The sequence below is a fragment of the Corylus avellana genome, chromosome 2 (genome assembly GCF_965113065.1).
Source record: "Corylus avellana chromosome 2, dhCorAvel1.hap1.2, whole genome shotgun sequence".
NCBI lineage: Eukaryota > Viridiplantae > Streptophyta > Magnoliopsida > Fagales > Betulaceae > Corylus > Corylus avellana.
This window is the reverse complement of record NC_142491.1, coordinates 45,218,340-45,452,504: the sequence shown is the minus strand read 5'-3', so window position 1 is coordinate 45,452,504 and position 234,165 is coordinate 45,218,340. Positions and strand designations below refer to the sequence as shown.

The following is a 234,165-nucleotide window of genomic DNA, read 5'->3' as shown; positions in this document are numbered from 1 at the left end:
AAAGCCTACTTTTATATATATATATATATATATATATATATATATATATATATGAACAATTCTCATCATAATGTCTTACTCGTTCAGACAAGAATATGATAAAAGCTGAAAAAAAAAAGAAAAAAAAAAAGGACATTTTGGTCCGAGCATGTTACCAAATAAATTTTTTATCAAACTTTTTGAGTAATATTTTTGTTTTTTCCCTGGATCACTCATTTTGACTTAATAAATGTTGAAATTAGAAGGAAAACTAGAAGCCGTCTCTCACCGCTTCTCCGAAGAAAACATATTTGAGACATGTTCAAGGACGTTTCTGAGAAACAGGAAATGTCAGAAGTACTAGATCCAAATTGTCTACAGTGTACAATGACAAAAGACATGTTCTTTGTATAAAATATATGTTTTCAAGGCTCAGAAAACTTCCAGTGAACTTCCTCTTCATTTCAAGGACGTTTTCTGAGCCTTGAAAACATATATTTTATACTAGAGAAACAGGAAATGTCAGAAGTACTAGATCCAAATTGTCTACAGTTTACAATGACAAAAGACATGTTCTTTGTAATAGTTCTAGATTTCATTCAATTTGAAAAGTTCACATATAATAATAATAATAATAATTTGTGTGACAGCAAGGATTTGGAAGATCTCCTCTCCACCAACCTTCGAAGCCCTAGGAAGATTGGTAGAGATGGCCGGTGGATCTTCAAAATCCTTGCTGCCTCTAACGACCACACAAATTATTAGTTAATATCAAGGACTTTGACCTTATGCTGAGAAAAAAGGTGAACCTAGCTTCTTTCTTGCTTAGATTCACTATTGATCGATGTTATCATGTTAGTATATATATATATATATATATAAACATTGAGATTCTTCTCAAAGTTTCGTGGAAGTTTTGTAGATTGGAATTCTCCATCAACTTATGATACATATGTTGACGATAAAGAATTTATAGAGGTGAAGGAAAATTTTATTTTCGAAGAGGAAGAAATAGTTCCTTTTTGAAAAATTTATATGCCGCATGAATGGGAGAAGATAATAAACGAATACCATGTAACAATTGAAGTATCTTAATATGATATGAAGAGTATATATATATATTAATTCCCTTATAAATTTCAGTATGATCAATAATATACCTGCTGGCTTTACATGGAAGGGAAATTTGAGATAAAAGGGTGTCACCAACATCGCTGACTTTGCAAGAAACTTCTTGTGATGAAGACAAATTCCAATTATTTATCCTTCCACTTCCACATAATTTAATAGTTTTGGTTGAAACAAATTAAAGGGTAGAAATAAAATCTGAATCCTGGAACAAATGAAAGTTGGATCTGCAAGTGTGTTGCCAGGGGCAAACTGTATAACTGTGACTAAAATTGTATAAAATTCATTGCGCTGTGCATGTCCCAAAGCAAACACAGGCTTAGTTATTATATTATGAGTAAAATCAGCAGGTTTTCTATCCCTCCTCGTACATGTTTTATTTTTTATTGGTGTGGACCTATACCGTTTCAACTGCATTATTAGAATTCAACTCTTTTATTTGGTACATAGAATTTAACCCCCTTTGGCTTCAATCAATTATATTCATCAAATCTAGATGTAGATCGATTTAATGGTATTTTATGTTTCTTGAAAGCATGCATAACGTTAAACTTAATCCATTACAGTATTGCTTCTTTTTTCTTCTTTTCTTTTTCTGATCAGCAAATAACAATTACAAAAAAAAAAAAAAAAAATGGTCTTAGCTTGCATCTACCATATTGGTGACTAAAGGGATGGAAGGAGAGAGCAAATGGGATTTTCTGCATGTACACCTTTTTGGCCAAGAGAAATTAACTTGAAATGAGGGAGTTAACTACTTATGTTTGTGATGATCAGTTTGATCTTCAATTCCACAGAGATAGTCTGGTCATGTATGACTTTTATGATCACGTACCCTTTTATTTCAAGATTGTTCTTCAATCATATGGAAGCTGGGAGAATGCCCAATTGTGCAGAAAACATATATGGCAGGTTTACTATACTATATATATATATCCTTGAAAGCTTCAATTAGGATTAGAATGCAAATATAAGTAGTCAAAACAAGTCTTTATAAACAAACTGATTGAAAGAAACTTTAGCTTGGATGCATTGCCAGCAATCCTAGGTGAATTTACGTAATATATATGACATCAGGACAGAGGAGTACTGGCAACAAATTAAGTGATGTAGGTGAGGTTTTTAATTTTCTTTTCTCTTCTTTTTTCTAAGATGATGAACAGATGCTGATTATTAATATACAAGAAGATGACTATGACAATAACAACATAATTGCAGCATATATATGCAATATTGAACAATGGAATTAAGCATTATGCATAACCTGCGTACTTTTAGGAAAGATGAAATTTGAATTTGGCTTCATGCAGCGTATGTTTTTAGGAAGAAATTAAAATAAAATCAGACATGTTTATAGTTTAAACAACGACAAAGATAATTAAGGATGAGAAAATTATAAACTGATCATGAGAATCATCCAACAGAAAGGACAAAATGAATGAAAATTAATAAAAGAGGGTATAGTTGACTCTAGAGGGTACCATGATCATCAAGCATATATACGCCTGCAGGTTAAAACGAAGAGCAATGCAGAGAATTGAAGCTAGCATACAAGAGTGATATTGGTTCGGCTAGCTCATCAGATCATCTCATATCTTTGCAATTTGATCGAGACGAGCCGAACCAATATCACACCATGTCTACTTCTCCAAATATGGCTTCTTAGAGCTAGCTTCCTTGTGCAGCAAACTTCAATGAGATATTGGTGCCAAGAAGGCTCGGAGCTTCTGCCTATAAATATGAGTTTTGAGTCTCATAATTGCTGCAAAAAATGACTAAGGATAAACAAGGAAATTAATTAATTAATAAATAATCATATATATAAAACATTATCATAATGAAGCTATACGAATCCCACTAGCAGTCCCTTTCATTGTTTAGGAAACCTGTACAGTTCTCGCATGTGATTAGTACGATTTGCAAGCCTCACCACCAATGGTGGAAGCATGCACGTGTCGGCTAGTGGAGCATTGAATCATTCAGCCAAAATAACCATAGTACGTTAACATTATCATCATGTCTTGTATTATTTCAGACTGTTAAACCATACCCATTAATTAATTAATTACTTGAAAGATTAAGGAAAAGAGAAGTCTACATATTGAAAAAAGAAAAAAGAAAAAAGAAAAAGACATAAATAGATCGACCATAGGATTAGTTACTTTTATGAAAATGCTGCTGCAGTACCAGCTTGCTGTTGCATATATATTTATTAGTCCTAATTACAAGCAAGGTTATCTTAATTGGTGGATATTTTAATTTTGTATAAACCCTAGAAAGCATGTAGAATAAACAATTAATAGGATTGATTTTAGGATAACATTGTGACTTACAATGTTGTCTTATACGCTCAGGCATCACGAGCAATTAATGTTGGTCTTTATGCGCTCGGTAAAATACAGCACTTTTTATTTATTTTTTAAAATTTTATTATTATAAGTTTTTTCAAATTTCAACTATGTGGATTTGATTCCAATTTTTTCATGAGAAAAAAGAGAAGAACTGGTAAATTTGGATAGTTAAAAACATTATAAAAGATTTATAGGTTTAATTCACCCATTTAATTAAATTAGAGATAACTTATATATTCCTATATCCATGCATCGATGTCAACATAACTTAAACTTGACATACGATATTTATCGCTGACAATTTTTTATACAATCTGTAATTTAAGATGAAATTAACCTGTTATGATTGAGAAGTTTGACTTATTTAATTAAATGAATCGAATTATGATTGATCTATATATTCCTATAACAATATTTCAACATAACCCGACACACAAACATGAGTTACCGCTAGCTAATTAAGCCTCATTTTTTATGCAGTTTTTCTTTTGTATTTCTTCACTCACTTTCTCCCACTATGAGTCTATGGCTGAGAGGGATGTGCGTAATTTTCTTCAATATAAAAAAGAACAGGGAAATCTAATCCACTGGACCTATTGAGGGGAGGATAATAGAATCTTCTGCTACCTATCATGGATATTCGAAGGTCCCTCTGTTTGTTTATTCATTTCCATTGAGATATTAACAATTGACTCAATCAAATAACAAATCCATGTATGTGTGTTGAAAGGTCCCTAGTCTTTCTTTACTTACTTTATTGTTTTTTAAGGTACTAGATTCCTTAAGGATATTAATAACATTTATTCGAGCACGTTTCCACATTAACTGCCATGCCTCTAGCTTGACAATATTAATGGAGATCGAGAGACTCAGTTTTTTTTTTTTTTTTTTTTTTTTTTTTTTTCAGATTGTTAATAATTCCATCTAAGAGAGTTTTTATAATGTCCACTTGTCCGAACAAGTCTCAAACGAAATAGGATCCTTTCCAATTCGAATGAACTGGATAATATATAGTTAGTTATAGTTGATGGACATTTTTGTCTTTTCACTTTTTGAGAGGACAAAAATACTCATTCACTATAACTAACTGGATATTTTCCAGTTCAAATGAAATTGAGAGGATTCTACAACTGCTCACTTATTAGGACATGTGAATTCTACCATTTATTATTCAGATTGTGAGCAATTCAGACAGCAAATTAATGAGAATCTGAATCCCACTATATATAATAATAGCATAGGTCAAAACCATTCTCGGGCGTAGGGCATAAATGGTTTCTTATAAAGAAAAAAACTTTAAATTGGGTTTGAGAAATTTCGTCAAATTCAATTGTGTACGTATTTAAAATGTATATGATTCTTATATTAATAGACTGAATTAAAAAAATAAAATTTTAACTCAATTTAGAGAAAACTGTCCTAATTAAAGAAAGTAAATCATTGAGAAAGTTGCTCTAGCAGCAAGCATGTTACTGCATACTGTTGTAATATTCTAATTAACTTGGTAAAGTTAGTTTTTTTTTTTTTTTTTTTTTTTCAATTTAAAAGGTGGGAATGGGCGACCAGGGTAGTTTCCCCCCTTGGACGTTACCATCGGAGTTCCCACCCGCTGTGGAATGTTCGGTTTGAGCCATAGCTACTGCTTGGGAAGGCGAGCCCGTCACCACAATCCCACAAAGATGTGAGCCAGTAAAGCCCCTTCAAAGTAGCATCTGGTTCACGCATCTACTACCACAAGCGGATTCGAACTAATTTAAAGTTAGTTGAATGCTTGAAAGTAATCATTTTGTCATTAATGGTAGAGTTTGACTCCAAATTAAACTAGGATAGATACTCATCCTACAGGGATGCTATAATTCTTAGTATCCAGCAAAAGTTAGTTTAACCTAATCAAAGCTAGAAGAGTCATGGGCTTTTCATCCAAGGGAAGGTGAAACTTGTTTAATTACTTTGATGTAAAAGTTGTTGTAATATATGTGTGTTACAAACAAATTGTTTTCTTGTTTTCTTTTTCCATAAGCTCTTTTATTCTTTGTTTGATATTTGCTAGTGGCTTCTTTGAGAAATAATTTTTTGTGACCGTTTGGTCATTAAGGGCATTGAGTTTCTCCATACGTTGATTTTCACTTTTATTGTTTCTATTGATTTTCACTTTTATTGTTTCTAGCCGTTGGCCATTAACAATTCCATGGTTTTAATTGTTCAACAGTTTTGACCTTTGACATTAACAAGGTCTAATGATTTTTTTTATGGTTTCCAAGCATTTTTTACCGTTTGGTCATGAAGTCATTCAAGGCTTTGGATATTAAAAGATTCTCTTTAAGAAGGAAAACGTGAGCTTCATTTCTATATATTAAGCCAACCTTCTTGTCAATATAACATACACAAAAGAGCATTTGAGATATATATATATATATTATTTCTATGTTTTCAATTATGTATTTGTTGTTCTACAAGAAAAGATTTGGGTTGTTCTATTACTCTTCGTTATTGGAAGTGCGTCCTTAACGAAGGTAGACGCTATAGTCTAATCCTGGGAGGTTGCGTGTCAAATGATCCGATCGCACCGAGTTATTCACTCCGGGAGGCACGAATCAACCTTTAAGGACAACGCTCTTGCGTGATTCTATAGCATTGTGAGATCTTTCCATACTCTATTTTCATCTATTGTATTTTATTTATTTTATTGTTAATATTCATATTGTAATTATTTTATATCAATGAGAATTTGTGCACCATCCAAAATTATTTCCAACAATCTTAAAGGTTGATCATGATGGTTGCACAAATATTTTGATTAGTATCATAATAATAGTATTTAAACTTATAAGAAGGCAAATACTATAAGAGTTTGTAGTATGCAATTCGTATATGAGAAAGATGAAATCAAATATTTGAGTGGAAAGATTTTGTATTCATTTATCAAAAAAGAAAAAAAGAATTTAATTTCTTGTGTAGTTGTTGAAAATGAAAATATTTTGATTGTAAGAGTTTTCAATTATTTGAACTCAATTCATTGATTCTCAAATAATCTTTTGTTGTTGGGTTACTATTCTTACAATAAAAAGAGTTAAGCCTTTTATGGATTTTTTAGAACTTAGCATTTTTTGTTATGTTGTGCTAAGCTTGGCTAGAAAACATCAATGTAAATTAATAATAATAACTGTGAGTGATTATTCATTTTTGTGATGGAGAAAATACATAGACGTTGCTAATTGTGTGCAGAGAATACTACATTGCTAAAGATTCTTGCAGGAAAGCATATGATAGGAAAATGAGATATGGTGCGCGTATTGAGTTGATCGGTTCTCACGACACCTAATTGGTATGTAGTGGCGACAATCTATTTTGGAGGATATTGGTAAAATAGTTGGCTCCGCTGTGAGTTCTTAAATTATGATTCATAGATCTTGATTTATTTTTTTCAAGATATAATATACAATTTCATTTATTAAATAAAAAAAAAAAATTTGAAGTTATGATGGTCCTCCTTGATTGAATTAAAACTGGTGCAAAATTTTATAATTACATGAATTTGTATATGATAAGCGGTGGCTTCTATTGATTCATCTATTTCAAAAAAGAAATAGTATCTAGCATTTATGTTAGCTATGACATGCTATATTAGCATAAACACTATAAGTTATTTGGTAATTCCTCATATATATTATTTAGCTTTCAAATTTCTCTGATATGATGATTCAAAATAAAATATATGTGATTATTGATGTTCTTATTAAGGTTCATTTGGTATTTGAGAAATTTATCATGTCATAAGAATGATACCAATAACATATTTATGACAATGAGCCAATAATAGTTGATTATTATTTGGTTGGGCTTGATACTTTGCATATTTATTGGAGCTTTAGTTAAAAAGATTTTCTTTTAATATCTTGATAGAGCTTGTAATATGCAACTTCTATTTATAAGACTCATGTCTAAAAATCACAAGTGGTGATTACTATTTTTTTTAAATAGCTTTAAAAAACTGTCAATTGATAGAAAAAGAAATAAGAGTAAATGACATATCACACTTAGAGAAAAATGAGCTCATGGAAGTCATTTCTTAAAGCATTTGTGTGCTATTAATGAAAATCTATTTTATTGTGACTATTTGGTTTATTCCAAACTTTGGGCTATTCACCAAAGTGTGGGGGGAAGCCATTATTTTGTTTGTCACATTTATAAGCATTGTTTGGAGTACCTCGAAGTGTGGGGGTGTTTGGCAAATGTTATGTTACTCAAACTTAAAATGTAGAAACTTGGTTTTAAAAACCTATGATTGTGATTTTATTGGTTTTGCATGTAATAGTTCATGCTATAGATTCCTTATTATCAAAAGTGATGTTTTAGATTAAAATACTATTATTGAATCTAAAAATGCTATTTTTCTTGAGCATGTGTTTCCTTTGAAAAATAAGGAAAAATTATTTCATAAATTTTCTGTTGCTTCTAATAAATTGTTGATGATGTATAAGAATTGAGAAAAAGCAAATGAGCTAGAACGGAAGGAATCTCGGTAATGATTTTATTGTTTATATTATTGATGATGATCTGACATGTTATGATGAAACAATTAAATCTCTAGTTGATGCATTTTTTGGTTAGAAGCAATAAATAATAAATTGGAATAAATTATGTCTAACCATGTTTGGGAACTCGTTGAGTTACCTTCTAAGACCAAATCAATTGGTTATAAATAGGTGGTTAAGAATAAGCTTAAACCGGATGATACAATAGATAAGCATATGGTAGACTTGGTAGCTAAAAGCTACAAGTAAATGCATATGTTGATTATTTGATACTTATTTTCCGGTTACTAAAATTGCATGTATTAGAATGTTATTTGCCATTGCTTATATTTATAAACTTGTTGGACATCAAATGGATGTCAAAGTTATTTTTCTAAACAATGAAGAGATTTATATGGAGCTGCCCAAGGGACTAGTAATCCCCGGTATGGATTAAAAAAAGCTCCTAAACAATGGCATGAAAAGTTTGACAAGGTGATATTGTTTAATTTATATTTGATTAATGATGCAAGTAAATGCATAGCAAGTTTTACAATAATGAATGTGTCATTATTTGTTTATATTTATGACTTGCTTATTTTGTGAACTAACATTGATGTTGTGCATGAAGTTAAAAGATTTATTGCATCTAATTTTGATAGGTAAGACATAGGTAAAGCGAATGTCATGTTGGACATTAAGGTTATTAGAGATAATTATTACATTATTTTATCTCAGATATATTATGCTCGAAAGATGCTTAAAAGATATGAGCACTTTGATTATCCGCCTATGTTTACACCATATGATTCAAAAATATATTTGGTTAAGAATTACGGTGATTGTGTTTTGCAAGAAAAATATGCACAAATCATTAATAGCTTGATGTTTTGACAAACTGTATATGCCTTGATATATATTACATATATTGTTAGTAGATTGAGTAGATATACTCATAATCATGGTATTGAGCATTGAGATGTTATCTCTAAATTGTTGAGATACTTTAAAGGCACAATTAATTTTGGTTTGTCATGTTGTGATTATCCTGTTATTTTGAAAGGATATTGTGATGCTAACTGGATTTTTGATTCAGATAAGCAAAGCCTACTAGTGGCTATGTGTTTACTTTGGCTAAAAGAGTTATCTCTTGGAAGTCCTTAAAAAAGAATTGCATAGCAAGGTTTACTATGGAGTCAGAGTTAATTGCCTTGGAGAAGGCAGAAACTGAAGATGAATGGCTAAGAACCTATTGGTTAATTTATTTGTCTTTATAAGCTAACACAGTTCCACCTATGTGTTTATTGTGATTTTCAGGCTGCCAAAGCTCGAGCAAATAATTTATAATAAGAAAGTGCACAATATTGTGAGGCAGCTTATTGAGACCGGTATATGTCCATGGACTTTGTGAGGTCATAAAAGAATTCTGCAGATTCTTTGACCAAGCCACTAGCAAGAAGGCTAGTGAGAGAAGCATCGAGGGGGATAGGACTGATACCCAAATCATGACACTGTGATTGATACCCAACCTCTGCGATTGGAGATCCCATGAATGAGGTTTAATGGGAAACGAAGTCACAAGTGAAATGAGATATGGTACTGTCAATTTATGTTTATTAACTATCTTGTTGAAAAGATTAGTTATGAGTCCATCCCTATGGTGTAAGACAGTACAAGATGCAGAGTGATTAAGGATGAGCTTAAAGCTCTTAATGGATCCATAGTCCCTACCTGTTGGGATGGGGTGTTCCCTGCACACACTCTTGATGGATACCACCTATATGAGTGTGGAGTTGCTATCTCCTATGAGACTTGGGTAGGTCTCTAGAGCGCTCATGAAAGCCATTTTATGGTGTAATAACAAAAGATGCAGAGTGAGTAAGGATGAGTTTAAAACTCTTAATGGGTCCATAGTCCCTACTTCTTGGGATGGGATGTTCTCTGCACACATTCTTGATGGACGCCACCTATGTGAGTGTGGAGGTGGTGCCGCCTCCTATGAGACTTTGGCAAGTCTCTAGAGCACTCATGAAGCCCAGAGGCGCATGGCCTGTATAAGGCGCCAACCCGCTATAGAACAACCCAATTTTCTTGATTTGATTTGATTTGACTTTTTGTTTATTTGATTTGATTTAATTTTTTGTTTTTGGAGAAAGTTATGTGGATGATAAGTTTGTTTAACTTGTGGATTTGGTTAAAAGAGTTTAACTCTACCATGATTCATTAAGTTCCTACTTATTTATCCTAGGTGCAGTTAAAACCTTCGGGTACCACATCGATGCATGCTTTCAATCTCCTTTATTTTATTGTTTGTAACATGTGGGGGATTGTTGTAATATATGTGTGTTACAAACAAATTGTTTTCTTGTTTTCTTTTTCCATAAGCTCTTTTATTCTTTGTTTGATATTTGCTAGTGGCTTCTTTGAGAAATAATTTTTTGTGACCGTTTGGTCATTAAGGGCATTGAGTTTCTCCATACGTTGATTTTCACTTTTATTGTTTCTATTGATTTTCACTTTTATTGTTTCTAGCCGTTGGCCATTAACAATTCCATGGTTTTAATTGTTCAACAGTTTTGACCTTTGACATTAACAAGGTCTAATGATTTTTTTTATGGTTTCCAAGCATTTTTTACCGTTTGGTCATGAAGTCATTCAAGGCTTTGGATATTAAAAGATTCTCTTTAAGAAGGAAAACGTGAGCTTCATTTCTATATATTAAGCCAACCTTCTTGTCAATATAACATACACAAAAGAGCATTTGAGATATATATATATATATTATTTCTATGTTTTCAATTATGTATTTGTTGTTCTACAAGAAAAGATTTGGGTTGTTCTATTACTCTTCGTTATTGGAAGTGCGTCCTTAACGAAGGTAGACGCTATAGTCTAATCCTGGGAGGTTGCGTGTCAAATGATCCGATCGCACCGAGTTATTCACTCCGGGAGGCACGAATCAACCTTTAAGGACAACGCTCTTGCGTAATTCTATAGCATTGTGAGATCTTTCCATACTCTATTTTCATCTATTGTATTTTATTTATTTTATTGTTAATATTCATATTGTAATTATTTTATATCAATGAGAATTTGTGCACCATCCAAAATTATTTCCAACAAAAGTTGTCCCCTTCAAGTTGTCTTCGTTAATATATATATATATATATATATATATATATATATAGTAGAAGAACAATAGCATCCTCTATATGTAAATCCAAAATCACAGATGTTTTTTTATGACTGGTCCGACTAGAGCTAGCCTGCAATTTTTGTCTGAGGAATCTACATTAAACACTACTACTGTACTACAGTAAATTGTAGATTCTGTTTGTTTTAACACATGCATATAATATATGTTGATGGAAAATTTTCCTAGGAAAAATACTTTTCTGAAAGGCTCTATTTATGAATTATGAAGGGCGAAGAAAATGAATAATAATAGGGATCAGCTTAGAATAACTATTGGATCGAAATTTAACAATAATTCATCCCAAATCAAAATTGAATATGGCTAAAAGTTTTCCTGAGGGGCTACTTCGAGTTACCAATGCACCATCTTTGTTTGAATTCAACTCTTTGCTCGGTGCATTCATTAGCAATTATATGACCAACTCAACCAGGTTTGGCTTATGCAAATTGTGCACTATTATCCATCTTTATAAAATTTATATTCAATAATAATAATTATTTACCCAAAAAATAAAACTTTCATATTAGGCAAAAAAACAAAGAAAGAAAGTAATATATATATATTTTTTTTGTTTGTGTGTGTGTGTGTTTTTTTGTGAATATCCTTGTGTTGTATTAAGCAACAATGCACCATAACAAAGGCTCATCTTATAGCTAAAATAGAAGTAGAATTAAACTTCCAAGTCCATTTCCAGAAAACGCTTTACAACTAATACTCATTTTGAGCCGCCCTGTAATTTCGTAGGTTAAAAGTATTTTTTTTAACAAAATTCTGAAAAGTGTTTCGTTTAAAACTTAAAAGTGTGTTTTTAAAAAACAGTGGTTTAAAAATATAAAAAAAATTGACGTTTCCAAATCCCAGACAGATAAGCTTTCTTAAAAATGCACGATTATAAAAGCTGGACCCTTATTTTAAACACCCTAAAAATTTATAGAGATCTTTTGATCCAAAACACTTTATAAAAACTTTGGCAACTGAATTAACTGACATATCGAAATAAAATTTAAAAAACATAAAAATAGAATAGGGATCATTATGGGCCTCATCATTTCTTTTCATATGTTTCAAATGTTGGGTTAAGGCCCAGCTGAATTTTCCGCGGGCTACGGGTTCCAACCCGACCCAAAATTGTGAAAGAGTTTGGTTGTTGTCTGCCTGAACCAGTTCTCTCTCTCTCTCTCTCTCTCTCATTCTTGAAATGTGGATGCGTTGTGTATTTTGAGGTCTAGGGTTCGAGATCCGTGCGCGGGAAGACAAAGCACGCAGGCAGACGCAGAAGCAGTTTCACTTGGGACCATGGAAGAGCTAAGCGTACGGCAAGTGCTTTACGAGACGCGACATCACGCTTCGAGGCCGTACGCTCCCAATTACCCTCCTCAACAGGTTTTGTTCTTCGTTTTCCATTTTTTTTTCTTTGTCTTCGTATTTGAATGTACTTTTTATCTTATTTTTTATTTAAATTGTTTGATTTTTGTTTCTTTTTTAAATTTTACACTGAATTCAGGCAAATGATGGTGAGAGAGGGAGCTTCCTATCGTTGTTTTCGGTACAAGGTACGTCGATTTTTTGTTGTTGTTGTTGAGTTTTCTGTTAGTTAATTTTGGTTAAAATGTTTTACTGGTTACTCGTAGAGTGATAATACTTTATCGAGAATGTTTTACGAATTGGTCATTGATTATTATTTTTTTCTTTTCTTTATGTAATGCACATTGTTTACGTGCTTAATTGGTTGGAGGCATTGGCTTTCAGGGTTTTATAATGGATTATGATTTTTTTTAAATAATTTTTTACGGGGTTTTATCAAATTCGTTTCTGGATAGCTTATTAATTAAAATGAGAAATAGGCTCTAAGCGATAATATGTTATTTTGATTGTTAGGAATATTTGCAAGACTCTCTTAGGTACTTATAAGATTTATTTATTTATTTTTGAACTGTAAAGGTGTTGAATGAGTGGTTAGGAGTGAGCTAGAAGTGTCAAGAGTGTGAAGCTGTTTGCTTGTACTGAACTTCATTGCTTAATGGAATGATTTATTCATCCAAAAAAAAAGATTGTTAAAATTGGGTTTTTATATTGGCTATTGTTAAAAGGTTGTCTTGATTGATTATATAGCAAAACATATGGTTTGGAAGTAATGGGATGTTAGTAATACAAACATTTTAGTTATTTTCTAAGAGTTCAATGTGGATGGGTATCTGCCATCATCTGCTAGTTTTGGTTTATACCTTCCATATTTAACAGTAAATGTCGAGGTGGTACCATTATTGATTTGCTAATATTTTTGTAGAGAAGTGTTCTGTTCATGCTTTTGATGTTGTGATTTATCCTAGTTTATCGGAGGTAGTATTCATAAAGTGAAGTTGATTGTTCAGGTTGTGTCTTACAAGAAGAAGGACGTGCCTTGTTAAAGAATCATAATTACTATATAAAACAACAATGGTTTTTCTTTTTCATGATTTTTCAAATTTCACTCGGAAATTGGTAAAGTCTAGCAGTCTGTCAACTTTATGATTCTTTCCCTTAATACCTTGTAGGTGTAAGTCAACTCAAAGAGAAATGGAGTGATTACAAGCAACCGAAAAAATTGAAAAGATTGATATCCTTGTTTATCTCCCTGAGAGGCGAACGTGTGGCTGTCGCTGCTGGAAATCAGATAACAATTTTTCAGAAGGATGATGACTACATGGAGCCCTGTGGAACTTTTACTGGTAAGATCCATTTGTTGATTCATTTAGCTATGTTTGTGATATCTTGGTGTCAACTATCACATTGCATCATATGCTAAACGCTTTAAACTGACAAATTTGTTTCTATTTACTTTTTAGATCAACAATTTTTCAAATTCACTACAGTCACTAGCCTTGAAAATGGCAGTATCAGTGTAATATAAGTATAAGTTTTATATAAATACATGTTTATTTATATGTTTGTGGTGCCTATGTTGATTTAACTTAACTAAGAGATTTTGTTTTTGATAAGTAATGTTGTATATGACAAAAAGAGATTTTGAAGGCTTAATTCCTATTGATGTCAGCATGTAGGAGCATATGAAAATGTCAAGTAACGCATAATAACATATAATACAATGCTTATACTTTGCTGCATAGCTCTTTAACTATTTTATCGTGACTATTGAGGCATAACTCTCTGGTTCTTTTACAAATACAATGAAAACATAGACGTCTTACACGCTGCATGATGATATATAATCTTCTGTAAATATCTTAGTTTAATGGAGTAGCCCTGTCAGCCACCTAACGTTTGCATTGAAGCCTACTGTTTACCTTTTAGTCCTTTGATTCTAGATAAGGATAAAAAACCTCTGCAAGTAGAAGAGGGTGGGGGAGGAGTGGGGGAATTGATTGATCTTGATGGTATGATGTTAATACTATGAAATGCATTAGCTATATGAACTATACGCTTAATCTTTCTCAGGTTTGTATGTCACTGCATTTTTTCTCGCTGTTGTTTCTAATTTTGTTCCATGTATCAGCTGGAAGCCATGCTACATTCACCACGGGAACTTGGTCTGAGTGTCATGATGTTCTTGGAGTTGCTGATGATACTGGTACGCTATATTTTATCAAATTAAATGGGGAAGAGATAGCAAGAATTACAAGGAGACATTTGAAAATCTGTATGCCAATAGTGGGCCTGATTGCTGAGAATGATTCTGATGAACAGAGATCTTGCTTGTAAGTGTTTTTTTTTTTTTTTTTCCTACAGCCTCTGCTTGAAATTTGACTAGAGAATTTTACAAAAAGCAGTTTCCTGTCAACATTGAGTTTAGGTTGGGGGTTATGGTTTTGTTGTTTGACCAGTCCTGAAGTTTAGGCAACTTGACATCTGTTTAAGTTAATGGAAATGTTTCCAGGTGCAGCTTCACTATTGTTACATCAGACGGTTCTTTTCAGCATATTGAGATTAGTCAGGAGCCAAGTGCCTCTATCTCCTCTGCACTCACCTCTGATAATGGCTTAACCCCGAAGAGGCAGTTTAATAACAATGTCTTCTGCTTTGATTACCATCCAGAACTTTCTTTGCTAGTTGTTGTTGATGGTTCTGACAGTATCTCATTAACCTCTGGTGGGAACTCCGGTATGTGTTTATGTACTATTTTTCCATTCAATTTTCCTACAGTGAAGATTTTGTGTATATGAGTCATCGTCTAACTCATATTGTTTCTTGTATCTTTGACATGCAACTATTAGATTGGAACCCTCACGCATGCACAAAAAGAAGAAAAAGTGTGTGTGTGTGTGTGTTGGGGGTGGGGGGGGGGGGGGGGGGGGGGGTGGTTGTTGAAGAACACCTACTATTTATCAAAAAAAGAAAGAAAAAGAGCAGCACCTACTAGTTCTGCATGGTAAAATGTCTAAGATGATAAGATGACAGTTGATCATTGCTTTAAATAGTGGGAAAAACCTTAAATCCTTTCATCCATTATGGTTCATCAGATTGTGCTGCCTTTGACATTCCATTCTTTAACATGTCCTCAATGTGTATGTCAGCCATATGAAAAAACCTAAGGATCCATGTTCTTGGTTTGGGGGTCATCATCAGGCAGAGTCTTATTCTGTCTAGTAAAAGTTGTTTAGATTCAATTATGAATTTTTATCACTTTCTAGAAACGTGGAAAACTATATTACAGATAAAGTTCATACATTAAGTATTTAATAATTGTTTTTGTAATATATTTTCCAGGATCCTGTAATATTTCTCTTTGGCGTAGAAGTAAAATTCAGGATATAGAGCAATTGTTCTCTACTCAGTTTGATGGCTTATATTCTAAACCAAAAGGTTATGTGGGTCAACTAGCATTTCCAAAGGTGGCAATCTCACCGCAAGTCAATTTTGTTGCTACACTAGATGTTAGAGGACGCTTGCACATTTTCAAGCTGGATAAAGAATGCTTTTCACTTTCAAGTTTTGCTTGCAGAGGGATATATGACTCACAAGTGACTGATAGTTTGTCAAATGGAGGTGGAAATTTTGTAAGCGATGTTGTGGACTTTACTTGGTGGTCTGACCATATCATTGCTTTTGCAAAAAGAAGTGGCATTGTCACCATGCTTGATATTCTAAGCGGTTCACACTTTCAGCAGGATGACACTGTATATTCCATGCTCATGTTAGAAAGGGTACAGAAGTTTCCAGGACACATTTTTCTTTTGGAGAGTACATTATCTGAAGAGAGATACAATGTATCAAATTCTGGGAAAACAAATGACTTGCATCGTGTGGAGCTGATTACTGAAGATAGATTTAATCAATTTGATATTTCTAGATTGCAATGGAGTTTGATATCATTTTCTGAGAGATCTGTCCCTGAAATGTACAATATTTTAATTAGCAAGCAAAAGTATCAGGCTGCCTTGGACTTTGCTGGTTGTCATGGGCTGGATAAAGATGAAGTTGTAAAGTCACAGTGGTTGCATTCTGGCCAAGGCATAAATGAAATAAATATGTTTTTGTCTAAAATTAAGGATCAAGTTTTTGTAGTTTCTGAATGTTTAGATAAAGTTGGGCCAACAGAAGATGCTGTAAGGGCTTTGCTTGCATATGGGTTGCGCCTAACTAACCAATATAGGTTTTCAGAAGCAGAAGATAATGAACGTAGTCAATTTTGGGATTCCCGCATGGCTAGACTTCAGTTACTGCAATTCAATGACAGGCTGGAAACATATCTTGGGATAAACATGGGCAGGTATTATGCTCTGCAGAATCTATGGTTATTGTTGTTTGCAGAAATAACATAATTTTTGAAGTATTAGAACCATATTCTATTAGGATAAAAAAGAAAAAAAGAGGAGAGAGAACAATTATTTAACCAAATATAGTGTCTATCGTAAATGTTTTTTTTTTTTTTTTTGGTTTATTTCTTTTAATTGAAGTCTCACTTAACTTTATTATAGCATATTTAAGACAATACAATTGCCATGCAGTGTTATCGAAATGGTTGTTGTGATATATTTTGGTATCTATGTCTGAGCAAGATGTCTCCATAATCTGTGTGTATGCATGTATGTGCATAGAAAGGTTGCCTACTGATATGGGAGACAAGTATAATTTTTTTTTTGGTGATGAATAGGAGGCAGGATATATTTATTAGGCAATTTTCTTCATATAGTATTCCAACATCATTTTCATGAGCTAATCCTTGTTTGTGTTACTCATTCAACAATCTCATCAATCTGCAAGTTCTTTACCATAAGGATTTAATTCCTTTCGTACCTTTTGCAACATCTTAATATCTAGAGCAGTACAGCAGGATGTAAGCTCATATAAAAAAAAAATGAAAATATGGATTAGACATGATATCGGGCTCCTAGAGGCAAGAAATCGAAAATCACTTGCCAAAATTGATTGGATTTACTTTATATGACTATTGTGAAGAATTTCATTAATTTTATATTCTTTAATATCCCTGGAAAACCTTTTTTATGCTGCATAGAGATAAAAATGTAGATAATTTTTGCAATAATATTTAAGATTATCAGTGATAAATTGTTTTATGCTTTGATTTTTATTTATTTCTTCTGATTGTTTCTACTGACTCACAGTTTAATGACATAGTGTTGTGCAGGTTTTCTGTGCAGGAGTACAGAGAATTTCGTGTGATGCCTATTAATGAAGCTGGTGTTAGACTTGCTGAAAGTGGAAAAATTGGTGCCTTAAACCTCCTATTCAAGCGTCATCCTTATTCGCTGACTCCTTTCATGTTGGAGATTTTAGCTGCTATCCCTGAAACCATTCCTGTACAAACATATGGGCATCTTCTTCCCGGGAGGTTGCCTCCTACCAGTGTTGCTGTGAGGGAGGAAGATTGGGTTGAATGTGAGAAGATGGTGAGCTTTATAAACAAATTGCCCAAAAATCATGAGATTGGTATCCAGCTCAGAACGGAACCCATGGTCAAGCGATGCCTAGGATCTGTTTGGCCATCAACTGTTGAACTTTCGCGATGGTATAAGAATAGAGCTAGAGATATTGATAGTTTTACTGGTCAGCTAGATAATAGCCTCTGCTTGCTTGACTTTGCTCATAACAAAGGTATTTGTGAGTTGCAGCAGTTCCTTGATGATGTCTCATACTTGCACCAACTTATCTATTCGGATGACAGTGATGGCGAATTGAGTATCAGTATGAGTCTTGTGGACTGGGAACAATTATCTGACTATGATAAATTCAGGATGATGCTTAAAGGAGTTAAAGAACAAAATGTGGTTAAACGATTACGTGATAAAGCAATTCCATTCATGCAGAGTAGATTTAAGAATGCGGCCTCAGTTTCTCTAGGTCAGGTTCCAGATAACCATCTTTCTGCAGATGAGAATAACAATGAGTCATTTCTGGTTAGATGGATGAAGGAAATTGCTTTGGAGAAGAAATTGGACACATGCTTGATTGTAATTGAGGAGGGTTGCAGAGACATGGTAGTTGAGGAAGGGTGGGGAGAGTTCCAGAGTAATGGTTTTTTCAGGGATGAGGTTGAAGCTGTGGATTGTGCCCTGCAGTGCATATATATGTCCACAGAAACAGATAGGTGGAGTACCATGGCTGCCATATTTTCAAAGCTTCCACAAATACAAGGTGATTTATGCTTTATAAGCTTGAAAATTCTCATCTTGGTAAATGAGATCTTAATATTTGTCAGATTTTCTAATGGGCATGGTTAATTATCATATTCCACAGAGGCCTAAGCTTATTTGACTTGGAATTGAGTTATGGATATCTTTTTGGTTATCTCTATTTGATATCTAACTATGATTTTACTCTCTCACAACCAACGATTCTGCCTTTTTTTATTTGGTTGTTGAGCCCACTTTACTTGTGAACCCTGATCTTTCCATTTTTTACCCATTTCTTAGGGGGAGTCTCCCAACTATATTTGAAAATGAATTGGTTATCCATTAAGACAAAGAAAGCTTTCTTGTAGTTCTGCCTTTTGCTCTAAAAATTCAGAAAGACTCGTCGGAAATCGCTGGTTGGGTTGGTCCAACCAAGAAAGGCATAACAGAAATAATTGAATCTCCTCCATGTTGAATAGCTTAGGAGTAATTCAACATACTTTAATAGCTTAGGAGCAATTCAACATACTTTAATAGCTTTAGGAGCAATTCAACATATGTTAATAGCTTAGGAGCAATTCAACATACTTTGCTTAAGGGTGACTTAACATTTGATGGAGCAGGTCTGTGAGAGAGAGAGTTGCTGTCTTCTAAAATAGATACCTATGCATCAACTGGTATAAGAAAGGGTTTAGAGTTTGTATGTTGGATAGGTTTTGAAACGATTAAATCTTGAAGGCTATAGAAGCTGAAAACTGCGAATTCTGCTTGCTGGATGACAAGAATCAAGATCGTTCTTTTGAGGCTGATGGCTGAAAGTTGTTGGTAATTTTGGGGTTTTAGAGTTTCAAAATGTATAGGAGGGATGTGAATTGGGATTGTAAAGAGAGAAGTTTGTGGTTGTTCGAAGTAACAGCATGCAGTAGACAAACATGTCTCAATACTCAAAACACCTGATGTTACTATAGTCAAAGTCAAATGCCTCTAGTCCATTGAAGCATATTTGTAAGACCTTTTGACCTTCTTAATCTATTAGGATTAGGTCTCCTTATTGGACTGGTAAACCAAAGACCTAATAAAACCCTATAAAATAGTTTTAATAGTATTTGAATTTAGAATACTTACAGACCAAACGCAGTTATGAAATTCGTGATCTTCCTCTGTGCAAAAAAAAAAAATCTACAACTCTTAAAGTAATTACCCAAATTAAATACTAAATTAACCCTAGACTCTTAATCACTTGGCCTTCAAGAACAATATAAGACTCATCTCAATCTAATGTTGCACTTGATCCCCACACATGGAAGCTTTGAGTTTCCAAAATTGAAAATTACTCTGACAGCAATTTGACCATTGTTCCAAGGCTGCATCCTTGAAAACCAAGCATTACTACTTTGACTTAGTCGATATGTCTTTTTGGCAGTATGTTTTTTGTTTTTTTTCCTATGGACTAATTAACTTTAAATTTCACTCAAAACATGTGCACTTAAAATCAATTTTGGTTATGCAGATGCATATAATCATATCATTTTTGGGTAACTCTATTTCCACAACTACTTTTGCTTGATTTACTGCATCCAAACAAAATTTTTTCACTTCTCTTGCTGATTTTGGCTTTAAAATTGAGTTTATTCACGGTGAGCATTTCATTAGAAACTACTTATATATATATATAAAATTTCATTAGAAACTACTTATAAAAAAAAGCATTTCATTAGAAACTCAAAAACTGACAATGTTATTGTAATGCACTGGCAGATTGAATTATGTGTGCAATGCTTCAATGTTTGAATGAGCTTGTCATCTTTCTGTACTTTGTTTGAGTGTCTGCTCACATGTGTGTTGTTAAGTTGGGATGAGCCATGTAGTAGGAGTCCAGTAGTCCATAATTGTGATGCAGTGTGCACCCAATTTTGTGTGTTCTAGAAAGCATGGCATGCAAGATATGTGTTTCTTATAACATCTTATCCCCCACCATAGGTCTTATATATATATATATATATATATATAAAATTTTCTTTATTTATTTATTTATTTTTATGTATATTGAGATTTGTTTGAAAAGCTAGATAAAGAATTAGCAAAGTTATAACTATTAATATTCCATCCTTTCATTGACATCTTAAATTGAAATAATTGAGGGGTAATCAAGATAATCTGGTGGTAGATGCCAAATAGGAATCTTGGCTTCCTTAGTGGAATAGATATCTGTAATTGCAAGACTAAAATATACTTTCCTGCGCTGGTGTTTTTCACATTGTGCATTTTTGTTGGTGAGATTATTATGGTCATCTTACTGGAATTTTTTTTCTTGAGAATAATTGAAATATTTTGCCTGTGCAGATACCGGAACACGTGTTGAGGGCCTTAAGAGAAGACTCAAACTGGCAGAAGGCCATGTTGAAGCAGGGAGGCTTTTGGGGTTTTACCAGGTTTGTATTCTTTATTGCACAGAGAATGCTTTTGTGCTTTGATGACCTATCATGGGCATTAAACAGTTTGAGCTCTCCTAGGAACAAAAATAATGGAAGAAAAATGAAAGATAGAAATTAAGTTTCTGGAGGCCCCACCCCTTTCTTCTTGGTGGCCAAGGTTGGCAACTTGCTGTTTTGTTTACTAGGAAATATGTGGAAGCACTATGGATTATGAAATTTTTGGCCTTAATGAGCATAAGATTAAGATATGGAATTCTAGATTTTTTTCCAAAAGGAAGATTAAACTGATGATATTGACAGTAGATTGCTTCATTCCTTTTTCTTAATTTTTTTGCATTTAATTGATTGTGAGAGGTAAACTTAGATTTTAATGGTACATGTTTGTATTCAGGTCCCGAAGCCAATGAATTTTTTCCTGGAGGCTCATTCAGATGGAAAAGGTGTAAAACAGATTCTTCGCCTGATACTTTCGAAATTTGTTCGTCGACAGCCTGGTCGTTCTGATAATGATTGGGCAAACATGTGGCGTGATATGCAGTGTTTGAGAGAGAAGGCATTTCCTTTTCTGGACCTAGAGTATATGTTGATGGAATTCTGCAGAGGACTGCTGAAAGCTGGAAAATTTTCTCTTGCAAGGAATTATTTAAAAGGTACAAGTTCAGTTGCTTTGTCATCGGAGAAGGCAGAAAACCTTGTCATTCAAGCTGCAAGGGAATATTTTTTCTCAGCTTCAAGTCTTACTTGTCCTGAAGTAAGTATATGGAAAGCTTATGTTCTTTGATCAATTAAGAGTGAAGTAAGCATGTGGAAAGGTTTTGTTCTCTGATCAATTAAGATATCTAGGAGTGGATTAATTCATTCAAGATTCTTACTATAACCTATTAATGGCTAGCTACTTGATGTTCGTCCCTCCTTATGGCCCTTGTACGTTACAACATGCATTGATCAGGTGACATCAAACATGATGTAAACTATTTGACATAATGTCAACAGTGAGGCGCAATGTTGATTTTATAATAACTTACACGTTCAAAAACATTTTTTGTTAGATGTCTAACACAAGCAGCATTAACATAGACAGGCATGAGAACTTGCCGCATATTATGTGGGGATCGAGAATTAGTAACTCAAGCTAATGTTATGAAATAACTTATCTTTTTTTGTTTTGTTACTACTACCACCCAAGGCAAGGGTGGGCAGTCTCCTTGCCAAACATTTGCCATCAACTACTCTAGTCCAGATTGGCTGGCAAATATGCTGCAATAAGCTTAAGGGTCCAGGTGGGCAGTGTAAACTAATATTTGAACCAACAATGTTTATAATCTCTTGATTTTTATATATAAATTTTGTTGTTTCAGTATATTTCTCTTTCTTATGTGATATTTTTTTTTGGTAAGAAATGAAAAACTTTATTGAAAGCATATACACAGGGAGCTCCCACAAGCCTGAAACCCAAAAAACAGCAAAAACACCCTCAACCCAACCCACCCAAAGAGCCCACAACCCCAACACCCACAAGACAACAAAGCCTAAAGCCCTCAAACACTAACAAGCGTGAGCCTTGCCTTTCGCATGCCTAGATGATGATCCCTTCGCATGATATAATTAGATCATAAGGTGACTATGTAATGATTTTGCTTTTTATTAACACACTCAAAGCCGAACTCGAGAACTTATAGTTGCTTCTCAACCAGAATGAACAAGGCCTTAATGCCTAGAATGGGTTGGCTGGCTATCTAAGAGTTTGCCATTAATATTAATTTGCGTATAATGCTTGATTATGTCCAAGTTCATTGTGGAAAACAGATTCTGTAATATTTGTATTTAAATCCATTGATTGCATTGTTGAAACTTGTTTCAGATCTGGAAGGCTAGGGAATGTCTGAATTTATATCCAAGCAGCGGAAATGTTAAAACAGAGGCTGATATTATTGATGCACTTACAGTTAAACTTCCAAACCTTGGAGTTACTCTTCTACCCGTGCAATTCAGGCAAATAAAAGACCCCTTGGAGATTATTAAAATGGCAATCACAAGTCAAACTGGTGCTTATTTACATGTTGACGAACTCATTGAGGTTGCCAAACTTCTTCGATTAAACTCTCCAGAAGACATATCAGCCGTTGAGGAAGCAATTGCTAGAGAAGCTGCAGTTGCAGGTGATCTTCAATTAGCGTTTGATCTCTGCCTTGTTTTGGCTAAAAAACGACATGGTCTCATTTGGGACTTATGTGCTGCAATAGCGAGGGGTCCGGCCCTTGAAAACATGGATATAAGTTCTCGAAAGCAGCTACTAGGTTTTGCTTTGAGCCATTGTGATGTGGACTCCATAGGTGAATTGCTCCATGCATGGAAAGATCTAGATATGCAAGGCCAATGTGAGACGTTAATGATGTTGACAGGGACAAATTCTCCTAGTTTTTCAGTTCAAGGTTCCTCAATTACTTCACTTCCAGTCCATAATATTCAAGATATTAATCACTTGAAAGATTGCTTTGAACTGGTTCAAGGGATTGGTGGTGATGATCGAGAAGTTCAATTTGACAGCATAAAAAATGTAGTATCTGCTGTTGCTAAAAGCCTGCCCATTGAGAATGGGAACAAGTGGGAATCTGGTCTGAGAGAAAATGGGAAATTTTTGTCTTTTGCTGCTTTACAGCTTCCATGGTTGCTTGAATTGAGTAGGAAAGCAGAATATGGTAAGAAATTGATTTCTGGCTTAATTCCTGGAAAGCAGTATGTTAGTATAAGAACACAGGCTGTGGTGACTATTCTGTCCTGGTTGGCGAGGAATGGATTTGCCCCTAGAGATAATGTGATTGCCTCTCTGGCAAAATCAATTATTGAAACTCCTGCTACTGAAGAGGAAGACATTGTGGGATGCTCTTTTCTCTTGAATCTTGTGGATGCATTTACTGGGGTTGAAGTTATAGAAGAGCAGTTGAGAACAAGGGAGGATTACCAAGAAATTTGTAGCCTCATGAACGTGGGAATGATGTATAGTTTATTACACAACTCTGGGCTCGAGTGTGTGGGGCCTGCAAAGAGGAGGGAGCTGCTACTGAGGAAATTTAAAGAAAAGCACACACCACCTAGTTCTGGTATTGGCAAACTTGGTTATTTGACTCCTAAACTGCATAGAATGCTGTTCTATTTATAATGTCATTTAAAATAAGAACTGCAAAAAATGTTTTTTCTTCTCTTTCAATTTTTTAGGGGTCAACTTCGTTTCTGTGTAATGAGGCTATTCCCTTGTTCTTGTTTTATTTTCTTACTTTCAGAAGAAATAGAAAAGATTGATAAAGTACAGTCCACATTTTGGAGAGAATGGAAACTGAAATTAGAAGAAGAAAAGCGTGTAGCAGACCATTCTAGAGCACTAGAGAAAATAATTCCTGGGGTTGAAACTGAACGGTTTTTGTCTGGGGACATCAAATACATTGAGGGTGTCATTGTCTCCCTAATTGAATCAGTAAAGTTGGTGAAGAAGAGCATTTTAAGTGGCGTATTGAAAATAGCTGATACCTATGGCTTGAATCGTACTGAGGTATGTGGATGTGCGTGCATTTCTCTTAAAAGCAGTAATATAGAAGGCAAATGTATGCCCACTGGACCTATTAGAATCTAATGTCTACCTCTTTTTCCTTGCAGGTGCTACTGCGGTGCCTAAGTTCTCTCCTTGTTTCTGAGGTTTGGACAAATGATGATATTATGGCTGAAATTGCAGCATTCAAGGGAGAACTTATTGATCATGCTGTAGAAACTATCAAAACTATTTCCTTGATTGTGTACCCTGCAGTTGATGGGTGTAACAAGTTGAGGCTTGCTTATGTGTACAGCCTGCTCTCTGACTGCTACTTGCAGCTGGAAGAAACCAAAGGTTCATTGTCGATGATACAAGCAGACCAAACAAATATTTCTAGTCTTGGGCTTGCTCATTTCTACAGGCTAATTGAGCAAGAATGCAGAAGAGTTTCATTTATTAAGAACTTGAACTTTAAAAATATTGCTGGATTAGGTGGTTTGAACTTGGAGTGCTTCAGCACTGAAGTTTACACACACATTGATGAAAGTAGCTTGGAAGCTCTGGCAAAAATGGTTGAGACCCTTGCCAGTATCTATACTGATCCAGTGCCTGAGGGTCTCATATCGTGGCAGGATGTCTACAAACATCATGTCTTGAGTTTGTTGACAGCCTTGGAAACTAGAGCTACAGCTGATTCTAAAATTAATGGCCTTGAAACCGTTCAGGGCTTCGTAAGTCAACTTGAGCAGAGCTATGATTTCTGCAGAATATATATCAAACTACTTGCTCCTTCTGATGCTTTGGACATTATGAAATGGTACTTCAGAGTAATCATCCCGATTTATGGTTCTTATGGGAATCTGCGAGATAACTCAGAATGGCAGAACTGCCTCATCATCCTTTTGAACTTTTGGATTAGATTGGCTGATGGAATGAAGGATATTGTAGCCCATGAGAGTTTGGGAGGAAATCTAATGTTCAATCCAGAATGCATAATGAGTTGTCTAAGGGTTTTTATGAGGTTGGTGATGGAGGACATTGTATCACCGAAACAGGGTTGGGGGACCATTATCAGCTATGTCAAATACGGTTTAATTGGTGATTTTGATGTTGATATTTTCACGTTCTGCAGAGCCATGGTTTTCTCTGGCTGTGGATTTGGAGCCATTGCAGAAGTGTTTTCTGTATTCATATCACTGCTGCCAAGTGGTTCCGCAGCAGCCAGTGACACTGAATGTCACGATCTTCCCCGTCTGTATTTAAATATCTTGGAACCCATCTTACAAGATTTGGTCAATGAATCCTATGAACATCAGAATTTGTTTCATCTATTATCTTCTCTGAGTAAACTAGAAGCTAATTTGGAGGACTTGAAGAGGGCCAGGTGTGCAGTCTGGGAAAGGATGGCCAAGTTTTCTGATAATCTGCAGCTGCCAAGTTCGGTTCGTGTTTATGCTCTAGAGCTTATGCAATTCATCACGGGCGGAAATATCAAGGGTTTCTCTCCTGAGATACAATCTAATGTTCTACCGTGGGAAGGGTGGGATGAGTTGCAATTTACATTTAAAAATAGTGAGACTACTACTAATCTGGGGTTGCCAGATCATAAGGATACTTCTAGCAGGTTTACAAGTACTTTGGTTGCCCTCAAATCATCTCAGCTTGCAGCAACCATCTCTCCTAGCATAGAAATTACCCCTGATGATCTCATGAATATGGAGACTACAGTTTCTTGCTTCTTAAATCTGTGTGGAGCTGCTACTACAGATTCCCATGTTGATGCTTTACTTTCCATTTTGGGGGAGTGGGAGGGGCTTTTCATCATTGGTAAAGATGAGGAAGCCTCTGCAGAAGCCTCTGATGCAGGAAATGACTGGAGCGGTGATAATTGGGATGAGGGATGGGAAAGCTTTCAAGAGGTAGAACCTCTTGAGAAGGAAGTGATAAAGAACCCCTCTATTCACCCTTTACATGCCTGTTGGATGGAGGCTTTCAAGAAACTTATAATGCTGTCCCGGCTACGAGATCTGCTAACTCTGATTGACCAGTCCTTATCAAAATCTAATGGATTATTTCTTGATGAAGACGATGCCAGGAGCTTGTGCCAGACCCTACTCGGAATAGATTGTTTTGCGGCTTTAAAGATGGTGCTGTTATTGCCTTATGAAGCATTATGGTCACCGTGCTTGGATGAAGTTGAGGACAAACTGAAACAGGGAGGCATCTCAGACACAATTGGCAGAGATCATGAACTTTTGATGCTTGTGTTATCTTCAGGGATCACATCAACTATCATCACCAAATCTTCCTATGGTACCATTTTCTCATATCTGTGCTATATGGTTGGAAATTTATCTCGCCATTGTCAAGAAGCTCAGTTGCCAAGGTTTGCACGGAAAGGATCAAACATCTCATTCCTCTTCAGAAAAATTATCTTCCCTGCATTCATATCAGAGCTTGTGAAGACGAGGCAGCAAATTCTAGCGGGGTTTCTTGTTACAAAATTTATGCACACAAATGCCTCACTCAGTTTCATCAACATAGCGGAGAGCAGTCTTGGTAGATATTTGGAGAGGCAGCTCAATGTATTAGAGCGTGAAAAGTTTGCTCTTGAGGAGACATCTGAAACATTAAGGAATACCGTTTGCAGTTTGAGAGGCAAGTTGGGAAATCTGATCCAATCTGCGTTGCCGTCGCTTTCTAGTAATGTTGGATGAGGATGTTTGAATTTTTTTTTTTTTACAGCGATGCAATTTAATTAGGAGTAGTTGTTGTATAAACTGTTATTTAATTACTTTTTGTTTAGTTGTGGAAAGAGGGAGACAGAATTGTATAGGGAGTACTCTTGATTTTTGATTTTACAGAAATATGTTTAACGTGGGTCAAAGCAACCCATATGGAAATCGATGTGCAGTTTTATTGCTTTGTAAGATCATTCCCAATGGAAGAGCTAAATGTTACTTTTATTCAAAATGGCTCTTCAAATGTTTAAAAAACTCCCTACATTAGATTAGCCAAAAGAAAATGTAAAATAGATATTTGATTAGAAGAGCTAAAAAAAAAGTTAAATGTAGCAGCACTTTTCAAGAAAGTTATTTTATTTTTGATTGTTTCTCACATATTCTCTTTTTCTTAAATATTTTCCTACTTTTTCTCTGCATGTTCTCTTTTTCCCATTTTTTCTCTCACATGTTCTCTTTTTTTCAAAACTTTTCTTACTTTTAATAATATTTTAATAGAATAAAAAGAAATATAGCTAATCGGATGTAGAGAGATTTAAAAATGGCTTAGCTAAACTAGATAAAAGTGAATTTTTAGAAGCTATTTTATATAAAAATATGACTCCTCTATTGGGAATGCTCTAAAGTGTTGAAGTATGGGTTATCTAGCATAGATAATGGAAAATTTATGTGGACTTTACCAACTTACCTGAATGATTTCCTAGGCTTGTGCAAATACTGAAACAGTGATGGGCTGGTTCTAAGGCCATGAAATAGTTAGTCAATCACAGGCCATTATGTACCTGTGTATTAATTTTGGTGGATTTTGACATGGGCTGAATTTAGATTTGAATTGGGTGCTGTGACAATTACAATTGAGGTGGTCGTCCCCCCTCCTAGAGCACTTGGAGGGTGGTCAGACCACTCCTTGAGGGCTTAGGGAGTGCCTGACCATCCCTTCCCTTCAAAGGTTGAAGAAGTGTTAGGTCTGCCTCAACAAAGCCTTAGTCAACCACAAGTGAGGAGGTGGTCAGCCACCCTCTCAAAGGGGGTGACTGACCACCTCAATGAGTGGCTCAATCATTCTTTTACTTTGTCTTCTGTAAGAATTTTTGGAATTGCATGGAACCTAATCCTATTTAGATTTGTTTTACCCACCTAAACCACTAAACCAGCTCCAAATTCATCACATTTTCATATTTGTTCAACTTTAGACACGTCGTTGGTTTTAACTGTAGCTGGACATTCCAATAAGTAATAACCGAAGCAGTAAAGGTACGGTAGTTAGACGCGTGGGCTTCAGTTCCCAGAGCAATTGGATATGTAGCGACTATACAACTTTTGCTTACTCGAGCGAAATTCATTTCGAAAATAACTAGATTTCAATCAACAAAGAAAGTGAACAAAAACTGTTCTTACAAAGAAGCGCTCTCTCTGTCTCTCTCTCTCTGATCACAACGCACACGCACACGCGCGCGCGATCCGACTTTTCCGAAAAGATGCATTGAATTGAAGTGAGGTTTGAACAAAATATGGAGAGTTTGCCTGTGGAAATCTGGCTTAAGATTTTCTGTTTCTTGGATTACCAGAACCTTGCAATTGCACACCAAGGTTGGTAACTTTTAAAGTTCCCTATCTCAGCTCTAATTTTCTTTATTTCCAACCAAGGTTTTGGTTTCTGTTTTTCCCTTTTTGCTGCTGAATTCTGAATTTTGGATTAAGATCTGAACTGGGTTCTTGAGAATTCAGCTCGAGCTATGCTTTTTTCCTCTTTTTCAAACTGAAACGTTATGTTTTGTCTGTGGGATTATTGATTCGTTATAAGATCTGCAGTGGGTTTGTTGAATTCACCTTTTGAGTTCTTATTTTCATAATATTTGTTCTTTTCTTTTTATCATGGGAATTGCTAATTGTCAACGAGGTGTGTGATAATATCATCTACCACCCTTTCGATTATATGCTCAGTGTGGATCAGTCTCAGAGCTTTTGCTTGTTAGTTGTGTTATTGATACTATGGTCATGGCTGATTGACCTTTTGCAGTTCTCATTTATGATGCCTGGGGCTCAATACCGAATTGGCAAAAGAAAAACTGAAACCTGGTTGTAATGTCAGATCGCAGATAGAGGAATTTGGCTAGTTCCAGTTACAGCTTTTCAGTTGCCATAAAGGACTGTTTTTGAATTGAAGTAAAAAAAAAAAAAAAAACTGTTCCTTTATTTTCCAAAAAAAAAAAAAAGAAAAAGAAAAGAGAACCTTGTTAGATACTTCAATTATAATGTTTTGAGCCCAAATTTGAACAGTTTGAAAATAGTAACAGCTTCTGTTTTTCCAACTATGACATTGTTTAACCTTTAATCCATTATGTTTAGAAAGAGTAATGCTAGAAACTACATTTTTATCCTCCAATTATCCAACAATGCTGACGTTACAGTGCTAACCAACCCTCGGATCAATCATTGTTTTATAAAAAATAAAAAAAATAAGGGTTGGTTAGAATTGCCACATCAACATTGTAGGATGGATAGTTGTGAGATAAAAATATTGTATATAACATTACTCTTCTTATAGTAATAGTGTTGGACACTAAGCATGTAATTATTATTGTGTTGTAAACTAGACAACTATTTAGGTTAGGAGAACAACCATGTAAATCCCTTGACATGTCATATTGCTCTGATTCTATGGTACATTAACATTAGGCACTGCCTGACATTTTGTTCTTTGAACAAAGAAAATTTATTTAGTAACTGCATGGTGTGTGAGATGAGGCTAAACCTAATATAATAGTTGCAGGATTTTGATGGCATCATTATTGTATAAAGGATAATATATTACGAACGGTTTGGTATTAGATCAGATTTTTCTATAATTAGTTTCTCAGTCCTCCATGGTCCCTTTTAATTGGTAATGGTGAACAAAATTGCAAGAATTGATTTACACGGACGTCTAAGTGCTTAGCTTAATATCATACAAATCACCCAATGCAGAATGCTTGATTACTCCCCTGAGATGAAGTAGAAGCATGAAAAAAAAAAAAAAAAAAAAAAGTGGTTAAAAGTGATTTAACAGATCAAGTTTATAGCTGTTGCCGGCTTTTGCTGCTCTTTTGCTTTTTCCCTTGATTCACAGCTTGAGTTACTATGTTTAATATGTTATGAAATGGAAATTTTCTGTTCTAAAGTTTGCAGGAAGTGGAAGGGCGTGGCCTCCGACAACAATCTATGGTCTAACCTATTCAAGGAAAGATGGGGAGAAGATCACGCCATGTTCTACGCCCCTGTTGGTTCAAAATCATGGAAAGATGTGTATGAGGTTCAAGATCGTTGTCATAGAGTTGGATTGTAAGTTATTAGCCCTCCTGGTTAATACGATTAATTTCTTGCAAATTCATCATCTTCACCCCTCATCCCTCTAAATCCCCCCCTCCCTTCTCTTTGCCATATGCACGGTGCACTCCAGCTTTCTTACCCTCCACTTTCTCACATGCCCACGTGCATTGGAAGGTTACACTCGATGTTACTGTGTTTGCATTGCCTGTAACTCAGAAGAGCTTCAAAAGTTGAAGTTCTAGAAAACAGACTGTAAGTCTTGATACTTGGACAGGATTGTGTTCAGTATAGTAGAATTGACTAGAAGAGTAAACTATAGCCCTTGTTCATTCTAAAAGTCGTTTAAAGGCCGAGGTTCTATTGTACTTTGCATGATTATAAAGTGTCGATCATTTGTCAAATTCTTATCGATTAAAGTGCTCATGTTCTTAGTACGTCTTCAAAGGTAGGTAGATCATGCAAAAGCTCTAACCAGCAACTGTACATTGGTTGTGCTATAAGCAGATTCATTTAAAACGCAAAGCAAGCATCAAAATACTTAACAAAAAATAAAAAAAGCAAGCATCAAAATAGTTTGATCTTTTTTCGTGTTTTGTGCATATCTTCTTTGACACGATCTCAAGATTTGGTTAGATTGAGATTTGAGCATGTCTGACTTAAGAAAGTGCTTGTTTATGTTACCAGGGGCCTGAAGATAATAAGAGAAGGTGGTGACTATTATCTTGTTCACCAAGGTGAAATTCAACGCTATCTGGGTTCAAGGAGTCAAAGGAAAGGGACAAGTAGTTGTACTCTGAATACAAAAAGAGAGTTCAATGATGAAGAATCACAAGAAGAGGAATCCCGTAGAGGGATTTTAGACAAAATTCTTTTCTTCATTGGGGATTTGGAGGTTGCCTCCACAGATGCAAAACGTTGCCGGGAGCTATAAATGGATTTCAAGGCATCAACTCACAACACTGTAAAATTTCTGTATGTATATATGTGTTGCTCTGGAACATAGTCATTGTGGTTTGAATAATAATAGGTTTGGAGGTAATGGAGGGTTCATATTTTATTCATTTTCACATTACATCTTATATGCGAAGGTCTGATATACATCCCTTTCTTTTTCTGTCTAATCATATACATATATTGTGAAATGCAACTTTGACGAAGTTCATCCTGCTGTCAAGTTAATGCAGAAGATAAAGCTGGAAGCTTCTGTCATTTATTAGAACACATCTTGTTGTCAGCTAACGTCTTAATGCCAATTTTTTGGGCCTTAAAAGTTTGGATCTGGATCCCCTCCAATTAGGGAGAAATTGGAGATTCTCCAATTGGGGAGAAATTGGAGATTCTCCAATTGTTAATTGTTGCCCTTCATTTTAAATTCAATGGTCTATAAAATCATTTAAACCTCGGTAAAACAAAAGTCAGCATTTAATGCCTCGATTATACAAAAGTAGCTGGCATTTTATAGACCATTGAATTTAAAATGAAGGGCCACAATTAACAATTAGAGAATCTTCAATTTCTCCTCAATTGAAGAGGATCTCAATTCTAAAAGTTTCCTAGGCACTCGGAAAGATTATTTAGTAGGGCAGACACTTTTTGACATTACTCGTGATCTCAACATGAAATTAATGGGTTATAGTTAACCTATATAGTCTTTATACCGATACCTTGATATGACTTGAATCCGACACGCGATATTTAGAACTAACAATTTTTTTACATAACCATCGAACCCAATACAAAATTAGTGAATTAGAGTTTAGGAGTTCAACTCGTTTAATTAAATGTATTAAGTTGAGACTGACTTATATAGTCTTATACCCATATTTCAACATGACCCAAACTTGTCATGCAAATATAAATTGCCATCCCTAAATTATGCTATACTATTGCTCTTTCACAAAAGTACCCTTCACAACATAATTTCCAAATTTAATAAAGTGGCATCATAGTAAAAATAATAATAATAATAATAATAATTTTGTTTTACCTTTTTCTTTCCTTTCCTTTCCTTTCATTAGCCAAACAATGGATGACTAGTTAACATTCCATCATGAACATTTGAACAAGAAAAGAGGCATTCATTAAATATCATTTCCATTTCCTATAATAGGGCTTAACCTATCCATTCTTCTTGAAAATTTGCAAACAAAATGTAAGAAATCAGCATTTTCTCATATTTACATCTTTTGAATGCATCCTCCTGGTCCTTTTCCTACTGTTACCGTTGTACGTGCCGCGAAGGCCATCAAAGTATTAGATAATTAATTTCAGCATTTTTAAGCATTGAACTACTATTAGAGTTCATGAAATGTTTTTGGGCCAACCAGAAGCTTGTTAAGGTTTCATTTGACACTCCAATAATCCAATATCACATTTTGATATCTCTTCCACCTCCAAAAAAGAAAGTTATGTGCAATGCAAAAACGTATGGTATCTGACATAGAATTGAATCCATCTACACATTGTTCAAGGAAAAATAAAATTGAAAGCATCAAAATTCATGAATGCAGCTTCAATCTGTATTAAGAAAGCTGATCTTTTCTCCCAGAAGAATAGTTGAAGATATATCTAATGCACTACATTGTTGTTTTAATGGCAGCCAAAAGCAATTACAGAAAAGATTAACTAGCCCTTCCCCTCGCCCTCAATCTTCCATTGTTGGGCAGACCACCATCTATCTTATACAATATAACCTTCTATTAAAATGAATACAGCCTGAATCAAATAGTATATGGAATGAACCCGGTGGCCGGTTTTGACCTCCCAAAAATTCCTAGTAGTCTGTCAGCTCTACATCAATTAGATGTTTAATGGCTCTGCCTCAGTATCCTTCTCCTTCGATGATGCCCAATCTACTGTCTCTGTAACATATACAAAGTCAACTATAAGCACCAAGACACCATGAAAAGAAATGGGTATCAGATGATCCAGGTGCATATATTTAGAGTTTGGATAAGAATTCAGGTCATATTGTAATTTATGGATTGAAGTTCGATAATTAGAACCCTAGTTGTTTCCAATGCAATGGTACATAAACCTGAATCAAGTATAGTGAAATTCAATTCAATTCGAAAGCTGAATATAAGTAGCAAGACTATAGTTCAGGGATTATACTTGGCTTGTCTGAAATCACCATGAGCCGCCTCTGCAAGAAACATGCCACGAAGAGGAAAATTGAGCACATACCAAACATAATAGTGATTGGGAACGCATCAACCTTCAAAGACAAACCAAAAGAACTAATTAGTCTCAGACCAATAAAATCTCAAATTCAAGCAATTTACTTAAGTATTTAAAGGAATGCTACCTACATTGTACAACACAATGCACACAAAAATATTGAGAGGAATGCGGAAGAAGTTCATGATGGTACTCCTGGACTCCTCAGGAATGTACTGGGACCTCATTTTCATAATGGACGGCCAGAATAACCCCACACAAGCCTCAAAAACACAGAACCCAAGAAGTTGAATACAACCTGTAAATGAGATGCTTCGACTTTTCACCTTTGAAGGTGTTACCAAGAACTGTTCCAAATTAACAAGTTAGAAGAAACCAGAAGAATATAAGATTATATCAAATATCAACAAGGTATGAACAAAAACAATCATACATTGGACACAATGGGAAGCAGAAGAGAAGCAGCGGAAACTGCAAAAACAATCTGCATGTAGCTCTCTACTCTAGCTGATGAGCGGGCCATCAACCGAGATGCAAGGGAGCTTCCCAACATTGAAGCCAACATAAATGTCGCAAAGATGAAACCATGAGGGATCTCCTCATCATTTGGGCTCAAAGCTGGAGTCCAGAGAAACACAAAGGTGTACATTGAACCTTCAAACAGCGACTGTATTGCACCAAGCAATGCAATTTTCTCATCTGAACCACACAAAGGTAATATGAAATGAGGTGACAAACATAATGAAGCACAACAAAGAAAATAATTTTCAAGGAAACAGATAAATACACAATAAGGATGGCAAAAGAACAAGCAACAGGAAGAAACCAAAATTGGCCTGCCAAATGCCACCCAAGAAATCTCCTTGGACAAATTAAACCTTGTAAGGGATTTACTGAGAATCAATTTCTATAATTCCCAATATCTTGGATCAAAGAGAAAGTGCACATTTCACGAAAAGTATTATGAAATGCATACACTTGCTGAACAACACCAACAGGAAAAAACAGCAAGCTAATTGCTGTCAAAGCCAGCATAATCGACACATTATACAGGACCATCATATCATGTTTAAGTATCAAAATTATAATGAATGGAATAGTAGATCGCTAGGTGGAATCACCAGAAGATAATTCCACCCTGATGCAGGCCTGAAGATATGTAATCTCAAAGGTCTATGTTTAAGCATCCACAGGCAGTGATATTATTCAAAAGAACGAAATAAATGTATGTTGGACATTGGGACTCTACCGGAAGCAATGGCAACAGCAGCACCCTTGAATTGGGTAAGCAAGTCCTTGCTCTCGGAAGTATCTCCATAGTTCTCTGTCCATGATGATAAAATGATGGCCATACCAATGGCAAGAAAGCAGGAAGCAGCGTCGAAGGGTGCCACAGGGCCAAGAGACAAGGTATCAACAAGTAAATTACCAAACAACCCAGCAACAATGGCAACAAGGCCATTGCCAAGAAATACTGCCTTTGAGAATGTGATCGACAACCATTGTTGCTCAAAGCCCCTCTGCACAGATTATAGGGACAACACAATTAAGATTTATTAATATGAGGAGATAAAAAGTAATAGAAGATATCAATATTCCTCGTTTATTAATACTTCAGGTTGCTTTTAACAAAAACGAACTGAAAATGTGATAAACTCAGAAAATGTGCTTCACACACCTAAAGATAATTCGTAAAGTACATAGAATGGAAGCAGGACACAGTGGACACTTGCATTGAAAATGTGATATTCAGAAAGAGTTTCCAAATAACTACAAAAGTTATACATAAACCTAAAAAGAAAGAAGTATTCTGAAGTTCAAATTAGGACAGACGAAGCATTTAATTTTAAGAAACCATCAAATAGTCCCCTGTTCTATATAACAAAATTGTGTTTTACTTATAAAAAAAAATAGTCCCCTGTTCTAGGTTTCAGACACCCATGACAGAGAGCAACCTTTCTTTTTTATTCACTCCATTACTTGTTAAGTGCTAAAATATTCACATTTTCAGCCCTTAACTTGCATGTTTTAATCCTTTGGTTTTAGTTAATTAAGTCATTTTAATTCATTTTTGTGTTTTTCATACTTTTGTAGGCTTTTGGAAGAAAATGAAGTAAATCTGAAAGATTTTGGCTCAAAAAGAGAAAAATGGGAGCCCCTGACACTGCGATCGATCACAGGGAACCTGTGATCGAGCGCAGTACCAGAAGACAAAGCATGAAGCAGGCCACGAGCGCTCGAGCGCACAATAGAAGAGGCTCGATCGCAGACCTGCGATCGAGCGCACACGGGTTGCGATCGATCGCACCCGTGCGCAGGAGACACATCAAAGCTGCAGCCAGATTGTCATTCTTTCCATATTAGGGTTTTTCAATTCCCAATTGTAATAGGTTTTGAAACCTTACGAAAATCCTAGGTTTACTAGTTTGTCAAGGACTTCTAAAGCCTATAAATAGACCCTTAAGTCTCTAGAGTAGGAGACTTTGAGAAGGAGAAGAATTGGAGCTCTTCTAGTTCAAGTTTCGGGTTTATTCTTTTCTTTTCTTTTCTTTTATTTTATTTGATGAACATCAACTTTATGTGTAGCTAATTTATTTAGTAGGGTTAGATTGAAGCCTTAGTTATGTTTAGTTAATATTTCAATATTGGCGACTTTGTAATGATTTTGTTGTGCTATTTAACTTGATTAATACCTGCTTGCATGAATTCCTCATATGTGTATGCCTGATCAACATATGTGTGTGTAATGGACTAGTTAGTTAAATCAATTTGAATGGCCGAGTCCTGGGTTTAAAAAAAGTAACAAAAGAATCCACACCGCGGTTCTTGGGTTAATCAACATGGGGAACCGGGAGTATACGCTCATGCCCTAGGCCTCATGTGTTTGTCGATTTCCATAGAGTATATGCTCTCCTAAGGAACAACTTAGTATACACCATGCTAAATCCCTTAGAAAAGAAAAGAGTTAGAGTATACGCCATGCCTAATTCGTTGCTTAGGAAAATCTATAGCTTAAGGAGTATATGCCATGCTCTTAGGTTGACAAACATTAGATATGCATAACATGATCAAAGCATTGACATATTGTTATATTAGCTGAATATAATTAGTGGTAAATATCAAAGCCCTACCTTTTATTATCATCACTTAAACAATCAATCTTTGTTTTACTTAAGAAATTTATTTTTAAGCAAAGTTCAGCAATCCTCGTGGGAATGATCTTGTACTTGCACCATATACTACTATGTTGACCTTGTACACTTGCAGGTAAAACGTACAATTATTTACCTATTAATTTATGTAAATATTTGGACAACATTACTTTCTTTCCTTCTTCATAGAGTATTATTACTATTTCTTTTCCTTCTAACAAATACAATCTAGAGTAGAAAGCAACTAGAGGGCATATGGAATACTAATATAATTTTCTATGGAATGATTATAAGTTACATAAATATTTATTTTCTGCTAATTATATTGGATGAATCAAACTTTTCATTGATAATGTCTCTCTTTGGGAATTTTACTGCTGAGTACCTCATCTGGCCAGACACTTGGCTCAATTACAGACATGTTTTGTATAATCAAAATTTTATATCAACACAGGTTTTTGTTTCGAAAGGACACAAAAAGTACACTCCTACCCCCGCGGCCCACAACCCTTTCCGGGGTAAAAGTCTGTTACTCTATGCTTGGTCAGCTAATTATAAGTCTGTTGGTCAGCTGTAAGACCTGGAGACTTCAATTACATAGATTATCCTTTAGGTTATTAAATGCCTTCAAACGTAAAGAGACTATAATGACCGCACAGTACCAGTTGCCAGTGTCTAAAGACTCTAAACAGTCCCCAAGAACATTTATATCAATAACACTTCTGAATGTAAATTTGTCAATTAACAATAACTACTATAGTGAAGGTTAAAGCAACAATCACTCACCTTGTTGTGTTCTGCTACAAGCCATGACTCAAAAGCTGAAAATAGGAGAGAAGTGGCGATACCTCCCAAAACACGGCCCAACATCAAAATCTTGTATTGAGGAGAATGCTTTGTAATGCAGCTCAGTATGTATGCTATGCAGTATGTCACACATGCCCTCTTTCGACCCCTGCATCCAGTGCATGAAGGTAAAACAGTGAGGAAACTAATTCAATCAGCAAAGAACGATAAAATCACAGCTTCCGAGAAAATCTCACTGTTTGTCAGCCAGAGATCCAACAATTGTCCCAAACAACATGGAGGACCCAAACCCAGCAATGAAAAGCTGTCCAATGTCCCCTTTCCCAAAACCATACTGACTATAAAGATAGTAGACATAAGGACCCTGCAACCAATCCCCGGCTATTGCCGCATAAACAGAAAAAGTTAGACAAAGAATTACAACTATCACTAGTAACTTCATTATAAACAGCTTTTGCCCTTTCCAACTACAACCAGAATAAATGTCTATAATTACAGGAAAGATCAAGTTATCATTCACCTTGATTTCCATATTGATGAAGATACAGTTGTGGAATCTACCAATACAATTATAAGATGCAGTCTCAACAGTTTTGGTTAAAACTGAGTATACCGACGGAACCCAACTAGATCCAACCGACAGTATCAATCACAAATCACAACATAGTCCTCTGATTAGACACCACGCCTAACAGAGGATGTGAAACAACAGCACTCCTTTTGGCTGCCAAGAAAACAATAAAATAGAAAACAAATTCTGAATGTTTTGCTTCGCTCGTGTTTGTCCTTAGAACTGAAAAGATTAAACCATTAAACCACGTAGTCGTCCAAAGCTCACTTTGAGAAAGACCGTAAGCTCTCTCAGTTCTCAAATTATCAAACAACTAACATAAAACATTGATTTGTTTCCTTAATACACCAAATTCTATCTATTTCACGAATGCAATCCAGATCCACTGGTGTCAATCACTTCAATATCAAAGCAACAAACCTTTAATGAGTCACTTTTAACATCTAAAATCAATTCAAAGCATCCCTTTCACCTCTCTTCTAATCCTTTTTTTCAAAAGCAATCAAAGCACTCCCAAAATGGTCAATTAACAGAACCCAAATCAACAAAAACAAAACCAACATAACCATATCGAGAAAACAAAGCAAGATCCCAGGAAAACGCATTTCTCATTCCCCAGATATCAGATCAGATCTAAATTCACCAAACCCACATACACACAGACACACAATCAAACATACATATAGATAAAACCACACATTGAGAGTTCTAAAATAGATCCAAGGTGATATTATATTTGTACGAGTTGTTCAGTATTGTGGGGTTGGGTGGGGTTACAATATGGTAGCATACCCATCATGAGAGAGTAAACGAGAAGGTAATTGTTCTTGAAGGAATTGAAAGCAGATGAGGTGTTGGTTCGGTCCTTGCTTGTTTTGCTCAGCTCCAGCGCTGCCACCACCGCTCCCAAACCCCCAAACACCAAATAGTAGAACATCTCCATTTTCACCCTTCTCTGTTCCTTCTTTGGGTTTTTGCACTCAGTTAGAGGCAAAGAAATGAGAGACCAAAAGGGTCCTCTGCAATCTGAGATACTGTGAGGTACGTGCAGAGAGAGTGAAGCATATCTATATATATATATATATATTACACTGCCCTTTTTTTATCTTGTGCAAGTTTTTATCTTTTTCCGATACAGAAACTTTTTTGGTTGTTATTTTGGTTTTATTAAAAAATTGATTGAGCGTGACGTGTTTTTATTTATTTTATTTCATTAAAATTAATTATTTAAAAAATAAATAAAAGAAAAATCACCCCAAAGACTTGTGTAAAATATGTATGAATAATAACATTATTCATATAAAAATAATAAAGTTTGAGGTCCTCATCAAGGTAAAAGAACCTATGATCAGTGTGAGTAAGTGAGAATGTTTTTAGTTAGGATAGGGATTTTTTTTTTTGAAGAGAAATGCTTCTTTACATTCTGGCATTAATTTTGTGTATATCTTCATTGAATTGACATGCTTAATCTACCCATAATTAAAAAAAAAAAAAAACATTAATGGTTGATAGAACATACCAGCTCAGTAGAGATATATGAAAAAAAAGGGACATCATAATGCAAATAAGCAATTGGTTGCTCGAATTACCATGTTTTCGATTAGGATAAAGATATTTTACAACTAGTTGTCTGAATAGCTAATTATAGAACATCTCAATTCTTCCGGTTTTTAAGGGGTTGGATTTGACCAATCTTGCCAACCAACGTATGGGAGTTTCCCTAAAATATGGTGAATGTCCTTGAATTTTTATTTATTTATTTTTTTTACGGCTAAAGAGTGACATTTAGTTCCTCAATTTAGAGTTAGGATCCTCAATATTAATTTTATAAAATAAAAAATAAAAAACCCTTCAAAAAATTTTCCTGAACTTTCAAGCGTTTTGATAATTTTTGGTGTTACTTTTTAGCTATATGCAAGTGAAACTAATTATATATATATATATATATATATATATATATATATATATATTAAGGTTTAATTATGTTAAATTAAGTTGATCTCTTGATGTGATTTTATCTAATCTACACATGAGATTTCATCATATGGTAGTAGAAAATTTAAGATTAGTTCAAAGTAAAAATTTTCTAGGACAACATTTTATCTCAAACTGAGTTGGACAAATTATTATTATTATTATTATTTTGTCGATTTATTAAATTAATGTGTGCCAATTTAATAGAGCCGCAAAATGACAACCGTCAGATGCACAGAATTGCAGAAGTGAAAGGGAACGGCGAAGCAGACGATACGAGCACGAAGAACGCGGTTTCACCTTGCTGTAATCCAATTCGGCATTGGCGTGCCATGTGGCAAGATCTAGTTTATCTGATTCATTTATATAACGGTAGATAGTGTTGGTAGTTGATGGGCCAATACGAAATTCCAAAAATAGCACGTCTTAATGGAATTGAAGGAGACACTTGACCCACTTAGTGAGTATGGGACCGTTAGATCATGTATAAAGAATAATTCCAATGAGCCGTTAAATGTTGTCAATTAAATTAAATTTAGATTGACCAATTATATATATATATATATATATATATATATGTATAATTTAATTAATTGAATTAAAAGAAATTTTTTCAACCTAAATTTTTATATGTATAAATAATTGCAAAAATAGGTGGGGGCATTGATTTGGAAAGGGTGTCATTGTTACAGCATTCATCAAGATTCAAGAACCAGCTGATTTTTTTGTGTCGGCAAAAATGGTCAATATGATAAGCTGCCTGCCTGGCATAATTGAGCTTTTAGCCAAACCCCGATTGATTGCATGGTACCATAAGTCTCAATAACACCATTGTAGATGGAGACTCAAAGGGTAATTGTCTATGCTTCCATCAATCAGGTCCTCCTGATTGAATGATTGGCGGCTGGAGCGGATGACAAACTCGTCGTTGTTAAATTTTAAGGATAATTATCTTTTTAGTATCTAGGTTTTTATGTTTTTTTTTTTTTGTGTGTTTTTTTTTTTTTTAATTTAGGTTTCAATTTATATCACATATGGTACTTGACTTATGAGTAAATACTAATTTAGTGCATTTGTTACTATTACGCCAGTCAAACTAACGAACTGCCATAGGGGTGGTTGAAAAACCACTCTTATAACCTGTCTAGGGGTGGCCGAACTACTCCTAAGGCACTTGGGGGTGGTTCAGCCACCCCCAATAGCCAAAAAAGAGTGACCAAAACCACTCACAAACCAGCCATAAGGGGTGACTGAAACCACATCTATTGCAATCCGTTAGTTTAGCTGGTGAAATAGTGATTAATGTACCAAACTAGTATTTATTCATAAGTCATATACCATATGTGACACGAATTGAAACTTATGTAAAAATAAAATAAAATAAAAACATGAAAACCTAAGTAATTAAAAGATAATTAACCATTTATTTCAATCAAAAAGTTCATCACAGTATAAACTGAACGGCTTTCGAAAAGTTGGTTTGCTTGTTTAGAATCACCCCCAGCACGTAGATTGATGCTCTTTATGCAAATTGAATAATTGTACGAGTGATGTTGACTTAGAAGGGGTGAGTTTGTTGTCAAACAATAATTCATTTCCACCGCCTCTTTCTCCCCTCTGCACTATTCCTTTTTTCCAGTGGAAACGACCCTCCCCAGAGGCCCCCTTCTGTTTATTTTGTTTCTTCTGTTGTACTTTAAAAAACAAGGTGGTGACCAATGACCACCGACTTTGTTCAATTGCAAGTTGCAACGATGTCGGCATATCAACGTTTTTCACCTTTAATGGAACTATCGACCATGGCCCATGGACTACTACTAATCACGAAACAAGGGACTTTTAATTTTTGCTTATTTGTTTTTATCTCGGTTAACTTTTTATTGATACATAATATTTTTACATACTGGCCTATACGATATGACACGGGACAATTTATTATATTGATCGTTTCGAGGAGTTAATTTGGATGAAATTTCTATTATTTTTAAATTTTTTATTTGGTCTACGAGTTTAATGAACAATTATTATTTTTGTAATTCAATATTGGAAAAGGGTTACATGAAAGCAAACATGAGGGGGCAAACAACCGAAAAATTGGTCATAAAATGACTTGGTCCAATGTTTCTTGGACAAAACCCCAAGAAAATTGCAGCCTTAAGAGACGGTTGTTGATGTAGACCATGAGAGAGCCTGCTTGCTACTGCAGTAACAAGAAGTTGCGTGACTTGGATGTTGAAGGAATTGTAAAAACTGTTAAAATGATATGATCATAATTATTTGATATTGTCCGATGTCATGTTAGAGTATAATAAGAAGTATATCTCCATAGATTTTATAGTCCAATAAATAGTTATATTCATTCCTTAATAGAGTCGTCCAATTAAGTCTATTATGTAATTAATAGTATATTATATCTCTATTTAAAGGGGAATTATCAGTATGAGTTGATTATTGTTTTAGAATATAGTTTGTTGTGTTTTGGAGGTCAAAGCTCCTTAGAATAAGTCATTGGAGATTACTGCTTTCTCGAAATAGCCGATTTATCATTTCCTATGCTTTGTTATTAGTTGATTCGCATCAAAGAGGGGCTTCGAACTAAAGTCCCACAAAAAGGATGCCCGACTGCTTGAGCTCAAAGGACTTCGATTTATTATGTCTCCACAACAAAATATGGGGCATATATAACAAAGGAGACAAAAGCCAACAAAAATAAAACAAATAAAGCCAGCTTCGGCAAAGAGGAAGAGTATAATGAACAATTTGAATCGCGTGTAGGTCATACGGTGCGTTTTTTGTTATGGTTAACAGAAAATGATAGCGAAAAAGAGAAATTTACAATTTGAAGGGTTTGATTGTCACTTTTTAAAAGTTTGATGGGGCTATTGGAAATGAGAGATTTATTTTAAGCCCTTTGTGCAAATAACGCTATCTTAAAATGTAGAAGAGCAAATTGAAAGACCACAGCAGCCAGCTCGGATGAACGATCATTTGAAAGCCTGCAAGAAAACAAAGTGATGGGTTGAAAGATATCCAAATAGGAATAGGCCCTTCAAGATATCCACCACAAACTCAGATTCTCACACAACTTAATATCCAAAAGTGCCCATATGACCCACTCCACTCACCTTCCCCAAGTGCCCAAAAAAATCTATCAACACAACAGAAGCACAAGTAGATCAAATGATACAATTATAAACTATTAGCAACTAAAAAGCTACAAATTTCCAAGCTGTTTGAAGCTTTCAAGAATGGCTACCATGACTTCAATTCCCCTGCCCTCATCTTCATCCTCTTTACATCTTAATATTTACTCCTCACTTCCAACATTTTCTCCAAAACATACCCATGATCATGTGCCCTGCTGGTTCAGACCCACGAGGCAAAGATTGTCATCAAAGACTTTACCAAGGGGCCTGAGAATCAGAAATGCAGCCACTAAGCCTGCAAAATCACCAGGTACATCTGAAATATTCTGTATGATCACTGACATAGCTATTAAGTTGTTTTGATATGTTTAGCTCCTTAATTGACACTGATTTTCACTCTTTCTACTCTTCTCTTGGAGGGGTTAGCTGAAGAAGACTGGAAGATTAAGAGGGAATATCTGCTACAGAAAAAGGTACTGCAGCTCCATCTCTCTCTCTCAAAAACACACACAGAACACAACTTTTGTGGCAGAACCCGCGGTAATCACAAAATTAGTGTCTTGCCGAGTTGTTGATTCTGTATCACGTTCCTTGATTTGCTTAATCTAAGTTTAATATTGCATCAAATAGCACTGAAGGATTTTAGAGGACACAGATTATCAGAACTGGATCGAAAAGTAATGAAAGGAAACAATACATAGAGTAAGATCATTGATCATGGAATGAAGAATGGATGCTATGTTAAATTATCACTAGTCCCAAAAGCTTAAACGGATGGATGAATTTAATTGTTTAACTTATATTGTAACAGAAATGGATTACTCTATGTGGCCACTACAATCTTTCCTATCTCTAATGTTCTCGTCCATGCTAAGTCAAGTACTAGTCACGTTTACGCTATTACTTTGAAAGGATTAAATGGCTAGTTAATTTGAAGTTCCTAGAATCATTTAGTAAAGAAACAATATGAGACTTAACATCTATAAGTTATTATATAATCTACCCACTTGGTGTGTTATTCATATTTCCAACATGGGATTGGGGTGTTACAGTCAAGCTAGACTAAAACCTGACAGAATGTGGTGATGCTTATTAGAGCACTAGATATATATTCTAAGTATATTTCTATTTTGCAGGTAAGGAGTGTGGATGTAAAGGAAGCTCTGCGCCTTCAGAAAGAAAACAATTTTGTGATTCTTGACGTACGGCCTGAAGCAGAATTCAAAGAGGTAATCCGCTTACTGTATGTCTGTGACTTCAAATTATTGATGAATCAAGATTTTTACTGACCAAGTTAAGGTGCCTTGGTAAAGACTAAAAGGACTCTTAAGTAATATCTCTGGGAAAAGAGTGGAGAAGACTTGATAATTGCCTGATTTGAGCCTGTTAATTTCTCAGAAACACATTCTTCACATCTTTTTCTTTTGATTTTAAGCATTTAAGTAATGTCCTTTTGCATGTAGGCTCATCCACCAGGTGCTATCAATGTGCAAATATACAGGCTTATAAAGGAGTGGACAGCATGGGATATTGCCAGACGTGCTGCATTTGCATTTTTTGGCATCTTCTCTGGCACAGAAGAGAATCCTGAGTTCATACAAAGTGTGACATATTTACCTAATGATGCTTCTATTCTGCTGCATTGATTTTTTTAAGACTATCGAGAGTTGTTTAGAAGTAACTGAAGTTTGACATATGCTAACAGGTGTGGAATCAAAAATTGATAAGAATGCAAAGATAATAGTAGCCTGCGCAGCTGGGGGTACAATGAAACCAACCCAAAATCTCCCTGAAGGTCAACAATCCAGGTGGTTCCAGTCCTTTGTTTTATATCAATTATTTCCGTACTCTTCTCTTCTCCCTTGAGACTTCATTTCGGATAGAAATCTTAAGCACTTTTCCTGTCTGAATTGCTATCAATTTGGGCTGAAAATATGAGAGAAAATTCCTATAAGACCCATCTGTCCGAGCAAGTCTTAGATAGCTCACTCATTTATTGAGGCAGGTAACCCAATAGAGATTCTCTCACATCTAATGGCATTCAAATGTGGAGAGAAACTCGTAGAAGTAGTGTCTGGCTATATGTAGCGGGTAAAACATCAGATGATGCTCATCTGCCAGGCCAAGCATGTGGGTCAAACTTGTTGCCTGTTAGTGCCCAACCGAGAAAACTCAATGTTTAACATATGGTATTACTTCATGCAGGTCACTGATAGCAGCCTACTTGCTTGTCCTCAACGGTTATGCCAATGTCTTTCACTTAGAAGGGGGCCTTTACAAATGGTTCAAAGAGGAACTGCCATCAGTTACAGAAGAGTAAAGAATTAGACGGTGCTTCCAAAGTCGCTCAAGTTTTGTCCCAAATGAGACTATCAATGTACTCTCATCGTGATTCACTCTACTTTTCTCCCAAGTGAATCTTCTTTGTATGAAGACCAAGGTGTAATTATATTGGAGGCTTTAATTGAGGTCTTAATAGGAAATGCTTTGGCGTTTTTTTGTATTTAAGAGGTAGAGTAAAAAAGGGTCTATAAAACAAAAATGAAATGCTTTTAAATTATATCAGACAAGCACCTGATCAGACAAAGGAGAGAGAATCCTCATGCATAATGGATTGGCTTCCTGTAAATTTGCAGAACACCTCTTAAACTAATAAGGCTAAGGCTGATCTTCATTTTTCTTGAGCAATAGTTGTTGGGATATTATGAAGAAAATTGGTGGAGATCCAAATAGCATCACCAAGAAAATCAATAATAAAGGGCAGTTGATTTCCTACATCCTTTTGAATATTAACAAATGGGTCTTCCACCACATCCCAAACAACTTAAGTAAGCAGAAAGAAATACTATATTTGTACTGCATTTACCATTTGGGCTCTGTTGTTGGGGTGTCCTCCCTTTTTGTGTTTGTTTTAATCGTGTAATCCCTTTTCCTTGCTTGCTTAGAAGAAAAAAAAAAGAAAAAAAAAAGAGGGGGCAATCACAAGTAAAAACAGTAATAATTGCATCCCGATGGAAAAACCAGTCACTTACAAAAATACAAAAGATAAAAACAGAAGATGCTAAATAGTTCAAACAAAACAGAGAACTTTGCTGCAATAGTAAGCCACAATGGCTGATTTCAGATTACAGTGTCATAACAGTGACCACATATCTTCACCGCCCCAGTATGGTCCATGTACATAATTTGCAACAACGTCGTATGAAAGCTCCCACTCAGCAGGAGTGCCAAGCCATCCTAGCCCTTTATAGAAACAAGTTTCTCTGACTATCAAAATGAAAACTAAGAAAGCTTTACAAGGCTTCGTGAGGCAATTGATCGTCTTTTTCCCCTTCAACTGGGATCCAAATCTGATACCATGTAAGATAAGTAATCAGGAAGTTTCCTCCTGAAGCCTGTATATGGTGATTTCCTGCTGCTTAAAGTACCGTCGGTCCTCTTCATCGACTAGAACAAGATTCAAATAATACTTCACACTGAATTTGTTATTGATGTTTCGATATGTAGGTGTCAGTTCATAAGGGCTAAGGAAGAGTCTGATTGGAATTGATTCGCCTGTAAAATAAGGACAAGATGATAAGCCACCACAGTGATGGGCAATCAAATAACATGACTGTCATTTGTAAAAGCATAAACTAATTAATTGTTTAGAACTTTTGTTACCTTTGACCTGATAATCTCAATAAACTAAACAGATTCAGTCAAATTTTATGTTTGTCATAAAAAACAAGTGTCTGTTTATTGTAAATATAACATAGTTGTTCACTTCTATCTCCCGTCTCTTTGTTGGTATTATATTGGCTGGGATATAACGAGAAACAGAAGAAGAATTTTGAGCATACCTCTAACTGGAGCACCATCCATCAACTCAAATTTAGCAAGCGTCTCTGTCTCAACATGGGTATTGGCCCCTGATCCTGTTGATTCTCGTCGCCTGATCTCCAGATCCATATTCTTTAACTTGATTCTTACAAGAAGAAAGTATATCTTGCCGATAATAACATCTTTCAGATGATACCTGTACATTTTTCAACACCAATAAGCAATGACAAACATGCTCCCTTCCAACTTATGCTACACAAAACAATTAAGTTTCCTCTGTACTCCTGAATAGTTAGACCAAAAGGCTATTATTTATTGACTGAACTGGCAACAATGTACAACCGACCCACCCTATACACCCAGGTTTACCCAGATCTAAATACAGTCGGTCAGGCAATCTTAAATTTCAACTGAAAAATCCCAACTATAGTACATGTTCGACATACTTGCTTTTGTTATACTCAAACTCGATGTGTAGGCAATCTTCAATTCCAACTTCCATCTGCGTAGACCATGAAAATTATGAGAATCCCCAGTTACATCAGTTAAACACAGTGAAGTAGACAAATGAACATAACCCCAAAATGATATCCAAACAAATGGGTAATTGGAAGCAAGAGTCTTCACTCTATCAATAAGTATTTTAATGACCCCATTTTTTAATAAATTTTTTTCAATATGATAAACCAAAAAGCATTATTCAAGGTCCTTACAAAGGCAAGTTGAGACAGCAGTAAAGACACAAAAGGTTCCCCAACAGTTAAACACAGTGAAGTAGACAAATGAACATAACCCCAAAATGATATCCAAACAAATGGGTAATTGGAAGCAAGAGTCTTCACTCTATCAATAAGTATTTTAATGACCCCATTTTTTAATAAATTTTTTTTCAATATGATAAACCAAAAAGCATTATTCAAGGTCCTTACAAAGGCAAGTTGAGACAGCAGTAAAGACACAAAAGGTTCCCCAACATATCATATATTACTGCACTCACCTTAATGCTATTGTTAATTGACGGTAGTGGGGAATAGTTGCGAACCTGATGCATAGAAAAGGCATCAATATAAACAAGAAAATGGAATGCTACAGTAGTGAATATAATTTGCACTGGATAAAGTAATTTTGTGTCATTAGTGAAAAATTCTAAAGGAAACAAACTGGAAAAAATACATAGGTATAACTTGTGTATCCGCAAATGTAAAACTAAACATAAACAGTACACTGGAAAATATAAGAAGTGAATAGGAAACAATGTACAAAAGTGAAGTTGAAAGCAACTGGTGCATGACCAAGAAAAGACAGGTGGAATATTACTTTCTAAATTACGTTATCACAATCAGCTGGGAAATTATTACATACATTTTTCAATAAAAAGAGAGAAATATAAGAGGTTCCTCTTTCAAGAACATCACTCCCGAAATTAAAATTAGATAAAAAAAACTAAGAAGCTATATAATAGCACTTTTTGCTAATCACCAATTACTGATATACAAAGAAAAGGAGAGAGAGAGTACCACAAAATCTTGGTATTCCACTATGCTACCAGCATAACCACGGCTGATTGTGACTTTCAGGACATACCTGGAAAGAGGAGATTCCAGAATATCATAAGTTGTCGATGCTAACATCATACTCCCATTCGACTATTGCCATTATAATTACAAAGCAATATACTTTAGTCGATTTAACAAACCAGCGTGCACTTAATCATAACCTTTAAAATGAAACAATAAAGACACCATAGATATCAAGAGCAGGCAGTGATCCCCGAAAAAGTATCACAAAGTTATCAATGTTAACATCATGATTACCATTAGACATTAAAACTAAATAGCAACCCTGCAATTGGCAATTAATTATTAACATTGCTAATTACCTAATAAGGGTTTACATAGGTATTCTCTCCTTATGCAGCAAACATTTAAACACACTAATATGTTAAAACTTCAGGAAATTCCAGAAGCAAAGACTGATACACAAAAAGGCTGGAAGGAGTGCTGAAATAGTAAAGAATCAGCTGAATTCTGCATCATATGGATGTGCTAAGATATATTAGACTTCAAGTGCAGGAACATGAACAAAAAACAGGCTTTAAAATGTTCAATCACATGAAACCTATACTAAAAAGTATCATTCATGTCTTTTAATAAACAGTTAAAAACACAATTAAAGGGATGCTGCTGCATTTGATTATCTCTTAAGGGGTGGGGGAAGGGTCTGTTCCTAACCTAACATTATTCACGGTTTAAAATGCAGTCATAAAGCAGGCAACTACATTTAGGACCAAAATATAGATGATGCATGAGCAATTAATATCTTACTCAACATCTCCAAGTACTCGGATCATTTTTATAGCAACAAGTGGTCAATCGTAAACACCACAACCACAAAAGAGATACTACGAGAAAGTATGAATACACTGGCCAGCAATGAAAGCCTACAATAAGATAAATAGCTTACCTAAGCCTCACATTCGCCCCATTGTATGTCTCGTATGGCATTTCAACTGTAGAGAATTCAAATGGATATGATTTCTTCTCATATATATCTCCAGGAACATCCAGCTCGCGAACTAGAAACAAGGGCAGTAAAAATAAAAACCAATTCAAATTGATATGTCTGCCCATTCTTAAATCTTAGAATGACAATTGAAGGCACAAAACAGATTGCAAGAAAAGAAAGTCTTTTGTGTGTGTAATTTGGGGGGGGGGGAATTAATTAGAAACAAAATCAATGACACCTTATAATCAAAATTAAGGACAATGAAACTGAAGTATACTCACCAAGGGAAGTAAAGTCATAGAAGTTGCCTCTATCAAAGTACATCTCTGCAAGCAAGTGAAATTTTATTGGAGATTATATAAAAGTAAGAAAAAAAACTAGTCCTATAAAGTTCTATCTAACAGCAACTACGGAGCAAGATATATATACACAAAGGGAAACAGAAGAACAATAAGACTAAAATATGAATAAGCTAGTGGAGTAGGTGGTCCCTTCACTGCCCGTGACCAGAATCTTTTGAAGTGAACCAAGCATGGACGATTGCTATCATAGAGAGGAATTCCTTGTAAGAAGCTAACCATAGAAGCAATAGAAGCACAATCAGAGTATTTACAATTCTTTGTTTTTCCCCACACATTATTTTCAAGTACTCAGAGGTTAGGACCATCTCCAATCAATCCCACAGAATAGTACCAAGGAATACATAAGCACAACGACCTAGAAGACAAAATGTCAAAAGCAACTACATAAGATGATATATATGCTATTATTCTGTTGTGCAGGTCCGCTGCATAAACAGACACTGCAAACATCTTTTTTTTTGATAACTAGTAGTCATGTTTTATTGAGACACTGCACACATCTCAACTAGAGAAATACGACATATCATACTTGTTCAAATCTTAGTGGTTGAGTGAATATCTTGATCGTAACAGGTCTAGTCCAAATTCTCAAAAAAACAAGAGTAATGCTAGAAACTACATTTTTATCCCACAATGTTAACGTGGTAATCCCAACCAACCATTGGATTAATCATTGTTATAAAGAAAAATAAAGAAATAAATTTTATAAAAAAAATCCAAGGGTTGCTTGGAATCCACGTTAGCATTGTGGAATAGTTGTACGATAAAATGTAATTTATAGCATTATTTTTTAAACAGAAGTGTGGTATTTAAAGATTACAATAGTGCACTTGCTAATAAAAAATCCTTTGGCTGTTGTACTCTTAAATTTTCAAATATTTCTTAAAACCAAGAATTCCATAAATGCCAGGGGTTTAAAAGGAAAATGTTATCCTATGTTTCTCTCACAGAACTTATCCTTTCACAAATCATTGATGATGTAACACATCGAAACTTTGCAGCAAAAACACACCTATCTGACCAAGGAGCTCAACTTTCACTCCATTGTGATCAACCTTCTTTCCTTGAATTGGTTCTATCGAAATCTGAAAATAAACACATAAGATCAGCTATAACTGTATTGACCAGAAATTTAAATAGAAAATATTTTTTTAAGTAATGCTTTTAAAAATCTCTAATCCTTAAGCAATTCCTGTAGCATAAATAGTCTATCTATCAAATACCTTCCCAGCAATGTTTTCTTGACTTTGGAAAAGCGGGACCATGACTGTGTGACCATTTTCCTTCTTAATAGGGACCTACGTAAGCACATAGAGAACAGCAAAAAAGTCCATTGTAAGACCATAACCAAAACAATTTTTATCAAATTCAATTTCAGTAGAAATTAGGTTGTATGTATTCACATGGACATTAAAGTGTCCCCGCGCAACCCCCCCCCCCCCCCCCCCCCAAAAAAAAAAAGGTGTTATAGCCACCAATTCAGCAGTAATTGGCCAATATTTTCCCAAGTAAAACTCCCATGCAGTTGCAGAAAATGTAAGCTTATTTGATACATGAATCATTCCATAGACAGGAAAAGTAACATCTTTAAAATTTACATCATAGATACTATAGTTACATTCTCCAAACCACAAAAAAATCAGAATTGCGAACAGTCTATGTATCATCATTACTAATTTCATATCCATGTCATGTCAAGCCTTAAGATCAGCACCGAGAATAAACTAATTGTTCAATACAGTGACTTATTGGAAACATCTAGAAACTGCCCTTTTTTACCCAACTTTTTTCACGTCCTTAAATGAAGTCAAACTTGTTGGTACTAAAAATGGAATACTGTACATAATGAAAATCAATAAGCTACCTGCTTGCGACTTTTTCCATCGGAGAATGTGATTGAAATGTTGCAGGATGGCTTGAAAGCTCCAATTAAGTAATTCTGAGACAAAGGAAATTGTAAAAACACTTTTTTTTTTAAAACAAAAAAAAAATTGAGATCAGTGCGACATTGAATCAGACAAAATAAAAACAACAAAAAAATACTGGATATATGTTAAGCTGGTCATGCAAACTTACCATCCTTATCACAATCAAATCCCAAATCCTAAAGCCTTACTCTGCGCACCTGCAAAATTCAGTGTTGATTTTAAGCTGAAAAGCAGAGCAACTACTATAGCTAAACTTTCACAATCACCAAATACCAAGTTAAAGTTCCTCAAAAACGATGCCTTTTACAGCCAAAATAGAAACCCTAAAACGAACGACACACATGCTATAAGCTCACAATCAATGCGTGCACATCTCTCTATGTTCTATGCACAAAGCATAATGTTACAATATCAGAACTAAATTAGAGAATCCAAACTCAAATTACGCTGAAAATCCACTAACTATACAGTACATACAGTGGTCAATCACCAAAAATACTTTCCAAAAAAAAAAGTGGTCAATCACCCAAAAAACCCAAACCCAGATCCTAGATATATAAAATCTGTGTATGTGTGCGCTTGTCTATGAATGCGTTGACATACCCAATTCCCAAATTTTCCTGCATATTCAAACCCTCTACAACACATTAACATAACAAGCTCTGAATCACATTCGTTTCGTCTCTAAGTACACCTGGAACTAGATGCCCAATCAATCATGCAAATACGGAGGGGGAGAAACAAATTCGGACCAAATTAAAACCCAAAAAGAAATGAATTAAGGATCAATTTGCAATTCGAATAATAAATCAGATTCAGAGTTGGACAGTTAGAGAAATCGGTTACGTACCTTAAGAGTTTGGGTACCAAGAAATTAGGTACGGAAGCGAACCCTAGATACGGGGATTGGGAATTTGGGCAGTAGGAGAAAGATCGAAGCTGTTGATCGATGTGAATTTGACAGTTCAGGAAATGGGGACGAAGAACACTACGATGACTAGTCCTCAACGCCCATTACCATTAGACAACCGAGGTCGTTCTCACGTGAGATGCACGTGATAACATGTGGAGTATCAAATTGAGAATTCCACAAGGCTGGGCTAGGCCCGACTTTATGTTTTGATATGGAGGCCCGACCTGTGGTTCAAGGGCTTTAATTTGGAGTTGGGTTGACAAACCCAAACCCAAACGGATCAGGATCCTTGTCTGGATCCGCAGGTGGTCTCAATTGTTATTTTATGGTCTACAGACTATAATTTTATTTTGTTGTATTTAAGAGTCTATTTATTGTCATGTCATTTAAAATTTTTAAATAATCTGACTTCATATGCATTATTAAGTGCAACAAAACAAAATCTGAACTAAGAAATAGAACCTCTTTATTTCTCCCAACCCAAACAAACATTTCATTTAAGTTTGCGTTAATCTTTAATGTAATCTATTGAGAAAAAATTTATACTACAAGCCCATCAAATTCTGGGCCTAATGGCCAAGAATAGGCCCATAAAAATATGAATTAAATAGCAAGAGCTATTTAATTAATCAATAGATAATATATTCCAATTAGGATTACATTAGAATAAACAAGTTCAATTATAACTCAAGCTCCCATGAATTCAAGATTATTTATACAAGATCTACTCAAGATTATCTACATGATGGTTGTTGAGTTCTATCTCAACTCTAGACTCTCAAACCAATTCAAATAAGGAGAACTAGTTCAAATTTACTTCAACTCTCCAAGCCTATAAATAGGCCCCTACACAAGGTACTAAAACATCTTAAATAATCTACTATCTTCTCATATTCTCTCTCAGAGCTCAATTAGTTCATTTGAGCGCCTCGGGGAACACCTGTAGTGATTTGAATACACAACGACGTATTGAAGACCACCATGTTGAAAATTGTTCTAACATAACCTTAAATAGTAATAAGTGGAAATTTTGCTATATCAACATTCAAAATTTTCAAAATGTTTTAAAAATATAATAAATGAGAAAAATTGGGTTGGTAAAAATGATGAATGTTTATGTGAAAAAAAAAAAAAAAACATTTAATTGGAAACCAATGGTTAGGATTTAAGAAATTATACTAATAACCCAACATAAAGAGTGTAACTCATTTATAATGCTTATGCTTAGAGAACCATTAATGCTTTTGATAAGGGAATAAACTATAATGGAATAATAAAGCAGGAGCTTTGCAGTCTTTTATTTTTATTTTTTTATGGGTCAAATAAAATTGAAGTGGAGAATGAAGATGATCACAAGGATTTGAGGTCACTAATATGGACCCAAAAAGGAAGGAGTAAATGAAAAATGCTCTTGATGATGAGGTTAAAATTAGCAGATTGGATTCCTTCCTCATTCGAATCGGGCAATTTTGGCTAAATTATGTAATTGAAAAATAAGCTTTCAAAGCTTTTTTTTGACATGTCCGCACAAGAGAAGGGAGGAGAATTCAAATTAGTGACTTCCACTTCATTAAGCATGATCCCAGCTGAATGAAGTACTTACAAGGATTTCAAAAAAAAAATCAAAATTGTATCACAAAGCATAACTTGGTATGCTGTTGAAGTAATTGTATACAATAATTAAAAACCTAAGACTTCAAATTTTACATCTATTCATAAAATTAAAATAAATTTAAACAAAAAAAAAAAGAAAAGAAAAGAAAGTGGGGCCTTAAACGTCGTGCCGTGAGCCTTCCTTCTCGGCCGAACTCAAATCCATCGAGTCGTCTTTCCTTCGACTCCCCATCTTCAGAAGCCCGTACAATTTCCGAAACTCCCTCACCGTGTGTACACTCTCTCGGCAAAACACGCTCGCGGGTTCGGTCGTCTCGTCTCCGGTCCGACCCGATCCGCTACCGCTCAATCTCGGCCCGGGTTTGCTCACTGCCCTCGCATCAGCTTTGGTTTGCAGAGCCGAGATGACCGATTTCAGAGCCCGACTCGGCGAAGCCCGGTTCGAGATCATGATCTCGCCGATCTCGGCGTGGCTCAGACTCGCCCCGGTGTGGAATATCTCCTCCACTTGAGGGAACAGCTTGTGCTCCTTGACCCCTAAGTAACTGCTCGCCAAGCTCTTGAACGCAGAGAAATCACATGCGGGGAACTCAATGTGAACGTCGATCCTTCCGGGCCTCATCACCGCCTGATCAACCTGATCCTTGCCGTTCATCGTGAACACCATCACGCGCTCCTCGCCGCAGCACGATACGATCCCGTCCATGAAATTCAACATCCCCGACAGGCTCACAGCCGTCGATTTATCAGCCAAAATCCGGTCAAGATCCTCGATCACGATCAACGACTTAGAGGTGGTCTGCAACAACAGCGTCTTCAAATCGGAGTCGTCCAAGACCTTGGACATGTCGATATCGTAGACGTCGTAGTTCAAGAGCTTCGCCATCGCCGCGATGAAGCTGGTTTTCCCGGTACCGGACTGGCCGTACAGGAGATAGGTCCGTTTCCAAACACGGCCCAACCGGTGGTAGTACTGCTTGGACTTGAGGAACTGCTCGAGATCGGAGCGGACCTTGTTCTTCAAATCGGCTTCCATCACCACCGTGTCGAAGCTCGCCGGGTGATTGAACGGAATCGACCTCCACCGCCCATCCCCCGCCTCCAAATTCATGTACAGCCTGATCTCCTTCTTACGCTGCTCAATCTCGTCGGTGACGGAGAGAATGTGCTGCAGGTACTGCCGCAGAACTCTACGCTTGTCGTTTTTCCTAATCTTTAGTACATACGATCTACTCCTACTACCATCTCTCTCTAATTCGTTGGTCCACGACACTCTGGCGCTTAAAAACGTGTCGTAGACGGTTTGGTTAGCGTCGCAGTGGAGAAAGATTTCGCTAGCCTTAGGACCAGAGAGGAGGTTGAGGTTCTTGAGATCTGAGTCGTCCAGAGAGGCCAACGAGTTTAGATAGCTGGAAACCTTGCGGTAGAGGTGGTTTTCTTGGTAGTGCTCGTTGTACTGCGGGATTTTGTAGGTTTGGTATACGTGAAACCGGTCCCCAAAAGATCGCCACCATATCAAGAAAATGTGAATTATAGACGTCTTGGACAAGAGCCTGAGAATTATAAGAACAGAGACGATAGCGAAGAAGAAAATCAAAAACATGTTAAGGCTAGGCAACACAGTACCTGGGTCTGGGTGTGTTGAAAGATTTCTTTTGGGTATGAATTTGGATTGAGAGATGAGAGGCAAAAAGGTAGGTGGGTGGTGGAGAATGAAAATTGGGAAGCATGAGAAATGGGGATGGTTTTAATGGGGGTAGGAGGCTTTCGATGCCGGCTCGATCCGCGGTGAGTTTAATGGGTCAAAAAGCGGCAGAGGAGAGAGACAGAGAGGGGGAGGAGATTTTGGTCTTTTAATGCTTGGCTGTGAATATACGACTAATGACTATGGACCAACACCACACCAACTGATGAGAGGAGGGGTTTATTATTATTGAAAACTAAAAGTAGCGCATGTGGGCAAATTATTCAATTGGATTGACCAAACGGCGGGGGTCGATTCGTCCAATACCTAATACATGGCTTTCTTCTTCGTTGAATATTTCCTAGTATTATATTTTGGCTCTTTTAGATTTTTAAGCAACGAGGGGACATGCTGACTGAGTTAATTAAGTTGCTGGCTATAGTTTGATGTTTGAAATTTGAAAATAATAACATTTTGTTTCATACTTAATTCGTAGATTTCTACGTTAAATAATAGTCTTTAGGATTGTTTTTCTAAACCTTTTTTAAGTTATTAAATTGACGCGTTTATAATATAAATGATTTTTAGGTACATTCTAGATTGAAAAAAAGTTGTAGACAAAAGCAATTGCAAGGAAAATGATAAATTACTGTTCAATTCAACCAGACCTTTTTGGAGGGTAAGAGACAAAAGAAGACAACGGAGCAATCCATTTAAAAAAAAAAAAAAGTCTTATTAGCTTTTATTGCTATCATTTTCACTCTTTTCGTGTGGAAAATGTAGCAATCTACATAACCCTAGTATAACGGAATCTGATTTTGCTAAGGTTAATAAATGTGAAAGAATTCCTATAAATTCAACAAAAGAGAATTCTAGCTCTCAAACGTTGGGGGCTTTTTCTTGGAAGAAACATATGATAAAAATGAAAAAATAAATGTAAGTCGAGTTTGATAATAGCATGACATGGAAGTTGCTACCTTTGAAAAAGTAAACTGAACTTTTCAAGTTCTTTATTGAGCATATTGTCTTCCATGTCTTTTATACAATTATACATAATCTTAGCACTAGTCTATTCAAAGTTAGCTCAACCTTTAATGCTCCATGATGAGACCAATCTGTATTTTGACATTTCAGTTGCCAAATATGAATTCTGGAGGTATAGATTTTGATTGATATTATTCCACCTGGAAATCAAACCAATTTTAGAATTACCCATTTTAAAAAAATAAAAATAAAAATAAAAATCCAAATTTTAAGAGTAATATTATATATAACACATTTGTTATCTCACCAAGAAGTCCTTGAAAATTGATTTTGTTTTATTGTGTGTGATGCTTTTTAATAAGTTTGATTTTGGGAAATCATGACCTCTAATAACGGTATGAGGAGCAAGTGTGCGGTGGTTGTTTGTGGACGGAAGTATCCGGTGATGAAGTACCACAAGTTTATGGATGCCTAGAGATGCAACCGGTTGGTGTGATAAACTTGTCTTTATGCCATGATGGAATGATCATTGCAGCCTCACAAAATCCGTTGACAACGATTTGATTTGTAGGATCATATAAATTTGATGGCTCCCTTTCATGAGTGTACACCGATTCCTTTGCCACTTGATGCTGCAATCTGTGCCATGATCACATCCACTAATCATACTGCGTTATGTATGGCTCATACGAATTCATGGTCCAAGTTTTACATATTTTTTGGGGATTTTTCTCCATAAAATTGTTATCTTCTTAGGTTTTCAAATTAAAAAAATAAAAAAATTGTTCCATACTTCCATATGTAACACACCGTGGAATAAATTGACCTAAGCATTTAGATTCCTTATAATTGAGAATCCCAAAAGATTCCTCCCTCCCGTTGTGATTAGATGGGAAGTTATTTCTTAGAATAATGATATGGAGCACACCAGCGTGAGTGAACAGTGCTCACACTGGTGTACTTTATAATATTATTTTTTTTAATATTACTGTTCCAATATTTTTTAATATTACTTTTTATTATAAAGTACATCAGTGTGAGTGACTCACGCTAGTGTGCTCTATATCACTACTCTATTTTTTAATAAGGACTGCGGTTTCTTTGCCTCTTCTTCTTTGTATAGGAAATTATAGTAAATTTCTGTCAATCTGTTACAATCTTGAGGTGATGTAAATAGAAAGTTCTTCCCGTTTGACAATATTTCAAGCTATTGAAAATCATTTCTTCCAAAATGTTTTTGTGGAATTTTTTAAAAAAAAAGTTGTTTCGTCAAGTAATAATAGTATAACCCAGGAATCTGTTAACCAAGTAAAAGTATATATAACTTTCGGTACTGTCTTTATGGTAAAAGAATGTGAGACCCACGGGGAAAAAAGGCTTAATGACAAGGAAGCCTTACTTTATTGGCTGGACCTGCCAACCTTTTAAGGAAGTATGGCCTTGACGCAACATTTCACTTGAAACCCAACCAACCATACCCATTCTACTGCCAGCTACAAAGGCTCTTAATCATTGGTAGGGTAGGTGTTGCAACTTTCTAACCAAATAACCAACACAATTTAAATTAGAATTAAATACTATTTTTTTTTTTTTTTTTTAAGGGTTTAAACTCTTTATTTTTTATTTTTATTACAGGAAATATACGTAGCTTTCATAAAAGCAAAAATAGTATTTATGTTAAAATTCTGTTCAAAACTTTATGGATCACCACGTCAGCACCAATTATTAACCGCCATGTGTTATATAATTATTTTTTTGATTTTTTTAAAAATATTAAAAAATTATATTTTTTTAAAAAAAAGCCACCCCTTTGCCATGGGTGGCCGGGCCACCACCATCTGGCCTGTTTGGGGTGGCCGGGCCGCCACCGTCACCTCTGTCTCCTCCGTCAAGCGCCACCGGACACCACTTAAAGTTCCTCCATTGCTACTCTAGGTTTTTAGATTTATTGTCTTTTTCGCTCTACTGTCTAACTCTCTTTCACTTTCTACTTCTCTCTCCCTATTGTTTCCACCGGCAAAGATTTCTGGAAATGCTTTGTGGGTTTTAGATTTTGCAGATTGTTGAATTCGCGGGTTTTAAGATTGAGGAGTAATCAGTTGTTCGGGTCTATACCAAAGGAATTACTAGTAATCAGTTGTTCAATTAACAATTGCTTGAGCAAAAGCTTTCGAACAAATAAATGTGATGAGATTGATATTTAAGATGGCGTCCGACGACATTGACGGAGGAGACTGGGCGGTGGTAGTGGTGGGTCTGTAGGGTCTATCTAAATGGGAACGATGGGTTTTAATTTTTTTTCTTTTTTCTTTTTTTTTTTAAAAAAAAATCTAATTTTTTAATATATATATATATATATATATATATATATATTTTAAAAAGTAGTTATATGACATGTAGTGGCTAGTGATTGAGGCTGACATGGCGATCTAGATGTACCATTTTTCGTTTTTATAAAAGCTACAAGTACCTCATGAAATAAAAATAAAAACCTAAGAGGCAAAAAATAAAGAGTTTAAACCCTAAGGAAGTTTTTAGTATTTAACCCTTTAAATTAGAATAAAACTTAAAAAAAAAAAAAAAAAAATCAAAATAATTTTACTGTTTAAATTACTAACAATTTGGACAACAAATATAAAAAACCCTATAAGAAATTTATGCGTCCAAATACATTTTTTACATTTCTTGCTTGAATTCCTAACCATCCGGACAATAATTGTTGGAAATCAAGATCGTAACCAAGGCAGTTAGGAGCATAAAATTATATTGCAAATCAAGTGCCGTGTGGAGAGAGAGAATGGGTTGAGGTCGTAGCAAATCAATGCTTTTTTTTCTTTCTTTTTTTTTTTATTCAAAGCGGGAGAGGGGAAAAGGGGAAGAATCAATGCTTGATGGACATGTAAACCTGTCTTTCCTCTAGAAGGCAGAGTAGTTGAGTAGATCCACATTAAAGTCGTAGAAAAATGTTTTCAATTTGCGTGGTCCAAGCTATACAAAGCTAGTAAGCTCTAACCCCACTCCAAACCTACCTCAAATGAGTGAGGAAGTAAATAACTGAGCAATGGTGACTAATATAGATTAAATATTGAATTGAAACACATTTTAATTAAATGTGTACTAATTATAGACTTAATATATCATAATCTCAATATACCTAAAATGGAACTAGAATTCTAGGTAAGATGTCACATCATCACCAATAATATTGTAATACGCCTCACTCATGTCTCCCAACAACTAAACGAATAAATATAACGGTCCCTTCAGTCATGCACGCCTTCAAGAACAAAAAGGACAAGGATATCGCCGATATGAAGGCAGCCTCCTTTGCAAACAACGCCACTGCTACACTCACCATTAGGATGGTTGTCCTTGAGGCGGGCGGCATAAGGGGCAAAACTAGGGGTGGGCAGATTAATCGATTACCAATTACCGATTGATTACCGGCTTTAACCGAACCGATATTAACCGTAACCGATAGTTATCGGTTGGTAATCGATTAAAAATTTTATACCAATAAGCTTATTGGTCGGTTAAAAATTTTTTATCGAAAAACCGATATGACCGATAAGCTCTTTTAATTTTTAATTTTTTAGAATTTTATATTTATTATTGTAGTGGATCAATATTAAAAAAAAAAAAGCTTCAATAAGCTATTTTAAACAAAAATATACTTTAAAATAACTAATTTTTAATAAGTTATTTTAGGCTTTAACCCAACAAAACGTATTTGGGCCTCCAAAATAATTAATTTTTGGCTCAATTAGCAACCAGTAAAAGCCCAATAAAAAGCCCACAAAAGCCGAAACCGATTTAACCGACCGGTTAACTGATTACCGATGTGATCGATAATTTTCGGTTAATACTTCTTATCGGTCGGTAATCAGTTAGGATTTGGTTAACCGATAGCTTATCGATTAACCGACCGAAAAGCCCATTAACCGGTCCGAACCGACCGATACCCAGCCCTAGGCAAAACTAACGAGGGCGAGTAAGAGGGGGCATCTTATTAATTATGATATAGTTTTCTGTGGATGTTTTTAGACAAGAACAGACTTAACATTTAAACAGACTAATCATTTATTTCATGCTCAAGACAATAACAATCTTTTAACAAATCCAATTTAGCTTCTAAAAGTTAAAAAATAAAATAAATGAGGGAGAGAAACTGAAAACAGAAGCCAATTGTTGCAATTGCTATATTGAAACATGAAATTTAAATAGACATACAAAAATACAGTAGCCCATCAAATAAATTTCAGATACGTATATGGCAAATTCTCTATGACTAACAAAGTTACTGTTGATCAAATTTGCTTCAACGGACCCGGTTTCAATGTCAAAATTTCACTGGTCCGGGGCATCTGATTGAATGTTCAATATTTGGGAAACTACAAGCTTAGAGAGCTCATTTATTGCAGCTTGAACCTGATAATCAGCTGGGTCCCTATTCCTCGACCACCCTGCTGATGGTGAGGGTAATCCAGTGTATTCACTAGCAGCTACCCTTGTCTTTATTGATGTGGCAAGGACTTTCTCCAAATCTGCTTGAGACAATGGTCTCGGTGCCTGGAACATTAAACATATACAAGAGTCGGTACCATGCAAAACACAGCCCCATAAAATAATAACTGAAAAGTTTTTTTTTTTTTTTTTTCATACTAATGCTATATGAATAACACTACATTTCTTCACTCTTCATGCAAATTTGACTTCTTCAACATGTAAATATCCAGTGGAAGGGTCAAGAGAAAAGTCACCTGATGCCCTTCATTTTTAGTTCATACATTACAAAAAGTTGTCGGTTGCCATGGTTCCTAAAATAAGACTTTCAACCCTACGGACACCCACTATATTCAGAGAAAGGCAGACAAGAAAAAAGAAAAAATGAAACCATTAATCAAGAAAGCAGAATTATGCTTACCATCTACAAAGAAGTCACTAGTATATGAAAAGGACATAAATCTCTTACAAACTAACCGTATGCTTCCTTTAAGCAAGTGAGAAAGACAAAGACATTCTTATTAATGCTATTAAAAAAGCATGTGATAATCAAGATAACAGCAAAAAGATTCTTATATATTCAAAAAATGATTGGTAACACGGATATGAGATATGAAACTTTGCATACAAAGCAAAAAGAGAAGTAGAATTTAAGGTTATCTTTGAAATTAAATAACCTTAACCAACATGATATACAGTTTTCAAGAAAAATTTATTCCATGTTGCAAGAGAAACCCAAAGATTTCAAATGACAAGAGATGCCATATATTGTCACAAGGTTCTGCCATACCCAAGCATGCAACCAAAAGGAATAAATTTTTTTCATTCAAAAAAAAAGAAAAAAAAGCTAAATAGTGGAAGAAGAAACTAATAGGCACTCACAGAAGATCGTTTCCCATTCTTCTCTTCATCTAGTAGGTCCCTGATAGGAAAATATGCTGCTTTCTTACAGAGTTCAAGAAGATCTGAACCCGTGTACCCTTCACACAAGCCAGCTAGGCGATCATAGTCAATGTTGTCTTCGACACTCTCACCCTTCAAAACCACCCTCAGTATCTCAGTCCTCTCCCTGCGGTCAGGTATCCCAATCTCAAAAGCCTGAGGAAGACGCCGGAGTATTGCTTCATCAAGTTCTGATGGACGATTAGTAGCTGCAAGAACCATCACTCGAGCATTCTCTACAAGAACAATATAAAATCATCAAAAACTAAGACATCTGACAAAACTGGTTTAACTAAAGAAGACTATGTACAGCTCGTTGTTACTACAGATCCTTTTTACAACCAACATTCGACTCGATTCTTTGAAGAGAAAATCACAAGACATAAATGCCTTTAAAGCACATAAACTCACGATCTGTGGTGAATCCATCCCATAAAGCCATGAACTCAGTCTTCATGTTTGTTAATGCTTCATGATCTGTATTTCGCCGCTGTCCCAAGAAACTATCGACCTCATCAATAAATATGATAGCTGGCTGGAGTTTATAAGCCAAGCTAAATACAGCAGCCACTGCAAAAATAATGTTTGAACCAGTAACGATTGACAAATTAAAGCATCACACTTGGTGGAAGACACTTAGACACAACAAAGAAAGAATAAATCTACTTCATCTAAGCACCACACTTGGCAGAAGACACGACTAAGAAAACATAAAATCTACTTCATCTAAGCACCACACATGGCAGAAAACACATTATTAACATCACAAAAAGAGAAAAATTGCAAAAAATTTTAAAATTAAAATCATTAGACAATCTCAAACCTATGTCAGAATCCATTTAGATTAAATTGCAATTAGTTTGACTAAAGTGAAAATCTATAACATTAGAACCAATGATACCTAAAATATTCTCACATAATCCTGTACCAAAAGAAACAGTGTATAAACCGTCTTACTTTTTTTTGATAAGTGAATATTTAATTTAAATGGGGTGATTTAACGGAGTCAATGTTCGAACCTAAGACCTTTGGCTCTAATACCAATGTTAAATCATCATTTATCCCAAAAGCTTAAGCTCAAACCGTCTTATTGGTCCTACTATTGTGTTCAGCTCGATTAACCCAAAGGATAGGGACATAAAGCCATGTGTTCTTAGTTGATCTTATTTGACTTCTATCATCAAAGGTCAAACTAAATTTGATTAACTATATGTAATGAGGCCCGTACTTGTGTACTTCTTTCCTCTTACTTATCAAAAAAACAAAAACATGTGGCCCACCTCAAGAAAAAAAAAAAAATTGGAAGGCCACAAATACTTTATGTAATTATAAATGTTTGGAAGGGGCATGAAGAGAAACCCTCAAATCCAAGACAGGAAGTATAATTATAATCTTCACTCACCAAGTTTTTGTGCATCACCGAACCATTTGCTCATCAGATTTGATATCCTCACATTGATGAAAACAGCTCCAGACTCTTTTGCGATAGCTTTGGCAAGCATGGTCTTTCCAGTACCAGGAGGTCCATATAACAAGACCCCTTTCTGGGGACCCAGAAGCTTCCCGTGGGAGAAAAGGTCAGGCCTTCGTAGTGGGAGAATCACCAGTTCAAATAAAGCTTGCTTGATAGTTTCCAGTCCTCCAATAGAGTCAAATTCCACATCAATGTGGTCAGGATTTATAACATCACAGGCTATGACATCCTGTCAATAAAGAGAGCCATGAGTCAAGCGAGAAATCAATGACAATTCTAACACTTTGTTCCTACATAAATTCTAAGACTTTTATTTTGATAAAAGAGTCTTCTGAAGAATTTGACATAGAACAAATAAGTTAAAACCAGTTCTCTATGTAGATTATAATATATCGCTCCATTTGCTGGAAACGCTAAACAATCTTTTGAAAAGAGGTTAATGGACAAAGAGTCTTCCTAATGCTAGTACTGACACAGACATCACAAGGTATACACAAATTTAACCCGTAGGTTCACCTCTACCAGCCCGCCTCGTCCACAATAACCATAGTAAACCCTCACAAGGACATGTCTGTTCCTTGGAAATTATTTCACAACTAAAAACCCCACACTTTAGTCAAATAAGGGCGTGTTTGGGCATTCCAGAGCATAGTCATTTGTGCTCTTTTTATAGATTTCACAAAAACCCGTTACCAGGATCAGAGCAATTAAAGATTACTGCAACCTGAAAAGGAAATACCAGCTTCATGAAATCCAAAAGTTGATCCTATGCCGATGGTTTCAATGAGGCACAATATTTCACTTCAATGGCCCAAGCTGGATGATGGGTTTTTATCTTAAAAAAAAATAACTCAGTTGCAAACTACAAACCCTTTATCCAAGTTCCGCTAAACCTACTACATTCTATTCTTCATGGTGCTCTTCTATACATTCCCAAAAGGAAAGTCGTTTAGCTGAACAAGGAGGTAAATCCGCTTTTCTGTACTTCTCTCTACAACAAAGAACAACTCGTTGCTGTTAAGCCTCCCCATAAAGAATGTTCACCATAAAAAAAAAAAAAAAATAATAATAATAATTTTAAAAAAAAAAATCCCAAAAATAAATGAACCACAGAAGGATATTAGCGACACAATTACTCAATCACTCAGTAACCAAAAGAAAAACAACCCCGCGCAAAATTCGATTTTTTTTTTTTCAAATTCCACGGAATTGGGAATTCCAAACCCTAACAAAAATAACCAACCAGAAGAACAAAAGGCGCGCGTAACGGTGGCGTTCTGCTTGAATGAATTACGCACCTCGTATGGGTTGGTCTGGATAAGGGGGCGACCCAAGCGCCTGGCGATCTCCTTCTTCTGCTCGACCGCTTTCTTGGCGGCCTCGCGGTTCGGGTCGAGGTGTCGGAGCCCCGCGAACAACACCAAGCAACTCAGAGCCGCGCTCGCCGCATACAGCACCAACTCTTGCAAGAACTTCGTCTCCGACGAGCCCCCCATTTCTCTTTACTTGTTTCTTCCTTCTGTGTGGAAATTATCGGTTTAGGGTTTTTGGAATTTCGTAGTCGTAGAGGAAAAAAGGCAATCGCTTGGGGATGACGAAACGGTGGACTGTGGATTCTGGTAAGTTCTTATTTTGTCAAAGAAAGAGTTTGGGCTTCATTGTGGGCTTGGTTGGAAATAGAAGGTCTAGTCCAATTCTGTTCAGACGCAATCTGATTGCTTGAGGGAGTGACATGTATACGACCCATATGGACTCATCGGACGGCTAGAGAGATTGGATCATCCGTTGAGAAGTTCTTGGCCCAATTTACCCGTGTCCCTCCTTTTTGGGCTCCACGTATGTGAGTGAGGTTTTTGATAGAATCCCGAACGGGTTCCACGTATTCAGGTTCTTGATACTGAACTAAGATAAATATATATAATACACACTTTTTTTTTTTTTTTTTTTAATATTACACACACTTTTAAATGTATATTCTTTTAATTGAGTGGTGGCCGGCCACCATTTATTTATTTTTTTATTTTTTAAAACTTGGGATGAGGACATTTTGGGAAAAAAAAAAAAGTCAGAATGGTCAAATTGCAACAATTTGAAAGTTTGGGGGGTAAAGTGTCACATTTTAAACATTTGAGTTAAAAGCGCAAATGGATAGATAGTTCAAGGAGTAAAATATATTTTTCCCAAATTGTATAAGAAAACATTGGGAAAAATATAAAAAAGCCCCCCAAACTACCAGCCGTTTTCGATTTAGTCTCCTAATGTTTCAAAAGTGATAAAGTAACCCCCCAAACTATCAAACTATTGCATTTTGGCCACTCCGTTAGTCAAAACAGTCAGTTTGGACGGAAACTGAAAACGACGTCATTTTGTTGGGGGACTACTTTATCACTTTCTGAACATTAGAGGGCTAAAATGAAAACGGCTGGTAGTTTGAGGGGCTTTTTTATATTTTTCTCCAAAAAATTTTTTTTCATAAAAGGGCATTGTAGTAACTTACCTATAACAAAACAACGTCGTTTTGTAGTTTCCATCCAAACTAACGGTTTTGACTAACGGAGTGGCCAAAATCAAATAGTTTGGTAGTTTGAGGACTATTTTATTACTTTTAGAACATTAGGGGGCTAAATCGAAAACGACTGGTAGTTTGGGAGGCTTTTTTATATTTTTCCCGAAAACATTCTATTTTAAAAAGATTCTTTAATGGCTTTTGAGGGATGTTTCACTGCATCAAAAAACTTTCACTTGTGAACAAAGTATCAAATACTCCATCTAGTCACACAGAGCAATAACATGAAGGGAGAATTTTTATTTTATTTTATTTGGGAGGTGGGGTTCAATCCATTGCTTTACTATGCATTAAGGGGGAGTAAGGGGCCTTTTCTAGTGTGAGCAATAGACGAAAGGGTAAAAGGCAAAAGAAAATCATGGGTTTGGGATAAGGATTGAATTTTAAAAAAATTGAAAAGGGTAATGAAGAAGTCATAATCGATCAAAGATATTGAAATTCAATCTGATTTCCAACTAGTTGCATGAAAATACTGTGTATGCACTTGGCTGATTGTGACAGAAGAAAAAAAAAAGCTCCAAATTCTTACCATTATTTATTTACCAAACAAATCAAGAGGTGAGAGGTCTAACCTCTTAGCATTAAAGTCTATTGGTTCATCATAGTTTTGGTTCACTAAAGAAAGTTATGGCACTATAGTTTATAAAATAATGTTATCCGTCACAATTTATTTTATTTTGCTGAAATAACGCTCAATCAACCTTTAATTTTTTTTATTTTATTTTTTATTTTTTAAAATATAGATGAATTGACAATATTATGTTAACAAAATAAGATAAAAGTATAGTATATAACATTCATTTTAGTTTATATGAATATTAAAGAGACGTCTAGAGTATTACGAACTTTACTAATGGTTGTTGCATTGTTAAGTTAGGCATATCAATTTCACTTACCTCTTGCAAGGGATTACTTCATCTAATAAGGTTAACATGACACTCTCAACTATATTTGGATTAATCCTTATTAAATAAAATAATTCATCGATTAATTTAGAATACCACCTTAATATTGTTGAACAATTACAAAATAAAAATATAACATCTAACATTACTTTTTTTTTTTTTTTCTATATAAAATTGCAAACTAGAAAGCAACCACCCACCATGGGGTATCTTCTTGTTGGCCTAAAAGCAACCCAACCAATATGAATCTGCTTACATCACCTTTACATGCCTTCTAAGTTCTAAAGACAATTTAAAATCCCAAAGAATTCTTCCTTACCATACAAAAGGAAAAGAAATGAAAAATGAAGAAATAACTCAGGAACATTTCACTTGAAATTAAGATGATCCTGGTACCTTGTCCGTGACGTGTAGGGTCAGCATTTATTGTAATTTGCCATTGGATCAAATAAATATAGTTAGATTCCACTTCAAGCACCACAGCTTTTGTTAGGCCCACCTGACAGCCAACTAGCTCTCTTCTCTCTCAAAAAAAAAAAAAAAAAAAAAAAATCCCAGAAAATAAGAAAACAGTGATTCATAATTGAATTCTAACATCATAATCTACGAATGCGTTTTTTTTTTTTTTTTTTTTTTTTTGGTGATTGTGCGAACGTTGACCCTTGAAGAAGTTCAAAGGAGTTGCTCGTGTTCCTTGCCGGATGCTCCACTTTTCCACGTTTGGAAAAGTAAATTTTTTTTGTAGGAACATCCAACTCAACGCTATGTTCAACCACTTCCAAGTCCTATCACCCCTACCTAGATCTCTATCTCTCTCTTTTTGAGAGAGAGAGAGGGGAGTCAACGAGGAGGATTTGCCTTACTAGCCGAACATGTGTTCAAATGCAATCGAGCTATAGTTGGAAAATTGCTTTTGTACTACACACATTCGGTCTTGTATGTACTACTTCTTTGCAGTACATGCAAGGGCCTGCTCCTGGTAAGCCGGTGATGGCTTTTAATGGTTATCGAAAAGATATAAATATAAATACAGGATCTTTCTGCAAATGGGTGTCATTTAACCTTGCCCTGACTTGATTTCTGGCCTGAATTCGAGAGACCCACTTGGGGATTTGTGCGGGTTTTCACGGTTTTCGATGTGGTGCTTTTTAACACTTCTTTGCTTGAATTTGAAGACCCAATTGGGTCTTGTGGGCACGGTTTTGTTATTTGGAAGGCTACTCTGAGTCAACGCTCAGGCACACGAATACCCCATCTGGTGGTTTGTAGTTTTTCGTGGCGTGTGGAGGTTTTCAAAGTGTATAGATCGACGAAGGTGACAAAAACTCATCAATTGTCTCTATTTTAGTTCTGCAGAAAATTCTTGTTTTAATATATCGAAGTAGATTTCAAAGAAAGAGTTTTGAGGCCTTATAATCTCTCCAAAGTTCTGGCCTTTTTGTACTTGAGCAACGAAGAAGAACTCTTGAGGTAAGATCATTTATGCGTATATTATTGAATGTATCCTCATCAAGTTGGGATTATGAAATTAAGATTTCTTGATAATTGTATTGGACTAGGTGGAAGATTTTGATCTTCAAATGGGAAACACGAACAGAGAAGAATTAAATGAGATTGAGAAATCTGAGAGAGAGGACATCGAAGAGATTCGAGAAGCGCCAGATGACGAGAAGAGAATTGCACCATGGCAGAGACAGATAACAATTCGGGGACTTATAGCTAGCTTAGCTATTGGGATCATTTATAGTGTGATAGTGATGAAGCTGAATCTCACAACCGGGCTAGTCCCCAACCTCAATGTCTCAGCTGCTCTCCTCGCCTTTGTATTCATCAGGACATGGACTACTCTGCTTGAGAAGGCCGGAATTGTATCAATGCCATTCACTCGACAGGAGAATACTATAATTCAGACCTGTGCAGTTGCATGTTATAGCATTGCTGTTGGAGGTTGGAGATTTTGATCCTTTTTTTTTTTTTTTTTTTTTCTTTTTGTGTGTGTGTGGAGTGAAAAAGGTTTTCCCTTTTGTTAATTTAGATGTTTTACAAAATACTATTGCATGTATTTTTATTTAATCAAATTAATGGGTTTGCAGGTGGTTTTGGGTCTTATCTGTTGGGTTTGAATAGGAAGACATATGAGCAAGCAGGGATTGATACAGAGGGAAATACTCCTGGGAGCACCAAGGAGCCTGGGATTGGTTGGATGACTGGTTTCCTCTTTGTAAGCAGTTTTGTTGGGCTGTTGGCATTGGTTCCTCTTAGAAAGGTATGCTTTGTGTCTTCTTTGGTGCTTTGGAGTTTAGTTAATTATTCAAATGTTTGATGTCCTCCAAGTCTAGGTAATTCTATTTTGTCATTTTGGTTCATGATATTCTCAATTTCTGCCAAGTATTTTTTTGTTTCTTGTCTTTTGAGATTTGAAATGGTTTGGTCTTGAAATTTGTGTTCTTCTGCAGATCATGATAATAGACTACAAATTAACTTATCCAAGTGGAACGGCTACTGCTATTCTTATTAACGGATTCCATACACCTAAAGGAGACAAGATGGCCACGTACGCATGTATTTCTGTGATTCTGTCTTTCAGATTAAATCAAAACTAGTTGAATATGAAACAACTCAAACAACTTTCAATCCTACTTGCAGGAAGCAGGTTCATGGGTTCATGAAATTCTTTTCAATGAGTTTCGTTTGGGCTTTCTTTCAGTGGTTCTATTCGGGTGGAGAGCAATGCGGATTTGCTCAGTTTCCTACATTTGGATTGAAAGCTTGGAAAAATTCGTGCGTTCTTTACATCTTTTCTCTGCATTTTGTAGCCTTTTCTGAGAGTTATTATCTTTGATATATTATTAATTAATGAAGTTAAAATTTTTTGCAGATTTTACTTTGATTTCAGTATGACTTATATTGGAGCTGGAATGATCTGTTCCCATCTTGTGAACTTGTCTCTGCTTCTTGGTGCTGTGCTCTCTTGGGGAATAATGTGGCCACAGATAAGGGGACTCAAGGGGGAGTGGTTCCCTGAAACTTTATCAGAAAGTAGTATGAAGAGTCTTAATGGTTACAAGGTCTCAAGTCTGGACTCTTTAATGATATTATTCTATAGTGATTGTGAAGTATGAGAAATCCATCCATCTTATCTTCTCCTCATGCATGCTGCAGGTTTTTGTTTCCATATCACTGATCCTTGGAGATGGGCTCTACAATTTTCTCAAGATACTGTATTTCACCGCTACAAACATCCATGCCAGATCGAAGAGGAACCTTAAAACGTGTAAGTGTGTCATGTCTCTGCTGGTGTGCCTAGTTTCCTGCTATACATGTGCATAGCGAATTTAACCCTTAAACTTGCAGCTGCGGATAACCAGAATCATCCTCTTGATGATCTGCGACGAAATGAGGCATTCCTAAGAGAGGGCATTCCTATATGGGTGGCATGTACAGGATATGTAGGCTTCTCCATTGTATCCATCATTGTAATACCGCTCATGTTCCCTGAGTTGAAGTGGTATTACGTAGTTTTTGCGTATGTTCTTGCACCCTCTCTTAGCTTCTGCAATGCTTATGGTGCGGGTTTAACGGACATGAATATGGCCTATAACTATGGGAAAGTGGCTCTTTTTGTGCTTGCTGCGTTGAGTGGAAAAGATAATGGTGTAGTTGCAGGACTTGTTGGTTGTGGTCTGATTAAATCCATAGTTTCCATCTCTTCCGATTTGATGCACGATTTCAAGACGGGCCATCTCACTCTCACTTCGCCTCGATCAATGCTTGTAAGCCAGGCTATTGGGACAGCTATTGGCTGCGTGGTAGCTCCTCTCACATTCTTTCTTTTCTACAAAGCTTTTGATGTCGGGAACCCGGATGGCGAGTACAAAGCCCCTTATGCCATCATTTACCGGAACATGGCAATTCTAGGTGTTGAAGGCTTCTCTGCGCTGCCCCACCATTGCTTGCAACTCTGTTATGGGTTTTTTGCCTTTGCCATAGCAGCCAACTTGCTGAGAGATCTTCTCCCTAAGAATATGGGGAAATGGATTCCACTTCCAATGGCTATGGCTGTGCCTTTCCTTGTTGGTGCTTACTTTGCAATTGATATGTGTGTGGGGAGTTTGATTGTGTTTGCATGGCACAAGATAGATGCCAATAACGCCAGTTTGATGCTTCCTGCAGTTGCTTCTGGTTTGATATGTGGGGATGGATTATGGATTCTCCCTTCCTCAGTCCTTGCTTTGGCAAAGGTACGCCCTCCCATCTGCATGAGCTTCTTTCCCTCCAAGAAGAATTTCTGAGAGAGAGGATAAACGGTAGGCAATCTCAAATCTTATTGCAGGCATAATTTGATGCAAGTCTTAGACTAGCATAGGACTCATAGAGAAGCTTCCTCTTTCACTCTATATGTAACAATGCAGCATCTTCCATAATTGTACCAGAGCTGCAATAGGATTATTATATATGTACATGAGCTTGAGTGCTGGGGAGCATTAATGGTCAGTGATCATAATGTAAACAAATAAGTTGTATTCTATATGAAATAACTCCCAATTTAAGCTCCTCACTTTTGTGTTTGACCTAAATGAGTTTTGGGTGTCTTCCTCTTCATGACTGCTGTGAGTTTCGTTTACCATCATGGTGATGGCTCTATGATATTTCAATTTCTCAAATCTTTAGTATATTTATTCAAACAATGAATTCAAATTATGATATTATTTTGAATATTCTAAGAATTTCTCATCCAAAGACAACTAAGTATAAAGCTTTTCAGTCCCAAAGAGAAAAAGTAAAAACCAGAGAGAATTATATGTGATTTATGGATGGCATAGTTGGTTAATGGACCACTTCACCAACTAAGCATAAAAATATTTTCTCCCTTATATGATGTGATGGTGCCAAAGGTGGATAAAAAGAGCGAAGATCTTCCGTTTGTTAATGCTTTTTAGATGATGCGTTTTGTTTGAAAGTTGTTATTGTGTTTGTTTTAACCACAGAAAATAAAAGCAAAAAAGGAGAATGTTTTAACAAACAAAGCGAGAATTGCTTATTCTTTAAGCAACTATTCTACTTGAAATTCAGTAACTTTGTCATGTGGGCATTCTGTGCACCACACAATTTTCCAAAGGGCTATAACACAGCAGCCATGGACCAAACAAAGCGAGAGAATCATGTTCTTTAAGCAATCCCTTTGACAGAAATCCGCATAAAATGACATCATCAAAAAGTATTCATGATTGCTGACATCCTACACCCTTAAAAGGTTATGGCCTTTAAGGGGTTTAGGAGCTAAAAATTGTGTTAATTTTAAATTATTAAAAGATACGAGGCAACTGATTCCCAGATTTTTAATTAAGCAAATAATCATGGTCGTCGTTTTACTCACAAAAAAGATAAAACACCTTCAAAAAAGTAGTGAATGTTCCACTTCTTCTTGTCTGACATCGCATAATTATATGACTACAAGCTAATAGGCACCTAATTCAGCTGAGAAAGGCGATCGAAGCACAAAATATTCAAAGTAAGTTTATATCTTTTTTATATCACATCAGAATATATATTTTAAATAATAAAAAAAAATACCCTATAATATCAAACGGACCAGTAATCACTTTGCCTGAGTCATAAGCAAATGTTTTCGACAAAAATACCCAACTTTTTTTTGTTTTTTTGTTTTTTTTTTTAATTTTTTTAATCAAATAAGAAAAAGGGTGCATAAGGTAGGTCGTTCTCATTTTTTATCCGAATGGAATAAAGAATGAGAGACCAGTTGGGAATGCTTCCAAACTCAAGGTTGGAAGCTGCCCATCGAAGTACATAATGTACACCGTTAAGAATATTATGTTAGGATTATTTATTTTCTTAGGTATTCTAGGTAATTAGGTTTACATTTTCTTAGTCTACTAGGTTACGTGCCTATCACTCAAGTTAATATAGTGTCTGTGTTATTAGCCAATATATATAAAAGCCCCTTATGTACATTATGTGTGATTCAATATACAACATTATTCTTAATATAGTATCAGAGCACAAGTTCTAAATCACCTTAAAATTTTTTTTTCGCATCCCATATTATTTTTCTGGTGGTAATAAAGTGCACTACAAATAAGGCAAATACCAAAAGAAAACAGAAAAGCAAGAGTACAGTGTTGAAAAGCTACCAAAATACCAACTTGTTAATTATTGAAAAACAATATTTAGACCCTAATGCAATCACCTAGAGAAAATGACTATGTGATGTGCAGCAATACAATATATCATAATTAACAAACACATCAAACGTAAAAATAAACATTCACCAAATCAAAAGTAAAACCGCTCCGAATCAACCAAACCTTGAAAATCAATGCTAAAAATAATCTTAATACTAGGCAAAACATACTTACAACGGTTCAAACAATTTTTTTTTTTTTTTTTTGCATTTCCTTACCGACCTACCAGTAAACTTCAAACACTTTAAGCATTAATTCAGCAGCCCACATTGTTGATGGCTACCGATGCTGTTGAGGATAGCTTTCTGCAGTGGTCCTATGACTCGCACCAGGAGAAGTCAATGGGTAGAAGTTAGGCAAGATGGATACCCCCACCAAAACTCGTAAAATGTGAATCTATGAAGTGATAATGATGATGTCTTGAAACGTGTGTCAACGGCTACGCAAAGCTAGCAAGCGATGTGGCTCTTGTACATATCATGCAGACGAGACATAGTTGTCTACTATATACAACGCCACGGATATGTTCGATGTCATACTCATGGAAGAGGGACTGAAAACACTAAAAAGGAGTTGGGAAAAAAAGAAAAGAAAAATAAATAAATAAATAATGATGTTACTATTCTTACCCATTTATCAATTGATTGATATAATGTGTTTTAAGTGTTAAGGAACTAACAGAGTCTGTTTTGAATTCACTCTTTGAATTTAAACAGATTCGAACCACTTTCTAGCATTATCTTTATCTTTAGCATTATTTCTAGCATTATCCTTATAGTTGTTTTTATCCCTTCTCTTTTAGTGTTATAGTTGTATTTGTTTGTATTAAGTTTGGATTTGTCAAACTTGATTACAATTGTTATGCTTTGCCTATATATACAATGAGAACGAAGTTGAGACTTCATTCCGCCAAAAGCAAGTTTACTCTACTTTCTTTCATGGTATCAGGCCTATCAGTGGCTTACAATGTTAATCGCTACAAAAATAAAAGTGTAAATATGAATATGATGTTAATTGCCTAAAACCCCTTGTTGTTGTTATAAAGGGCTTAGATGTGGTCCAATACAATAGTAAAACCAAATTCCGAATCAGCCCGAAAATTTTGACAATGAACAAAATTCAACTCAGCTCGAAATCCATTTTTCGATTCCAACCCCCTTTGAGTTGGAATTCGAAACCCAACCCCATTCCTACCCAAAGGAGTAGGTAACCAACCCTAATTGAATTGATGAGAATCCGTAGTGAATCCCAGAATCCTTTTGTAAGGCGATGAATTAAGACACGTATTAAATGGTTCACCAGGCAAGCCCGCTTCACCCCAATATTCACTGCATTTATTGGACCGGCAGCAGGGCTGTGCAACATGATCGCTGTACAGCAGGCCCAAAGAATCTCATGGATCGTGACATTCATGCATTGGGCATAGCCACACTTTACCTACTTTTGGTGCATCGATGAGTGAATTTTAGGGGATAAATGAAGAAGAGATCCCTTTATTAAAAAAATCAAAGAAAAATAAAAATAAAAGTAAAAATTATTAACACTTCATTTTTTCTTGAGACTAATAGTTTTGGTGATAAAATATGGATTTTTTTTTTTTTTTATTCAAAGCAGGAGATGGGGAAAAGAGAAAATGATAAAAATATGAATTATCCAACCATATATTCCGACACGTGAGTCTTATATTAACTTTATGATAATTGCAATCTTTTTTTTTTTTTTTTTATGAATGAATTTTCACTAACCATGAAAAAAGATAAATACAACACACTACAGGAAACAACAAGCATCCTCTTACACCCTCTATACAACACGACTCAAATATACAAACACTTGAAGCAATATAAAAAGCACCAAACATCAGCACCCTTCAATTGCAATAGAAAGCTCCGACCAGAACACAAGAATCTTGAACTCAACAACCAACATGCCACCAAAGTCTTCGTCTTCCGCCTATAAAATTGTTAATTTTATCGCTATAACCGCACTGAGGCAAACAAGCCTGAGGGATATGGCCAGTATGACCCATAGATGATCATGATAGAGCCGTGGGGTCATATAGCTCAAACATCTCACCAATAGTCTCAACGCTTTTGGGATCCTCACCTCCTTTTTTTTATCAGCATCCAATATTCGCAATAGGGCCAAGCCGCTATAACCAAATATTTTGGTATCACTCCTACTTGTATTTTACCTTTTAGTATCTAAACAACGGCAAGGATCCTGCAATGTAAAATGTTTTTTTTTAAAAAAAAAAATAAAAAAAAGTGCAGTCGAGAGAGATTAATTATAGCTATTATACTTAAACGTGACTATAATAACACTTAAACCGTTAAAAAATGATTAAACAGTAAAAACTAGGAGTGTTTCTTTAACTAGACCTAATCCCAGCAAGACATGAATTCTATTAATGTTTGCAAAATGAAATAAAAAAGAAAATCAACCGTTGAAAAGTACATCATGATACACCCGTGCAGTCAAAAAAGTACAAACAAATGAAAGGCTGCTTTACACGTACCTACCTTGTGAGACGCAATTGCCCTTCAGTTCTCCACCTACCATATCCTCCTCTGTAATTGAATCAAACATGAAGGGCATTTTGGCATCCTCAGGATCCTGGACTATAAAATCATGGTCACCATTGCCCTTTCTGTCAGCTCGACAGATTTTGACAATAACAAGGAGAGACTGTTACAACCTTGATCTCACACTCTTCTCTCTAGTTGGTAAGGTAGATGCTGCACCATCTGTGATTTCAATTCAGAATCTCTTTTTTGATCCTTTCTATGATTTTTATAGATAAATTTTCAAAATTTTTTTTTTTTGGGTGAAATTCGATGGGTTGTCTTTAATTTTTTTTGTTGGGTGTTTTTGTGATTGGTATTAGCTCTTCTATCGGTTTCTTTAGATCCATCCCACGTGGAAATTATTTGGATTTGGTTTGAAACTATTTATGGGTTTTTGAGTTTAGGTGTTTTTGTTGCTTGTATCAGTGAAAAATGGCTTCAGATCCGAAGGTTCACGTTTTTGAAGAAGTGGCAAAGCACAGCAGCACCAAAGATTGTTGGCTTATTATTTCTGGGAAGGTCAGATCTTTATCATGAACTTATTATATTACACTTTTATGGGGATATCGTATGTTATGACTACTTATGAAGAGAATCGATCCTTTTCTTTTGGTCATTTTAAAGTTTAAACTGCTTGGTTTATGAGAAAAAGTGCTGGAAAATGAATCAAATTGACAATCAGTAACAGATGTTGTCTTATATGAACTAGTTGACTGTCTTTTACTTCATTGTGTCTTATTTCTGCTTGCCTGAATTTTGGTGTACTTGGTCCTTTGCATATCTGAAGAAGTCTGAACGGCCTACGACCATGAATTCCCTTGCAATTTGTTGTGTTTTTCAGGATCCTTCTAATTGCAGTAGAATTCTTATTAGCTGACCTACGTGTTATCTAGCTCAATTGCAATGCGGATTCTGCGATTTTCCAACTCTTAATGGCCAAAGGGGCTACCTTTTGCTATTTATTCTTTTCCTTGTTCATCTCTTTTTCTGGGTGCTGCTTATATGAACTAGTTGGTTTAACTGTGCCTTATAGACAAAAAAGATTACCTGTAGTCTGTGGTTGAAAACTTTAACTTGATACACACACGATGAGGCAAGCCTGTGCCATATTGTTTAGAAGAGTAAGAAAAGAACTATCTGCTTCGTTGAAAAAACATTTTACATATGTATTACATGACATCATGTGAAGCTGGGTTGGGACATGTCTTAAAGAAAAATCTGCTGACAACGAAATTGGCCTACAATGAAAGCGATATTTTTTTTCATCTTTCTATTTCTTTGTTGTATTGTGAATTGTGATGTTTATCCTATTGACAAAAGTGTCAACTTTCATTTTAGGTGTATGATGTAACCTCATTCATGGATGATCATCCCGGAGGTGATGAAGTCCTCTTATCTGCAACAGGTAAGACTATATATTGCTACTTTCTCATGGAAGATAGTGACCATGATCCTCAATGAATACCATGTAAAGGATAATTTATGTCTGAGATGTTGCAGGGAAGGATGCGACAAATGATTTTGAAGATGTGGGGCACAGTGATTCTGCTAGAGAGATGATGGACAAATACTGCATTGGTAAGATTGATGCATCCACTGTTCCGGCAAGAAGGAATTATCTTCCACCCCCTCAAGCTCCTTACAGTCATGATAAGCCCCCAGAGTTTTTGATTAAGGTTTTGCAGTTTCTCGTTCCCCTATTGATCTTGGGTTTAGCCTTTGCTGTCCGACACTTCACCAAGAAAGAGTAGTAGTTCTGTTTACAGTGTACCCCTCTGAAGGGTGAGTCATTGTCCACATTTTGAGCAATTGAAAGAGACAGTTGCTTTCTCGTACGTGTTTCAATTTCTCTGTGATTTGTCTGTGTCAGCGTTGAGCAGTTGTGTTAGTGATCTGAACTATGTTGAACTTCATTGGATGATATGAGCAAGAGCGGTGGCTGTTTTCAGTCTTCGGCAATTCTATAGTTTTCACACCATAAATCACACTATGATAAAGTGACATGAGTTAGTAGCCCTTATCAATCTTGTTCAAAAGAGTAATGTCACTGGCACTCGTTTTACACCGCCTGAAGAAGTGTGTTTTAAGTGGATTTTTGAGCGTCTTAAAAAAACCACTTAAAACACCTTATGTCACCGGATCTGAAGAGTAGCATTACTCTTGTTGAAAAAATAAACTAAAATTAAGGGATACTAGTCCTGCAGCCACCTTAGCACAGTGTGATTTTGGTGCGAATAATGGCATTATTCTTTTCTCAATGTTGTTTCATTTATGTTATGTTTTAGGTTAAAGGTCTATTTTGGATTGCGTTAAAAAATACTTTTAGTATATAAAGAGTCATGCAAAGCACAAAAAAGTCCGTTCGGTAAAAAAACTCAAAAAATACTTCTTTTGACTTTTTTATTTTAAAAAAGTCAAAGTATACTTTTGATAAAAAGCTTAAAACTAAAATGTTTTTCTAGTGAAAGAGCAAAAGTTAAATTTTCACTTATAATAATAGCTCGTTATCAGTTTATTTTAAAAAAGAAGAATAAGAAGCTATGATAAGAAGGCAAAACTACTTTCAAATAGTATCAATAGCAGTATGTTTTTAGGGCAAGTGATTTCCCATTGAGAAACCAGAAAAATTTGTCTTCAACCACTCCTGAGCAAGTTCATGTGCAAGGTGAAAGGCTAAATCTTGAGAGCTAAGCTAAGACTTCAGAGAAGAAACAACTTTATGTTTGTTGCCGCTTGTTGCATTAACTAAATATTATGCATTTTCTTCAAAGTATAATTTGACCAAAGTGTCATTTTGGGTCGAATATTTACTTTTTAGAAATCAAACAGGTTCTTCCCCCTTTCTCTCTTTTCAATGGCCATTTTCATTTTGTGAGAATTTTTTTTCTTGGACTTCATAGAAAATTTACAAGTATCCACCTAATTGTATGCGTGGAGGAGAGAAGAAGATGTCCAGAAAATGAGTGAAAACGAAGAAAAATATTGTAATAGTGTATCATTTTGACAAGCTCAACAACTTGTTTGTTCAATTTTTTGGCAAGTCCTGTTCTAGATTTTCAAAATACTCAAAAGCAATTAACCAACTACAAAGCGCAGACTTTCCAAGTATATTTAACTCCATAATTAATTTTCAAATCCCACTTGATGGTGGTTAGAGGGAGAAGTAAGTGGGAGAAGATGAAGACGAAGAAGAAAAGCACAGAAACGAGATTTAAGAAAAAGTTGAAGCGAACTTTGTAGATTTAGGAGAGAAACTGTAAAAAAAAAAATGTCTTCTTATTTTTCCTGTTTAGTTTCCTTTGGTTTTCTATAGGATTTTCTTTAGAACAAATCAGAGGCTTATTTCCTTCCCCTCAAGTTTCCTGAGAAACCATTTTAGCCTTTAGAAATAGGAAGCCTCTTTTAGGCTTTAATTAGGTGGAGGAAGAAGATCACCATCTTAAGATGGTTAACTAACATTAGCTCCATTTAAAAATAGAATAAAAGGAGAGGCTCTTAATAGCGGCAAGCACTTCTTTTCCGGCTGCTAATGCTTTGGTCAATAATAGAATGCAGACTTTTCCACCCACCAAACCTCCATGCCCTCTGGCTGCACATGTGCTCCAAAAGGCAAGAAATATGCAGCATCCACACAAATTTATTTCTATGCAGACCTCAGCAGTCTTGACCAGGAGGGAGTTGGTGATGTGTTGGGAAGCCATTTGACTTTTTTCCATTCAAAGATATTTGCCGAATTCCAGATTGGCTTTGTGCACACTCCTTTCATCCTGCTGCCGCCACCGCGGCGTGAAAGCTCTAAATTCCATTTCTTTATTGCAATTCAATGCCCTTCAATTACCATCAAGAGTGATGGTTTAATAGCTCAAAAAAAATTTCAAGTAGTTAAATAAGTACAAAGATGTGGGTTTGAATTTCGGCAATAGAGAATTTTCATGCCTAATTAGTATAAACTACATTGGTTCTCATTAATGCCTTAGTGAGGCGGACAATTAAGCTATGACTCGGCTGATCTTGAGGGTGCACCTGCGGTTTCTACTGTCTAGGTCCCTCCTCAGCAGTCAATCCCCTGCGGATTGGTCATGCCCAGGTATAATAGCTACAAATAGTCTTCCCCTCCAACCTTTTTTAATTAGAAAAAATAAAAAATAAAATATGCCCTTCAATTGTTACGAAAAATTAAAGATATTTTTCTAACCTCAACATAGGCCCTAGCCCAAACTTTCAAAGCTAGTTGCGATAATAATGAAAATAAAAAATAAAAAATAAAAAACAAAAAACCCTATTTATGGGGATCACATTATCAAATTCTTTCCTTAGGAGGCTCAGAAAAAGGGGTGCATACAATGTAATGTAATACATCTAAATAATTCATCTATTAAATGTTTGCCACCATCACTAAACGGAGCCTTGAAAGTGAGTGAGCAATGTAACTTCCCCACTTGGATCCTCTACAGCACACCTCGGGTGCTTGTTTTCATGCAGAGCCTAAAAATACTTTTATCAAGATTCCAGAGAGAATCGCAGTCAAATAAATAAGTAGAAAATTTTGGGCAGCCATCAGAAGGATGTCTCAATCTTGTCATGGAGGTTCACCACCAAGTCGTGCGCATCATCTAGGAGCTTCCACACATCAAGATGCCCCGCCATGCTATTACACTCCCTTATAATCTCATCCATGCTGCTATACCTCTCAATAATCAACTTCCTCTTTTGCAATACAGAAGCTGCAATTGCATAAAGTAATAGCTCATCTGTAGGCGGGGCTCTCTGCCTTATCCTGCCCCATGCAGACTTAGCAATTCCAGCCCTGATAGCCGCCTGATCTGCCCACATTACCTCCCAAAGGCAAATGGTCTGTTCAAATGTTAATTCCCTCCTAAATAGTACGACCACCATCCTATAAACGAAAAAACAATCCTCAGCCTGGAGCTTCTCTAAGTGCCTGTAAAGATGAGAGTCCTTGCACTTGATAATCTTTGAAACAATGTTAAGTTGCCTTCGGATTCCCACCTCATCAAGCCTAAAATTATGCCGAGCCTTCCTCATGAAACCTACAAAACACCAGAATGCCTCATGATCCTCTGACATCACTGCAAGTATTGGAGAGAGAAGATCACTCATGCCCTGGCAGTAGCCAATTTCAGGGTCATACAGTGCATATGCTTCAAGAATAGCAACCAGTCGAGCAGCATGGAAAATCCTGCTTGGCTCTAGGTGATCATAATCCTTTAGCCCCACAGCCTCTGCTGAACGGCGTGCCCTGCCCTCGGAGATTGCAGCTTGAGATGGGGACCATGGTATCCACTCTGAATTGGCACGTACAGCATCAAGGCGGATGATCCGCTGCCATGAGGAAAAATCTTCATTATTGTGGAGTTTTGAAGAGACCTCTGTCATCGAGGGAGAAGAATCCTCCTTGGAAGTCATGTCAGGATCATTCTCTTCCGTTCCTTCCATTGAGGGGAAAGTCTGACTCACTTCAGGTTCTTCAGAGGAGTCCGAGTCTGATGAGTCAGTGTCTAGTGTCGAGGCATCAGCAATTGGGATTTGCCTTGCACTATCATCTCCCAACCGTGCACTAGAGTGTCCGTCAGAGTATTCAATATCAGGGCTCCTTTCCTCACTAGAAAGGGACTCCCTGGCACTAACCACATCTTCAGAGCTAGGAGAATCTGTATCTTGAGTGAGAGTCCCACTGTACCCATCACAGCTGATTCTACCAACTTCATTCAAATTAAAGCCCTCTTTGCTATGTTTTAGAAGTCGTCGGCATCGTCTCCGAAGTTTATCATATTCCTTTCTGCATCCAAAGATTGTCACAGAATCACTGTGAAGGTTAGATGCCCAAGGAGAAGAAAATAAAAATCATCAGGCAGTGAAAAACTCACGCTTATCCATGTTACAATATAGTAATTGTAAATAATAAATCAAACTTCTAAAACAAAGTTGTTCCGTACCTTTTCTGAGTTCTTATATTATCTCTTTCTTCTTTTGAGCTGTTCAAATCATAGCTGTTGAAATAGAGAATTTCAGTCAACATTTACATGCACCATTTAGATACAAAGGCAACACAAATATAAACAATGGTGAATCAGTGCAGCACATCTAAAGAGGGACAAGACAGTCAAATGATGGTAAGTGACACATACTATAGTGGAAAGAACAAAATGTTCAAGTAAATGAATTCTTACGCCAATAATTTCAGAAACTCGTAACTGTAGTTAGGATAGGAAATAAACAGAAGTTTGAAAATTTTGACTAGTTATTGAACTTTTAACTCATAGAAATGTAATCATTTTTGAACCAGTATGGCTCATTAGCTCATTATGATACCAATTAATGCAGTCAATTCAATTGTCCATCGAATCCTAGAACTTTTAACTCTTCTTGAGTGTTTAATCAAGCAAACCTTAAGTTCTTAAGAGAACCTTTAAGCCAAAGACTAAATTTCTATTGACAATATAAAGTCAAGCTGTCTTAAAAAATTGTCATAATCTCTACTTCTAAGAGGATTGAATCCCACCTAGGATCATTTTTTTTATAACTATAATGACATAATCCAACCTAGTATCATTAAATCATACCGCTTAACTAAATCTAATCCTTTTTGATAAGTAATCGAATTTCATTAAAACAAATCTAATCCTTCAATCCTTTTTGAATCCCACCTTAACTAAATCTAATCCTGACCATACACATCAGCTTAAATTAAAAATAAAAAATAAAAATAAAAAGGACCAAAAAAACCTTAAAAACCAAGCTAAACTTGCACAAATGATACTTCTAAACAACTGCTACAACACTGTGAACAAAAATTATTATTTTGTACTGCATCACTTTTAGAAGATCGTTTGAAATTTTAAAATTGTTACTTCATTTATTGATAGACACAACTTTCAATCATAAACATAGGTTGCGTATCCAAAACACAAGAACTGGACTTCAACTGATTGAAAATACAGCCACGATGGATTTAAACACAAATTAAAGTACCTGGCCTTCAAAGTAACTTCAGTAACCCAATTACTTAAGATAAGCAACCACAAAGAACTTCAAAAAACAAGAAAACCCAAGAAAAAAAAAAGGGATAGTAGCTCATGAAAATGGAAAGACTTTGTGTTTTAGTCTCCAAAGTAGCTGTAGCATAGGAAAATGAAGGGGTAGTGATTGAGCAAGATGAGAGCACATAGATTCATAGGGATTCCTGCAGCAGCATGCACATGGAAGGTCAAAACTTATGCATCAGCCACTCCAATAATCATCCAAACTAAAGGAGGAAAAGGCCATCAAAATTCTCCCAAAGGTGTTGCCAAGACCAAAGACCAAAGTTCAGACTACGAGAAATGGAGTTGGTGATGTTTAATAATTAGATTAGATAACAAGCTCCATCACACCATACAGGAGAGTAGTAATAGAAACAATACTTTTTTTCTCCACATGAGAGAGAGAGAGAGAGAGAGAGAGAGAGGTTGGGCATACTTACACTCCTAAGAGGAAAGGCCAAACATCTGCCCTAATACTTGGATCAACACCCTGCACCAGAAATTAGCTAGATAAATCATCCATAATAGAAACACAGAAACATTAGATACTTCAAACTCCATATTGTTGAGTGGAGCAAAGATATAGGATGAATGAGAAGAATGGTAACTCACTCCACTGCGAACTTTTTTCAAAAACTTAACTCCACCATCACGGAACTTCCCATCTGGTGTAAACAAACTTCTCCATTGCTGAGGTGAAAGGGCATGTTTTCTTTTCCTGCGTGACCATGGTGACTTGAGCCGACCCCTGAAAATGAAAGAATGACAAAGATTAATCATCGAAACAAAAGAGAATCAGCACTGATACGAAAACAAAAGTAGCGAACTATCACATAAAAAATAAAAAAGGATGGTTATACAATAGTTTGATTTTCCAGGCAAAAATATATCATAATGAGTGATCATGATGAGATGACCAAATTTGGATCGTATTGAACAAAATCTACCACATGAAGTATCCTAGTTCCAAGTGCTAGAATCCAACTTGCACAAATAAAGCGCTCATGTTATGGCAAAATGAAACAAAACTATTTTGGTAAGATTAAAAAAAAAAAAAAAAAAGACTCATTGAGTTCCAATGAGACATTCCCTAAGGTATGGCTACTCAAATCCCAAATACTTCGAATTGGCTACTCAGCACATTTCCACCAATAAATATTTTGCCTATCATAGATTAAAACCACGCAATGCAATCAGTTTCGCAGCTAGATCTTTTCTTTGAAACGTATGAGAGACGGCACAACCAGGCAGGAAAAGATGTATTTCATACAGATCTTGATAAATTGATAATCACATTCAGTCCAAACATTTTTGACTTTCGATTCAGAACCGCAAAAATATCAATGCAGTTTATAAGCCACTGCAGTGTTTCTATTTGGCCGCACAGAGTGCAAAGTGCAAACCATGTACAAGTCATTTACTCAAAAAAAAAAAAAGGCGCCGATACAGAAAAATCACAAGTATCACCATTATGGATGAATCCATTTGGCAACAATCCGATTCAACTACTTTCCAAACCAAGAAGAAAGAATCTAAAAAATATATTTTTTTTTAAAATGAATAAAAAAAATCTAAGAAAATTAAGGAACAAAATGCGAGTGGACTAAGTGATTCAGAAGAGGAATTTAACTTTAAAAACAACAAAAAGAACCGCTAAAACAAGTAGATTGAGCTAACGATTTGTACTGAAAACACGATTTCGAGCTGTCGAGATCGAGATCTGAAGCGAAACAGTGAACTCTACAGAAATCTGAGCTCAATCAAAGAAATCACAGAAACTGAGAGCTAAAAACGAAACTTAGAGAAAGAGAGTTAAAGAAGAAGCTAGAGAGAGAGAGAGAGAGGGAAAGACTCACCGATCAGAGGAAGAACAAGAAGCCGGTGAGGAAGAAGCAACAACGAACAGAACCGAACGCAAATGAATCCACGATGAAGAAGGAGAGGAATTCGACTTCGAATTGGAATTCGAAGACGATGACGACGAAGTGTGACTTCGTCTCAGAGCTTTCATCTATTTCAACACTCACAAATCTCTACTCTCTCACTTTCTCAAATTTCATCTATCTAGGGTTTCGCTGCTATAGCTAGTATCCGTCAGAGTGGAATTGTTTTTTTCTCTCTTTGACTAGGCATTTACCTACGCGCAGTGAAAACTATTGCGGCGACCAAGGCCAGCCCCGCCAGCGCCGTGAAAACCACCGCCGCATCCCTCCCCGCCACACGCGCCATCATCCCGACGCCGCCGCCGCCCCCGCCGCCGCCGGAAATGGTGGGACTCTTGTTCTTGGTGGAGGGGAACATAGACGAAGCAGGATGTCAGAATTACCGAAATGCCCTTCTCCTCCTCCTCCTGCTCCTTCTTCTGGTTCCGAAGGAATTTCGAGGTCTTAAAGAAGACTGAAAGTGAGAGCGAAATGCTTTTGGTTTAGCTTTGGCTTTTGCTTTCTCTTTCTTCTTATAGAAGCCTTTCCTTTTGTTTGTCTCTCCCTAGACTCTATAAAGGGGCTGCGTTTCCCTACGACCTACTACTGGCTTTAGGAACTTTTCAAACGACGCCGTTGTTGTTGGTTTCTGCTTTCTTGGCCTATTTAGTGTTAATTCGATCATGTGAGGATTAATTATGCTGGTTTGAGTTTTGGTTAGGTCAGATGGGTGTGATTTGAATATTTAATGCGTAATTCACCCAATCACTTCGGGAATAGGATTCTCCCAACAAAAATCAATTTATCCTTAATATTTTATTCAGTTGTTTATTAGTATCACGTTATTTAAAAATTTTAAATAATATAATAACATATTTAATATAGTTAGTTATAAAACTGTAATATAACCGAAATATATGACAATAAAAATTAACTCTTAAATTAATATTTTTAAAAAATATCAGTAACTAATTTTTATTGCTGCGTCATCTTAATTGTATATCAATTTACTAAATAGCATGAGAAGCCCTTTTATAAGAATGTGGTATAAAACTTTATTTTATAGCCTTCAATATAAATTTGACACATTAAGTAAAAATATCAAATACAATGAAAATGAAAATGAAAATAATATGTCTTTAATTCAAATAAATCTCATAGACTTTTATCATACGTTCTAACCCAACGTCCACCAAACCCTCCCCCTGAGCCCTGAACAGCATAAACCAACAAAGATGGTGGTTCTAGTAATTTTATCTATAAAGTATTTTGTCAAGAGAAATAAAATTATTTGGTGTGAAAAATTATATTAATTTTTTATGTTTCGTGTTAAAGTGTTCGTTTCATATTGGGGGGTACAAAATACTCAATTTATACCGGATTAAAGTTATTCTCAAATAGTATTACTCGAGGAACAATTCAAATGCTCGGGTTTATTCCTGCGTTAAACGGATATAATATTGTAATTAAGTGTCTATGTGAAAGCTCTTTAATAAGGAAATTCATAATAAATAAATAAAAAATGTAGTATATAATATCTAAAAATATTGTATTGTGGAAATGAAACTTGGTCAGAATGATTTACCTATCAAAATGATTTGTTTGGGTCAACCAAAATGTAATTCCAAGTTCGATACGCGTCAATGTGGGGTCCAAGTATAAGTTTAGATGCAGAACTTTGTCAAAGTGGACCTAAAACTCAACTGAAAATTAAAGATAATGTTTTTATATTTAAAGACTGCTTAATTAAATTAAATGCGCACTAATGTTGGGATTCTTTTTTTTGGTGGGCCAAATAAAGTATAGTTGCTAGGTGACAATAAAAGCAGTAACTTTAGTGAAAAATCATTTAGAAATTCAAATGCAGTAACTTCTTTGTTTTTTTAAGTGTTTTTGGGCCAGAAATCAGCAACTCTGACCGCTACCGTTTGCCCTCTAAAGTGCTACGTCTCTCCTCTTCTCCATCTGCTTCACCAAGTGCCAACGTTAGCCAGTGCCTATCATCTCCTCCACTCCGGTCGCTACTGATTTGCTGACTGTGTTGTTTGTTTTGTTTGTTTTGAATAATAGTTTTTTCTTTAGATCTGCTCTCGTGAGCGATTTACGAGAAAAACAATATCGTTTCTCGACCATTTTGGGTCGATGAGGAGTAGATCTAGTCTTCTCAGGAGCAGATCTGTGTTTTTATAGCTGAGGCTGGGTTTTTTTTTTTGTTTGTATTTTTGTTTGAATAAGGATTATCCAAATCTTTGGGTTGTGGATGTGATTTGTTTTCAGAGCGAAGAAAATGAGCTACCCATGCATTGAGTTGAGTCTGTTTGGAACAAATTTGGTGTTACAACTAAAAAGTAGTCATAGGTTAGCAGATATTGATGTCATAGATAGGTCTTGAATGTTTGATTTTTGTGTAAGCATCTATAATTTGTAACTTCGTAGTTTCGGCTATGATTTTTCAGAGCTTTTTACTATGTGATGTAAGGGCGTTAACTATGATCGTGATCATTTTTTAATGAAACTGTAATTTTTCAAAAAAAAAAAAAAAAAAAAATCAAGTGTGCTTTTAAAAAATTATGATTTAAAAATTTAAGACAATAAGATGCATTTTTTTTTTAAAAAAAAATACAATATTTTAAAAGTTAAATTACAATTTTAAAAACTTTTATTTTACTAAAGTCTTAACTCTAATCTATCCTCCCACCTAACACCGGCAGTAACCTTGAATTCTGCATGTGTTTGCAGTGAGAGCTTGGTCAATTTTTCATTGAGTAATTGCTTGTAATCTGTCTCTTTTTTACATTATTGTACTAATTACGGTTCCTTCAAGTTACCCTTTTCTTGATCATGAATTTTACTATTTTTATTATTTTTGGATATTTTGGATTTGGCTTGTTTATTAATACTTTTATTTTGAGAAGAAAATAAATTAACACAGAGCATTTCTTTTTATTAAAAAAAAAAAAAAAAAAATTGATGTAGCTTAATTACTAATGCTCCAAGAACCATTCAAAACGATAATCTAAAACAGTGCCAATTTGCACTTTCTTAAGAAGCAATAATAAAGGAGTTTCAGCGTGCTCCATTTTCATGAAGACGGTGCGGCCAACTAATCACTGCTGTTTAAGATTTTCCTTTTGTCTTGGATTTTGCAATTGAAAACTCGGTCAACCTCAGTCAAAATTGGCTGATTAATTTTTAAAAATCATCCGATTTTTGTCCCAAACCCAATGTGTCCCATTTCAGTCAAAAAAAAGGTTGTTAAACATTTCTTTTTCTCACCTTCCGTTGTGTTTTTAAAACAAAAAAATTAACCGACAAACCTAAAATACAAAACACTTAAAACTGTTTTTGTTTTTATGCCGCATCAAGATTTTCAGAACCCTTGTGGGTATATATGCAGAAAGGGGACAGACAAATCTTCATGAAAATTTTCAGTGTATAGTTTATTTGGGGTTGTGGGTTTTGATTAATGTTGTGCTGGGGTTTCGAAGATTTGCCCAGTTGCTCCTCCCACCCAAATTATGAGTCAACAAAATTAGGCTGGAAAAAGAAAAGGAAAGAAAAGTAGAGGAGAGAGGAGAGGAGAGGGGAGGGGAGAGAAAACATTCACATGGGGCAAAAGTATGCACAAGTGGCATGAAATATAAAGCCTTTTGATAAATACAAGTCTTTCTTTAACCTAATGACATGATTAGCATGACATATAGACAAAGTAAACATAAAAAAAAAATCTGAAAACAATAATAATGATAAAGGATTCTGTTTTACTGCATAATTATGGCCAAGGCAATGCAGAAGGGTCTACCATGCTCTCCTCTTTCTGCACAAAGTACACAGATATATAAATAACCCAAAAAAGAAAAAGAAAAAGAAAAAAACATACAAAAATGTCTTTTGCTGCAAGGTGGTGATTATCTAAGAACAAAAAAAACAAGAAGAAGATCTGCAAACAGTCATCACTTGGGAGATTACCTTTTTCCTGTGACATGAGAGGATATCATGTATATGTTTTTGTGTAGGGCCTCTTGCATGCTGCATGGCCTACATGAAAGGGATTCAACAGAATAAATGTGACCCAAAGTGAGCTCTCCCTTCCATGGTGTGCAGCCAACAGTGACAACACAGGCACTAAAGAGTGTCTCACAAGTCATGCGCCTCAAGAGTGCTGCAGATAAGATTATACACTTCTCTGTTTATTCTAAAGGGTAAATTTTTTTTTTCATCTGTTTGGAAAGCATGCTCTCAGGGCTGATCATTAACTAGCCTCAAAGGGGTTGCTTTACTGCTTTTACTTTTTTTTATCTCCATCTTGTAGGCCTTGTTTGGGAATGTTCCTAAATTTGCTTAACATTGGGATCGGTTGCAATTCTCTGACTAAATTCCGACAGTTCAAGGTGTAGAACCCACCCACTCGAACCGTTTTATGACATAATTACATATTATGTTCGTGATAAAATTTTCTTGCTCATTAAAATTGTTTATGCACTTTCTAGTTGGGAAATTTTAGCAAGTGATTAGAAGTTTGTTTTACCCACTAGGTTAATTTCACTTGGAAAATCGATGAACTTGTCGCACATGGTAGATCCCAATATCAAATTTTTATAATAAGTTCTCATTTCTTCTCAGCCGTGGACGAAAATTAGCTCCATTATCCATTACAAGGAAGATAAGGAAGAGATAAGCTAAAAGATATTCTTTTCTTCTTGGGGCAAGGCAAGCATACATTGCTTAAGAAATAAGGCATATATTTTAAGGACAAGTTTAGAAACCCAAGTCAACCTACTTGACTGGAAAATGAAAGATACAAATTAAAACCAGATCCCGATATGATGCAATGGGTTGGTAGCCTATAGGAGCGGATCTCACTTGTTCGAATAGGTATTAAAATTCAGGCAGTTTTTCAAACACCTACCAAATAGTAGAGCTTGCCCTTATTCTACTCTGATAATAAGTGAATAAGACAACTCTATTGTACTGAATCTTGATAAAAACAAAAACATAATAAAGTTGGTGGACCATGATAGGATGGGAGGTGTTCCAATTGTCCAAAAAATACGCTGAAATTCAGGCATTTATTTTTCCAACTCCTTTATGAAGCTGTACATCAAGGACGTTCTTAACTTCTTATATGTGATTTCAACTCAAACTCAGTCAGCAGTTTTAGATTGACTAAAATGCAATTTTAAACATATACCAATAAACATAATTCACACAAGTAACTAACTATAACTCAATCTCATTTTGAGCAATTTTTGATTGACTACTAATACATCCATATTTATCTCTTTGGACTTAGCCCATTAAAAGCACTGACCAAGTTAGCCCAATAACATTGCCACCACGACTACAAGAGAACAGATTATTCCGAGAAAGCACTTGTTATCTTAATCTCGTTATTGTCAGCCAAATTTCTAGATAACCCATGCTAAAGCCAATTGGGGGACATCGCTCTTCCTTGGACATGGTAGCAGATATCATTTAATGCCAATTGAATCATATCAGAGCGAGGATTATCGAGGACATCTCCCATAACTCGTGACCACAAATCATGGACAACCCTCACGCAACCCATAAAAGGGTGAGACTTGGTAGAAGAAATGTACGAGGGGAGGATGGCCTTCGATTGAAAGGAAAGAAGACCAAAAAAGAAGGTAAGACACTCAAAATCCATTCATTGCTAACAAACTTTGTTAGATATTCGATCACTTCTCTCCTAAAAAGCAGTTTTTTTAGTAGAATCAACTTTGGACCCTGGCATCCCTAAGCCTGTAGTAAAAACAAATTGTGTGGACACTTTACTGTTTGAAGACTGTTGAGTTTTCTACACTTATTTTGCATCACAATTTGACCAATGATAAAACAGTAAATGAAAAACATTATTATTTATGGGATACAAAAAGAAGAAACGAAATAACTAAAAACAAATCATATATCAAACCAGATATTATCCAAACCCTTCTTTTATTGCCATCATAGAAGATGGAAAAAACTCACTAGTCATTACCAACCACAGAGAGCACAAAATCCAGCAGAACACCTATATGATCTGTGACCAAGCCACAGGACAAGATAACATGCCAACATAAAATGTGGATCATCAGACAGATATAAACATTTCAATTCCTACAGCTTTGAAGCTGCACCCTTGTCCAAAAACCAAGTCAACTCTCCTTCAGGTGAAACCAATTGAACAGGCAGCTTATCAGAATTTTGACTATTTCCTAATGCTGTTTGCACTACTCCAGCTTTACCGGCACCAGCCACCACAAGGGCAATATATGCAGACGAGTTGACTACTGGAAAGGTAAAAGTAATTCTCTCTGGAGGTGGTTTTGGTGAGTCCTTAATGAAGGTGACCCATTTCTCATTCTCTTTGAGGAGAGGATGCCCTGGGAATAGAGAGGCCACATGTCCATCTGGACCCATTCCAAGCAGCACGAGATCAAACTTGGGGAACCCACTGGCTGCTGATAAATCTATCACATTGATCTTAACCAGATGTTTGAGACAGGTCTCATAATCATCAGCTGCACCCTCAGCCGACAGCGCATCATTGATTGAATAAACATTACCGGGGAGAAGTGGTATCTGTCAAGAAAAATGTTTAACATGTGTAAACTGACTAATGACTATCACAAGTGGAATAACCATGGATTGAAAAATGAAAGTTAAGTCAATTAAAGAGCATCACACTGCCTTCTAATTACATATGATGAGAATATGCTTCCATATTGATCAGGGATAACCATCAGGAATTAGAATTTATAAATCTTCAGAAGATGGTATAAGACATCATTTATCATCAAACAATACCCAAATCTTTGCTCTTTAACTGAACCTAAACTAATCATAACCAAACTATGATACTGTATATTTGTTCAAAAGATATTGTGGCTCTATTTGTTAATGCATTTTGGGGGGTGTTTTATTTTTTGTTTCTGCCTTGAAAAAGTATACGGTAAAAACTGTTTTTTATTATTTTAGGAGTGTTTCGTGTTTGGATTGTTCGTTAATTTTTTTGTTTTGTGAAAAGAAGACAAGACACAAGACATGAATGAATTTTAACAACTCTCAATCTCATGTTCTCTTTTGACCTCACTATTGTCCTTGCAATGCCATCAACTCAAGTAAAGACACACCTAAGTGGCTTTATGAGTTCCGATGAAATAAAATAACTTTCAAACACCGAATTTAGTATTTAAATTAAAACATTAAGGTAAAAAAATAACAGTATAATCTGAATATGCAATTCTATGAACATGGAAATGGGGAAAAAAATCAGCATCCATACCTTAGAAAGAAACCCATCATAAGCAAGCTTATAGTTGCTGTCTTCGTGATCCTTTGGCACTACTCTTTCATCTACCCAAAAAACATGCCATTTCGACCACTCAATCGAATCAATATACGGGGGTTCCAATAGTTTCCTGAAATCCGAAGATCAAGCAATTACCAAAAAGCATTCCTCATTTCATCAATAATCCCATACCACTGATTTTTTTACCCTCTGTTTGGCTACTCATAAAACCATGTTAAAGGAAAAAAGAGAGATCATTTTTCACTTGTGAATTCAGCACTTCCAGTAAATTGAACATCAAATACTCACCTCAACCAAGTAAAGCCGTTAGATACAACTTGAAATATGAAAAGTTTTGCATCTATTTCATTTGGTCCAAACCCATGATTCAGTTTTAAATTTTCTCTTCCATCCCCAAATTCTCTTTCCCACCAAACAGACCATCAAAAACTAATCCAAAAATCAAAAACAGCTTATCCAACCAAGCGATCAGGCACATACAGTTAATACATTGGTTTTTGTTATAAACCAAATTTCCCAATTTCTTTTTCATTTCCTTACGGTTTCCCATCAACTAAGTATATCATCTGGGTACATCCAAAAATGAAGCACAACGATAATAAAACGAAAAGCAAGACAAGAAAAACATGTTCTTTTTTTGTTTACCTGAGGGACTTGATGAGAGACCCACCAGACAAAACAACGGTAAAAGCCCCTCTCTCTTTCGAGAACTTCTCAGACAGATCGGCGGTGTACTTTGCCAGAGACACCGCAAGATCCTCCTCCGTATCAAACACCTCCACCTTCTTCTTATCCCCACCCTTCTCAGCCGTCGTCGCCATTGACGCCTTCACTCTACAGCAACCCAACTTCCTCTTCTCCACCAAAGACACCCCTTTTAGTCTGAAAGCTCTTCGGTGGCGGAGAGGTGGTAGAACGGAGTTCTGTGGTGCGACCAGGGGTGAGATTATGGGGGGAGAGATCCGTACGGACAAGGAGAGCGTGCGGAGATAAGTAGGTGCGAGGGCCATGTGCACAGTGTGTTCTGTTCTTATAGCATAGCAGTTGGGTGTTGAGAGACTTGGGAGATTTTGGGTTTTGGCCCTCTTGGTCTTGGGTTACCATCGAATCATCGATCGTGGGCGGCATTTTTGAGGCAATATTTTATTTTGTTGTAGTTATTTTAAAAAATAATAATGAATAATAAAGAATAATGTGACATCGTAAATATGTTATTTCGTATTTTTATATAATATGACATTATATGCATTTTTTTTTTTAAAAAAAAAAATGTAATAAAATTACATTTGACCATAACTTTTTCCGGGGGTTGTTCTAGTTTGAATTATATGAAAAACAGTGCTGGTTTGGTTTTGCGATTTTTTATTTTTATTTTACTGAACTGAATTTAAAATTATGAATATAAAAAAAAAAAAAAAAAAACAAAGAGTTAAGTTTGTATTTGGATTGTTTGAAAAATATAAAATTTTGAATAAAGTTAAAAAATTATGAGTTGAATTAAATGTTAGTGGTGTCAAATCAACTAAAAAAAAAAAAAAAAAGTTGAGGAGAATTTAGAAGAATTGTCTTTCCAAACAAGACTAATTAAAATTACAATTTTTTACAAACTGATTTGGTAGTTTACATTATCACGTCAATCGCCAACTCTAAAACAACGTCATATTAATCAGTAAATAAATAAATTTATTTCAAATTTTATTGCTTAATTTTACTTACAACTTCTCATTCATTCTTTGAGTAGACATTGAGTTAAAAAACATTAGATCAAGTGTTACTTGTTTATGATAACTTTAGAAAAGTTGACGGTATATCAAAATAACGGTCAAAAGTGCTTGTAAGGAGAGAAAAGCAATTAGAAAAAGAGTTTGTTCAAGCGAGGAAAGTAAAAAAATAACTCTAATACTTAAGTCGGTATCAATCAAGTAAACTAATTTTTAAAAAAGCGAAATAGAATCAGAAGAAATGAGACGAAAATCTTCAATTACCTAATAATAGTTTCATCACACGGACCATAGTAATGATAACAATGACTATATATAATCAAAATATGAATAAAGTACATGGTTGATAGATGATAGAACAGCGACACACAAAAAACACACTATGATCAAAGCATAAACAAACCATTCAAAACATAAAACCCATCAAACACACAAACAGCACTTTGAAACCCAACGAAACATCCTCTTGTCCCTCCCTGAAGCAGCATCCCTGTCCAAAAACCAAGTCAACTCCCCTTCAGGGGAGACCATTTGAACAGGCAGCTTATCGGAGTTCTGTCCCTTTCCTAAAGCTCTCTGCACTGCTTTAGCTTGAGGGGCACCAGTCACCACAAGGGCAATATATGCAGACGAGTTGATCACCGGAAAGGTAAAAGTAATTCTCACCGGAGGTGGCTTTGGGGAGTCCTTAATGAAGGTGACCCATCTCTTGTTCTCTCTGAGAAGATGATGCCCTGGGAATAGAGAGGCCACGTGTCCATCTGGCCCCATTCCCAGGAGCATGAGATCGAACTTCGGAAACCCACTGGCTGATACAGCGAGCACATTGGTGTTGCCCACCAAACGCTTGAGACGGGTTTCATAATCGTCGGCTGCACCCTCAGCTGACAGCGCATCATTGATGGCATAAACATTACCAGGGAGAATTGGTACCTAACTCAACCAAAAGGGTCGTTTGAGATTGCGTTTAAAAAACCCACAAAGCAAAAATGAGTTTACTTTCTAACGGCCATGGACGGCAAAATGAAAATTGCTATAAATAAGTCGAGTAAATAAAGAATTAAAGCCAGAAAATGATATCAAGAAACATACCTTAGAAAGAAGCCCATCATAAGCAAGTTTATAGTTGCTGTCTTTGTGAGTCTTTGGCACGACTCTTTCATCTAACCAAAAGACATGCCATTTGGACCAATCAACCGAACCAATGTAGGGCGGTTCAACTAGTTTCCTGAAATCCCAAAATTCATATCATCAACAAGCTGCACTCTCACCCTTCTTTTTGCTGCCACTAACTAAAACCATGTAAAAGGGGAAATATATATATTATTCTAAATCGATCTTCTCTTCTTCCCCACCAAACAGACCATTTCTTCGCAGTTTCCCATCAACCAAACTTATCATCATCCGGGGTATATCAACGTACAAATCAAAAACAAAATAAGAAGGGAAAAAGAAAAAGACACCCTTTTTACCTGAGGGTCTCGATGAGAGACCCACCAGACAAAACGACGGAAAAAGCCCCTCTCTGTTTGCAGAATTTTTCAGAGAGATGGGCTATGTACTTGGCCAGAGACACAGCCACCTCATCCTCTGTATCAAACACCTGCACCTTCTTCTCAGCTGTTGCCGCCATTGACGGCCCCCTCGATGTATGAGCTGCTAGCCTAGATTGCGTACGTGAAGTGCATGTGCACACACCGGATTCTTATAGCAGTTGCGAGTTGGGATTAGATTCTCGAGTACAGTCCTTTTAAGAGTATAAGATTCTTCAGAAGCACTAAAATCGACAATGGTTTGTAACATTTGTTGATGAAAGCCATAGACTGATGATCACAATAGTTTCTTCTCCACTTTAATATTTTCAATTTTTTTTTTTTTTTTTTTTTAATATTCAGGTTGTAATTGATCACTAGGTGGTGCTTGCTCATGCAGGAAAACAGCTGGGAGAAGCTGGAATGAAATATTAAGAATAAGAACTAGTCTACTTTATTCTCCACATTTAAACATGGAATATGATTCAAAAGAACCAAAATAAATTATATCGATCGAGATGATTCTATCAAAGTAAAAGTTAGAAAATATATGCTAGGAAGCTTGTTACCTTGATATATATTAATCTCAATATTTTAATGTTTCAATTACATGGTGTTATATCATAATAAGGGACCGCTCCATGACTAGGCTAAACAGACCATTGCCTAAAGTTCCTAATTTATAAAAGGCCACCAAAAAAGGCCTTTAATTTACATTAAATTTATCAACAACTAAAAAAAAAGAAGGTAAAAGGTCTCAAGAAAATATAATGAGAGGAGGCCATTATACATACTATGAGTTTTTCTTTTTTTTTAAAAAACAAAAAAAAGGTGATGTAGAATGTTTAAAATCTTAAAAAAAATCCAACCTAAAGCACAACACACTTTCTTTTTATATTGAGGTAACTTCACTAAAGATTCCTGAACTTTCACCCGATTTGACAAATCCCATCAACTTCAAAATCTCTCAATTTAATCATATGAACTTTCAATTGCAATCAATTTTGACCCCTCTGTCAGATTTTAAATATCACATGACGTTTATACTCCTGACTTTTTTATAAAATTTCAACTTTACCCTTAATTCTAAAACATTTTTTTATTAAAAAAAAAAAGAAGAAGAAAGGGTTAAATACTAAATATCCCATTGGGTTTCGTTACTTTATTTTTTTCCCATAGGGTTTGATTTTTATCACAGGAGGTCTATGTAGTTTTGATAATAGACCAAATTAGTCATTCTGTCAGTTGACCGTTAGTTGACTTAACAAAAATTCACGTGGACCAATCAAATGTTGACACGTGGCACTTACTTAAATTTTTTTTTTAAAATTAAAAAAAAAAAACAAAAACAAACAAAAAAATTGGGGGTGGCCCCCATCTGCCCGGATGGGGGTGGCTGAAACCACCCCCAACCACCATTGGGGGTGGTTTTGGCCACCCCCTAGGCTCCATGGGGTTGGCCGAGCCACCCCCAGTACCCACTAGGGGTGGTTTTGATCACCCCCTTGAGCACCAAGGGGGTGGCCCATGGCCAAAGGGGGTGGTTCGGCCACCCCCAATTTTTTTTTTTTTTTTTTTTTATAAATACATTATTTTTTTATTTAAAAAAAAAAAATTAAGTATGTGCCACGTGTCAACATTTGATTGGTCAATGTGGATTTCCGTTAAGTCAACTAATGGTCAACTGACAAAGGATTAATTTGGTCTATTATCAAAACCACAAGGATCTCCTGTGATAAAAATCAAACCCTAGAAGGAAAAAAAATAAAACAACAAAACCCCGAGGGGTATTTAGTATTTAACCCAAAAAGAAAATTAGGAGTATTTTGGTTTTTTTTGATATTTTCAAACTCTAAATTTGATAAAGGGGTTCAAATTGAGAGCAATTGAAAGTTTATGAAACTAAATTAAGAGATTTTGGAGTTTGGAGAGGTTTTATCAAATCGAGTGAAAGTTCAAGGGTCTTCAGTAAAGTTACCCCTTTTATATTTATTTTTCCTGTTCTTTTCTTTCATCACTTCTATTCTTTTGCTTCTTGATTTTATCCTTCTTTATTTTATTGATATTTTATACATAATCACCCTTGTGGGTTTGAAAAGTTTTAAGGGCAAGGTTTAGAATGGTGGGATATCCGGTTTTATCTACTTGTGTATTATGTTATTCCTAGAAAACTAAAGGATGTCCACGATAACAGCAGCTTGTAATAAAAAAAAAAAAAATAGGAGTAAAAAGGCATGTGGTTATTAGAAAATCATGAGTTTCATTGAGGAGAATCAGGAATGGCCAAGTGGGAATAAGGATTGAAGATGCCGAATAGAAAAAAAAAAAAAAAAAAAAAAAAAAAAAAAAAGGATTGAAGATGCCCTTCATCCAGGTGGTGATAGGTTGATGCTCAAAGGGTGTTGAATTTCTCCAAAGAATTTTCTGCTCAAGGGTAACCAAGGAAAATATGTTAGATGGTTTCAGGTTGAGTTTGGCAGGCAGGGCAACAGCAAGAGTTTTGATCTATAAAAGTGGACATATCACTCAAAACAAGACCAGAGTGATCTCTCTTTACTTATTACTCAAAAAAGTGGACACATCAACTGAAACAAGATCAAAATGGAAAGGAAGTATTTCATGATCAAAATTGAAAGGAAATATTTCATGATTCATATTAAATTTCACAGCATCTAACAACGCATATATTGCCTGCATTGCCACATCATTTAAAATTTTTAAATGATATGACACATTGTACACCGTTAGATGCTATAAAATCTAATATAGGCAAAAATATGGTTCCTCTCCATGTAGCTTGAAATGGAAAGGATCCGATTCCAATATCACAAAGAATTTACACAACATGAATTTATGATGAACAAGCAAATATGAGAATACACATTTGAATGTTCATTTCCTTAAGCCATTACCAAAAGCTACCTAAATTACTATCTAGCAAGATAGCTGATAATACTCTCTTGAGCACAGCTGGACCAAGTACCACACAGCTAGGAACCTTACCTCCACTTTCCCAAACATCGCCTCATTCATAACTCATCAAGTGTACAAACAGCGACGCTTCCTTTATTGCCATCAGAAAAGATGGAAAAAGCTCACTAGTTGTTACATACTATAGAGATCACAAAGTCCAGCAGAACCCCTATATGATCTCCGATCAAACCACAGTACATGATCAACATGCTAATTTACTACATAGATCACTCACAAAGCTAAAGATATTCCAACTCCTACAGCTTTGAAGCTGCATCCTTGTCCAAAAACCAAGTCAACTCTCCTTCAGGTGAAACCATTTGAACAGGCAGCTTATCAGAATTTTGTCCATTTCCTAATGCTCTCTGCACGGCTCCAGCTTGAGGGGCACCAGTCACCACAAGGGCAATATATGCAGACGAGTTGATCACTGGAAAAGTAAAAGTAATTCTCTCCGGAGGCGGTTTTGGCGAGTCCTTAATGAAGGTGACCCATCTCTTGTTTTCTTTGAGGAGAGGGTGCCCTGGAAATAGAGAAGCCACATGTCCATCTGGACCCATTCCCAGAAGCATGAGATCAAACTTTGGAAACCCACTAGCTGCTGATAAAGCTAGCACACCGCAGTTAACCAAATGTTTGAGACGGGTCTCATAATCATCGGCTGCACCCTCAGCTGACAGTGCATCATTGATGGCATAAACATTACCAGGGAGAATTGGTACCTGACCCAGAAGAAAGTTAAAACAGGTTTAAATTGACTAAAGAGTATCACAACTGGAGTGGCTGTGGACGGCAAAATGAAAATTGTTATTAACAATTAGACTAAAGTATATGAGACTGCCTTCTAACTACAATCAAGCAGGGAAGAAATGGTAAAAGACACCAATTATCATTCAACAATACCCAAATCTTTGCCTCTACCTACCTGAACCTAAACCAATCATAATTAAACTCAACAAAGCCACAACCAAACTATGCTCTCATAAATTTGTTCATAAGTGACCCAATATTTTATTTTGACCTTACCCTTGCAATTCCTTCAACTCAAGTAAAGCCACACTTAAGTCGTGGAGCCATTAGTCTTAGATCCACAAGTTTACAAGTTGCAGCGCAATAAAACAATGTCCGAATACACCCAATGCAATATTCAAGCATTAAGGTATCATAAATAACAGCATAATCTTAATATGCATTCTTTTAAATATAAAATCAGAAAATGATCAAGAAACATACCTTAGAAAGAAGGCCATCATAAGCAAGTTTATAGTTACTGTCTTTGTGATCCTTTGGCACTACTCTTTCATCTACCCAAAAGACATGCCATTTCGACCATTCAACCGAATCGATGTACAGGGGTTCTACTAGTTTCCTGAAATCCCAAAATCACGCAACAATGCTCATATTATCAACAAGCCTAGCACTGACCTTTACCCTCCTTTTGGCTACTAGTAAAACCATGTAAAAGGAAAGAAAATATGTCATTTTCACTTGTAAATTCAACACTGTTCGGTAAAATTGAACATAAAAAACTCACCTCAACCTTGGAATATGGAAATTTTTGCATCTATTTCATGTGGTCCAATAATAATGAATAACCAATGATTCTCAATTTTCTCTTCTTCCACACCAAACAGACCATTAAAAACGTGCCCAAAAAATAAAACCAGCTTGCCCACATGCACAGATAGTTAATAGATGATTTTTGTTCCAAGAGCCCGTTTGAGAGTGCGATTTTAGAGAAATAATTTGTATTTTTAAACCAAATCGCAATTTTGAAATGTTTGGGATTGCGATTTTAAAGCAAATTTTAAAATCGTGAAAAAATTTGCGATTTCGATAAGCTGACTAGAAGGTGCTTATTTGAAAAAGTGCGAATTTAAGCAAAAATCACGATTTCGCTTAAACAAAAATTTGGCGCAATATTTACCTATTTTTTAGCGGGAATGAAAAAAATTACAAGAAACCCATCTAAAATATATTAAAACCCTTCGTTTCTCTTCTTTTTCTTCATCCTTTCTCCATCCCTTCATCCTCTCTCAGCCCCTCCATCATATAAGAATCTCATCTTATGGAACTCTTTTGCTTTTGTAAACCTCTCCACTGTTTGGTGTTTATGCGGATGTTGTTTTTTGTGGTTTTGTGTTTTCACTGTCTGTTGTATATTTTTTGTGGTTTCGTGTTTTCTCTGTCTATTGTATATGCGCTTTTGTAATTTGAATCGTTTGATGCTGTTTTATGAATAAAACTTGTCTTTTTCTTCTTTCTTTTTTTCGAAGTTGATTTTCGATTATTGTGCATTGTGTTATGAACAGTGACAAATCCTTATTGGTAATTTGGCCGTGAAACTACAATTATATCGTAATTATATGTTAATGTTATCCAAACACTCAATTGATAAAAAAAAATATTTTTTAGTATGTTTTACTAAACACCTATACAATTTAAAAAAAATAGCAATTTTAAAAACACAATTTTTAAAAACGCAATTTTTAAAATTGCACTTATTAAAATCGCACTCCCAAACCGGCCCTAAACCTAAATCTCCATTTTCCTTTCATTTCCTCCATGCGTTTCCCATCAATAAAAATCATCATCCGGGGTATATCAACAAATCAAAACAAAACAAGAAAAAAGGAACCCTTTTTACCTGAGGGACTTGATGAGAGACCCACCAGACAAAACGATGGTAAAAGCCCCTCTCTCTTTGCAGAACTTATCAGACAGATCGGCTATGTACTTGGCCAGAGACACAGCCACCTCCTCCTCCGTATCAAACACCTCCACCTTCCTCTCAGCTGTTGCTGCCATTGACGCCTTCGCAGTGGCGGAGCCATGTTGGTCTTTGGGAGTGCCGTGATTTAAAAATAAAAAAAATAAAAAAAGTAAAAACTTTTTACCTACAACGACACCCATCTTCTCCTCACCTTCTCATCTTTTCCACTAATAGTAGTCCTAGTGGGTGTTTGGCTATTCATTTGTTTGAAGGCTTGAGTCTTGAGATGAGATGAGAAGAGAAGAGAAGAGAAGAGGTGAGAGCACTGAGAGGAGATGAGATGGAAAGAGAAGATGAGAAGGTGAGAAGTGAGCTAATGAGGAGTGAGGGTCTTGTGGAAATCTTCTATAAATGAGTGGTGGTGGAAATCTTATAGAAATGAGTGGATAAATGAGTGGTTAAAAACTTAAAGACAAAGAAACTCTTTTAAAAGTGAAACCCTAAGCCCCCCTCCAGAGAGCCGCCGCCTCAGGGGAGGAGGGATGCAGGCGACCTGCATCCCTCCTCCCTTTCTTGCTTCCCGATTTTTGTTTTAGGTTTGTTTCTGTCTTTGGTATTTTCTGTTCTGTTGTGCTTGTGTTCTCTCTCGGTGGGTATTGCTTTTGGGGGTTTTCACTCAAACTCTCCCCCTCTCTATTTGTTTGTGTGTGCCGCCGATCTCCTCCGCGCTCGCTGTCGGGTCTTTTCACGCGCCCCTCCCGCGCCAAGCTTTTTGTGCCACCTTCCGCAACAGTTTTCGGCCAGCTCGCGATCGGCCTCCTCCGGCTGCCGTGACCCGCTTTGAGTGTTTTTCACATTTATTTTCCTATTTTGTTGTTTTTCTGTTTTGTATTTCCTTTGAGTTCCCCTGTATTTGGTTTTATTTGCTATAATTTTTTTTCTTGTATTAGTTTTATTATTCCCTTTATTTCCCTGTATGGTTTTATTTATGCTTGTAATAAGGCTTTCTCCTCCTGCTTTGTTGCGCCCAGTTGCTGCCCGATATTACTGGTCCAAACCTTTGGGTTGTGGATGTGAAATTTATTCTGGCTTTCGAGTCGAGGAGGATGAGTATCGGCTTGTGGGTTTTGCTCTCAAGGTCGAGGAATAAGTATTGGCTTGGGGGTTTTGCTCTCAAGGCCGAGGAATAAGTATCGGCTGAGGGGTTTTGCTCTCAAGGCCGAAGAATAAGCGCTACCTATGCATTAGATTGTGTCTGTTTGATGCAGATCTGAGTTTTCAACCTGATATTTAGTCATAGGTTAGCGGATGCTGTGTTTGGTTAATTTGGTCTGTTGTTGATGACTGTATCTATAGCTTCGGCTATGATTTACTTCAGAGCTTTTTGCTCTGTTTGTAAGAGCTTTAGGCTCGCAACTTTTATCAATGAATGAGTATGATATGTTTCAAAAAAAAAAAAAAAAAAAAAAAAAAACTTAAAGACAAGAAATAAATTTTTTAAGGAGAAAAAAAAAAAAAAAAACTGCCCGAAAGGAGTAGGCTTGCGCGTGAGTTGAAGATTGAAATAAAAAAAAAAAAAAAAAAAAAAAAAAAAAAAAGAAGTAAAAGAGTCAAGAAATAATTGTAGTCAGAAGAAGAAGGTGCGACTTTTAAGGTAGAAAAAAAAAATATATATTAAAGAGAATAGAAAGGCATTAGATTCTAGAAGGTGAGGAGAACTAAGGCGAAAAAATAAACAAAGAAAGGCCTTAGAATTTAGATTCTAGAAGGGTGAGTGAGTGGAATTTGAAGGAAGAAAAAAAATAAATGAAGAGAATAGATGTAACTTGTAAGCATTAAATTCTAGAAGGTGTGAAGTTGAATTTTAAGGAAGAAAATAAATAAATAAATAGAGGAGTATGCGTGAGGAGGTGAAGTACTAAATTAATATAAGACAATTTAAACTAAAATATAAGTAACAAAATTAATTAGTGTGGGGAGGAAGTTTAGAAGACAATTTAGAAGATAACTTCTTTTTTTTTCTTTTTTTTTCTTTTTTTTTTTTTTGTGTTCCATCATTTCTTTTTCTAATTCATTATTTGTTTTTATTGGTTTACATCATTCGGCTAGACCTTATTGTATTTGATTTGTTTTCAAAAAATCTCTTAAAATACCTCTAATTTACTGAAATGTACTAATTTTTCTTAGACACTATTAATTGTGCTCAAGTTTATTTCGTAAATAGTTTGTATTATTATGTGTTTGTGATAGTTAGATAGTATTTTGAATGGTTATTTTGATTGTTGAAGTCCTTGTTTGGATTTTTGTTGTTGTTGCTCATGTTTATAGCAAACTAGAACACTTTTCTATTAGGAATGGAACTTTTTTTTTTAATGTTTATTTTGTTGCTTATATCTATATAAACATTGACTAAACCAAAAAAACATGAATTTAATTTCACTATTAATTTGAATGATTGAATAACTTAAAGGGTGGAGAAATTTTTAGGATATCAAAAAAATTTTAGCGACACTCCCAATATGAATTGTCTGGCTCCATCACTGTGCCTTCGACCCAAAATGATCACAGAGCTTCGTCTTCTCAATAGACAGATTCCTATTAGCCAGAAAGCACTCCAATAACGAGTGAAAACTAAAAGATGTCCATGATAACAGCAGCTTGTAATAAAAAAATAGGAGTAAAAAGGTGAGTGGTTATTAAAAAATCATGAGTTTCATTGAGGAGAATCAGGAATGGCCAAGTGGGAATAAGGATTGAAGATGGCCTTCATCCAGGTGGTGATAGGTTGATGCTCGAAGGGTGTTGAATTTCTCCAAAGAATTTTCTGCTCAAGGGTAACCAAGGAAAATATGTTAGATGGTTTCAGGTTGAGTTTGGCAGGCAGGGCAACAGCAAGAGTTTTGATCTATATGAGGCGCCTGACTCTCTCTCTCTCTCTCTCTACTTGTTACTCAAAAAAGTGGACATATCACCCAAAACAAGATAAGAGTGCTCTCTCTTTACTTATTACTCAAAAAAATGGACATATCACCTGATACAAAATCAAAATGGACAGGAAATTATTTCATGATCAAAATGGAAAGAAAATATTTCATGATTCATATTAAATTTCACAGCATCTAACAACGCATATATTGCCTACATTGCCATGTCATTTAAAATTTTTAAATGATATGACACAATGTACACTGTCAGATGCTGTAAAATCTAATATAAGCAAAAATATGGTTCCTCCCCATGTAGCTTGAAATGGAAAGGATTCGATTCCAATATCACAAAGGATTTACACAACATGAATTTATGGTGAACAAGCAAATATGAGAATACACATTTGAATGTTCATTTCCTTAAGCCATTACCAAAAGCTACCGAAATTACTATCTAGCAAGATAGCTGATAATACTCTCTTGAGCACAGCTGGACCAAGTACCACACAGCTAGGAACCTTACCTCCAATTTCCCAAACATCGCCCAATTCATAACTCATCAAGTTAACAAACAGCGACGCTTCCTTTATTGCCATCAGAAAAGATGGAAAAGCGCACTAGTTGTTACATACTACAGAGACCACAAAGTCCAGCAGAACCCCTATATGATCTCCGATCAAACCACAGTACATGATCAACATGCTAATTTACTACATAGATCACTCACAAAGCTAAAGATATTCCAACTCCTACAGCTTTGAAGCTGCATCCTTGTCCAAAAACCAAGTCAACTCTCCTTCAGGTGAAACCATTTGAACAGGCAGCTTATCAGAATTTTGTCCATTTCCTAATGCTCTCTGCACGGCTCCAGCTTGAGGGGCACCAGTCACCACAAGGGCAATATATGCAGACGAGTTGATCACTGGAAAAGTAAAAGTAATTCTCTCCGGAGGCGGTTTTGGCGAGTCCTTAATGAAGGTGACCCATCTCTCGTTTTCTTTGAGGAGAGGGTGCCCTGGAAATAGAGAAGCCACATGTCCATCCGGACCCATTCCCAAAAGCATGAGATCAAACTTTGGAAACCCACTAGCTGCTGATAAAGCTAGCACACCGCAGTTAACCAAATGTTTGAGACGGGTCTCATAATCATCGGCTGCACCCTCAGCTGACAGTGCATCATTGATGGCATAAACATTATCAGGGAGAATTGGTACCTGACCCAGAAGAAAGTTAAACAGGTTTAAATTGACTAAAGAGTATCACAACTAGAGTGGCCGCAGATGGCAAAATGAAAATTGCTATTAACAATTCGACAAAAGCATATGAGACTGCCTTCTAACTACAATCAAGCAGGGAGGAAATGGTAAAAGACACCATTTATCATTCTACAATACCCAAATCTTTGCCTCTACCTACCTGAACCTAAACCAATCATAATTAAACTCAACAAAGCCACAACCAAACTATGCTCTCATAAATTTGTTCACAAGTGACCCAATATTTTATTTTGACCTTACCCTTGCAATTCCTTCAACTCAAGTAAAGCCACACTTAAGTCGTGCAGCCATTAGTCTTAGATCCACAATTTTACAAGTTGCAACGCAATAAAACAATGTCCAAATACACCCAATGCAATATTCAAGCATTAAGGTATCATAAATAACAGCATAATCTTAATATGCATTCTTTTAAATATAAAATCAGAAAATGATATCAAGAAACATACCTTAGAAAGAAGCCCATCATAAGCAAGTTTATAGTTACTGTCTTTGTGATCCTTTGGCACTACTCTTTCATCTAACCAAAAGATATGCCACTTCGACCATTCAATCGAATCGATGTACTGGGGTTCTACTAGTTTACTGAAATCCAAAATCACGCAATTACAATGCTCATATCATCAACAAGCCTAGCACTGACCTTTACCCTCCTTTTGGCTACCAGTAAAACCATGTAAAAGGAAAGAAAATATGTCATTTTCAGTTGTGAATTCAACACTGTTCAGTAAAATTGAACATAAAAAACTCACCTCAACCTTGGAATATGGAAATTTTTGCATCTATTTCATGTGGTCCAATAATAATGAATAACCAATGATTCTCAATTTTCTCTCTTCCACACCAAACAGACCATTAAAAACGTACCCAAAAAATAAAACCAGCTTGCCCACACGCACAGATAGTTAATAGATGATTTTTGTTCTGAACCTAAATCTCCATTTTCCTTTCATTTCCTCCTTGCAGTTTCCCATCAACAAAAATCATCATCCGGGGTATATCAACAAATCAAAACAAAACAAGAAAAAAAGGAACCCTTTTTACCTGAGGGACTCGATGAGAGACCCACCAGACAAAACGATGGTAAAAGCCCCTCTCTCTTTGCAGAACTTATCAGACAGATCGGCTATGTACTTGGCCAGAGACACAGCCACCTCCTCCTCCGTATCAAACACCTCCACCTTCCTCTCAGCTGTTGCTGCCATTGACGCATTCGACCCAAAATGATCACACAGCTTCGTCTTCTCGACAGACAGATCCCTTTTAGCCAGAAAGCACTCCAGTAACGAGTGGAAGTTTTTTGAGAGTGAAAGAAGATTGAAAGAGATGTATCACAGCTTACTTAAACCATTCAGATAAGGCTTTAAATACAGAGGAAAATTATTCCTCATAAACAAAGCAACAAGACAAAACACTACAAAACATACAATCATAATTGTGCACCACCAATTAATGCTCCACTATCCATGAGTCATCATCATGATGGTCCGCCATCATTAAGTCAATTCCATCATTATTGCTAACTCCATTATTCTTCTAACAACGAGGTAGAACCGGTCCAGCAGTGAGCAGGCTACAGGCTTAAAGCAGTTGGGCGTTGGGTCACCGCACGGGACTTCTTGACTCTTAAGAATTCGGGCCCAAACGTGACTTTAGAGTAAAAATATTATGGCCCGCATGGACAGAGGATTGGAGTTTATACTTGGGACTTTTGATTTATTCACCATATTTAAACGTACTTTTAATTCTCTAAAAAAAACATACTTTTAATTGAATATTCTTAATTCATAGGATAATTTAAATGCTAATATAAATATGAGTGAGTCTTTGGTGTTACCATTGTTTTAAGTAGGGGTGGACAGATTAACCGATTACCGATTACTGGCTGTGTACCGGTTTCGACCGAACCGATATTAACCATAACCGATATACCGATATCCTTATCGGTTAAATTTTTTATACTGGTATGCTTATCGGTTCGGTTTGGTCCGGTTAGAAATTTCATATCGGTTAACCGTTTAACCGATATAAACCGTTAAGTAGAGGATGCCAAAACGACATAGTTTTGGGATTATATATATACCTATGTAACCTTATCTTAATTTGGGATTAGGTAGGTTTTTTTTTTTTTTTAGTGATGGCATTTGATGGGATTTCTTTGCCTTTGGTGAAAGCATTTTTCATTAACTAGTTTTGTTAGTCTAATTAGCATTCATTATGTTAATTAGTCCATTTGCTTTGGAAAAATGTATTTTATAATATAAAAAAAAGTTGTGGAGGATCAATATAAAAAAACTTCAATTTTTAGCCCAAAAAACAAATATTTGGGTCCAAACAAAAAGTATTTGGGCCCTAAAATAATTCATTTTTAATAAGTTATTTTGACCAAACAAAAAGTATTTGGGCTCTCAAAAGTAAAAATAACTCATTTTTTGCCCAACAAAATAAATGAATATAAAACCCACGGTTAAATGGGTTAATCGGTTTGACCGAACCGTTTAACTGTGTACCGTTATAACCGATAATTTCGGTTAAAATTATTATTGGTTTGGTATCGGTTAATAAACCGTTTAACCGAAGATTATCGGTTAATAACCGATAAGAGCCAAAACCGGACCGTTTTGACCGATACCCAAGCCTAGTTTTAAGGTAATAAGAGAAACTGCAATTTTAAAAATAAATCATAAACCTAAATGGACCTTAAATATAATTATTCGAATATGAATCACTAAGATAAAAACATGAACATCACATATGAAACACATGAACATCAATGATTAGTGGTAGGAATATTCTAACACGGACAAAACCTTTTTTATATTAAAAAATTAGGTTTTTTTTTTTTTTTTTAATTCAATTTATTAAATTAATACTTACATGTAATTTTTTTAAAATAGAACATATATTTTCACTTGCATTTTAAAAAAATAAAAATAAAAATTATACGCTCGCCACCTTCAATTTTGTTTTTGTTTTTTTTACAAAAATTAATTAATTTTTTAAATATTTTTGATTTATATTTGAGATGATTCAGTGTGGTTGTATTTTTTTCTCAAGTGTAAGTTTGGTCTATTGGGCTGAGGTGTCATCACCTGATTTGTAGCACAAAAGTCCCCTTTTGTGGAAGGACCACACAGAAGATGCTCTCCCCAACCAAAACCCTAAATTTCTTTCCCTATAAACGTATTGACCCCAAACCCTTGCCGCTTAGAGCGAAACGGAGAGAGCGAAGGCAAAATGCAGATCTTCGTGAAAACCCTAACCGGCAAGACCATCACCCTCGAGGTCGAGTCCAGTGACACCATCGATAATGTCAAGGCAAAGATTCAAGATAAGGAAGGTACGGTACTCTTTCATTTTCATTTTGAAGGATAGGATCCGATCGAATCGGTTGGTCTTGGATTATGGACATCTTGCGGTTGTGATTTGACTGTGAAATTCTCAGGTATTCCACCGGACCAGCAGAGGCTGATCTTCGCAGGGAAGCAGCTCGAGGATGGCCGTACTCTTGCGGACTACAACATCCAGAAAGGTTGGTTTTATAAATCTTAGTCTATGGTTGGTTGCCGATAAAACCTATGAAGTTGAAAAGAAAACAGTTCTTTAATTCATTTTTCCGGCGTGCAAGTGATCAATTTCAAGCCTCTGTTTGTGTTGATAGCTTTAATATATTGTTTTAGTTTATGATAAATCAAAGCGTTATTGTTAAAATAAATGGTTTTGTATTAATCTGTTTTGAGCTCCCGGGGTTGAGTCTTTATGTAACCGAGGAAATGCTGGAAAGGATGTTGAATTGCTATGATCTCTGCCTTTTTAAGTTCCTACAAAAGTTAATGCTGAAGTGAATCCCAAATATCTAAATCTCTGAACTACGTAGTGTAATAAGGTTTTTTGTTTGACTCCTATAGATAAAGGAAACTAATCAGGATTGAATCACACATTTAGTTTTGTAGTTGATTTTTTATTTGCTATTTATCTTGAACATAAATGTGCTTCTGCAGAGTCAACTCTTCACCTTGTTCTGAGGCTTCGTGGTGGAATTATTGAGCCATCTCTTATGGCATTGGCCAGGAAATACAACCAGGACAAAACAATCTGCCGCAAGTATGTTTGCATTTGTTGGTTTTTATGATAACAAGTCAAGTATCGTTGAGCTTTATTTTCATGTAATCACAAGGGCTTTCTTTCTGTTTTGGCCCTCATATTTTTACTTTTGACCTTTCAAAATTAGCAATGTACCTAATGGTCATATAATTCTGATGTTCTCTTGACTGAAAGGCCTTGTCAAATGAAGTACATGATTTAATTTATTATTTCAAATAATTTGCTAATAAAGTCCCACTTTGTTATGGAAGTTGTATGCTTAAAATTAACTTGTTGCATAACAATGAATTTATAAATGCTAGCTCTTCTTGCCCATTTCCACAATTCGTCATTTGGGTGTTTTATTTCCTAGAGCACGTGACAACTTGTGCTTTCCCATGTATTGATTTTTGTAAGTCTGCTTCACCATTTAGTTTAGTTATGATTGATGTTGGATACTCGCAATTGTTTAAGCCAATGTTTATATCTCCTGTACCACTATTAAGTTTTCAGGTTCCATGAAGGTTTTTTATGAAGGTTTTTTTTCAGACATGTCCTGATCAAATGTTTCTGGCGTTTTGTGGAAAGCTAGAAAAATTCGTAATTTCCTTTTATGTATTATTACTCAAGTCATGCACACATTTTATAATGAAATTACTTCTTTTTCTTGTGTCTGGTATTGGGGCTTAATAGAAAAATAGAAATATCTTTTGTCCATATTTTCCTATATATGTGTTGTGATACTTCTAATTCTTAACGTTGAATTCCATTTTACAGATGTTATGCACGCTTGCACCCACGTGCTGTCAACTGCAGGAAAAAGAAGTGTGGACACAGCAACCAGGTAGATCATCTTGGACTACTGTTATTGATTTATAGCTATTGTTTATTAGTTATTTAATTCAGAAAATTTCTTCAATTTCTGCACTTGTAACAAATTGAGACAATGTTTAATATTCTACCTTGAACTGCAGCTGAGGCCAAAGAAGAAGATCAAGTAGACTACTGATTGTGAGGAAGAAGTGCCATGGATTCTAGTGGGTCACTGTCTGTTTTGTTTGAACCATGGTAGTATCAAAAAGTTTGCTAGTGGACTTTTAGAAATCCGACATAGCTTTGAACTTTTGAGATGGTTGCAATGTTACTTTGTTCTAATATGCTTTGAATTTTTTCGGGCATTAGATATGCCTTGACATTGAGCTGTTCGTTTTTTGTGTTGAAATCAAACCTTTTACTTTTAGTTGATTGAGCATTGCTTGGGTCATTACAATGTTGAAGGGTGATAGCCTGGATGATCAATATGGCATGTGTTTTACATTAGAGCTTATTTGGAATTACGTTTAAAATGTATTTTTATTATGTAAAATGTTTTGAATTGAAAGTAGGTATCTCTCGTAAAAAATTTTAAATTATTTATTTAGTACTTTTTTTTTTTTGAAAAATATACTTTACTTTTTTGAATTATCCTCTCATTTGCACTTTGACGTTCAATGTTTAAAAAGTGACTCCCTCGAAGTTTAACACAGTGACAAAAAAATTCATCTGTTATTTTTGGCTGTCACTTTGGACTGAAACCTAGTCACGTGCATGGGACGTGACACTTTTCAACCAAAAAGTTCAAAAATGTCCTCGGGGATAAAGCGCAAACATAAATTACTTCGGGAGGTAAAGTTTTAACATAAATTACTTTGGGGGTAAAGTGTAAATATAAATTACTCTTAAATTATACTTCAAAATGACTAGTCAATTAGAAGTTTCTTTAGAATTCATTATAAATGTTAGTTTTACTTATTAATTAGGCAATGTGGGACTTAACACTCATGACTATCTTTATAAACCACCCACTCTATGTGGGCTTATCTCATCTTCTTAATATGAAAAAGGGGTGTTACACCACATATTGTAATTTTAGACTATCTCTATAGAGTGATTTGACTCTTATATATATATATATATATATGGTTACTAACAAAAAAAAACGTCGCAACCAAACCCGACGTATCACCTAAACCTAGACCCTAAATTTATACCAATTTTTTTTTAAAAAAAATTGTTTGGCCATGTGGGTGGCGTTCGGCTACCCCCAAGGGCCGGTTGGGGGTGATTGAAGCCACCCTCACGGCTTTGCCAACCAAATTTTTTTAAAAAAATTGTTTAGCCCACTCCCAAGGCCATGAAGCCACCCCCAACCGATCCCTAAGGTGGCCGAACGCCACCGGTCATACAAAAAATTTTAAAAAATATATTATTATATCAATTTAATTTTTATTTATTTTTAAACTAAAAAATAATATTCTATTATATTTTAATGGGTGTGACACTTAGCAGTTTGATGGCGTTAAGATGCCATCCTCACCATCAACTGGAGGCCTAAAAGGACCGGAGAGGATCCTCTTCCTATAAAAGCAACCTGACCCCAAACCCTTACCGCTTAGAGCGAAACAGAGTGCGACTCTGTGCGAGGGAGCGAAGGCAAAATGCAGATCTTCGTGAAAACCCTAACCGGCAAGACCATAACCCTCGAGGTCGAGTCCAGTGACACCATCGATAATGTCAAAGCAAAGATTCAAGATAAGGAAGGTACGGTACTCTTTCATTTTCATTTTGAAGGATCGGATCGATCGAATCGGTTGGTCTTGGCTTATGGACATCTTGGGGCTGTGATTTGACTGTGTGAAATTCTCAGGTATTCCACCGGACCAGCAGAGGCTGATCTTCGCAGGGAAGCAGCTCGAGGATGGCCGTACTCTTGCGGACTACAACATCCAGAAAGGTTGGTTTTATAAATCTTAGTCTATGGTTGGTTGCCGATAAAACCTAGTAAGTTGAAAAGAAAACGGTTCTTAATTTCATTTCTCGGGCGTGCAGGAGTGATAAATTTCGAGGCTCTGTTTGTGTTGATAGATTTAATATATTGTTTTAATTTATTATAAAACAAAGCGTAATTGAGATACGAGGCGATGCTAGGCTAGAAAAAAAAAATCGAGTACATTGAGTTATAAGGCATTTTTTTAGTTAGTCTCGTAACTTTCGTATCCTAGCGAAGTGATGGGCAAATTGTATCTTGGTGAACCATCCGTAGATGAGCTTGCGTTGGCAAGAGTTCTCTTTCCTGATTTTTGGTTCTGGAAATTCGAGCCATCAATTGTCCTCCAATGAATGCAATGTTAGGATGCTGGAAAAACGAGTCTATCAGCTTAAGCTTTTAGGATGGGCGAATTTAAAAATTTTCTTTGCAATTTACTTCTCATTTCAATTGAATATTCAAGTTGTTGGTCTCCTCACTTTTTGAGGGAGAATTCAAATAATTGAACTCCTATTTTTCGAATGCTACTCAGCATTCTCAAGTTTCCATCCCTTAGCATTCTTGTCTATCTCTTGGTTTTTTTTTAAAGAAAAACAAGAAGCAAAAGAACAACGAGATTTCTACTAGCTTCAGATTTTGAGATAACTAGTGATCTAAAATGAGTGAATATATATTCAATTTATAATTGTTTTTCTTCTCTAAAGAAGCAAAATCTCAACTTTGTTGAATGACTACGTAGGATTTAGAAGGATAAATGGGCTATGAGTAATTGACTTGATAAATTGATTTTTTTGTTTGGAGGGCCAGAGGGGTGTGAAAGTAAATGGTTTTGTATTAATCTGTTTTGAGCTCCCGGGGTCGAGTATTTATGTAACTGAGGAAATGGTGGAAAGGATGTTGAATTGTTATGATCTCTGCCTTTTTAAGTTCCTACAAAAGTTCATGTTGAAGTGAATCCCAAATGTCTAAATCTCTGAACTATGTAGTGCAATTAGGTTAAATGTGTGTGACTCCTATAGATAAAGGGAACTGATCACATTTTTTACTGTAATGCTGATAGGATTGAATCACACATTTAGTTTTGTAGTTGATTTTTTATTTGCTATTTGTCTTGAACATAAATGTGCTTGTGCAGAGTCAACTCTTCACCTTGTTCTGAGGCTTCGTGGTGGAATTATTGAGCCATCTCTTATGGCATTGGCCAGGAAATACAACCAGGACAAAACAATCTGCCGCAAGTATGTTTGCATTTGTTGGTTTTTATGATAAAAAGTCAAGTATTATATTCATGTAATCACAAGGGCTTTCTTTCTGTTTTGGTCCTCAAAAGTTTTTACTTTTGACCTTTCAAAATTAGCAACGTACCTAATGATCATATAATTCTGATGTTCTCTTGACTGAAACCTTGACAGATGAAGTACATGATTTAATTTATTATTTGAAATTTGTCTATGTCAAATAATTTGTTAATAAAGTCCCACTTTGTTTTGGAAGTTATATGCTTAAAATCAACTTGTTGCATAACAATGAATTTATAAATGGTAATGCTGCTTCTTGGTATAGCTGACTATACGACTGTATGTCATGTTAACTTGCTATCTCTTCTTGCCCATTTCCACAATTCGTCATTTGGGTGTTTTATTTCTTAGAGCACAGGACAACTTGTGCTTTCCCTTATATAGTTTTTTGTACGTCTACTTCACCATTTAATTTAGTTATGATTGATTTTGGATACTTGCAATTGTTTGAGCCGATGTTTATATCTCCTGTACCACTATTAAGTTTTCAGGTTCCATTAAGTTTTTTTTTTCAGACGTGTTGATCAAATGTTTGTGGCGTTTTTTGGAAAGCTAGAAAAATTATTAATTTCCTTTTATGTGTTATTACTCAAGTCATGCACACATTTTATAATGAAATTTCCTCTTTTTCTTGTGTCTGGTGTTGGGGCTTAATAAAAAAATAGAAATGTCTTTTGTCCATATTTTCCTATATATGTGTTGTGATACTTCTAATTCTTAACGTTGAATTCCATTTTACAGATGTTATGCACGCTTGCATCCACGTGCTGTCAACTGCAGGAAAAAGAAGTGTGGACACAGCAACCAGGTAGATCATCTTGGACCACTGTTATTGATTTATAGCTATTGTTTATTAGTTATTTAATTCAAAAAATTTCTTCAATTTCTGCATTTGTAACAAATTGAGACAATGTTTAATGTTCTACTGAACTGCAGCTGAGGCCAAAGAAGAAGATCAAGTAGACTACTGGTTGTGAGTTAAAAGTGCCATGGATTCTAGTGGGTCACTGTCTGTTTTGTTTGAACCATGGTAGTATCAAAAAGTTTGCTAGTAGACTTTTAGAAATCCGACTGGTAGCTTTGAACTTTTGAGATGGTTGCAATGTTACTTTGTTCTAATATGCTTTGAATTTTTTCGGGCAGTAGATATGCCTTGACATTGAGCTGTTCGTTTTTTGTGTTGAAATCAAAACTATTACTTTTAGCTGATTGAGCATTGCTTGGGTCGTTACAATGTAAAAGGGTGATTGCCTGGATGATCAATGCGGCATGTGTTTTACATTAAAGTTTATTTGAGATTGAGTTAGAAAGCTTAAAATGTATTTTAATTATCTAAAAAGTTTCAAATAAAAAGCTTGTGTGTCTGGTAAAAATCTTCATTTATATAATTATTTTTTTATTTTTTATTTTTACTTTGGAAACACTATTTTTCAAAAAAATCTTAAATATGCGTTGATGTTGCGAGCACTGAAATGTGTGGTCATGCACTAATTTCGTTTTACTAATGATCTTTCAGTCGCACACCATATTTAAATGGATTAGCCTTGCTTATTTACTGGTTTTAGATTTGCTCAATGATGGTGTTCTTCAAGATTTGGCTTTCTTCTACATCTTGGATTCTAGCCATCCCTTGGGAAGGAATTGTACAAATTGTTAAGAGGATCATAAATAACTAGTGAAGGATGTGGCGATGACTTTTGATTGGGTGTGTGATGTGTATAATGCCATTCTTAAACGACCTATTTATCTTCTAATTAGCCGGTTTAATGGCTGTTTCGTCAATCACTTTTATTGTGAAGAAAAATGCTACATTTTTTTTTTTTGTTACAACTTTTGATGTGTTTAGTGCTTGATTGGAGGGTGTTGAATGTTACATTTTTTTTTTGGCTGTAATAATAAAATAGTTAACGAATCCAATCTTTTTCACGGTTGATTTTATAAAAAAAAAAAAATTGGAAATACTTTCAAACACAATTAAAAGCTGCTCACAAAGTATTGAAAAGATGCTCACAAAGTATTGTCAACAATGGTGGGGCAGAGAGCCTTTAAGCAACACGCATGCTAGTGGAGTAGTAATAATGTCGTCAAATATCTTTCATTGTGGGGTTCAACAGGGAGACCTACCCGCCAGTAAATAAACTCGAATGTCACTAAACCATCACTCTAGTGGTAAGAGTCTTCGCTTTTATTCATCACCTAATTCTCAACCTTTTTTTTTTTTTTTTTCTTTCTAATCATTGTTGTAAAAATATAACTTCATTTATTATTATCAACATTTTTTTATTTTTGTCTTTTGTTTTGTGTTTTTAAAATATTAATAAACACCCTAAAATATACAATCAAAACTGTTTTTATCTTTATCTCATGTGAGAAGACCTTATCAAATTAAAAACAAAAAAAAAAAAAAAAAAAACAAACATACACCCTAAATAACTTTTTAATTACTGTTTCACGAGGATAACGATCAATTTGCCGCAGATAATGTTCCATTTTATTGGTTGTAATGGCGCCAGAGAATGTTGATGACTATATGTCGTCAAGTCAACAAAGACTACAAAGACGAAGCCAACTTGCTTTGTTTCTTCTTGCTAGCCTGTTTTTTACTCCTTTTACAAACTCTTCCTTCTTTTTCTTTTTCGTCTGTCGTCTCCCTTCTCTCTCTCTTTCTCTCTCTCTCTCTCTCTCTCTCTCTCTATATATATATATAGATAAATTAATCAGTGATTTCTCTGCTCCATCCAAAAAATGATGACAATGGCTCCATCCCATGCATTGAAGTTGGCTCTTCTCCTCTCAAGCTCCCTCATTATCCTCAACTTTTCTTGTGTTCCCGTCCATGCCCTTAACCTCGGTATTCAACAACGTACAGATGTCTATAACCCTGATGATCTGGTTTGTTCTTAACCCACCACCCTTTTATTTATTTTCTTTTCCCATTTTTATATATATGATATCCTGATGTTTCATTTTTCTGGGCTTAATTTGTTATGTGTTTGTAGAATGAAGGTCATTGCACTAGAAAATGCCAGTCAAAGTTCTGTAAAGGTAACTAATCACAGATGTCTCTACCCCTGAGAATTAAGGTTTATTTGAAAATTCTTCACTTCTTTAATGGGTTAACCAAGTTTTATTTTGTTTGTTTTGAACAAAAGTTTCTCCAATTCTAAGATATGGAAAGTACTGTGGGCTCTTGCACGGTGGATGCCCTGGGGAGCAGCCTTGTGATGGTCTTGACACTTGTTGCATGCAGCACGATAGTTGTGTGGAAGCTCATAAGCGTAAGTTTTGTTAGAATATTAATTAAATGAATAAATCAATATTTTGGATAAGTTGTTATTTAATATGTCATCATAGCAGAGGTTTTGAATTCGAACACTATCTCCGACATTCACTTCCCATTTTACGTTTGAATCGACATGTGAGAAAGAATATTAAAATATTAGCTAAATTGTTAATCCAATTGTTTCTTATAAGTTTAAGCTTTTAACAAGTTCTTCCGTGATAACTAGAACTTCATATATATACTTATACACAATCGTCATAGTGATTTAATACGTATGATTGAGTGTAATTAATTAATGGTGATGGTGTTGTTGTACGCAGATCAATTTCTAAGCACAGAGTGTAGCCAAAACTTACTCAATTGCATGCAAAACTTCAAAAACTCAGGAGGCCAAGGGTTTGAGGGGAGCCACTGCAAAGTTGATGATGTGCTTCGTGTCCTTACTAAGACCATCAAAGTTGCTTTAGCTACTGGAAGACGTCTTCATATACCCTGAGATTTGAGACTAAAGTCTACTTCCTCAACACTTAAAAAGTTTATAAGCCGATGTGGTAGTCCAAATAACACTTATCATGCCACTTATTAAAATGTGAGCTTTTACGTGACATTCTCTTTTATAAAATATGGAATGCTATAATATGAGTTTGTAAGAAGATTGTAGTAAGGTGTAATAGTAACCAAGATATTTTCCAATGACCTTTTTCATTCCAATTTCTTTACGCTCCAAATAACCTTTCTTCGGCAACCTTCCACCTCCCCGTGAGGCTTTTCCACCGCCTCTCTGCGGCTCTTTCCGGGAGAGGAGGGAGAGAGACTTTGCTTTCTCCCTTCTCCCATTTTCCCCTCCACCTAGTGCGGTCGTCTCCCCTCCCTCCTCCGTAACCGGTTCTCTTCTTTTTCTTTCTTTTTTTACCTTTGAGCAATGACGCCACCGTTCATCCTTTCCCCTAACCACCTTACCCCACCTAGTCGTCTCCCTCTGGCCATGTTCCACCCCCTACAGAGGTATCGTTCACGGTTTTTTTGTGGTTCTCAAATTCAGTTTTTTAAAATCTAGATCTGTTGTCCTCTCATCTTTCACAGCTCCGACACGCCACACCAATGTTTTCACAGGCCTCCTAGCTTTCCACCGCTGCCGCCATCGTCTCATACCAGCCACCACGAACTGCCGCGTGGTCCTCACGCGCCTGCGCGTGGATTTCACGCGTCACACTTGCCGCCATGTGTTCTTCGAGCTCTTGCCAGAAGCTCTTCCGCCAGTCTTTCTCTGCCCCGTTCTCTCTTTAAGTTGCTGCTCAGAGTGCTTTATTACTACTTCTTCTTTTTTTTTTTTCCCTGTATTTATATATTTTTGTGTATTTTGCACCTCCTTTTGTTATTTGTTGCTTGTTGGTTTTATGGGTTATTGTCTCCCTGATCTGTATTGTTTTGATCTTATGGTTGAGACTTTTGTAGTCAGTTTTGTGTTGGTCCCTCTCAATCCTTCAATCCTTATATTGGACGATGACAGTGCATATTCGGCTTCAGCCTCTTTCTAGAGGTTGTTGTTGGTTCCTAGTGGGGGTTCAGATAGGTTTGCCTTAATTTGTACCCATTTTACTTCTAAAACCGCCTTGTGCGGCCCCTTGGGAGGACCGAGTCACTTGTTTGACCCATTTCTTACCCTTTATTTATATTTTCACGCTGTTGTTTTTCATTTTGGGTCTGTTGTTGGGGAGCCCACCCAATTTTCGTTTTTAAGATCGTCTGCTTCTTCTTCCTTTCAGATCAGGAGTGGAAATGAGCCTCCCTTGTAACCCTTTTCTTTATTCAATTAGAAGAAGAAGAAAAAAAAAAACAATTGCTAAAAAAATCTTCCTACAAATATTGTTACAATTCCTTCCCACTTGTCATAATAGTTATCAGCTGTGCACCAATTGTTTGAATAGCTACACTGAAAAATTCTTTCCGGATATTTTGATAGCATCCCATCTTTTTAATATGTGGTATTTTTTAAGTATTTTGATGCCTAAAATGGACTTAAATTTTATAATTTGAGAATCTAAGATTATTTGAAAAAATCACACTGAAAAGTTGTAAAGAGTTATAAAATAATTGTAAATATTGCTATTATGACAATACGCGGCTAAATTTGTTTTGTTATTATGTGACAATAGTATGTGTGGCGGCTTGTTTCTATGGGTAAAAAGAAGCATAAAGTGATGCTGGCTTTTTGCGTTTTGATTGACATGAGTGACCCCAGATATTTATTTAGCTCTTTCTCCATCAACCTTCCAAGTTCTAAATAACTTGAAGAAGTCCTTGTCTCCAAATTGGAACTAGACACTATACTTCGAACAGGAAAAAAAAAATGTTGTATCCACATGCATCACCATCTTTCAATTTTTTTTTTTTTTTTTTTTCAACTTTGAATGTGTTATTCACTCATTATTGGTGGGGAGGCCTATTATCTCGAATCGAAATTGGTTGCAATTCGTTGACTGAATTGAATTGTAACTTGGCCGATCTGTGAATGAGAGAGAGGCTTGATAGGTGCCATGATCATAAGCTGAAAGCTATGCGAAGCCTACTTTTTTTGACATATCCACACAATAGGGGGAAGGAGATTCAAATTAGTGACTTCTACTTCATGAGACATAGTTCACAACTGATTGAGCTACTCCTTGAAGACAGTGCAAAGCCTACTTGTTCGAGCAAGTAATAACCTAAATTGATTATAATTTAGATAGCTAATTATAAAAAATTGTTGTAGCCGCAAGGGGTTGACCAATAGAAATTTAGAGGATCCACCGTCGTGGTCGACAAATCCAACAACCATCTAACTTATCCATGCAATACTTTCAATTACTTTGGCCGCTTGGTTTCAAGTCCATACTTCTAGGCTTGCTCATCATTTGTTTTTTTTTTTTTTTTTAGCAAATACAGGGAAAGATCGAGGGGATTAGATAGAGATATCTTTTTCACTGTTGATTATAATGGAAAGAGAGAATGAGAGAAGAATTGGGCTTCCAAACACAAGATTTGAAGCAACCTACTTAGCAACGTGGTGCGCATGAAAATTGACACTTTTGCCCATCTTTAAACAAATTGCAGATACTAATGAATATCAACAATGATAAGGGAGAAAGACATTCTCAATACAAATTGGCTTCATTGATTGCCAAAATGGTAGTTAAAGAGTCTCATTCCATGAAAGTATATATGTTTGATTTCTTTTATTTTAGTATATGCATGCTTGGAAGAAAGTATGATAGCTATTTCATTGGGACTTAATTAAAAAGTAAAATTATTAATGAGTACGCCTAGGAGTCGTACTATAACTTTTAACACAAGTTTCTTACAAATTGACATAACAGTCTACATGACACTTATTGTAATAGTAATTAAATAATTAAATTTGATTATGACTGATATGACACTATTACATGAACTTGCTAGTTTATAAAGAAATATTGTTATAAGAGATATAATCCCTCAAACATTTTCCAATTCTTAAAACATGTCTCATAGTCACAAAAAATGATGCCCCCAATAATTAATTTTTGGAAAAAATTCACTTTACCCCCTAAGTTTCAGGAGTTTTTCAATTTGAACCCAAAAGTTTAAAAAGTGGCAATGTACCCCCCCAATGTTTCAAAAATTTTCAATTTAAACCTTCCATTAATAATTTTCGTTAAATTGGACGAAAATCTCTAAAATTACATAATTACCCTTAGGCTTTTTTTAAAAAAAAATTTCCAAAGTGGATTTTCCCCTTAATTTTTTCTCAGAGTATCACTTTCTCTCATATATATGAGAAAATTTTTGGAGAGGTGGGTTGGTAGACCGTCTCCATCTTCATTTGATTGTCTCTTGTAACTTTGATTCAAGATATTTTTAAGTTAGGCACATTGGTGTGGTTTCCTTGTCAATTCCTAGGAAGAGTCTTTGCTTTAATTTATCACTGATTTCTCAACCTTAATTATTAACAAAGTATTAAACTCTACCATTAGATGGACATGAAAATTTGTTCAAACTCAAAACAAAAATAATTGACAAACATATACCCAAAAAAACATTATAATTACTGTTTCACGAGGACAAGGAGCAAGTTGGCGCAGATAATGGTTGGTTTTCTTAGTTGTAAATGGCAGAGAATTTTGACGACTCTCGTCGACAACACTACAAAGAACATGTCACGAGGCGCTACAAGACGAAGCCAACCTCCTTTGTTTTTTACTCCTTTCACAAACATTGCCTTCTTTTTCGTCTCTCTCTCTCTCTCTCTCTATAAATTAATCAGCACCTTTAAGCAAAACCATGGGTCATATGTCAGTGATTTCTACGCTGCATCCAACAATGGTTTCATCACATGCATTGAAGTTTGCTCTTCTCCTCTCATCCTCCCTCATTATCCTCAACTTTTGTTCTGTTCCCGTCCATGCCCTTAACATCGGTATTCAAGCTACAGATATCTCTGTCTCTGTGGTTTGTTCTTGTTCCTCACATTACTCCATTTTTCTTTTTCTTTTTTCTTTTTTTTTGGGTTAATCGGGTATCCGGGGGCGAATCCTTTCGCCCCAACTAGATCCCGGGACACCGTGCAAAGCATCCTTTCCACACGGGTCGGTTAAAAATCGGGCTTTTGGGGTTCTTTCACACTCCATCTTAACCCACCCTTTTATTTATTTTCCTTTTCCATTCTTATGGTCCTCTCATGCATCAAAATGGTTTCATTTTCCTGGGCTTTGTTGTGTGTTTGTAGGGTAAAGATTGCAGTAGAAAATGCGAGTCAGCATTCTGTCAAGGTAATTAACTTTGTATTATAATTATAACTGATCTTTTAAATTTTCAGTTGGGATTAAGGTTGAGTTGATTATTCTTCAATTCTTTAATTAATGGATTAACCAAGTTTTATTTTGTTTCTTTTGGATTTGTGTTTCTTTTTTTATCTTTTTTTTTTTTATTTGGAATAATAGTTCCTCCATTTTTAAGATATGGAAAGTACTGTGGGCTATTATACAGTGGATGCCCTGGGGAGAAGCCTTGTGATGGCCTTGACGCTTGTTGCATGAAGCATGATGCTTGTGTGCAAGTTAAAAACAGTAAGTTCTTCCTTGATGACATTAATTTTAGACTTATTTTTGTGTTCACAATTTCATGTTCTTTCTGAAATGATCCCTATTTACAGTGATGCAATCGACTATTAATTAAAGAGACAACAAATTAACACAACCTTACTGATCGAGTCATTGGTTCTTGTTCTTCTCAGAATTCATTCTGATCAACAGAAGAAGAGTTTCATCATGTCACATAGGCATTCACAATCTGGTTTGTGATGCTTAAAAAATAAATAAATAAATCGTCCAATGTAGGTATGAGAAAAGATATTCATAGTGGTTGTTGAGATAGGGACATATATTATAATTTTTGTTGAGAGAAATCTTTTGGGATACAAATATCTTTATATATCTTTATAGTATCGGTGGTGTGGTATAGACAAATCCAAGAGAAAACAAAAAGTGGCCAATTTTTTTTTTTTTTTTTGGGGATTTTAGAATATTAATTAAATAATTGAGTTAATCCTTCATTAATTGACCAATAATGTGACAGATGGGTACATAGAATTTACATGTTTTTGACCCATTATACAAATGGTAATGGTGTTTGTGGTGCAGATGGGTATCTAAGCCAAGAGTGCAGCCAAAACTTACTGGATTGCATGACTAACTTCGAAAACTCAGGAGCCCATACGTTTAAGGGGAGCAGCTGCCAAGCTGATGAGGTGATTGATGTTATTTCTGCTGTCATGGAAGCTGCTTTACTTGCTGGAAGATATCTTCATAAGCCTTAGACTAAAGTCTATCGCCTTCCTCAAGAGCAAGAACTTCAGTTTGTTTTTGTTTTCAGTCTTTCTTCCCTCTCTTCTTCTAAGTTTTTGGAACACAACTATTTAACCCATTCATTTCATTGGGGGCAAAAGTTTTTCTTTTCTTCACTTTTTCCTTTGTTACAAAAACTGACGTGACAATGTGCATTATACTCGTCACATCAGCCATTAAAATGTAAACTGTCATGTGACAATTCACATAACATTTACTACATTTATAAGCCAATGTGGCAATCCACGTGAATAATACTTATCACGTCACTAAAATGTAGACTGTCATGTGAATTTGTAATTTTTTTTTTAATAAAAGCTATAGCAACTCTAGCATTTTTCACTGACCTTTTCATTGCAATTTCTTTACTGGCAGAGTGCTGAAATAGAAATTCTTGTACTTTGAGCAATTTTTTCTCCTAAACTTCCTGGCATTCAGGTGTAAAGTGCAACACATTATTAATCCTTAGGAAGCTCACCAAATATTGGGTTTACATTCTGGGAAAGTGAAACTTTAGCCTTAACAAGCAGTCTATATAAGGAGCATTGCCATACAAATCAAAAGTTGAAAACTTGCAATGTAAATATCTTATTTTTCAGCCTCTTTTAATAATAATAAATTAATTTCCTAATTTTTCACAGACGTTTAATCTACCAACATTTGTCTTCTGTGTCTCCTGCGTCTTCACATCTTCTCAGTAGGACCACTCTTTTCTTGTCTATCCAAAATTCATCTGCGGATCGAGAGTGAAAAACATGCAAACTCAATTACCTCATTTCCTCACAATTTTATATTCTATAAAATGGAATATATACATATATATCCACCTTGTCTGAAAAATGTTCTGGATCATCCTCCGGGGAGATTCACGACCTGCATTTTCTAACTCTAGCAACTCGCCGGAGCTGAGCCGCCAACCGAGAGCACCCAAATTTTCCTTTGCTTGTTTTACTGTCTTAACTCCAGGTATTGGAATGGCACCCATGCAAATGCACCAGTTTATAGCAACCTGGCACAAGTTTGTTTAACATTAGGTGAAATAAGGCTCATCCCTTCTGAATGGATTAGCATTCGGAAAAACAGATATTACAAGTTGGGGGGACAAGAATAATCACGCATTGGACTAACGTTTATCCAGAAACAATAATGAAAAATTTAGTCATTCTATACTCCAAAACATGGGAGACAAAATGATCTGACTTTATGGATTCGGTACTCCGAAACATGAAAGACAAAATATCTAGGGAACATGGAAAAGCTAAGCTATTAGATATAAATATATAGTTAAATTTAATGGTTTCTTGATTGTCATTTTCTATTTCTATTTCACCCGCCTGCGAATTTGCTGACAGAGCATGAGTGCTAACCTTGTCAACAAAGCAAGATACCTATAATCTTGATCCATTCATGTGATGAAATCATTTCTTACATCAGGATGCATGATAAAAGATAAGGTTTTCATTATGAGTATTTTCATTCTAACAGGCATTATCGTCATTTTCATACTCTAAATTAAAGCCTTGTGTTGCAGTATGAGCAACCAAAGTCTGGTAGAGTTGGACATTCACTGATAATGCAAAGTGAAATCATTCAAAGAAGCAAATACGTTTACAGAGTACTCAATCTTGCTTCCAAAGATGTAAGTATCCTGTTACCAGCCAAGAGCTGCAGAAATGGGTTGAAGCAAGTTTATGGCCCTTGACAAGAAGAGCACACTGAAATCCATGACTTGAGACAGCAAAAAAAAAGATGAAAACCCATGCTTTAACTGGACACCTAAAGATGAAAACCCATGCTTTAAATGGACACCTACATTTTGGTGGATAGAAAAAGCAGAAAAGGATGCCTGCTGCGGACCCCATATGCTTATAATAGGGCAGCAAGTAACCAGCACAATAAATAATTAAAGAAAAAAAAAAAAAAACTATTAGCAATGCCTATCATTTTGTTTGCATCCTTTTATTGTTTACATAGCGTTGGTTTATCTTTTCTCCACTTAGGACACAAACTTCTTTATCTATCAGTCATTTTGAGGAGAGGGGGCGACAAGTTACGACAGATTTAACAATACTTTTAGCTTCGCTAGTTAACAGGAAATCTAGCTTATCATTACTTCATCAATAACGAGACTTGTGTTCACTCAAACCAGTTTGAGGTGCTTAATTTCCAGAAAGCAGTAGGTTTAGAGCATATCATGCTTTTTTGAAATGCACTATTCATGAAAGGTATACCACATAGAACATATAAGCAGTATAATCATGTTGTTTGTTGGACTAGCAAACTATACCCCAATAACTGATAGATGTAAAGCAGTTGCAGAGAATAAGTAAAAATGATTACTTGTGGTACAGTTTTGCGCCTCCTTTGAGCAATTTCTCTTAGTGAACTCAACAAAGGCTCCAATCCTGGAAGAATTTGTCTGAAAAGCAAGGCCCTACAAAAATACGAGATTCCCCAAGTGAACACCTATATGCGTTACAAACAGAGTTCATCATTCACCTCTTTTCTATCAAATGTAGATGGCATAAACATAATCCTATGTACCGAGGCCCAGGTGGAAGTTTGGTGGGTGTGTATTTCCCAGTAAGCATTCCAAGTCCTAATGGACTATAAGCAATCAACCGGATGCCCAGAGAATCACATATATTCTTGATCTCCAACTGATCTTGTCCCATGCTTAACAAAGAAAATTGAACCTGAAATTGGCATGTTCTAGACTATAAGGCAACAGTTTCAGTATACAACCATAAAAATGTTTCTACCATAAGCAGTGTAACCCCAGCATAACCACCACTATTCATAACGTAATATAAATGCATAATAGTTTCATATCCTCTTCTAGGAACATAAAAATATATTTACATTTCCCTAGAGTAAAAAGAGGTGTTTTGTACATTGAGTGATATGTGTGATAGACATACAGCACTAACCATGTTAATTTGAGTAGGGTCTATAAAGAAGCTAGGCCACTGCAAAAGATACTAGCCTTGATACATATGTATAAATATATACCTGAGCTGAGCATAAGGGGACTCCCCGGGCTTTCAGATAATCATATATCTTTACAAGCTGCTTTGGTCCATAGTTGCTCACCCCAACTGCTTGAACTAAACCCTACATGGTACCATATTTTGAGTATTATTTATATGCATGACCTTGTAAATTTACTTTGAGGGGTTCAATTTGCCCCAAAATCAAGTTAATCAACTATGTGCCCTATTCTAATCAAATGGGTCTAATACTTGGGAAAAAAAACCAGGAAAACAGAATTCAAAATAGAAAAGAAACTAAAGGAGAGGTAAATTGTGGGTGTTAAATGGTACAAAGGCATTTATCTGCTTCTTGTGAATCCCCCCAGAAAAAGATTTTTCTGCATTCTTCTTCAAAAATGGGATTGCTTTATTTTTTTAGCAGTTTCAAAATGCTCCCATAATATTCATGTTCATGGTTTGTACGTTGGATTAAACTATAATACATGTTGCTCTGAAGTGCTTCAACTTATTCATATCAGGTACAAGAGCTACATTGAATCAACTTTTTTGGTCAATATGGCAAAATGACAGAGTATCTTGTTGACTAAAATAGTTTCCATTTTCTTATAAATAATGGTAACCTTCTCGTACATTGCCACTAAACCATCCCAAAGAGCTAACTCCTGCAAGGGAGCATAATTTGCAGTTGACCAGTGCAACTGTCCTATTCCAATTTGCTCAATCTGCATCCGATCTAGAGAGGCCCTGAAAAATTGTTCTTCATCAAACTTTATTATTATAAGCCAATAGATACAATGATTTTGGGAGTTTTATGGGATTTCATTTGTTTGGGGGGGTTGTTAAACAACAGACCACACTAGGGCAGATGACAATTTTTGAGTCAACTCAAGGGTGAAATGTAGTATTACTTGCAACAAACAGCAAAAAGTAGTATTACTTGCAAGCATTCACAAACTGCCTTGGTGTCAAGCGCCATGGATATGCCGCAAACTTCGTAGCAATCACAATGTCATCCTGTACCCGCTTTTTCCCTGAGGATACATTTATAGAATCACTGAAACAATTATTATATTAAAAGGCATTAAAACTATACTCTCACCGAGCAATACCCACACCCATTTTTTCCCCTTTGTTGGAAAATCTTACTTTCTTGATTCTGAAATGAGAATGACAGTTCATTCAAGAATTGAGCTACTTAAATCAAATTAAAAATATTTACGATATTGCTAAACATTCATAAGAGAATCTAGTGTTCTGCACGACTGCATTCAAATGAATACATCCTTTTTTCAAACATTGCACATTCAGTTCAAGCTAGAAATCTTGTTTCAATATGGTCATAAGACTGGTTTTTGCTCTAACAATTGGGACTAAGAGTAATCAAGTGAATGATAAATCATGTATACGCTGCATTAGTCATATTTTGGGCAGAAGGCCCCATTCCCCCACTAATTGAGGGAAAAAGGTTATTTGAACAAGCAATGTAGCACGAATTCAATTTCAATCAAAAGTTCACTGCTTGACAAACTTAACCACAGGGAGACACACATTTTGTTAAGAACCATTGGTTAATGGATTTTATGCCCACCTGAAAACTAGATGAAAGTCCAATTTTCTTGAATCATTTGATGACTAAATATGAAGTAAATTGAACTGGGAAAAGAAAGAAAAAAAAAAAAAAACTGACCTTGAAACTCCCGGATGAATTTCCCGAGAAGCTTTTCACTCTGCCCATTTAACTTTCCAGTCCCATAAGAATCAGCTGTATCAAAGAGATAGATACCGTTTTCCACAGCTAGATTAAAAGTTTGTTGAAGCTCAGTGTCCATTGATTCCTGGTACCCCCATAGAAGCTGGTTGCCCCATGCCCACGTTCCAAACCCCATTGGAGACACACTCAGTGGGCCTATCTTCACCTGTCAGTAACGTTGAAGCCCATGCTCCTTAAATTCAAAAACACAAACACAGCAATGCATACACTACACACAGGAACTAAGAGAAAAGTTTGAAAATCATATACCTTTTCCCATGGCCAATAGGGAGGGAGTTTGAGGGGATTAAAGGCCGAGGAAGGAAGGGAAATTTGGTTTAGAGGGCTGAAAGAGCCAAAATAGGCTGTGCGTGCTGAGGTCAAGAAAGCCATCTATTGTGTCTTCCACCAGAGTCACCGGTGGAGAGTGTAGGAAGACAGTGAAGAGAGTTGCTGGGCTTGTGGTGAGTATTGGGATCTTTTGAGTGACATGTTGGCCTTTCAATGGATAGGATGCATGTCAGGTCAGATTGGGTGACACCCACACCCACTAACAAACGGATCAATATCCTTGTCAGTCCTACTTTAAGTGCTCTTTGTGGATCCTCTGTTTCCCTTATTCAATTAGAGAAAAAAAAAAAAATGCTCTTTGTGGGTACCAAAAAAAGAAAAACAAACGACAGAGATTTGAACAATTTGACGGTTAGGATTGCTATCATTTCAGTTGGACAACAAATTATTGAAGATTCGTAAGCCCATCTGCAAACTACTGACGGGCTTTTTTGGGTTTCAATGTCTTTCTTTGGGCTTGACACTAATCTCATTCTTGATAGACAGACTGAAGTGAAAAGGTCAAATCCAGACCAAGGGAAAGCCCAGGGACAAAGCCCAAAACAACATGAAAAGCCGAAAGAAAAAAGAAAAATATAAAAATAAAATCAAGAAATTGACAGCTGTGGGATTTGAACCCACGCCCTTTCGGACCAGAGCCTAAATCTGGCGCCTTAGACCACTCGGCCAAACTGTCCTATTGGTATTGTTTTCGCACCATTTTAGTAAAGGAGAAATGATATTTTATTTCAATGCAACTTCCACCTCCTCCGATTCTACGGTAGAGCGTAACCCATCTCTGCGAAGATTTGAAGGATTCTACGGTAGAGCGTATTTCTTTCACAATGCGTTTATTATTTTTTTTGTCTGTTCCGGTTTGGTTATTTTTGTGTAGGCTTGGCTATGATCTCAACAGACCAGTATGTAAACTTCAATGCCCACTTCAAGATTTCCCATGGAGCCGGAGGTGTCCAAGTGAGTACCTTTGCGCATCCCAGCTTAAGAACTCATTTTTCTTTGACCCCATAAGGCAAAAAGAAAAATATTTTCATGGTGAAGGGAGATGGGGTTTTTTTCACTATGTCTGGCTGTCCTAGATTAAACAGTTCAAGAACTTGTATTTAATTTGATTTGATTTTTTTATTTGATGGATTATTGTCACTGAGGCTGCGAAAATTTATTGCCAGTTAATAATATCATACAAGTTTTCATTATAATCATGGAGGCTGAAAAATTCTTTGATGGGTGATGGGGTTGTACTTTAGGTTTGGGTATTTTATTACGCATATTTCATGAGAATGTCTGAGAAGGTAGTGAATTTCGAATCGGCCGTGGAGTAAAAAAGAATATATTTGGTGACTTGAAACTGAAGTGTCAGACTTTGATAGCAACACCCAGGGATTTGATATCTTAAAGAAATGTAGGTGTGAATCAGTGTGATCATACTTTAAGTCCTAGAGCATATTTCAGAATCATTGCAAAACTAATGGTAGTGTAGAAATTTATAATAAAATGTAAAATAGGAAGAAAATAGCGGAAGCAAGGACAAAGAGAACACAGAAATTTGGGATGGTTTGGTTTATGTACGCAACTAGGAAGACACTGATAGGAGACTTATTAAATACAATTGTGTTACAGAGGTAGGACAATATGGTAGGTGAGGTAAGCTAGGACACTAAGGTAATGAAGTCTTAGAGATATGATTACAGACCAACTCTATGGTAAAATATCTAATAAGAAAAAAATACTAATATACATGATTACAGACCAACTCTATGGTAAAATATTTAATGGTAAAATAGCTAATAAGAAAAAAATACTAACATATATGATTACAGACCAACTCTATGGTATATATGATTACAGACCAACTCTATGGTAAAATATCTAATAAGGAAAAAAAACTAATATATAAAATATCCTATATTATCTAATAGTGGAAACTGGAAAGCTAAGAGTAGCATAACCCTAGACCAGATCCTTGAAGAAAATTTAGATGTTTGAGGAAATTCTAAATATGGAAGTGGATGGGAAGTTAGGATAAAAAGATGTTCATGTTCAACCCCGCACCCGCACCCGCACATTTTACAAATGAAACCATATGTTTTTTTGTCGTTTGTGCTCTATTGACGTTAACTTAGAGGCATAGGGATGAATTCAATGTTATAGTTTTTCAAAGTATGGTAATGTGTTCATGGAACCTCACAGACATGTCTTGCATCTTCGTGTTTTGAAGAATGCTCAAATAGTCTACAAAGAAGGAAGTTAGAAATGAATCTATAATTCACATAATCAAACATTCTACTGTTTTATTATTTCAAGCAATATCTACACCCTCTCTGTATTGATGCTTCTCAGAATTTTACAAGCTCATGGTCTTACCTCACAACACGGTCACACACTCACGCAGGTATACATGCCTGAAAAAACCTCTAGGTTGACCATTCCATTGCGGGCTTCATTTCTCTCACGGTGTGTAAGTTATTACCTTTGATCTTCCTGGCCAAATGAGTGCAAGATTTCAAATCTACTATAGGTTAACATGCTGAGAATTCTGGATGTATTTGAGCCATCCACTTCATATTACCTCTCTCGTGTTTTCCTTTGGAGGTCTCATCCAGCATGAGGAATCAGTTGTCAAATGAACATCCAACTTTTGTAGGCAAGGTGCATTTTTCAAGTCCAAGAATTGAACCAGTACGAACTGCTACATAACTGATCAAGCATACCACCCGAATCATAATTGTACCATTTTTCAAGTGAAGCTAAGGAACCATGTCCATGTTCAGTCATGTTCAAAAGTATGTGTCCTTCCTCCCCAGAGTTTCCAATGTCGTTCTTATCTTCACGTGGACACGTTACTCCACCGTGTTCCACTCCCTTCTGTAAGCAACTCTGCTTTGCTTTAGTCTCACTAATGATATTTACATTATCTGATCCACTGGCTCTGCTACTTCCTTCCAAACCCTTGCTATTCCCACTCCCATCATGTTTTTTTCCCAGCAGATCACCTAGGTTCTGCAACTGTTAGAAAAGCAAATAAGATGATTATGTTTATTACTTTAGTAGGGAAATAAGTGTAAGAATGATACCTGTATGACCAAAGATTGCTTCTCTTTCTTTAGTGACTCAAACTGGGATGCTAGATTGTCATAATCATCCTTGAGTGTTCTGTATTCTTGCTCGATCTGTTTTGACTTCCATCTAGCCCTTCTGTTCTGAAACCAAATGGCAACCTGGCGAGGTTGCAGCCCAAGCTCTCTTGCCAGTTGTACCTTCTTCCTAGGCTCGAGCCTTGTCTCTGATTCAAAAATTGACTCCAATGACTTAATTTGTTCGTCACTAAACCTCCTCTTGTTCTTGATCTTGTTCTTCCTCTTTTTTGGAGTTATGGGGGGCTGTGGGCAGGTGAAGGTTTCATATCCTCCATCTGGCACCACTGGAGTATACATGTACTCTTTCCCTTCCATCACTATGTTTCACAATTTTCATGGGAAATCATAGTTTTCAAATTCTTACAGTTGATATGGATAGAAGATATCACTCTCTTTCCCCTCAGATGAATGTGCTTTGGAACTCTGCCAAAGAGGATGGGCTCTAGGATATATAGTTGGCTATGAAGAAAGTTTCTTGGCTGTTGCTTTCAGGTAATAGGGACTTATGGATTACCCCAACCAATGGGAGTGGATATCGTATGGCATTCTCCATCTTATGCCTTGTGGATGTTTCTATGTTCTCCCTTTACTATTTAGAGACCATAATCCATGTATCACTTTGTCTAAGTCCTACCACAAAGGTGTAAAAATACCACAAAAAAAGAAAACTACACATTTGTCACCTATACAAGCATACAATTCAGGCGTATTTCTAACTTCATGGAAGAGGGGAGAGGGATAAACTTCTGCAGTTTCTGAAAAGATGAAACTGGCTCTTGAATTTCTTCATTGGCCTCTGCTAGTCCATATTCAAGTATTTAAGATGGTTATGCAACTATGTGGATGTTACCTCCAAGCAGAGAACTGTGATAATGGTTGCCTTTTGAAATTATAATTTCTCAATATTAAATGCTATCATTTTGAACTTGTATATGATCTTGTTATTGTTGCATGGTGATCTAGTCATATGACTTGGTTAACATATTTTCATGACTAGAAACTTCCATGCATTATTTTCTACACTTTGTTTTTCAACCCAGGTTCAGGATCACTTTATTGAAGTAAATGTATAATTTTCAAATTGTTCTTGTCAACCTTTTTTAATCTTTTGTTGTCTGGATATGTATGATGGATAGTTCAGCTGTCTTGCTTGGCTAGCTTACAAAAACAGTGAGAAGTGCTATAAAGCCAAACAAATAAACCCAGAAAAATTTTCAAATTGACATGGCAATGGTTTTTAAATTAAAAAAAAATGCAATTCTCTTTCCTTTGTCAGCCACTCATGGTCTACCACGTCAGTTTGAAATTTTTTTTAAGTTCATTTGTTTGGCTCCCTAACACTTCTCAAAAACAGTTGCCCGTGAAGGGCTTGACTCCTGAGTGGTCAAATTTAAGCTTACTTGTGTATGGAAGACATAGAAATAGAGTTTAATGAGCAAACTTTTGTATTTTCATGTGCTTTTTAGTGCATAAGTTTTTTGAAAACTTCCACATTCAATCTTTAACTACTTTGTTTATAACAAAAGCTCTAGGCAATAAACTCTTGAAGTGATCCTAAATATATGCTTCTTATATCTCTCATTCACTCATTGTTTGTATATGTTCTGCTTCCAATTCAGATTGGCCAACAATTTATAAATATCCTGAAACAGGTATTATGCAAGATGTTGAAGGATAGAAACTCCTGTTCTCTTGAAGCCCATTGGAGGAAACATTTTGAATTGGTATCTACTGGGACACAGGTAAAAAAATGACCTCTTGGATGTGCATACAACAGTAATTGAGCCACTGTTCTTGTTTTACTTCCAAATAATATCTTAAGATGATGTCTGCAATACCTTGCTGGCAATGTACTTTTGGTTCATATTGATCTTTATCATCTGGGATGGGATAAAGATGATGGTAGCAGACAGTGACTCGATCATAAAACTCTAGTGGAAGATGAGGATTACTCAGGTCGCCTAATACAGCCAAATAATGATGTATTGTCAAGTTAAATCACAGGAAGAAAAGGAAAGCAATGATAGCTAATCATACCAAAGGCCATTCATATCCATCATTATTGGAGGGATTAGTATGGCCCTGAGTTCTTATCGAATCGACTCCATTGATGTAATGTCTCATTTGTGAGTACGCTTTTAAAAAATGACGGATCGAAAACGTTACCTTCTCAAATTGTAGGCAAGAAGGTGCATTTTTTTTTAAAACTATTTTAGACTATACTCAACTGCATTTTTAAAGATTATATTTTGAAAATTGATATATATTTTTTTTAAATCAAACGACTTGAAATCACTAAATCAAAACCAAACGAACCCAAAAGTCCAATTGTTCCAAGTTGTGTTCATGGGTGTGGTGGCATTTGAGTGACCAACATAGCTGCACAGTTTGGCCTGTCCATGTCATGGTTGGTGAAGTGTCTTGTGGGCAAGAATAGCTGAATAGGTGTCGGTCAACAAAGCTCAAGATGCCCTGGGGATTAGGCCTGGCTTGCACGCCACGGGAGCCTTAATTTTGTGGTTGACAATTTGGCAACAAAGTATAAGCCGTGTGGGTCTGATTTTTGGAAGTAAAAACAGATCCACCCAACATTCCCTAGAACACGTTTTCAGCTAATCAACACGACTGGAAAAGGCGATTGTTAAGTATTGAGACACATCCTAGTTGCTTGTTACGGTTTTCCAAGCTCTTGAAAATTCCTTGTCTACAATTTTCAAAAACGAAGATTGTATTAGAAGCCAAGTACCATGGAAGTCAAGCACTGGGTAAGTTAATATACATATTAAAACATTAGTTCTATTCAAAACATTAGTTCTATTCCCAAAATTTAAATTAATAAGTTAATATACATATTAAAACATTAGTTCTATTCAAAACATTAGTTCTATTCCCAAAATTTAAGTTAATAGAGTTGAATCCACTTGAATATATTAACCAAATACACTCTTTTATATTTTACCAATATGGGACACAATCTCATAAATACACTCACAACAAATTGAGGCACAGCTCGTTGCAATTGAGACATGGTTTTACAAGCTCTTAGAAATCTGTCTACAATTTTTCTTGTGCAAAGGGGGAAAAACCATGATAAGAGATAGTACCCAAGTAAGTCATTTCATTGGAAGAGTTTGTTTGGACCTACAATTTTACATGCGAAAAATGCAATTTCAAACAAAATCATAGAACGTTTTAAAAAATTTGCGGTTAGAAATCATGAAAAAATCGTAATTTCAAATCACTTGCAAGAGAATGCGATTTTACAAACACACGGTTTTAAAAAGTCAAATCATAATTTTACCAAATACTTAACTATAGCTTGTAATGCAAGAGGATGCTAAACTATACTCTATTAAAATGTTAATTAAATTTATTAATTTTTATCATCAATTAAACTTTTAAAATAACTATAATTTTAGCTCCGATATCATTACAGAAGTGGGAAAACAGTAGGACGAATTTCGTAAAGCAAGATGCTTTTCTTAATTGCCAAAAGCCTCGTACGCGTTAATTTCAATACTCTAACAAAAACAAACGTGTGATGCTCTCAAGTGCGTGAGAAAAAGATGCTTGTCCACGTCTGAGAAGCCAGGCTGCGTTTTGCTAGAACCTGCGTGTGAAGCGAAGCATCCTCTTCATACACAAACTGCTTCTGAAAATGACCCTCTCACTTTGTCTATGGCGGCCATGATTAACCTTAGTTTGGATGACCCGACAACTCCAAATTGATTTTGTACTAGCATTTCCTAGTCATTCATTGGGTTGTTTGCAAGATACGTGTCAGTAAAACGTTGGTCACCCGATTCGTAAGGGCCATAATTTACCTGACAGAGAATTACGATATTTTAGGATCATTGTAGTTGCAACCACCGTTCATCGAAGCTTCGATCATTGGCTCATCACGTCACCAACGTCCTTAACCTTTCAGTATAAGGCAAGTGTCAACCCTCATACATGGACTTAAGTTGAGACCTGTGTTGTTGGTAAATAGTTGTTGGTTAACTGCAAATTCCTTTGTGAAGAGGCACTCATTCTCCCGAAGTCACAGAACTCTTTCGTTTAGTTTCTAGAAAATGATTTCTGTATTTTACGGTGTTTACTTCGTCGTAAAATAGTGGTCAACGGGAAATATTTTTCTTTTGACCGAAAATTCTTCTTTAGTTTTCGGAAAATGGTTTACAAAACCGTAAACCATTTTCCGACTATGAGCATCTCATTCTTAAATCGATGGACTTTGCCAAGACCCGTCCAGAACCTCGCTGGGACTTGACCGAGACTCACCCGGGACCTAACCAGGACTGCCCAGGACCCGCCTAGGACCTGCCCAGGACCCTCCAGACTTGCCCAAAACTTGACTGGGACCCGCCCGAGACCTGCCCGGGACCCTGGCGAGACCTGCCCGGGACCTAATCAGGACTTGCCCAGGACTCGCCTGGGACCATCCCGGGACTTGACCGGGCCCCTCCCGAGGCTTGCTCGGGACTTGACCGAAACCAGCCCGGGACCCTCCCGGGACTTGACGAGGACCTGCCCAGGACCCACCCGGGACTTGCCCGGGACCCACTCAGGACTTGGGATTAACCAAGATCCGTCGGGACCCGCCCGGGACTTGACCGGGACCCGCCCAGGACTTGCTCGGGACCTGCCTAGGACTTGCCTTGGACTTGACCGAGACTCGCTCAGGACTTGACCGAACTTGCCCAGGACCTAACCGGGACCCGCCGAGACTTGACCGAAACCCGTCCAGGACTTGCTTGGGACCCCGCTAGGACCCGCTCAAGACTTGATCGAACCTGCCCAAGACCCGCCTGGGATTTGCCATGTCGGGTCCCGGGCGGGTCCCAGTCAAGTCTCGGGCAAGTCCCGAGCAAGTCTTGGGCGGGTCCCGGGCAAGTTCCGATCAATTCCCAGTGGGGTCCCGGGTAAGTCACGGGAGGGTCCTGGGCAAGTCTTGGGCGGGTCCCGGTCAAGTCCCAGCGGGTCCCGGGCGCGGTCCCGTGTAAGTCCCAGCGGGGTCCCGGGTAAGTCCCGGGCGGGTCCCGGTCAAGTTCCAATGGGGCTCTGGGCAGGTCCCGGTCAAGTCCTGGGTAGTCCCAGATAAGTCCCACTTAAGTTCCGGCGGGGTCCCAGGCAGGTCCCTGTGGGCTCTCGAACAAGTCCCGTGCAGGTCCCGGCGATAACCTTATTTGAAAAAATATATATAAAAAAGATATTAAAAAAAATTATTTTCCGTGTGCAAGGTAAACGTCGTAAAATGTTTTCGACGGAAAATATTTTAAGGGAAAATGGCTTTCCTGAAAATATTTTATGAAGGAAACCATTTTACGTCGAAGTAAACGGAGCCTAAGAATATTACAATTCTTATAATACTTACTACGTTAGTCACTAAACAATTAAATTTATCTGTCAAATTTTGTTACTTAATTTTTTAAAATCATGTGAACAAATTAATGGGCTCAAGATTTTGATTAGGAGTGTGAACATCTCCTAATTTGGGCCTACTACCAAACAAGTTTCAGTTCTTAGGGTTGGGCCTCGTACTCTTCCCACCTACAGCACAATTGAAAGCAGGCTTGGCCCATCAAACGCTTGAGCCGTACGGGCAAAGTTGGTGAGCCGCCCATGGCCTCGGTTCTGTTTTCAAGTTCCTTGGTTTTTGATACTGTGCGTTTATGATTAAATTTGTATGAAACTCATGAACCTCCTTCCCTCAATCAAAATAAATAAATAATGAAATTCTCTCCTTTTTTTTTTCAATATAAATTTATAAAATAATTAAGTTTATTGCTTAGAAAAAAAAAGAATAGTTGTCTCTAAATGGTAGCTCAATCAATCCCCAAATAATAGTTCAATCGGCTGAAAACTACGAGTCTGTTTGGGATTGAGTTTGAGAAATAGAGCTTTTAAGTCAAAAAGAGCTTTTGAACAGAAGCTTCATTTTTAAGCTTTTGCCAAAAGTGCTTTTTAACCATTTTTAGGTTTTTTAGACCCTTAAAAGCCCTTTTAATTTTGTTACCAAACGAGTACGTTTTTTTTTTCAAACGGGCATTTTGAGTGTTAAAAGTACTTTTAGGCCCCTTAAACGCAATCACAAACAAGTCCTACAACTTATAAAAAAAAAGCTACCATTATAAATGATTGTAAATATTGCTTCGTTCAAGACTCCTAGTCAGAAGAGGTTAAGATTTGTTTCAACCAAAAAAACACATTCACATAAAAAATATAAATAAATAAAAAATTGATAATTGAGTTTTGTTTTCTTTTCTCAAAATAAAAATAAATAAATAAATAAAAAATCAACAAACAACTCAAATACAAAATACTCATAAAAAAAAAAAAAAATGGTCTCTGCTAATCTCTTATTTGATCTTCTTCCTGTGCATGTGATTTGCGTTTTTATCAAACTGCAGTCCAAATTCTCAAAAGTGCAAACGAATCTCCAGCTTTCACCTTTTACCAACTTCTCGTACGACTTACCAAAGAAAAAAAGAAAAGAAAAAGAAAACTAGTGTCAATTTCACATTACTTTGTCACTACTCGAAGAGTAGTTGATGATAGAATCATAATTAATTCCACCAACAATAATTTCGGTCTCACCTCCATTTTCTGTACACTTTATGCACTGGACAATAGACGAAGATAATCATCATAATGATCCAAATCAAAGAGTAGACGTTGACTCATTGACTGGACTATGATTTGTGAGAGAGAGAGAGAGAGAGAGAAAATATGAGAAGCAACCCAACCACATGTCCCCACATGCTGGGGTCCAGAAATGACCACGATCCCCCGGACCCCCATGCACCTCCTCTCTCTGTGCATTCCTTTATCTTTCTCTCCTAAACCGACACGAGTATTTTCATCATCATATTTTCATTATAGCATATAAACCCAAATTCCATTAACCCACAAATTGAAGAAGATCAAACAAGCTTATTAGGAAGCTTTCTCTCTTGAGGTGAATGTCGTCTGGTTCAAGGCCGATCGTTTTCTATCTTTGGTTACATATGTGTCAGCGCGTGTCCTCGGACCAGGCTTCATTCCCCTCAATTGTTGCTTCCATTTTAGTAAGTATACGACAATCGTTTTCCCAGCTTCCTAGGATTTCATGATCTCCAGGTGGGTTGTGTTTTAAATTTATTTCTCATTTTCCCCATCATTTCAGGTGTTATAATTAAGCTCTCTACTTTCATGGGTTTTTGTTGTTTTGGAAATTAATTTGGTTAATTTAGTAGCAGATTGGTGTAATGATGAAAACCTTTGACTGCCGGCTTAGCACTTGTTCTGACAGGTAGGTAGACAGACATTAACCATCATTGCTTCTAAATCGTAGTCGTCTTAGGTTAATTATCAAAGGTACTCTTGTTTTCTTCAGTCCCTCCAACCCTTTTTGGGTTTATCATTGAATAGATTCTTCTCATGATCATGTCTTTAAATTTCTGTCTCCTTCTTCAGTTCTAGGGTTTAGCTTCAATATTCTTTGTATCTTCGTTTTTTTTTTGTTTTTCTTTTTCCCCTAGGGTTTAAGAGAAAGAAAAAAAAAGGGCTAATTAATTAGCAAAAGAACAATCACTTTAATTGCAGATTAAGTTTTCCTTGCATTTATGAAATTAAATAATGATTTTGCATTAGTTGATCATAGTGGAGTGGGTGGATCTGCAGAGCTGTATGATTTATCCACCTTCTCAGCTTTACCAATGATTTCCAAGATATTTTAGATTGATGTTAATGTAGTGGAAGACCTAGCTAGATGGGGCTGGAGTGTAGGGGATCGATTTCTAGCTCACAGCGTGGATAAGTATTCCCTATAATTGATTCTATTTTTATTGTGTCTCTCTCTTTATAAAAGAGGTATCTTTCTGCCATCTTTTGGAAATCTTTCTTTTCGTTTCATTTCATTTCCCTTTTCTTTTTGAACGTCATCTAGCTAGCTATCTTCTGGATCGCATGATCCTGGCCTAGATGTTATATCTAAGGGCTAGGCTTCAATCATTTGATTAAATGAGAATATTTCTCATATATATATATATATATATATATATATATATATATTTCATTTTTCAATTAATTAAACTAGCAATACATATGTGTATTAATTCTTCATGGGTGGCGGATTAAACATTTATCTTCTCTTGTTTTTTTTTTTTTTTTTTTTCGATATTTTGCTAGCTATAATTAAGTTGTTGCATGTGTGTGTGTGTGTAGTGTTGTCTTTGCAACAGATGATACATCTACTAGAAAAGGATCGCATAGAATAATCTCCTCTCTTTCAATTAACGAATAAGAATATCTTTTTCAATGGCTTGAGAAATAAGTTTTCTTATTTTAAAAATAACAATATAAGAAAGGCACCCATTTAGATTTCTATTTATAAGTGTCTAAATTCCCTTCTCTGATACAAAATCATAAAATAAGTTATATTCCCAATTAAAATTGGAAGGAATATATATAGTAGAGTTCAGGTTGTCTTGGTGTAATAAATAAATTTAAATACAATATATATATATATATAATGTGATAATTCATGTGTTATCCAACCAAAGAAAAGCAAGATGCAATCCTCTGGAACTAATTAACCACATTTTAATTTCCTTCTCTTCTTATTAGTCCTCCTTCTATACTCTTGTTCGTATATCTTTATGCATTGTAGATTTTAACAGGTTGCTTAGAAAAGCAAGATGCAATCCTCTGGAACTAATTAACCACATTTTAATTTCCTTCTCTTCTTATTAGTCCTCCTTCTATACTCTTGTTCCTATATCTTTATGCATTGTAGATTTTAACAGGTTGCTTCTGTATTAACTCGATTGGAATTCCTTATCGTTTCAGACAAAGGAGAAAAAGATTTCAAAAACTCTTAAATTTTGATTGCAAATGTGATTACAAGCCATCTTTCTCTTATACATTCTTCTTTTGTAATTTTGCATGAGTTCATGATAAGAGACAAGTAGTACAACTGAAAAGCATGAATTCATAGAACTAAAGTTTATTCTTTACATGGGGCTTTTATCCTATTATTGTCAGAAAATATATAGCCGATTCCTTCACTCGTGCATGGGGCTTTTATCCTATTATTTTTAATTCTTAGGACATTATTAATTAATTTGTACTCATCTCCTCTTAGTGTAAACTGTTGTTTATGGTCTATTTTTTGTTTGTTTGTCTAGACTGGATATGCCCTAATGTATTTGTATTTATTTTTTCCCTTTAATTCATTATTATTTATCAAAAAAATAAAAGAGTGAAGGATGAAACAACAAATTCTATATTGATGATGATCAATAATGCTCGATCATTCTGTAAATCTTTGTTTACTTCTTTTTGTGGATCGACTTTTCTGTCAGATCATGGTACTTTATTGCGTCATAATGTCCTGATATGACAAAAGTTAAGGTAGTTTGTTTATAATAATCAATTTATGAGCTTCGGAAATGGTACTGTTAAAACCTCTGAACTCTTTTTGCCTTTAGTGGATTCAGTAACATGCAGCACATAGAGGGTTTGGGACTTATTTGACAATGGAAGAATCTGGAAAGGGAAAGCTTTAACTCGCTTATAAGCTTGATTAAAATGCAATTCTAATCTTCCTTAATTCCCCTTCTCTTAGAGGCTTAGAGCCAGATTCATTTACCAAAAAAAAAAAAAGGAAAGTTTGATCACAAAGACGCCAAGATCCAGCATTTTTTTTTTCACAGCGGTTAAAATAATGTAATTTGCAGCTTTTGGAGTTGGGCATGAGCATTTATACAGATCTATATATAGAGACCTAATCTCAAGGTCTTCAAGTTCTAAAAATTCAAAGAAGATGGTACCAGAGAACATGTATGGGAAATAGAAGGATATGGGTCATTGAAGAAACATTCAGGATAGATAGAAAATGTGCTTATATATATGTTATACCTATGATCAGATTCTCTTCCTCTCAACTTCAATATCAAGAGAAATAAAGATTATCTATATCATGGTTTAAATTAAATTTAACAAATTTAAATAGCTAGCATGACATCATATTTAAATAACGTGTTTTACTCGTATTACATCATTAAATACGACAAAACAAAATTATCTAGTCCACATGCAGTATATATTGAGTTGTGACGAGGGAAAACCTTGTGCTTTACATGTTCATGCATGCTAAGGTTGGAGACAGAATAATTATTATCTCTTTCAAAGAGATATGCCTAAGATTCTCCAATTTTAATTAGTTTTCATTTTTCTTCTTCAGATCTCATTAATTCATTAATTGGCATTGTAATAACGAAAAATCTACTAATTATTTTGATTTGTATAACAAGAAATCTAGTTCCAATTAAAATGCTATAATAAATTGTAAGAAATCTACTTCCAAGAGCATTCTTAATTAATTACCATATATAGAGCAGTACTGTTGGACCACAATTTTTGTGGGGGAAAAAAAACACATGAAGTGTTTCATATATATATATATATGTTATGGGTGATCACTAGCTAGCGCAGTAGTGGGATGCAGGTGTGTGCAGTGTAGAAAGACAAAGGAAAAGAAGGGAACTTTCATTTGTTTAGGCGGAACATGTACAGAAAGTGCGATCGTTGGGAATGTATGTTTTATATTGCCTGTCAAGTCAGTGACAGAACAGAAAAAAGTCGATGACAGAATATAGTACCTTGATGCACGCTAGCTAGCTTTCCACTAAATTTAAAAGATTAACATAAACAACGGTTTAATCATTGTTGTTCATAGAACTGGCCGGCCGGAGAGCAACCTAAGCACTGTTGTTGCCACCACCCGACCAAACTCTCTTGCTACTGGTTACTGCAGGTTACTTCATGAATTCGTGTAATTAATTAAGCTCAAGCTACCCAGCAATTGTCAGATTATATATATATATATAAAATCTGACAATTGATCATGATCAACACCTGATTATGGAACCTCAAGTTTTCTTTGATCGGCACCCTCTTGTTGATGAACAATGGCTGAGGCCACGAGCCCTTAACGTTTAAGTCCGTTTGCCCTGAGATTTTGCAGGCTAAAATTTTAAACATAATGGAGGAAAATTATTATTTAGGAGTGTTTTTAAAAAATTGTAGTTTGTTATTGCCTTTTTTTATTTAAAAAAAAATACATAATTTTTAAGATTAAATTACAATTATCAAATACTTAACTACATTTTGATATCTCTACTTTTAAAAATAAATATTAAAAACTATATTTTTTATCTCATAACTACTACACAAAATTGATGCGTCCGTTTAAATCAACTTTTGAACCAATACTTTTATATATATATATAAGGGTTGGCTTGGACTGTTAACTCTTGTGATCATGAAGTGATACGGTTTGGCACTTGAAAAGGGCGAAATACCAAATAAGTATTTTCTTTTATATAATAATAATAATAATAATAAAAAGCTTATTTACAGAGCTCCGCGATCCTTACACAAGAATTTATACGTGGCCATAGGATATTGACCTTTCAATAGTCTAATATTGCAACGGTCTGGTCAAAGCCATTAATTTGCTGCACCTATTGGCTAGCAATTATAATCTATACTTCATTACCTTTCCATGTATGAACATATTTGATTCTCGCCAAGAATCAAATTACAATGCAGCTCAATCCATGTAAGCTGTCTTCCAACTTAGCTCCGCACCACTAATTAATATCATATCTTTCAATATTGGACTTATAATTATAATAAATAAGAGAACCAGAAAAAATAAAAAATAAAAATCTTAGACTTTGCTTAGTTAACACCACCTAATAAAATTATATGGATGTGATCAACTCTTTAAGATAGCATTTTCATTATCTTTATTAAAACACCATATATAAATGAAGTACAATTCACAAAGCCAGAACAATCCTATATATACGAAGTGGAGGTCACTAGTTCGAATCCCCCTCTCCCCTCTTGTGTGGACATGTCAACAAAAAAAAAAAAAAATCCTATATATATAAAAATAAAAGGTGTCATTAAAAGGAATCCCTAGCAATTAGTCCCATGCATGTCCAAGAAACTTCCTTAACCGTAGAAATTCCGAAATCAAAGGAGACATCTCAGTACACCACAATTCTCCCCCATCTATCTCTCTGTCTGTGTCTCTCTCAATTGAACCAAATCTTTTGTACCTTGTTAGCACCAGCCTGTGTTTTCCCGCCGGTCGGGAATTGGGGAGATAGCTCTGATCATCTTCCCCCCGACCACCACCAGCAAATGCCATACCACTCCATGCATTTTCTCTCCATGCATTTTCTCTTCTCGCCCTCTCTCCGCCACCACCCTTATATCTTTTCTCCACCATCCTCACAATTATAGCAAATTTAACTTGACGCAGTGAGAGAGAGAGCGAGAGAGAGAGAGAGAGGGAGAGATCCATGTACTTCTTCTTTCTCTCATTGCCTCTCCTCGAATCCTCCTTAGACTACACCACCCTTTCCTTGATAGCCGCGCTGCTCCTCCTCTCCCTCCTTTCCCTCTGCTTCATATTCCACCTCCGCTTCAAGTCACGCACCCTCCACCATTTACAAAACTTCAACTCTCTCTGGGCAGTCCGATTCATCCTCGTCTCCTTCATCACCTTCTGGGCGCTCAACGAGCTCCTCCGCCTCTCCTTCTTCCGACACCATTTACTTCTCTCTCTCTTCCCCTCCCCAACCCAATCCAACCAAGCCAACCTCTGCAAAATCCAAGCCGTCCTCTCATTAGGTTTCTTCGAGCCTGCTTTCTTGGTAACCCTACTTTTCCTCGTCGACGTCTCCATCAAGAAGAAAACACCCAACCACATCTGGCTCATCCCTTTTGTCATCGTCACATGTTTTCCCTTCTTAATCTTCCAAATAATCTTCGTGTTTTTTGCACCGTCGGATTCACAGCTACCAGTCCTTTTCACGCGAAGCCACGTCGTTCCCAAGAATGGTTTGGAAAATAGCATGCTTTTGTGTGCGTACCCTTTGTTGAATACTATTGTGTTTGGTTTTTTCGGGATTGGGTATTCCCTGTACTTCTTCTTCTCTTCTTGGAAGGCGGTTTCCCTGGTGATCAACAAGAACCTCAGGGTTCGAATCTACGGCCTGGCTTTCACCGTTTTGATATCGTTGCCGTTGCAAATTTTGTGCCTTGGCTTGTCCGTGTTGTGGGACCCTCAAGACCCTGCCTATGGCGGTGTGGCGCTCGTTGTGTTTATTACAACGTTTTTGTGTGCCGTGGTGGGAGAGGGCATTTTGGTAATTAGACCGATCACCGATGCCTTGGCTGCCGGAGGAGAATGTTGCCGGTGGGTTCCATCACGGCGGTGGGAGGAGGGCAGGAGCCCAGCGGCAGCGGGATGTGGAGTCTAGGAGTACATCCTCATGAACATGATCATACCATATGGACAATATTGGACAGAGTGGGAGGGCATTGCGGGGATTATGTCATCAGGTGGAGGGCCGTTTCGTCAGTTCACACAGTGTTGATATATGGCCACGTGCATCGCACGGGTTGATTATGCGGAAGAAACGAAGAGAGGAAATTAAAATGTGAAGCTGGTATTTGATTCTTTGACATTTTCCTTTTTCCTTTTCCCTCTAATTGGCTTTCTTTTTAATCTTGGTAATTAATCAGTACTGTTGCTATGTTTGGACCCTGGCCTTTAAAGGAAAACATATTGCACCCAAAAAAGAAAAGAATGAATGAGAGATGTGCAAAATTAACCTTATATATCTCCATGCGTATTTTTCCTTTTCTTACTTTTGTTTTAAATTCCTGTTATGCTTTTGTATAATATAATTGGTCGTACTTAAGAAGAGTGCTAGGCTTACAAACAAATTTTACAGAAAAACTTTTACAAACTGATATGACACAGTATGATTAGGTTTTTCAAAATTTGAACTTATCTTATATCCAATCATGTTGTGCTACATCAATTTGTAAAATTTGTTTGTAAGCCTAGCATTCCTCCATACTTAAAAGTGCATTTTTAAACCAAAATCGTAAAAGGTATTCTGCTTGGAGGTGCGCTTAATTGGAAAAAAATAATAATAATAACAATTTGAAAACACGAAACGCAGACAATACGTTTCATTTTTAAATGTTAAACTATGATTTTAAATGTCGATCCACAATTTTAACAAACGTCTAACTCTATTTTGAAATTTCAAATTTTTTTTTCAAATTGGGTTTGAGGAATTTCCTCCAACCCTATAAAAGTGACATGTGTCATTTTTTTTAATAACATGTGAGATGCACATGTTTTTTTAATAAAATTTATTTCAACTTTGTCCCCAAGAGGTAGCTCAATCGGCTAGGATCACGCCTAATAAAGCGGAGGTCACTAGTTCGAATCCCCCCTCCCCCTTCTTGTGTGAACATGTCACAAAAAAAAAAAAACATGTTTATCTCACATGTTCAAGGGACACATGTCACTTTTATAAATTAGGTTGGAGGAATTTTTCTCTAATCCAATTTGAAGTAAAACTTTGTCCCAATTGCGACAATTTACCCCTCAAACTACCAAAACAATGACAATATACCCTCCCCCGGCCCCCAACGCTTGTAAAATGACAAAATTACCCCTATATAATTTTTAATAAGACAAAAATACGCTTAAAATTTTGAAAAAATAAATAAATTTTAGTATTTTGTTTTTATTTTAGTAAGGGCAATTTTGTCGTTTTGTTAAAATTGGGGGAGCATTATCATTGTTTTGGTAGTTTGAGGAGTAAATTGTCGCAATTGATAGTTTAAGGGGTAGATTATCATTAGGGTGGTAGTTTGAGGGGGTTAAGTGGACTTTACCAAAAAAAAATTAGTAGCTGACATGAAGAATTATAGTTGTATATATTTGGACAATTACCTTTGGAATGTCATCAATTATTTTTCTAAAAAAAAAAGGTGGGGGGAATACATTTTATCTCCTTAACTATCCACTCATTTGCATTTTTACCTCCAATGTTTAAAACGTGACACTTGACCCCCTCAAACTTTCAAATTGTTGCAATTCGATCATTCTGACTTTTTTTTTCTTTCCAAAATGCCTCCATCACATATTTTATTTTAAAAAATAAAAATAAAAATTATGAATGGTAATAAATTGAGAAACAAAACTAAAGAGACTCTAAAATGGCACGTAAGATCATTAATTGCATACTTTACATAAGATCAGGTTTGTGATTTAACTATTTTAGCCTTGAAACCATATGCATAACCATGGCCACCATTAGTTATGTTTTGGAGAAATCTGCAAAATGGGCAATTGATTCCAATCAATATTTGTAGGAACTGAGACATAATCATCTAAATTAACCTTATATTCAAGTTTCTCCCAATCTTCTTTTTTTAACTTTTTCCTTTTGGCTTGAATTTCTGTTTTGCTATGGCATATATAATTGGTAATCCAGCAAACAATATATATATATATATATATATATATATATATATATATATATATAAACCAAGCATGTTTGTTTTATGTTGCATGGGTTTTTATCAAACTTATCTTGCTGATGTAACACATGATCAAATGAGTGAGTAGTAGTTAATTAAAAGTATATAAAGCCAAGAAATATGTATCACCGGCGGCAAAAACAGTGACAATGATGATAAAATCAACCTTGGTCATTTGGACACTCACCTTTGGAATGTAATCAATGTGGCATGTATTAATTTGGTACGTAATTTTCAAGCTTATATGCATGGGACCATCAATACGTACGATAAAATGGGTAGACATGCAATGCTTGCTAGCTAGTAGCTAGCATTGTATTCAACGGTCATTTTCAGGGATGGCAAAGGTCGTCGGTCATGCCGTGTTCACCCAACTATATATATATTCAACTCTAGGTAATTTATTAGGTGTGGGAAATTAATCAATTATCAGCTATATATTATTTTAAATTGCATGGCCAACTGCTTTTCATGCATGTATATCTTAAAACTATTTACATTTGAAAAAGATGTGTCAATTAGTAAATGTGTATCGTCATGTGACAATATAGTTACCTAACTATATTGTATTTATCATATTTGTAAACTGACGTAGTAACTTACGTATTACTTACTATGCTAACCACTAAATTAATTACGTTATGAAATGAACACTAATGATGATCTCTTCCTCCCTCTTCTTGGAACCAAAACTCTCTCCCTATATATATATATATATATATATAAACTTATTAACCACTCCATCTTAACTCTCTCATCAACCTATATGTATGTTAAAAAATTGTTAAAATATGATACATTCCACCCACTATAGTATAATTTTTAAAGCTAATAATAATAATACAAAGAAGCTACAGTATTATGGGCTCTAATAGCTTCATGAAATCGGATGATATACGATCTCATTAATCAAAATTTACTAAAATTTGAATAGCTTAAGAGAGAGGGTTGCGGCGTGATGAGTTTACCTACCCAAATAGCTAAGATGCGGGGCAACACAATTATCTCTCTCTCTTCAACGGTCCCGATTTTTATAAAATTCAAAGAGCCTAAAAACTAAAAAATCTTAATCCCATAAGAATTATTTGTCAGAAATTCATATCTCCATGATGTCAGGAAAATCTTAATCCCATAAAAATTATTTATCAGAAATCTTCAACTGTCCCACAATTTCTCTGTCTGACTTTAATAGCCCAAGCATCTAAAAGAGCACGGTGTTATGGGCTTCAAGCCTCTATGAGACTGGCTGTTGGAAATTAAAACTGTAAAACCACACAGATTTGCCAGGCCGGCCCAAAACGTCATACATGAGGATAAGAGAGAAAAATAAAATAAAAATAACAAGGATGTTAAATGTAAATATATAAGACAAAAATATTTCTTCAAACCGGAGTTAGATATATATTTTTTTTAATCCAGTCTATTAAATATCTCCTTTTAATAGTTTAAATTAAATCATAGATGCTTAGCTATATATATATATATATATATATATATATATAAAGCTAAAAATATTATTGGGCTGTTGTTAAAGGCCGGCTATACATCACGTTATGGAAGCTTAAAAGAATGTATTAATTTAAATAACCCTTTAAAAAAATAATAATAATAAATAAAAAAGTAGTCCATGTTTTGCTACTTACTACAAGTCCATGACGTGTTTTTGCCTGCTACGACAAAGTCACGACTCATGGATAAGCTTCGCCATAAGATACTAGCAGGATGACGCTATGGCCGCAAATAATAATAATAATAATAATAATAAGTAAATATAAAATTGATATGATAAGAGTTTATTTAGAATTACGTTTAAGAAATAAAATTTTTAAGTTAAAAAAATGGTTTTTGACAAAAACCTTAATTTTAAAATTTTGCTAAAAGTATGTTTTAGCGTACTTTTATACCCTTAAAAGCTCTTTTAATTTTTTTTTATTAAACAAGTATTTTTTTTTTTTTTTTCAAACGAATTTTTTGAGTATGAAACGCACTTTTATGCCCTTCAAACAAGCCCTAAGAATAAAAGAGTAAGATTATATATTTTTTTAAAAAAGATATATGGAAGTATAGAACAGCCTCATTGACTGGTCAAGGTACCAAACGAGTACTTTTTTTTTTTTCAAACGGACTTTTTGAGTATTAAATGTACTTTTAAATTCCTTAAACACAATCTCAAACATACTCTAATAATAAATGAATAAGATTATATATTAAAAATAAGATATATAGAACGGCCTCACTAACTGGTCAAGGTCTAAGGGTTCCTAGTAAATCTAATACAAAGACACAGCCCCATATAATATTTATATTCTTGTAATAGAAATAAAACATTAAAAACATGTACATAAAACAATCTTTTATGCTGTGGCCATTAGAGACTTCTTTTCAGCTTTAGGCAATTAGGGACCTCCTCTGATGGGTCCAATCTTTGTGCTCTCCTGTGACCCAATTAAATGAATGTGAGACACTTTTCTCACGGTTATCCTTAAGTCTACAAATGAGTAACTCAACTTAATTTAGATTGGAAAATTTTTCCTATTGTTTCTTATACTTTTGGTCCCTTTACCTCTATCAGTAGCTCGAAAGCAACCAAAATTGATAAGAGCACAAACACTCGTGCCCGCAGTATTACTTATTGGGCCGCTATAAAAGCTTTCCAACTTATTTGTTGCCGGAGTTCCCCTCAATAGTTAAAATGACTATTCTGTATGGATGTTCTGAAACAAATATTTTTAATTGTAGAAGAATCAGTTGATCGTATCCGGACCCCAACTAAAAAATGGGTGAAATTCGTACGAAACGAGTAATTTGTTACACATACATATATTAAAAAAAAAAAAAAAAAAAAAAAAGGTGGGGAGAGGGGGGTGTATTTTGACAACCTCAATTAATGTTAAGAACCAATTTTGAAATTTTATCTTATTGAAAAAAACAAAAAAGATAGGCACCTTCCTTTCGGTAAAGTTAAGAAAGCAACTCATATATTGCTTCTCATCGTATCATTACTTTATTCCAAAGCAAAAACCCTTACCCATCCACATTTCTTAGACGACCGACCTGCCTTTCATTCCTTTATTCCTTTAATCATGCAACATGCACCTCTTTCTTTTCCGGTTAACATTTACTCAAACCTCGATTTTCCCGAATATTTCGGAGACAGTGGCACCCAGGTAGTCTCGCCACATTTGTTAATGTTTTTTCAGTTAAAGAAGTATTATGATGTGACGTAAAGATTAGTTTGGAGTGTTTTGCGAGTTTTGTATTTTGAGTTGTACGTTAATGTTTTTGTTTGGAAAACATAAAACAAAACAAAAATAAAAAACGGTAACAAATAAAGCAATTATTGTTCGAAATGTGCATTTGTTGAGGATGAAGACCACCTTAAAGGCTAAGTCAATACCTTATCATCTAGTTTGGCCAAATGTTCAAATCAAAGTAGATGGTACCACGGAAAAACCTTGCGATTTACTCATGCCTTCATCTCAATTACATATTTTGTGGACAACGAGTGAACTACTTTATATCAAGGAAATTAACGAGGATAAAATAAGGATTAAAAAAAAAAAAAAAACTGGGTTTTGAATATGCCATCAACTCATCAAGCTCACAGGATCTTCTCATTTGATTTTGATCATATCCTAATCCTCTGCATGTAGAGCTAGGTTAATTGTGGTCAACCTTTGATTTCAATGGGTTTTTTTTTTTTTTTTGATGTTTGCTCTAACACGATGTGGAGGAAAATATTAATAGAGAAAGAAAATGAACTGTAAATTATTTGAAAGTTTGGAAGGAGAAAAAAAGATGATTCAAAGGAATATTGAAATTTTCATAGTAGTGATGTTTACTTATATAATATTGATAATTGACGTTTACCATTCAAACATATCGAAATATATATATTCTTCGTCTTATTTCTTTCCTAATATCCTAATCATGTTGAAAATGAAATGTTAACCCTAACAATAAAGAAAGAAATATTATTAATTAGGAAAATATTTGTAATACTATAATTTTTATTATAATTTATTTACAAATTCCCGTGATAGTCTACATGATTGTCATGTGGCACATACAACATTAGTAAAAAAAATTTAACACTTACATTTAATTGTTTAATGATTGACGCAATAAGTGTTATGTGAATTAATATCCGAACAAATTAATTTTTAGATCTAAACAGTACCATTCCTCCCTTTATTGGGCATTTTTACTCATATATTTTTCTTCTATTTATTTTACAAATTTGTAAATTTGTAATTGTTTTCTCCCTAATTAGTCAAAACTTTTCCACTAAGAAAAACGTAAGCATGCCACCAGCACTCTAATTTTTTATTTTAAAGTGTAATTCTTGGAAGGAGAATATTTACTTGCCCGCTTTGCCCGTTTGGCAACCCTTCATTTTTCATTTTTATCCAACACACAAATATATATATATATATATATATATATATATATATATATTTTCTCATCACAATAACTAACAATCCAAATTTCTTTCACATTTATATCACATCAAAGGCATTTTTCTTTTTCTTTTTGTTTTGTTTATAAATAAAAAACATTAAAAAAACAAATTAAAATATAAAATACTTGAAATTATTTTTATCTTTATACTACATTAGAATTTTTTTTAAAAAAAAATTAAAAATAAAAATACACTCTACAAAGTTGAAAGTTGAAATTGAACCAAAGAATAATGCTAAATGTCACCTCGTATCTTTCTTGTATCATTTCAAAACTATTATGACTTTTAAAATTACTATTTAATCAAAATTAAATAATAATCTATCACAAATTAAATAGTAATTTTAAGAATCACATCAATTTGAGGGAAACCAGAAGTGCATGAATTTTCCTTTTAGTATTTCTCAAATTGAAAATAACTTGAAAGTGCTCACTATCAAAGTTCCACCAAGCTCTTAAGATAACATATATATATAACCTTTCCTTTAATTTGTTTTTTGGTGAGTACTTGAAACCATTCCCATTATGTGGGGATCATAATTATATCCCAATAATCTCGGATTCTTGATCACACCATTTAAATAATCTCGGATGACCTTTAATAAAAAAAAATATAATTGGAGTTCTTCCCAATCTTATAACTTTGTGTTTTTAAGAATGTTTTATGTTTTTATTAAAAATTACTATTCATGAAACTTCTACATCAATGAAATGTGAATCAAGTGGCTGGAATATGTTCTAGCTCTTTTAGAATTTTTAGTACTATTATTCTTATTCTTTTGGAAAGAAGTGGTACGAAAATCTTACAAATCTATCAATGCATGCAAAACAAAAATATTTAAGGAGAAGCTTTTGTTTCTTTTTTGATCAATTTACATATATACCGACAGTGCATTATAATAATTACAGATCAAGACACGCTATAATTTTTATTTATTATATATATATATATATATATATATATATATATATATATATAATTTCTTAAAATTTAAAAATTATTTTCTAATTAAATGCTTGAGGTTTTGTCATATTAACATTTTCTGAAAATATAATAAATAATGATGTAATAAATGTTGGAGGGATACAAAATGGTAAATTCCAATGAGAAAGAAAATCTCAACAACAATTTTGCAATAAACTCAGGCACAAGATCCGGTCCTAAATTGGAGCAGAACATGGGATCCCCATGTGGGGTATATGTATATCACCAAAAGTGAAGGGCAGTTGTGGTATTTCATATTTATTTTAAGTCACAGTTGCGCACACAAAACAAAATTCAATTATTTTGTTAATTGACAAGTAACACAAATTTACAAAAATTAAATGAAAATTAAGAAGCACGGAGGATGTGACGTCGCTGTGATGTCTAAAGGAACATGTTGGAGAGACCTGCTATTGGCTGCTCCCTCCATGCTGAGCTGTATTCGACACCTCATTGTCGGTCGGCTCTGTTGTTCATAACATAAGGCCCACTTTTGCAGACGTGGCGCCGCATTTGCGGCTTGTTGCCACGTGTCTTTACCCCCCCAATCCGCAAGAAAAATTGGAACCGGAAGTACTTTCAGCAGGTGATTACTAAACGCGCAGTCAAATTCCGCGGTTCCTTATCCTAGCGTTTAAAATGAGAGCAAGTGATTTCCATTACTCTTCCATTTTTTAAAATTCACAAAATATGATTTCCATTTTTATCCTTTAAGATTTTCTTGAGAGAGTGAGAGAGAAGGAGAAAAGGTCCATACTGATGGGAAATCGTGACCGAGTAAATATATTTAATTAGATGGGTCTATTAATAATTATTTGTTCGGAAAAATTATCTAAATTTTTACTTGATAATTGTAGGTAATTGTCAACCCAAATTTTTTCAGCGCAAAAAACCTGAAAAGGGTTATCTAAGCAAGGGCTATCTACATTTTTGCCGTCCCTTAAAATATTGAATATATTGTTTACGGTTTACCCTCCAATTTCTGTTATAAAGTGTCAAATCGAAATAATTTTAGGTGGTTTACTTATATCCTATTAAGAATGATGTAGCTATTAAAATCACTATTTTTAACTCGATCTATCCATTAACTCCATGTTGGGATCTCCTAAAGCTAGACGACTCTAGACTCTTTAGTGGATTGGGATCAAGCAAACAACTGGAGGAAAATTTGTCTCCATCAATATATTGTGAGCGAGAGATAGTTCTTGACTTTTCTGTTCAAATAAATTTTGAATTGTCTAATCACTTATTTGAATATTCAAATTTTATTTTTTTGAATTACCCTAAATTTGAGTAAATTTTTTTTTTTTTTTTTTTTGGATATAGTGCAAGAGATTAGTTTATATAGAATTTACTTGTCTAAACAAATTTTGAATTGTCTAATTACTTGTCTCTCTCAAAAAATGAGGTGTCTTTTAATTAATTAGAATTACCATTTGATTAAATTTAATAGTGATTAATCGCAAAGAGAAACTTCTAACTTGATGTGGGACTCACTAACCCTAATTAGAGTAAAATTATCTGGCCTAATTATAAGGGATTGGGGTGGATTAAGATTAACCCCCGAAAAAAAAAAAAGTCAACGACTCTACCAAAAATCATGCAAGTCTGAAGAGATGCCGCAATTAAGAGTGACCCACACGTACTGCGCATTCCCAGTTCCCACTTCCAGCTGTAAATCAGAAGGTTTATCTTAGACGACGGCAATAATAATAAATAAAATAAAATAAAAAACCCACCTTGGATATGACTATTTCAGCCCTACTGTAACAACTCAGGTAGAATAATATATATATATAAAATAACCGTTTTGTGTACAAAGTAAGCAAACCCTAGAAACATCGTTACCAGCCATGTGCGCCTATATATATATATAACCTAATCTTCCTCTCCCAAAACCCCTCCGTCTCTCCCTTCATTCTTTCTTGTTCATATGTGGGTTATCTATCATGAGCAATATTCCAACACCTTTAACAGACTCCTCTAGAACCCTATTTAATCTTGCCATCTCTGCCTCCGACCCGTGGCCTTTCTCCCAAGTTTTCTTATAACCCACCGAGAAAAAGCCAGGGAATTTTCTGTTCTTTTTATTTTGTTGTTTGTACAAAAAGTAGGGTTTTTGGCAGCTTTGTTGGAAATGGGGATTGCAGGGGAAAGGCACCACCTGAATTTCCACATCCATATCCCGCACCTTCATTTTCACCACCATCAGGAGAAGACGAAGGAGGAGCTGAAAGACATCCCCAAGGGGTGTCTGGCGATCTTGGTCGGTCAAGGGGAGGAGCAGCGTCAAAGGTTTGTCATCCCTGTCATCTACATCAACCATCCTCTCTTCATGCAGCTCTTGAAGGAGGCGGAGGAAGAGTACGGATTTGATCACAAGGGCCCCATCACAATCCCTTGCCACGTGGAGGAGTTCCGCACCGTCCAGGGCATCATTGATCAAGAGAATTCATCACATCTCCACCACCACCACCATCATCACCATCACCACCACCATCATCATCACCATGTGTGGTGCTTTAGGGCTTAATTAATTAATTTGATCATGTAAATTTTTATTTTGTATTTGTGGAAGATTTTATAGAGTACCCAGATTGGTGTAAATTAATGATGACAATTAAGCAAAATTTGAATGAGAATTGAGAAGATTTATTGTCAAGTTGCTTTTTCCTTGTAATATTCGATCTCCAAGCTTCATTGATAATGTGAACACAAGAAAGTAACGTATAGGACACGGTTGGGACGGTGGAAGTGGGCAAGGGGTTTGCTTGGGGCCATTGAATTTATTGATGTGTGGTGACCTAAAGAGCTTCAAGGATAAGAGTCAAGTCCCTTCAAAAAATTTATTATTAACTTTTTTTTTTTTTTTTTCTTCCTCTTAATTTTCTTTTCCCACTTGTCTGTTGCATTTGGTCCCTTATTGGGCGTACGATGTGTTTGGTAATGGTGAATATGGGAGGAATGCAACAGCTAGGGTTAGGTGTGTGGGTGTGGAAGAAGATGGCTTGAGCCTGAGGGTCCACAGCTCATTTGTCTTTCTCAGTGCAGGTTCCTTCAGAGGTACTAGATTTTTATATATATGTTTTGTCCCAAGATTTTTGACATGCATGGTTCTAAATTTTCGTATCACAAAAAAGAAAAAATCCCTGTATTTGGCCACAGACAGGGATAGAAGGCCATGCATGCCCCAGTTTTAAAAAATTTTCTTGATATATATATATATATATATATATATAAACCTAATTAAAAGCTATTAAAATTAGACTCTGCTATTTTTAATGCATTCAAACGGTATGTGGAATCAGTTCATATGTATTGGTGGGTACAATTATCATTTTCCTTGAGGTAGGTTGGTAGTTAACACGAGGAGAATTTAATAAAAAATTGATTTTATTTGTTAATGTATTTTGAGAGATTTTTTTTTTTTTTTGTTGACATTGAAAGTTATTTAAAACATATATACCGTGTGGGTGTGAAATGAGCGAAAACTATTTTTGTGTTTTCAAAAGCGTTTTGTGTTTGAGTTGTTTTTTAAAGTTTTTGTTTTGATAATTATATATATTGAACATAGGCCACCAACTATGAGGTAGCTCAATCAGTTGGGACCACACTTAATGAAATGAATGTCACTAGTTCGATTCCTCCTCCCCCCTCTTATACGAATATGTCAAAAAAAAAAAATTATAAGAATAACTTCAATGTGGTCCATACATAAAAGTAGACTTTTGTACAAACTATTCAATGGTTGCCACATAAGTTAGAACATTCTAACAAAAAATAAATATCCACATCTAATTATATTAGGTTTTATTATTTTCTAAAACAAAATAAATGGAGAGAGTGACAAAGGGAGGTGGGGTGGTTCGCCGCCACCCCTAGTGGCCGAAGGTAGCCACGAGCCACCCCAAATGGCTGCGAGCCAACCCCAGCGGCTTGGGTGAGAGATATTCGGCCACTGGGGGTGGATTGCGGCACCCCTAACGGCCTAGGAGTTGGCCACGATCCACCTCCAACGCCCTAAGGGTGGTCGGATCTCTCTCCCCTAGGCCATTGGGGTGGATCGTGGCCACCCCTAGTGGCCTAGGGGTGGTCGAATCTCTCTCCCCCAGGCCATTGAGGTGGATCGCGACCACTCCCAAGCCGCTGGGGGTGGATAGTAGCCAACCCTCAGGTCGGGGTAGCGGCAACAAGGAGAGGCTAGGTGGTGGGTGGCAGCGTCAGGGCATGGGTAGTGGGTGGAATTGGCAGGGGGTGGCAACTAATGTCTCTTAGAGAGAATTAATCCTATGTTTTGCTAACATACTTTTTTTTTTCTTTTTTGCATTTTTCTTAGATTATTGTTGTGTCAAAATCTGTGTGATTTACATAAAAATGAGTTTTTGTGCAACGACCACATAGAAGATGCACTCCACCACTATATATGTTTCAACCGTCAGATGACGTAAACAATATGCATACCAAATTGACATGTTGTCGAGGCCAAGTAATCCATAGAGGATGATATTTTGATTAATAATTGGAGGCAGAGCTTAACCCTATCCATCCAGTTTGTGTTACGAGCATGATTGCCTTGACCAAGACAATTTATTTTCTATTATTATATTCCATGTATAATTACATGTGATCATTTACAACAACGTGCATTTGCTGAAAGTTGCCTTGTGTAGGGCTTTTATTATTATTATTATTATTTTCTAATCAAACATATAATAATGAGCATATAGAATTCATTAATGGGGTAAAATTGAATGAATATATTAAATTATGTTAATCTTTATCGATACAATAATCTCAACAGTTGATACCGTATGCCTATATGCACATACTTTTACAGATCTCTTGCTCGAAAACAGAACACTTTTCTGACATAAACAAATATTGAATCAATCTCAACCTGTCTGGACATTCATCTTTACACCATTTTTTTTCTTTAAATTGTCGGTAGAAAAAGAGACAACAATTTGTATGAAACTTCTGTTAAAAACACATGCTATCAGCGTCTTGTATTTGAATTACGTATTGTTAAACCATGTAAAAATTTGGTATATCCAAGGAAACTGAGTTTTCCATCGGAGTTTCTGATCCAATCCTTGAGCAAAGAGTAAACTTGAGGACCCAGATTCAATTCCTGCACAAGATTATTCATCAATACTCCTCCCGTTCCAAATCAAACTCAGGCCAAACACGGGAAATAAACAGAGAAAAAGTAGAAAATAGTAAATTTAATCAATACTTTTAACATGATTTAGCTCGGACGCCCATACCTGTGCCAGTTCCGTAACTGAAATGGCCCGGTTGCCTTCCTGTTCAAAATACTCGAAAGCCGCACTTGCAATATCCTCCCATCCTTCAACAGCCTCAAGCTGATACGTGCTGATTGCAGCAGCACAAAACTCTTCGAAGTCCATTCTTTTATAAGAGAGCGGTTCCATCTTAAATTCATCATTACAACAGTTAGCATAAAGTATTGCAGGAAAAACATTCAAATTGACAGACCCAAAGAAGAAAATGTAACAGTTCTTGGTGTTATACAATCCATTTTGCATTGAAGGCTAGGTTTTCTCAACAGAGAAACCGCAAAAAGTAAAACAAATGAATGCCTCAGGCAGGCACAAGATTCAACAGCTTTCAAAGGAACTAGGCTGGCTATGTATGCATGTCTCTCTAACCCATCTCCAATTACACGAGAACTCGCAAGTATCGTAGCGTGCAAAAACTAATAGAACATTTTATACTAGCATTACACTATTAATCATGAACACCATGATATATGGAAAAACAAACAAAGCCAAAATGTGGAATCACACTTTCCTTGTTCTTGATAAGCTAATTAAAATACATCAATATGTCTTACCAAATTTAAAATGTCAGGAACCCTGGACTCCCTCATGGCATCAGTGGCATTTCTCACGAGAGCCTGCACTTTTCTTCACAATAAATTGAAATGTCATGATGAATAGAAATAAGATAATATATAAAGAAAATTATACTACACAAGTCAACCTTGAATTCATTAATCAAAAAGCTATATATTACACCGTGTTACTTTATAACAAAATCATGTGTTCAAAAGGTAACCTAAATGTCATTAAGGAACTGAGAAAATATAGGGAAGTACAAACTAACCGCCCTAAAGTTTTCAAGGGACACACATCCATCTTTTGGTTCCAACAGCCCAAACTGAGCCCTAAGGTAGATGAGCTCATCTTCTGTTAAAGCTTTTGAGAGAGCCTGCAATTATTATTAAAAAAATAAATAAACAAAAAGAAATATGGCTTAGAGAGAACCAGTATAAAGCATACATAAAACATCAAGTGAAAAGCTATCTCGCCGCAAGCAATGGGCCATGTGAGCCACATGCCACTTGAAAGTGCCATGTAAAGGCAAACACCACGCCTATACATGGATGGAATCACGTTGGAGCTTGGGAGCAGTAAAAATTTAAAATTTTTACTAAAAATCTTCATGATCCCATAAAAAGTTTTTAAAAAATCTATACAAATTCTTCCAAAATTAATTTTTTTACCCTCCAAAAGTGGTTTTTTATAGTTTTGTTCCCCCCAAGCCTAAAATTTTAGTTCTGCCCCTGCCTTTACATCAACTCTTAAGCCACCTTGTTGATTTTTTTTTGAACGTGGTTGGTTCTTTTATATTTCTTTTTTTTTTTTTTTTTTTGTGGGAGGAGGTGGGGAATGAAAGACACTTTCCATAAACAATTGTGTGTTCTAACATTTATTATAAAATAAAGTGTGTTTTAACAATAACATACTAGGCAACTACCTTTAATGCTGCACGTTTGAAAGGTGTTGCACGAACATATGACCTGACTAACTTGTAGATCAATATATCTAAAGGCACAGCGTGGTTTTCATCACGTAGCCATGGGTGAGCTGCAAATATAGAGGTGATCATCATTTTCGATGGATAAGAAATTTATATACACACGGCTATCTGGGAAAATTTAGACAAATCATAGAAACTCAGGAGAGAGAGAGAGAGAGAACATTTGAAGTTTCTAAAAATTGATAGTAAATTAAGAACAAAATCATAAATCAAATATATCTTACTTAGAGCTTGAGCAGCAGTCATTCTTTTCCTGTGGTCCTTGTTCAGAAGCCTTCTAACAAAATCTTTAGCTTCTGGCGACACCAAAGGCCAAGGTGAATCATCAAAATTAGGATCAGCCCTTAGCACAGAACGAAAGATTCCTGATTCAGTACGTGCCCAGAAAGGTCTGCTTCCACATAACAATATATATGTTATCACACCAATACTCCATAAATCAGCTTCAACACTGTAAGATCTATGAAGCACCTCAGGTGCAACATAGTATGCGCTGCCCACAATATCATTGAGACGTTGATCTGCACATGTACAAGAATTAGAACTTCTGTTAAATCAATGTGACCATGAATACAAGGGAAACAATTATTAAAGGATTGTACAGATGAAAGTGGCATTTTTCCGGAGTATTGGAAGCTAAGACACAAAACAAAAAACAATCTTAACAGAAGCATATCCTATGGGTGCCAAAATTGTTATCAGTTTAATACATTCATTTAAGTGCAAAAATCAGATGAATATCCACAACTTACGCTCGATTTGAATATCAAGAAAACAAAAGGTAAAAGAAAATAATCCTGAAGAATTTCTGTTGTTGACTGTCAGGAAACTTGTAAATTGCATCAATAAAGGGTCAAGTGACTGAGAATGGGACTGCTACATGCAATTATGTATAGTCAAGAACCCCTTATCAACAAGAATGTGGTTGAATTTAGTTAAATCCTAATGCTATCTTGTTGCCAAGGCCGTATTTGGAGCAAAGTATATCACTATGGAATGGCTAGCTAGCTTTGCCAAGTTGCCCCAACAATCCCCCCACCCCCAAAAATGAAGCCATGATTGATTTGTTGAAAACGTGATTAAAAAAAATAAAGGAAAAAATCTTGAATTTAACATATCTTATCAAGCAAATTTCACAATCTGCTTATAAAAGGTTATACACTGGATACCCAAAAATATTCCTTATGTGCCTATCCAGTCCATTAAGTACTTGTCAAACTCTAAAGCAGAGGGCAATGGAGCCTACCTGACTTGGTCCCCCAATAGCCTACTAAGGTATAATATAAGGAAAATTGTTCAACAGTTCAAGAAAATAAATCCAATCAAGTAATTAGCAAAAAATGATTTACTAACCAATTACCTTTCATCCCTATCAGTAATAATATCCCACCATATATAATCATAAATGCCCATCTTAGGAGTAAAATTATATCCTTTGGAAGAAGATGCCTGAGGATAAATATTTTTGATAAGATGTTCCAAGATCAAGTTTTATTATCAGGTATCATGTCATAGTCTTGCACATTGAAATTTAAGAAAGAATCTATTCCATTCAATTGACAAAGAATGCACAATGGTAGTTTAACCTAACTATCAGTTGAGCAATTTTTAATGCTTGGGAGAAGAACCCTAATGGATACCTTGTGTAGAACTCCATAACGAAAGAAATATGAAATCACAGGAGCCATCACAAGAGGCAATTGAGAAAAGCCATTGGTGAAAATGATGATCAAGAATCATAGAATGCATTTTTCTCAAGAATGGTTGCAACTAACCAAAGTTGAGAATGAGTTCCGTATATTCAGATGGAGGAAAACCCCAAAACTAAGTTGAATTTGTCACCAACCTAACTTAATATGGTCAATAACTCAAGAGCAGGGTTCTGAATAATCTGAGCTAGTAACCAGGCAAAGACCTTTTATGGATAGAAGTCATAGAACTCAACTATGGCAATTGGTCCCATCACCCAATTGAGAAATAGTAATTGGATGCGTGTTTTGTGTTTCATCTAACTTCTAATTCTTAATCCTTCTTACCTGCCCAAACTGAAAAATTAAAAGAGAAAAACCCCTTCAAAAGGAGAAGCTTTGCAGGGAGCAAAGTCCATGAAGCATGATAATATTTGGTGGCAGCTTGAACCTCTTATTTAACCACCAAAGTGCATATATATATATATATATATTAAAGATACAACAAAAGGAGCTACGTAAGTATGAAAATAATTAGGGCAACTGGGTTATACTACATCATAGTATGTATCGCTCTAGGCCATTCATATATCCTTCCAAGCTATAGCACAAGGTTAAGAAACTGTTACCTGGCCTAATAAAATCAGATAGACCAAAATCGATAGCCTTCATTGGAGCATCCTCATTTTTTGTGACAAATAGAAAATTCTGTCAAGCAGACAGCACATATAGAGTTATTAATTGGAATTGGAACAGAAACTAAAGACAAAACAAAACAAAACAAAACAAAACAAAAAAGTAACAACATGCATGTGCATGGGCACAGCCAATTCATTTCGATTGCAATAGTAGAAATTGGAGAAAGATTATTAGTTCGTTGGCAACACAATACCTCTGGCTTTAGATCACGATGGACAACACCTTGAAGATGACAAAAGGCAACTACACTAACAATTTGAACCACAATTTTTTTAGCATCTTCCTCCGTGTATCTTCCACCTCTACATTCCAGGATAGTAACAATTTATGATGACTAAAATCAAACTAAACTCATAGAAAACAGAAGTAGGACTTAAATTCACCATGATTAGGAATAAGATTTTGAGTTCAAACAAAATAAACTCATCCATTTTTACCTTGACAGAATTCTGTCCAGTAGTTCTCCACCCTCACACAATCTGAAAGGGAAAAGAAAATCTAAATCCTTCAGAATAATCAAAGGTAAACAAATATAAAAAAAACTATGCCTAGATTAACCTATCTATATATTTTGTATCCAATGAATGTTCTTAACAAGATTTTGCACTTTAGGCAAAAGTTTGTCATCGATGTGAACTCTAGAGATGTATAGAGATTTCCTCACATAATCAACCACAAAGTAAATAACTGCCACCAAGAGACAAGTCTTCTTAGAATGAGACTTCAACAAGGATAAACATACTCCATAACTATGTAGACGTTGTTGGCATCCTCAAATGCATCATGAAATTTGACCAGATTTTTATGCCCAGATAAGGCTTTTAATATTTTCACTTCCCTCCGAACATCTTCAACTGCTATTGCTGTCGTCATCTGCCACACAACACACTGTTAATTACCAAAGACCAACAAAACCTAGAGGCATCAACTTTATAAATCAATTTATTTCATGAAGCAGTAAAAAGTGAACAAAATTTTGTCTCACCAACAACAACACAAGAATAAGAATAGTAGGAAATTTGATTTAAAAAAACAGCTACTAAGAATTAATATTAGACATAAGATGTATTATTCAAAGAAGCACTCTGCTCAAAAGTAAGAGAAAGAAGCTCCGACCACCCCTAGCACATAAAGTTGAAATTGATCAATAGCTTCCTACCAGCTGATAAGCTTTTGTCCCATTACTTACAGTCCAAATTAATCTTAGCTTATAATTGAAAAGTGAGACAATGAAGCAACTTCAATCAGAGTATCTTTAGCGCATAATCTTCCATAAGGGATGCAGAGACTAAAATCGGAAAGCAGAAGACAGATAATAGTCATGAATATCTAAGTAATTTTAATCCTAGTCATTATGGAAACTAATTAATTACTCATACTAAAATAATACCCTAAATCAAAACTGAGCTCCTAATACCCTGTTTCCAAGACTCAAATCGTGCAACTTGAATTAACATCATATCTTGTCATCAGTCTATGGGAGTGCAACCATGTGTTCACCGCTTTCTTAGTTTGAACGAGCATCAAAGGTCTGATATGTTTGCCACTTCTCATAAAGAAGGAAAGCTTTGTCAATCAACTCATTCTTTTCATACTTGTTCAGTTATTCCTAGATCTGACAGTGTCAATCATCTTCAGTTCATCCCATGCACTAACTATAAACAACTTCTTTGGTTATCTGTACATCTTTACTTCACTCAATCTGGTATGACGATCTAATAACTTCAGAATAACTCCAAACTGCATGCCAACTCGTCCTCAAGAACATGGTGCAAAAAATGGCTGCATCTGTCATTTTACTGAACCACATTTACCTTCTACCCTGCAAAAAGCAAATCAGGAGGCATAACTTGTTGTCCAACTAGTTCAAGTGTTTTTGAGCTGTAATCCACTTTCCCTATAATGATTCTTAACACATAGATGCTCATTTGTGAAATCCATCCCTGCAAATTTTCTCTTTTTAAAATGCCCCAGACTCCTACGGCACAACCAATCTCCTATCTCTATTCTGCTAGAAGCATATTAGTAATTTCTACAATCTAATCAAAAGTTGAGACACACTTGAGTCGCCCAAATGGAGTAATTTTCATACAATAACCAAAAAGCAACTTTTAGTGTCATCAACCACAACTTGAAGCACACCCATTAGCTCAAAATGTTCCAAAATCGCACATTCTATACACCAGTTAAAGCACAAGAGCCGAGTAAACAACATCAAGAGACCCTAATTAAGGAGAAATCTTTTCAAATTAATATATGGCTAATAAACTAGAGGCCCAATAACATTTGTTTTTGGATGAGCGCTGATAATCTTTTCCTTTTTTTGGAAATTGAATCGCAGCCCAATAAATTAATCAAATTTAACTGAACATTCACTTGCCCAACTTTGCCCTGGACCAAATAAGCCTAAAAGATGCTAGTTTAAGTAACCGAGTATTACCTCAACTTCCAAGTCTTTTGTCTCGTCTTCGAATTTCAAATCCAATCACAACCCAATTTCAGTTTTAAAATTCGATAACAACCGAACTTCAGTTAAGTAAGAAAGAATCAAATTTTAACTAAACCTTCACTTCCCCAGCTTTGCACTAAGCTCAAACGAAATTTAACAAAAACTAGCTTAAATTACTAATTTACTAAAAACCCACTTCAATTAAAGTAGGAAAAAACTGTACAAACACATACCCACACACACCTTAGCTTTAGATACGATTTTCACAGCCACGGCCTGGCCTTTAAGCACTCCTTTCTTGCCCTTTGCCCAACAGGTATGACCGAAATGCCCTCGACCCACCTCTTTCCCAAGTTCGAACTTTGCCCCCAAGTTCTTCGCGTACCCGAAGCTCTTATCGAGCCCTCCCTCTCTCTCCCCTTCCCCATTCTCCTCCGGTATCGGCGTCGGACCCTCCGGCGGCCTCTCCTGACCTCTCCGCCGGAGAATCGCCATGATTGGCCTCGCCGGAGAGGGCGGTGGCAGCGGCCACCGGAACTTCCTCCCCGGCGTCCTCGCCGGCGACGGGGCCACTCCTGCCGGGAGAGGGCTCGGGAAGGGGCTGGCAGAGAAAGAGTGCGCCGGCGTGGCCTTCCCGGAGCGGGCATCGCCGGCGACGGAGTTGGAGGATACTGGTAATGTCGCCGCAGTCACCGCTGAGGGGTCACCGGAGCCGGTGTTCCCGTCGTTGTCGACGACGGAGACGCTCTTGCTGCAGCAATGGCCCATCGTTGATCTCGGGGTTTTAGAGCTTTGACCAGTATAAGTCAAAGCATCAGACGGCTGGAACGTAAGGAGGAGAGTTTAAAAGTTTACACCGGCGTATGAGAGAGAGAGAGAGAGAGAGAGAGAATAGTGCTGGATATTGAAAATGGTGCCGGTTTATAAAGCTTCTGAAAGCTGGAGAGTGAAGCTATTGCGACGGTCAGCTGTGGGCATCTGTGAGTGAAATCGTTTATTGGACTAAGATAACACCGACTCAACTGTGGGTCAACTATAAATTGCATTATTTACCTTAATCATTTAATTCAAACCTACCAACAGTTACTTGTAAGGTATAAATTTTTTTAAAAAATAAATAAATAAATTGGCTCTAAATTTTTTAAATAAATTATTATGTGTCCTTCAAATTATATGTTTTTTTTAATAATATATATATATATATATATATATGAAAATCACACGCTTTAAAGTAATGTATAAATTTAACAAGCTGAATTTCAATCTAATTTGAAAAAAAAAAAAAAAAACCGTGTCACTCAAGAATGATCAATAAGAGAACGTACAAATACGAGGTTCAATTAAATCTTAAACTTTGTTTATGAAATTTATTTATTTATTTAAAGGAAAAATCCCGAACAAAAGTTTTTCTTCAACTTGCATGATCAGATGAGATTACCTATAACTTGTATGATCGGATCACATACAATAATGTGAACTTAAATAGAATTTCTCTTTTCTTATTATTATTATAATAGAAATGTCCTTGGTCTTCAAGCAATGCTTCCAGGCATTTGGATTGAAATTCAACGATATGCTCTTGCTGGTCAAAATTGTTTGCCAATGTTCAATATAAGGATTAATTAATCCCCATTCCTCATGCCGCTAAAAGAAAAAAAAAAAAAAAAAATTGATATATTAAGGGTATTTGTCTATGTGTTCATATGGGTTTATCCCTATCTATTTCTCTTTTGCTCATGATATGGTATTAATTTAAATACTGTGATTATCATAATTCACAAAGACTGTGATCACAAAATGGTCACGGCCTGTTTAGTGGGAGGATGAGACATAGTTGTACGCAATGTATGGTCAACTTAATTTGCGAAAATTAAACGCGTTTTGATTTTTTTTGATGCAGTATATATAGACCAAGTATTAAGAAGATATTTATGTTGGTGCTTTCAATTCTTGATTACTTTTGTTGTTGGAATCTGCCGTTGAACTTTAAGATTTGTACAAGTCCAGACAGATTTGCCGTTGAGCTTTAAGAATCACCTTGTATGCCTCTCTTTGAATAAATCGCTTCCACTTTTGCTTATATTGTCGGATTTTTTTTTTTTATATATATATGTTAATTATCCCGTGCTCTTCTTCTTTTCTTTTTTCCTTTTTTTTCTTTTTGTTTATTTTTATGCCGGCCCTAGTCTTTACAACAATTCCAAAAAAAAAAAAAAAAAAAAAAAAGAACTTTATTACTTAATTTAAAACTTTTTATAATTCTCACACCATGAGTAACTCTACGTTATACTGCTCGGTGTTATCAAGCATTTTTTTTTTAAAAAAAAATTATTTTACATGTCCGCACAATAAAGAAAAATGGGATTCAAATTAGTGGCTTATACTTTATTAGGTGTGGTCCGAAATTTATGAGTTTGATCCTAGGAAATGGCCGAACCACCTCCCGGGACCCTAAAGGGTAGCTCCGGCCACCCCCAAGGGCTGGTTTGGGGGTGGCCGGAGCCACCCCTAAGGCCAAACCCATAAATCAAAATTTATGAGTTTGGTGACTGTTAGATGAAAATAATATTTTGTAAACCAATTATTATTTTTTAAAAAATAATAATAATAATTTATTATTTTATATTAAATGAGACACGTGGCCAAATTGTGACTATTTGATGAAAATTGATGGTCAAGGTTTCAAATAAAATTGGTAGACAATTTTTCCACTATTGCCAAAGATCGCAATCCATTAATTAAGTATATTAATAATTAGGTAGATTATTCATCTCTCCATATATGACTGCGTAGGTAACCAAACCAACCCGTCTAGAGTTGCAAATGTGAAGTTGTCATCTCATTACCAACCCAACTTGCAATGAAAAAGAAAGGGAAACGAACAAAAAACGAAAATAACGGTGGAGTAGAATGAAGGAACACTTGTTGGATTAATTATTATGTTCATTGACTGCGTTTTGTGAGTTTTAAAATGACTAATTGACTTCTAAGGAATTCAATTTAATGTTTGTTTAAGAGCTTAAGCCATCTGCTTCTGCCGGATTGGCCATTGTAGACTACCTTATTTGAAAAATGAACGCTACTTTTTACATTTATTTCTCATATTTATTTCACATTAGTTCATAATGTTGCAAACTAGCTAGCCTCCTTATAATCTTTTTAGATGGGCCAACTCTATTGGTCGGGGTGAAAGTATTCCCACTTTATCTAATTTTCTTAATTGTTGTCCCACTTATGATGTTGGTCCACGACATCATGATGTACTATGTTCCCAAGCTCCAAATGAATTGGAATAAGATTATTTTCATTTTAAGTAAAATAAAAATAAGTTATTTCATGATGCCACGTAGGTCATATGATGTCCTGTCATTTAAAAATTTGAATAATATAACATCATATTCATTATTAGATAAAACAAAATAAAATTTTGACCATACATAAAAAGGATACTTATATGACTCGAACCCATGTGCAAGAGGCGTAAGATCCGCCATTTTTTTTCTTTTCCTTGAGCAATACGGGAAAAGGGAAGATTACAAACAAGAAGACAGCAAAGAGAAGAAAGGAAAACAGTTTTATTATTAAGCATATAGATTAAGCAACATGAGATAGATTCCTTAAATGGATTAATTAAACTAATATTTGTATAATAATTTCGATCATGGGATCTAATTGGGGATAAACCCCCTATAAAAATATTGGCTTAGGTGAAAGACTGTCTCACGAGTTTTATAATATATGTTTTTGACCAAATATCACATTTGTTAGTTACTATTAGGCTACAAAGAGCACTGAGGAATATTGCAAGTTCTCATCCAAACCATGTTTAAGAATCTCTCAACAACTACGTAGGAGCATTTTTCTGTTTTAATTTTTTAAATAATAGAAAACGCATTTCTGTTTTCAAGATTAAAAATATACTTTTTTTTTCAAAGCATTTAGTAAATTATTTACTTTTCACACCATAAAACAAAACAGGCCTTTTATAAATTTCTCGCACCTTCTTATATGAATATTTTAAGAAAATATGTGTCTATTTCTTCTAAAGTGTGGAGCCATTTTATAACTTAAAAAACAAAAAAGAAAGAGGTAGTCGTACGACCACCCCCAATAGTTAAGGGTCACCGCATAACCACCTATTTCCTCATACGAGAGAGGTTACACGACCCATCGGCCACCATTTATTTATTTATTTATTTTTTTATTAGTACGAAAGTCAACCTCAAAACTTGAAAAAAAATATAATGGTGTTGCATGTTTAGTGGTTGTTTATTTGAAAACACAACAAAATTTTTAAAAAAATTTACCAAACAACTTTCTTAAGTAGACCTTGCAAACAACATTTTTCAAATGTGAACCTCAATTACAACAATTTTCAACTTTCCATCGCATATAATTTAAAGTTATTATATCTAACGATATAAATAATATTGCGTGATAAATATATTAATATGCAATTCACAAAATTTAAATAATCTTCTCCATGATTCACATGGCATAATTTATTTATTTATTTATTTTTGTAGCTATATATCATGAAGTTGATGTCAATGTCTCAATGATATCTACTTTAGTTTGATGGAGCACATTTGTAGACCCTTTAAAGCCTTTTTAAGAAGATGGAAGATTGAGCCTTTGAAGAAACATCTAATTGACCCAAACGAACATAGAAAGCCCAAGTTAGCCTAAGATAGGAAAATGGACCTTCGAAGAAATATGCAGTCGACCCTATAAACAAAGAAGCCCAATTTACCCAGAGAAAACGGTCCCACAATTGCAATGCCTTCTTTTCCATTCATATCAACGGTATATTGGATCCTATCCTCACTATTGGATAAAATAGCTTTTTTTTTTTAAAAAAAATAGCTTTTATAAAACTTATATATCGGAGTAGGAATGGATTATCCGATACTTGTTTGGGAATAATCCTTGTTTGGACACGTAAGTCCTATAAAGACTCTAAAATTATCGAAAATTTATATCTCATGTATATTAGATAAGAGAAATGTTGTGGTTTATTCTCATGTTCTCTTGATCTTATTTGGATATTAGTTTTAGAAAAAAAAAAGGAAGAACGGGTAGGATAAGTTTCTTGTTTTTTGTTTTTGTTTTTGTTTTTTTAATTTTTTATAAAACAATACCTACGTACTATCTAAGATTCTTGCATATGTTTTTACCAAAATTAATAAAATATGTGATTCTTGCATATATTTTTAGTATATTATAAAGATATATGTTAGTTTAGTAGACTAAGTTGAAGTAAATTTTATAGATCTTATTTGAATGAACAATATCAAGACAGGTTGAAGAAAAAACTGTCTGACCGAGAGTGCATATAGTTTTTTCCTCCCGAATACTCCGAGGTTGTTTGGGAAGGAAATCCTTACCAACTTATCTCAATTTTTTTATTTTTTTTTATTTTTTTCAGTTTGATTTGACACCACTAACACTAAATTTAACTTACAAATTTTCAACTTTATTCAATATTTTTCAACCCAACTAATAAGAAAATTTAAAAATCAATATATATATATATATATATATATATATATATATATATATATAGGGCTGGTGGCCGGACCACCCCTGAGAGTCTCAGGGTGGCCGATCCACCCCCAATACCAGTTGGGGGTGGTTCAAAACCAATTTTTTTTTTTAAAAAAAAATATATATTTTTAACTTGATTTATTATTATTGTATTTTATATTATTCAAACAACTCAAACATAATCTCAACTATTTGTTTGTAGGGTTAAATACTAAAAACCCCATAGGGTTTGAATTCATTATTTTTTGCTTATTAGATTTTCATTTTTATCATAGGAGGTATATGTAGTTTTTATAAGGACAAAGTTTTTATTCAAATTGAGTCGGAAGAATTTCCTCTAACATAGTCTATAAAAATAACATGTGTCAATTGAACATGTGAGATGCACATGTTTTTTTAATAGTATAGACAAAGTTGAAATAAATTTGAGTAAAAACTCATGAGCATCTCACTTGTTATTAAAAAAAGGGACACGTAAGGAAATTCCTCCAACCTAGTTTGAAGAAAAACTTTGTCATTTTTATAAAGACGGAAATGATACCTCCGTTAAAATTTCATTTAAAACTTAACGGAACATCACTTCAGTATCAATCAAATTGCGCCATGCGTCACATAATTAATTTTTCAATTTAAAAATATTAAAAAATTATTATTATTTTTTTTTTTTAAAAAAAAAGGAGAAAAATTTCCCCTTTGGAGGCCACCCCATCTGGCTGCCCTTTTCAGCGAGGCTTGATGCAGTTCGTCGGTGGATTTGTCCATGGTGCCGTAGATGTAGTCATACAAGTCGATAATTTGGAAACTCTAGGTGGAAATATTGCAGTTAACCAGAAGTATGAAGCTTGCATCCCAAATAACCTTAATACCAAAACCGGATTCTTCTATGGAGGAACGATTGGATTTTATTAGGTAATGCTAATACAATACTTGTCATACTTTTGAATGAGAGACATTTACTATTCTAAACCAGAAACATTGTTGAACACACAGGAGAAAATATGAGATGCTACAATTTTCGGATTCCAATGACCAGGTGTTCTGCCCCTTCCCGTCAACTCATAAAAGGAGTTCATCATCCCCAAGCAGTTTTCTACGGCACCATGGACAAATCCGAAAGTTTCATGCCACTGGGTGACTACATCTACGGCACCATGGACAAATCCACCGACGAACTGCATCAAGCCTCGCTGAAAAATGGCAGTTTGGGGGCCCCAAACCGGAAAGCCCCCAAAATTTTTAATTTCTTGAAAAAAAATAATTTTTTAATATTTTTAATATTTAAAAAAAAAAATCAAAAAATTAATTATAGGATATGTGGCTCAATTTGATTGGTACTGACGTGACGATCCGCTAAGTTTTAAACGGAATTTTAATGGAGATACCATTTTTATCTTTATGAAAACTATAGGTACCTCCTATGATAAAAATAAAAATTTAAGAGGCAAAAAATAAAGAGTTAAAACCCTAAATAAATTTTTTTAGCATTTAACCCTTATTTTTATCAATACCATTTTTATCTTTATGAAAACTACAAGTACCTCATATGATAAAAATAAAAATTTAAGAGACAAAAAATAAAGAGTTCAAACCTTAAAGAAATTTTTTTAGCATTTAACCCTTATTTTTATTAATATTTATAATTTTAAGTTCAGTTGAGTAAAAAAAAAAAAATCGAATACCTAAGCGAGCCGGAAGTCTTAATAATTTGTTGATAAGTACAATTAAGTATGAAATGACAATTATCTCATATAAAGGTACCATAATATAAATTATAAAATGACTAAAAAATAGTGTTTACATAAATCCAATATAAGGTTATCATAATACAAGTCAATCAATCTTGACAAGAAAACCTATCAATAATAAAATTGATTGAAAATCTATGTCAATTAGCAATCTATAAAAAAGAAAAAAAAAAAAAAAAAAAACCAAAAGCCAGACTAGAATGTAAGATGCACGCGACACCAAAACGCGTGAGCCTGTCACGACCAGGTGATAAAGCTGCCCTATAAATGGCGGGAGCCTCAGTTGGGTCGAAATTTCTCACGCCCAATCACCTCTCTGGCTCTATCACTCTCTCTCACGTCGAACTCTTCACTAATTACACTCCGACCCCTCCAAAACCTCAAATCCCAAACCCCCAATCTCCGCCACCCCTATTACCCCCACCACCCTGGCACCCTCCCTTTCGTTGCCTTTTCAGTTTTGGTTCAAGTCCCTCCATCGTAAATTTCTCCATTTCTAGGGTTTCTTTCGGGTCCTCTAGAAACCTAGGGTTTTCTGTGTGTGTGTGTGTGTGTGAGAGAGAGAGAGAGAGAGAGAGAGAGAGTTGGAGCTGACTCGGAGCTTTTGATTCCAATGGAGGTATCGGCCGGAGTTGCCGCCTCCGCCGCCGTGCGTCTACCGATGTCCCAGCCACCGTCATCGTCGTCGTCGGCGTCAAACCGCAAAGAGTGGCGCGCCATCTCGGAGCATCGGAACGCCGGGGACGAGGTACTGGTCTCGTTGAAACTCTTGTGTGGCATTGGGGCTTGTTTGGGTTCCGAGAAAATGTGGGGATAGGAAACGGAAACTGAAGTAGAAATTTAGGGTTTTAGACATTAATGTTGGGGATTAGAGAAAGTGACAGCTTTGCTTGCTATACTTGTCACTGATTGAGTTTCTCAACAGCCCACTTGAAGATTAGGGTTAGGGTTTATGGTTTATGGTTTATGGATCACTTTTCGTTGTGTTAAAATGCTTTTCGTTGGTTTTCTTAGCAACCAACATACGCATAAGTTCAATGATTTGCGTGTGTTTGTAAAAAAAAATTATGGGCATCAAGTTAAAAAAATAAAGAAAAAAAAAATCTATCACATTTCTGCTCTTAGTGAGAAAAAGGTTTGAATTTCAGAGTTTCAGCTTTTAGGCTTGATTTTGTTGCTGAACTACGAATATCTCATCGTTTATGAGCCTGATGATCTTGTTTTAACGTTAGGTTGAACAGACTATATTTCCTAGTGCCTAAACCATGAATAAGATTTTGTGAATTAAAGCTTTGATCTCATCTTCTTAACAGACATGTTGTCATTGAGCTTTTGTTGCTTAACTACGAATATCTCATTGTTTCTGAGCCTGATGATCTTGTTTTAATGTTAAGTTGAACGGACTATATTTCCTAGTGCCTAAACCATGAATAAGCTTTCGTGAATTAAAGCTTTGATCTCATCTTCTTAAAAGACATGTTGTCATTGAGCGAGCTAATGAAGCATCATCATAAGTTGGGACATTAGTTGGAAATGTTCTATGGTAATATAACTGCGGGCAATATAGTGGAACAAAAAAGTAGTGTGTTAGGAACTTGGGCTTGAAGTAATTGAGGGAGAGAAAAGAAATGAAAATATTGTGTTCGCTTTGTTATTTAGGAGAAGACATTGGGTTACTGTGCTCAAAAGACAATATTATGCTATTTTGATTTAGTGGAGTTGAGCTTTGCCAAACTCCTTGAAAACCAAAAAAACTGTGTGTTGATACATTGATGGAGGGGGAATGGAAGGAGAACTTCTGAAGTTACTCTTCATTGAAATTTAGGAAAGTGGAGGAAAAGATAAAGAGAATATCTTCCAGTTTTTCCTGGATCAGAAATAATGAAATAGTCTGAGGGTTGAAATCTATCTTGTCCCGTTTCCTACACCATTTAAGGTAGTCAACTGAGCATTGGGGATTGTTATAAAATAAGGATTTGAAGTTTGAGAGTTAATTATTTGTTCATAATTAGGCATTTTCTGATGCACAGGAGTTGGAACGATCGAAGTTAGGGCAATCAGATGAGAGAACTATATATGAGGTAAGGGTTCTGATACTGGAAATACATTGTGATGTTGAGGAGTTATTTAAAATAAAAATGATTTGCTGTTCTATCAAGGTGCAGCAGGGAAGAGAGCCGCTTGATGTCGACTTCTGTTCAATCACAGTGGATGGTAGCTTAGATGAAGACCTTTTGCCACAGAGACTTCATAATGTTACTAGACAAAGAGAGGAATTACAACGGACTGAGATTGAACTTACAGCTCAAATGATTGCAAGATCTGAGATGATGGGAATGCAAAGCAACTTCGATGCTCAGATCAAAGAGCATGCTAATGCTGCTGCCAAGCTTCAGGTTTGACCTTCCAAATTTGGATTTATATTTGTAAGAAGCTTATAATAACATTATTTCTGGAGTGAAACTTGAGAAAGGATTTTGTCTTGTCAAGGTAGTTGTAGAGAGTAACAATTCATGTCTTCATTTGTCAATGTGATTATGTGATAAATCTGGCATGCACAATTTTTCATGTGAAGTCATATGTGAACTGTTGTGAGCTTTAAAGAAATCTATTCTTTTAAAATTACATGTTGATAACAGCCTTTGATCTCTGGGAGCAGGTTCCTGAATAGGATATTAACGGCCAATTATTGCCTGCACTTATAAATTTTGGGTTTATTTTGGCAGGAGCAACTGCATGAAAGGGAACAGGCTATACGCGAATTGGAAAGGAAGATGGAAGAGAAAGATAGGGAGCTGCATGCAATTAAATTGGACAATGAAGCGGTTTGTTGAGTGCTTGCTTGTTTTTTGTGTGTTCTTTATTCCTTTGGGTAAGGTGCTATAAAAATTTCTTAAATAACTTTCCCTTATATTGACTGGGTAGGCCTGGGCTAAAGAGGACCTTCTGAGAGAACAAAATCAAGAACTAGCATCCTTCAGGTGCGAATTGTATGCCTAACACATGTATTTTGTGCTCTAGCCCTTTTTCTTTCAGTTTGTAAATGCATGTATATGTGTTTTATGCCTTTAGTCATTTTCTATTCAATTATATGTTATATTGCAACTCTACTATTTATTCCCAGTTTTGAAAGTGGAGGTTTGAACATTTTGAACAAATGTTGCAGAAGAGAACGCGATCATTCTGAAGCTGAAAGAGCCCAACATATAAAGCAGATGCGCGACATTCAAGAACATATTCAAGAGAAAGAGAGACAGCTTATTGAATTGCAGGAACAGGTCTGTATATTTGCATTTATGGTGTGTACTTCTGTTGTCATATTGAAGTGAAAGTTAAAACTTCAAGCATTCTAGGTACTACATATATGTTGATTAAAGCATTGTGTTCTTGTTCAAAGTTTCCTAACTATATGATGATAAATGTTATTCTTTGGAAAATGTTAGCTTAAAACAACAGATAATGGTCAGGTTTTAATTTTTCTTCCTTTTTCTATCCTCCTGGAAGCTATCTTATACTTGCCATTGCTTCAGATGTTCATTGCCTGATAATGATCTAATCTTGCAGCATAGGGTTGCTCAAGAAGCCATTCTCTATAAAGATGAACAATTGAGGGAAGCCCAAGCTTGGATTACTCGTGTTCAGGAGATGGATGCCTTGCAATCAACTACTAACCATTCTTTACAAGCTGAATTGCGTGAACGTACTGAACAATATAACCAGCTGTGGCATGGTTGTCAAAGACAGGTTAGCTTGCTTTTGGATTCTATTTTGCAGTTTTAGAGTGCGTTGATTTGTGAGGATGCTCAAATCAGTTTAAACCTATCTTTGGATTGTCAAAGACAGGTTGTCTTATATGTGGATGCACATGAATGCGTAAATGTATATTATTCTATCTTTTTCTTATTAGCTTTATATTGGATCTCTGTGGTTGACCTTTTGAATTTCATTACTCTGTACATTTCTCAGTGATACTTAGGTCAGCTTTTGTTGACTAATATATGCTGAAATGGATGAAATACAATGCGGTTTAATTTCTGCCTAGTGTAATCTGTTTGTGTCTATGATTTTGATTTATTTGTTTTTGTTTTTTTGTTTTTTTTTTTTTTTGGGGGTTAAGGAGGGACCTTATTTTACATAAGGTAGATATACAATTTTATTTATTGTGTCTTTTTGGGTTTTTGGTTAGTTTGCAGAGATGGAAAGACTTCATCTGCATACGATACAACAGCTCCATCTTGAGCTGGCTGATGCACGGGAAAGGAGTGGAACTTACAATGGTGAGTCGCGTTTATCCCAAACAAATTCAAGTGACGTATCTCAGTTTGTACAGAGCAATGGAAACCAACTAGACGGCAATAGAGGTGGTACATCGGGTGGAAATTCTGGTGCCCTTCCAAATGGGAGTTCAGATAATGTTTCATCTTTTGCTTCAACTGACAATGCATCAACCCAGGTAAATTGCACTTTTTGGTTTGTCATTGTTATTTATCTATATAAAAAAATAGTGCCTTTTTCTCAATGAGCATTTTATGCTGCGAAGTCTTATTGGTAGAACTATGTATATTGGACACACAAAGTGGATAACATTCCTTTCTTTGATAATTAATCGAATGGACCTTACGATTGAGAGAAGTGATACACTTACCAAATTTTCTTTCCAAAAGTTGGTTCCGAAGTGATGTGTCATCATTCTTTGAGATGGTTACACATTTTCCAAAATAATAGATCACAAGTGATGGTGACACATCACTTGAGGATCAACTTTTGGGGAGAAAATTTGTAAGTGAAGCATTTCTCTACTGGAAGGGGAAAAATGATAAAGATTTTGTAGTTGGTGTTGCAGAGGAATGGGTAAGGGTGGTCTTTGTTGATGTTATAAATGTAATTTGAAGGAAGTGTATATTATAAAATGGAAATGCTTGTGGAAATGTATCTTATAACACTGGAATACTTACTTCTCCGATAACCTCATAGCTTCAGAAAACAGATTTTTTGGTGTTCAACTGATAATATATATGATTATTGTGTGCTTGTGTGTGTGAAATAGTAATTTCAAAGATGTCTACATAGCATTTCATATCCTTGTGTGTTTATTTTTAGACCGAACATGTTCCTGTTGTACCAATTGCTCCATCATCTCTGCTTGCAATGCCTACCTACCTCCCATCTGGACAAGTGACTGCTTTGCATCCATATGTTATGCATCAACAAGGGGTTCCCCATTCTGTGCCGTCACACGGGCCTCCATCTCATGTTGGACATTTTCACTCAATACCAGCAATGGGTTCCCTCCAACAGTGGCAGAACCAACAGGTTTTGATAAATGAAAACATCTTTTCTGTTCTTGTTGAATGTTTCAGTGTCACTCATGTTATCTGAAATTTGTTCATCATTTTTTTTTTTTTGGTTTCAGTCTGTATCAGAGGGTTCTCAGATATCTACACAGAATGAAATCCAACCATCCCAAGTTGACCAAAATCCAATGAGATCAGAGGCGAACTACAACTATGAAATTTCTGTTAATGGACTGGCTCTTCGTCAAGACTATCTGGATGTTCATATTAGCCAAGGGGCAAAGACTGATTCTGGTATCATGTCATCAACCGGGGAAGCACAGGTTTTGTGAATGAAGTTGTTAATGTCCTGATTATTAATATGCAGTTGTTTGGTTTTACATGCCATATTGACTAGAACCACCAAAAATTCTGTTTCAGGTTCTTGAGTCAATTGACAGAGGTTACCTGGTTACCCCCCAAACTGATCTGAGCCTCCAACAAATTTCTTCCCAGTTTCGTGATGCCTTAAGATTGGATACTCTTGACCAGAAAAGTGAAAACAAGGTTTGTCATTACTTGTTCCAGTTATTTTTGTTATTATGGGGTCAGCCTGGTTACTCTATTGAGCAGCTGGCAAGTATGACAGTGATTGAGCTTCTCTTGTACTTGAACAGGCGCAGGAGCCGAGTGTTCTGACTTCAACTAATCATGGGCTAGAGGGCCAAGTTTCAACTGCAGAACAATTAAGTTCTGCTGCCAACCCATCATCATCTGATGCCTCGATCCAATCTGTTAATCTCAGTGAAACTGCTGTAAACAATGCCACTGGTGCAGGCTTGTCTGAATCATTTGTCTCAACTCGGCAGGAAAATACACTGACAGTAGGAAAGACTTCAGAGCCTGCTCTTCTTGATGAAAGATCACTGTTGGCTTGCATAGTTCGCACAACTGCCGGTGGTCGAATTCGGATCAGTTCAACGGTTAGTGCGTTTACTTATAAACTGTTAGGCCATGTTAGCAAGCATGCTACTTTTTATTTATTTAAAATTGGTTGACTTGATTATATTTGTTAATTGTGTACAGCTACCAAATAGGCTGGGCAAGATGCTTGCACCTTTACACTGGCATGATTACAAGAAAAAATATGGGAAGCTTGATGAATTTGTGGTTGGTCACCCTGAAGTAAGTTTATTGGAATTTCAGCATGCACACGGGCACGTGTGCACACACATGTTTATTTTCTTTTGGTTGATATAGATATATAATCAAATCTGAGCCTTGAAATGTGATATCAGCTATTTGTGATTGAGGGCGACTATATTCAGCTTCGGGAAGGAGCTCAAGAAATGATAGCAGCTGAAGCAGCTCTTGCCAAAGTTGCAGCTGCAGCTAAAGCATCATCTCCTTACACTTCATTTGTGCCTTCTATGGCTGTTACTCCAGTGGCGCAACCTCACCGACTGAAAAAGGTTCCATCCATCGAGTCAAAAACTTTACATAATGACAAGACAGCCTTGAAGGAGTATGCGGTCATATCTCCTTCAACTTCATCTGATGAGCCACCACAGTTTTCTGCAATGCCGAATCAGCAACCAAATGGTGTTGGTTTTGGTTTTCCTAGAGGTCTTTCAAATATAAAAATTTTGAGCAAATCTAAAGATCCTCGGGAAATGAATGGCCCTGAAAGCAGGCCTATGCAATCTGCATTTTTGACTGTTGGAAATGGATCAAATCTTAATAGATCAAGTTTGAGCAATACCCAAAGCACAGGCTCAGCTAATGGGAGAACTAACTTGAATTTTGTTGGAAAACAGCAGGGCAGGTATAGCTAAAAAACTTCTAGCAGGCTGCAAATTTAATTTTATACCTGGGTAAATGGTTATTGAAAGTTATTGAGCTAATTGTGTATTACCTTGACAGGATGTCTGGAGCTGCATTTACTTCCAGAAGATAGTAAGTACACTTTTTTTGGTAAGTAAATTTGAAATGCGTTTGCATGAGAGTCTCCTTGTATAATCATTTTGAATTTTTACGTTAGCTGTTCTTCTAATTGTTGTGATTTTGAAACAACCTGATTAAGGTATGGATAATTGAAATACTGTGATTTCTGAGTCATCAATGATTTGATCAGATAATCAATCATTTTAGTTCCTGCTTATGTTGCAAATAAGGTTAAAAATATAAAGAGGTGCAGCTCATTGTATCAGCCATCATCTAGATGTTGGATAATAATGGGATGGTATCTCATATGCCTTTTTCGTGGCATGGAAAGATATTTCGTTTGCCAATATATGCAAATATTTGATTCTATTAAGCTTATTTAGATAGATGGCCCAAATTGCATCTCCCATCATTTTGTGGGGCATAGTGCAAACACATTTCAAATTACTACACAAATCTTGGTCTTGTTTCCCAGTTATTTAAGTTGAAAATGTTCTTTCCTTTAATGAGTTTTGAGTACGCTGTAACCCATACGTTCTGGAGTAGATTTAGCAATAGTAATTTTACATGCCTCAAGGAGATTTCTGAGTTTAATGCTGGTAGATCTGAATGCAACCGAACTATGGCACTTAATCAATATCTTTTTTTCTGCTGACAGGAGACGTGGAATTATGTGGATAATCTCTTGATCAGGATTATGCACCAGTGCAGATTGGGATATTTGGGGATGGATACCGGTTTTGCAATAGAATGTGTTGTCGCTGATTGAATTGTCAGCGTACTGATTGAAATTTTTACCCTTTTTTTTTTTTTTTTTTTTTTTTTTAAAAAAAAAAAAAAAATCGGTTTGCTTTGATTTATTTTCCATTTTCTTCGTATTGTCGGAATTACAACATGCATTTGTGAGTGTTTATCTTACTCAAAACAAGACTCTACCCTCGACAATGATATTCATGCACACAATTGCATCAGTGCATCTGATAACTTATACTCATTGGCTGATTCTCTTTGCGCTTTCCAAGTATGTAAAATGCAGTTGCTGTTTGTAGCTTCCATGGTCCCCAAGTGAAGTTGATGCAGCTTAAGCTGAATTAACTTCACTTTCGAGTCCCACAATCACAAGAAGTGTGCGCGCTCGTGGTTTGTGGAAGATAATGACAAGAAAGGAACTCGTAAGAACTTGTTTGTGTGATTTGGAGAGAAAGGATGAATGGGATTTAATTGATTTTGGTAAAAATAATATTATGTTGAGTTGGCTTAAATATGCAGCATAAGGGATGTGTGGCTTTTTTAAGCAATGAGACATGAATTTCCGCTTAAAAAATAAATGGAAGGACTAAGGTATTAAAGTTTACGATAGATAATACTTGTGACACCCTTCAAAACTTGGGCCATTATTTAATTCTCTCTTCCTCTCCACAAAAAGGCTCAATGTGGCTGTGAGTGGAGTTTTTTTATTTTATTTTATAAACGATAATGTTCTGGTCATTCTGTTTTTTCTTCACACTTAACTTTATTTATTTTATAAATAAGGATAATCTGGTCATTTTTGCTTATTCCGTTAAGATTTAACAAAAAAATTATAACAAAAGACGTGAATAAAAGAAACTTATACATTGAATACTCACATTGCAAGCTTTTAAACTTTGGAGTGAACATTTTAAAAGGCTTGACAGTTTGCAGGGTATAAGTAGAGTTTTCCCAAATAGATGAAGGGGAATGCTTTGCCCCAATTTTTTAGGTGATAAAAAGGATTACACAAAAGCATCGTCCCGCACCATCTGCTACTACTCTCGGTGTCAAGATACAACTTCTCTGGGATGATGGTGTAGCAACCCAAGGGGTGGGGGAATTGAGGAAAAAAACAAAACGAAGAAACAGGAAATTATAACTTTCCGACAAAATCTTCAGCACCAGCCTCTGAGCTATCTTGCTTGCTTCCTTGTATGCCAAACAAATTGTTTCCAAGGCCAGCCTGCATGGCCTGATAATTGCCACTTGTTCCACCGGGTCTTACTCCCATCTGCCCTTGGATGAGTTGCTGTTGCTGGAGGTACTTTGATTGTTGGTGCTGCTGCTGCTGCTGCTGCTGACGCTGCTGCTGATGCTGATACTGATGCTGATCATTCAACTGGAAAGGCAACTTAGGTGCTATGGGACCTGTTTGTTGCTGAAACATTGTTGCCTGGGGGTGCTGCATTAAAAGCCCTTGGTGCATTGTAGACTGGGAGGGCATCTGCAAACATTTCAAGGAGGTTACTAAAATTTCTTAGTCAATGGTTAGTTTTGGAAGGGGATGTTTACGAGCCAAATTCACCTGAGAAGGCATTGTTGGTGCCTGTGGTTGGGCATCAGCGATTTGAGCAAGATACGTCAAGTTTTGCTGAAGCTGGGCATGGTACCTTAAACCATTTCAAATGTCATATGATGATGATCCCAGGAAGATAAGTCAGCAGTGAGTAAATAATAAGCCAACATAATTCTCATCTCTTTTCTTCAAGTTGGAAAACCAAGCAAAAATATTGATCCTCAAGAAATTAAAGATTTAAGTATTCCAATCCTGATAATTTTGCATACAGCTTTGAATGAGATATACTAGAACACCATATAATTGTAAGATACTCATGGATATGAATACTATAAGAACTCATGGTGAAGTTGATGATAAGCCATCATACATTCTAGCACTCAGTTCAGATGCTGAAGCACCGGCCAGGAGGGTACACTAAAATAGTAATCTTATGGAAATACAAGACATATAACATTCAAATTTTCACCATGAGTTACTCCACGCAAATGTCATAACTACAATGATTTTTGTTGATATAGTGACCAATTCCTGGAAATTATACACAAAACTGACAAAAATTGGTGTACAACCAAAGAAAATCTTAGCCCAGTAACCTGTATTACATTAGTTCCTTTTGATCATGCAACCAATTTATGGCCATATCTATTAGGTCATAAGCTGTGATGTCTTTGTTAAACATTACTAAACAATCTCATCCCCCTTTCATACTTAGTGTTCAATTGGTCGTACATCTAATGTCTAACAAATGCATTCATTCCTAGTCTCATCCTTCTCGTTCCACTACTTACCATCTCTCAACAACTAGGTTCAATCTCATTTTATGGGGATGCAGTTTCATGTTAAAAAAATATCTATATTCATTGCAAGATTTTTTCATTCATGCATCAGCTATGCAAGTTAAAAATAACTGCACACCATACTGTTGCGTATGCTATAACATTTCATTATAGAACCTCTCTTCAGAGTTTTAAGTGAGCATTTTACGTTAGTAAAGGATTTGTATGCTGCTTAACCCCTCTAAACTAACACTCATTCACAATTTGCCCTTCAGAACTGCCAGATGCTCAACTGGCTACAGAAGTTGCAAGGTGTGGTGCAGAAGCGACATGCTGCTGCTCCCACACAATAGAAGAATAGATTTTCTTTTCCTTAACCCCCCATTGCAACCAATCCAACATAATTGCTTCACCAAGAATGAGCCATTGAAGGGATCCAGAAAGGAGCAGATGGCAGTCCAAGAACGAGCCATCTGGTCCTTCACTCTCATCAAAGAAAGGAGCAAATGGAAAGTGGAAAAAGTTAAGGGGGACAGTATCACAAATAAAAACATGAGTTTATATAGTTCAAGGAATTCAAGTTTAACCTAAAACAATCAGGCAATCAACTCACAACAGAATTACGAAAGAATATTGGACACAAACAAGAGAAGAACATTCCGTTAGTTTACCACTTACGGGGCACACTCGGCGAATTTTCCCTGGTTTTGGTTTTCCATTATTGCAAGAATCAACTCTTTATTCTCGTCCAGGTACTGCACCAAGCAAACGAACATCAACATCTACAAATGAGTGTAAAAGGACATTTTTCTTCCTTTTTTTTTTTTTTTTTTCCTGTTCAACGTCAGGCATAGTGCAAATTCCTATAAAGGTATCATGCCATCAAATCAACGAATTTTTTAGTTCAAACAAATTGAACTTGCATCCGAAAACATCTGTCCAGCCTTATTCATGATCAAATCCTAAACAACACGCATAAAAGTAACAATAATTCAAGCTTTCCATAGTCAAAACCATTCGTGATACTTTAAATAAGGGAAGAGACAGCACTCTTCACAACATGTTAATATATGAAAGCCCACCAAAGGTGCATACTGCATTCTACTGAAAACAAATGCAGATAAGAACATCAAAGGAAGTATCAGGTACCTATTCCTGTAAGATGAATGGCAAAAACACTCGCATTACTTGGGAAAATTGCTGCTTCTAATGTAATCATATACATTGAGATAACCATGTTTATCAGTGAAAATGCACCTCTTGATCAACTTATGGTGCCATTTTTTATGCATCAACCATATGACCCTATAAATCACAACCACAGGGCGTATTTCAATGAAATGTACATTACCACAAAGAGGGTTGCTACAATACATTCCCCTCACCATCTTCCCTCTTTCAACATTTTGATTTTTTCAAAAAAAAACAAAACAAACAAGAGAGAGGAGATGGTGAGGGGAATGAAAAAATATCATTTGCCTACCACAAATTACCCCTTGTCATCAAAATGCAATTGGTCGAACTGCATGTGAGACACTGTCCAGCCCTCAAGGAAAGATGTTAGATTTCAGTTACACAATGTATCAAACACTTCAGGATCAATTTAATGTTTCATGTATTTCCTTCTCAACCACCCCCACCAACCACAACCCTCCCCTCCCCCACCCCCCCCCCCCCCCCCCCCCCCCCCCGGATCACTTTCTAAAATAACTACCCACAAACAAATATAAACAGGACTAATCAAATTTCAATATAAAAGCCAACTGGGTTCTGAGTTTTCTCACACTTCTTCTATCATATTACATGGCATACCTAAGACACCCTATTTACAAAACATGCACACATTTTACACATACATAACTATGCACTTACACCCACCCACACACACAAACACAAGAATTATGAATACCTTTTGAATTTGCTCAGTTGTGATATTAGCAGTGGGAGTACCATTAAAAACTTGTGGTGACTGCTGCATCTCTATTCTCTCTTTACTCTCAACAAAAAATCCTTTGCCCTAGTTTTCCAACAAACGAACTTCAATGGGACCCCCACAGGTGCCACTCGGCCCACTCGCAATTTATATCCTATATTCTATTCAACACCACACTCCCCCAGAAAACACTGTTGCCAAGGCAAAATTTACTACGTCCAACTGTCCAAGACGAATACGCTTAACTTACCAAAAAAAACAAAAAAAGAAAGAAGATAAACACGCTTTTTCTAATACGGCGTCGTTTGAGAGACTCTAAAAATTGTTGCGTTGTCGTTTTGATCACAAACCGAGACAAGGGCTACAAAGAATCAGAGATCAGAAGAGACAGTGCCGAGAGAGAGACAGAGAGAGGACTAGAAAGAGGAAAATGGGTTACGTTCTGAGAGTTAGATTGGCGTCGTTCTTCACAGGAGCTGCAGTGGCTTCGTTTGTGGGGATTTACGTTCTTCACAGGGATTACAAGGTTGCCCAGGAGGCCATTTCCCAACAGGTACTGGGTACCAACCAAAGCAAAAAATCACCTTTTTTAGCGGGTCTTTGAATTCTTTTGCTATATGAATGAAATATTGGATTGCTCGTTCGATTTTGAATGTGGGTTTCGGAATATTTATGCGGAATTTTAGTATTCATAAAACCCATTTCGTCGATATGGATATTGAAACATTCGAAGGAATTTGAGGGTGGGGGATAGTTAATTAATTGATCATTAATTTACAAATATTTGGAGGACATGCCTAGCATGTTGTTGTATGTAAAGTTGTATTAGTATGTGGATTGATGGTATGCTTTGTTTTGAAGCAAGCTGAATGGGCTGGATAGGTGGGGAAATGGGTTGAGAGATCGAGATTTTACATCACGAATTACTTCCAGATAGGCATTGTTATGTGAATTGTTATGAAAACGGAAGTATATGGGAGAAGTGTGTATGTCATATTGAGTTTAGTTTGGTAGAAGAAGGCTTGGTGGTGGTGAATGTTTGTTTGTCATGGTTCAACAAAGACAATAGTTTCGAGTACAATAGGGTTTTTTTTTTTTTTTTTTTTTGGGAGGGGGTGGGTTTGATCCTCGTGTTTATGAGTAATGAGCCATGCGTTGAGTTGGTCTTGCTTAGAGGAGTTAGGGGGTTATAATTTTTAGGGTGGCTATGACATTTCTGTGATGGTGCTCAATCAGCCAATGGAATTGGGTTAGTTTCAGGGTGTATTTTTCTTTGTCCGAGGGACGAGAAAACAGAATGCTGGATGAATAGGATGGATTATGAGTTTTGGACACGTTGGACATTAGGTCAATCAAAACCAAGTGATGTTGCTTAGAAGTTTCCATAGTCACAGTTGCTCAATTGTCCTTCTAGTTTCCTGGCCTAGTGAATGATCGTAAATGCCTGAATTCAAACTGTTTTAGTTTGATTTTAGCTGTCCTCTTTCTCATAAATAAGCTGTTTAGGACTGTGTCTTCTATTTGTTGCAAGCTTCAATTTTTTTCTTCTGTTCTTCCCGCAATATTTTCAGCTGTTGCCTTGCCCATCTTGGAACATTCCTTATGTATGTAATGTTGCTTGTTATGTTTTGTCAAAGTTGACTGTAAAATAAGTCTTTTAGTTTGCCTCATTGGTGGTTAGCTTCTTGTTTTTTTTCTCATAGGTTTGTTTCTACTCCCTTATTCTGCTCCTATTGTACTCCTTCATTCCTTACGTATACATGCACACATGCATGAACTACATGTACTTCCAGGCTGTATAAAGGCATCAAAAAGCGTTTCCAAATTCAACTTTAGTGTTAATGTGATTATGCAATTGACAACTTTGCTATTAAGAGCGTGTGACTCTTTTGAGTCATCAAAGCATGCCACTACCTATGATACTAGGCCATTGCATTCATACACTGAGGAACCCAAGATTGAATCACTTCTGGAAACATAAAATGGGAGTAAATTACTGAAGAAGCACTTCAATATCTTGACAGTTTTGCCAAATTATGTTATTGTTTGCAATAAATTGTCATGGAACCATCTTTCCAAGTAAATTTGTAGTTGAACTCTAAAAAGAAAAAAAGGATTTCTATCATCCAGATAAGAAAAACTTTCATTTTCATTTTGCATTAGAGTTTATGCTTTTTTGGTTGACAAGAACTAAAGCATGATCGTTACCATTTTCAGTCATAACGGTTTCTTGGGTTTTCAAGGATGAACTATATGATCATTGTTTAGGCATTTTACTGGGTGGCCAGAATAAGCACTGTGATCTTTAATGTTTCTCTTTTCTGTGAGAAAACATGGATATGGTTTTCAATTATGACTCTCTATCTCTCTCTCCAGGTGAATGGCCTCACTGAGTCACTGGATAGACGGATTTCGGCTTTGGAAAAGTTGAAAGAAAGTGGAACTTCAGAAAATGTGGGGACGACAGAGTAGTGCTTTGAGGCACACTACTGCAATTTAATGTTATGGCTCCAAGCATGGTTTTTTCTTACTATGCAAATGGTTACCCCCCTCCCCTCTTAGGGAATAATTACAACTTGTCTTGTAGCATACACGATCTGTTGATGAAAATTTCCTTTGAATTTGAATTTGGATGGTCAGACCAGTTAAATTGTGTTTGTGATAGTTTTTGTAATCAGTAGGTATCTGCAAGAACTGATGCATTGTCTTTGTGAGTTATTCTCCTTGTATGCGGTGGTTGTGTTACTTAGTTCTGAAATGCGCATGGTGTCTCCACTTGGGAGCTATTTTGTATTAACATATTGCTTTCTCTGCTGTTAAAATGGTAGGCTTCAGCTCCATCGCAGATTATTGTGGAAGTTAAGTTTATTTGCATTCTTTACCGGCCTTAGAGCTTGTATGGGTTTGAGAAATAGAGTTTTTAAGTCAAAAAGAGTTTTTGGCCAAAAGTTTTATTTTAAAGCTTTGCTAAAAGTGCACTTTGGCTATTTTTAGGCTTTTTGCACCTTTAAAAACACTTTATTTTAAAAACGCTTTTAATTTTGTTCCATGGAGAATTATGTTGGGTGCACTGGTGCAGCATTGATTTTGAAGAATGATAGATATTCATATTTCATAAATAGAACATTGATGCTTAAATTAACTTGGAGACTCCTTCGGATCGGGATTCTCTAATTAAGTGCAGGAAATCCTAATTGGACTCCTTCAAGTTCCTAGTGGCCTTTTGGGCTCAAATTCTTATACACAAAAACATTTTGCCAACCTCGGGCCTTCACTGCACAAAAGCCTCGACATGGGCTTGTGACACATAATGGACTTAATTTCAGTTCTTTGGAGGGATTTAATATATGACTTCCATTTGGAAGACTTGAGGCTTTCCTTACCCATCAATGGCAATGGCCCAGAATAGCCGTGGGCAATTCGCTTGAGCCTTCGGTGGCTCGCATAATAATATCTTCAATTTTTATATCTTGAGGTAAATCTTCATTAATTAATTGACTGACAATCATGAAGAAGATAGGAGTAAATTTCTTCCCTGGACCTCTGACCATCAATATGTAAATAAATTACAGCACAAAGTTGTCACTCATACCGCTATTACCATACCAATAATTACACCACCCACCAATTAATGTGTAAGGGAGCACCACGCTCCTTCATTGCACCCGGGGTATATTGGTAACACTCATTTTTAGGAATGAGGATCTTTTCCATTTTATTTCAACTGGAAAATATACAGTTAATTATAGTAAAAGAGGTATTTTTGTTCATTCAAAAAGTGAAAAAACAAAATTACGTATCTACTATAATTATCTGAATATGATGTTGTTCCCATTTTCAGAGCCGGTGACCCTGAATAATCTTTCCCGTCAAGTTAATTTCAAATATTTCTTTAATATGAAATTGGCCTGCAGATTTTTGCACCATCACAATAAAATAAGTCATTGACAATGAAAAAATAAATAAATAAATGTACCACTAAAGCTGTGTTTCTTTGGAGGTGGTAGCTTGGCACTCGCTTAGTAGGGGGTCCATGCCGTCGTCATTGCCTTGTTGCTTACTGAGGGACATGTATAATTCACTCTCTCTCTCTCTCTCAAGCATCACATATTCACATGCATGAATTGGAGAATAATATAATATCAAAGGGTCGTAGAGCTCGGGAAGCTTAAGAGAAACTGCAATTGCCTTCCTCATTCCATACAATAAGATCTTAATTGTTTGGAAAGGTTTGTTCCAATATATATATATATATATATATTTTCTTTTGGGGTTTTTTTTTTTTGACTTATCATTTATTTAATTTAAGTGAAATCTGATATTTATTTTTATTTAGAACGACAAGAAGGGCGGTGCCGAGGTGAAAACGACAGGGGCGGGAGGCACATTCGAGAATCGAGAAGTAATGGGGCTCGCTCGCATGCCGAGGTGAAAAGTGAAAACGGCTCCTTTTTGTCTCAGCAACTTCGTTATTATTAGCTCATCAAAAAAACAAAAAAAAGAAAAACCAGACATTTCCTCCTGACCGAGTGATTGAGCATCAATCAATTATCAATGGGTGGGACTAGACGTCAGGGTTTGAAAGTTGGAAGACAAAGGAGATAAGAGAGAAGAGAAGAGGAGTGGGTTTGCTTTGTGCAAGTGATGGGGACACCCCATTTTTGCCTTGTCCAGCTGTTGTTTTTTTGCCTCTCTCATCGATTCTAATATCTTCACCTGCCACGTCTTTGCCCCATCCATCCATCCATCCATCATCCATAGCCTACCTATATTTATAATATGATATAGTATAATATAATAAAGTTTCCTCAATCTTCCTTGGGAACCTAGTTGCTTCGAAAGATCTATCAATTTCTTCTTTTTGCTCTCTCTGTCTAGTGTCTTCCCTCTGTCTCTCACAATTGGTGTCAATGAATTAGTCATTGTTGAGGATTGCGTTCATATCTCTTACTTTATATATACATCACTATGCTTTCTTATTCCAATTTTCCTCTGTCCAAAGTGGCAACATCAATGGTTTCTTACAAATATATATATGATCACACAAATAATGTTAGTACGTGGTTGTGTCACTTCTTTTTGGCGTGTAAGTGAGATAAAATTTTATTAAAAATTAACTAAATTACAACAAAGTCCCAAACCAATCAAAAGAGTTGCTAGACAAAAATCATAACAGGAATTAAACTCGATGCAACCAACTCTTTGTAGAGGATAGGTGTGGAGATCACTTGCACTTCAAGCTATCTCAACAGGAACTTCATTTTATTGGAACCCATTTGCATTAATTTATTATTTTTTGAAGTGGGTCATCATAATAAGATTATAAAAAAGACTAAATATGTTCCTCAAAAAAAAAAAAAAAACCAATTTTCTTTTTCGTTTTATTGTGGCCTTTTCTAGGCCAGCATATATCATTTCATCTGAATCAGTTGTAATTTGGTCAATAAATTACGACCAATCTCAATTTTAATTGTAATTGAGACTTGAGAAAGCGTTTACAATTATTCTGGACGAATAGGATATTATCATGTCAATCTTGATAAGGAATATCATCCTTTGAGTATCTTTCGGTCTAATTTTTATTTTTTATTTTTATTTTTTTTAAAAAATAATAATAATAATACAAAAACAAACATTAAGAATTATATATAAACCAAATGCAAATCAACGACCGTTTGGTCAGCCAATGAGATCCAAGCAGTAACCATCTTAAAGTCGTTTCTCATATTTGGACTATTATTTTATTTTGCCTTTCCCATGCAACTCCAATCAAAATGTCATTATTATATAAATTTCCCAGAATTTCATCTTTTTGTCATCCATAGTCCCACCTCATGTCTTGTCCACATCTCAATCCTCTAATTTTCCTCACATCCAAACACCATCACACAAGCGCTCGTCGACGCGCCTGTCAGGACACTCACTAACTGGATAGGGCGTACGATGCAATCGTCAGAGTTGACCCTTGGATTGTTTTTGGGGTATCTGACGCGTTGAGTGAGCGAGTGGCCTTAGGGTCCACTTGTTGGCTGTAATATTATAATAGACAGGGCAATCTTCGAGACAATTAGTTAGCGCATCACGTCTACGGCCATGTGGGCTCACCTTGTTCGTCTTCCGAGGCACAAAAGGGTTTAACGGTGCTTTTCTTTTTTAGGGCAAAGGGGGTTTCACGGTGCTTGTAACCATCAAAGTCTCACCGTTTTGAGTGCCCCAATAAGAAATTTCATTTTTCCTAATAAAAAAATGAGAAAAAGTCTCACCGTTTAACTGTTTCTTTTTTATTTTTAATGTGATAACGTGTATATATATATATATATATATATATATATATATATACCATTAAATATGTAAAATCTAACATGAAAAATGAAATGGAGATGTTGCTGGCCTTGCACAAAAAGATACCAACAACATTTATCTTGTCACACTCACACACCTCTATCAAAGATAAATAAATAGTCTCAAGGTGAGGTTCTAATATAATAGAGCAATTCTATACACCATTATTTTTATCACCTTTTGTCTCCAAAATTGACATAATTTTTAAAATTATATTTGAATTAAAATTTAGTAGTAATCGATTCAAAATTCAATAAAAATTTAAAGAATGATAAAATGGTATAAAAGGATAGTGTACATAGAATACCTCTTAGCCCAGTGGCGGATACACACGTGGGTGGGCATGGGCGCCTGCCCCTAGGACATTTTTTTAAAAAAATTTCTTAAGAAAAAATATTTTAATGCTCAAATTTTCCACTAGCTCCTATAAAATAAACCCAAAATTTTATGTCATTGACACTTTAGCTACTATAAAACCCAGCCCAGCCCAAATTTCTACCCAAAAATCAAAATAAACTAAAAGAGATAGTGTTTTACACTACTTTTTAGCTACTCGGCTATCACAAAATTGTTCTTTTGTGTTTGTTCATCATTGCTGGCTACTATGACACCATAATACTGTTATGTGAAGCCTGTGATAAAAGTTTTCATGTTTGAGCAATGAACCGTCTTTCGCAGACTGCAAGTTTATTATATTTGATTATTTTATTTCTGTCCATATTAAGATAAAACTTTTGAATATGTCACTATTTTAGTCTAAAAGCCTATCGGATGACTTTGACTAGATTATATTATATAAACTACACATTTTTTTAACTATTACTCACAGTAGATATTACAGCAAATTGGTGTCACCGTCTCAACTAACTTACAAATCAAATTCTATTTTTATTTGGAAAAATATTTGAGTGGATCAAGGAAGAAACAACCAACATCCTTCTATTATTATGTCCAGCGAGGAAAATTGGTACTCACTTTCCTAAGCACATGTGCATCGACTCCTTTTAGCAAGTTATGATGGAGTGCAAGTGTGAAACTTTGAGCCATTTTCCCAAGTGCCTCCTACGTATTAGGGGTGGCTATTCCGCTGTGGAAAAGGTCGTCGGGGGTGGGGGTGGGGGTGGGGTGCCCTAATGGTCATTTCCCAAAATGATATGGGCAGTGGAGGATTTAGTACGGGGTTTAGCTTTACATGCAGAAAACGATAGATGCCACAATAATGATGAGAGAGATAGAGGGGAAGAAAGTAGTCGCTTTTGGTAATTTGTCTACTAGCTAGCATGGTGCGAATGTTGGAAGCATGGAAGCAAAGCAAAGGCCGAGAATGGCGGCAACCCACTACTCGAGACCCATAAATCTCACATCAACCCCACAAACACAATACCATTACTCAACCGAGAGAGAGAGAGAGAGAGAGATTTGTATTAAAATATGAGATATGGGTCATGTGGTGGCCTATTAGAAATTAAGCTCTAGCAGCAGAAAACAAAAGAAGGTGGGTCGTCTAAGGCTCTAAACTCTGGTTTTTCTATTTCTGGAAAGTGGTGCGTTTTATTATCATGACTATGGATAGCTTTAACGTTTTTGACAAGGAAGCAAAAGAAAATAGATGTGATTTTCCCAAGTTTGGTGTGAAGCTGCAGGGCCTTGACGCGTTTACTAGCAAGGCGATTATGGGTCATGATGATGGAAATCAGCACCGTCCGTTTCCATCATCATCTGAGAGTTGGGTTGGCGATGGTGATGGTCCCACGTGTAACGACAGGGCTATAACTAACGATGCATACCATGTTGTTGCTTCTTGTTCTGGTGCCGCTGTTACAAGTGCAGGTACAATTGTAAGAGCTGTGCAGCCTTTTGACATTTCTCCCACTACAGCTCTTCAGACCGCCTCCAAGTCCCCAGGTCTGTGTTTCTTTCTTTTTCTTTTCAAAGTCATTGCAAAGTTATATTAATTAATTAGAGAGAGAGAGAGAGAGAGTAAAGGTAGTTTTGTCTGAGGCAATATTGAGGAATGAGGATTAGTGTTGTGTTTTTGGTGGTGTGTGTAAACAGGGAGGATGGCAACAACAACAACGACATCATCTTTGGGGTTTCCTTTTACAAATACACAGTGGAAAGAGCTTGAGAGACAAGCCATGATATACAAGTACATGATGGCTGCTGTTCCTGTTCCTCCTGAGCTCCTCATTCCCGTTAGCAGGACTTCCTCAGACCCTGCTGCTTCCCACTCTCCCTGTAATGACCCCTCAACTCTTGTTGACTTTTTGTTCTTCAATCTCTGCTTACTTTTATGATGGGCTACTATTTTCTTCTCCTTTTTTAACTGATCTGATGTGGGTCTAATTCTCTCTCTTCACACACACAGACACGCACACAAACACACAATATGCTACCTGTTTCTTATCTGTTTTTTGCCATTTGATGTGTGTTTGTGGCTGTTTGATGTGGGTTTGCTTAGTGTGTTGTATGTGCGTGTTAAAGTTTGTGCCTTTTGTTATACACACCTGCAATCTTTTCATGATGGGTTGCTTTCTTTTCCTGCCATTTCTTTGAGATTCTACACTAAAACTATGCTTTGTGGACAGTGGTTAGCAGTGGTCTGAAGCTGAGGCTGTCGAGCAGTACAGATCCAGAGCCAGGGAGGTGCAAGAGAACAGATGGGAAGAAATGGAGATGCTCCAGAGATGTGGCGCCTGATTACAAGTACTGTGAGCGCCACTTGCACAGAGGCCGTCCCCGTTCAAGAAAGCCTGTGGAAGTTCATGCCAACAACGACAACATCAAGAGGTCCCGCCGTGAAGATTATCAGCCTCTTCCTACTCCCCCTGTTTCTAACCCCACAATCAATACTAGTGCCTTTTCATCTCAGTTTCTTGGACCTACTTCCGGTCAGCCGTACCACCATCAGCCTACTGTTGTCTCCGTTGCATCCCAAAAAGAACCAAGGTGGGTATAATTTTTTCCCTTTTACGAGTCTGGTTGGTTGGTGGGAATGTTTTGGAAAAGAACAGGGAAAAGAATTTAAGATATTGGCAAGTACTTGTTGTTTTGAATAGGTGGGTGAAATTTAAGTTGTTGAAGCCAAATAATTGTGAAATGGGTAATATTATTGTGGAAATCTTAGATGGGTATTCTTGGGTCCTGATATGGTTGTGTTTGCGTTTTTAAGGAGCTTGGACTGGATGTTGAAAGGAGAACCTGTTCCAATGGCTACAACTGTCCAACAATGGCAATCTCTGATGCAAAATAAAATGGAATTAAGCTATGGGCCCTCGTTCTATAACGCCAATGCCTCTGCCTTCAAACAAAATTACTCAGAGGACCCCCTGAATGTGAATTCATATACGTATTTCAGCAGCTGTGAAGATCCACGGAACAAAGACTGTTGTTTGTTCCTCAACCCAGATATGGTTTCTAATCATCAAGAGCCTAACACGGGAACCACAAGGGGTTTTATTGATGCATGGTCTAATGCAGTAACAGAGGAGAACATAGCCAACTCTAGTGCCATGTGCTCTGTCTCATCGGACGGGCTCTCACCCTCTTCACTCACTCTATCAATGGGTGGCAGCAACTCCATTGGAGAAGAAATTGGTCAGATCCACATGGGCTTAGGCCAAATTGAAAGGGATCGAAACAATGAAAGTGGTGGTAGCAAATCCCATCTCTTAAGCTGGCTCACCCCTGCTGCTTCAGTTGCTCCCGCACCAGGTGGGCCTTTAGCTGAGGTGTTAAGGCCAAGCACGGTTGCAACCACCGCCGGGGCGGCATCCGAGCCGTCAACTCCAATTGCCGGGAACGGCGATTCAAGTAGTTCTCCAGCAATCATGGTCTCATCACCCTCTGGGGTGCTTCAGAAAACATTTGCTTCATTCTCTGATAGTAGTGGTAATAGCAGCCCAAACCTTGGGAGTTCAAGGGCCAATCCTGAGATCGCTTTGCCGTGGTTGAATTAGAGCAAATTGGCACCGTGATCTTCTTGAATGAACATGATGAATTACAGTTATTGTTCTCTTAGTTTCATTGTGATCTTAGTTTGGATAATCAGTTGTGTATCTGGAATTAGCTTTGTGGGATATTGAACTCTGTTTTTTTAAGGTCAAATGAGAATCTGTCTGGAGTTGTGGTTTGTGTTGACTCTGTTGACCATTGATGGAGGCATGTATTTGATCTACTAGCCTTTCGTTGTCTTTTTTTTTTTTTTTTTTAGCCCGACCTTCCTTTAAAGTACATATGGTCACATGAAATTGATGATGTCAATCCCTAGTACCTTCTGCTGAATATTGGAGCAATAACCGTGGTTCTGGCAGCGGGAAGACTAGCAATTTTTAACACGATTCACGAGTTCAATAAATATACAATACGAATTTAAACCATTACAATCAAAAGGTAAGTCCAGTTAAAGTTAATTTATATAATTTTATACTTATATAATTTTATACTCACGCCAAACATAAAATGCAACACTAAGATTTTGTCAAAAAGGGTCTTTATGTTGATGTGCGTGTCTTATTTTGTCAGATTCGATAACTATGGAGCAATGCATCACCCAGCTGATGCTTACGAGCCTAATATTAGCAGTACAAAAAGGGTACTCATCCATCAATCGGTTCTATCCGGCAGCACAGAACAGAATACAGTTTGTTTGTTCGGTACAGACAGGTTGATCAAATGGCCTTTGCTACAAACAGGTTAGGTCCATAGTTCCATGTAATTTAGATTAGTGTGCAGCATTTCTCATTGTCATTGGGGTACATGGGGAACCCATCCTTCTGTACATATAGATCTACCCCATATGCATCAAAGCCACCAGTTCCTGAGATTGTGGGTGCTACCAAATACAAAGAGCTTACTGTTCTGTTATGCAGGGCTAAGTATGGTTAAACATTTTTTGGCCTATTTGTTTTTTTTTTTGTTGGGTGGGGTGTTGGTTTATACTCAAGATACAAATGTGAGGGGCTTAATATAGAATTTACCTGTTCAAATAAGTTTTGAGTTGTTTATTTACTTGTTTGGACATATGGGTCTTATAAATACTTTCTCACGTTTGTGGTTTGAGTTACAAATTGCTAGAAATTCAAATATGCCCGAGAATAAATATTTGGGAAATGAAAATGTTTATTCATTGATTTCATAATTAGTTGACTTAGTTGTTATGCGAAAGCCATGTAAAGTGTGGATGAGTTTTATACTTTCGCTGTTCCCCTCAACTGTTCACAAAGTGAGAGGGACATGAAAACTCTGTTCAGATTTCAGAGCATTATTATGGTATAGCTATACCTATATGTGAATAGAATGTGAGTTTGCAAGTGGAAAATGATGTTGCGGTCTGCACATTTCCTAGTATAATCAAAGGCTCCAGTGTTGTTCATGATAAGCTAGACATTTTGTGATGAAGCCTATTGATGCAGTCATGCAACAGTCTTGCACTATATAAGACTAAGTTGCTACTTGTCAACATCAAACTTGTCAACGTTTTAGATTATCATTTGTCAGAATTCTAAACTATTCTAATATCAGAATTCTATACTATATGATATTAGGTTTTGAAACAGTCCAAATTGAGGCTGAAACGGGCCTAAATGACCAAAATTACCAAATCTTGGTTCAAGCAATTTGGTTGGACCAGCGAGCAGCGGTGATGACTCGGTATGCATTTTCTAGTAGATACCTTTTTCTCTAAGTCTCTACGTTCCCAGTATATTTCAGACCACCCACGATGATAATTGAAGGCTATTCCTCTGATTTGGCTATCTGGTCAAGATTGTAAAAAGTCACTGGTGAAGCCAAACTCAAAACTTGTCGATTGATGGTCTTGTTTATCTCTTACAGAACAATCTCAAACTCTACTCTATTCTCTGTCTTCTCCATAGCTTGTCTCTAATACCAATAAAGGAACTATGTAGAAAATGGAATGCAAGTGTTTGGAAGGATAAGTCCAAATCGAGTAAGTGTAGAAATCTAGAAGGAAAACAAAGAGAACGAATGTCAGTTAATGAAATGTAATTCTTCCTCCAACCTCCAAAATTCATAGACCATCATGCATGAAGAGATGCATTGTTTTTCTTCTAACCTCCGTAAAAGTTATCACCTTTGGTAGAGATGATTAAGGGTGGAGAAGGATGCATATTAAGTTGGAGGTCTAAATTAAGCAATTTTTTTTTTAAAAAAAAAAAATTATTTATTTTGATGAATAACTTATGCAATTTCTTAAGCGTCACTCTCATTCCACTTTCAAATTTGTTGAGGGATCTTCTTGGATGTCTCTTCTGCTTGGAGTCTGGTTTATGGAGAACATCTAGATCCTGTCAACATCTGCCTTGGTTCTCACTTTTATTGAATAAAGGTGGACACAATTTCATAGGAAGAATCTCTGTGAATCATGGTTAAAGATATGCTTCAAAAAGTACTCCCTCCACTATAGCAAGAAATCAACAATACAATATGAAAATTAGAAAAAAAAAACAATACAATATGAAAAGAATGTATCTGATCTGCTTTTGAGAGTATGGTTGTGAAGAAAGGTCATTAGGGAATTGATTTAAGCCTAATGTAGCATATTCGAGGCCCTGAGTTTGTAGGTTTCTCTTTTTCTATAGCCTTGGTTTTTTCTATTTTGTCTTCTATGTGCTAAAAACCTCTGTTTTGGTTAGCTGGGGGGTGGTGTTGAGCCCATTTGCTGGGTAGCTGCATCTGGCTAGTTTGGAGGCTTAAATTGCAGAGTACTTAGCAGGAGCAGAATAATACAAAACAAGATAGTTTAATGCCGTGGAGGCCAACACGGATAATTCAATTTTCCTTTTAAGAAAGAGTAATGAGATTGTCTGATGAACTCCATTAATGACAGTGATTTTTATGTCTCCAATCATACATTCTCATTCAACATGCTCCTCTCACATTTATACTTCATCTACCTCCGGTTCTGACTTTTAAGTAGACAATGCATTCACTTTGCCATGACCATCTGTTTCATTTACAGAATTTTCTCACCTCAAGAACCTCCTAAGATCATTGGTTAAAGGGGGAGATACTTCATCGCCAAGGCTCTCTGTGCAACAAGATGACATGTTTGACCTCTGCTCCATTCCAAGATGGCCTCCATGAATGTTCTTGTAGCTTGGGCTGTTTGAGTTATAATCAGAAGTGCCACCATTGCCAAGACCAACACATTGGTCAGGAGCTGGGAATGATAGGCGTTTTTTTGCCGACCCCGTCTTTTCTCTTTCTGGGGTTGAAGGCCTCTGCCTTGGTGCACTTTGTGACCGAAACCGAGCCTTGGCAGATGCAGTGGCAGCCATGTAGTTTGGCAATGCTGCGGTGGCAGCAGCACCACCACTCATTCCCATTCCATAGTTGTATGGGGAGCCTAGGCAAGGCACTGGGTGGTCCCTCTCTTCTTTTAAGCATCGAGGACTGGAAGAATGCACTTGGAGATGCCTTGTCCTGTACGGGGATGGTGTGATTGGTGAATGGTGGGTGAGATTGTTTTGAGTTCTATGGACAGGAGAGGCCACAGAGAATGAACTGGGTCTGTGTGGTTGGAAGCAGTGATGTTGATTATGTGATCTATGTGAGTAGGAGTAAGGTCTATAGGTGTCGATCTCAACTGTTTTTATGGGTTCTCTTTGATCGCATGAAACTCTGCCTTTGCTCTCCCACTGCTTCCTTTCAAGCCAATTAGGCATCTCTTCTACCTCTTCCTCACATGCAATTGGGTCCCTACCAGTTCTCCACATCTTTGATGCAAACATTGCAGAAAATTGTAGCAATGAGGTTACTAATTACTAGTGCAGTAAAGAAGATTGGGGAAAATGTGAAAGTTAAACAAAAGAGAGCAAAACCTGGTGAGAGAAGGCATTGGCCAGGGCATTTTCCCTTTTCAAGGCAGCTTCCTTTGCTCTTTGTAACATGGCTTGAATGTCCTCTATTGTTTGTGGGTGCTCATCCCAGTGGATCCAATCATCAGCAACGCAACTTTCATCTCTAGACTGCAAAGAAAGCTTAACAACTAAATCAAAATATGGGCAGCTAAAACTTAATATAAGATATCTTAAAACTAATTTAATTTCTTAGTACCATGGACTTGATTTCAGCAAAATATGATCCCCACAAGCTATTCGGTTCACTATTAATGGAGGAACCTACGCTTCCTTCTGTTGAAAGCCTCTTCTTACGTTGTTCACATACACGAGCTTGGACTCGAATCAGAGCCTGCATGCATCTGAGAGTCATATTTGCTCGCTTTCGAACGTTGTGGCCTCTTACCAGGGCCTGCAGCTTCACCAGCCCTTTCAGTGCCCGAAGAGCTCTCCTTGCCTTCATAACCACAACCATTAGTCAATCAAACTACTTTTGCATATAACAGCATTGCATTTTTGAAATGACGTGGGTGAAAAGAAGTCAATTTTTACTTTCACCTCGTTCCAATTGTATAACAGTATAAAAATTACCGACCAGATAGCCTCTGAAGGCAGTCTGAATGACAACAGCAGCAAAGTGTTCTCTCCCAAAGATGGGAGGCCTGGTGAGCCGTACAACCTCTACAGCTGCTTGGGCTGTTGCTACAGCCGCATGAGCAGCAGCTGCGGTTGCCATGGCTACTGCAATGGCATGTCTTTGCTCAGCATCAGCAGCCTCAAAAACAGGATCGGTTGCCACAGTCGTCACAGAACTAGTTCTTGCTTTCATGTTAGCTGTAGCGGTTATGGTCCTTGCTTCGCAGTGTTCCACAATCGTTTCCTGATTCGAAGGCTTCCGGAAAATCCATCTTCTCTTCCCTCTCTTCTGCACAAACCCAGAAACACATTTCACGTACACAAAAAACAAGATGATGATAATGAACAAAGCGTTGGAGGAAATTAATTACACACGTTTGTACCTTTTCTTCTTCCTCCTGCTCATTTTCTTCTCTCCTTCTACTGCTTCTCTTCTCATTCTCCTTAGTAGGAGACCTGAAAGCCCTTTTAACAGCAGTCAACCACGAGCTTCCCCCAGTCTTCCCCATGAAAAAAAAATCCTGCTACATCTAAGGCAAAAGCAACCTGCTGCAATTACAAGACTCTGGAGATTTTCTTTACTTTACAGGAGCTCTTCTGTTTGAGTAGTTGGCATCTTTAAATGCAGAAGGCACAGAACTATGAATGAGGGGAAAGAAACAAATAATGTAGTCTCCAAGTTGGTTTTGCTAGCTAGCCCATGTATGTGGGAGCAGACCCTCCATTATATAAAATCCAACGGCAACATTTGCACTATATAATGCTAAAAGAATTGAGTGTTTTTTGTGGCATGGTAAACACTGTCTGGAGTTTTATGTCAGACAGTAAGAGACAACATGAAAGAGAGGGACTACTCTCGAGACTGATGAAAGCAGGAGCAGAAGATAGGGGGGGGCTTTTGAAGCTTTTGCTCTTTTATGTTTCTGTAAAAACAACTAGGGAATTTTCATGGCTTCACGCGTAACTAGAGCATTGTTAAGTAAATTTTTATATAAAGTTTAGTTAAAGAATATATATATATATATATATATATATATATTTGTTTTCTATTTTAATAACCCATTTTTTTACCACAATAAGTGGTGGTTCAATGATATCAAGGCAATCCTCATGTGATTAGGCACGCACTAGGGAGCGAGCTCGAATCCCGCAATAAAAATCTCTCGCTCTTTATTAGTGTTAGCCACCTTGAATTTTATTGATCCTTTTGTGAAGCTGTATTAGGTTATGACTCAATTGGTCTTGAGAGAGCGTCTGCGGTTTTTTGTTGTCTAGATCCTTCCTGAGCAATTCTCAGTGGGTAGGTACTACTATGGTCACGTCCAAGTAGAGTAGCCATAGTTGGTCGCCCCCTTACCTTTTTGCTCAGGAAAAAAAAAAAAAGTACCCACTTTTTCGAAGCATTTACATTTGCTCAATATTTTAACTATCAACTTTTACTATTACTATTCATTAGGCTCAACATTTAAAAGATTATTTATTTATTTATTTTCACTATTCTAACAATAAATACATAATCAAATTAATTTTTTATTAACATAAATTATACATTGTTGAACTATAGTACTCAGCAAATTTGTTCAGCGCAATAACAACTTAGCAAGAATACTTTGCTACAAAGCTAGCAAGAATAACTATTTTAGCTAGACTAATGAGTGCTTAATAGACACTTGTGTTATTTTTCAGCCTAAGCGTAGGGATTGCCCGGACTCCAATGGTCTTATCAGTCGGACTCCAATGGTCTTATCATCAAGGCTGTATTTCAAATAAACCCTCCATGTGATCCAACTTATGGCGAGGCTCTAGCAGCCCATCTTGCCCCCTCTTTGGCGTTAGATTTGAAGCTTTAGAAATTTTCTCTAGAAGGGGACCCTCTTGTGGTTATCATGGCTCAAGACTGGAAGATTGTAGACATTATCTCATATTACATCTCTATCATCCAAACCTCCTTCTCTTGAATGGCTCAAAAGATACACAGCGCTCACCATGTAGTTTATTGGGCCGCGGTTAGAATTTACTCTGACTGCATTCCCACTTACTTTTCTCCCCTCTCTTTTGTCCTCATTTGTAGTGGCAAAGATCCACCTCCCCCTCTGGTGCTTTGGTTCTCATGTTCTTTGTTTTCTTTTTTATTTTAATTGAAAGTGTTCTTAAAAAAGATAATAAAATAATAATAATAATTAAATAATTAAAAAAAAAAAAAAAGACAATTGTGTTCTTTTGGGGATTTGTGGGGGAAGAGACACGGATGATGTTTATATTTAGAGATCCTCCAATGGGAAAGAACAAAGAAGCATGCAAATTTCAGGGTTATTTTAGTAATGCAAGGCAGCTAGGGAAGTGCTCTTGGAAGGTGCCACGTTGGGATTGGCTGTTAAAAGGAATTTTACCTTGTAATTTTATTGTTGAAAGATATGGGTAGTCCCCACTGGGTGGACCAGTCAAAAGTGTATAGGATTCTCTTGCTTTCTTTCTATCAGGGATGCCAAATAAAGTTACTTCTTCATACTTTTGAGAGGTTTTCACGTGTGCCCAAATTTTGACACGTCATTATATAATAATAATAATAATATAAACCTGAATTTTTCACCTACGTCCACCTTGTGCAACAATGACAATTGATACCACTGACTGCACGCACCGTAGGCAAGCTTTAATTAGATTGGGCCACATTGAATCCTGCCCGCATTTAATGTTTTTTGGTTTTTTCTTCTCATTTATTGTTGCACTTTGGTCCAACAGGGTACGATGAGAGGTGGCGGAGGCGAAAATGGGCTTTTTCGTTTTTCATTTTTTTTTTACCACCGACTTTTTTTTAATGGAGGTTATTTTTGCCTGGTTTGTGCCTATAAGCAAAGCAAATGGACCTCCGCCCCTACGGAGGAGGACCTCCGCCCCTATCGAAAATGCAAATAGACCTCCGTCCCTACGTAGATCAAATATGGATCGGCGAGGAATCGATTGTAAAATTACCTCTGCGTTCACAACTCTACTACAGTGCATATTCATGTTGCACTCGAGATTAAATAGGCTTTAATGTATTAAATATACATGTTTTAGTGTTTGATATAATTATTTGAAGGATATTTATCATTTCAATATAACTAACTATAATTTTTATTTTTATTTTTTAAGGAATATTATAAATATTCATTACCTCAAAAAAATCATCAAAAGATCACACAAGCATAAAAAATTTCTCTCTCCTTACAATATCACTTATACTAGGTGGGGCATTCTCCAAGTAAGTAGACACAATGACATAGATGGTAGCCAATTGTGCTAGCGTGTGCACAGCTTTATTGACAACCCTTATTACATGCATAAAATTGGCGTTCTCCAACAAAAACAGCTCTCATTGAATACAATCTATAAATTGCCAATGGCTACACAAACGTAAACCCTCTGAAGTAATAGCCTTGATAGCTTGCAAGGAGTCACCCTCAAAGATGATATTATTATAACCCAAATCCTTGCATAAAATAATAGCATTCAACTCTGTTAGAACTTTGGCCACTGTTGGCTTAGTTTGAAAATCAAGAGACAGACTACGTGCAGCAAGAAAATTACCACTTTGGCCACTGAGTCTTGGGCTGTAAGTCCTAGCCCTACCATTAGGGCGCCTGTGCATGTTTTAGATTAGGGAATGATTTGAAAATAATACAAATCACAAGGGTCAAATTTCAAACCTAGTTTCTTCCACGTACAAGCATAACATATAGAGCTTTCCCTGAAAGAATGGGAAACGAAATGTCTTTTTTGGGTGGTGACAATTAATGGGTCCAAAACTTTCACACAAACTTTCAAGACCCTTCTGCAAACTTTCCCTACTTTGCCTCAAATCCTCCCCACTAATCTAACAATCCCAATTCAATGTACTACCTCGTTAATTGGTTCAAGAGAGTGGTTTAACCGCACGCCTGAAAAATTAGGGGGTGTTTGACAAATGGGATGGCCTAAACACTGTAGTTGATGTAGATTGATGTGATAAAATGTAAGAATGTTTGGTATAAAAAAAAAATGATAAAGTGGTATGGAAAAGTGAAAAAAGTTTTGTTTTGTAGTGATTTTTTTATTTGAATAATAATAAAAAGTGAATGATTTGATATTAAAAGTGAAAAAGTTAAAATGTTTTGATGTTAATTTTTTAAAAAAATTGTGATAAACGGTATTTGGCCCATCCCCATCCCCATCCCCATTACCAAACAAACCCTTAATTTGGGAGCGGTCAAATCATCTTAAATATTTCATTAAAGCTCATTTTTATCATTTAATTTTCTGCCATAGTACGTGCTTGGAAATGACAAAAACAACGCTTGGGAGTATGAAATGACTTTGGTCATAAGCAAAGCATAAAGATCAAAGAGACTACAAAAGATTATATGAACTTAAAAAATAATAATAATAATAATAATAATAGTAAAATAAAATAAAATCTCTTTAAACAGATAAAGGAGAATAGAAGCTGAGAAATGAGGAGAAACAGAAAAGACAAGGTAAAGAAGAAAATCATGGAAAAGAAAAAGCAAGCTAGTCTGATGATTGTGACAGACCAATTGTTCTTTATGCCATTGAAAACCCAACCCCAGAATTAGGTTGAACTTTGTCAGATATGTTTCCTATATATGCTTTGTTGTTGAAAGAGTGATATACTATCATCAACAAATGTAAAGAAAGATAGATTTAAATCTAAATGTCATACAATAAGCCAAAGAACAAAGCATGTTGCAGTTGTTTCACAGTTATATACATTGGACACATTGTCTCCAAAGAAGACTATATATGTGTCAGCTGCTAGAAATAATGGACTAATATTTTTATATCATGTTATCTCACAACTTTAAATTGATAAAAATAATAATTTACTTAATTATTTTAATTAATATTCTAACATGTTTTACAATTTGGATTGCTATTAGGATAGATGACGGTAGAAAACCATAGTTTACACAAATGTTTATTTTGAGGTTAGTTTAAGACTCTTGCTGCATCCTGCTCATCCATATATACCCATAATGTAATCTACACTAGTTACACAAAATGACAATCAGGAAATGATCAAACTCATGAACAACTAAAGTTCTCATGATAACTCCTTGTACTGCAAAAGACCATAATTACGATAAATAAGACAACAATTACACACAAGAACACTACGATTTATGTATGGTTCAATCTCTCAATGTAGGTACATCCACGGGTAGATACAATCACGAAAAAATTATCTCAATCGGAGCAAAAACACATATTTCAAGCCGAGCAACGCTACTCTCGGGAGTAGAACTAGGATTTTAGATGATAGGAGGACCAAAATAAAAACGAAGGCAAAATATATATATATATTGAAGGGCACAACTCATAAAAAAACTTAGAATTTAGAGAGATTTAAAAATTTTGAGGGGACGAGTGACCTCTCAAAGCTAGGGGTAGTTTCGCCCATAGTTACTGTTGGATCAGACTTTTGACGATCTCATCTGAAAAATAATTAGTGTTCAGTAAGAAAAATCAAAGCTTTTTATGACAAAAAAAATACATTCATTTTATATTGGTGTCCAACAGCTATTTAATTATCACATTTATTTTATATTAGTTGGCATGATGTGTTTTAAAGAACAAGACCCTAGACCCTCTTTGACCTGTTAATTATATTTGAAGGGTATTTTTGTTTTTTTACTTTTTGATAAGACAAAAATATCTATCAAATATAACTAATTAGAAATTATCCTAATTCATGTTTTTAAGTGATTTTTAATATCAACTATTAAAAAAATAAAAATAAAAATCATTTAAATTAAACTAATATAAAACAAATATAATAAATGAGTGTGAAGAGTACCGACATTATAATGAGTTAAAGTCGGCTGCCAAAAGCACTCCCGATATAAGTCCAAAACCCAGTAGAAAAAATTGAAGCCACACGTTATGGTTGAAAAGTCACGCCCAACACTCCAAAAAGGGGAAGTAACAGAACTCTTCCGTGATGAGAGAGAGGAGATGGGTATCTTCACCTGCTCTTTATTTCAATTCTTGTCCACGTCACTCTCCATGTTGTCCATGCTATCAACCTCTTGCGATCCCTTTATGGCTTTGTAGATCATTGAAATGTTCAAATATCCTTAAACGGGTCTATTGCAACCCCTTCAATTCTCACGATTGAATGTTTTTCAGTATCATGTTAAGGAATAATTGTCCCAAAGCAAGCTTAGAATAAAATTATCTCATACTCCGGGTCCGAGCCAATTCACTTTAAAATCAAATGATATAAATTTGTGGTAAAATTTATCATTTAAAAAATAGCTTATAAGAGAGAGAATTCAAGAGTTTATATACAAATATTTAAGATTGTACTTCAATAACGTTAAGCACTTAATATAATGTTAACAGATTATTAGTTATAACAGGGGGGACAAAAAAGGATGTGAATCATGTGATACACTTGACCATCTTCTAAACAAAGCAACTACTTAACATATTCATTTACTTACAGGTAATTTGGTGTTAGACACCTACGTTTAATTTACCACTCTGAATAGTCCTAAGCACTGATAAGCGCCAAACTTTCCTACAGATCATGCAAAATGGTTTTGTTGAGTTTTTAATCTCTAAGTCTATACCAATATTTTAACAATCACATGTTGAGGATGAAACTCCTTTCTTTTTTTTAAGTGATCCAAGGGAATTAGGAAAAAGCCCATAGCAACCACTTTGTAGTAGGGTTTAATTGTTAATTATCAACTTGTCTCTTGCTTACAACCAAACATAAACCTAACAACACCACAAAGATCAAAACAAACCAGCCCCTATTTTTTATACAAGATTTAACACAAATAAACATGTTGAGCAAGAAGTGGATCGATAAGAACAACTACTGTGAGTACTTCCTTGTATCTTATATGACAAAAACCATTCATTGTTTTTTTCTGCATGTTTCCATGTTTATATTTCAGTGAAGGAAGAACATGGTCATGAGACAAAATGCTACTACTGTATACATATCTAATAACTACTGAAAACTTTACTCGCTTCCTTCGGGGATGGATTCAAGCTTCGGCTTCCAATTTTTCGGGGAATCAAGAGAATCACACGTTTGTTTCTCGAGCCCCAACAGTACATCTTCAACTGATATCTGCTTTGTCAATAAATCTTGCAGCTGTTGTTTCGTTATAACAATCTTAATCCTCTTTACACCAATATCGACGTCGTCATGAGGTGTGGATGAAATATCTGCAGGAAGCATGTAGTAGACTTTTCCCATCTTCAATTCATAGTTGGGTGGGAGATGCTCCGAAGCTTCCTTGGATAAACCAATTCCTGTGCCGGAGAAGTTCACCAAGATATCCTTAACAGTGGTTGGCGTGCTGAACTCCAAAACCTTTCCATCCATCTTCACAACCTGTAAAACTCTCTCACGCTTTGCTGCAACATCTGTGATGCAGAGTCCTTTACTGGGTTTACTAGGAGCAACGCAATTCCCCATTTTGCTTTAGAAAGAGAGAGATGCAGTTGAGGTTTTATGAGCGTGGAGCAGAGGCAACACGGTATTTATATATTAATGAAGGAAAAGATGGGGTTCTTTTATTTATTTTTAATTGGATGTGGGGAAGGGAAAAGGGAAAAAGAAAAGATGGGTTTGTTTTGTGTGGAGTGGAGCGGTAGAAAACTATCTTTCTGTGACAAAAAAAAGAATAGAAAAGAAAAGAAAAAGTATTAATTGTGAAATTGAAGGCAAAGGAAAGAGGCAGCGAGATATAAATTGTGTGTAAAGAAAGGGGAAGAAGATGAAATTGTCAACACGCATGCAAGATAGGTCGGTTAGTGGGAAGGTGGCTTATTGTCATCGTTTAGCTACTGCTGGCCTTAAGCTCTGTATATTTATACAACTAGAGGCCCTGTTGTCTGTGTCACATGGACCCCCTTTGCTGTAAATGAACTCCATCACTGTGCAAGTGGCCTAGCATTACAGGTTAGGCAGCACTTTAGACTAATCTAAAGTTTTGTCATTATGGGGCATGGGCCAATTTTGAATATCTTGAAGGGTAAAAAGGTTTGTCCATATATAAATATTAATATCTTATTATTATATATAGAGACCCTTGATCTCTTTTTAATTTATTTTTTTTCTTGTTCTGTGTACTTACATCATCTTTATGGTTTTGGTTGATCTGTCAAAAGAATGATCATAACCCTAAAACTTGTTTGGTGCCTTCCTGGTAATGAAGGGGTAGAAAAATAAGATAAGCTTTTATAGTGGGGCTTAAGTACTCTTTCCCCAACTCCAATAGTTTGCTTTCTACTCCATTCCTTAAAACTAATATATATATCTCTACAGGGGTGCACTTGAGTTGATTCGATCGGGTAGTTGTATGATAAGGCCTAGCTTTTGCGTTGATTTTTCATGCTGAGGTGCAGTTGACTCATTATGGTTTAGGTCCCATTGGGAGATGGTTTAGGTTTTCATCAGGTGATCTGCTTGTTGGTTGAGCAGTGCCTCTCACAGATCATAATCAGCTGAAAGAGCTTTGCAGGATTTGATAGGAAAAATGGATCGGGATTTTCTAGAATTTTTTTGTCCGAACTTCAAAAAATTAAAGAATCGGAATCCTGGTGCGACATCCCTTTCCATCATATATGCAGCTCATTCTTTCTTATTAACGTAAATTTTTTGGGATAAACGATGATTTAATATAATATTAGAAAGTCCAAACTTAATCTTGTTATTATTCATTTCTCATTTCAAATAAATATTTTAAATAAAGAAATATTAAGTTATAAATTAATTGATTTGATATCCCACTTGCATGTGGAATAAGTGCTAAACCAATTCAAATTGGCATAAACAATTAATCTAATAAAACGATTATGAAAATACAAATACAAAATCAAAGTAGCACTATGTCGAATCTGCATTGAATACAGTAAATAATTATTAAATATTTGTTGCTAACCCACTAAACCTTCACTCAGTAGCAAGCAAATCTACTTGTCTAAGTGCTCGTAGATGTTAATTAATGGAACCTCCACTGAGAGAATCTCCTTATCACATATCTTGGAAAAAGAATGGTGAAATCACAAGCCAAAGATTTCCTAATTCCACAACAAGTTGACCTCTAATTATAATTCTTTTGGAATTACTGCCTTCCCAAGCCTCTTCAGTCCAACACATCCAAATCCAGTGTACCTAAACCCCAATTGGCCATTTCTAGCCCTGGCCAAGGGCTTTTGAAATGTATTTTAGGGTTTTTTTTGTTTTTTTTTTTAACCGTCGAAAAAAAAACTTGAGATTAAATTTAGATCGTTAAAAAAACTATAGCACTTAAGATAAATTGGAATTGGATTTATACAATTTTGGAATATATATGATAAGACCAATTTATTATAGGGACTAGGTGAGGACCATAAGGCAAGTAATAAGACAGCTACATCGTCGTCTTCCGTTGGTTGTACATAAGACGACTCTGTCTGCTAGCCGGTTATGAGTTAAGCATTGACCCTACGCCATGGAGGGCCCGTGGGAGTTGAGTGAGTGGCTTAGGGAGATAGAAGGCAAATTAGTTTTGTTTTTCTTTTTGTTTTGTTTTTTTCTTCTTCGATTCAAAGCGGAGAAGGAAAAAAAAATGAGAAAATAAAAAATAAAGAAGGCAATTGCAAATTGGTCAAATAAATGATTCAATCCATTGAAAAAACTGTAGCTACCATAAATGAGTTTCGTACACGGGTTGCAATTATATTTTGTTATTCAATCCTTAACAAACTAGGATTTCTTGTATAGAAGGCAAATTAGGTTTTGTTTTTTGTTTTTTTTTTCTTCTTCTATTCAAAGTGGAGAAAATTAGTCAAGTAAATGACTCAGCCCATTAAGACAACATGACCACCATAAAAGAGATTCGTACACGGGTTGCCATTAGGTTTTGTTATTCAATTCTTAACAAATTAAGATTAGTAGTAATTAATTGCCTAAGTTATAGGTAATTTAGATAGTTTTATTAGGGCGGCGGTTGCTACAGCCACTTGCCTCTAATAACCCTTTCTTCACGCAATTCAAACAATTAATTATAAAATATTTCTCCAAATGTCGTGTTAAAAAAGAAGAAGTAGAAATTAAGTGGGTTTCCAACAAAAAAAAAAAAAAAAAAAAAGAAGTGTGGGACCCTATGTTTGTAGAAAGGCACTAGTGGTGCACAAACTATTACCATGAGCCTCCATCTCTCATTCCAGGAGAGTTGACGAATCACAGACTTACAATAGTTGTTGGTTCAATGAATCCATGGCCATTGGTCACAGCTTGGAAACTGTTGATTTTGTTGCTACCTTTTTAACAGTCCACACTACTTTAAACTTTTGATTTATTTATTTTGGGTCAAAGTGACATTTATTTCTATTTCATTCCTTAAAAAGAGTTCAAACATAAAGCAACAGGCAAACACGTCTTGTTGTGTGTGTTGTTCTTTTGTCTTGTTTAGGGCTCCAGTAAAAGGTATGTAATGGGTTGTTAGGGGAATGGCAGTTCTAGAGTAAGGCATGGGGTCGATTTTAATGGGTTGTTAGAAGAACACTTTTCCTTCTCTTGTATGGCTATGTTAAGACAACTCTTCCCCTTCCTCACCTTAAAGGACAAGGAGCTCCTTTACACGTGGATGATTTCAACACCATAATTGCTATTCATTTAGGCTTAAAATCACATATAATATGAACTTTAATGACCGAAAAATGTTGTTTTGCATTTTTTTTTTTAGTATATTTCGTCGACGTGTCATGCTCAATTCATTATTAAATCAATCTTAATTAAAAGAAAAACAAATTCAAGAGTAGATTTAACATTACACATCAGTTGAATATATTGAGAGAAAGCAAAATAGCATTTCTCTTTATTGTATTGTCATTTCTCGTCTAAAAAGTTTTCAAGGTTTTTTTAATGTGAAAAATAAAGGTATGAATTTATAATTTTGACAATAAAATGCAATACTTTTGATTTTATGACATATAAGTCGTTCCATCATATTTTCCATTCAAATTTTAATGGAAGACTTACCGATTATCATCTTCTCCACTTTCGCCCAAACAAAACATGTCACGTGTATTTAGATTCATGTTATCATATTATACACATAATTATACCCAACAAGCTTATAAATTTAGAAGAAAAAAAATACAAAGGAAGAAAAAGAGAGGGTGGAGATAGATCTCCACTTCTGCTGCCGCCCTCTACCTTGCAAAAAAGGTGGTGGATACTAGAACTCCACCACTAGCTACAAAAAAATGTTCAATTAGCAACGTTTGAAATAATGACATTTTTTGAACTCTAACTTTCATCACCTCTATGCAAGGATAGAGGGTGGTGTCGTGGTCAGCAGAATTGGCAAAATAGGTACCTGCCATGACTTGTTTATGACCCATTTATCCTATGCATGTTTTTTTATAATAAGGTTTATCTAGATGTTATAAAGAATAGTTACATGCATAAGTTGCTAGGTACCTGTTTTGCCAGCTGGTGTCCATCCGAAAAATGTTAGACATATAATTTTTTTTTTTTTTTTGACACGTTGACGCATGTGAATTGTTCATATGTCAATCACGACACGTCTCAAAATTTGTAAAAAAGTTGTACGAATACAAAGCTTAAAACTCAAACATTTAAAATTGACAAAATTAAAAACTCTTATCCTTATTTATTACAGGAACAAAATTCAAGAACTTTTGAGATAATTTTCCTTTTATTTTTTTTCTCCAAGTGCCATAATCAACTATCTAATGATCTTGATACTATCCCCAATTCTCCAATATAATAATCTATGTGAAAGGAAATTGCCAAACATAGTGGAGCATGAGAGTGTATTTGGAAATTAATGATTAAAGAACTTAACTCCTGACCTACTGGGCTCCTTCTCTTTAATCTTACGACAAGGCCCATATATGCCATGCGGTTGTCTCTTTAGGCCCATGGTTATATATGAAACCCATCGTTGATTCTCAAGATTATATATATTCAATTCATAAACTGGTTAGTTAGATTCAAAATTGGGTTATTAAAAAATATTGGTCAAACTAGTGATATTGGTTCGGAATTAAAGACTGATTTTGGAGTTTGTCTACGGATCTGGGCTCTGTTTCACATGAGCATGTGATATGGGCTCAAGTCATAGCTGACCCAACAGGTTTGAGACAATATTTCTTGGTGGTGAGGCCCAATTGCATTGCTAAATTCCCTTTTCATTTTTCTCACCATAAGTAATGGCCGAGTAAAACAAAAAAAAAAAAAAAGAGAAGTAATGGCTGAGTAATACCCATATTAAGGGAAGAGAATTGCTAATTAAGGTGTTCAAATTGCAGTGTAATTCGAACCGTCTAGACAAAGGGATTGTGAGCCCACCTATTTCGAACAGTCTAGAGTGTGTGATCCACCTGTCCTTTTTTGTTGACTATAATTTGGACGCCGTCACCCCAATTGTAAGATCTAGAAAATTTGCTATTTCACAGTAATAATGGCCTCCACTTTATGCACAAAAAAGCATCATGAGAAAAATTTTAAGAGGAGTATTAGTTTGAAGAGTAAGACGAGTTAATCCATCCAACACAATCTCAAATCCATTAATAATTTGATAAATAGAATTCCCCTTTTGTATTAGGCCCATATACGCACCATCACACCTTGGCATGATTACTTATTTGAAAGAATAGGATCCATATATTGAACATAATCCTAAATCCATCTAAATTTGATAAATATGACCATTTTTCATAATAGGTCCATGCCCAAATGTGAAATAGTTCTTATGAGCCCTAATTATCCAATCAGGTAAGTGGGTAGCCCAAAATTTGTTTAGACATGTGGGCCTCATATTAGCTCTCTCATATTTACCGTCCAAATTGCTAATAATCCAAACAATAAAATTGTTTGAAATTTCTATCCTCCAATAAAAAAGGTTAAGTTTGCTCAAGAAAAAAAAAAAATGAAGTTTTATGTTATAAGCTCATACTTAGAGTTTATTTGGGATTGCGTTTAAAAAATAGAACTTTTAAGTCAAAAAAAACTTTTGGGCAAAAGCTTCATTTTTAAGCTTTTGCTAAAAGTACGTTTTGATCATTTTTATATTTTTTGGACCCTTAAAAGCGCTTTTAATTTTTTTGACCAAATAAATACTTTTTTCTTCAAACGGATTTTTTGAGTGTTAAAAACACTTTTAATCCCCTCAAACGCAATCTCAAACAAACCCTTATTTGGAGCACGTGCCTTTTGATTCATCATATTTTAATATCCTTCATATATATAATTCTTGTATTTTTTTTTCAAAAGGAATATTCTTACTCAGGAAAAAAAAATTAAGAATAATTAGTGCTAAAATATCTTATAAAATATCGTCATTATTATTTTTTATAAAGAGAAGAAACTGCGTGCAGAGTTAACACAAAATTATATCGTGTTAATCAAAATTATATCCATTGTACCTGCTGAATGTAGTGTTCAAGTTTTTTCTCATGATCATGAAAAGATTGATAAACTGATTTTTTTTTTTTATAAAAAAAAAAAAATTAACAAGTCCATCGCTATAAAAGTTAATGCACCTCTTGAGCTAAGCGCTTAAGAGCATATATGAGATTGCAATACTGAGCAATATAGCTTTTAAAGTAAAAAATAACTTTTAGAAGAAAAAAAAAAGGGTTAAGTTTACTTCACCTCATGAAGTTTTAGGGATTTTTTAATTCGAACCCCAATGTTTAAAAATTGGCAATGTACCCCCATAATGTTTCAAAAACTTTCAATTCAAACTCTTCATTACTAATTTCCGTCTAATTGGACGGAAATTTTAAAAAAAAAAACATTTAGGATAATTACGTAATATTTTTTGTTAAATTTGACGGAAATTAGTAACGGAAGGTCTGAATTGAAAAATTTTAAAACATTAGAGGGGTACATTACCAATTTTTAAACATTGGGGTTTAAATTGAAAAATTTCTGAAACTTTATGGTGGTAAAGTGAATTTAACCAAAAAAAAAAAAAAAAAAAACTTCACTTTTAAGCTTTTTTCAAAAGTATGTTTTGACCCATTTTAAAGTTAAAAATTAAAAATAAATAAAATAAAAATAAAATAAAAAGTATTTTTAGAGTTTTGGGTGAGATAAATAAGCTTTTTTTGTAACTTTTTAAGTACTAAAAGTATTTTTTAAACTTATTAGGTCAATCCCAAACAGGCTAAGGGCATGTTTGGGTGCATTTGATGAGCCTAAAAGTGCTTTTAATACTCAAAAAGTTCGCTTAAAGAAAAAAATACTCGTTTGGTAAGAAAATTAAAAGCGCTTTTAATCGTCCAAAAAGCCTAAAAATAGTCAAAAAGCTAACAAAAGCTTAAAAATTAAACTTTTGCCCAAAAGCTCTTAAAAGCTCTATTTCTTAAATGCAATCTCAAACAGGCTCTATATCAACTTTGCATGACTACATAAAGAGTGATCTTATTCTTTGCACCCATTTTATACCCACTAATTTGACGTGTTTTAAGTGTTTTTTTTTTTTTTTGATTCTTTTTAAGTGACTTACATGAAAAGTCATTACTTAAAATATATTGTGTCAATCAGTGTAAAATAAGTGTGAAAAATATATTTCGTTCTTTGATTTTGCTTCTTTGCTTCCCGGTATTTGTTTTTAGGCTTGTTTCTGTCTTTGGTGTTTTTTGTTTTGTTGTTCTTGTGTTCTCTCTCGGTGGGTATTGCTTTTGGGGGTTTTCACTCAAACTCTCCTTCTCCCTGTTTGTTTGTGTGTGCCGCCGATTTCTTCCGCTCCCGCTTCGCTGCTCACCGCTCGTTGTCGGGTCTTTTCACGTGCCCCTCCCGCGCCAAGCTTTTTGTGCCACCTTCCGTGACAGTTTTCGGCCAGCTCGCGATCGGCCTCCTCCGGCTACCGTGACCCGCTTTGTGTGTTTTTCGCATTTATTTTCCTGTAGTTTTGTTTTTCTGTAATTTCTTTTCCTGCATTTGTTTTACTATTCCCTTTATTTTCCTGTATGGTTTTTTCTTTTTGCTTGTAATAAGGCTATCTCCTCCTGTTTTGTTGCTGCCTGTTATTACTGGTCCAAACCCTTAGGTTGTGGATGTAAACTTTATCTTGGCCTTTGGGTCGAGGAGGATGAGTATCGGTTTGGGGGTTTTGCTCTCAAGAACGCGGAATAAGCGCTACCTATGCATTAGATGGTGTCTATTTGATGCAGATCTGATTTTTAAACCTGATTATTAGTCATAGGTTAGCGGATGCTGTGTTATGGTTGATTTGGTCTGTTATTAATGACTGTATCTTTAGGCTATGATTTACTTAAGATCTTTTTGCTCTATTTGTAAGAGCTTTAGGCTCGCGACTTTTATCCATGAATGAGTATAATATATTTCAAAAAAAAAAAAAGTGTGAAAAATAGGTGTAGGTAGGAGTCAATTAAATTGAATAGGAGTCATATGAAGAGCTGTTACTTTATTCAATGCAAGGAATTAAAACAAAACAAAACAAAGATACTATATTAATTTTTTTTTTCTTACATGTTCACACAAGGAGAAGAAAAGAGGGAAGAAGAGGTCGATCTAATGACTAGGGGCGGAGCAGGTCCCCCCAAATATTTTTAAAATGTTATTAAAATATAATTTTTTATAAATTTATCCCCTCAAAATTATATTTTTGCCCCTTTTTAAAAAGTTTCTTTAGTTTTGTCCCTCCAAAATTATATTTTTGCCCACTTTTAAAATTTTCTTTTAGTTTTGTCCACTCTTTCAGCTTTAAAAAATTGAAAATGCCCCTATTTAATTAATGACTTTCGGTTCGCAACATTATTTTGGCTTGACTCTAATATTTATGGGAGCTCTGAGTGATCTCGTTAAGAGAAAAAGTTCACACTAAATGTACCTTCTTCTTTTTTAATCCTATAGATCTTTTTAATTTATTTTAAAACATAACTTTTGTATGCAATAATAACTTACAATTAATTTACTATGAAATTAAATTTAAGACTTATCTCTATTTATTTTAAATAAACATACACAAATACACATATAGAGAGATATTATATGTATCTATGTAGTCATATATTCAGGTAAGTTCTTCCCCCCATAATATAAATCCTAGTTCCACCTCTGCTAATGATTTTTGCTTCATGAGACGTGATTTTCAGTCGATTGAACCTCCTTGAAGACGAGCCTTCTTGAAGACAAATACAAATCTAAACAGAAGTGAAAGTATTCTATTCATATATTATGCACCAAAACAAGGATTTGAAGGGTAAAATAGCAAGAAAATGCTTGTCTCACACAGCAAAACCAAATCGCATGCACGTTCCTAGTGTGTGCAGCTGTTCAATCATGATAGTTTTAAGCAGACGGTCAATGAATCTTCCTTCTTTCTCTTAGTGGTCCAAATCCCACAAAATGTCACCACATCAAACCTATATTCCAAGCATAATATATAATATATTATTTATTACGTGCAATAATTTATGTGGTGCTAAGAGAAACGATTTTATAATATAAAGAAAACGAATATATGAATATATTAACTTATAGTAAACAGATGAGGAAAAGGAGGAGATAGAGAAAGTTGAATACAGCAAGGCACACGTATCTTTGGACCCATTAAAAGTTTGGAAAAGCATTGATATGGCAGAAAAATAATTATGGAAATATAAAGTCTTTTGATTTTTTATTGGAAATTTCTTGCATACTTGTACCTTTTGTCATTGCCCCACTTGCACCTTTCTTATTAATTTAATTTCTTCTTGTCTCCTTTTTGATCTTTTCTCTTCTGGCTGGTTTCCTTTGGTTTTTTAATCTCCTATATATGTTTTCCAGCCTTGTAAATAGCATTGATCTGATCATGAGTGTTTCTTGTTGAGGGCATCTCTCTTGTGGAATCTGAGGGGACGTGACTGTAGAATTCTAGAAGGTTTTTTTGCTACAAATTAAAGAGATAGAAGAAGAAGAAGAAGCAAAGAGCAGATATTGGTGAGAAAATTCTGGTGTCTAACTTATTTGATTGATTGGTTCAATCCTAGTCATATTTGTCATCAAGCGGTTCTCTCTGACATCCTCTGCCTTTGTCAACTCTATTTTGGCTTTGGTTTTAATCCGAATTTTCGGTGGTTTATTGGCGGAAGAGGTTGTCTGCAGCAGAGGCTTTTGTATATTTTTTTGGTATTCATGTCTCAACAAAGGCAGAACAAGATGGTGGGTGCAAACAATGCCGCACATGTAGGCGACACAACCCGCACCAAGATCTTTGTTGGAGGATTGGCTTGGCAGACTCAAAGGGATAGCTTGCAGCGTTATTTTGAGCAGTTTGGAGAGATTCAAGAGGCTGTTGTCATCCTTGACAAAAATTCAGGAAGATCAAAAGGCTATGGCTTTGTAAGCAGCAGACCAACTTGATACATGTTCTTTCTATAATTCTATATATAGTATGATCTAAAAGTATTAATCATATGTGGGTGGCTTTTAATTAATTAATCTCTCATTTGATTGATTGATTTGTGTTTCTTAGGTAACCTTTAAGGATCCGGAATCAGCCATTAGAGCTTGTCAGGACAAGTCTCCTCATATTGATGGAAGAACAGCAAATTGTAACCTTGCAGCCTTAGGGGCACAAAAAAACTACCCAAGTACCACTCCTCAACGAGGTTGGAAAATTTTGAATAATTTTATTTCTCATATGTTATGTGATAATAGTTTAATATTTGACCTAGATCATCAAATTCATTGTATATATATATTGATATTCTTATTTATTTGTTATTATTACTGCCTGCAAAATAAAAAATAAAAAATTGCAGGAATGGAGAAATTCAGATCATCTTTTAGAACCATGGCTCCAGTTCCTTATCAAGGCACCACCACCTCTACATATTTTCATCAACATGTTCCCCACTACGCATTCCCACAATCAGCATATGGGTAAACAAATAGATTCAAGGAACAGAAAAATTACTTTCTTTTTCATAATTAATTATATGTATCTGCATAATTTTTAGCCACTTATTGTCTTCTAAATGTTTTACCTTCAACATTCAGGTATCCTTATTACCCACAAGACATGTTTCCGATGGTTAGTTTTTTTATTTTTCATTTTTCATCTTTCCTGAAAAAGCTTTTAACTTTTCACTCTTGCTCACAAATTCTTGACTTAGCAGTCATTGAGACATATAATTCAAAATTGATAATGTTGATGAATTTTTTTTTTTTTTTTTTATTATAAGTAATTCAATGTAGGGCATCGTTCTAGCACACAGAAAATATACAAGAGAATGTATATGGCAGGCAGCAGTTGTATCTTGATTCTTGCACAATATTGACAAATTCTTGATCACAGCAACTTTTGATTTATAATCAATACACTGCCTGATGACAACTTTTTTCATTTGAATTTACTGGTGTTTGTGCAGAACTATTACAATGCATATGGTGGTGGCCAACAGTTGCCATCTTATTACGCCTTTGTAGCAGCCGGGTCTCCTGAAGCCTATAATTACTATCCCTTCCATGCCCAATATGGACATGAAAGTCCTCTGCAAATCCCCAAAACAACACAACATCCTTATTTGCCTCCCACGTCATCAGTTTCCCCATCTACCACTGCAACTGGTTGAGTCTCTTAACTTCTACTGCATAATTTTATGATGACTTAAATTTTCTTGAAACCACTCTTATTCATGAATGCAGCAATACCAGGCCCCCCAGCAGCAATTGCTGCCGCAGGAGTGCCAGGAACAGAAACAGCCTCTGAACAGAATTCATCAGCATAATTTGAATGACAGAAAGTTATTACGTTACAAGAGTAGAAGAGTCCAATAGAAAAAAAAAAAAAAGCAGAAAGGATTACAAAGGATCATAGATCATAGCAGATTAAAGAAAGGAACAGTTTTTCATTATATATTCGTTTCCAACATTCCTGAGCAGGTGGGTTTGCTGGGAAAAAGTAAACAAGCATAGAAGACACTAGATATAGTTCATTACACAGGCATTTTGCATGTCAGTCTAGTGTTTTTTTCTTTTTGACTTGCAATGGATTACTACAAGTATCTAGATTTAATTTTAATACACATTTTTAGATCCATAATCTCCATCAGGATATTGCTTTCACATCCCTGATCTTCATATTTGTTAGTTTACTCAATATACAATTTTATCCTGTAAGCAGTAAGTTGAAGGCCGACAAATTAAGGGTGTCTTGTTCAAAGGAATTCTCCACACGTAAACGTTTCTTTCCAGTCACTTTCCTTCGACGCCTTTTCTGCTCTGGAAATTTCCTTTTGGATTTGGTATGTTTGTCCGAATCCAATGAGGGAGTGGCATGCGTAGGCCTTTTGTGATCAAACTTGTACGAGTTTTGTTTATAATTCGTTACAAACTCTGGAAAAAAAGAAGTACTACACTCCATCTCTTTCACAACAAATCCAAACATTTCCAACATCAAGCAGCATCTTCATAATAATATCCAACTATCAAAAAACTGACGCCGTAGAGATTTAAGATTGAGGAAAAAATAGTAGGCGTTCGAGGTGCACACAGAGTAAATCTTCTCTAGAAAATGATAAATTATTATTAAACTTCGAATATCAATTTAGCCCACAAGCCCATCTTAAATAGCTAACCAAGAACTAAAATTACCAACAATTACCAAGATCTAAAATCCCCCCTAAAACACTAATCTTTTTTCTTTTCTTTTTTTGGTGCCTTCAATCACCGATTTGGAAGAGAAAACAGTAGAATTTGAGGCCTAAATAAGCTATCCCAATTTGGGTCATATACGCAATTTTGATGCGTAGTAAAAAGTTATGCCTAATTTATTGCATAGCGTGTATGCATGAACAAAATCGAGCTCAACTTTGGTAGGAAAAAAAATAAAATAAAATACACCCCTTCTCCTTTTGAGTAAATGGTCCCACATTAGTATTAGCGTTTTGTGTAATACGTAACATTACTATTTCCTTTTTTACTCGGTCAATAAGAACATTATAGATGCTTTGACAAGAAACTTGTCTAGCTAACTTCTAGTTAAAGTTTGAAGTAATAGTAAAAATCATATTTTTAATCCTATAATTATTTTACAATGTTGATATGGCAGTCCAAATCCAATCAATCCTTTAAAGGTTTTTTTTTAAAAAAAAAAACAAAAATTTATTTAAAAGTTAGTTGAGACTGACACATCAACATTATGTGATAATTTCATAATAAAAATGTAATTTCTAATATTAGTCGTATGATTCAACCCTTTCATCATAACTTCTACAACAGCACTGTTGACCACCTACAGTTTGTAAAAACCACATAGGATGAACCTTTCCCAATGAAACCACTCCACATTCGCCTCATACTTGCTGAAAAAGCCACTCTAGCTTCCAAAATAAAATAATGAGAGCTGACCCCATTCTGCCTAAAATATTTTTCTCCAGGTCAAATTAACCAAAGGGTAAAATTTAACTAGTAAAAAAATCTCATAAAAATTCTTTGAATTGGTTATCATGCTGAACAGATCAATAATGTCTTAAGCCAATAGAACCAAATCAACATTAAGATTCAGCCTTCATTCATTTGTTCAGCCATTTCATAGACCACTTCAAAGAAGCTACGACAACATGATCCAAAGGCCAAGAGGGCCCTTAAACAAAACATTTCCCAAGTTGGGGAGCTGTGTGAAGATGTTAAAGGTGGAAGCACTGGCATAGTAAAATGGCAGTTTGGTGGCATGGCACATGGTGGAGCAGCAGTACTGTTGAGTGGTGGCTATGGTGGTGGTGGACCGGTGGTGGTTGTTGTGGCCAAATTCACAGTTTAACGAAAACCGGACCGACTCTTCAACATGGTACTTTTGTGAAAGACAAAACATAGCGGCAGGCAGCAAGCAAGATTCAAGTTAGATTGGGTGACTACCAACAAAAACACAAAAGGAGATCATGAAGAACAGACAAAGACAAGTTTTCTTCTGAGAAATTCAAGTTGTTAGAAACAACAGACGGGTATTAGTTTTCCTCGGGACCATCCTCCTTACAGAATTCATCACATTGTGCAGCAGAAATTAAGCCATTGGGAGCCTCAAAATCCCATCCAACTCTACAGCTAAACAAAATAACCCATAAATTATCCCCTCTGGGCAAAACAGGATGCCTGACTGCAACGCAAGGAACAAAAGGATGGACATAAACGCCACAAGTACCTTAAAATATTTCTGTAACTATGTATATATGTAAATATAAACTATCAGCGGTAAATCAGTCCGGGAACACATGGAAGGATGATTCAGGGCAGTGGAGGGCGAGGAGCACGGGGCCGAACAGGCGTCTTTGACGGGCTTACCCTGCATGCACATGAATAAAAGTCAGAAGAAACTTGGGAAGCAGGAAACTGAAAATACAAAAAGACAAAGTCAGTTATTACAAAAACAGTCTGTCACACCAACCTTATCGGCAATGATCCCAAAACCACACCACTACAGTTAAGAGCTGCAATTGCACTTTCAGCCTGCAAGAGTCAAAAAAATACAAAACAACAATCACTCTAAAAGCACAGGATTGATCAATAATCAAATCAAGCCAAAAGCATGACTCTACAAATTCATAGTAGCAAACTCTTGAGGTTTTGCAAACAAAAGCATGTTCACCATTCAAATCAATTTTTTATATCAACAGATTTTGCTAGGAAAACAAAAGCAAGGAGCCAAGTGTAGATTAATGTTATATCATAAAAAGGGTAGAAACTGACCCTAAGGCACAATGATGGCAATATAAGTGGTCCAAGAACTCATGACAACTCTCACAAATCCATATAACATCCCTTTGGAAAGGATACAATTATATTAATTGTAACCAGACCACGTAACAAACATATGTATGTGTAATCTATATCACATTAAGGACAAAAGATAGAATTACATGGCATGGTAATGGGAAATGGGAAATCAAGCGAGATTGTGCCAGGGACAATATGACAACTGGGTAAAAAACCGAGAAAATAGACCCGTGAGAATGTCTTGATCAGATAGTAGTTCAGACCACTCGTCCAAGGACTTGCTTCACTTATGAGCCAAATTACAGATGGCAATGAAGGGCCTTAGTGGACTATGGACATTGGACTTTAATCCCAGGAGTGGCAATTACAAGGTTGGCGGATGTATCTAGCTAAACCACCAGGACATATTTAGAGATTCACAATGTGGGGGGCTGTCATGCTATATCTAATTGTATCTCAAGATAGAATCAATGTAGGGAATAGTTCTCACTCATGAAGATAAAAAACCACATGTAATTCTACTATCAGGTTCCTATGCCAGTACTTGCAAAGAATGTCCTTAATTAGAAAATTTTCAAAAACAAAAGAAAGATGCAAAATATTCCAAATATATATATCCACTTAAAAAATTAACTCATAGACTTAAATCCTTCTGGCTGCTGGAGCATCCACAGGTTGTAGACTGAAACAAATATTTTTCTTCTTTCAGTTTTTTAAGTTATATCAATCTCAAGAAAGATGTTATGAGAAAAAACGACAAAGCCATTGATTTCATGACAGAAACATCTAGACAATCATGAAAAGAGCACCCACAGCTTGCATACTGACACAAATATTTTTTGTCTTCATTTTTTTTCAAAGTAATATATCGATTGTAGGAAAGATGTTATGAGGAAACAACAAAGCCAGTCATCTTTTATGACACATTGCTAGGCAACCAAAAAGCATATAGCAAAGATGACAATGGTTAACTTATCGACAAAACAAATGAATGTCATAAGAAGTTATAGGTGACACTAACATAAAGTAGTCTACGCTACATGCAAAGAAGTCCATTGACTGCAGCAAATACAGCATTTAAGCGCAAAGAGAAGCAAAAAAATATACAGCCAGCTTGCATCCTTCAACTAGCCCAAAAGTCATCACATGATCCCTTTGATACACCTTGCACCCCAATTGAGAGATCCATGTGCCAATCTCGTATCCCTGCCTAAAAGGTTGACTCCACACAAGGTACGTACCAAAGAGCTAGATATCCCTACAGATGCTAAGACCCCGAAACATCATTTTACAAACAACTATACCTGAATGCTAATAGCTATCCTCAGCTGAGAGAAGGGACTAGGGTGCATTGGTTGAGCAGGTGCTTATTAATAGCATGTATCAACAGCTCAGCTGCCAGCTAATAGGATAACTTCAAAGTCTTCTATTGGTCAAGAAAAAGCTCACTCTTTCATGTGTATGCTGAAAACGTTTTAAAGGGGAGAGGTCTACTTGCTCTTGAAATTATAGAGAAAGAGAGCCTCTTAGGTGCCCATGGTATCATAACCGCCAGATGCAAAGTACAATAACTCGGGAAACCCATATCTCCTAGTCTTTATGGCTCACAGAATCAAAAACTCCACAGGCCAACAGAGCTATATCAATAGACCCACCTAATCAGTCCTTCATTAACAACTCTACAGGCCTTGTTTGGCATGTCACTTGATCTCCATTCCTCTCATTGCCGAAGTGTTGCTCTACTTCAACCTAAAGTGCACTTCCTACAAATCACAGTATCCTAGCAAAAATTTCAAAGTGACCCCAGTGAGTAGGGAATTTTCTAAAAATAAGATGATGGAGAAAAGGTAAGCGGTTTGAAGAGGCAGCAATTGAGTGAGTTCTAGGACCTCCAAGGAGAGATGCAACACCAGCTGCTCCCATCCACAGAATTTGTTAAAATTACAGAACTACCAAATAGGAAGAATAGAAGAAAGGACAAAACATAAATTATCTCAAGGCTGTGATGTATGCAAAAAGACATGATTATCAACGACTTATTGAAAAAAACCAATAATAGAACATGGGAAAAGCATTAGAAGCTATCTATCACTGTATCTAAAGGAACAAAACCATTTGGTACCAACTCAACTGTTGAAGCCACGTCTCATTTTCTTGTTACTAAACTATCCCAAACTTGTTATAAATAATAATAATAATAATAAAAATTAAAAATTAAAAATAAATTATAAAAAAAAAAAAAAAAAAAAACTAACTTATACATCATAATTTAACTGGTGCAGCACTTGTAACTAAAAGGTCAAGATTGGAAATCATTAGGAGAAATAACCAATCCTATATCTTCCCCTCCCTCCCATAAGCTACAAATTTAGTTCCTCTCCAAGATCCAATTTTCACTCAATTTGCAAATCTTAACATACCAGCATCTCTTAGTGCACACAGCCAATGCAAGTGAAAAGCACGCATCCTTCTGGTCCAAAATATTTAAGATACATTTTCTTGAGTTGAGTATTTTCCAAGATGCAATTACTAATAACATTAATAATGCCGATGTAATAATCTTATGGCTCAAATCTCCAATTACTGCCATTCTCCATGTTTATTAGTGTCTGCAACCACACTCGTGGTGTAAGCATTTTTCAATCAACAATTTAGTAAGACAAGCTTAGTGGAGTTAAATTACTTTCTGAAAATGGGAGCACCTACAGATAATACTGATATTATATAAATCTCGCACAAAAATGTGTAATAAAATTCTTATAATGCAATGACATTCTATCATAAAGTCTACGGTCTACTACAATTTCTTGCATAAAACAGTTGGAGTATCCCCAATCCCAATATTTCTGAAAATGGGACCCCCTACAGATAATACTGATATTATAATCATATAAAGCTAGCACAAAAATGTATAATAAAATTCTTATAATGCAATGACATTCTATCATAAAGTCTACGGTCTACTACAATTTCTTGTGTAAAACAGTTGGAGTATCCCTAATCTCAATATTTCATAAAATAGGAACAAAATCATGAATCCACATCATATTTAAATATAAAAATAAAACTTGTTTATCTATACGACCAAACTACATTTTCCATGTCCCATCCACATATGCCCATATTTGACATGCTCTTTCCCATATTCAGCATCAAGTATTCATCACCTAATTTCATATAAATAAAATCCTACATAAACCGATGGCCACTCAAAATGTTGAGCAATGAAAACAAATAAAAGGCTGTACGCAATCTATTTCAAATTAGAAACTCATAGCACTAGCTGTTCTGCATTTTTATGTCTCATACACTTTTCTTTTCTTTTTTTGATAACCAGAAACCCCTTCAAGGGAGGACCACTTCGTGTACCCACTCATCTCGGGTAAACCTCGTACCCATGTAAAGCGCCCCTTCCACACAGATCAAGTAATACTCCAGCTTCACCGGTGGCCTAGCCCAAAGAAATTCTTTGCACCCAAAGGGATTCAAACCTTATACCGAATGGAAATGCCACCAAGATCAAGGCCCTTACCACTTGAGCCAACCCCTTGAGGTTTTTTTATGTCTCATACCCTTCAAATAATATCTTTAAAGATCCATAGCTGCTTTGAACAGACAAATGCTTATACCCAAGATTTATCTTTATTTTCCTTCACAAGACATTATAATTGCCATTCATGAAGCTGCTGCTTCATTTGCAGTAGTGGAAACTTAGGTATGCTAAATATATTTTAAGAATGTCTTTAAGGACTCCCCAATATGTAAAATAAAAAGTGAGCACTCTAACAAAGAGATGTGAGCTCAAGCAAGTTATTGTGCTAAAGGGCTTAAACAAAAGACCCAAAAAAAATGAAAAAATTTAGATAAGAAATGGACTAAAATGCCAAGCTAGAATTGCCGATATAACTTCAAAGAATATGGACATTAATGTACATATCTGGCTTCAAATAGTTAGAACGCACACAGGCACTAAAATATTCAGTATGCAAAGGTCAAGGGTTCATAGGTAATTACCATCGTGAACTCAACAAAAGCAATACGAGTTGAATGATGATAGTCTCCAAGTAGCCTCAGGCGTTGAACCTGTGCAGGGAAGTACTGTTCAATAAGTTATAGATAAGAACTCAGGCACAATAAACATTTTGAGGTTTCATTAAACAAGGAACTCTACACACCTCTCCACAAAGTGTTTCAAAGAAAAATTTGACATCTGCTTGGGTGACCTGCATCAAGTGAAGAAATAAATAAGGAATAAATGAGCCAGTTACTTGAGGCCAAGAAAATGGGCACATGCTGGCCCTTAAATACACTAGAATTATGATAGATATTTCCAAAATTACCTTCTTGTCGATATTTGTGCAATAAATAGTTCTTGAGCACATCTCACGTTCATCTTCAGACTAACAATCATAATAACATAGGAAAGCCGCAAAACAGAAAAGCGATACAGAATTAGCACACACTGGTAATGATTCGGTTTCTAGAACTGACAATACAAAAGAAATACATTCATAATGCGAAGAGAAGCGCAACAATCGACAATATATGTAGTCCTCACCCTTGGTAAAAATGTTGGATTGACTGGTGAAATTGCTGTTTTGGAAGGCAGCACTCTTACTGGGTAGTATCCAAGCATAGTCCCTGACAGATTCAAAGCAGCTCTTGCACCCTCTGAAAGCATGTTACTGTCAGTAGAATAAAACAAGACATGTATTCTTAGCTGTATATGAAGTTGGTAACCTTGTGATAATACCTTCATCAGTAAACTCGATAAAGGCAAAACGGAGAATGGAGTTAGGATCACCACAAACACGACAATCAACAACCTTTAGCCCAAAAAGACAGAAGACCGTCATAATCATAATCCATCACTATAAAATTGAAAATCATACGAGTGAGCAAAATAAAATAGTTGTTACCTGCCCGCAATTAAGAAAGAGAGCTGCAAGCTGCTCTTCAGTAACCTATATGAAAAACAAGGAGAATCAATCTCCGAAGATAAAGAATGCAAAACAAAAATATAAACTATATAGGGATATAGTTTAGACAATTCACAAGCCAGACATAACTCTTTACCTGTTGATCAATGTCAGAAACATAAACAGTTCTCCTAATCATCGCCTCTCTCTGTGCCGGAGACATTCTACCGTTCATCCTTCGCTTCCCCTGACTATAGCCATTCTTCCTCTACAAGATGTCAATAAATCAAAACAATCAGCTAAAACAAAGCGCCACATAACCAAAGTATGAAAATAAAAGAATGAACCAAGAACCATAAGATAAACTGCAAAGTAACCTGTTCTACACTTGATTATCAAGGAAAAAGTGTAAAGGAAAATGCATAAAATTTTAACACCTTCGTAAGTTTCACTATGCAACACCCTTGAAAAAATCCACTGCTACATGGTCAGAGTTTTTCATGAAAATACAACTCAAAATACTATTTTTCTTTCGGTAAAATAATATTCATAGCGTTATTATCACTACTTATCCTCCATTTTCTTAAGCAACCAAACAGCCTAAGAAAGACAGTAAAATAAAAACACACATACCCTTCTGCCACTGAGTCCATTGGCATTGCCAAAACCATTAGGCACTAAATAATCGTTAGGATACCCAAACCCTACAACACCACCATCAAAGTAACCATGATTCTTGGCAAGGGAGGGAGGCACAAATTCCTCGGCCATGGGATTCAACTTGGACAACAATTCCTCCAAATCCCTCATATCCCTCTTAAAACTCTCACCCCCATCCTCTCCATTCCTCACCACCACCCCATTTGCCCTCTGATTATTATTGCCATACCCACCACCGGACTTCACCATCCCCATCTGCTGGCTCTTGACCCCATTGGAGTCAAACCCATTTGCCATCTGACCCATCTGAGCCTTGTAATTGCCTGTGGCCACTGAGAAAGTCGTTGCTGCTGTCCCAGCTGCTGGTCTTTCCTTCTGATCATTCATGTTCTCGATGGGATCATTTCTGGGTTTAGATTTTTCAAGATCATTCTGGGCATTCGAGTCCGATGATGATACTGCAGTAGTAGTATTCTCAAAATTTTGACTTGCATTCTCAGCAACCGCCATGATCACAGAGACTCTTTGTATCAAAATTGTCTTTCCAATCTCTTTCAGATTTCTCTGTAATAATTTCGTATGTAACTGATCAGCTTCGCAATCTTACCAATATATAAATATTAAAAAAAAAAATCAATATTTTTAAGAATACCCAGATGAATATAGTCCATCAACACATACCTGGCTTATCTAAAGCATTTGCATTGAAATAAGACCAAACCCAGCTCGAGATCGTTTAGTATAAGAGATTAGGACCCCAGAAACCAAAAAGAAAAAAATAAAATAAAAAAATACTCTGCAGATTGATAAGAAAGTGGTTGAAATGAAACAGAGCACAACTTTTTTTTTTCTTTTTTATTATAATATATGAAGTATTTTACTCAATGAGGATCTTTCCACAGCGAGAGAGAGAGAAAGAGAGCAAATAGGTGTTTTATTCTTCGGATCGTCCGTTTAAGCAGCACTGCCTTTTTGGACCTTCTTTCTTTTCACAACGTCCGAAAATGATGATGCATAATAGCAGGGGAAGACCCATAAAATCCAATTTTAATGTCTATTTCCGAGAATGCCCATGTGGATATGATGTACTGTGTCATGTATGATGTATGGCATGGTGCGTAGACCATGCATGTGTGACCTACATGGATGATGGATGAATGAGATGGTGTGTGTGCGGTACATGGGAACATATATCAGATTTAGCTGAAATTTTGGCATTGAGATCCCTATAATTCTTTTTAAAATTTAGATTCTTAAATTCATAAATTTTAGTCATCCATCTCATTTAAGTGTCTAAAATAAGTCATATTTTATAATTTAACCCTCATCCATCTCATTAAATGAGGAAGTTAACCTCATATATCTCATTAAATTCCAAAACATGACTTACGCTGAGATAAATAGCTAAGATTTATGAATTTAAAAATCTCAAATTTAAAGTAAATTTTAAGGGATCTCAATCCGTTGAACATTGAAGAATATTGGATTTGAGAGGCATATTCCATCCACAGTCAACAGAAAGTAATGGGACTATGGGAGAGTACATTAAAGTTTCTAAAATGATGTATCAAAAACAATAAGCAAAATTAGACAATGACAATGGCAACTAAAACCCAATATTGTCCCATTTTCCTTATTCGATTAAAAAAAAAAAAAAAAAAAAACTAGATACCCAATATTGAATTTAAAATTTTAGTTATTGAAAGTGAGAAAGTACTTGATTGCATAATTTATCACTAACCCGAACTGCTCTAGCATAGGGATATATATTTTTTTTTCTAACATTAAAATGCACAAAATAAGAGATTCGGATCTCCATAATTTTGTTGTTTGGAATACTAGCTATCTGAGCATTAGCAATAAATGTGAGAGAGTTTTTATGGAGTTTACATACCCTCGTCTTTAACAAATAGGCATGATGCTTTCACATTTGCTATTTAAATTACTAGCAATTCTATCAACAACATTATTGAAATATCTATCCCAAAACCAGTGTCTTATTTTAAACAATGCTTTTGAATTTTCAATAATATTTATTATCTTTAATTGTGCTCTAGCATGGGATACTTTTTTTCTAACATTAAATTACACATTTAAATGCACAAAACAAGATACTCGAATTCTCAATAATTTTGTTGTTTAAATTATTAGCAACCCGAACAACAAATGTTAAAGTGTATTTATAGAGCTCATCTGCTCTCAATTCCAATAAGTGGACAGGCTACGTACGTAAGACATGTTTGGGCAAATAGGTCTTATAAGGAACTTCTCACATTTGTTATCTAAATTATTAGCAATCCAAACAACAAAAATTGTTGGAATCTCTATCCCCAAACATGTTTCTTATTTAAAAGAATGCTTTTGAATTTTCAATAATATTTGTTGTCTTTATTTGTGTATTTTAGTGAGGCATTATTCTGAAAGGTGAATATAAGTACAAATTTGGCAAAAGAATTAGGATACATGACACAAATAATATTAGCTAAGACAATATATCTTTCATTACTCTGGTTATGCTATATTAATATTATGATCTTACCATTTTCTTATTATGACATATATATTTAAAATCAATGCATATATAGTAAAATTTATAGTGAAATGAATACTCCAAATTTGTAGGTATAAATAAAAATCTATAATTCTTGAAAATATTTTGGTATATTATTTATTAGAAATGTTTTTTATAAGCAAAACATAATCTGATGGGGATTAGTATTGTAACTACTATAATATCACATGTATTGAATGCCTGATTATGAGCCTAAATTTATTTGTATTCAAATTTTTTTTTTTTTTTCTAAAAGAAGTCATTTTGGTACATGAATGATTGAAAACTGATCTTATTGTTATAGCAAGCTTAAAGCATGTAATTAATTAATTTATACTTATTAGAGCAAGATTCTACACCTTCATTGTGGGACAAGTTTCCACAATTCATGTAGGGTTTTGTTTGAGCAAACAAAAGCATAATAAGACCATTTACAATCGATAAATAATATTTAGGCTACTCTTATACGATTGTCATATAACTATGATAATGTAACAGTAACTAATATTTAGCAAACTTTAAATGAGGGAACTATAAGGTAATTTATTCTCCTTTCAACTCTAGTGTTTATTGTCACCAACCTAACAACGAGTTTGGCTTGCCTCGAATAAAAAAAAAAAAAAAAAAAAAATCACTGAAATTTTTTTGTGCAAAAATAACTAATAGAAATTGTTTTTGGTGAACAAAAAAAAAAAAAATTGGAATTCTTATCCAATCTACCAATTTGGACAGTTTATTTTGACATATGAAATCTTCAATAACTTATTATGTTTCTAAATATAGTCAACCTGAGCTCTTTTTGTAGGGATAAGTTATAGAAAATTCATCAAACAATTTATCAATGTGTTACCAACTTACCAACTTACCATGATATCATTGATATGGTTATGGTATGATGTGGCTGCCATGCTTATACCACATGCGCTCAACTACTAGCATTAATAACATGTGTGCGTGTCCATTAGACCTACGGTGGTTAATGTCCATATCGACACGCCACGTGTGCGTGGGGGTTTGGTTGCAAATAGATAGAGTTACAAAGGCTGTCATTATCCACCGCTGTGACAGACGTCGGTATTTTCTATTTTTCTTGAGAAGGGCATCATTGCTACGGACCAAAGACAACCTTAGGCCCCACTTGCTTTCTCACGCAACAAAATGCTACAACTTGCCACGGATGAGCTCCACGTGTCCTTTCGGGTTGGTGGAGAAAACCAACATTCTAGTCTCTAAACGGTGTCGTTTATGGGTTTGGAGTGTTCAACTCAAACATCATGTTGGACTTTTGTGAAATTTTGGATTAACAAGAAAATTGGATAAACTTAAGAGGACTATTCATTGGTTGGAGCACATGATAAATTTGGACACTACATAGACAAAGTTTTTTCTTCAAATTTGAATGGATAATTTTTTTTTTGATATATGCAATAATCATATGTTATTTATACGAGTAATTCTAGGTTACCTATTTGTGTTTTACTTGTGTGCTACTAAGAATGATGTAACTATTAAAATTACTGTTTGATCAAAATTCAATAATGATCAATCACAAGCTCAATGGTGATTTTAATAGCCCTATTATTCTTAGTAGGACTCAAGTAAGCCACCTAGAATTACTTTATTTATACCCATTATATGCTACGAAAAGGAATGCCTGCGTACAACGAATTTATAAATCTCTTCGGTGAATCTGCAAAAAGAATGGACTAAAATATACAATGAACTGTTGTCTAACATGTTTCGAAAAGAAAATTCCAAGTATGGAGCAAGCTTCACATAATTCACATATATATTAGGTAAATAGTAGGAATAATATTTGGTTAATAATAATCGTATATAAGAATAAGAATCATCAAAGAAGAGTAGATTCTTATTCTTATTTAGTTATATTACAAATTTAATAAAACATGAATATTTGAACTCAGCTTGTTCTATGGAGGTTAAGTCAACTCATCTCTCATCTTTGAATTTTGTTTTTAAATACTTCTGTTTCTGTCAAGCCTATGGACCCGGCACTAATTTGTGCCCAATTTGTCATCATACATAACTTTTCATGAAGGTTATAATGATAAAACCTTTGTTATTGTTTTGTTAAAAAAAACAAAAAAATCATTAAAATTCTTACAAAGAAAGAAATATGTCGTTTATGAATTATGATCATCGAGACAATTTTGGACAAGACGGTGAATGATTTTTATCATTTATCTTCTTATAACGTGCATAATAAAGTGATTTTATAGAAGAAGAGCGGATGGTGGTGAATAGGAGCATTAAACATGCGAACTGATGTGACAGTTCACCCGGCCCTTATCACATCAGCTAAATTTAAGGGTCAAATTTTGATGGTAAAGTTTTCATTCATATTGTATCACATGGTACTTATTTGAAAAAGTATTTTTATTCTTTATAATACAATTAAATGATTAATGGACTTACATGTATAATGACGGAAATGGCGGAAATGGGCTTTTGCTTCTGTAGACCCCACCGATCAGCTTATTATCCTCCAATGTTTTCATCTCAGCCATCGGTTCTGTGGTGGACCACGTCCATGATGGGGCATTTTCAGGATGGGCTTTTTCTTCTGTAGACCCCACCAATCAACTTATGATCCTCCAATGTTTCATGTCCGCCGTTGGTTCTGGTGGACCCACATACACGACGGGGCCTTTTCAAGATTTTGGTTAGGCCAAAGTTTGCAGATGGCCATGTTTTTGCCACGTAAAATAATGTTGCTTCTCATAGTCATGCTCGCTTGGTTTTTTTTTTTTGTTTTTTTTTTTGACACGTTAGTATAAGAAGGGAAAGATGATTCGAACTAATGACTTTCGCTTTATTATACATGGTTCTAGCCAATTGAGTTACTTTTTGAGGACCATGTTCGCTTGGTTTAGCTATTGTAAAATGTGGGGATTATGAAATTAATTAGCTTAATAAAAATAAGATTTTTAAAAATGTAGTTACGTGTTTAATAAAATTGTAATTTGTCTTTTTTTTTTTTTTTTAATTAGAAAAAAACGCGTTTTAAAAAACGTACTCCTTATTTGTGGTTGTAAAGCATGAAAATATTTTTTAACGTTTTCAAATTATTTCTTTTTCTAAACGCACTCTCAGTCTCAAACGAAAGATTTTTCATAATTTTATTTTAAAATATACATTTAGCCTGCAAAATTGCAAGTGCAATTGGGTAACTATTTTATGCTAATTCAAGTAAAATGAATGAAGAAATAATTATTACCTAAGCGTTTGCATTGGATTCAATATTTTCTTTAAATTGGGTTGAAGGAATAACCAATAAGATTGACATACATATTTTTTTCATAATAAGTAAGAAGTATATTAATTTTTAGTAAAATTTCTTATAACTTTATTAATATTATTAAAAAAAGTATATAACTTTCGCATACTCGAAAGATGCATGATATTCTTACGGAATATATTAAAAAATATATATATATAAAATAAAATAAAAAAAGATTAAAAAAAAAAGTATATATTTTTAACATGCTCAAGAAAATGAAATTTTACCATACTAAAAAAGTCGTAATCCTCACGTTGGAATCTGTGCAATTGGAAGTATAGGATATTATATAACATTTGTTTGGTGGGTGAGAATCTTTGATGTTTGTTCCTATGGCAGTACTTATTCGATTTCAGTCCTATCATGCTTTGGGCATTATTAAAATTGGGATTTTTTTATTTAAATTTTTATTACTAACTTCACTTCAATTTCAAATGGTGTTAGGTGTTATAATATTGGAAGTGAATGGAAGCATGTCAACAGAACAATGTAGGGCATCCAAACCATAATGAAAGAGTGAATAAAGGTGAATCACATCTATATATATATATATATATATATTATTTCATAACAAATTTCATGAGTCGGTTTGGATTTGCGCTTTAAAAAATAGCGAATTGATAATGTGATTTTTAAAAAAGTAATTAAGGGTTTGATTAAAAATATGAAAAAAATCACGTTTTCAAATTAACAGACAATAAGATGCATTTTTTAAAATACACAATTTGAAAGATCAAATCACAATTTTACCGAACAATTAACTAATTTTTATTAAAATAAGGTAAAACAACTCACATTGTTCATATATTGTGGATTGGGCAAATGGCTAATAAGTGCCTTGGCTATCCGCTCGTTCCATGTGGAAAGTAAGGGCTAGAATTAGAAGTCCTACAGCTCCATCTTGCTGACCCTATTCTAAGGATTGCAGGCTTTTTCAGAGGAGGAATGCTACAATGCATTCTACTCACCATCTCCCCACTTGCATTTTGATTTTTTCATAAAAAAAAAAAAAAATAAAAAAATAAAGAGAGAAGAGATGGTGGGGAGATGGTGGGAAGAAAGCAAAAAAGCATTTCCCTTTTCAGAGTCCATGCAAAATTGGTGCAAGGGAGAGAGAACCATTAAAGCACATCACCTGCTCAAAAAGCTTCAAAAGTTGGTGAGGGTGGTTTTAGCCTTTAGGCAACTCAATAATTCACATTTACTACTCATAATTGAAACCATCCTCCAAAACAAAATTTGCCTATATATTAGGCAAATTTTAAATTTATCCCAGTATTTTAAAATAATTTTATTGATTTAGGGTCCGTTTAGAATTTCGATTTCAATAAGTGTAATTTTAAAAATAGCGTTTTCAAAATCGCTACTTTTTAGAATTGTAAAGACGTTTCGTAAAATATGTTAAAAAATACTTTTTTATTAAATATTTGTTATGTGAATTCATAATTTTGGTTTAAATTCACACTTTTTCAAATAAGTACTCCCTAGTCTACTTATTGAAATCCCAGACTTTTTTCTTATTTTAAATTAAGTGCTTTTTAAATCGAAATGCCAAATGCATTACGTTTTGCGATATCTTTTAAAAATATAAATTATTCTTGCAAAATCATAATTTTTAACGTACCCTTAGAAGAAAACCTTTTTCATAAAAGATAATTTCAGTTAAATAAAACTATTGGCATATTAAAAAAAAAAAAAAGTACCTTATGATTGTACTTGAAATAAGCAAAATCCACAAAAGGACCAAAAAAGAGTTAAAAGCCACGTTGTGCACAAGGGATTATTTTAGTGGTTGGAGCATATATATATATATATATATATATTTTTAGAGTATGTGGGACATGATTCATTTTGAGTGGGTCCTTCTAGCTGTAGAGCCACCAACTTGTGCAACTTTACGCAACCCTGGGTCAAAACCCTTTCCCATGGAAATGTTTTAGGCTGCAAAGTCAAACAGAGACCATTCATTATTTAACAACACCTTTGCCAATACATGTACAATAGATGTGTTTTCGATGTAGCCAAGAGAAAACAAAAATCCCCCACGAGGTTGACCGGAACATAGAGAGAGAGAGAGAGAGAGAGAGAGAGAGAGAAGGGCCTTCGTGTGGATGATCAAATTAAGTTACCAAATGACCAGAAGAAACCCAAGTCAGAAAAGTTGAAAAAAGGGGTCGTAACATGGAAAATATAGGAGCAAGTGATAAGGGATAGGAATAGTACTATTGTTGTTTATCGTAAATTTTTTACAAATTGACGTGGAAATCTATTTCATACTTATCGTGCCATTCACTAAAATACAAACTGAGACGTAACAATTTACATGATACTTATTATTTATAAATTGATTTCACATTTAATGTCAATCACTAAAATATGAATTACTAGGTTGCAGTCAAAAATTATAAAATGCAAGTTGGTATATAAGTTTGCCAAAAAAAAAAAAATTATAATAAAAAATGTAGTACGTCATTCATTTTTCATACCTCTCACCAAGTGTCATCTAAGAATTCCAAGACTTCAACTAACCCTGTTGACACTCCTTAGAGA

The 234,165-nt window shown here is 35.6% G+C and overlaps 29 protein-coding genes, 1 long non-coding RNA gene, 1 other non-coding gene and 1 pseudogene across 48 annotated transcripts; 15 read left to right on the top strand and 17 right to left on the bottom strand.

The window, feature by feature from the left end:
- Positions 1–12,351: 12,351 nt before the first annotated feature.
- On the top strand, positions 12,352–27,630 carry LOC132176371 (neuroblastoma-amplified sequence protein). 2 transcript variants are annotated; one of them, XM_059588570.2, is made up of 12 exons: positions 12,352–12,551; positions 12,673–12,721; positions 13,703–13,876; positions 14,662–14,863; positions 15,043–15,266; positions 15,873–16,875; positions 17,755–18,761; positions 21,083–21,171; positions 21,566–21,925; positions 23,036–24,275; positions 24,459–24,721; positions 24,826–27,630. In XM_059588570.2, the coding sequence occupies exons 1-12, from the start codon at positions 12,465–12,467 to the stop codon at positions 27,415–27,417; spliced, it is 7,290 nt and encodes a 2,429-aa protein (XP_059444553.2). In that variant the 5' UTR covers positions 12,352–12,464; the 3' UTR covers positions 27,418–27,630. The 2 variants fall into 2 exon arrangements, with proteins under 2 accessions (XP_059444553.2, XP_059444546.2); XM_059588563.2 differs by having other exon boundaries at positions 24,456–24,721.
- Positions 27,631–28,801: 1,171 nt separating this feature from the next.
- On the top strand, positions 28,802–31,817 carry LOC132162294 (F-box/WD repeat-containing protein pof10). Its single transcript, XM_059572548.2, has 3 exons — positions 28,802–29,031; positions 30,603–30,762; positions 31,435–31,817. The coding sequence occupies exons 1-3, from the start codon at positions 28,953–28,955 to the stop codon at positions 31,679–31,681; spliced, it is 486 nt and encodes a 161-aa protein (XP_059428531.1). The 5' UTR covers positions 28,802–28,952; the 3' UTR covers positions 31,682–31,817.
- A 1,430-nt stretch (positions 31,818–33,247) lies between these two features.
- On the bottom strand, positions 33,248–39,525 carry LOC132183179 (Major facilitator superfamily protein). The gene is made up of 8 exons (XM_059596588.2): positions 39,253–39,525; positions 38,126–38,270; positions 37,869–38,037; positions 35,180–35,450; positions 34,364–34,629; positions 34,062–34,277; positions 33,865–33,967; positions 33,248–33,611 (listed from the first exon to the last, which is right to left on the bottom strand). The coding sequence occupies exons 1-8, from the start codon at positions 39,401–39,403 to the stop codon at positions 33,550–33,552; spliced, it is 1,383 nt and encodes a 460-aa protein (XP_059452571.1). The 5' UTR covers positions 39,404–39,525; the 3' UTR covers positions 33,248–33,549.
- Positions 39,526–43,509: 3,984 nt separating this feature from the next.
- On the top strand, positions 43,510–46,209 carry LOC132167955 (Rhodanese/Cell cycle control phosphatase superfamily protein). The gene is made up of 6 exons (XM_059579008.2): positions 43,510–43,890; positions 44,007–44,053; positions 44,717–44,809; positions 45,044–45,182; positions 45,286–45,388; positions 45,786–46,209. Exons 1-6 carry the CDS (start codon positions 43,683–43,685, stop codon positions 45,898–45,900), a joined length of 705 nt encoding a protein of 234 aa, XP_059434991.1. The 5' UTR covers positions 43,510–43,682; the 3' UTR covers positions 45,901–46,209.
- A 355-nt stretch (positions 46,210–46,564) lies between these two features.
- LOC132167954 (vacuolar protein sorting-associated protein 26A) lies at positions 46,565–53,234 on the bottom strand. Of its 2 annotated transcripts, none has more exons than XM_059579007.2 (12): positions 53,048–53,234; positions 52,346–52,394; positions 52,134–52,234; positions 51,493–51,567; positions 51,282–51,354; positions 50,189–50,233; positions 49,866–49,977; positions 48,920–48,986; positions 48,400–48,444; positions 47,849–47,904; positions 47,423–47,598; positions 46,565–47,135 (listed from the first exon to the last, which is right to left on the bottom strand). In XM_059579007.2, exons 4-12 carry the CDS (start codon positions 51,532–51,534, stop codon positions 46,954–46,956), a joined length of 798 nt encoding a protein of 265 aa, XP_059434990.1. In that variant the 5' UTR covers positions 51,535–51,567; positions 52,134–52,234; positions 52,346–52,394; positions 53,048–53,234; the 3' UTR covers positions 46,565–46,953. The 2 variants fall into 2 exon arrangements, with proteins under 2 accessions (XP_059434990.1, XP_059434989.1); XM_059579006.2 differs by having other exon boundaries at positions 52,134–52,208.
- Positions 53,235–54,671: 1,437 nt separating this feature from the next.
- LOC132167956 (AAA-ATPase At2g46620 pseudogene) lies at positions 54,672–56,839 on the bottom strand (annotated as a pseudogene).
- Positions 56,840–61,558: 4,719 nt separating this feature from the next.
- On the bottom strand, positions 61,559–65,934 carry LOC132167957 (P-loop containing nucleoside triphosphate hydrolases superfamily protein). Its single transcript, XM_059579011.2, has 5 exons — positions 65,610–65,934; positions 64,240–64,540; positions 63,249–63,407; positions 62,778–63,073; positions 61,559–61,961 (listed from the first exon to the last, which is right to left on the bottom strand). The coding sequence occupies exons 1-5, from the start codon at positions 65,805–65,807 to the stop codon at positions 61,740–61,742; spliced, it is 1,176 nt and encodes a 391-aa protein (XP_059434994.1). The 5' UTR covers positions 65,808–65,934; the 3' UTR covers positions 61,559–61,739.
- A 2,498-nt stretch (positions 65,935–68,432) lies between these two features.
- On the top strand, positions 68,433–72,362 carry LOC132167958 (metal-nicotianamine transporter YSL3). Its single transcript, XM_059579012.2, has 8 exons — positions 68,433–69,252; positions 69,342–69,729; positions 69,876–70,048; positions 70,239–70,336; positions 70,429–70,563; positions 70,661–70,850; positions 70,945–71,056; positions 71,137–72,362. The coding sequence occupies exons 2-8, from the start codon at positions 69,363–69,365 to the stop codon at positions 72,072–72,074; spliced, it is 2,013 nt and encodes a 670-aa protein (XP_059434995.2). The 5' UTR covers positions 68,433–69,252; positions 69,342–69,362; the 3' UTR covers positions 72,075–72,362.
- Positions 72,363–76,608: 4,246 nt separating this feature from the next.
- Positions 76,609–78,511, top strand: LOC132167959 (cytochrome b5). Its single transcript, XM_059579013.2, has 4 exons — positions 76,609–76,716; positions 76,979–77,071; positions 77,891–77,957; positions 78,053–78,511. The coding sequence occupies exons 2-4, from the start codon at positions 76,985–76,987 to the stop codon at positions 78,301–78,303; spliced, it is 405 nt and encodes a 134-aa protein (XP_059434996.2). The 5' UTR covers positions 76,609–76,716; positions 76,979–76,984; the 3' UTR covers positions 78,304–78,511.
- A 2,304-nt stretch (positions 78,512–80,815) lies between these two features.
- Positions 80,816–86,059, bottom strand: LOC132186291 (rab GTPase-activating protein 22). 2 transcript variants are annotated; one of them, XM_059600187.2, is made up of 5 exons: positions 85,733–86,059; positions 84,208–84,343; positions 84,036–84,085; positions 82,510–82,563; positions 80,816–82,352 (listed from the first exon to the last, which is right to left on the bottom strand). In XM_059600187.2, the coding sequence occupies exons 1-5, from the start codon at positions 85,894–85,896 to the stop codon at positions 81,110–81,112; spliced, it is 1,647 nt and encodes a 548-aa protein (XP_059456170.1). In that variant the 5' UTR covers positions 85,897–86,059; the 3' UTR covers positions 80,816–81,109. The 2 variants fall into 2 exon arrangements, with proteins under 2 accessions (XP_059456170.1, XP_059456178.1); XM_059600195.2 differs by having other exon boundaries at positions 85,452–85,820.
- A 5,399-nt stretch (positions 86,060–91,458) lies between these two features.
- LOC132176044 (putative 6-phosphogluconolactonase 4, chloroplastic) lies at positions 91,459–93,911 on the bottom strand. Its single transcript, XM_059588160.2, has 3 exons — positions 93,478–93,911; positions 92,806–92,941; positions 91,459–92,102 (listed from the first exon to the last, which is right to left on the bottom strand). Exons 1-3 carry the CDS (start codon positions 93,840–93,842, stop codon positions 91,638–91,640), a joined length of 966 nt encoding a protein of 321 aa, XP_059444143.2. The 5' UTR covers positions 93,843–93,911; the 3' UTR covers positions 91,459–91,637.
- Positions 93,912–94,919: 1,008 nt separating this feature from the next.
- LOC132176064 (putative 6-phosphogluconolactonase 4, chloroplastic) lies at positions 94,920–96,212 on the bottom strand. Its single transcript, XM_059588183.2, has 3 exons — positions 96,026–96,212; positions 95,646–95,781; positions 94,920–95,486 (listed from the first exon to the last, which is right to left on the bottom strand). The coding sequence occupies exons 1-3, from the start codon at positions 96,184–96,186 to the stop codon at positions 94,977–94,979; spliced, it is 807 nt and encodes a 268-aa protein (XP_059444166.1). The 5' UTR covers positions 96,187–96,212; the 3' UTR covers positions 94,920–94,976.
- Positions 96,213–99,129: 2,917 nt separating this feature from the next.
- Positions 99,130–102,077, bottom strand: LOC132176055 (putative 6-phosphogluconolactonase 4, chloroplastic). Its single transcript, XM_059588172.2, has 3 exons — positions 101,706–102,077; positions 100,292–100,427; positions 99,130–99,780 (listed from the first exon to the last, which is right to left on the bottom strand). The coding sequence occupies exons 1-3, from the start codon at positions 101,969–101,971 to the stop codon at positions 99,316–99,318; spliced, it is 867 nt and encodes a 288-aa protein (XP_059444155.2). The 5' UTR covers positions 101,972–102,077; the 3' UTR covers positions 99,130–99,315.
- A 3,187-nt stretch (positions 102,078–105,264) lies between these two features.
- Positions 105,265–107,395, bottom strand: LOC132167021 (putative 6-phosphogluconolactonase 4, chloroplastic). Its single transcript, XM_059577913.2, has 3 exons — positions 107,020–107,395; positions 106,425–106,560; positions 105,265–105,912 (listed from the first exon to the last, which is right to left on the bottom strand). Exons 1-3 carry the CDS (start codon positions 107,178–107,180, stop codon positions 105,448–105,450), a joined length of 762 nt encoding a protein of 253 aa, XP_059433896.2. The 5' UTR covers positions 107,181–107,395; the 3' UTR covers positions 105,265–105,447.
- Positions 107,396–109,141: 1,746 nt separating this feature from the next.
- Positions 109,142–115,369, top strand: LOC132167306 (ubiquitin-ribosomal protein eL40 fusion protein). 2 transcript variants are annotated; one of them, XM_088512939.1, is made up of 8 exons: positions 109,142–109,315; positions 109,421–109,507; positions 109,977–110,009; positions 112,531–112,638; positions 112,745–112,831; positions 114,000–114,102; positions 114,904–114,970; positions 115,099–115,369. In XM_088512939.1, exons 1-8 carry the CDS (start codon positions 109,213–109,215, stop codon positions 115,123–115,125), a joined length of 615 nt encoding a protein of 204 aa, XP_088369065.1. In that variant the 5' UTR covers positions 109,142–109,212; the 3' UTR covers positions 115,126–115,369. The 2 variants fall into 2 exon arrangements, with proteins under 2 accessions (XP_088369065.1, XP_059434215.2); XM_059578232.2 differs by lacking the exons at positions 112,531–112,638; positions 112,745–112,831; positions 114,000–114,102; positions 114,904–114,970; positions 115,099–115,369 and adding exons at positions 110,836–110,902; positions 111,033–111,301 and having other exon boundaries at positions 109,153–109,315; positions 109,977–110,079.
- Positions 115,370–116,612: 1,243 nt separating this feature from the next.
- On the top strand, positions 116,613–118,098 carry LOC132163590 (phospholipase A2-alpha). The gene is made up of 4 exons (XM_059573937.2): positions 116,613–117,054; positions 117,162–117,207; positions 117,315–117,440; positions 117,766–118,098. The coding sequence occupies exons 1-4, from the start codon at positions 116,908–116,910 to the stop codon at positions 117,939–117,941; spliced, it is 495 nt and encodes a 164-aa protein (XP_059429920.2). The 5' UTR covers positions 116,613–116,907; the 3' UTR covers positions 117,942–118,098.
- A 3,605-nt stretch (positions 118,099–121,703) lies between these two features.
- LOC132182986 (phospholipase A2-alpha) lies at positions 121,704–123,652 on the top strand. The gene is made up of 4 exons (XM_059596376.2): positions 121,704–121,912; positions 122,190–122,232; positions 122,404–122,529; positions 123,103–123,652. The coding sequence occupies exons 1-4, from the start codon at positions 121,745–121,747 to the stop codon at positions 123,276–123,278; spliced, it is 513 nt and encodes a 170-aa protein (XP_059452359.2). The 5' UTR covers positions 121,704–121,744; the 3' UTR covers positions 123,279–123,652.
- A 128-nt stretch (positions 123,653–123,780) lies between these two features.
- On the bottom strand, positions 123,781–128,622 carry PLR1 (NAD(P)-linked oxidoreductase superfamily protein). The gene is made up of 9 exons (XM_059596364.2): positions 128,320–128,622; positions 127,987–128,215; positions 127,237–127,330; positions 126,920–127,043; positions 126,319–126,420; positions 125,851–126,002; positions 125,647–125,740; positions 124,134–124,315; positions 123,781–124,039 (listed from the first exon to the last, which is right to left on the bottom strand). Exons 1-9 carry the CDS (start codon positions 128,440–128,442, stop codon positions 124,036–124,038), a joined length of 1,104 nt encoding a protein of 367 aa, XP_059452347.2. The 5' UTR covers positions 128,443–128,622; the 3' UTR covers positions 123,781–124,035.
- Positions 128,623–128,996: 374 nt separating this feature from the next.
- Positions 128,997–129,076, bottom strand: TRNAL-UAG (transfer RNA leucine (anticodon UAG)). The gene has a single exon. It is a non-coding gene; the product is annotated as a tRNA-Leu (tRNA).
- A 112-nt stretch (positions 129,077–129,188) lies between these two features.
- LOC132168165 (uncharacterized) lies at positions 129,189–133,410 on the top strand. The gene is made up of 2 exons (XR_009438765.1): positions 129,189–129,354; positions 133,187–133,410. It is a non-coding gene; the product is annotated as an uncharacterized LOC132168165 (long non-coding RNA).
- LOC132191297 (homeobox-leucine zipper protein ATHB-12) lies at positions 130,663–132,039 on the bottom strand. Its single transcript, XM_059606249.2, has 2 exons — positions 131,472–132,039; positions 130,663–131,403 (listed from the first exon to the last, which is right to left on the bottom strand). The coding sequence occupies exons 1-2, from the start codon at positions 131,847–131,849 to the stop codon at positions 131,056–131,058; spliced, it is 726 nt and encodes a 241-aa protein (XP_059462232.1). The 5' UTR covers positions 131,850–132,039; the 3' UTR covers positions 130,663–131,055.
- A 10,483-nt stretch (positions 133,411–143,893) lies between the features above and the next one.
- LOC132167316 (uncharacterized) lies at positions 143,894–144,856 on the top strand. Its single transcript, XM_059578240.2, has one exon. It carries the CDS (start codon positions 143,894–143,896, stop codon positions 144,854–144,856), a length of 963 nt encoding a protein of 320 aa, XP_059434223.1.
- Positions 144,857–154,427: 9,571 nt separating this feature from the next.
- LOC132166940 (SAUR-like auxin-responsive protein family) lies at positions 154,428–155,050 on the top strand. Its single transcript, XM_059577804.2, has one exon. The coding sequence runs from the start codon at positions 154,526–154,528 to the stop codon at positions 154,919–154,921; it is 396 nt and encodes a 131-aa protein (XP_059433787.1). The 5' UTR covers positions 154,428–154,525; the 3' UTR covers positions 154,922–155,050.
- Positions 155,051–157,135: 2,085 nt separating this feature from the next.
- LOC132183148 (Calcium-dependent protein kinase (CDPK) family protein) lies at positions 157,136–165,055 on the bottom strand. 2 transcript variants are annotated; one of them, XM_059596549.2, is made up of 11 exons: positions 164,314–165,055; positions 162,364–162,494; positions 162,059–162,100; positions 161,815–161,923; positions 161,552–161,630; positions 159,459–159,755; positions 159,172–159,281; positions 158,518–158,622; positions 158,246–158,308; positions 157,656–157,823; positions 157,136–157,519 (listed from the first exon to the last, which is right to left on the bottom strand). In XM_059596549.2, the coding sequence occupies exons 1-11, from the start codon at positions 164,836–164,838 to the stop codon at positions 157,385–157,387; spliced, it is 1,764 nt and encodes a 587-aa protein (XP_059452532.1). In that variant the 5' UTR covers positions 164,839–165,055; the 3' UTR covers positions 157,136–157,384. The 2 variants fall into 2 exon arrangements, with proteins under 2 accessions (XP_059452532.1, XP_059452539.1); XM_059596556.2 differs by lacking the exon at positions 157,136–157,519 and having other exon boundaries at positions 157,735–157,823; positions 158,246–158,318.
- A 6,601-nt stretch (positions 165,056–171,656) lies between these two features.
- On the top strand, positions 171,657–179,595 carry LOC132182347 (RNA polymerase II degradation factor). Of its 7 annotated transcripts, none has more exons than XM_059595621.2 (16): positions 171,657–172,110; positions 173,393–173,443; positions 173,531–173,758; positions 174,089–174,187; positions 174,288–174,343; positions 174,529–174,640; positions 174,927–175,106; positions 175,549–175,815; positions 176,463–176,675; positions 176,776–176,979; positions 177,077–177,202; positions 177,313–177,618; positions 177,722–177,820; positions 177,934–178,460; positions 178,559–178,609; positions 179,238–179,595. In XM_059595621.2, exons 1-15 carry the CDS (start codon positions 171,976–171,978, stop codon positions 178,590–178,592), a joined length of 2,637 nt encoding a protein of 878 aa, XP_059451604.2. In that variant the 5' UTR covers positions 171,657–171,975; the 3' UTR covers positions 178,593–178,609; positions 179,238–179,595. The 7 variants fall into 7 exon arrangements, with proteins under 7 accessions (XP_059451604.2, XP_059451595.2, XP_059451588.2 ...); XM_059595612.2 differs by having other exon boundaries at positions 173,528–173,758; XM_059595605.2 differs by having other exon boundaries at positions 173,522–173,758.
- A 579-nt stretch (positions 179,596–180,174) lies between these two features.
- Positions 180,175–183,792, bottom strand: LOC132191998 (GRF1-interacting factor 2). The gene is made up of 4 exons (XM_059607172.2): positions 183,576–183,792; positions 182,345–182,421; positions 180,897–180,981; positions 180,175–180,815 (listed from the first exon to the last, which is right to left on the bottom strand). The coding sequence occupies exons 1-4, from the start codon at positions 183,642–183,644 to the stop codon at positions 180,465–180,467; spliced, it is 582 nt and encodes a 193-aa protein (XP_059463155.2). The 5' UTR covers positions 183,645–183,792; the 3' UTR covers positions 180,175–180,464.
- Positions 183,793–183,951: 159 nt separating this feature from the next.
- On the top strand, positions 183,952–186,396 carry LOC148587788 (ABC transporter A family protein). The gene is made up of 2 exons (XM_088513941.1): positions 183,952–184,152; positions 185,976–186,396. Exons 1-2 carry the CDS (start codon positions 184,030–184,032, stop codon positions 186,069–186,071), a joined length of 219 nt encoding a protein of 72 aa, XP_088370067.1. The 5' UTR covers positions 183,952–184,029; the 3' UTR covers positions 186,072–186,396.
- A 4,847-nt stretch (positions 186,397–191,243) lies between these two features.
- On the top strand, positions 191,244–194,081 carry GRF7 (growth-regulating factor 7). 3 transcript variants are annotated; one of them, XM_059586731.2, is made up of 5 exons: positions 191,246–191,436; positions 191,585–191,846; positions 191,997–192,179; positions 192,530–192,890; positions 193,114–194,081. In XM_059586731.2, the coding sequence occupies exons 2-5, from the start codon at positions 191,615–191,617 to the stop codon at positions 193,898–193,900; spliced, it is 1,563 nt and encodes a 520-aa protein (XP_059442714.2). In that variant the 5' UTR covers positions 191,246–191,436; positions 191,585–191,614; the 3' UTR covers positions 193,901–194,081. The 3 variants fall into 3 exon arrangements, with proteins under 3 accessions (XP_059442698.2, XP_059442714.2, XP_059442707.2); XM_059586724.2 differs by having other exon boundaries at positions 191,579–191,846; XM_059586715.2 differs by having other exon boundaries at positions 191,244–191,846.
- Positions 194,082–196,685: 2,604 nt separating this feature from the next.
- On the bottom strand, positions 196,686–199,267 carry LOC132174964 (protein IQ-DOMAIN 17). Of its 2 annotated transcripts, none has more exons than XM_059586744.2 (5): positions 198,823–199,267; positions 198,399–198,728; positions 198,021–198,260; positions 197,786–197,944; positions 196,686–197,680 (listed from the first exon to the last, which is right to left on the bottom strand). In XM_059586744.2, exons 1-5 carry the CDS (start codon positions 198,946–198,948, stop codon positions 196,931–196,933), a joined length of 1,605 nt encoding a protein of 534 aa, XP_059442727.2. In that variant the 5' UTR covers positions 198,949–199,267; the 3' UTR covers positions 196,686–196,930. The 2 variants fall into 2 exon arrangements, with proteins under 2 accessions (XP_059442727.2, XP_059442735.2); XM_059586752.2 differs by having other exon boundaries at positions 197,786–197,932; positions 198,823–199,264.
- A 5,957-nt stretch (positions 199,268–205,224) lies between these two features.
- LOC132167683 (uncharacterized) lies at positions 205,225–206,070 on the bottom strand. The gene has a single exon (XM_059578693.2). It carries the CDS (start codon positions 205,914–205,916, stop codon positions 205,455–205,457), a length of 462 nt encoding a protein of 153 aa, XP_059434676.2. The 5' UTR covers positions 205,917–206,070; the 3' UTR covers positions 205,225–205,454.
- A 9,096-nt stretch (positions 206,071–215,166) lies between these two features.
- LOC132190697 (uncharacterized) lies at positions 215,167–217,538 on the top strand. Of its 3 annotated transcripts, none has more exons than XM_059605760.2 (7): positions 215,167–215,408; positions 215,574–215,810; positions 215,944–216,079; positions 216,233–216,353; positions 216,471–216,504; positions 216,842–217,040; positions 217,119–217,538. In XM_059605760.2, the coding sequence occupies exons 2-7, from the start codon at positions 215,604–215,606 to the stop codon at positions 217,199–217,201; spliced, it is 780 nt and encodes a 259-aa protein (XP_059461743.1). In that variant the 5' UTR covers positions 215,167–215,408; positions 215,574–215,603; the 3' UTR covers positions 217,202–217,538. The 3 variants fall into 3 exon arrangements, with proteins under 3 accessions (XP_059461743.1, XP_059461734.1, XP_059461727.1); XM_059605751.2 differs by having other exon boundaries at positions 215,561–215,810; XM_059605744.2 differs by having other exon boundaries at positions 215,381–215,810.
- A 1,812-nt stretch (positions 217,539–219,350) lies between these two features.
- Positions 219,351–226,750, bottom strand: LOC132180010 (polyadenylate-binding protein-interacting protein 12). Of its 2 annotated transcripts, none has more exons than XM_059592848.2 (11): positions 226,445–226,750; positions 225,737–226,327; positions 225,261–225,371; positions 225,104–225,148; positions 224,938–225,010; positions 224,743–224,855; positions 224,525–224,584; positions 224,360–224,407; positions 224,199–224,282; positions 219,856–219,917; positions 219,351–219,753 (listed from the first exon to the last, which is right to left on the bottom strand). In XM_059592848.2, exons 2-11 carry the CDS (start codon positions 226,271–226,273, stop codon positions 219,696–219,698), a joined length of 1,191 nt encoding a protein of 396 aa, XP_059448831.1. In that variant the 5' UTR covers positions 226,274–226,327; positions 226,445–226,750; the 3' UTR covers positions 219,351–219,695. The 2 variants fall into 2 exon arrangements, with proteins under 2 accessions (XP_059448831.1, XP_059448840.1); XM_059592857.2 differs by having other exon boundaries at positions 224,199–224,267.
- Positions 226,751–234,165: the final 7,415 nt, after the last annotated feature.

Coding starts and splice junctions, on each gene's coding strand:
- LOC132176371 (XM_059588563.2), top strand. CDS start 12,465: ATGGAAGAGCTAAGCGTACGGCAAGTGCTTTACGAGACGCGACATCAC. Junction 13,877..14,661: donor GCCCTGTGGAACTTTTACTG/GTAAGATCCATT, acceptor TCCATGTATCAG/CTGGAAGCCATGCTACATTC. Junction 21,926..23,035: donor CAAGTCTTACTTGTCCTGAA/GTAAGTATATGG, acceptor AACTTGTTTCAG/ATCTGGAAGGCTAGGGAATG.
- LOC132162294 (XM_059572548.2), top strand. CDS start 28,953: ATGGAGAGTTTGCCTGTGGAAATCTGGCTTAAGATTTTCTGTTTCTTG. Junction 29,032..30,602: donor CCTTGCAATTGCACACCAAG/GTTGGTAACTTT, acceptor TCTGTTCTAAAG/TTTGCAGGAAGTGGAAGGGC. Junction 30,763..31,434: donor CGTTGTCATAGAGTTGGATT/GTAAGTTATTAG, acceptor TTATGTTACCAG/GGGCCTGAAGATAATAAGAG.
- LOC132183179 (XM_059596588.2), bottom strand. CDS start 39,403: ATGGAGATGTTCTACTATTTGGTGTTTGGGGGTTTGGGAGCGGTGGTG. Junction 38,038..38,125: donor GGATCTCTGGCTGACAAACA/GTGAGATTTTCT, acceptor CACTGGATGCAG/GGGTCGAAAGAGGGCATGTG. Junction 33,968..34,061: donor TGTGCATTGTGTTGTACAAT/GTAGGTAGCATT, acceptor TTGTCTTTGAAG/GTTGATGCGTTCCCAATCAC.
- LOC132167955 (XM_059579008.2), top strand. CDS start 43,683: ATGGCTACCATGACTTCAATTCCCCTGCCCTCATCTTCATCCTCTTTA. Junction 44,054..44,716: donor AATATCTGCTACAGAAAAAG/GTACTGCAGCTC, acceptor TCTATTTTGCAG/GTAAGGAGTGTGGATGTAAA. Junction 44,810..45,043: donor CTGAAGCAGAATTCAAAGAG/GTAATCCGCTTA, acceptor TTTTGCATGTAG/GCTCATCCACCAGGTGCTAT.
- LOC132167954 (XM_059579006.2), bottom strand. Junction 51,568..52,133: donor ATGGAAAAAGTCGCAAGCAG/GTAGCTTATTGA, acceptor GTGCTTACGTAG/GTCCCTATTAAGAAGGAAAA. Junction 47,136..47,422: donor GGATGGTGCTCCAGTTAGAG/GTATGCTCAAAA, acceptor CTTATTTTACAG/GCGAATCAATTCCAATCAGA.
- LOC132167957 (XM_059579011.2), bottom strand. CDS start 65,807: ATGGGGGGCTCGTCGGAGACGAAGTTCTTGCAAGAGTTGGTGCTGTAT. Junction 63,408..64,239: donor CGGTGATGCACAAAAACTTG/GTGAGTGAAGAT, acceptor TTATTTTTGCAG/TGGCTGCTGTATTTAGCTTG. Junction 63,074..63,248: donor GGATGGATTCACCACAGATC/GTGAGTTTATGT, acceptor TTGTTCTTGTAG/AGAATGCTCGAGTGATGGTT.
- LOC132167958 (XM_059579012.2), top strand. CDS start 69,363: ATGGGAAACACGAACAGAGAAGAATTAAATGAGATTGAGAAATCTGAG. Junction 70,337..70,428: donor AAAGGAGACAAGATGGCCAC/GTACGCATGTAT, acceptor TCCTACTTGCAG/GAAGCAGGTTCATGGGTTCA. Junction 70,851..70,944: donor AGAGTCTTAATGGTTACAAG/GTCTCAAGTCTG, acceptor TGCATGCTGCAG/GTTTTTGTTTCCATATCACT.
- LOC132167959 (XM_059579013.2), top strand. CDS start 76,985: ATGGCTTCAGATCCGAAGGTTCACGTTTTTGAAGAAGTGGCAAAGCAC. Junction 77,072..77,890: donor GGCTTATTATTTCTGGGAAG/GTCAGATCTTTA, acceptor CTTTCATTTTAG/GTGTATGATGTAACCTCATT. Junction 77,958..78,052: donor AGTCCTCTTATCTGCAACAG/GTAAGACTATAT, acceptor GAGATGTTGCAG/GGAAGGATGCGACAAATGAT.
- LOC132186291 (XM_059600187.2), bottom strand. CDS start 85,896: ATGTTCCCCTCCACCAAGAACAAGAGTCCCACCATTTCCGGCGGCGGC. Junction 84,344..85,732: donor ATAGTTTTCACTGCGCGTAG/GTAAATGCCTAG, acceptor TTTCATTTTCAG/GGGTCGGCTCAAGTCACCAT. Junction 82,564..84,035: donor TGGCCTTTCCTCTTAGGAGT/GTAAGTATGCCC, acceptor CTATTTCAACAG/CTATGATTTGAACAGCTCAA.
- LOC132176044 (XM_059588160.2), bottom strand. CDS start 93,842: ATGGCCCTCGCACCTACTTATCTCCGCACGCTCTCCTTGTCCGTACGG. Junction 92,942..93,477: donor TCTCTCATCAAGTCCCTCAG/GTAAACAAAAAA, acceptor TTCGGATTTCAG/GAAACTATTGGAACCCCCGT. Junction 92,103..92,805: donor ATGATGGGTTTCTTTCTAAG/GTATGGATGCTG, acceptor TTTTCTTGACAG/ATACCACTTCTCCCCGGTAA.
- LOC132176064 (XM_059588183.2), bottom strand. CDS start 96,186: ATGGCGGCAACAGCTGAGAAGAAGGTGCAGGTGTTTGATACAGAGGAT. Junction 95,782..96,025: donor TCTCTCATCGAGACCCTCAG/GTAAAAAGGGTG, acceptor TTGGGATTTCAG/GAAACTAGTTGAACCGCCCT. Junction 95,487..95,645: donor ATGATGGGCTTCTTTCTAAG/GTATGTTTCTTG, acceptor TGGTTGAGTTAG/GTACCAATTCTCCCTGGTAA.
- LOC132176055 (XM_059588172.2), bottom strand. CDS start 101,971: ATGGGTGTCGTTGTAGGTAAAAAGTTTTTACTTTTTTTATTTTTTTTA. Junction 100,428..101,705: donor TCTCTCATCAAGTCCCTCAG/GTAAAAAGGGTT, acceptor TTGGGATTTCAG/GAAACTAGTAGAACCCCTGT. Junction 99,781..100,291: donor ATGATGGCCTTCTTTCTAAG/GTATGTTTCTTG, acceptor CTTCTGGGTCAG/GTACCAATTCTCCCTGGTAA.
- LOC132167021 (XM_059577913.2), bottom strand. CDS start 107,180: ATGGCAGCAACAGCTGAGAGGAAGGTGGAGGTGTTTGATACGGAGGAG. Junction 106,561..107,019: donor TCTCTCATCGAGTCCCTCAG/GTAAAAAGGGTT, acceptor TTTGGATTTCAG/TAAACTAGTAGAACCCCAGT. Junction 105,913..106,424: donor ATGATGGGCTTCTTTCTAAG/GTATGTTTCTTG, acceptor CTTCTGGGTCAG/GTACCAATTCTCCCTGATAA.
- LOC132167306 (XM_088512939.1), top strand. CDS start 109,213: ATGCAGATCTTCGTGAAAACCCTAACCGGCAAGACCATCACCCTCGAG. Junction 109,316..109,420: donor AAAGATTCAAGATAAGGAAG/GTACGGTACTCT, acceptor TGAAATTCTCAG/GTATTCCACCGGACCAGCAG. Junction 112,639..112,744: donor AAAGATTCAAGATAAGGAAG/GTACGGTACTCT, acceptor TGAAATTCTCAG/GTATTCCACCGGACCAGCAG.
- LOC132163590 (XM_059573937.2), top strand. CDS start 116,908: ATGATGACAATGGCTCCATCCCATGCATTGAAGTTGGCTCTTCTCCTC. Junction 117,055..117,161: donor TCTATAACCCTGATGATCTG/GTTTGTTCTTAA, acceptor ATGTGTTTGTAG/AATGAAGGTCATTGCACTAG. Junction 117,441..117,765: donor TTGTGTGGAAGCTCATAAGC/GTAAGTTTTGTT, acceptor TGTTGTACGCAG/ATCAATTTCTAAGCACAGAG.
- LOC132182986 (XM_059596376.2), top strand. CDS start 121,745: ATGGGTCATATGTCAGTGATTTCTACGCTGCATCCAACAATGGTTTCA. Junction 122,233..122,403: donor CGAGTCAGCATTCTGTCAAG/GTAATTAACTTT, acceptor TTGGAATAATAG/TTCCTCCATTTTTAAGATAT. Junction 122,530..123,102: donor TTGTGTGCAAGTTAAAAACA/GTAAGTTCTTCC, acceptor TTTGTGGTGCAG/ATGGGTATCTAAGCCAAGAG.
- PLR1 (XM_059596364.2), bottom strand. CDS start 128,442: ATGGCTTTCTTGACCTCAGCACGCACAGCCTATTTTGGCTCTTTCAGC. Junction 128,216..128,319: donor CCTATTGGCCATGGGAAAAG/GTATATGATTTT, acceptor CGTTACTGACAG/GTGAAGATAGGCCCACTGAG. Junction 127,044..127,236: donor CAGTTTGTGAATGCTTGCAA/GTAATACTACTT, acceptor ACAATTTTTCAG/GGCCTCTCTAGATCGGATGC.
- LOC132191297 (XM_059606249.2), bottom strand. CDS start 131,849: ATGGAAGGGAAAGAGTACATGTATACTCCAGTGGTGCCAGATGGAGGA. Junction 131,404..131,471: donor AGCAATCTTTGGTCATACAG/GTATCATTCTTA, acceptor CTTTTCTAACAG/TTGCAGAACCTAGGTGATCT.
- LOC132167316 (XM_059578240.2), top strand. CDS start 143,894: ATGTACTTCTTCTTTCTCTCATTGCCTCTCCTCGAATCCTCCTTAGAC.
- LOC132166940 (XM_059577804.2), top strand. CDS start 154,526: ATGGGGATTGCAGGGGAAAGGCACCACCTGAATTTCCACATCCATATC.
- LOC132183148 (XM_059596549.2), bottom strand. CDS start 164,838: ATGGGCCATTGCTGCAGCAAGAGCGTCTCCGTCGTCGACAACGACGGG. Junction 162,495..164,313: donor AAATCGTATCTAAAGCTAAG/GTGTGTGTGGGT, acceptor GTTGTGTGGCAG/ATGACGACAGCAATAGCAGT. Junction 158,309..158,517: donor CCCTTGAAAACTTTAGGGCG/GTTAGTTTGTAC, acceptor AGAAAAGTGCAG/GCTCTCGTGAGAAATGCCAC.
- LOC132182347 (XM_088513449.1), top strand. CDS start 171,976: ATGGAGGTATCGGCCGGAGTTGCCGCCTCCGCCGCCGTGCGTCTACCG. Junction 172,111..173,392: donor ATCGGAACGCCGGGGACGAG/GTACTGGTCTCG, acceptor TCTGATGCACAG/GAGTTGGAACGATCGAAGTT. Junction 174,188..174,287: donor TTAAATTGGACAATGAAGCG/GTTTGTTGAGTG, acceptor TTGACTGGGTAG/GCCTGGGCTAAAGAGGACCT.
- LOC132191998 (XM_059607172.2), bottom strand. CDS start 183,644: ATGCAGCAGTCACCACAAGTTTTTAATGGTACTCCCACTGCTAATATC. Junction 182,422..183,575: donor CAACTGAGCAAATTCAAAAG/GTATTCATAATT, acceptor TGCTTGGTGCAG/TACCTGGACGAGAATAAAGA. Junction 180,982..182,344: donor AAATTCGCCGAGTGTGCCCC/GTAAGTGGTAAA, acceptor AAATGGTTTAAG/GTACCATGCCCAGCTTCAGC.
- LOC148587788 (XM_088513941.1), top strand. CDS start 184,030: ATGGGTTACGTTCTGAGAGTTAGATTGGCGTCGTTCTTCACAGGAGCT. Junction 184,153..185,975: donor AGGAGGCCATTTCCCAACAG/GTACTGGGTACC, acceptor CTCTCTCTCCAG/GTGAATGGCCTCACTGAGTC.
- GRF7 (XM_059586715.2), top strand. CDS start 191,501: ATGACTATGGATAGCTTTAACGTTTTTGACAAGGAAGCAAAAGAAAAT. Junction 191,847..191,996: donor GACCGCCTCCAAGTCCCCAG/GTCTGTGTTTCT, acceptor GTGTGTAAACAG/GGAGGATGGCAACAACAACA. Junction 192,180..192,529: donor TGCTGCTTCCCACTCTCCCT/GTAATGACCCCT, acceptor CTTTGTGGACAG/TGGTTAGCAGTGGTCTGAAG.
- LOC132174964 (XM_059586744.2), bottom strand. CDS start 198,948: ATGGGGAAGACTGGGGGAAGCTCGTGGTTGACTGCTGTTAAAAGGGCT. Junction 198,729..198,822: donor AGCAGGAGGAAGAAGAAAAG/GTACAAACGTGT, acceptor GGGTTTGTGCAG/AAGAGAGGGAAGAGAAGATG. Junction 197,681..197,785: donor CCAATGCCTTCTCTCACCAG/GTTTTGCTCTCT, acceptor TTTGCATCAAAG/ATGTGGAGAACTGGTAGGGA.
- LOC132167683 (XM_059578693.2), bottom strand. CDS start 205,916: ATGGGGAATTGCGTTGCTCCTAGTAAACCCAGTAAAGGACTCTGCATC.
- LOC132190697 (XM_059605760.2), top strand. CDS start 215,604: ATGTCTCAACAAAGGCAGAACAAGATGGTGGGTGCAAACAATGCCGCA. Junction 216,354..216,470: donor TTCCCACAATCAGCATATGG/GTAAACAAATAG, acceptor TTCAACATTCAG/GTATCCTTATTACCCACAAG. Junction 217,041..217,118: donor CCCATCTACCACTGCAACTG/GTTGAGTCTCTT, acceptor TCATGAATGCAG/CAATACCAGGCCCCCCAGCA.
- LOC132180010 (XM_059592848.2), bottom strand. CDS start 226,273: ATGGCGGTTGCTGAGAATGCAAGTCAAAATTTTGAGAATACTACTACT. Junction 224,585..224,742: donor ATCCAACATTTTTACCAAGG/GTGAGGACTACA, acceptor TATGATTGTTAG/TCTGAAGATGAACGTGAGAT. Junction 224,283..224,359: donor TTGAAACACTTTGTGGAGAG/GTGTGTAGAGTT, acceptor CTTATTGAACAG/TACTTCCCTGCACAGGTTCA.